This window comes from Phoxinus phoxinus (assembly GCF_949152265.1).
Source record: "Phoxinus phoxinus genome assembly, chromosome: 10".
Classification (NCBI taxonomy): Eukaryota; Metazoa; Chordata; class Actinopteri; order Cypriniformes; family Leuciscidae; genus Phoxinus; species Phoxinus phoxinus.
This window is the reverse complement of record NC_136885.1, coordinates 27,897,393-28,141,185: the sequence shown is the minus strand read 5'-3', so window position 1 is coordinate 28,141,185 and position 243,793 is coordinate 27,897,393. Positions and strand designations below refer to the sequence as shown.

The 243,793-nt window shown below is 37.9% G+C and overlaps 5 protein-coding genes and 3 long non-coding RNA genes across 23 annotated transcripts in view; 4 read left to right on the top strand and 4 right to left on the bottom strand.

The window, feature by feature from the left end:
• Positions 1-12,896: 12,896 nt before the first annotated feature.
• Positions 12,897-15,219, top strand: LOC307005882. The gene is made up of 3 exons (XR_013799349.1): positions 12,897-13,156; positions 13,296-13,418; positions 15,021-15,219. It is a non-coding gene; the product is annotated as an uncharacterized lncRNA (long non-coding RNA).
• A 382-nt stretch (positions 15,220-15,601) lies between these two features.
• Positions 15,602-123,628, top strand: tmem74 (transmembrane protein 74). 10 transcript variants are annotated; one of them, XM_079625990.1, is made up of 7 exons: positions 15,602-15,679; positions 15,787-15,849; positions 23,007-23,111; positions 30,038-30,099; positions 42,580-43,725; positions 45,735-45,868; positions 121,846-123,622. In XM_079625990.1, exon 7 carries the CDS (start codon positions 121,905-121,907, stop codon positions 122,745-122,747), a length of 843 nt encoding a protein of 280 aa, XP_079482116.1. In that variant the 5' UTR covers positions 15,602-15,679; positions 15,787-15,849; positions 23,007-23,111; positions 30,038-30,099; positions 42,580-43,725; positions 45,735-45,868; positions 121,846-121,904; the 3' UTR covers positions 122,748-123,622. The 10 variants fall into 10 exon arrangements, 9 of the variants coding, with proteins under 9 accessions (XP_079482116.1, XP_079482113.1, XP_079482115.1 ...); XM_079625987.1 differs by lacking the exons at positions 15,602-15,679; positions 15,787-15,849 and adding an exon at positions 21,257-21,309 and having other exon boundaries at positions 42,580-42,667; positions 43,622-43,725; XM_079625989.1 differs by lacking the exons at positions 15,602-15,679; positions 15,787-15,849; positions 30,038-30,099 and adding an exon at positions 21,257-21,309 and having other exon boundaries at positions 42,580-42,667; positions 43,622-43,725.
• LOC307005203 lies at positions 20,142-21,086 on the bottom strand. The gene is made up of 3 exons (XR_013799233.1): positions 21,048-21,086; positions 20,590-20,693; positions 20,142-20,389 (listed from the first exon to the last, which is right to left on the bottom strand). It is a non-coding gene; the product is annotated as an uncharacterized lncRNA (long non-coding RNA).
• eny2 (ENY2 transcription and export complex 2 subunit) lies at positions 55,835-58,556 on the bottom strand. Of its 3 annotated transcripts, none has more exons than XM_079625997.1 (5): positions 58,145-58,549; positions 57,749-57,822; positions 57,285-57,355; positions 57,124-57,198; positions 55,835-56,751 (listed from the first exon to the last, which is right to left on the bottom strand). In XM_079625997.1, exons 2-5 carry the CDS (start codon positions 57,814-57,816, stop codon positions 56,678-56,680), a joined length of 288 nt encoding a protein of 95 aa, XP_079482123.1. In that variant the 5' UTR covers positions 57,817-57,822; positions 58,145-58,549; the 3' UTR covers positions 55,835-56,677. The 3 variants fall into 3 exon arrangements, with proteins under 3 accessions (XP_079482123.1, XP_079482121.1, XP_079482122.1); XM_079625995.1 differs by having other exon boundaries at positions 56,074-56,751; positions 58,195-58,556; XM_079625996.1 differs by having other exon boundaries at positions 56,189-56,751; positions 57,909-58,229.
• trhra (thyrotropin-releasing hormone receptor a) lies at positions 109,422-114,378 on the bottom strand. The gene is made up of 2 exons (XM_079626009.1): positions 113,330-114,378; positions 109,422-111,701 (listed from the first exon to the last, which is right to left on the bottom strand). The coding sequence occupies exons 1-2, from the start codon at positions 114,110-114,112 to the stop codon at positions 111,267-111,269; spliced, it is 1,218 nt and encodes a 405-aa protein (XP_079482135.1). The 5' UTR covers positions 114,113-114,378; the 3' UTR covers positions 109,422-111,266.
• A 41,582-nt stretch (positions 123,629-165,210) lies between the features above and the next one.
• emc2 (ER membrane protein complex subunit 2) lies at positions 165,211-202,245 on the bottom strand. Of its 2 annotated transcripts, XM_079625317.1 has the most exons (13): positions 202,142-202,245; positions 201,000-201,209; positions 195,440-195,505; positions 194,197-194,310; positions 191,602-191,666; positions 189,105-189,190; positions 187,657-187,714; positions 179,967-180,052; positions 179,739-179,798; positions 175,856-175,937; positions 175,210-175,320; positions 173,097-173,201; positions 165,211-165,756 (listed from the first exon to the last, which is right to left on the bottom strand). In XM_079625317.1, exons 3-13 carry the CDS (start codon positions 195,477-195,479, stop codon positions 165,670-165,672), a joined length of 894 nt encoding a protein of 297 aa, XP_079481443.1. In that variant the 5' UTR covers positions 195,480-195,505; positions 201,000-201,209; positions 202,142-202,245; the 3' UTR covers positions 165,211-165,669. The 2 variants fall into 2 exon arrangements, with proteins under 2 accessions (XP_079481443.1, XP_079481444.1); XM_079625318.1 differs by lacking the exons at positions 201,000-201,209; positions 202,142-202,245 and adding an exon at positions 195,901-196,132.
• Positions 185,563-243,793, top strand: part of LOC307005310 — a 338,262-nt gene continuing 280,031 nt past the window's right edge. The window contains exons 1-2 of the long non-coding RNA XR_013799247.1: positions 185,563-185,690; positions 185,918-186,989. This is a non-coding gene — a long non-coding RNA (uncharacterized lncRNA). The remainder of the gene's footprint in view (positions 185,691-185,917; positions 186,990-243,793) is intronic.
• Positions 201,972-243,793, top strand: part of eif3ea (eukaryotic translation initiation factor 3, subunit E, a) — a 45,639-nt gene continuing 3,817 nt past the window's right edge. Inside the window, exons 1-13 of one of the 4 annotated variants that reach the window (XM_079625309.1) lie at positions 201,972-202,075; positions 203,060-203,348; positions 206,276-206,591; positions 208,465-208,576; positions 209,672-209,789; positions 209,903-210,020; positions 218,127-218,169; positions 219,843-219,947; positions 226,869-226,994; positions 228,105-228,229; positions 232,056-232,182; positions 235,268-235,369; positions 240,340-240,449. In XM_079625309.1, coding sequence (XP_079481435.1) covers positions 208,487-208,576; positions 209,672-209,789; positions 209,903-210,020; positions 218,127-218,169; positions 219,843-219,947; positions 226,869-226,994; positions 228,105-228,229; positions 232,056-232,182; positions 235,268-235,369; positions 240,340-240,449 — 1,064 coding nt within the window. In that variant the 5' untranslated portion in view covers positions 201,972-202,075; positions 203,060-203,348; positions 206,276-206,591; positions 208,465-208,486. Of the gene's footprint in view, positions 202,076-202,198; positions 202,616-203,059; positions 203,349-206,275; positions 206,592-208,464; positions 208,577-209,671; positions 209,790-209,902; positions 210,021-218,126; positions 218,170-219,842; positions 219,948-226,868; positions 226,995-228,104; positions 228,230-232,055; positions 232,183-235,267; positions 235,370-240,339; positions 240,450-243,793 lie in introns of those variants that run through there. The other 3 variants (XM_079625310.1, XM_079625308.1, XM_079625311.1) reach the window with 3 other exon arrangements.

Sequence of the window (243,793 nt, the reverse complement as noted above, 5' to 3'; positions counted from 1 at the left end):
GCCTTGTCCTTCCACTTCTCTAAAAGATCCCCCATTGTTCTAAATGACAGATGGCTACTTTATCACATTAAGCTACAATGACACTCAAAAGCAAGTATTTTTACAACCTGCAAGCATCAGTGACCAAATTTAAAAGATTGCTCAATGCCGCTGTTGACCTGATTATCGGCCAGTGGACGTGTCTTCGCCAGGCAGCCGGCCCTTTTAAACTCAGCAAGGTGCCAGCGAGAGTAGTTAATGAGCTTTAAGCTGCAGTGCTATGCTATGCTCGCTCTCTCTCTCTCCCCCTCTAACTTTCATGTTGTAGGTTATTCTGAATTTCCCAGTGCTCAGCGCACCACATGATCAGCCAGCTCAGTGTTTTTACACCTGTTAAATCTACTGAGATGTTGAAAGGCTTTTTTAAGGGCGGCTGTTTTTCAGGGAAAGGTTTTTTTTGTGTGTGTGTGAGCGTAAGATGAAATAAGGCAAGGTTTTTCTTGCCCGACTACTTGTGTAGCTCAGAGTTATTTCATAACTTGCAGTTCTTTTTTCTTATTTTGTAGATATAAATAATGTTGGGTCAATTAATCTAAACTGTTTTTGCTCTTTCTGTGTGGTTAAAAATCGATTAAAATGATTTCTGCCTTCTCAACTCACTGGCAGTATTGCAAGCTATAAGAAAGCCGTTTTCTTATATATGGGATTATTAACCATATGAAAATGATCAACTATATAAAATATATTTTTTACAATATCTAAGATTACAATCTTGATGGACTAATAGCATGGTGCTCGCAACCTCAAGGTCATGATAAAATGTTTAGTTTCAGTCCATTGTATGTCACTTTGCATAAAATCATCTGCAAAATGCATATATGTTAATTGGCATATTTATCTAAATGATCACATTTTGAATTGATTGACAGCCCTAATGACTATCATTACATATGTTTTATCCATACGTTGGGGTAAAGGAATGGTCACAGGAAATGAGGCAATGGTCACTGTACAGCTAGTCAAACGGTCTCAAACTCAGTGTGCACGCTTGTAAATGTGTGTGTGCTGTGTTGACCTGAGGGTAGCTGCATGAACCTTGGAGGGGAAGAGGAAAGAGAGAGGGAGCGGTGCAGAAAAAGGGGGGATTTGGCTGAAGTACGTTCTAATCCTGTGCTCAGCCAAGCAATCTCATGATGCAGAGGGCTTAGCCATGGCAGTGAAAGCAATCTAATGGCCAATGAGTAATCAACACTATTGCCTGTCCTGACTAATATAGTGAAACAGGCTGGGAAGGAGGTAAAGAGACGAAACAGTTGCTGGCTGCAGACTGCACACATTTATAGACAGCGTTCTTATACACAACAGCGCACTTATGTGTTTGTTTAGCTTATTATGAATATTTAAACATTGTTTGTACTGTACTGTTTTTAATGTTGATAATGATAAGAAATGTTTCTTGAGCACCAAATCAGGTGTATTAGGTTTCTGAAGGATCATGTAACACTGAAGACTGGAGTAATGATGCTGAAAATTCAGCTTTGCCATCAGGACTTAAAAAAAGAAAAAAAGGTTATTAAATTGTAATAGTATTTCATAAAATTAACCGTTTTTACTTTATTTTTTGATCAAATAAATGCTGCCGTGTTGAGCATAGACAGTAACACTTTATTGGGTTTGGATGTTTTACCGGAACTTCCCATAGACATAATGATTTTTATACTGTACAAACTGTATATTCGATCCCTTACACTAACCCTAAACCTACACATAACAGAAAACTTTCTGCATTTTTACATTTTCAAAGAAGCATAATTTAGTATGATTTATAAGCTGTTTTCCTCATGGCGACCAAAACATTTCTGCTGTTAAACCCTACATAATGGGTACAAAATGTCCCCACAAAGATGGCAATATCCGAAATCCTTGTCCTTGTGGGGACATTTTGTACCCATTATGTAGGGTTTAACAGCCCCCCCCCCCCTCACACACACACACACACACATTTATGTATATTTATTCATATTTATTGAATTCTTCTCTTTTTATCGTCTTAACTAGTAATATTTGTGTTGCAAAACTTGCAACTTGTAATATCTAGCAGCATATTGTTCAGTGACGCAGATTATTCATGATAGTAAATTTGCGCCTGTGCAGTTAGACAGGCGTTCAACCAGCTCTGTGGCAGGACATAGCTCTGGCAAATCAAACGAAGGAAAAAACAAAGAAAAGTACTCATTTGATAGAATTTATGGAAACGCATAAAATGGCATTTATTTTGCTGGCAGGGCATTGTGGCGAGGGAGCTGTGAAACCGTGCTTCACCCCCGCTTTAATTTAAGAACCCGTCCCACCTCTGCTCGAATGATGGCTTGATCCACCTGCCAGAGATGGGACTCGGCCAAAAGAAAGGATCGCAGAGAAATGGATTGTCAGTTCACAGAATTAAAAAGCAACAGTGAATACAGTCAGGTGTATCTGAATAGTTTCCAAAAAAGCCACTATTATTTCCTCCAAAAAAAAAAACTGGGATTAAGTTCATGTATTAAAGGTGTCATTAAAATATGTCATTAAAATCTGCAACCCAATTTCAAGGATTTTCATGGTGGTTGCTTACTCAAGTCAAACAAGCCCACCCGCAAATCACTATGGTGTTCTAGTCTATATGCCTTGTTCCTCATTATAAGTCTATTTTATAACATTTTATCATGATACTTGGCTTAGCAAGCACCGCTAATTAAGTTAAAATGACTTAGAAGCCATTATTCAAATATACTCTTACATTGAATTCATTTTACAGTCATTACCGCTTCTGTGAAAATCTGTGATTGCGACTGACTGGCTGTGGTTTTGTTACTGAACCTTGAATGACGAATATGGTTTCCTTTTTACAGCACCGCTCAGCAGGAATCATTTATTTAAATACTTTTATTAGCCAATGTCTCATCGTGCAAATGTTTATCCATCTTTTTGAGTCTACTAAATGTTTCGCTGTGGTCAGAAGTATTTTTATGCCTCCCCAACACACTGTGGTTTTGAGTGCGCATAATAACAGGAACTGTGTGTGTGTGTGTGTGTGTGTGTGTGTAACAGGTTCTTTTTTGATACAGAGGAAAAATGTTTCCAGAATTCGTGAAGAATGACAATTTTGGTCAGTCTTAATAGCATGGCCATTTCGGGTGCGGGCGGCTTCGGTGTTGCGGTGGGCTCCGGTGTGTTATTCTATGCTGTTCATTGACTTTTCCCCAAATTAGTTTTGACGATTTTTGGCCAGAACGCCACTCTCCCAGTTGATCTCTCTCCTCGAACGCCGTGACAGGAGCCATCTCTCAAAGAAAAGAATGGCAGTGAGAGCGGAAGCCGGCTAACCTCTGTCAAAAGCACCATCCATCACTCGGCTGTTTAACCTAGGCCACACTGAAAGAGGGCCCAATTACTCCACCTAATGAATGAAATAAATATGTCCTCACATTAGGGCCCATTATGATCTCTCTCACTCTCTCCTGTTTCCCTCCGTTCGCCCACAGAGGGGAGACTGGAATGGTGATCGGAGACCAACTCCATAGCTCAAAGAAAGCAGACCAGAAGTGGCCTCGTACGGTAAGATGCGAGATGTGGTCCGTCCATCATATTTCCATTCTGTGAAATCCATAGGGTCTGATATTAGAGTAATTTAGTAATGACGAAACTGTTATTGCATCTACGGCCTAACGGTTCTCTCACATCCTCCGATACGTTGAGTTGTGGTGTTCATGTTAGAGGTGTGAGTTTGAATCCAATTAGCGTTATGTCCCGACATACTTTTTACCTCTCTCTTCTATCGCTCTCAATGAAAAGAGTGGTAACACTCCACATCAATTCATTTCTCCCTATGAAGCCTTAGACGTGTCAAAATAATATAATATTTTGACTCGTTTTAGTGGTGTCGTAAGCCTGTTCAGATGACCTCTTCGAGCCACCTGCAGTCCCATCCTCGTCCCCTCCTGCATTCCAGGTGTTCCGACTTTACAGACATTTTGTGTCCTTTAAAGCATAATAAAGAGTTAGAGTGGGTTGAGTTAAAGTGCTGGGGGTGGGGTTGAGGGGTAACCCTCTGTTTATTAGACAGCAAATAGAGGGCCAGCAGCTTTATGATGTGGAAGGTCATTGTTGGTTAATAAATGGCCACATGAGTGCAGGCAGGTGCTGTGTTAACACCTCCTCTCAACACTCCACCATTCATCAGCCCGGTGTTAATGAAGGTTGGAGCATTAATAGGTGGGTGGCAGAGAAAGCCAGTTAATCAGTGTAAGTCCTGGTCCTGTTTGAAGTACCAGGCTACGGTGGAGGGGGGCCATGGGATGTTGGCCTCTAGGGGGGAATTCAGGGGTCGAGGTAAGTCTGGCCATTGTGAAAGCTGTGGGAAGCTGAGAGCCATCATGGTTTGGTTTGTTTGTTGGTGAGTTAAAATGATACATCTCGTTTACTCACATTATACGTGTGCTGACAATTAAACCATTTTAAACGCAAACCCTAAGCCAAGATGAAACCATATTCAAGAATGAGGAGATCAAATGTAAGAGTTTAAGAATCTTTGTTTATGACAATGATTCAAGCTTATAATTTGACATTTGTGACCCTGGACCACAAAACCATGTCTTATGTATAAAAATAAATACATTGAGTTTTATACATCACATGAAAGCTGAATAAATAAGCTTCCAATTGATGTATGTTTTGTTGGGATAGGCAATATTTGGCAGAGAATTATTTGGAAATCTGGAATCTGAGGGTGCAAACAAATCTGAATATTGAGAAATCGCCTTTAAAGTTGTCCATTTCTGTTGGCGATTGTGCTGCATTCACTCACAAAAATGGCTTGAAAGAAAAATCGATAATTTTGACCCATACATTGTTTTGTTGGCTATTGCCACAAATATACCCGTGCGATTTATGACTGGTTTTGTGGTCCAGGGTCACATTTAATTCAAAATAAAATTAGTTCAACAACCATATTTGACTCAACTAGGTTTTATCAGTAAGTGCACCAGTACTCACAGGAAAGACAACAGGAAAGGATTTGCAATCAAGATCAGGAACTGACATAAGTTGGACTGACGTGACCACCATTGCTGAATGCAATTTCTTCAAAGAGGAAACATTGGTAGCATTCTGTCTTTTTTCAGTTTTGTATTGACAGGATAGAGGAATGATGACAGAAAATTAATTTGTTAAAAAGAAGAAAACGGGATCAGGAACTAACGGTAGAAATTTGTGATGCTTAAACACCATTGCTGATTTTCCACAGAAGAAACATTGAAATTCTTCTCAGAAGGAAGAAACCTAGTTATTCCTCTCTGTCGGTCTTTTTTTTGGCTGTTTGCTTATCAGTCACATTTTGCTCGGTCTCATAAGGCCTAGTCCCAGACTAAAATGCACATTTAAGCTGTCTTAACTAAAAGCAACTTGTGCTGACATTTCTTAAAATTTGTCAGTGTCATTGTTTTGTCTCAAGACACATTTTTAAAAGCTATTTAACTAAGACCTACCCCATGCTTAATCTAAGCCCTGTCTGTGAAACCAGGCCTTTAATTTCTTTGATGGGAATACTGACTACTTTACGTTTATCTCCTTGACAATACATCTCAACAAGTCACCTAGCAAGACCTATCTGTGGACTAAATAATGCAATAGATAATCTCAGCTGTGCAGTCATCTGGTCAGCTTTGGTTCAGAGTCCCTCTGGTCCGTCCTGTGTGTGTGATCTGCACGGTAATGCTGCAGATTTATAAGCATAATTTGAGTTTTCAAAAAGAAGACTTGTATCTCAAACTCATCTGACGCTATACACCCGAGGACATGTGCGTATACATGTGTGCGCGCGCCTGTGCGTGTGTGTTCAGGGGGTGGCGGGTGGAGTGTTTGGGGGGTTGCTGGAGCTTAGTAAGACAATGCGCTTTGTGAGGAACAATTCAAAAAAAGGCCAGGTCAGGAGAGAAGGTGGGGGGTGGTAGCTGAACTGTTTTCCACGCTCAGTGGAGTTACAAGTGGCCTAGCAGGCTCTTTCTTCTGCCTGAGGAGTTTGATGCATATCACCGAGCTCCTCTTTCGTCCTCAAAGCAAACGCTTCAGCGCTGAACCCGTACCGCTTAAACGAATCAGAACAGCGTGGTGATTGCACACCGGCTTCAAGTACACAAAGCAGCCCTCAGTACCTTAGAAACGCTACTAAACAAGAATCAAAAGTGACGATAACAACTTTATCCTTTGTAATTCTTAAAGAAGTAACTCAGGCCCACATCGCAAGGTTTTGTGGGAGGCTTTTCAAGGGTTTTTGTGTTTTCGATTGACTAGCTGATACAAACCTAAAATGGCCTGTACTTTTGTTTCGAGTATGCAATATTGTTGAGCTAGCATAATATGATGTTGTACAATAAAAAAAGTTTTTTTAAGAAGGGGCCTGACATTTTGAGACATAAATACGTTTTACATAATGTGTTTTTAAGGCTGTCAAAGTTCAGGTTCACTTAAGATATTAATGAAATATGAAAATGTGTTATATACACATAAAATGTCTGCTTTTAAAAAAAAAATTAAATATTGAATTGTAATTATTTTATTGTATTGACTGGACTAGTTTTTAACAGTATAAGAAAATGTTGCATATGGTTTTGTGGAAAATGTGTTTTTGCTGTATTGTAAAAATATTTTATATCATATTTAAATACCTTTCAAGAGTTTGGGATCAGATTGTTTTAAAATAAGAAATGAATACTTATTCAGCAAGGTTGTATTATATAGATCAAAAATTACTGTATTTACATAATGTTACAAAAGATTTATATTCCAAATAAATGCTGTTCTTCTAACCCTTCTATTTAACAAAGAATCCTGAAAAAAAATGTTGAGACCAATCAAAACATTGATACTAAAGGTTTCTTGAGCACTTAGTATATTAGAAATATTTTTGAAGGATCATTTGACACTGAAGTCTGGAGTAATGATGCTGAAAATACAGCTTTGCCATCACAGGAATAAATTACATTTTAAAACATTTAAAAAAACAGTTTTAATAATATTTCACAATATTACTGTTATTTATCAAATACATGCAGCCATGCTTAGTGTAAGAGAGGTGTTGTTTTTATAGTATTTTTTAATAATATTGATATTATATTTTCTCACACACTGTATGCATATATAGTGTATATATATATATATATAGACAGGATGACCCATACAAAAAGATCATCATATTTGGGGGTCCTTGGCATCAAAAGGTTGGACATTGTGGAATCCAGTTGAGAGGTGAGTTAGGCAGGCGGAGAAAGGCTGTACAATGGTTAACTGAAAGGAACCATTCTTTTATTCAGCAATTAACCCCATCTAGGTAAATAATACGGTGTTGTGGAATGGATATACATCGCTCCTACGCACAGCGCTCAGAACCCGAGAGCGCTTCAAAAAGACCCGCGATACAAAATGATGACAAGATGCACCATACACCGCCTTTCATGAAGAATATTACGTAGAGAATAGTGTGTCATTGTACAGTAGAGAGAGTAAGGAGAGGGAGAGAGAGAGAGAAAGGGATTGTGAGGTCTTGAGCTCCTGTGATAGTACAGATAACATGTCTGGATGCACTTATCGGCCCAGAAACCTGATCTTATTATTTTAAATTCTGAGACTCAGGCACTTATAAACGGACATGGAGAGAGAGAAAGAGAAAAAGGGGAGAGAAAAAAGACCTCTAAGTGTGACAGTGATTTTGTGGGGGTTGGAGACGGAGGTGGGGGGGACGGGGGTGTTTGGTTGTTCTGGGAGCTTCACTGCATTGTGGTCTCTCTCTCTCTCTCTCTCTCTCTCTCTCTCTCTCTCTCTCTCTCTCTCATATGCTCGAAACGATATGCAGATATGTTCATCCTGCTTTCTCATGACCCAAGCCCCCCTTAGGACACACATACGGTAGACACACATCCCAGCTATCAGTCGCTGACTTAGAGGAGCTGTAATTACTGTCGATCAAGCGTTCCTTAGCTTCTTAGTGGAATGGTGGAGAATCTGATATGGCAAATGTGAGAGTCGTCGAGCGAGGGGTTGGTGGCGGAGAGGGGCCCGGGGCCCAATAAAGAGCGGACCTGATCTCCCCACTGCGACAGGCTCATCAGCCTCCAGCTAAACAGCTCTGGGGGTCTTTCTTTCCCACCGGCCGTCCAACTGACCCTTCCACCTACCCCCGGCAAGGGGCAAGATCCCGAGGGTAGAAAGCAGACACACCCCCTTTTAACTTTATAATATTAATGCAAATGTAATGTTTTTATAATCAATAATGTATAGAACGTTTCCTGTTTGTTTATTCCCTTCAAGGTGTAATGAAGTCTACATCACTGATCCAGTGTCCTCTGAAGCCCTCAACACTGACAGACGGGGAACCTCTCGGGCCTGGCCTGGAGAAGGCATCTCACCTGGGGCAAGGGTCTTCTCAGTCCTTCCCAACCCTAGGAAACTGGGCCTTATCTCTTTTTTTTCTCCACTCATCCATCACTTTTACTCATTTACTAACAAATGAAGCTTCACTTTAATGCCCCCCATTTGCAGGTCATTATGAAGGTGTTATGATAATTAAGGTGTTATGGAAATCTGCAACGGTAAAACATGAATATATATTATAATTTAAGGGTGTACCAGACTTTCTTGCTCAGGCATTTAAAGATTATAAATTAAATAAGATAACTTGATTATTTACACAATGGAAACACAATTAACAGGATGCAAATATTGAGTTAAAGTTATTTTATTAAAGAGAATTAGCTTATACCAAGTAATGTGTCAATTTGAAGGTAATTGAATATTTTTAATCTTTGAATTTGAAATGTTAATATTTGGGTTCAGCAAGTAAAAAAAAAAAAAAAATTGGTAAAAAAAAAAATTTGGTAACCCCAACAGACATTCTAATGACTATAAGTAACTTTGCAATTTATTCTCCTAACCCAAACCCTAACACCTAACCCTAACCTAACAGTCTACTGACAGTCTACAGCCTACTAATACTCTAATGAGAGTTAGTAACATGTAGCCTAGTTGAAAAGTTCCTCATAGTTAGTAGAATGTCTAAAGTAATAAAGTGTATATAAAGTGTAACCAAATTGTTTGTTACAAAATATTTATATTTCAAATAAATGCTGTTCTTTTAATCTGTCTATTTATCAAAGAATCCTGAAAAAGAAGTACCATGATTTCAAAAAATAAATTCAAAAAATAAATTAAGCAGCACAACCCTTTATAAGTGACAACCATCAATAATAATTGTTTCTTGAGCACCAAATCAGCATATTAGAATGATTTAAAATTATTTAAAATAATCACCCCTATGTTCACTTAATTGAGATATTAGACAGTTTTTGGTTCCCATTGACTTCCATAGTATATTTTTTTCCTACTATGGAAGTCAATGGGAACCAAAAACTGTTTGGTTACTGACATTCTTCTAAATATCTTCTTTTGTGTTCAGCAGAGGAAAGAAATTCATACAGGTTTGAAACAACTTAAGGGTGAGTATATGATGACAGAATTTTCATTTTAAAAGGGAACTAATCCTTTAAAGCAAACTTACCATTATTTTCATCTTTCAAATTTTAAGACCTAAAGTACAATATCTAAATGTATATGAAATGTACAGTTGAAATTCAAAAAAAAAAAAAAAATGTGTGAGGCTTTTTTCCTTTTGGGGTATAATTGTTTCCCAAGCTAAATTTGCATTTTCACAACAAACATACATCGTTTAAACTGACAAAAGCAGCAGATGAAAAGAAAAGATTGTGTTATGGACCAATGTAAATGCATGAGTGATTGCATTTAATAATACCGTAATTAGTTTTTTCTATGAAGAAAAATCTTTACACCAGGCCCGGACTGTTGAAGTAAACAAGTCACACGAAAACGTCAGGAGAACCGCCATGTAAATTTTCAGCTGCAAGTCTCCGCATATCTGCCTGTCAGCACACTGCAGTCCATAATTGCACATTCTGTTTATTTCCATTTTGTTGTAACACATTCCTTAAAAACAAACATCCACGGAGGGGAAAAAATGTACAAGTACCAATGATTTGTGCAATATTTCTTCTAAATTGCAAAAGCAGCAGGCCAGCACGAGCTTTTGCAAAATTACATTTCTTCAGCGTAAGCCATAAAAATGCCAAAACGTATAAACATCCTCTGGTGGATTTAAAAGAAATGTTTAAAAGTTCAATAATATTACACTACTATGATCTACACTGTCTGAGGCCAATGTTTGTTATTTAATCTGCGATTAGATCCAGGCGAAATTGCTCGCCTTCATAAATTCTGCACCAGTTCGCCCTTCTGTGAAGATATTATACAAAATACCTCGACTGCAATCTGCTTTAATAATTGGTTACGTTTCCATCTCTGGTTTGCATCAGACCTGGCTCTCCTTGGGTTCTCAATAAAGTGCAGTTTTTCGGCCAGTGATGGCAAGCACACAAAGCACCTGAGTGTTTTTCGATTGGTGGAGATTTCATGTCCTGTAGTATAGTTTATTGTATAAACATGGAAGGCCTTCGAGAGCCAGCCATGGTCAATGGACCCGAACGATATGCCCAATAGAGTGCCCAACAGACTGTGTCATCTAAACCCCCACAATCGAAAACAAACACTCCCGTTGCTTTTCTGCCACAACTGAGAGGGGGGGGGGGGGGGGGGGGGGGGGGTACGCAGCCGAGCTCGGAGCGCTGAGGTCAAGTGAAATGTGCTCTTATCCCCGGCTCTATTTATTTCTTCTACAATCTGGCTCTTAAAAGACATGAACTGTCTGACCGGGGGAAATAGGGGTTAGACGTTTTCCATTTCTTTTAGTTGCGTTCTGGGATCTGAGATGCGATTACAATTCTGCTTCTGTGAAGACCTTAATTTTGGATTTCTTGTCGGGGCTTGTTTAACGCGTTCCGAAGATGTGTTTGATGTCGACTGTGCTATTAGCGGGACTGAGGATCATTGAGGATTGGTTGAGAAAATGCGGTTCTGATAAAGTTGTGAAGGTTTTTCCGGCTCTTAATTGTGTTTTGATACGGTTCATTTCCAGGCTATTGTTCACCGATCATCCTCTCATATCTCTAGACGTAGAGCTACGTCTAATTAAGGACGTGCATGTGTCTAAGTCGGATACTTTAAAGCATTTAGTTTGTGGTCTTGTTTTTGAAGGTCATAATTTTCAGGCCGCTGAACCGTCAGCAGATCATCCTTGCTTTGAGTAATGAAACGACAGCCAATCAGTCACACCGCACTTTCAACAGGAGTCCCTACTAGTTGCCTTCGTGTTAACACGGCCCCTATTAATCATTAAAGAAACCAATTCACACCACCGCCGTAAGAAGCTCACTCATCCACATCCCATTAGAAACCACAGGCAGAGAAAACCAGCTCTCCTGTCCCACGCTTTAATGAAAGTCCAGTTTCCCTTGCCTAAAGGTAACTTGGTGAGTTGATGGTATCTGCCCGAACAATTACACTGTCACAATCAAAGGAAACAGACTTAAATAGTCTGTCAAGTCCCATCGGGGGCTAATAACTACTCATTTCTCTCCCAGCGTGTCAGCGGGGCCCTGAATCCTCCCTTTGTTCTCTAGATCACCTGCCACTAAATAGGTAGCTTGTCCTCACACTTCAAGTGCTTAGATGTCAGAGGCGAAACCCCCATGCCCTTAGGGTGAAGAGGGCTCAGGGGTGATATCCACAGTGCCGAACTTAGTGAATCTTCTCGCTCAAGCCTCTCGCTTCTCAGGTCGTTGGGTTTTCAGTTTCTTTGGGACCATTAACTAAAGATTACAAGAATATGCTAACAGACATTAAGTTGCAGTGTTGGGCTGTGACTTACTGGAAAAAGCTTATTTACCTGTTAAGGTGTGGTCTTATTTACATATATAGGAATACACTGGATCGGGAATTTCGTGTGAGAACGAAAGATTTCCCCACACAGATTTCGCAATAGGTTCAACTGGTTACTTGAATTTGCCTTGATGACCAACAGAAAGCTGCTTTGTTTGAAAGTGAATTCTGCATGAGCTGTGGTTGATACGACACTTCACTATTAACATTAAACAATGGACCTTGTTTGCCATTTAGCTAATGTGACCGTAGCATTTTTAATAGCGGTATAGTGTGACAAAATGCTAAATTGCTGTCACATTCAGCCAGGAAAACTGAGACTTCCAACATACTTAACTGTATCATTGGGAAGTAATTTTAGTTAATTGCAATTCTTAATGTATATCATTTGAATCATTAATGTTCAAAATGAATAATTAAAAAAAAAAAAAATTATGTTCTTCACTATACGCTTATTGATGTTTTAGTTGCATTAAGCATAGGCTAAATGTCTTTGTTCAAGTTAATGCTAACATGCTCATTTTGATTTGGGGAGAAGATTACTTTGTGATAATTCTGAAAATAAATGATACTATATATTTCAAAACATACTTTCTCCCTTTAACAGCTTCAATGTAGTGAGTTTTAAGCTTGCAGTGTAGCTTACTAAGAGTAGCTTGACAGTAGTTTAACTTAGCTTGTAGCTTAAAAGTAGCTTTCCAACACCATTCAGTTGTTTCTGTAATGATAACAGCTCTTATTTTCTCTCTGTCAAGACTGTTATTTACGTCTTTCCTTTTACTTTGTGTTTCTAAAGAGTCTGGGTAACTGAGTCTGTAAACAGGTGGCACTGCTTGATGCTAATCTGTCTAATTTATAGCCCTATTGTGCATCCTCTCTGGAAGATATAGAGTTCAGTTTAATGCTCACAGTTCACCTTCCCAAAAGGTAAATACCTGTTTCATGTTTTAGATCAATTAACAGGCTAATAGCAACAAGGGGAAGACACAGAAGAAAGGAGGCATCCCAGAGTATCTCTCCCCCCCCCCCCGAGTTTAATGATTTGCCTGTCGCCTGGACATTTGGCATGCATGGAATGTTTGTCTCCACATCCAAACCCATTGTGTCGGAGGAAGAGAAAACTAGAGGAAAAGATCTGCGTGCCTATCTCAGGATGGGTGTTTGCCCATTTTGAAGCTGATCAATGAATGAAAGAAGATTATTGTTTCAAAGCATCCAGAAGGTCCTGCGTGAAGCCAAAGCAGCAGCTGGTTTCACTTTACCTGCTTTATCGATGCACAGAACCCCACCGTAATAGGTACAATTTCTAAAAGTTATTTTTCTTTCAGAAAATGCTTGTTTCTCTTGTGCTCTCTCTCCCATTCTGTCCCTGGGACACCCCATTCATTCATTTTTTATTAAACTTCAGCACTCCCTGTGCTCATTTCCGTTCCCAGGTCCGTTCCTGTGGTTTTAGTGGTGGAGTACAGGGGGATCGGATAGGGCTCTTCTCACAGACTGACATGGCGACTGGAACAGCTAAACCTGGAGCTGGAATCTGCACTGAAGGGGTTTTGGAGGTTGGGTAGAGGCCAAGGGGTTGAAATTTGGGCATAATTCACCTGTTATTCAAAGAAACAATTCACACATTTAATAAAAATGCAAAACAGGCTTAGATAGTTGCTCGGTTCCAAAAACCTAGTGAGCTCCCCAAGGAGGGAGTATTTTAAGGCATCATAAATTTGTTCCTGGTGCAACCCGTCCCAAAAAGTAGCTAACTTAATTATGCGGTCTCCGAAGAAAGCAGCATCATATGCACCATCCACTGAGAGTGTGATACCAGAGTGCAAAGTAAATCCAAAATGGTGGATGAGGTGAGAGAAATTAACCTGGCAACATGGTCTGATTGAAATTGGAGTAAACTTGATGGGTTTCGAAACAGAGATGACTTAAAGAAAGTCTGGTGTTCAGGTATTTTAAAATATCAAGCAATGTACACTATTGCTCAAAGGCAATAGGCTCAAAGGTCAGCAAGATTTTTTTTTTTTTTATTCAGCAAGGACGCATTCATTTTTATCAAAAGTGCGAGTAAAGACGTATAATGTTTCAAAGCAAATTAAAAATTTCTATTAAATAAAGAATACTGAAAAGAAAAATGTATGTTTCCACAAAAATATTAAGAAGCACAACTGTTTTCAACAAAAGTTTCTTGAGCAGCCTATTATAATGATTTCTGAAGGATCATGTGACACTGAAGACTGGAGAAATGGCTGTTGAAAATTCAGTTTTGCCATCACAGGAATAAATTACATAATATATTAAAATAGAATTTAAAATAGAAACAGAATTATTTTAAATTTCACAATATTACTATGTTTACTGTATTTTCTAATCAAATAAATGCACCTTGGTAAGCATAATATTTTTATTGTCTTTTTTTATTTTTTATACAACAGCTTTAAGACTTCAATATCATTGAAATTGTATCAGACTAACAACACAACACTTTTTGTGCTCAGTGTGAACTCACAGTGGCTAGGTGATAAATAAAATATTAAAAATAATGATAAAATATATATAAAATAATAAAATATATATTTACAATAATTTTGCTGGTGATTTATGCATCACTGTGGAGATTGCAATGATATATTAATACCATTTAACTTCCTAAAGACAATGTCACTAGTTCTGTGGTCGCTGTTTTAATAGTTTAATAGTTTCTTTGAATTCAAGTAACAAAATGCAGTTTGATTCATTCCTGTGAATCAGTTCAATTATGATTCAAATAAAACAGTTTGCATCATCACTCAACTGTTCTCAGAAATCCATGGCTTTTTATGTATTAAACTATTTGAATGATCTAAAAATCAATATTTACCTTCCAACAACTTTGTGAAAAGTATGAGCATATATGCTATTACAATCAATGCAGGTTGCATTGCATTTCTTTATTTGTTAATTTCTTAATTTCAAATGATTTGACATACAGCGATAACATCATTTAATGCCTTGGCTAAGCTAATCCTCCCGTTGGCTAATTGGTTTAAATCTCTATTTACTTTTCTGTCACTTTGAGCCTTGATGTGTTATAGTAGGAGTAGGAGTAGTCCGCCCTCAGGACATACAGCGTGAAAGATTATTCATCATGTAACAACAGTAAACTTCCTTCTCGCCTGCAGATGCCAAGCTGTTCTCCTAATGAGATGCATACCAGCGCTGAAGCCTGTGAGACAGATTGGGCCTCCTGCTAGTCCGTTCCATCTCGGTCAGAGACCTTCCACTGCCCTGCAGGCAATACAGCCACAGCTTCACTCTCTTCCCATCATGCTCCACTGCTGCTTACCTTGTGCTCCGCCCACCTCTGCATGCTTGACATCCTGGCAGGTCTGTTAACCCCGTACGGATCTAGGGGAGAAGTTGAGAACAGAGACTAGCTCTGGAGGAGTTTGTTTTAATAGTATTGTAGATTTGGGGAATCAAGAACTGAATCCATTCATAATGTTGATTTGATTAACCCTTAAATGCATGAATGTTTCGCCAATCTGTATTACATGGGTCTTTAGCGATCCGAATCTATATCTAACATGTATCTCCACCTGTCGCGATAATATAAAACTCTCCTCATATTAGAGTAACAATTACAGAATAATAAAATAAAGCATGTTTTGTATACATTTTGAAGCGTGGAAGGGTTCAGTTGGAGTAGGTGTTTTATACCATCATCGCTGTCCTATTCTCCATATCTCCATTCTCCATAGTAAATATTCTCAACTCAAGACTATCATTTTCAACATCTTCAATATTTTGATCGCTGACAGCTTCTCAGATCCACCATCAGGTATATATTTATATTAAATATCACTAATATCAGTACTTGCAGTAAATCGCTGAGCCATTTCAAGCTATGCTGATGATACTTCCTATTCTTTTGTTTTCTGCCTGCAGTAACCATGAGTGAAACGTCACTTCATCATTGTGTATCAGACATTGCCTCCTTGTGGAATAAAGGTGAATTGCACTTATTCAGTCATCAAAGATTCAATTATTGCTGTGCAGAAAAAATATACTCACACATACACACCTCAGGTCGTTAGCGACCTTATACAATTGTTTACAAAAAATTAATGGGAAAACAGGCATTCTTTTATAATTGTTTTATTTGTTTCTTGTTAATGAATTTATTGAGGAATACTAAGAACGCTGATGGATAACTTTAAAAAATAAATGAGGAGGAGGGTAGTGAATAATGTCCCAGGTCACTAAAGACATGAGGTATGCGTTTAAGGTCTCTCTAACATCACCATTTCTCTTCCAATGCTGACAAAACGCTAAACATTCAGCTATAGTGCAGTCTGATATGAGACCAGATGACTCCTACGAGCAGATTATTTTCATTCAATTGGTCAAAAAGACTCTCATAACTTATTAGTTTTATTAGTTAATAGACATTTAAGTCGATTAGTTTGAATCATTCGAGTCACTTAAACACTGAATCAATTTTGATCTTGAGATTAGGCTATTTAGCATTCATTTGAATTAGCTTTAGTTTTCACATTTTCAAATTTCTTTTCAATTTTAGTTTTAGTAATTTTTTATGTGCTTTTGTCACTTTTATTAGTTTTTTTATATTTATTTTTATTTCACTTTTAATTTGAGTAATTTTAGTACTTCAAGTTAAACTTATTTAAGTTATACATTTTCTAACTTAAGTTTTTCATCTGAGCTTTATTTCAATTAAAGCTATTTTTAATAGTTTTAGTTAACAATAACTATTTGTGAGGCTTAAATCAATGTATGAACAGATTGTTATAACTTAATTTTTTTTCATTTTTGTTCCATATATAGACAAATGATTGCTTCCACAAACGTACAAAAGGTATTGTTATTAGAATTATTGAGGAACCAGAGTCGTTTAGTGTAACCAGAATCTGAACTAGATTTCCATCCCCTGGGAACAGATCTGAATAGTCCTGTCATTCTGAAAAAAGATCTCCCTGTGCTTCGAATGTACAGTTGGAAACATTGGTTCAGTGTTGCACTGGTTCAGACTGTTCAAATTATTTAATTGATTATGAAATGCCAGTTTTAGCTGTGACCCAGTTTTGTGGTTATGGGTGCATTTACAAATGCCCAGTTTTGTGGGGTATTGATTTCCACAACCTTGGTCAATAGGGAAAAACAGCTGCTGGAAATTCCAGACTGCTTGTAACTTTCTTCAGAACATGACATTTAAAAGAAAACATTCTAGAAAAGACCACATGAGAACAACCGCTAAATTCTGCCTTTGCGCGTGACCTCTCGCTGGCTCGAAAAGTGCACTCTCTGACTTTCCACTGGCCTGGTAATGATATGTCAATATCATAAGTCATGTACAGTTGTATCGCAAAGGTTGTAGCTGTGGAAATAGTTCATACCTATTTATTCCCATTTTGAATTCATCTCCTTGATGTGGCTTGTTCATGATCCACTTTACCACTATTGCAAAGTTCCCTCTCTTTTGTCAAGACTTAAGTCTGTCTGTTGAAGTTAAAGGTCGGATTTCATCCTTCGTTTCATTGGATTTGAAATTACAAATGCACCGAATGGCAACACTCCAAAAACGATCCTTATCCAATCGCACAAACCCTACAGTGACTGTCTGTTCCGATGTATTTCGACTTTATTTTCTTTGAAGACTTAACCCAAACACAAGCTTTCATTTATTTTCCTTCCCGAGGAGTGTACACTTTGGGATATTGTCTGGCTTGCTGATTGTTTTGAGAGGAGTTTCATTGTGTGAAATCTTTCCCTTGCCTAAAACAACAGAATGTGGGAAAAGGGAGGGGGGGTTTGCCCACTCTTGCCTTTCTTGATTTCCATCCAATTTTGCTGCAGTTAATGTGGTTACAGGCAGGGCCTGGCCAGTTTTCTCTCCCACTGAGCTCTATCGAACTGTGCATTCTTTTTTTCCCACTTCAATTTCATATGTCACAGTATCAGGGGGTGGACTCAGAATGAATGATATTTGCAGGTATGGACTATATTTTCTCACCATGGAGCAGCAGTTTATATACGCATCCCACAAGGGTTACGTTCCCTTAAAAATAATTGTTTTCTAAAATCATTTGTTTTAGTAATGCACATGATAACGTTGCACAATTTAGAGTAAATTACATTGCACAAGTTCTCTGTACATTGTTTTGATATCGCAAGATTTCTAATGATTGCACAGAAGCCTCTACTTTGTAATTGTGCTATATTTGAATGTTAAAGGGGTCATAACATGCTTTTTTTATCATTATTTTAATATGATCCTTGAGGTTCAATTAATTTTTTATTTTTTTTACAACAGACTCAAGTGCGTGTAGTGTGTCAGAAACTGTACGTGCATCTGTATACAGTATTCAGTGTAGACAGCATCAGTGATTATAATATTTTCTATTTGCTTTTGACGCAACGTTCACATCTGGTGCAGGCAAATGTCAGCCGTTAAGCAACTGAATGCCAATCGGCGAGTGACGTCACAGATCCTGCAATATCCAAAAGAGCCATTTTTGGAGCTTGATGAAATAAATACTTTGTTTATAATGAGGAGGATTTTAAGCTATGACATTTGCAGGATGTTTTAATGGTACAAAGACCTCTTATCAAAAGATCAAGGCAAATTTGATTTATCATGTCATGACCCCTTTAAGAATCACAGAAAAGGCCAAGGCCAAATTGTTGGCGTGAAAACAATGAAGATAACTTTGAATGAAAATTCTAGTATTAACGTCACTGGAAAAACGTTTGTTCATAACTTTAACAGAAGCTAGAATGTTAGTTATGTGAAGATTTAATGTTCGCTGGGATGTCCAGGGGCCTCATTTATAAAACTGTGCGTAGGATCTTTACTAAAAGTGTACGTGCGCCCAAAAGCCAAAAATTGCGTGCGCAAAAAAATATTCAGACTTATAAAACCGTGCGTACGCCAGAACCTGCGCAGAATTTACTTTATAAATCCCACTCAGCGGAAGATTGTGCGCACATGCGTCTCCTCCCCGAAATAACCATATATGGAGCTTACAACGCCTAGTTTTACTATGCATATCCTCATCTGCATATCATTTGCATATGATTATTCATTCACGTGATAACATGTTTAACGGTACAAGACATTAGGAAAATATGAAATACGGATGTGCCGTCACATTACATTAATAAAAATAATTTAGTAGCCTATCCTTGCCTTGTTTTTGATTAAATAAATCAAATAGTGTAAAATACATTTCAGAGAAAGTTTTTCTCAATCTTTTCCTCTGACCAAATATAGTCTTTTTAATTGATTTATATTTTTTAATGGAAACAGATCGACCTTGTTGTGCATTATGTTTGCACAATCTGCTATTATCATGATAAGCAATTACCTCTGTAGTTAAAACATTAAAACACAGCATGCCAAAGGAAAAGTGTTCAAAAGCATTGCATCCACAACAAATATTTATAGGCTATTTATTGAATATATATATATATATATATTTTTTTTTTTTTACTTTTCAGTAAATGTCATGTAGTTTAAGTGTTTAACTCTATTAATTAGAAATTAGAATGGCATATTTAATCTAAATGTTTATATCAGAAATAAAACATAGTTTAAATCATTCTTTTATTTAAACTGTTATTGTGAACATGCACTGTAGCCTATTTATGATTAGGACTCATAATGAAGATTTTCAGTTTTACTTCATCTGCCGTTAGATATAGCCTATGCGTCAGTTTCACTAAACGGCCCAACGCGCTCACTGGCGCGGACATTTAAGGTGTGGATATTTGCTTTAAAGTGATAGGCTTGGTGAGTGAAATTATATTTGTATTATATTTATGTAAATGTATCATTTTATTTCGATTTTCTGTCTAAAAGTGACCAAAAAGACATTTAACTCCAGCTCACCATCGGTGTCGCCAAACTGCTCCGTCTCCAAAACGTTCGTACGCATGGGTCAGAGTTTGCGTGCAGGTGCGCACATTTTCCCGTCAAGTTTGTTTTTATAAATCACAACTTATGTGTCGGAAATGGCGTACGCCTCTTTCAGGGCCTGTTTTGTGCGTACGCAACGGTTATAAATGAGGCCCCTGGTCTGATGATTTGTTAATTTGGTCCTTTTTAAATTTGGACACTAGTTCGATAATTATTTTTAAACTCCCTGACTGACTATTAAGATATTCTCCAAAAATCTAAATTATTTGCCATTGGACTTGGTCATTTTACATGAAAACATGTTCGAGAACATATGCTTCCATGTCATTTAATCACATTGGACATGTTGTGAAAAGGCCTTTACATTGTTTTTGAAGTCAGTGGATGTAAGGTTGATCCCTTTGGGGTTTCCTCCCTTCTTCACCCCTCAATTTTGCTCTTGTTCAGTGTACTTTCCAAACATGTTTGCTTTCGTTCACCCCTGCCACAGCACAAGCAATGGATTGTCTGTCAAGGCTGGGAAAAGGTCTGAATCTTCTCACTCCAGACATCGACCCAGGTCAGATCCTAACAGTTCCACTCCATCCGGAGCAAAAAAAGTTATTCCAAATGCTGTGGAGGAGTCGGGAATGTGTGTGTCATGTGTTAAATGGCTGAGGTTGCACTCTTGAATTTAAAAATGAATTATCTCTGGGAACGAGAATACATTTCTGCTGGTGGCTCTCTGTCTCACACTAAACCAGTGAAATGATGTTCAACAGACAATTACAGAAAAAAGAGAAAACACAACTTATGAAATTGTGCCTGCTTACGGTCTGTCTCAAGCAAGCCCAGCGCTGTTCACAGCCCAGCTCCTGATTAATTGTGCAGATTTGGATTTGTGAGAGTCCGACTGTTTTTCCAGATGATGTTGTTACTGGGAGTGAGAAAGAGTGAAATGTAACAAGAAAATGAGAAAGACAATGGCTATGTTTCGAGTAGCAAACTTCATACAATAGGCCTACTGTAGGATGCATACTGTGGGCAGTAAATCACTTTTTAAATCAACATGTTTACATAGGCTAACAGTTTAGCAGTGGTGGATAGTAACCATATTTTTACTTCCTTACTGTAGGCCTTCTTAAGTAGGCTACCACATTTTCTGTACTTTATCAATATGATTCTAGCTGTAGGAAAATAATACAATATCGTAGGCTACTTTTTACTGCACTACATTTCCTAAAAAAAATATAATTCCTCGTTATTTTTATCTAAAGAAATCGTCACCCACTCAGAGACACGATGGCGGTGTCCGATTCGTGAACGAGCAGATTCTGTGAACAGAACTGTTCAATCGGTTCCCAAATCGCACTGAACAATTCATTGGTAAATTGGACTGAACGATTGGAGCTTTTCTCGAGTCAACAACTCACTGATTGATTCAAATGATCCGGTCCGAGCAATTCTCCAATTAACGATTCACTGAGTTCACAAGTCTACTGAAAATGAGCTTAGAAGGCGCATGAGTGCGTGGGCGACGGATGGAGCGAAAAGTAAGTTAGGTCTAGCCTACTAATGCCGAATTTTTGGATTTATTATTGTAAATGAAAATCATATTTAAGTTGTTTGTGAACTAAATCTGCTGTAACAGGGTAAGCTGTATGAAATGCTTGAATGTGGACATGTCCACAATTGTGTATTAATATAGGCTACTGTCTGAACGGGGTAGGATATAGGTTTGTTTGAGGTAGGCCTAAAACTAAACATAACATTAAAATAACGCAAATTATTGTCCATGCATCGTAACAGTTTCAAATAGCCTAATATAAAACTAATATGGATATATAGCGTTAATGTTCTTCTTAAAATGTTAACACATTTTGCCTTATGTGATGTCTGGTTTTATATTGTATATATGTTTAGGCTTATGTCAACACATTTAAACACATTTAGTTTCTCCTAGCTTTTGCAGTTTTCAACTTTTTTTATGTTATACAAGATTCAACTAATTTCTTTAAGTCAGTTTAAGTTTAAATGACTTAAACATCCAAGTTGATTGTAGGCTACTTAAAAATGTAAGGCTGCAACTTTGTTTTTAAAGTGCACAACTTTTAATGTGACAAACTTCATCACTGTTTTGGTGTCACATTGTTTGCTCACACAGTTTGCAAATAATCAAACATGTTCTCCTAAATGAGATATTTTTGAGTCTCTTCTCTTCTGCTCACAGTGGCTTATTTGATCAAAAATACAGTAAAAACAGTAATATTGTACATTTTAAATATTGCAATGTAAAATAACTGGCTTCTATTTTAATATATTGTACAAGGGAATTTATTTGTGATGACAAAGCTGAATTTCCAGCACCATTACGCCATTCTTTAGTGTTGTTTGTAACAATTTATTAGGTCTTTATTGTCACTTTTGATCAATTTAATCTATTTTTGCTGAATAAAAGTATTAATAAAAGAATGCAGTGTATGAAGCATGCAAATATTCCATTTTGAACATAGCCAGAACAAAGTTATTTTCTGATTAATCCCCTCATTGGTTATTACGGCGATGAATTCCTCCCTGTAACTGTGCCCTGAACAATTTATGTACAACTAAATCAATGGTCATTAATTCCAGTTTACCGTTTAATTGCATTCAGCTGGAGCGTGTCATGTTTTGATGAAGGGGAAAGCATGCTTGGAATATCCACTCTTTCACTCACACTCGCTCAGAAGTATGAAGGTACAGCAGGTGTGTGGCGTGGTGTTGTGTTCGTCTCTCCAGGGGCTCCCTCTGCCTCACACTTTCCACCATACTGGAATTTTACTAAATGCGTCTGTACATTACGCTGCTGTGTTATCGCTCCAGAGGCATCCCTAACTGTCTTTGACACATAACATTTGGGAAAAAAATGCACAGAAAACACGATGAAAGTAAGAGCAGTGTTAGCGTTCATCTGTGCGGATGTGTTTGTGTAAGAACCCGCAACGTGGCTGCATAAAGCTTAGTTTAATTTAGTGAAACTGTAAAAAATCAACTGGAGTCAAATTCAATCTCGGACGGGGCTCTGAGATGTTAAAGAAATCTGCGGCCCCAGACCTCACAATGAGGGATCTATTACACCGACTACCAAAGAAATGTTCTTTTAATTAGCCACATTTATCTTTTTTTCTATGTTTTGACAGAATTTCTTACATAAACATACAGCACAAAGAGAGACAGACACACAAAGCATGCTCATTTTTATGTTTGACAGAGCCACTCGGAACGAAAACAAAGGTGACCTTGCTGTGCCGTTTCAGACCGTAATGGGTTGCTCGGTTTCGTGCGTGAGGTCATGTCAGCAGCACCTGCAAGGACAGTAAGTACATTATAACAGATTAAACGGATGAACCTGAAAGACCCTATGAAGTCAAAAATAGAGTTTGTGTTCATGTGTGTTAAGGGATAGTTCACCCAAAAAATTCTGTCATTATTTACTCACCCTTGTGTCGTTCCAAACCCGTAATACTTTTCGTTCATCTTTGGAACACATGAAGATCTTTTTGATGAAATCTGAGAGGTTTATGCCCCTCCATCATTGACAGCTACTCAACTGACACTTTGATGCTTCAAAATGTTCATGAAGAGATCGTAAAACTTATCCATATGAATTGTGAGGTTTAGTCCAAATTTTCTGAAGAGACTCGATCGCTTAAATGATGAACAGATTGAATTTGAATTGGCTTTTATTCACATACAAACAAACATTGATCAGCGATCATCCATCATTTCGCTGTCAACGGAGGGACAGAAAGCTCTCAGATTTCAGGAAAAAGATCTTGTGTTCTGAAGATAAATAAAAGTCTTACGGGTTTGGAGCGACATGAGGGTGAATAATTAATGACAGAATTTTCATTTTTGGGTGAACTAACCCTTTAACATTGAGGGCATCTCAGTGCTAGTGTATTTCTGTGTGATCTGCATTTCAAATTGTTTATTTTTGTTTGTTTGAGGAACATAATACATAAATACTGATGATGTGACTGATAGTCTTGTTCTGTTTTGGTTTTGTTTGTCATGTTTTTTTGCAGGATGTGTTGTTTTGTCGAATTGGAGCTAAATCAGAAAAACTATTTAGGCCTTGGTCATTGTTTAAATGTTGCATTTCTGTTGTTGCTTCCCATCAATCCTGACCACATGTTACTCATCTTATGACATGGTTATTAGTCACTTCAGTTTCCTCTGTGTCAAATGCACATAAAAAAGACTCAAACTCTCATTTGGAACATAATTTAGAGCTTGCCAATTTTAATTATATAATATTATACAATGTGATTAAATTATATTAAAAATAGTAATGTTGTTAAAGCTGGCTCTGATGTCACATGGCTTATTTGATCACAGGATGAGGGTGACCACAGTTGTGTCTGGATCATGGTCATGAGACCCATATTCTGTCCTGGACGGGTTCTCTATCCATCTGATTAGACACACGTCCTATAGGCTACTAAGATTTTTTCACGGTAACAATTATCACAGTAAGTGGAATAATAACTGGTGATTAGACCTGTTTACACATGCGTTTTGGTCGATCAATACAAATTCCACTTTCAACCACTTCCAGAGGTAGTCGAAAACGCATTAGACTGGATTACTTTAGTAGCGTAGACGCTCGTGGTCGAATGTGTTCTAACAACCGCAAAAGACCGCCTACGGTCCACCTACTGACCTAATGCGTAAACATTATGGGAAGCGCTCTAGCCAGACAGATTTTAAACTTTGGCTGGAGACCCAAGTTTTGTTTGAAGACATAAAACTTACCAAGCACAGTGTTCTTTCAGCATTCCTTGATTTCTAACCCCGTTCGGCGTGGTCTTGCGGCTATCAGACAGAATAACCTCTGGTTGTCTCTGGTTGCGCTCACGTGTAAATTGCGTGATCTTATTTTGTCCATTAGATCGAAAGATCTGGAAAAGCCCATACTTTTACCCGCCCATAGACCCTCCCCTCGAAGAAATCAGGGCAGAAGTGGTTGAAAGGGGACAAAAGAGATGGATTAAAACACCAGGTGTAAACTGGAATGTGTCTCCCTCATCTACTTGTAATCTGATTGACCAAAATGCATTTCAACACCAGGTGTAAACAGGGCCACTGACACCATGACCAGGTTAACAGCTCACTTTACAGTTAATCACGATTAAATAAGTCAGAAGGGTTTTTGTGATCTGAATCAACTGATTCATTTGAAAAGTTATGGAAAGATTTGATCATGAATCTGCTACTTAATCCTCACAAAAAACGATTATATGGTTTCCGAAGACTTTAAATATTTTGAACTTGGTTAAAGTGGTTATTTCAACCAGCTATTTTTGTGTGCAACAGTTCGTAGTCAAGTTGTCTGAAGCTAGGAGGATGTGCAAAAAAAGAGATGGACAGAGATTGAGAGCAGAGAAATGTAGAGAGAGGAAATGAGAGAGAGAGAGTGTGTGTGTGTGTGTGTGTGTGTGCTCCTCCAAACACTTCTCATTTACAATGTACAGGTGTTGCTTGTGGAGTGTGGAATGGTGGTGAGGCCTGTGCCATTCTCTTAGCTGGCCGAGATGGCGTAATGGGAACTGCCAGCTGTGATGGTAATTACAGCACCACTGAAGAAGACGGGGGCTGTTTTTCTTCAGGGGGCTTGCAGCTGAACTGATTTTTCATTTACATGTTTTAAATAAGACGAAGGAGCTCCCAAAATGGGTTTGAGCCGTGCATTAGCGAGAGTGGATGCATGCTATTTTTCAAGTGTTGTTCTTTGTCACCAACTGATTGTTTTAGAGCACCTTATGCTTGGATCTATTAAAGGAATGAGGTCTTGAGGAATGCTCAGGAAACGGATATAAATGCTCGCTACCTCGGCTCAAACATTTCACAAGGGACGCATTGATTAGCCGATAAGGAAATTCTTTATTAGTGGTGTTTGCTAAGGCAAGTACCACCTAGATGCGACCATAATTCATTTTGTGTCATTTGTGCTATAGACATGAATAATACCTCAAATCATTTATTAAGGAGACGTGTGCGATTACCTTTTAAAGCGATGAAAGGGGGGGAAACCCATAGACTTAAATACAGGACATGAGCCATGAATAATGCCCAAAATATTATAGAGACGTGGGGGTGGGGTGATTATTATTTGGCATAGGTTGGCCAGATACATTTTCTGCAAAATGTACACACATGTATCTAATTTTAAAGAAGCTTGGGATATGTATAAACTTACATTACAGTCATTAGTTGTGTTGTGATCGACTGTAGATTGTATAATTTCATAGTCTAAAACTTGACAACTGTATAGCCAGAAAGGTTAAGTTAAAACTTAAAGGATTACTCATGTTGCACCAAATTTGAATACTTTCTTTCACGTGTGGAACATAAAAAATGGGAGTTTTGATAGCTGGTCTCTCTTTTCCATGCAAAAAAAGAGTATTGGATGATAAAGCACCATACAAGAATCATAAACATATTGTGAAAATAGCCTAAATGATTTCTGCACTATATTCAAAGTCTTCTGAAACCATGCAATAGCTTTGTTTGAGGAACAGATAACAGTTCTTGATTTGTGAACAAATTCACAAATTAATTTTTAAATCACTTCACTTCACAAAATCTGGTTCTCGAGTTTGACTCACTGGCACTCACAAGGCACTGGATTTGTGAACCGAATCAACCGAATCATTTAAAAAGATCTGACTCGAAAGATTTGGTCATGAATCTTCTGGTTCTCTTACGAACTTTTGTGAACTTTCTTTTCAACTCCATTTCTCACACTAAAGTATCATATGATTTCAGAAGAAGCACGAGTCGTATGGACCATTTTATGAAACTTTTTTTGTTGTTGTCATTTTGGAGCTTCACAGCCAGGATATTCTTCCAAAAACCTTTGGTGTTCCACTAAGTAAACACAGACATATAGCTTTAAAATGTCATGAGCATTTTTGTATGAACTGTCCCTTTAAGAGAGCACAGGTAATTGTGAAATAAGAAAGTTGCTTGGCTGTGACTTCTGAAACCTTTCAGTAATGGCATTAAGACTATGAGCACTTCATCGGCAGCCGTGCCAAACTAGAGGAGGGGAGAGACCAAGAAGCTGAATGTATTGCAGATGGCACAGCTCTATTCTCTAACCAAACCATCTGGAGTTTACTTAAACTGATGACTTCATTATCAAACACAGGCTCTGTTGCCAAATACTACTTCTGTCATGCTCACACACATGCTGACTGACACACGTTAATGTCGACAGACAGACACACACATTGGCATGATTCAGCGTATGGTACCCATAATAATGGACCGGCTTGAAGACGGGGGCGCTGTGTGAGAGTGTGAGTGTGTTTTTCTGTGAGTATTGGATGAGACTGTGGCATTGGAAATGGTTTAAGCTTTGTAATTTGATGACATAATAGTGTAAAACAGGCTTAAGTGGCCTGACTTCTCACTCAAAGGTCACAGAGAGACCTCCGCTGACCCTGCCTTGTGAGTTTGTGCTTCAGCGTCAGAAGTAATGGTTTGACCTACTGTAATTTGTTTGGGAGGCCTCCTCTGAGACACCTGCAGGAACTGGGTGGGTGCGGGCAAAAGCGGCCAAGTTCTTGCCAATTAAATCATCATGGCACCAATTTTTCCAGCACATGCCCTTCCAGCACTGAAGTGTTGTGGTAATTGATGTTCATGACATCAGAACTGCGTATTTTTGTAACCCGTATTAGATTTGTTGTACATGTGGTTTTGGCTGATATATTTTTTCTCATACAGAGCAGCTACTGACTGAGGACTCTAACCACAAGTTTTTCTGCAGACCTGAATGAAACACAAGTTGTATTTAACAGTTTCTATCTATCTATCTATCTGTCCGTCCGTCCGTCCGTCCATCTTACTGTAACAAGTGGGTAATAAATACTCTTTCACAAGGCAATTGGACCTAAACCTCACAAAAGTACTGCACAAAATGTTCAGCTACACCAAATCTGATGTAAATGTACATTTAGTTGTGAAATAGTTCATAGTGATGCATAGTTTTGTTCTTAAGTCATGTGATTTTTTTTATTCCTGAATGGGTGCGAAATGCGAATAGGCCTTTTACTACAGACTACTTTAAAGGAACATACATACCCTTTTCATCTCTGTGCGTGCCGTATCTCTGTCTGACACACCCACCGCTAGCCTAGCTTAGCACAAAGACTGGAGGTAAACGGCTCCAGCTAGCATACTGCTCACAATAAGTGACAAAAATAATGCCAACATTTTCCTATTTACATGTTGTGATTTGTATAGTCACAGCGTGTACAAATAACAAGGTCACATGAGACACAGCCATCTTCTAACCGTATACGAACTCTCTGCTCCTCACCACAGGGCTTCTCAGGTGCTGTGAGCAAATCACTCCGCAGAAGTAACAGTGCTTCGCCTTTTGAGAATATAGTTCCCAGTATGTATACGGTTAGAAGATGGCTGTGTCTCATGTGACCTTGTTATTTGTACAAGCTGTGACTATACAATTCACAGCATGTAAATAGGAAAATGTTGGCGTTATTTTGTCACTTATTGGGAGCAGTATGATAGCTGGAGCCGTTTACCTCCAGTGTTTGTGCTAAGCTAGGCTAGCGGTGGGTGTGTCAGACAGAGTTACGGCACGTACGGAGATGAAAAGGGTATGTATGGACTTATCTAACTCTGGGGGATATGGGGAATAAGCTAAAGTCCCAAAAAGTTGAAGTTATCTTTTATACTTTAAAACAAGCACACAAAGTGACAGCTGTTACTATCCATTTCTGTGGCACTTTAAACAACACAGATTTGCCCCTCTCTCATGCTTTAATACACTTAAAAATGAAAGTCATGTTTCTAAAGCTTGACCCAAACTGGGCTTATAAAATACACACAAAGCATATCAATAATGTTCGCATTGCGCCTACAAAGCCCGCCTGTGATTTAGTAAATTTTCATTGAGATTACGTTCATATATTATTGTGAGCGCAATTAAAGAGTTCTCCTTCACCATTGTGCTTCTTTTACAGTCCCTCTGTGTAGGGGAGTAGACCCATTTAATTGCGTGTGCACTTGTAACCATTGGCGTAATCATGGAGGTTTTTTATTTGACCGGCGCACCGCACCGGTTTCACACTTTCTCCCCACACGTGTGAGGCCTCCAGGTGTCATGCCCTCCTTCAGCCGCCTTGGACCCGTCACACAAGCCCAACGCAGGAAAGCAACAGTGGAAAGGGAACCCAAAAGGTTCACAGGCCACTTGATTATGGGCTGGCGGACACAGCTGCGGTTTGTGCCACTTCATTAAAACTGTCATCTGCTTCACAACATATAGCAGAGGTACATGACATTATGGGATATGTGCAGTTTCTGTCAGAGGCAAAGCCTTGACGAATGGTGGTGAATGGAACTGAATCCTTAGGCCCACAGACACTGAGATAAGTTGTTACATTTTTTATTTGTAATTGTATAGATACATACATTTCAGTTTTACCTTTTGTGATCACGTTTAAGTACACATTTGAACACGTTTGTGTACTTTAGTGTCTTTTTATTTGTGTGTATTTTAATCTTGGTATGTTTGAAAAATAGTTACAATTCCAAAATTTAAATGTTAAAAAACGTTTACGTTACATTTAAAAAAAAATTACAATTCAAAGCGTAATAAAAGGTAATGTACAAAAATATCAAAACATTGTGTTGGACAAAAATATGAATCCATCCATCCATCCATCCAAAACCGTTGCTGGAGAAATGCATTTGTGTAATTGAACTTTTGCCTCAAAACCTTATACTGAGGTAACTTTCTTGTGTGACAACTAGCCCCAGTCTCTCCTATATGGTTCATTATTGTGGCATGTTATGATTTATATTGCAGTCATCTACTGATATAATGTATTTACTATGGTCGTAATACTCATTTGATTCATGCGATTCATTCACGCTGTACTCTGTAGAATAAGCTTGCGGGGAATGAACCAGGTTGGGTTACGCTGACATTTATAACCATTAAAATGTTGGCCTAGCCAGACTTACATGAAGTCAAACATTTAACACATGTTTTCATAATTCATATTTTTGTATACACAGTTGTGACTGGAATAAACTCTCCAGTTCATGATCACACTGACATCTGTATGCAATTATTAACATTTGAAATAAAATATGAATGAACACAAACCCCTCTAGATTATTTGGTGTATCATGATAACCTGCTAAAAATGCAACTGTGCGATGATGCACAGAATAACTAAATATACTTTTTTTTTTTAGGTAGAGTGCCTGAACTATGGAATCTGACACAGGGGGTCCGTATGTGCCGCAAATGCCCAAAGGTTGTATCAGTTTCTTTACCTAACTAAATATAAGATTGCATTTTGTTTATAAAAGAAAGTGAAGTATTCATAAATGGCATTTGTCTCTGGCTGCTCAAAAGTTTGACTAGAGCTGAACAAAGAGAGCTGTCAACCAGTCAAGGTCGCATTTCATAATTAACTTCTCCTGTGGCATACTGGCCATGTGGCCACACCACAGTGAACATGAACTTCCCTCTTATGGAATCCCATTCCACATCAGAGTAAAAACACACACAAAAAAAGGTAATTTTTTGAGAATGTTTAAGATAAGAAATAAAATCACTTTGTGAGAAATAAGGCCGCAGTTTTGAGATATAACATTTAATAACAACAAATTAAGTTGAAACATTGTCTCAATTGCAGGATCTAAAGTCATGTTGTGGGATATAAAATCACATTATGAGAAAGGAAATTGCAATTGCAAGATTTAGTCGCATTGTTTTACTATTTAGGAATATACAAAGTTATGTCATAAACAAATCTAGATGGCGCAGGTTAATAGGTCCTTAATTCAATCTGTTTGCAATCGCATCATTCTCTATAGGACACAGCTGATTGGTTCTTTCTGTATCAGTAGCCAATGAGCTCGCTGCTCAAATACTTGGTCAACATTTGCTGTAGCAGTTGCTGTGCACCTTCAGAAACCCTCCACCTTCCCCAGCTCCACCTGCATAGATCCGCCAAGACCAAACAAATCAACATTGTCATCATATCCATTACCATGCCAATGGCTTCAATGACGTTAAATCTCACAATCGTGACTTTTTTTTGGAATTTATGTAATTTCATAATTTGTTTCACAAAGTTGCATCTGTAAGATGTCCCATTTCAAGATACTGTTTTTCAAATGACGAATTTGACTAAAATGTAGGCTAAAAAAATCTCACATTTTGAGATGTAAAGTCAATTTGTGAACTATAAACTCTCAATGTAACTTTAAAGGCTCGTACACACCAAGAATGGTAAGTATAACGATAATGATAAACATATAGTTCAAAAAATCGTTCTAAACATAAAAGAATAGCAGAGTCCAAACCATAACTATAACAATAATACCAGAGAAAAGATTGTCATTGGAATCACTTCCACAACATTTTCTTTTTTCCAGCTGATGAACGATAAAAACGATCAGAATCCATCCTGCCTTAAAGAGCTCAAGCTTTAAAGCAGCACACTTAAAATAAAACGAGCGTTATCGTTCATTGGTTTGGGTGCTAGTTATCATTTATGGTTATCTTTATAGTTATTGCTTTTGGTGTCTTAAGTCTTGAAATCTTACGAAAAAAGTTGCAATTGAAATGTTTATCTTCCTGTTATGACTTTAAATCTCACAATAGGGACTTTTTGTTTTCCGTAATTCATTTTGCAAAGTCACAATTATAGGTTTTTAAGTAATTATTGTGTGGAATAAAGTTGCAATTGAGTTATAAAGTCATAACTGCCTTTTTTTAACTAAGGCAGAAAAAGGCTTTCATAGTCTTTTGCTCTATTACTTTTTTCTATTTGAAGAAAACGCTCTATTAGCCTTCCCTGGCAAAGACAGGATTTTTGTCAGAATGGTTTGTTTATATCATCCTCTGAAATCCAACATGCTTGCAACACGAGTCTTAAAAGGATTAAAGTGCTATAGAAAAGATGCATTTGAGTTCTTGTTTGGGTGTGTGGGAGACTATAGTGCATTTAGCCATGTTCTCATTCATACTGTAACAATAACACGTTGTGTTGTGAGTAAATATGACCTTTAGTTAATCCTTATAATGTTTCTAAGAAATAGGATTTTGTGAGCTTGCATTTTTCATGCTGTAAAGTTAATCCCACTCGAATATTATTGAGAATAAGACACAGTGAACCCAGTGGCTTGTTTGTGCAACTTTTTTTGTACTCTGGGTGAAAAGTTCAGTTCCTTATTCCATCTAAACCATGTGGAATCAGAGGGACGCAATAAAGGAAAAGAGTGGATGAATAAGGTAAAAGAGACTACGTGGGGTGACTATTGAGTCCGGCGCTGAGTGATTTTTATCGGCTCTTTCTTTGCCACCCAGGTCTCTCACAAGAACACCCAGACAGGAATTCCAGCGCGGCTTATCAGTGCGCCCCATCTCCGTACAGGAGGAGGGAGTTTGGAGGGTTTGTGTGTCTGGGGGGGTCGTTGTGCAAGCTTGGATTAGGTCGAGAGGAAGCGCGCTGTTGGGGTTAGCGGTTCATTAGTGTTTACTAACAATCGCTGGATGTCAGAAAGGTCTCAAGAGAAGAAAAGATGTTTAGGAGGAGAGATTGGTTTATGGGGTCATGTCTTACAACTTATTACACAAAGAGATAAAGGATTAGCCTCCCTCTCTCTCGCGTACACAAACTCTCTCTCTCTTCTCCGTCGCTCGCTCTGGAACTGATCTGAGCGAGTGACCTAAAGCTTGATAAGGTCAGTGTACCACAGCCGCTCTGTGGTGCTTGCGGAGGGGTTTGACTCTAATGGTCACTAATCCAACTAGCATGCTCTCAAAGCATGTGGCTCACTTTCTCTCTTCAGTGCACAGCTAGCTAGAGGTTAAAACCATTAGGTCTTAAAGATGCCATCATTAAATGTTGCCTATGGTATCATCAATTGTTGCTTATGGCAGATTTAGAAGCTAAGAGGATAATTGCAGAGATATCAATTTTACAGACGGTATTGGTTGCTGCTTCATTTAAAAAAAGCAATGTTGGGTTTCCAAGGTTTATGGGGACTTTCCATCGACAATGATTTCATATACTGTTTCAACTATATTTTATTCCCCAGCACTAACTCTACTCTTAAACCTACCAATCACACAACACGTTCCGCATTTTTTTATAAAAAAAAAAAAACATAAGTTTAATTTATAAGCTGTTTTCCTCATGGGGAAAAACAATGTCCCCACAAGGACAAGGATTTATACTGCCATCTTTGTGGGGAAATTTTGTTCCCGTAATGTAGGGTATACCTGAACCACACACACACACACACATATATGTAACCCCTCGGGCCCTACTCGTCCCGCTCTGTGCGGGCCTCGAACCCGGGTCTCCGGCGTGGGAGGCGGGCGCTCTAAAAATTGCAGTGAGGTTTTCCTCGCACAGCTCTTACTAGCTGGCCTCTGTTACATATATATGCATAAATAGGTAGATGTGTATATATATATTTATATATAAAAAACTCGGTGTCATGAATTTAATTTGCACTATAATTCAGGTCAACCTGAACCCTGATAGAACAGCAGGCCACGGTTAACTTGGTATATTATTCTGAGTCCGCAAACCTGCACCAAATCTCCAGCAAGCTTCATTTAGAAAGCAAATGCAGCATTCTCCATGTGGGGGTTTGGGTAATGCCACCATAAAACTTCTTTATTGCCCAGTTTAAAAGACCATATTTTATACGAACAGCAAATAGGAGCACCTTTCATACTGAAATTGAAAATGCAAGTAATGTTAAGCTTACACATTCATCTCATACTGCTGGACTTCAAAGACAACAGCTGAACTTATCTAATAAAGAAAAAGTTCTGTCAATCTTTTTTTCTAGTGGAGACAGGTGAGAGGTCAAGGATATTTTGTATTGAGGTTGTATTGAAAGGCCTGCTGCGGACTCACGTTTTGAGGGCAATCTTAGTTAAACAAAACACTGCCATCTTTGCCATTGCAGGTTGCAATATTTGAATGGATTTAGCCTTATTGAATGATTTAATCATAATATTGATGTAGTTATTTTTATTTTTAGAAATAGGGGAGCGTGGTTAGTTATCATTTGGGGGATTCGAATTACACACTTTCCTCTAAAAACTAAAATCCTACTATCATATTTTTTTCTACTAAACTACATTTCTGTGCAAAAAAAAATTGGACCAAGCCAAAAATGGCAAAATATTTAGTGGTCTTTTAATGGCCTTAACCATTTTAATAACTAATCACTGGTCAGGAAATGAGCAAGAATTGCACAATTGTTGATAAAATCAAAGACGTGTGTGTAAACTTACAGCTAGACCAAGCCAAAACATGAGCCTGATGGACTTGTTCTCAAGCCACTTCTTGGTTGTCTTTGTGATTTGGGCAAGAGCATTGTCTTGTTGAAAAATAGCATCCGATCATTCCTCGATAACAGCTTTTTAATTTTGAGAAGCAAGCCATTCTGCAATATTCAAAGCATTAAAGGGCACCTATTATGACATTTAAAATGTTCCTAATGTTGTTTAGGGAGTCCCCAACAACAGTTTTACATGCATGCAATGTCAAAAAACACTTTTGTTTTCGTATAATATGCATTTATTTTTACCTGATTTGCTCACCGACTCCCAAATGATTCGTTCAACGACTCATTTTTCCAAACCCCTCCTTTGCGCGATGCTAATCTGCGATTGGTCAGATGACCCAGCAGTGTTTACAGAGATAATACTTATTTTTAACACGGAGTACAATGATGCTTTTATCAATTAAATCGTGTTATAATAATGATTATAGTCCACTGCTTTGTAGTAAAAAACTAAAAATAAGATAAAGAATTTAATGTTATGTTAGCGAGCGTAGCCCAGAGTTCTGTAAAAGCACAATCAGTCTTTGTTTGCATTAGCCCGATGCATAAATATAACGTTTTTACAAAAAAAAAAAATGCAGTTACGTTACTACGAGGTATTACTCTATTCTTTAAGACAACTCCGAAAACAACGACAAACACTTCACATTTCTCAATACAATTGTCATTGAAGACCTAGAAGCTAAACGGTGCTTACACAACAAACAAAATAATTATTAAGCATGCTACATAAAACATAAAAGCAACAATTATTAATAACACTTACAGGTTGTGATACGGAGGAGGAAGCTGATGCAAATACACTAAGAAATGAACCTTCCTTCAATATCAGCCGGCTCGCGAATCCAAGTTTGATTGCATTTAAAAAGCAATCGTCTTCAAAATGGCGCGAACAAAGCACAAGGCTCGGACTATACTTCTGTGGTATAGTTGTATATATGAATTGTAGTCACTTAGTCTTCAAATGCTCCTCCTTGGGCAGATGAAAAAAGTTGGCTTTTGAGTCGCACTTCAGAACACAGCGTCTCGTCGCCATGATATTTTCCCTGGCCTTGGAGCGCAATAAGTGGGCGTATCGTATTCAAATAACTTGACAAGTTGACGTCATCTAGTCAGAGAAAAAGCTTCGGTCTTCAAACGATTCATAAAAATGACTCCGAGTCGACTCTTACTTTTGAAAGACAATAACTTTATATACGGTGCACTTTCATATTTCAAACTTTGCAGGATGTTTTTGATCACTTAGATCTATGTTACACACTACATGAAAGGTAAATTTCAAAATTCCATAATAGGTGCCCTTTAAATGACTTTTCACAGTGAAGCAGCTCACCAATACTTGCAGTGGTTAATAATTGGACCAATAATTTGTGGTTAAGACAATTAAAAGCTTAGTGTTTAGCTTTTTTGGGCTTACGGCCTCCTTGCCCAGGAGTGTAGTGAACACAATAAAACCACACTAGCATACATTCAGACAAGTATTTTTCATAAATGTCCTGTCAGGGCAAGTTGTCACATGTTCTATATGTTATATGTTTATTTATTTTATTGCATGTTGGCTAAAACAATTGTTTGATATTTTTAATTAATTTAATATTTTATATATTACCCTTTTATTTGGTGTTTCCTTCATTGTTAAACATTATCCATTGTGACAACGTGCCCCACTAAAAGCACGTAGTGTATGTTAAATTGTACCTTTTATTTCCTGGGCCTTTTATTTCCACACCTTTAATGCTTGTGCTTAACGGAAATATACCTCCAAAACTAAACTTACCTTAATAAATATTCACTGGAGTAAACAGTGTGATAACTAGCCCCAATCCCCTCAACTTTTTTTCTTCCTACTTAAAGGAGATTTAATTAGTTGTGTTTCTGTCCATGTGTATTGTAGCAAGAGCAAGTCACAGTAAAGCAATAAGCTGATTTCAGAGCGGTAATGGCTTTTGAAGTTATGTATCCTCGCTCATTCTTTTGCTTGCGGTGGACCGTGACCCCGTGCTAAGAGCCTGGATTGTGTATACGTTTGTGCCCGTGTGTTTCAGAGAGTTTGTGTCTGTGTGAGAGTGTTTGTGCACGGAGGAGAGAACAGAAACAGTACAAAGTTGACGGTCAGTGTTTCTGACTTGATAGCCGATTTGCCCTCTTGTTCACCTTTAATCCCTGATGTGACTGACCAGGGAAGGGGTCACAGAATGGTACTGCAGGCTTTAACCCAGATGACTTGATGAACTGTGGAAATCCCATGTAAAATTGTGTCACTCATTGGCAAACACAAGGCATTTCCTCCCCTGGTTAGTCTGAGCCAGGAAGCAGGTATCAGAAAAAGCATGTTGGGGAAACAACAAAATGAAAAATAGAAAACACACAAATAAATTAACTTAGCAAGAACATTTAGAGGAAAAAATAAAGAAAAATGACTGATGTTAAAAGGGTGGTGGTTAAAGGACACAGCTAACAAAAATATGTTCTAAAATATATTACTAACATTCCCATTAAGTTATGAAAATCCAATTTCTGAATGTTCTCTAAAATCTCAAAACGTCCAGTTATTTAAATGTTTCTTATTTATGCGAACGTTAAGGAAACATTCCGTTTTATCATTCTTCAACCATTATTAGAATGTTATTTTTGCATGTTCTCTGAACGTTCTGAAACAAGTATGTTTAAAAAACGTTAGATGAATGTCAAAACTTATTTCAGACAAAAAGCCCCAAATGAAAATGGTCATGGATTTACTCACCCTCATGTTGTTCCAAACCTGTGGCTTTCTTTCTTCTGCAGAACTAAAAAGCACCATTAAAATGTGATAAAAACGGTCCACACTTGTCCGCTACATTCCAAGACTTCTAAAACAGAACAATAGCTTTGTGTGACCAATTGTTTTTTAGCCCTAATTCTTGTCGAAGTGTTCATGAGAGTTCATGACATGAGTAACAATGTCTGATTTGTGAACACAATGTTCCTTTTGAGTGGGATATTTTCAGTGAATTTCAGGATTCGATTCACAATACGATTTCTTGAGTTCAGAACTTAGTAAGTTAGTCATTTAAAATAATGATTTGTTTGTAATGAATCTGTTTGTGAAACAAATCTACTGTATTTCTGTAAGAGTTGCAATATAGTGCACAAGTCATACACACCACTTTTATAAAAATTGTGCAGTATTGTGCTTTTGGATCCTCTTTGAAGCTTGAAAAACTGCATGATCACAAAAAAAAAACAATAAGTGGAATTTTTTTTTTAGTTTTCTACAGAAGAAAGAAAAGCATAATGATGTCAGGGTGAGTAAATTAAAGTTTATTGGTTTGTGATTAGTTTTATTTTATTTTATTGTATTTTTTTATTTTATTATTTTATTTATTTAATTTTATTTATCATACTGAGGTGGAAACGATTACATTCAACAGCATAAAGCAAAGAAGAAAAAGCCTTATTAGCTCAAGGTTCCCCGTTTGATTGTGTGTGTGTGTGTGTGTGTGTGTGTGTGTGTGTGTGTGTGTGTGTGTGTGTGTGTGTGTGTGTGTGTGTGTGTCCTCTTATCAGCCTGAATCACAATAAGACAAATGCTGACATCCTGACGAAATCCAGTGCCTCCCCAAGGTGACAACTCTGCAAATCGCTTTCTGATATAAGCTGTAATAATAACAAATAAAAGTCCAGATTTAAGGATTTTTTTTTCATAGTACAGATAGATTAGATAGATGAGGCCGTATACAGGATTTTAACTGTCCTGTGTGTATCCAGGACTAATAAATTTGTAAAATCTGGACCTGTATCCAGAACTATTCTCTTGGATGTTGTAAATTATATGCTCAATAACAAATTTCACAGAATTTTGCTATTTCACAATCGAGTGGAGGATGTGTTTAAACAGCTGCTGTGAAACTTCAACTGATCACTGTCGACTGTCATGTCACGGGATAGTTAGAGCGTAACATTTAGTGTAATAGAGTCTCAGAAGGACAAGTACAGAAAGTTTTGTAGCCTCAGTGATCATTTAAAGTTTGTGACACTGTACGTCAACACTTTCTGAACGAGAAGTTCATATTTCCAAACAGAAATGTTTTTTTTTTTAACAATTGGGCATGGACTGGGTGAAACATTTTGAGGGTTATGATTTACGGTAACTTTGGAGTCAAACAGATTTGAATAATGACAAAAATAGCACTTGTTTGAACAGCAAAATAAAGCATTTTGAGAACAGTTTAGTTAAAGAATAACAAATGTTAAAGACCATCATAAAACTTGGCTACATTAAAATGTATATCCTGTTATCACTGTGAACACATTTACTCATTATCTGTCTTGGATTACATCTCTAAATTCATGAATACTATGTCACACACACAAACATCGCTGGAGATGTACGATCAAGATAAGATTACCAAAAAGCCCAAATTGGCATGTGGGAAGCATGGAGAGGGTTAGGTGCAAAGAACAGCCTGGCTAAATAAAGCAGCTCCATTAAGGATCGGAGGCAGGAGTGCCCGCTCTTCAAATCTGCCTAATGGGCCGACCAGGACTTTCATGTGATAAATGTTGTTTATATTAGGGCTCAGGCCCCTACATTAGTGTCCTTCAAATGCCTCTTAGTTGAAGCTGGGTGTTTCTAAATACTTGAGGGTCCTCCTATGTAGTGGCTGTAATGGCTGCGTTAGGGCAAGGGAGAACGGAAAGGAATGGTAATTGAGCGGGAGTTGCTGAAGTGGTGGACTGGAAAGTATGTGGCCCTTGTGGTCACCCGTCGGACCAATATGGATCTCACCTGAGTGGGGCTGTTGAGAGCAAACACTGCCCCCTATAGGCCTGGCCATGCTACTGTTTATTGCACTGTGTGTGTGTGTGTGTGTGTGTGTGTGTGTGTGTGTGTGTGTGTGTGTGTGTGTGTGTGTGTGTGTGTATGGTATTCCCTAGTACATTGTGTGGACAAAATGTCCCTACAAGGAAAGTCATTCCAGAATTGTTTTTATCTTGTGGGGACATTTTATGGTTCCCATTTGGAAACAGCTTTTAAGTCATACTAAAGTTATACTCATACTAAAACCTGGAAGCCCTGTGTGTGTGTGTGTGTGTGTGTGTGTGTGTGTGTGTGTGTGTGTGTGTGTGTGTGTGTGTGTGTGCGCGCGCGCTTTCAAAGTGTGGACTCATGACATAATCAAGCCAAAATGTTGTCTTGTCTTTGAATTTTGACTCCTGATTTACATAAAAGAGTCTAAAGTTGTTTGATTATAATGTTGAGGCAAATATTATGCAAATATGCCCCATAATAGAACTAGCTAAACTTATAAAAGAAAATGTATACTAATAGATATTCAAAGACAGATATTTAAAAGGTATAGTTATTCAGCTCTTTTAAAAATAATATTTGTATTTAATATCAATGCCATAGTAATATGACAATGTTAGTGTTATTTTTCTTTAGCAGATTAATATGAATATTTTTAATAGTTGTACTCAATACACAAGATGCGAATTGCTAGGTGTAGAGACTTTTTTTTTTTTAGAGACTGGACTCTGACTTGCAAAACAAGGACTTGGACGCATGTCTGGTGTTGAAGTTCAGCCTCACACTCCGTTCGGTTATGCGAGAGCACAGCTGCATGGCAGCGCTCCTTCAGAGGTCACCTGACACCGCAGCGAGCCGCAGAACAGTATGGATGTGTACACTGATACTATTATGAATCATAAGAGACGCAGCTTTACGCATATTTGACAGCGGGGAAAGCGGTTTTGGATTGAGTATATTGCATTCAGCCGGACTAACAAGGTCTCTTTTGGCCTGTGGTTTTTTAACTCAGGTGAGATTCTCTCTGAACAAACGGAGCTGCTCCGGATGTCACAGAAGCACAATTGAATAAGCAACATGAAGCCATTCCACTCGGCACAGTACACAAATTATTACCTCCCAAACTTAATTCAAGTCATGGTTTTTCCATAGTGGTATGTGACAACAGACTACTCAACACAGTTTCCTAAGAAACAAGCTTGTGGTTTCGTTTGAAAAAAATCTGATTATCTTATAAACCCTTAGGGAGGTACTTGCACACAGAGCCAAAAAGAAAAGGAGGAAAAAAGTGTCGAAAAGACTGACGATGCAGCCCAGGCGAGGAATCGAAACAACACGTGTGGCGCGTAAAAAAGCCTATCACAGTCAATCAGGCGGCTGAGGCTAGTCAGGCAGGAGGGAGGGAAACCTTATCCAACATGAATCTGTCTGAAGAATGAACACGAAGGATGTCACATCTAGCAAGATTTTTTTTTATGTTTTGATACCCCATGCAAAGGCTACATTTCAACCAGGTGGAGGGTGTTTATGTGCCGTGTCAGACAAACAGGAGAGCTCTGGTCCTGCTGGGTTATTAAAAAAGAGTGTTATTCAAATTACAACTGGAAATAATTAGCCTAGAAGAAACTTTGGGAATCAGGTCATTTGGTGAGGCGTACCGTTTCCTGTACACTGCATGCGAGTGTCAGACGTCTGCAATTGACAGTTCTGTTTTAGAGGAAGTAGGATTGCAAAAATCCCAGTGGATATTTAAACTTATCCGTGTGTGTGTGCTTGTGAATAAGCATATGAATGAGAAAAAGAGCCAAAAAGCAGAACCAGGAACAAAGAGAGGTAACTCACTTAAAGGGACAATTCATTCTAAAATTGCTTTTTTTTTTTTTCATTTATTCACTATAGTCAATTCATCTTTATTTATATAGTGCTTTACAACACAAACACATAAAATTATGACCAATGATGCAGACTTCTAACGTCAAATATTAGACAAATTCGAATCTTTATGGCTTTTTTGTTGTTGTTTGTTTGTAAAATCGCTTCGACTGATTTGTTCATGACTGATTCAGTTAAATTACTTTCTCAATGATCCGGTCACAACAGTTAACTGTCTAGTTACTGAAAGATTATATATGACTTAATGAACACATGGACCACTTTTTTGATACTTTTAGGGTAATTTTGCATCCTTTTTGAAGCTTAACAGCCCCAGTCCTTATTCACTTTCATGATATAAGTCATCTTTTGTGTTGCATGGGAGAAAGGAAGTCATATGGGATTGGAATGACGAAAGTGAGTAAATGACAAATTGTCAATTTTAGGTGAATTATTCATTTAATTAAGAGCTGTAAACTATGCTAAACAGGCATAAATTGCTAGGTTTGGCTAATGTCATTCCCTTGTGTGCTGGCAAAGACACGATGTGTTATAATTTAGATTTAGTTATGGCATAAACATATAGAAGTGGGACTAATACAGCAGGGCCATTATAAACAGCCATTCCTTACACAACAATAATATTATGCAAGAATCAAAACTGAAACAAGTGCAGGTAAATCTGTTCAAAATATAAAGTACATTCCAAATGACAGAAAATCAGTCAGAAAAGGCCAATAACTTTCTCTTTCTCACACTTTAGGGCACCATGAATATTATTTCATAAGCTTTTGCCATCCACTGTGAAATAACGGTGCACACGCTGGTCAATTAATGGCCCATTTGGCTCTGTATGACCCTTTGGAGAGCAATAAATGTGTGTCTTTAAATCTATGTACGTGTTGATATTATTTCATATCAGGCCCCTTCCTCTCTGGGCCGTGCAGAAATCCACCAAGCCAAATATTAATGAGTTCCACCTGCAACGCTATACAAGTGTTCAGTGCACATTGGCACTTGTCTAAATGAACGAAACGTTGCATATGACTTGAGTAATGTTACATGAACTACAGAGCGTCTTGTGGAATGCCAATAAGTGTTAGCCTAAGGGTCTCTTCTGCATGTGATGGGGATTTCTCGCCATAAGCAGATCCGACGATTAATCCAACAAACTGTATACATGCAGCTACATAAATCTGAACAGATTAAGAGACCGTTCAGTATGGGCTTTTGTGCAAGTTGAGTAAAGTACCGATTAGCTTTCTAATCTATACCCTTCTCAGCCTCTCCTTTCAGATGGACTCCTGACTGCCAGCTAGACATTTGGATCCTTGAGAAGAAAAAAAAACCTGAAAAAAAATCACAATAAGTGGACGGCAGTCAGCGGTGTCACCAGTGTTGATTTGGCAGTCTTTCCCATAATGCTTTCCCTGAGATTCGTATGAGCTGGTGCTGAAAGACAGACTGTTTATTGCCCTCGTTGAAGGAAGGTTAAGTTACAGCTAAGGCCGTTTCATTAGCATTAATTCACAGTGCAAACCATCCACCCCCAGCAGGACAGTGCTGCTCCTTTAGCCCCCAAGCTGGTATTCCACTGGTCCGTAGGAGGGCGGGCTGTTCAGATTGAGTGAATGCTTGAGATCCTTGGCTGTGGTCCTTCAGGGTCTTTTTTGCATTTAGTAAGTCTTAGGCTCTTAATTGTGTGACTAAACCAATTGTTCTCTTAATTGACGCCACTTAACCTCTTCAACAGGCTCCCCTCAGGTGTGCCACAGGTGACTACCCTGAGTCCCATGCAGAACCTGATGGATAAGAAACAACGCTGAGGATTATGTCGTGAGGTGATGTCATTCCTTGAAACTGTACATTAGTGAGCTTGAATCAACCATTTTTGCTTGGCTCATCTAATCAGACTGGTTGGTTTTGTGCCAGGTCTATAATTATGGATTAACACACTACACCTCTAGTATCAAAGGGATAGTTCAACTAAAAATGAAAATTGTCATCATTTGATGTCATTCCAAACAAGTTTAACTTTCTTATTCTGTTGAACACAAAAGAGGATATTTCTAAATTCAGCCTTTTTTGGGGTTCTACATTCAATGGGGTTCTACATAACTTTCTTCTAGGGAAGAAAGAAATTCATACAGGTTCAGAACAACATGAGGGTGAGCAAATGATGACAGAATTTTCATTTAGGGTGAACTATCCCTGCATAAGTAGTACATAAAATAAGTAACAACCAATTAAAGTTTTTGTGGATTTATTTTATATTATTTTATGTATTGATTTTTACATAGAAATGATATAAGACCTCATCTTACTGGCTGTTGCCATAATAGGCCATAACATGAATTGGCTGCTCGTAAATATGAATATTTGAATATAAACCCGCACACAGGGAAATGACCCCGTGAAATAGCAGAGGTAAAAATTCCCTCCTCAGGATTTATAACTGCTCCGGGTATAGCCAATACTTTTATTGTGGTCTTTCGCCAGATATGGTCAATTGTACACGGACGCCAGGAGCAATGGGGACTATGGGGTTGCAATTGGGAAATGTGGATGTTAAATTTCCATTTATTTTTTTCCCTTTTTTTAACCCTCTGAAGTCATATTATATAGTTGACAAATCTCCACTCGGTTTCTGTTAGTTTCCATCACTTAATGTCACAAAGAGTGCGGCGGAGTGTCTTTGAAGAGCTTGTTCCCTTTAAATCCTCGAGCACCTGTGAAACCGCTTCTTTCGCAGAGTGGCATTTCAACATTAATTCCTCATTTTGATGAATTCACAGGCCCGGAGAATGCTACAGGGTGGAGGAGCCCAAGTAAGAATGTTCCAGAAAGGAACACCCTCCGATGGAACAGGAAAAAAAAAAACTTGCTAGCTCTGGCCAAGGTTTGTTTTCACCTGAAGCAGCCATTTGTCTTGGCGTTTGCCCAGTGCTAAACCACTGTGTATGTTTCTATGGTCTCAGTGGACCTGAGTGTGCACCACAACCACTTAATGTGGTAGGGGAACTGAAGATCTCTGTAATAATCTTGAAATTGTGAAACCACACCGTTTCCTCGCACCAAAGCTAACATGAGAAAAGCACATTTCCCTTAAACTCTAGCCATACAATACTATATGGAGAATGCCAGCTCATCAGCCAAACCTGCAGCTAATCACACTGGGGCATAAAGAGGTACTTGACCTCATTGAGCTTGTGAGGCTTCCAAGAGACTCGGAAAAGTACCAAGCTTTAGATGAGAACATCTTAGATTTGGGCCACTTAGCACTTAAATGCAATGGTGACGGTCACAAGGATGAAGCCCTCAGGGCTGGACCTGATCTCCATGTGGATCTGATAAAATCGAGTGCGAGTTTGAGAGCTAATCTCTTGTCTTGTCGCTCACCTGCATAGCAACGAGGCTGAAGAGGCTGACGCATTCCTCGCGCCTCGTTTAAGAGAACAGGATAGAGTGGGATTAAGGGCTACTTTTGAGACAAGCCATCGCACAACCGCAGAACATAAAAAAAATACTGTCCAGAAAAATATGGAGCGGGGTTCTCAGGTGCTTCTCCGGGTCAGAAAGCTCTCCAGAGGGCTTCCTGGAACATAACTTGGGATTAGACTTATGTCGCTGACCTAAAGAAGGGTCTGATAATTTATGGGAGGGATTTAACTGTGAGGCCACAGTTGCACAACAAGGCAGTCACTTGCAGGAATCTTCTGTGTTGATACACACTGATTTACTGGAAGTGGAAGCAAGGTCCAAATGTTATCACAACCATATGGAGTATAGGTTATGAATATTACGATTTAGTGTCAACGTGACCTTGGGAAAACCAACCTTGTACTTGGTTCATTGCTTTAGTGGATAATTGCATATTCATTCCAACTTTAGACAAGTCGGAGGCCTTTTTGTTATTGCATAAAATTCAATATTTCCTGTAGTAGTTCCTGATAAGCCCAGGCTGTCTGTGTGTATGTGGGTCGGTGTATATGCATGTGTGCAACAAAATATACAGTGAGAGTCAGTAAGCAATTCAGTTCTCTTAAAAGACTCTTCTAAGACATAACAAACAGTAAATTGTCTGTATTAAAACAAAACATTTAAAGCACGTGGGATATGGACTTTGCTACTCCTCTTAAGCCCTATTGTTGGGTGTTGTCCCAGAAGTTATATATTATTAAAATAAACATTTGTGTTTTATGAATATCAAATATTTTTGTAACCAGTAATGCTACCGAATGCTAATAAATAAATTTTAAATTCATTATATTCTATTATTCTGAATTATTACATACGTTTAGCTACAGTAGGATATTCTAGCTCTCACTGAAAACATGAATCATTTTAATATTTCAAGAACAGTTTTTCCTCTATCTAAGTTTGGTTTTCCCCTCAGAATTTAGTGTACCTGATTACTAAGGAGACAAAAGAGCATGGGCTACTTGAGATGAAACAGAATAAAAAAATCAAGTAAATATCACTTGTGAACAATATTTTGATTGTGCATCATGTCCGGTCTTTTTCAAATTTTGCACAAAAGTGTGAACATTTTATTTAGTTGTGTATTTAAGGTACATAAAATGCTATGAAAGTGCATTTCTTGCCCATGTTGTTTCCACAGCTGTCATTTCCATGACACGATGCTTTTAAACTGCATAATTTGAGATGATATTAAAATGACAAATTAAAATGAAAATTTATGTTTCAAAAAACAAATGACCAAACTGACAGAATTCTCCTGGATAACCACTGTTGAACATTGTTACCAGACAAATTAAACTAATGAGTGTGTGAAAAGTCTGTTTTAAGCGGGTTTATTTTCTTTAAGCCCTCAGGGCCAAAAGGGACCATAGTTGAAGAAACACCCATATACATTTTCACAAATGCAACTTTGCCGTTTGATTGCAGAAGTTTAGAGTCTGCAGTTTAGAAGATGTATGTGGATTATGCCGTGCACAGCAACACATGTGAGCCGAGCAGGGTGGAGCTGGACCCCGGGCCGCTGATCGTGACTGGTTGCTGGGGAGAGAGGCCCCGACAAGGTGGGTCCCAGGCCTGCAGCGAGGTCCTGGGGAGTCATTTCAAATGTTGTCCATGACATAGCGCTGGGCTGATGTGTGCATGGTGTGCGTGCTCCCCTTTTCTACTCACCCCGCCTGTCTCACCTCTGCTGCACTGGAAGTGGTGGAGTTTTGACAGCTGTGTTTGGATCACTCCGATGGCGGTCTGGGGGAAAAGGGCGTGTGCTTTGCTTGTGCGTGAGCTTGTGTGCACTTCGATATCAGGTGTATGTGAATTTCTGTAAGTTAGACCGGTGATCTATGGGCAGGGTGGAAATGTGACGCATATTCATGCTCATTTGTTGACATATGACCTTGAAGTTACAGTACTGCATGTTGCCCTCATCAGTGAGGCCGAAGCTTTGGGAATAAACCTGGAATGTGGGCTAAGGGGGGGCTGGCGGGCGGGCGGCTCAGCTCTTCTAGGTTGCGGGGAGCATGCTCTGGCCGGCCTCATGAGTCTCAGCTGATCCCAGCGTTAACCACAACTTTGGTGGTATCAAGGTTGGAGCGAACTCTACTATGAGCCATATACACTCTTAAAGTTCCCCTATTATGCTATCTTAAAGGTTACTGATTTTGTTTTGGAGGTCTCCTACAACAGGTTCACATGTCAAAAAGCACTTTCATTTTCTCATAATATATATTGCACATCACCACATTTTCAATGACTCTCAAACGACTTGTTGGGTCAATCAGTCTCTCTAAATTCATCCTTTCCGTGAGTATACTCTGCTCTGATTGACCAGATGGCCCAGTCTGTTGATTGGTCTACCGCTAATAGCACACATCGGAAACAAATCGTCCATTACCATAAACTTCAGCTCAGGAGGCTTCCTAAAGCTCAGCAATTGTACACACTGTAAAGACAGTAAGGATGGCATTCATTTGACCATATCAATCCGAGCTTGTGTCCGATAATGAAACATTGGAAGAACTAATTATTCAACCATCGCAAGGATGACTTGAGCGGGACGTTTCTCAGTGATGCGCTTCTCAGTTTGAGGTACATTATGAGATGTTTCAGCTGTAATTCCTTACCATCAGCATTAACAAGAGAATGTCCGTCAACAAGCCGATGTTTATATTTCTAATTTATTGCTGTGCAGATGTGGGAACTGTATCAATAATGGTTCATACGTTAGCCCAGCACTAACGTGAATCACTGATGTAACATTAAAGTTTGCAAAACAAATCTTTCTCCATCCTTTATCTTTAAGTAGTAAGAACTACAGACAATCTGCATTGATAGGTAGTTTTAGGTAATAGTGGCCCATGATTTGCAGAGCTATTTCGTGAGACAGTAATAACGTGAGTTAGCTGGTTAGCCGTAAACTTAACACAATATAAAACACAAAACGACGTATTTTGAACACCCGGTAAAACATATATACATCCATAATATATAATACTTACACGTTGTGATTCTGAGGAGCAAGTTGGTCCAAATAAATTGAGTACCAACCCATCTTTCAAGAGCAAGCGTTTTGCAAATCCAATGTTGAACTCCGAGATTTGAGAAGCAGTCGTCAGTAAAATTACGCTTGAGGGCGGGTCAGTTGTTCGCGGGCGGACAACATACAACAGAGGCGGGCGTTTTGCAAATGTATTTTCTAGTGACGTAGATTCGTTATGCAGTCGGATTCGAATTACAAACGACTCGTTTATGCGGTTCATAGTCGATTCTTTCTTTTGGGAGACAATAGCTTTATTTATCGTGCACTTTCGACTTTACAACTTTGCAGAATGTTTACATTCACAAACAACTATATTACACACGGCATGAAAGGGAATATTCGAAAAACCACATGGGCACTTTAAAAATAAAGGTTCCAAAAGGGGGGTTTCCCAGAGATGCCGTAGAAAAACTATAATAACTTTTTTTCTGAGCTAGAAATCTAGAAGTACTTAATCTTAAAGTAAAATCTGCGTAAAATACACAATTGCGCTTTAATTGACGTCAGCCAGATGTCGGCTAAAGTGCCGAAAGAAGCATCGGGCCAATAAACTTGCTTATTTCCAGGTCAACAGAACTGAATTGAGTTGGATTTCTAGAGCTGCTTTTTCTGTGCGCTGCACATGATGCATCATATGTGTAATTGCTTTATTGTTTTTCTTGGCAAGGGGCGAGCTCTTTCACAGCTGTGAAGTTGAATAGACTAATTAAGTCAGAAGAGTTCATGGAGGAGCAAGGTGAATCACTCTTACCGCACGCCTGGCACCTGCGTACCAAACAAGCCGTGTTCCTGCAGTGTTACCGTAACAATGTTGCATGTTTTTTTCCGATAGCATGGCTCTGATGACCTCATGCGAAGCTGTAAAACCTTCACACTTTCGTAAGCTCTTTATTGCAGGCACCTTGACTCTAGTTTACCAACTAAACACCGCTGCTTATCAGCAAGGCTGACACAGGATAGACAAGCAGGAAACAATTCTGCCTTACCAACAGGAGGAATGCTGTGATATACTTTCTTCTTTGGAATAAGTAAAAGCTAGCTAATAATTACTCTGACCTTAGCGTCATTACAGAAGATTAGCTTCATTAGACAGATGTGTGCTTTTACATCTTTTGGCCAACGTAATGAAAAAAGGCACGTCAGTTTCTTTTCTGTTGTTGCTTTTTAGATGTGTCCTCTGGGAAGGAAAGTGAATCAACGCTAAAGCTACTTTGTTTCTTTTTTCCTGCTGTTTTTCAGGATGGTCATAACCTTAGGTGGTTACTCTCTCGTGGTAGAATCAGGAAGCAGTTCCCTTTTTTCCCCCATTTTGCCCAAGAAGCTCATAAAAACACAGGACATCCTGTGGACTTTTAATGACACTGTGCACATTGTAATGAAATGAGTCAAATAAACACTCCCGGTCATGTCAACCAATAAACAAGCATGACCTGAGGAACGGGTGGTTTTATGTATCTTTATCATTCATCCTATTATACCAAGGGTTATTAAATGGCCCACCTGGAGATATTTTCCAAGCATGCAAACATACTCGGTCTGGGTTTGAATCATCTTACTGGTAAAGTCCATTATTGGCCCATCACTTTATTATCAATGCCAACTGCTTTAGTCTCCATCTGTGGTTGTACTTTTGTTGTCAGTGGGGTTTGGCCTGTTGGTAACACTTGATCCAGAAAGACTCTGGTGTTGCCACGCCACCAGGTGGCTGATCTGTATTATTGCTCTTTTGCTAGTGTGGAATTTAAAGACAACAGATGGTGGAAAGACATCTGAAAATGACCACAACTTATAAAATCTCTGAAGAAAAACATTTTTCCACATAAGAAGAATTGTCCTTTTTTTGGGATTCCCACATTTTGCTTTTTTATCACCAAACAAAAGCTGAGTTAAAATAAGACAGTGGTTTTACTCTTCCCTTTCATGGTTGTGTTTCTGACTATGGTGCTCATGTTTTGCCCACTGGAATATTTATAGTGCAATTCAATTGATCTATACCAGACAATCCAGTGTTTTTAAGAGCAGAAACTGACAGGAAAGATAAAAGTGTTTCGATCTCGTATTTAAAAACTTTTTTTAAACTTTTTTCACAGATACAAGTTATTAGAAATTGTTCACAGAATGGGAATGGAGCGGAAATAAAGTTTTTTATTTCTAACTTAAGCCTTAAATGTGCATTAATATTAGATGCAATGAAATACTGTAACTTCACTTGGTAGCAGACTTTGATAATGATTTGTGGTCATAATGGTTTTTTCTTTGATAAGAGTGTCATAGTGATAAGATGACTGATAAATAGCCCTCTCATATCATATCTTTCGTGCTCTGAACACATGCTCAAAATACAACAATACACTTTCAAAAGTGAGAAATTACATTAACTATTTATAGGCATGTCTATCATTTGGTTGAGGTCAATTTGAGTCATTATATCTTGTTTATAGTCACCTTAACCTAATGGAGGCATATAATATAGTATAGTCATATATCAAGTCTATAAAATCAATACAGATGATCATTCATATTGAAAGTACACTTTCAGTTCTGCATTGCTGTTATTTACGCTGTTATTTCATATTGTTTCATATATCATACAAACTTTTTGATATTTAATGTTAATCAGTCATATTTGTGTCTGGAATTTTTGCCATTATGCATTTTTGTAAAGTAAGGTTCAGAAATTCAAAAATCAAAAATGTTGGTGTTGTTTTACTAATGTGTTTTATTTCTCTTGCACAGGTAAGCATCACTACAGATCAGTAAGTGTATCTTTACCCACATAAAGATTGGTTCAACTTATCACACATTTTCATTAAAAGAGACTGGTTCTCAACCAGGGGCCTGGGGCCCAATAGGGGGCCTCAACAAAGTTCCAAAGGGGCCTCAAGATGACTTCAAATTATTTAAAATAAGCCTAAGATATTTCTTAGTAGTTGGTTATTTATTCAAGCTCTAAAATATTGTATTAGGTATAGTGGGGGGCCTCTCAAGACTGATACAGTTAAGTGGGAAACCCCTGTTTATTTCAATTAATGTAAATAATAGAAATTAGTGCAGATAATGAAAAATTACAGTTAAAATAGTCAAAAAAAGTAACCATTGTTGGATGTTGACCTAAAAACCACAAAGTTATGTAATAATTTGTCCATAAACTGTAGGTGTTTTGTTATTTGTACCCATTAAAGGGTTATGTGGTCTTGACATGGATTTTTTTATTATTATTATTATTTTAATGTTCATTGAGGCTCACTTAAAATGTTTTTGGACAAAAAACAAATATATATGCAGAAAAACTTTTATTTTCAACCCTCATTCTAACTCTGTCCGAAATTATCTGTTTTTAAGGGCGGCTTTTTTAAGGCTTGTCAATGATCGGCCACTGTTATGATTGGCTGACGTCATTGCATAGGAAACGGTATCAATGGCCACTCGCTATTGCTCGGGAGCAAGTGTTTTGAAAACATTATCCATATAAAACCGTCATTTACAGACAAAGCATTTTACTTAGGGTTTGTGATGCAGCTGCTGTCAGATCCGACTACAGTTGGCTGCTTAATCTTTCAACAAAAGTTTATTTACAAACTCTCCATTACAGTGTGCCTCATTTACAAAATAAAATGCTCAGAACAGACATGTAATCAACGGACGAGATCCGGGACACCATTAAAATAAACCACCCACTTGTTTCTGACACTGGGATCCTTCTGATCCGTCTGTACAAAGACACAAACGACATATTTAAACTGGATGCATCAAAGCACAATTTCTTTCGCTTCCATTTGTCCTCTTGTGCGTGGAGTGTGTCATAAACTGAACATGCATCTGCATACTGTATCCAGTGTAGACAGGGTCAGTGATTAATGGGTTCTGTTTGCTTTCTCTATGCGTTTTATTTGCTCACATGCAGTGTGTAGGCAAGTGTCAGCCGTTAAGCTACTGAATGCCAGTGGGCGGGGCCTATGGTGTGATGATATAAAACTATATGGCGATGTCTTGCTCTGGAGGAAGTCAAATGCAAATGTATTTGCCCGTGTGATATCGCAAATCCCGCAGTATACAAACTATCCATTTATGGAGTGGAGAGTATTAAATAATGGAGAGAGTATTAAATAAACACTTTGTTTATAATGAGGAGGTCTTTTTGAGTTACAATTCTTACCACTCGACATCTGTCACGAGTTTATAGCAGTGGCTGTTTATAATAAACTTGCATAAGTGAGCAGAGAAATCTGGAGAAGTATCTTACTCTTATCTGACACTGATGATAAAATGGCCAGTCTTCGCAGTTTCCACGATTTGGATCTATTTATTCATTTTATAATGTCATTTTTTTGTTGGATACCATCAATATTGAAAATTAATGACAGCATGCCAAAGATTGGTGCACAAAGGTAGGTCAAAAAACACATTAAAGCGATTGGATGATACATCATCGGCAATCACAGACATTCGCATTCAGACAGGATTAGGACCGTTGAGTTTTCTGAAAAACAGTTGGTAATTTGCTCTGGAATTTTAACTGAGGTTGTGTGAGAAAAACACAGACTTGGCAGATTCAGATGGGATTAAAATCGCAAAGTACATCTGTGAGACACTAATTTCTCTAACGTCCCCCTGGAAAACTAGTCCCGTCTGAATAGGGCTAGACCTCTTATGTGTCAAAAGATCAAGGCAAAATTGATTTCTCATGTCATGACCCCTTTAAAAATGCAGGGAAATTTTGCACTTGAAACTGCAAGTGCATCTTTGATGCACTTTTGTAAACACAGGTGGATGACCATAACTGTCTGAGTCATACGTCCTCGTTCGTCCCTCGTCTGTGTGGTTAATGAAGTTATTTTTGTTACGAGTGGTTTGCATAACACCTGGTTCCATGCCAGATCTTGGGCTGGCCAGTTGCTGCGATACACAGGTCATGCACTCTCTCTCCCTCCTGCAGCGGGGCTCTTCAAGACATGATTAACGGCCGTTCTTTTTCCCACTCTCTCGTTCTTGTTCTTTCTCTCTTTTCCTGTTGGGATTCTTCCTCTTTAACCTAGCATTAAGTCTGTGGCCCGTGCAACAGCACATGTGTGTTCCAAGTTCCCACAAGGAAACTGCTGGGGTTGATGAGAGAGGCGGACGGCTCGGGATGGCTGGGGTGTCGTTGGTGGGGTCCCGATCGGGGCTGTAAATTCAAGCGGGGAGGGCGAGATCCTGTAAGATGAAACCCTTCTCCCTCCGTGTATCAGCAACACAGCTCGGGCCGAGACAAGAGAGAAGAAGCAGGCAGTAAATCCATTGGAGTTCACTGATAGCACTGTTTGCACAGCCACCGCCGCCTCCTTTGATCAAATCGCCGGGGGAGTGGGGGTCGTGTGTCGCTGCCAAAGGTCAGCTATATATTACGCTCCTAAAAGTGATTACTGAAATTCTTAACTGAAACCATTCTGCTGCCAGGGTGTGCCAGAAGCCCCTGCAGCGGTGTCTGGCCCGCTCGGGGGCCTCTCTGTAGCCCCGTCCGCCAGAGAAATGCTCTCTGCTTGTGTTTCCTATCAGAAGAGGAGGGCCCGAGAGAGCCACACATGGAAACCCGCTATCCAATTGCAGCGGCGGTGGGTAAAAACCCGCGGTTGAGGCTTTAGAGTCAGGAAATATAAATGTGTAGCGCACTTCAAAGGGGGGAACGGCAAATTAGGCCAAGACAATAAGTGGCCTTGCATTCAAAACAGTATAAACAATGTCTGCTTTGTGTTTACTGTCCTCTTTCTCTCTTTCGCTGCTCTGGACGGGAAGAAACCAGCTGATCACTGCTATGCTGTAGGTACTGCTCAGTAAAAGGTTTTAGATGACAGCTCGATAGCCACCTGTTTAAGTAAAGGGACAGTTCACCCAAAAATGAACTTTATGCTATCACTTACTCACCCTCATGTCATTCCAAACCTGCCTTTTTTCCCTGTTTTTGTACATGCAATGAAAGTAAATGGCGTCCAAAACAAACAAACCTGAGACATTTGTTCCACAGACGAAAGAACGTCATACAGGTTTGGAACGATATGAGGGTGGGTAAATCATGACAGAAGTTGAATTTTAAGGTGAATGTATTGCCTACATGACAGGCCTACTGTAAGTTAGCTAGTTCTAAAAAACATTCTAAATATTAAAGAATAGCAGAGTTCACACTAAAGCTTTAACGATAACAGCATAGAGAAACTTTCTGAATGATTTTATCCAGCTGATGAACCATAAAAACATTGACAGCCAATCATAATTCATCCTGCTGTAGCGAGCTTGAGCATTTCAAGCGGCAGACAAGCACACGCTTGGAAGAAACAGAATGACATCGTCCGCTGGTGTGGACGCTAATATAGTTATCCGTATCGTTATCGTCCTTGGTGTGAATGGGTCTGGACAGACTTCTACCTCAGATCCAGTGTTATTTTATATCATTGAGATATAGTTTTATTCATAATTTGAACTCGTTTTTATTTGTCTATTTTCCAATTTAATTTGAATTTTTTGTTAAAGTTTTAGTCAATTTGTGCCTTCATTTACATTTTATATTTTTTTATTTCAGTTTTAGTTATTGTAGTACATCAAGTTAAACTTAATGAAATTGAGAAATGTGGCTGTGGCAACTGGCTAAAAGTCACTTTGAAATCATAATTGACAATTATTTTTCATGGAATATTGCAATATTTAGTATAAATTATGTATCTGTGCTCAACATTATTGCAATATTTATAAATTATTTATCTGTGCACATTATTTTTCTAAAATTCATGTGCCCTCATAATCTTTAATCAAAAATAACTTCCCATCCCTCTTACACCCTCTTCTCTTCTCTGAAGACGTTTACTGACACAGGGCGAGACAGCCTGTCAATCATATGAGATCGACCAATAGCAAACTACAACCATCCAATCAATTCCTGATTGACAAAATCAAGTCCGGCCCTATATTTTTTCTTGTCCGAGAAGTTTCACTCGGATATACGTCTCAATATAGGGAAGAAAAGACTATTGCAACTTTAAAAATAATCTTTTTTTTTATGTATTTTTAATATTTGAGTTAAGGCTTCTTTTATTTCAAGTAATGAAAATATATTTTATGATCAAACTTCAATTACAACAGTTTCTGATTGTAATATCTGCAGATAAATCTGAACGTCCACAGCATTCTTTCCATAGCTGCCAAAATGTTGCCATCATGGGATGCGGGAGAAATGTGAAGTCACGCTCAATGAAACTTTATACATGTTCGCTGATCATTATACCTAAGATTGCCTCGTGTTATCTTTGGCAGACCTCGGCTTGGCACTTCAATTAAAAGGGATGATGTATTTTCTCATATGTAATTTGCAGTGGGCTACTGAGAGAAGAAAAGGGAAAGAGAGAGAGGGACGGAGAGAGAAAGAATGATGCCTGTTTGACCGGCAGGCGCATGCCAGAAATAACAGAGTGAACCTTGCTCTAGAGTCTCATTAGCTGGTGGAAAACAGTTCCCTGGAGGCACAACAGGGTGTAAATACATTTAAACCTTCTCAGACCTGAGGCAGACCTCGGCCAATTTTGTACTTACTTGTTCTCAGAGTGAGCGAGATGCACACCCATGCAGATGTAGACTGCAAGCTCCACAAGAGCTGAATCCTGGGTCTTAAGTTTCATAAATTCAAGCAAAAAATGTTTTTGAATAATATTCCGTCGCTTTTAGCATACACCCTGAGAAAGCTAAAAAGCTGTATTCTAGAGAATCTGAGAAGTATTTTATGTCTATTCTTGATTTGATGACAAAACTACATTTATTACAGAGCTCTAGGATTGAAATTTTTCCTTTTGTGGTTAGTGTCCTCTGCGATATTTCAAAATCAGGGTTATGCAATTTGTCAATTTAAGTCTGACAAAAATTATTAAAAAAAATTTTCCATCTAAAACATTGAGATTTCCAGACGGTTCTCTTCAGTTAATGTTAAGAGGTTTCGGTTTTCATTATACTGACATAACGTATATTTTCCTTTTTATGAAAGATTTTTGGAAGTGGAAAGCATGCAGAATTTCTAATTTAATTGGAATATAAATGACAGAATCTTTAACTTAATAGAAATATAAATACATTTTTTGATTGGGATAAAGAGTCTGGCTTCAATAGACCAATAAAACTGGAAGGATTTGGTTTTGATATTAATTAGTCTGAATTATGATGATGCCTAAAACATGACTTGAAATTCAAATGAAACATTCAAACTGGCATCAAATGATTTTGGAATTAGGTGTGAATAAGTTGGGAAGTACTGCACCACAATATCTTAATAGGCCTACTTTAACATTGGTAACATTGGTAAAGATTGGCATTGTCTTGTGCAGCAGGTTAGGAAAATGCATACATTTAAAAAAAAATCTATAGATGTAAGGTTTATCATTAGGTATCTAGGCTTGCCCAGAAGAGGGCAGTGGTGTGTTGGTAAAAGCACAGCAGAATAAGGGTTTCTGTATACTGTATTAAACTCTAACTTTTGGAAAAGAGCTAATGAGTTAAGTACATAGCCTGTTAACTGGAGCAGGACACTTGTGTCCGGTTTCAGAGAAGGCTTAAACTAGTCCCAGACTAAAATGCATATTGAGCTGCCTTAACTTCAAGCAATTTGCACTGGCATACCTTACAATATATCAGTGCTATTAATTTGTATCAAGATGCACAACAGTTTTTGTTTTTTTTTCTCTTCTAAGCACATTTACTTTAATTAAATAAAATATACTTAAATGCCCTCCTTTAACTAAGGCCCAATCCTGGCTTAATCAAAGCCCTGTCTGTGAAACCAGGGGTTGGTACACTTTATTATTGCCCCTTTTCCTTAAATTAGGAATGATTCATAAGCGTAAACACTCAAAATTCATCCTGTGGAAACTTTGAATTTAGACATTGTATTGCCATGAAAACAGTATTTAAAACATTTTAGCAGGCTCCATTTTTGTGCTAGCAACTTCAAATATGGAATACAACTTAGTTAGACATGGCTTTGGTTTTCTGGCAATTGAGTCCAAAATTTATGAAATATATATTTAGTATAAAATACAGTACATTTGCTTTACAACTTCTTTTGAATTACAACCATTTAAGTTCAGATCTATGCTCAAAAAGGGGGGTGACTGTTAACAGGTTCAGTTATTCAAGCTGTTCAAAATAACAGTTTATGTACAAACATGATCAACCTTTATTGGCAGTAACAAAATACACAATGAAGAGTGAAATCACACCATGAAACGGTTTAACTTATTTATAGCACTCTGGCATTGCTATTGGCATAATGTCAATATAAAAATGACAGATACTCTGACAGTATTTTCTGATATACGGAGCATCATGTCGAGTGCTGGGCGAGGAAGGCTCTTATTCTCTGCAGCAGCTCCTTCTTTACACTGTCAGGCACCAGGGCTGATGAACACAAGAGTTATTAACGATATACATTTTCTCATCTTTGGAGATACTTGTTAACACCCAAATGGTATGTAACAAAAAGATTTGTGGGATGTAGTTACTTTTGACTCACCCTCAAGCCATCCTAGGTATATATGACTTTCTTCTTTCAGCCAAACACAATCAGAGTTAAATAAAAAATATCCTGACTCTTCCAAGCTTTTTAATGGAAGTGAATAGGGCTCTATTCACTCCCATTATAAAGCTCGGAAGAGCCAAGATATTTTTTTAATATTACTCCCGATTGTTTGACTGAAAAAAAGAAAGTCATATACACCTAGATTGGCTTGAGGGTGAGTAAATTATGGGATAATGTTCATTTCGGCCTACCTCTTCCTTTAGGGGTAACTCCAGCAACCAAGTCCTCTACAGTAACATTCTCTATACCTTTCTCCTTGATCACCTCTGCAACACAACAACGATGCTGCTTTAAAAACAACAACCATGGAACATATGCAATGATTTGAGAGAGATCAGACTACCGTTCCTACCTTTGCAGAGTGCTTTGAGCTGATCTCTCCAGCCACACTCGATGAGCTTGGCTCGAAGCAACTCCTTTAACCTGGTCAAAAACCAAAGGCAAAGAGATTCATAGATGAATTGCAGCCTGTATGGGATGCGCCTAAAAACTTAGGGAGTTCTCTACCTAGAAAGCATTTCTACAATAAATGCGGACCGGGCTTCAGGGTTCTCTCAGCTTTCAACCAATTCATTTCCATGACCTTACCAGTCATTTGTGACTACTCACAAAGAGCAATTTGTAGCCAAACCAAATACAGTAGAGTCAAATGTCTAAAACATTTCTGAAATGACTTAGATTTCATAAACTCAAGGAATGTGTGTCCAGGTAGGCAAAGCACAAGTGTTTGAGACTGTGATGCCCAAAAACGTTGTACAAGTAGGCAACTTGCTAGGTTTTAGTTCATGGAGGAACATAAGGATTATGGGCACTTACCTCTCCCTCTCACCCATTTCAATTAACTTCTGGTTTATGGCGGCCCTCATTTGTGATTCTTTACTCATATTAATCTGAAATAAAAAGTAAAGATGATGAAACGAGACGTGATATCGAGCTCGTATTGATAGTGCCAGAGACAAAGGTTGTGCCCACTCACAAAACACATTTCACGTGTCATTTTTTACATTACGCATGAACAAACAAGAGAAACATCTAACTTACTAGCCGGATTTTTGAAAGAACGAAAAACAAATGTTTTAATCAGATGCACTAATTTGCATTTTTGGTGTTATGTTAACGAACACTGCAGGACTGTTTTATAGCCCGTTACAGAAGAAGCATATCAAGTTAACGTTGTTGCAATTATAACTTAATACTATTTAATAAACGTACCAAATACCGACGAAAATAAGCATAATGTTCTCATCGGCGTGTATGCGGACCTCTCTTTGCTGTTGTTTGTTGCCGGCCGTTCCGCACACCATTTATCTTCCCCCCAGAAACACGATGATCGGCGGAAGGTTCCTTCCTATTTATGGTTCCTATGCAATTGCAATGTGTATGGGGTTCTAAACTTGTATGATTTACCCCAAAGAAGACCCGGGTCCTACATGTTTTGGAATACATGCTAAACTACTCTAACATTTTAACTGTCGTTAGACGTTAGAAGTGTGCTTGTAGTAGTTAAAAATACGCCGTAGTTATTCAAATACATGTGGAGAAAGAGCGAAGCTGACTTGTATGCTTTCACAAGACGGCATTCTGAGACATTCGGTCATATTAGTCAGTACATCTATTTAAGTGTAAGCTATTCATCATAGATAATCATTTGTCTTACATGTAAGAGCAATCCATGGTTTTGTCTAAACCAACAATAGCTCCCACCACACGTCACGCAAGGTAAACTTTTTTGAACGTTGAATCACGCTTAGTGTACTTTAATGTAATATTACAAGCATTGGTGCGAAATTAATATTTAAAATTTCTTTCCTTTTTATGAAGGTATCCTATACCACAAGATGGCGATGTGTCATAGAGAATGCGTTACAAAATCCACTGTTTCTTTTCTCAAGGGTCTGCTTCTGATTAGATCAGGTAAGAGTTTGAGAATACAAATAAGAATATCACGTGATGCCTCAAATATGTAAAATTATGCTGCTGTAGAAGAAAGATTTAAGCTTTGCTCATAAATTTTCCTAACTGCATGTGATAAAGATGTTCATTAGGTGAGACCAAAGATGATTGAGCACATGAATGAACCAGAGTTATGGTGGCAGAGAATTGGCAATGACAAGGTCTATTTCATCTGCCATGTCACTTAGGACGAAACTGCAACGCTTTCCGATAGCTTTCCGATAAGAGGAAGTTTTAAACATTATTCTAAAGTGTCATTTTAATGATGTGCTGGTCACTCTTTATTATGCAGCTACAATGAATGGAAACTGGAGCTGTCAAGCTTCAAATAGCATGCAAAAAAAAAGCATCATGAATGTATCACAAACATAATCCATCAGATTTTGTGTTTAACACGAGTGAGTAAATGATGCCTGAATTTCCCCTTTTTTTTGGGGTGAAGTTGTCATCATGTGTAGGAAATTACTGTAGCAAACCACCGTCAGAGAAGACAACACCAGAAACACTTATTGTTTAAATATGTTATAACTTTAATTAAACCTACGTGTCTGTGATCACCTGCGTGCCAACATGTCAGTTTAATACAGTTAAAATCCCCAAGAAGTGTTTCCTTCTCTATTGTGGTTTTCTGCTTCCATGCACTTGTTTCACATAATAACTATTTCTGGAAAAGCAGCAGCCAGAAGCCTTTCAGTGAGGCAGAAGAAGTCATCCTGACTGGCTGTTAGATGCAGGCAGAACACCTGTGGTACAGATTAAGTCTCAGGTAGAACATTTCATTTCACACTGATACGTATTGGTTAGTCTTGGACTATTAATGCCAAGTAGAACTTGTGAAAACGAATATTAACTATGCACATTTAAAAAAAAAGGTTGGGGTCAGTAAGAAAGTAATTATTTTATTCAGATAATAAGCATTACTTTGATCAAAAAGTACAGTAAAGACATTGTTTGAAAAAGTTATAGTTTAAATTAACGCTGTTCTTTTGAGCTTTCTATTCATCAAATAATCCTTGAAAAACAACGGTTTGCACAAAAAATAGCAAAAATTATTATTATAACAAGTATACATTTTAAGTCAGTAAGGTCTGAATCTGAAACATATAACTTGACATCAATTCTTGCTCTTCAAGTCTGCTTTACAATTACAGATCTGATATTTAAAGCAGGCAGGTGTAGCTGACTAGGACCAAACCTCTGGTGGTTAGACAAAAAGTATTACAATTATCTAAATGACATAATTTCCACCCACATCAGCTAATTAAACCATGGGGGTGTCATAAACTGCTAATTCGTGTGGCATTGTGCTTTTTAAGGGGTCTTATTATGCTTGATTTGCAGACCCCATGACAGTCTATTACCGTGGATTTGCTCATCTCTAGTTTAATTAAACACTCTACTGAGCTTTTAGATGCTTCACGATTTTTAATTGCCTTTGATTTACTGATTTCTAAGCATTGCAAGCTTGGGGCTGAATGGGCTAGGGTTCATAACGTTTGCCGTTAACACCTTTCCAGACATTGTGTGTTGATTTTTATTGATACTGACCGGTAAGTGTGTTAAAGTCATGAACTGAGGCTATACGATTGAGGGGTGAGCGAGCGCTCAAGTGGAAACGTCCTGGTCTGACAGAGCGATTGACGGGTTACAAGGTCTGTTATAGAGTCAGTGTCTCTTCAAACAAGAGAAGAGGATGGTAAGATTGATAGTACTCAAATGTGAAATCCAGAAACGGCTTGTTAACCGTCCTTCTGAGGGGTTTATAAAGATGGTTCCTTATTTAGTCTCCTTTCAGCTTAACTTCAAACTTTTTGTGCAATTATAAGTTCTCGGAAATAAGCAATTAACTTGAAATATGAGGTGCAGAACATAATCTGACAGTGCTGTTGATGCGCTGAGATATAAATTCAGAATTAATCATCAAAGTTGTGTACGGTAAGTGATAGCAATCAAAACATCCTCTTTTCCCTTGGCTTGATAAGTTTTTATCCTCTTTTGCCTGTTTCTCTTAGGCTAATTTTTATCATTCACTGTCTATTGAAGTTAAGTGCAGAGGAGACATGCCGAGGAGTGTACTGGAATATTCAATCGAGATTCTCCTGGCAGGAACAGTATTGTATTTAAACCACTAAAAACTGGCTTTAATGGCTTACAGGAAAACCATAAATGTTAAGCCTTAGGAAAATGTCATATTGGTCACAGGCCTTTTTTTAAGGTTAGAAGAATCATTAAAACAAATGAATTGTTTCAGGAAGTTTCTCCTGGTGGTGTTTTATGGAAGGGGACATGGTGATTCACAATCTCTCTCCTCTACACCCTTGTGCGGCACTCGATCTGCCACTTACAGCTGCTAATGCCTGGCAACTTCACAGCCGCCATTTAATTCGTCATGATCCGGGGCCATTTGCCTTTGTTATATAATTTAGACGTCAGAGTGAAAGACGCAGGAGAAATCGTGATCTTGCTTGGCATTATTCAGAAAACATCGCCATTGCATGCTGACTAATACCGTTTAAGAGTATCAGATGTAAATAGAAACTTCCTGCTATTAAGATATTTGGTTATTAATTGTAAAAATAAATCTGTATGTCCAGTCTAAATGCATAGAGCACATAGTAATTTACTCTTTTTTTTTGTCAGCGGCCCCTGGTTGGTGGCTCCTAATCTTTGTTGAAAGACTCCTTAAAGTGTGATATTTTTATTTATTTATTTATTTGATTTGACTTTATATTTACATTTCTACTACTGGTATGTTGTTTTTGATATCTAAAACTATTAAAAAAAATTTGCGTTAACTGAAATAAAGCTTGAGTAAAATTAAATATAAATATTAGATGAAAAATTAAACATAAACTTAAATGAAAATTAGGGTCACACTTTAGATTAGGGTCCAATTCTCACTATTATCTATGACTTTTGTCTCAATAAACTCTGAATTATTGCTTATTAATAGTTAATATGTAATTGTTAAGTTTAGGCGGGTAGGATTAAGGGACGCCAGAATATGTTCATGTAGAATAAGGCATTAATATGTGCTTTATAAGTACTAATACATGCATGCTAATATGTTAATAGTGAGAATTGTACCCTAATCTAAAGTATTACCAAAATGATAAAATAAAATAAAAATCTGAATTAAAAAAACCCGAATAAAATGACAAAAGCACATCATTTAAAGCGAAAACTGCTAATTCGAAATATTAATAAACACTGTTAATAGTATATAAATTATCCTAAAATAAGATTTAATCAGCGTTGTCATGATGTCATTTCCTGTGGATCCAAAGTGATTAGTCATTTGGCATTTACAGCATTTATTTCCCAATACTAAGTGCCTGTTAGCAGATGACAGCAAGAAAGTCACGTGCTTTGATCCACTGCCATTGAGATGAATGGAAATGCTAAATTTCCAGGTATTTCTTGGTTGGAACCTTTTTGGAAACAGACATTATTTTTTTTCATGGTGCACAAATTGCTTACAACAGTTTTTAAATGTGTTAGAACCGTCGTAATGCATAAGCATTTCCACTCTTGTCATTCCCGACCCAGCAGCTGCTCCACGTCTCAGAAACGGTTGTCAGATTTTTAAAAGTGTGATTAGAAAAGTGAAATAAATGAGTCTTTCTTCTTTGTGCTCATTACCTGATGGCATTGTAGAGATCTTCTCTTGAGTGAGATAGCGATCGCAAGAGACAGCCTGAAGATGTAGGGCTCAGGTGGGAACGTTGAAGTGTGGAGGATGCGTCCCTCTCATCAGCGACACTCGTTTGCTTCAGCTTTAATCAGTGACAAACCGGTTTGGGTGCAAAAATCACTCGATGAGGAACAGAGCATGCGGTGGCATTCATTTGATGATTATGCATAAGCTGCTTTGGGAAATTGGTGATTGTGCCATTGATGAAATCTTGTTTGAGATGCGGCGGTAAAGTGCATCTCTCGTGAGAAGCTGCTCTGCGTACTCAAGCCTGGCATCACGATGGCTGTCACTGACCGTCAATTCCTGATCTTAATTAACAGGGAATCAGTATGCTTTCCATAACCCTGCTACCCCAGGGTAACCCCATCACATAATTCCTCCATTTGCCACATGCAATCTTGACCTCAACAGTACCATGACACGTTGTTTATTTGTTTGAGCTCCACATCTATACTTAGCAGCTAATCTCAGTGCCACAAATGGGTTTCCCTCAGCGTGCACCCGAGGAGAGACACACTCGCTTAAGTTATAGTCATTGCTTTGATTCTCTCGACCACCTGCAGCTCTGCAGTGTTGCATGCTTAATGAAGTAGGCCGACGCTGAATTTAAAATAAGGCACTGTTGTGGTCGATTGAAATGCTGCAAATAAATCCCGAGATGACAAACGTCAGTGCAGCGAAGATGGAATTTATGAGGTCAGCTTCCACCTCAAGTAGTTAATCACATGGAGGGCTATTTTAAACACATTCAGCATCAGCACCGCGGCTTAGGGCTTCGGCGTAGCAGATGTGTTCAAAGTAAAATTGAGGTGAGAGCTTTTTTAGGTCTGTGTTTGTTTCCTCTGCCAGTATCAGTCAATATGTGCACTGCCTCTGTGGTGTTGGAGTTGCTGAACTGCAAATGATGATGTGGGTGATGATAGACTCTTTTTCTCTCTGCCTTTTTTCTCCAGCTGTTATTCCTTTTTTTTTTTTTGGCTGCTTGTGTACTTTTTCCAGTCACGTCTACACAATGTAAAAACAACAATTACACATCTAGGGCACTCAGAGAAACCCCTGCTCTTGTTATATAATGATTATTGCCCAGCCATCAATGTTGAGAGTAAAATAAAAGTAGCTTTTACAGCTTTTTGTTTATTTATTAAGTTTATTTATGCGTCAAAATGCTACCTTGCTGTTTTATTGTATCCTATATTTCATATTCAGTGGTATAAAGTTAAATTTGTCTTGGAATTGGTTCGATCGGATAGTTTGTGTAAAAAAGCAATTCGACTCCAGTCTCTAGGCTTCATCTTGCTGCTTTTTTTGTAGTGTATTTATTTTTAAAGTCCCCCTGTGGTGAAAATCTAGCTTTTGATGTTGTTTATATGTCTATGTGGTGTTTTTAATATGCTTTAAGACAAACCATGTGCAAAGTAAGTCAACACCATTGTGGAGTATTTTCTCCTTAAAACTACAGTGAACCAAAGACAAAAACGCAGTTTGAAATCTCTGTTTTTTCTGACGGCACAAACTACCTTGTAACCAATCACGTCAACGTGTGATCATTAATGAGTGGAGCTCTGAGCTGGTGTGAGTGAGTGGAGGCGGGGCTTATTTGCATATTCATACTAAATGAGGCAAGGGTGTAAAGTTACATTCAAGCAATTTTTTTTCAAGGAAAAAACATTTAAATTTGTAATTTTGATTATCAAAGATGAGTTTTAAGGGATAAAATGATGGACTTCAGGGGGGCTTTAATACATTATAAAATATTTGTTATTACATTATAAAATGTTTTCAAGTTTTGCTTTAGTTAAATACATTTTGTGCTTTTATATCTCTCAATTGCAACTGTATTTGTCATAACTGTGACTATTTCACAATACCTTTTTTTAAACTTCTCTAAATCTCCATTTTTATTTATCCATCTTTACTTTAGCAAAACATTTTATAGTTATGTATTTTTCATACAGTAGCTTGCAGTGTAGCCAATTACATAAGTAGCTTAGTTTAACTGTTTAGTAAGCTAAACTTTTTGAAAAAGCTTTTCCAATACTGGGTGGTGGATCCATCATATGGCAATGCCAACTTACGCCGCAGTGTGGGACTCAATCATGTTGTTTGTGCCAAATGACTACTAATTCTTGCTTTCAGATAACCATGGCTGAATATTGGAGGATTCTTTTGGGAGGGTGGCAAAGCCTGGAAAAACATCCAACTTTGGACTATGACCAGTTTGCGAACTGCCATGTCATATTTCATGCAGCTGTGTGGAGTGTCAGAGATGGACTGAGGATATTTCTCATGTCCTTCTGCTCTCTGTCGATGGGATAGGCGGCAACACTGCCCCTACAGGAATTCATCAACTGAAATGGAGTTTCCATTAAGAGATGGAGCTACTTAGGCTGAAAGCAGTCCTCTGGTACTTTGGCTAGTTACAAAACTCACATTTACACAGCATATTTACTAGATAATTAGTTCATTAACATGCAGGGTGAATAGCTTCTTTTAATGCCATGTTGTCATTTCTATCTTCTCTGGTCATATAAATGACAAGCACATCCTCTGGTAATTTCCTGCTCATTAAATATCATACATGGTATGGAATATGCCAGAAAGTAAAAAAAACCCCCGAATTATACATAATTGCAAAAAGTCTTACTCAGTTGGCTATAATTTTGCACATTCCAGCATACACATTTGTGGATGTGCACATACTGGTGGGGAAATCCTGTCTGAATCTAGGGTGAATGTGATGTGTGGTGACATTCAACTGAGAATTAATAACCATGAATGCAGCAAATGACCTTTAGGGTTAGAGGTTTGAAGGCTCCAATCTAATAAGCACCAGCCTCCTCAGACAGACTGTGTTGATCTTCAGCCCAACCAGAGACAGAATCCAGTGTGTTTGAGAGTTGAGAAGCTCTTTACTAATGGTTTATTGATGATCTTTAGCTAGTATTTGGAGAAGCTTTATTGCTTGCTCAGCGATTGATCTTAGGTGGAGCCTCGAATGGTAATAAATGAGCTTAGGTCAGGAAGGCTCATGCGACTAATTCCTCAAACTTCACGGAGGTTCAATTGCTGAAAAAAAAACAAAGGTTTCCAAGTAAAAGCCTAACCAGGTAGATTGATTTCACACACACACACACACACACACACACACACACACACACACACACACACACACACACACACACACACACACACACACACACACACACACACACACACACACACACTTTAGGCCCACTGCAAAAACAGAATTCTGCAATCTGTATCACTGAAAGGAATGATAACTTGCAGTTTTGAGTCAAATGTTGATTCCGTAACCGCTCTGAACGATTTAGTTCAGTGAGGGATTAGTTCAGACTAATTGAAATCATTGAATAATCAAATTATTAAAAGTACTGGCTCATTAATTTGAGTATCAGACTACACTCGCACTGTGTGATGTTTTATTCAATATAAAGAGTCGGCTCATAAGAGTCATTTGTTCAAGAATCGGACTAAACTGGTCACACTGCGTATTGTTTGATTCAATACAAAGAGGCGGCTCATAAGAGTCATTTGTGCATTATTCGGATCACAGTGTTCATGCTTTATATTATTTAGAATTGACTGAAGAACCGGCTCATAACAGTCTGTTCGTGAATCTGACTACATTTGATTCAGTGTTTGTTTATGCATGCTGTCCACAGCTACAACTCGCTAGAAAAAAAATGTTTGTTGACATTTTTTCAGGCACACAGTGATTTTATTGTACGCCACTGCAATAAAGCAAACATGGGGAACATGACGCTAAAGTTAAAACAAGGTCAACTTTTAAAAACACACACCTCAATACCTTGCATTGCGTTTCATTCCACTGCCCTGCGTCTTATGTTTTTAAATGCAAAAATGTGTTCTGTGTGAATAATGTGTGCCCTAAAGCTTAAATGCATCTTGTAGGGCTGGAATTTCAAACATGCCTCATGAATTGTTGTGTGTTCCATAGTTTAGAGTGATTAGATCATGTGCTTGTCATTTATTCATATACACTAAATTCATTGCTGTTAGGGACATTTAGTACAGACAGGCCAATCTGTGACCAGAGAGGGTTAGTCATCATAAGATAAAGAGTACATAGATTAAACATTGATAATGTTTACACAGGATTTCTGATGTTGATAAAGACATAGCATCTCTGTGGCTTGTCTTTATTCATTTTGCTCCTTTATGGTGGAAGAAACCTTTTATACGAACCACACCTTCTATATAAATGTTATATAGCTGTCTTATTCTTCAAATGCACAGTCTATGTTTGTGCCACCATGTGCAGGTTGTCATGATCGCCTTCGACTTTGGCCTTGACTTGATTTATATCTTCTGCTATCGGCTGAAAATCAATTGCCGCCGCATAATATTGTATGACCTTGTTGGTCACTTTTGACAAAAGGCATCTGTCAAGAAAAGCAATGTTAATGTAAACCATTCCGTTTTAGTGGAGGTAATAGTTATTCAGATTTTTAAAAATAAATTTCTTCCAGTCAATGTGCCTTTGGCTGTAATCCAATCTGATCCCAGAAGTTAATGAGATGGAATGTATTCATTCAGTTTAATGCAACACAGCCCAGTGTAAGAGAGTGAATAGGCAATTAATTGAAATAACTGTTCCACAGAAGAATCATGTGGGTGAGTAAATAATAACATTTATTAAAATGTTTCATTTTGGGGTGAAATTTTCCGTTTTAAAGCTAAATGTATTGAATCTAAATCATGAATACTGACTTATTTGGTATTCAATATGAGAGATCTGGATAGTCTCTTGTGCATATTTGACCAAAAACACAATGAATTCTCTTTGAAAGCCATTGGTCAGAATCTTTCAATAGAACTTTGCGCCATTTCAGGACACACGTGATCCTTAAAGTCAGCATGAAACGAAAGTTGCCATATTGTTTTGTCCTATTGTGACAGTGAAATGGCTTCTCGAACAAGAAAAATGTAGGGCGGGACTTGAGTTTGTCCATCAGGAATTGATTGATTCGTTGTGGTTTGCTATTGGTGGATCTCATGTGAGTGACAGGTTGTCCCGCCCTCACGCAAGTTTAATACGTCATCAGAGAAGAGAGATGTCAATGCAAGAGGCATTTCATTTTGATTAAAGATTACGAGAGCACAGAATAAATAAAAAAATTGTGCATGGATATCATTTAGTAAACACTGAAATTTTCAATAAAAATGTAATAAAAAATTCTTTCTTTCTTTCTTTCTTTCTTTCTTTCTTTCTTTCTTTCTTTCTTTCTTTCTTTCTTTCTTTCTTTCTTTCTTTCTTTCTTTCTTTCTTTCTTTCTTTCTTTCCTAGTTCATTGCTTCCATTCTGAAAACAGACTATGTGGATCGCCTCATCTTTCAAGAAGCGCACAGCAGCAGCGCAACCCTTGAGTGCACTGATCACTTTGATTTTGATACGTGCTGCTGTAATCACACTGAATGACGGTGTTAGTTTCTCTATGGGGACTGAATGTCAAAACCCAGAGTGATTTGCCCTCCCACTCAAAACATCACCGGCAGGCATTGATTAATAACCACTGGACCGTGAAGAGTCAAAGGACTCAAAAGTGAATCGCTGCCTGCTGCGTTGCTATATTTCTGTGACCGTTTGATGTCTTCCTGAAGAAGCACTGTTATTTGTATGATGATTTTTTTGTTGTTGTTTTTCCAGCAGAGCATAACTTTTCAGAAATATGGTTGCCTAAAAATAGTGCCATGTCTCTACAAAAATGATCATTTACAAATTAAAAAGATTCCTTGATTTGAATTTTAAATGCAGCCTGGATCTAGACCTCAGAGGGACCAAATTATTGCTATTACATTTGAGAACAAAAGCCCTTTTCATACCCTTCTTGGTTTCAAAATGGCACAATTTTAGACATTTCTGTAATTTGTACAATTATTTACTATATATATCACCCAGTATAGCCTAATGTACATTTTTTTTACAGTAGGCTAAATAACTGATTCCCTTTGCATCAAGGGAATTACTCTATTTTTAAGCATTGCTGCATGCATGTTTATTACTATATTTGCAGTAACGGCCTATTGGGCGCAATTACATTGTGTATTTTTTCCCCTTCATTTTTTACATTTGGATTGACAGGATTTGCCTTACAATGTTAGCTTGAAGCTGTCTACATTGGACACATTAAAGCAACCGTTGCAAAAAGCGAATCCATTTGTCCTCCGTGTCAGAAATGGCGCGAGCAAGTAGCCTACAATAGAAATATAACCGCGTCCAGTAGACGGCATCACGGACTATAATGGCTACTATTTAGAGCCTGAAAATTAAACATCTATTCCTGAGAATATAATTGTATCGACAGCAAGAGGCCACATTTGAAATAGTATTTCTTTCTCTCAAACTCATGCTGACTAACATGAGCAGTGTTGATCGATATGGCATGTGTGATCCCGCGTGAAGTCGATATTTCTTTGCAATATGGAATATCCCCCTTTAAGATGCTGTTTTTTTCAAAACTGCCTTTTTTCTGATTTTATTGTCTTTGTGAAAGGGAACATTTTGTCAGTGTTTGCATGCCGTCCATCTGGGAGGGAGGGAGGGAGGGGGGGACTGACGTCAAATGACTGTAAACAAAAGATGGAAAGTACAAAAAGACCAATGTTTAATATCCTCTCGCTGTTCCACTCATCAGTGCCTTTTCATACTGTTCAATATGTGAGATATAAAAGGAGGGAAGTTGTTTACCGTACCCCCCCCTTTCTCTCTCTCTCTCTCTCTCTCTCTCTCTCTCACACACACACTGGATGCATATTTTTCACAAACACTCTTTCCTTCCTTTGAACCCTAAAATCTCACATCAGAACTACAAAACTGTTGTGTTCACTTGTAGTGTTGCCATAGTGACCAGATGACGGCTAATGGTAACTTGAAAAGACGTGCTTCCATTTATTGTGAGGCTTCTCTATGATTTCTCTTTATTTGGAGATCATTAATACCTGTTAACTGTTTTTGTTTCCATGAAGCCAATTATGTTAGTTCCTTTTGCTTCAGAAATGCAACTGGAAATTTTAATTCAACAGTACTATAAAAATATTATTTTTGATTTTAAGTTGTTTTATAAATGAACTACAATGTGTTGATTTTGTTTTTATCCATAATATGTGTTTAAATATATGTGGGGGAAAAATGAACAATTACCAAAAATGAATGTATAATCAGTAATCAGTGAAGATTCTCTGAAATTGAGTCTTAAGATATTATGCACATTTGATTCTCAAGAAATGTCGTCTTGTTTTAAGGATGTTTTGATATTTTACAGGGAAAAAAGCACAAAAATTGAAAATGAGTTGCTTTGAACACAAAGTTTTGTTACCGGTACTGTAAATGTGTTGTGCACTCAATGCTCGCTCTGCCAAATGGATCATCGTCGTTGTCTAATTATGAGAAAAGTACAGTCGCAGTGGCTATTTTACTCCAAGATTGAATGACACCTTTGTGATATCTGCCATGGTTCGGACTTCCAGTTCATTTGTATGTAAAATGGATTCAAGAGAAGGTTCTAGGTCCAGCATTTGCCTTCTCTTGTACCACTGCAAAGCTCCTTGTGAAATGACGGCTTATATTATGGACAGCAGGCTGAAACTGGGAGATAAGGACTATTTGGAAGAGCCTTTGACTGACTGTGCCATTTATAATAGAGCCATTCAACAGGCTGAAAAGAGCTAACTGTATACTAAGCTTCCCACTCCACATTTTGTGCAAGAAAAAAAGAATGGGGGAAAAAGACATCATACAATGTTGAAGTCGCCTGCATTAACTTTTGATTAGGATTTGGATATAATATTTTTTTCCCAAGCCATGGCTTATAGCTCAGTGGTGACTTCTTATGATGTTTTGAGAATGATCCGAGGAGCATTTTTAGGTTCATATCTGATGTCTGTACTAAGAAGTTAACATGATCAATGTGTTTCATTAGTGATCTAAAATAGTGCAGAATCTTAAATATTTTTTATTTATGTATAATTTCTTCACCTTATATTGGCATCTTAACCTATACTAAACCTAAACTAATCTTGACAAACTATATATCACTTGAAAGCTTACAATCTCTAGTTTACATATTCGGTGACTGATTTTCAAAATAAATGACAGTTTTTTATTGTGATTATTTTAAGTGATCATTTATCAATTTGCAACAAGAATATTTTCATACTCCTAAGGCGTGTTCAGACCTTTATTTTGAAATAGTGATGAACATTGAAGGGTTGGTCAAAATCCCTTGTCTCTTCAGTCAGTTATATATATATTTCATTCCATATCCTTTTGAATGCTTACATTACTTTTATAATAATCAATAATCAAGTATATGCATTATCACATAATCATTTCTATATTCTTTTGTGCTTGTGAAATTATATTTTTCTCTTGAGAGTAATGCCATTTCTCTCCCTTCCTTCCTGAGGAGCTATGTTTTGGTTAACTGATAATGCAGAGCTCAAGCACTCTTTGGCCTTGGTGATGTTATTTGGTGTTGTTCTGTGTGTGTGTGTTTGACTTTCTACATAGGCACGGGGGACACAACGCTCAGCCGTACTGGCGCTCTCCTATAACCTGCGAGGTCAACGCTGACCTAAATCTAAGGATTGGCGACAGCTATCCTGACTAATGGCGATAGGCACCTTTTATCTGCTCACATGTGTGAAATTGTTTATGGTTTTATGTTCTCTTAGCCAATCAGATGTATGATGATGCTATGCTTGCCCTTGCAAAATGGTATAATTGGTGTATTATTTTGTGTAAGGTAGAGTTGGCTTGCGACCTCCTCGTGAGACTTTGATGCTCGCTCTACCGATGAAACTGCAAACTATTCTTCAGTAAATTTTTATCTTTTTGATTGAACCTCACGACTCCTGGTCATCTTTTCTTCATATCTGGTCTCGGGTCTTATAACTGTTAACCCCTAACAGTTTGGTGGAGGATGCGGGCAACCATTCTGTGGTGACATCTCTGGCAAATCAGCAAACAAGGTAGAAAGAGATTTTATTAATTATTAGGGCTGTCTGATTGGAAGAGATTTTGAAGGGGAACGGGAGAGCTTCACTCCGACGAGGCGAGTGAAGATTATTTATACTACGAGAGTATAAAGGGTCGCTGTTTTGGTTAAAACAGCAAAAGTGAAACGCACTCTGTGGGGGCCCAGTGGGGCAATACGGGTGTGGTACACCACCCCAGCAGAGGGCGTCCCTGGATTAGGTCCAGTGGCACCGCAAAACCTGATCAATCTCTTCCATCTCAGATAGGGGATCCCCGAAGTTAATGATTCAGGCAGATAGGGAACAAGATGTTAGTTAAATCAATAAAATTAAATTAAAATAGTAAAATATAGGGTTGTTTGCCAGGGATGCATCAGGAACGGTCCCAAACAAATAAATATATATATAGTGTGACCCAAATTGGCATAGACCAGTTTTATGTGACTTGGGAAGCGAAACATAATTTGCAGTTTCATTGTGTAGAAGTCTCACTATTGTTGCTAAACGTATTTATCCGCAAAATTTATTGTTGTGGCTACAAATTTTTTTTCTGTGGTGGTTTTTCATCTGTGACCAATAAGAATGACTGATAAAGAAAATAGTCCTGACCAAATGGAAGAGAGCCAACGCTGTAAACAGCTCTGCTCTGACGGGCTCAAATCAAAGAAATACGCACAGCTCATTAAGAAAATGGTCAGTCAGGGGTTTGATTCTGATTGGAAAAATCACACAGCAGTTAGACTTGCTGCAAACAAAAAAGGAAGCTGATAAAATCAAATTTTTATCCGTGTTTGCCTATTCATGGATTTGTAAGATGGGTGGTATACCAATTACTCCTGAAAAAGCAATCCCTGACATGATTAATGGGTGGTCCAGCTTGATAGGATGACAAAAATTATCGGACGAGAGATAGGATCTGATCTGTGCAGTTTGAGTGAAGGTCTAAAGGCAGTGTGTGATCAGGCTGAGAGAGCTGCGAAATGTGAGACGGTCTCTTGTGCTCCCTCCGCCCCCACCATCTCTTCTCAGACTGTTCAGGCGGCAGCTTTAGCCGGTCAGACTGAGAACCAGTATGATGGACCCTATACTGAGGTGCGCGGACTGTTGAATGTGGCTGTTGTAACCAATCGATCTTGAAATCACTTCTGAAACTTTGTATATAGAAGGTCTAAATGGCAAACAGGTGTATCACAAATCTGTTTCTGTCCCTCTAACCATTTCTAACTCTGAAAATGTATATTAGACTGAATTTTGGGTAGGAGAAAACACTGTAGGGACAATTATTGGTGTTTACATTTTGAAAAACCTTGAAGCTGATGTTTTGCTTTCTAAAAATAAGCTAGTGCTTGGCTGCAATGAAACAATTCGCTTATCTCAGACTGGCCCCCACCATGAGGAGAGATGTGCAGTGGCTGATTCTGTGAGTATCGCTGAAGTTTATAATTTCTAAATTCCCAAATGTATGGGCAAAAGACAAATATGATTGTGGTCTGGCACAGATTCAGCCTCTGAGCATTCCAGGTCCCTTGCATGAAGCCAAAAGACAATACCCTTTGAGAAATGAAGCACGAGAGGGAGCTGAAACTATTCAGACTGTTTTGAAGGCCCTCCAAAACGGGGGAGTCAAAGTGAACTTGAAGAAAGCACAGCTAGCATTACCTGGAGTGACTTATCTGGGACAGATTGTGGGGGTGCGTGGCCGACGCATCCCCCCGAACGAGTTAAAGCTATTATTGAACTTCCAAAGCCAAACACTGTCACTGGTTTAACCTGTTAACCTTCACCAGAGCGAGGACGCTCTGAAGCGTTTTTTTTTTTAAATAGTTCAAAGTTACTATCAGATTTAATGTTATTACCTTGACAAACTATACATCATTAAAAATATATAAGTCTCACGTTTCAGTATTTGACCACTATTGTATTCTGAGAAACTTATAGTGACAGTTATGTCTTAATTTGTGTCAGGATTTATGTAATGAAAAAATGAGTCGATACCTTTAATATGAATTATGAGCGTCAGCTGCTCCATTCAGAAAAAAACTCCGGTGCTGTTGTCTTGAGAACGCGTGACAAAACAACGTTCCTCAGGGCTTTTGGCTCAAAAATGTGCAGATTTGGAGAAATATTGATATATTATCATAGGTTTACATCATATTTCTATAGACAGGAATAATATTTATTGAATTTATATCCAAATGCGTCGATGTATACATAAAGAGCGCTGGATACTCTGATGTACTGTGTTTTCAATCCATACAGCAGGCTGAGGGCGCCATTTGCACAGTTTTTTCCAAATATGAAAGCTCACGAAGAAGAAATAACCTGTGACCTTCCAGGACGTCACTGACATAAACACAGCTAACGTTAGCTTTCAGAGATCGCTATAACATGCAGATAAAGATGTTTTGAAGACAATAAACATGATTGCAATGATATTTGATTTACCTGTGTTCTTCGAGCCATGTCAGGTATTTTTATAATAATAGATTATATGTATAATGTAATGCTAATCGGTATAGACTTTACAATAGTGCAGAATAATATCAAATCATATATTTTCTGTCTGATTTTCTTTTCTGAAGCCAAATAAGCTCATAGAAGATTATTTAAAACACTCGACTTGCACTATAAAGTAAGTTTGGAGCACAAACAGGGTTTTAATCTCATAAATTGTCGTGTATTGATGGTGTGCTAAGCTAACATGCTAGCTAGCTCTCTAGTTGCACCTGCCATCTAGCTGTTATTTTTTATGATTTTTTTTCTAAATCGGAATGCTTACTGAAATATTTCTTTATTTAAGAAAGGCATTTGATACAGTTTCAAATGTGAAGTGAAGATTATGAAAGAAATTAGGGGGTGAAACACCGTGATTAGCCAGTCGTTAGCGATTATAATGGAGACAAAGGAAAATAATATTTATGGCCATAAGCCGGCTGGAAAGGTGTAAATGTGTGCAGGAGAGACTGACACTGAATGGGGCTCGTTTGCACCACAAAACAATAGAGACAATAGACTGAATAGATGCTAATAGATGACAATAAACACAAGTTTGCATTTTAGAGTCAATTCAAAATAAAGTCATTTGAGATGATCTTGAAAAACATTTAACAAAATACAGAGTTTTAGACTTATCACCTTCACATTTTAAATATAACATGGTCAGACATGTGTCTTTAGCTGGAGTGCATTTCTAGAGTGCTGACGGGCCAACTTCAATTTAATTTTCATGAAGATGTTTCATAAAAATAAATTTCTAATAACTTACACAACTTTGAAGCTATTCATAATTTTTTTTTCATTATGACAATAATTCATTCTACATTTCCAATAAAGTGGCAGGTGTCAGCTTTCAAATGAGACCATACTTGAGCTTTTAGGACAAAGGGTCAATTAATTGAATCTTTTTTAGGTTGGGTATGCTATTTCTGGGGATTTTTCAAAAGTGGCGCTGAAGGCTAACAGGTTAAGGCAAGTAATGGGTCTTTTGAATTACTGCCGCCAGTATGTTTTTGAATAGACTAAACTCTCTAAACCACTCACAGAGGCACTGAAAGGAGGAAGACCTGGATCGGATTTGATCGACTGGACTGAGGAGATGGAGGAGGCTTTCGTGAGTATCAATGAAACTCTTGCTTCCTCCCCAGCATTAGGACATGCCGATGCAAACAGGCCTTTCCACCTATGGACATGGGTGGGGACCCGGTCTTACTCCGCTGCTCGGGGTCAAAAGGTTCCGGGCCGGAACTCGTATGGGATGGTAGGATATTATTCTGCTCCTATTCCTGTTTCAATGGCAGGGCAACATCCGTGCCTGTTGATATGTGACTGTGCAAAGTGGGCAGAGAGGCTGCAAAACTGACTGAAACATGTGTGAGTGTGATGGCTCTTTCCATTCAGGAGAATGAGACTTCCAGAGACATTTTTGAACTTTATGCAGAGGATGACCCTGAAGAGATAGAACAGTGGACAAAGTTAGGAGCACAGAAAAATTCTGAAGGACTTTGGAAATTTAATGGACGCTTTGTTTGCCCTGTTTCTGCTCGAACGGAACTTATGTCCTTGTATCATGGGTTGGCACATGCAGGGCCTGAGAAATTACATGCAATGATTTCAAAAACCTGGTGGTGGCCAAGGCTGAGGGCTTCTTGCAATGATTTCTGTAAGAGATGTTTAGTATGCCTTAAGGTTAATTCTTCCTCAAAGCTGAAAATTCCCTTAGGACATACCCCTCGACCTCAGGGTCCGTGGACACACCTCCAAATTGATTTCATAGGTCCATTGCCCCCTAGTGGAGGGTTCACATACATTCTAATGATTGTTGATCTTTTCTCCAGATGGGTGGAGGCATTTCCACTGAGAAACTGCACCGCAGACGCAACCGCAAAAGTAATGTTGAATGAAATTTTCCCAAGATGGGGCTTACCCTTACAAATTGATTCAGATCAGGGTACACATTTCACGGGAAAGGTAATGAAAAATGTCATGAAACTGATGGGAGTGAAGCAACACTTCCATATCCCGTTTAGGCCTCAGTCTAGCGGCTCCATTGAACGTACAAACAGAACACTCAAAACGTCATTGAGAAAGAGATTGTTGGAGTGGGGGAAGGGGTGGCACGCAGCTGTTCCAATGATTCTTTTAAGTATGAGAGCCAGCCCTAACAAAACTACTCAGATCAGTCCTTTTGAAATAATGACAGGTCGTTACATGCGACTGCCTTGGGATGCTCCCCTGCAACATGAGGGACCGTCCGGGCCATTGAAAGATGTTTTACAAAATTATCTGAAGGCTTTGGATAACTGTTTACGCGATGCACGAGTTAGTGTCAGTGTCCGACAAGCAGAGAGAGATAATGTTGAGCAAAAAGACATGCCGGCCTTGCCTGAAATAGGTGACAGTGTAATGTTGCAAAGAGAGATTGTTTCTCCTCTAGGTCCAAAATTTGATGGACCTTTCCAGGTGCTCTTGACAACTAATACATCTGTTTTACTTGACAGAGGGGTTCTGGGTACTGTCTGGAGACATTGGTCACAGGTGAAACCACTCGATAAAGGTTCCAACCAAATCACCGCATCATAATAACGAACTGTCTCGTAAAGGTCTGTCATTTATATGTGTGATAGTGTAAAATTCTGTAACAATGTTTTATCATTACAGATGGCGGAATCCGACGATATATTGAAGCTGCTAATTCTTTAGGAAGAAGTGCGAAATACCAAACGACTGAAAGTGAGATGGGCCATCATTCGATTGGTACTCCCTCTCTCGTTTGTCGCTTTGATTATAATAGCCATATCATTCCTGATGTATTCAGATTTCAATTTGGACCGGTAGACTCCATGCGTTCTCCACTCACTGGGATTGTGAGGAGATTTATAACCGTCCATCATGGGTTCAATACCCATGCCTAAATTCAACTGAGGGTCTAAATTTAATTCCAACCATGTATCAGAACGTTAATGATCGCTGCTATCGCTTGGACGGAAATGAGACGGTGACCTTTTGGCTTGGTCACTCCCCAAATTATCCCTGTAATACCCTCAATATGCAAAAAGGTTGGTGGGATAGAAGTGGAGGCGTGGGTTGGCTCTTCTATGTTTTTGTGTGTGTATGTGTGTTCGTTTCTTCTTCTCATATATTTGCAGGTCTGCTTGCAGTAAGTTGAATCCTGCCGAGGAGGAAAGCAGACTGATCAAGCTGACAAACCGCCTGAGCGATAAACTGAGGAAGAACAACATTGATGCCCTTTTGTGAGTGGAAGGTGGGAGAGCCTCGGAATGGGGACTGGAATTTTTAGTTTCCAGCATGTCCGTAAAGAGGCGAAGAGACTTTTGTGACCCGCCAGGGAAGCATTTGTCACCACTCCACCTTCCGTAGTGACCTCACTTGTTAGACCAGACGTGGCGGTATTGGGCCCCACATAGGTCTAAAACGGGGGACTGAAGGGTTGGTCAAAATCCCTTGTCTCTTCAGTCAGTTATATATATATTTCATTCCATATCCTTTTGAATGCTTACATTACTTTTATAATAATCAATAATCAAGTATATGCATTATCACATAATCATTTCTATATTCTTTTGTGCTTGTGAAATTATATTTTTCTCTTGAGAGTAATGCCATTTCTCTCCCTTCCTTCCTGAGGAGCTATGTTTTGGTTAACTGATAATGCAGAGCTCAAGCACTCTTTGGCCTTGGTGATGTTATTTGGTGTTGTTCTGTGTGTGTGTGTTTGACTTTCTACATAGGCACGGGGGACACAACGCTCAGCCGTACTGGCGCTCTCCTATAACCTGCGAGGTCAACGCTGACCTAAATCTAAGGATTGGCGACAGCTATCCTGACTAATGGCGATAGGCACCTTTTATCTGCTCACATGTGTGAAATTGTTTATGGTTTTATGTTCTCTTAGCCAATCAGATGTATGATGATGCTATGCTTGCCCTTGCAAAATGGTATAATTGGTGTATTATTTTGTGTAAGGTAGAGTTGGCTTGCGACCTCCTCGTGAGACTTTGATGCTCGCTCTACCGATGAAACTGCAAACTATTCTTCAGTAAATTTTTATCTTTTTGATTGAACCTCACGACTCCTGGTCATCTTTTCTTTATATCTGGTCTCGGGTCTTATAACTGTTAACCCCTAACAACATGAAACATCATGAAAGAATGGTAGAAGGATGCTAGTTCAAAAGATAGCATCCATTCAATTGTTTTAGAAAAAAAGGTCTGAAAATGTTTTAAATATAAAGAAAATAATAATAGATTCACCATTTGTGACGTGGCAGCGAGCTATAATGCACAAATGTGTTCTTTTTGTGTTTCTTAGAGGTTGAATTCATTTCAAAATCTGCCAAACTTCCAATACTACTTCTAAATAGGATGTCTACTTCATAAATTGTATGCAAATTTAAAAAATAATGGTTCAGATCCCTATGGAAATGGAGGCGCCTTTATATGGGCAGTAATGTCAACTAGTGGAAAAGTTTGGTACTGCGCCCAACCAAAATCTCACTGAAAGCTTATTTTTTGAGATATCAACCTAAAATTTGAAACACAACTTGTTCAGATTTTTGGCTTTGATTTTTTTGCATTTTTAGAGTCCACCAGGTTTTGAAAATATATATTTTATATAAAATATGAATAATTATATTTTTAACATTGTACATTTTTATAAACTCAAACTTCTATAACTTTTAACTTTCTTAATTTATTTCACTTCTACAAAAATCTGCCAAATGTTCTTTAAAAACAAGACCAATCTTACATCTATATTCCAAAATATTCTTGAATTACAACCATTTAAGTTCGGAATGTGCATTTTCATGTCTATTAAAAAAAGGAGGGTGCCGCTTAGGGGTTAAAGCTTCAGGTTTGGTTTAAATTATATTTTAAATGCCACATTGTATATCATTTTAAAGCTCTGTTGTAGAGATTGAGACAGAAAAGAAATACATTAAAATGAAATGTTGAATTTCCCAAAAGGCCATCTTTTCATGTTAAGAGATACTTGATGAGATGCTTCTGCTTTATCCATCTTTCCTCCTGTCTTTTGCAAAAGTTCTACTCATGAAAACATCTATTTGGAGGATAGGCTACATGGATACATCATTATTTCTCTAATGTCTGTCCATGTGATCGCACAAAGAAAAGGCTGGGCTGTTTATACAATTCACCAGGGTTAAGAGAGAGTCAAGAAAGAGGACACGAAACTCTGTAAGTGTATTGAATTTTCTCTGTATTTTTTTAGTTCAATATTTCTTTTAATGTACCGCAAGGTCATATCAGTAAAGGTTCTGTAATTGTACATTTTAAGTGAATTTAAATGCGAGCATTTCAGCATGAACAAACAAACGGATGGGCCATATATTTCCTTGTGTGTCTGCTCATATGTCGATTGTTGCACTAATCGTTTCTCTTAAACCAAATGATGGCTTAAGCTCACAATCAGGCTAATATCACAAAGATGCCATGATATTTATGCTATAAATGCCACCTGTCTTCCTCGCAGTTGCCATCCGGAGGCCACGTTACGAGAGAATGTTTTAATAAGAGCGGGTTAAGAGATGGAGGAAGTAAACATTAGCCATCTGGAAGCACGACCCAACATTCAATGGTGCCCTCATTTAGTTTACTGTATCGATTAGTAATCTCTTAGTCTGGAAAAGGTGTACATCCGATACACGCACAGCAGAGGCAAGATCATCAGCACTGTTAGCAGACGCATACAATCTATCATTAGCAATTAGGAAAACATATTACTAAAAGAATGCAGCATCCCAGAATGGACTGAACATTATATAAAGCTGTTTACTGTGAAACATGTCTGGACAATCTCACCAATTGTCGTCATAATCTTCACAGCCCTTATCACTCACAGAGTGCTGCGGTGCTATTGAGCTGCTCGTCTGATATCGCACCATAAACAACCCAGGACAGGAAATCTTTGACGTAATATTTCTTAAAACAAACACGAACTACTGTCACAGTAAATCTAGCCTAATGCGGCAAAATCCAGGCCACGCAGATCACAATCTCTTGGTCCTGACAGAAAGAATAAGAATGTAAATAATATTTTGGGTTGGTTGCTATTTTCCACACTGCATGCCATTCTGTACAGTATACAGTATATACATTTGGCAATTTAAAATGCCTTGCTGCATATAGCCTTTTTATTATATTATACACTGCATGGCCAAAAAAATAAATAATCGCTGGATTTATGTAAATAGCGGCATATACTTAAAAGAGTCTATGACTGGATCATTATTGCTGTGATTATGTTTCTATTATTTTATATGTTGGGGAACATATAAAATATATTTTTTTTTATTTTATTAAATTGATGCACCTCTTAATGTAAATAAATTGTATTCCCATCAAGAGGTGCATCAATTTTTGATCTAGATCTTGTATTGACAATGCAAGGGTCAATACTTTCAATGAATTTAAGGTCTGGACTGACAGGTGGCAATTTATGTGTGAAAATGATTCTTCATGCTCCCTCCCAACCATTCTTTCACAATTTGAGCCTGATGCATCTTGGCTTTGTCATCCTGGAATGTGGCCATGATGTGTTTTCCTATAATGGGTGTTTAAGATTTTTTTTTTTTAACTATACAATTCGTCAATCAGGGATAAAAGAACTGTTCCCAAACATATAACATTCTAGAAACATAATAATCACAGAAATAACAATCCAGTCATAGACTATTTGTCTATTTAAATCCAAACAGTGACTTTTTTATATTATATTATATTATATAAATAAAATATGAATAAAGTGTTTTCCATCCTTGCAAAATCAGTTTTTCCGTATCTGTATAGCAATTTTACAGTTTTGTACTGTCTGTCCTTCATATTGTTCTGCTTTTTTTAGTGAGCCATCAGATTAATCCTCTAGTGCTCTACTTGCAAATGGCTAATGGAGGATATGATGTCTTACATTAAGGTCTGACCAAAACTTTAGTCTTCTGGCTTTCAGTGAGCTCCAGAAGAGAGTACATCTAAATTGATCTCTCCTCTGTGGCTAGTTCATTCAAATACAGTCAAAGCGATTGTTCCACGTTTGTGTTTGATGCTGATTGGTCTTGAAAGCCAGGGTACCTGAGGATAGATGAAGACATGGTACAGTGATTTGTATTTTTAGTCACGGTAGCTGGATCAATTTGTTACTAATTACATCATAGCTAGGTCATCTCTGGATACTTTTAACTGTGTCTAATCTGATTAATGCAGTTTTAATCAATAAATGTCTTCAAAAAGGAAACATTTTGTATTAATGTCTTTGAATATATTACCAGAAAGGCCACAGATGATTATTAGCAGGTTTAAGCCAGATAAATCATGAACCGTATTGCAGTGTCAGTAAATCGTCAGTTTAATTGCAATTTAAGGCTGAAGGATCTACAGCTCCATATCTGCCTGTAAATTTTTTATAACAACTTTTTTGTTTTTGTTTTAAAAATATGTTTTTAAAAACAACTTGCTTACATATAGACAACCTTAGCAAGAGCTTTTACAACTTGCTGGATAATGGGTCATGTGTTGGTGTTAATTTCATGCTGATATTTATATCTGTTTACTCAGATACGCACCTGGCTTTATTGACCGATGAGAAAATAGACCCCCTAATTTTCTCTCAATAGGTCTCTGGAACTGAAGTTTCTATTTGAGACATATTCACAATAAAGGTGGCATTTAAATCATCTTTACGTAACAATTAATTAGAGAAGCACCGATTGCAATTTTCTTGGCCGTTTTTTTTAAGTGTGACCTGCCAATACTTATTTTTCCCTATATTTGACCGCATATAAAAACAAAAATCACAAATAAGAAAGAATAAACTAAACAGCACAAATAAATCAAAACAACAGCACAAATAAATGCAATATAATAAAGAGTCTTTCAGGTATATTCAGGTAATAAATATGACAGAAATTAAAGTAATCAAATGTAAAAAAAAAAAAAAAAATCAGATTAATGCTTACAATTAATTAAAGTTATTCAGTCAAGAACAGAGAGTGATTTTCTTTGTTCTTTGTGAAGTTTTTTGTTCTTTGATTAACATGGCAGACAGCAGCTTTATTAGACTGCTGTCACTTTAAGAGTTTATGCACAGATTTAATATACTGTTACACAACTTGCTTTAGCTTTCTCAACTAATTAGGTTCCAAAACTGACTGTGTTTAACTGAATACTCACCAAGACGGCATTTTGACTTAATTTTGTGTGTATTTGACCGTTTAAGCCACTCTTTTTGGCACTTGCGACTCATAAGCTGCTTGAGACTGATTATATAGCGCTACTTACTGTATATAGATCATTGCTGTGTGAGCTTTCGGTGTGTGCGTGAAACCTGCGGGAATTAGTAAAATGATGTAAAAGCGCTATTTAACCGGAGCACATGAGACGAGTGAGCGAGAGGGTCTGAGAGAAGAGAATGAGAACGCGCAGCTGATGTTATTGTCCCGCTAGCAACAAAACGGACCGGCTTTGAATCGGAAAGACTGACCGGCCGGTCACCGGTCAGGGCCGATCATGCGGACAATTCTGAAAGAACTGTGTTCATATTATTTCTATTTGTATACAATGCATTTTTCACAAGTTCGTTTGCCCATATAATCTTTATTCTATTAAGGTTAAGCGTATTTGGCTTGCTGTCCGCAGTGAAGGGGCTCGAGGAAGCAGATTCCACTCAAGCTTAGATATACTTCCCAGTGGGACTATTAATGCTTGGAAGAGGAGTCTGGTCATAATCCTCTAAATTATGTTGGTGGAGTTGGGAGGTGGAGGGATGCTGGAGCAAGGTGAGTGGTTGCTTATGCTCCGGCAGTTAATTGAAAGATTAGATGGGTTCACTCCTCCCGAAATTACGTTTAGGAACTTCACTTCTCGAGTTTGTTTGCTTATATAATCTTAATGCTATTAAGGTTAAATGTATTTTGACAGCAAGCTGTAGCACGATCAATGCTGGTGGCAGTAGATGCCATGGAAGGTTCAATTTTAAAGTAAGGAAGAGCACCCCAAAGGAGTAAGGAGAATCAGCGTTGAAGATACAAGACTAGGGACGATAGTAGCTGGACTCTGGTGGAGGTTTGAACGGGGCGCTGTTGTGGCTGGGGCTTGGAGGAGGCTCCTGGGGAGCTGTTGGAGAATTTCAGGTGCTTTACTCTGGAAGCACTCTCACATTTTGCTGTTACGTTTATCAACTTGGACTAATGAGAGAGCCATACTGTGGCAGTGACACTCAGGAGTTGCCAAAACAGTTGATGCCGGAGCAAGGTGAGCTGGTGCTTATGCTCCGGCAGTTCATTTAAAGGAACACTCCGACTTTTTGGGACTTTAGCCTATTCACATTATCCCCCAGAGTTAGATAAGTCCATACACACCTTTTTCATCTCCGTGCGTGCTACAAGTCTGTTTGACGCACCCACCGCTAGCCTAGCTTAGCACAAAGACTGGATGTGAATGGTTGCAGCTAGCATACTAATCCAAATAAGTGACAAAATAACGCAAACATTTTCCTATTTACATGTTGTGATTTGTATAGTCACAGAGTGTACAAAAAACAAAGTCACATGAGACAGACATATTTTAACCATATAAATACTGGGAACTATATTCTCTGAAGGCGAAGCACTGCTACTTGGGCGGAGTGATAACCGCAGCACCTGAGACACGCCGTTGTTTCTTCTGTCAACAAAACCAACGTGACTAACTATCTATTAGCGGACGTGAATGGTGATCATGGCTGATTTTGAGGAAATTTCAGATGATTTTTACTTGGTATCAAACCAAGATCCAGAACCATATCGTTTGTTACCCAAACTCTGAACGAACTCTCTGCTCCTCACCACGGCGCGTCTCAGGTGCTGCGGTTATCAATCCGCCCAAGTAGCAGTGCTTCGCCTTCAGAGAATATAGTTCCCAGTATTTATACGGTTAAAATATGTCTGTATCTAATGTGACTTTGTTTTTTTGTACACTCTGTGACTATATAAATCACAACATGTAAATAGGAAAATGTTTGCGTTATTTTGTCACTTATTTGGATTAGTATGCTAGCTGCAACCATTCACATCCGGTCTTTGTGCTAAGCTAGGCTAGCGGTGGGTGCGTCAAACAGACTTATAGCACGCACGGAGATGAAAAAGGTATGTATGGACTTATCTAACTCTGGGGGATAAGGTGAATAGGCTAAAGTCCCAAAAAGTCGGAGTGTTCCTTTAAAGATTTGATGGGTTCACACCTCCTGAAATTACGTTTAGGAATTTCACTTAACTATATTTTATAACAGAAAAGGCATTCAAGTACTACCGATACAGTACTGTTTCCAACAGGGTTAATTCACACAAAATTGAAAATTCTGTCATCATTTACTCAATGGACACCTTCAACTGTCAATGGAGGGACAGAATTCTTTCAGATTTCATTAAAAAGATCTTCATTTGTGTTCCGAAGATGAACGGAAGTCGCACGGGTTTGGAACGAAATTTTTTAGGTGAAATTTAAATAAAAATGTTTTCACTAGAACAATATTTCAATAATTGTATAATTACAACAGTATGCATCCAGAATTGTTTGCCGTTTATGAGCATTTGGTTAATTACCTCAGTCATAGCTTTATGCTAATATGTGAACCTTTAGCTCTCTAGAATTAACCTTTAAGTTTTGCACATTGTATTGATTTACCCATTTAAAAAAAAACTGGTGACTTGCCAAAAAACTGTGTGGGCGAGCATTGTATTTATACAAAATCCTTTGGGGTTCTGTAGCTACAGTCAGTGATTATTTAGTTTATTTATAATATGGTATGTGCCTATCTTAGAGTTTATTTAAAATGCTCAATTTTTGAGACTAAACATGCCGTGGATTTGAACTTGAGCTTGGATTTAAGATTTACGTTTGCATGATACAATAAAGTTGAAGAAAAAAAATCTAAACTTTACACCTTTTATTTAAAATAATAAGAAATTAGTGTCATTTCTTGTGTGATATTTATGTTCATGATTTAATTCAATTATTGCCACATTCTAACCTTTTAAAACTTTTATTCTGATCTTCCGATCCTGTTTTTTTACTGCAACTCCTCATTCACACGTCACGTTATCATTTGTTTTCATTCAGGTGAACTTGTTATTGATCTTCTTTGGTTTGAGAGAGCTTTTCATACAGGTTTAGAGTGATAATCTTCCTGTTCATTGTTCTAGAGTGGATGGCACATTTTAGCAAGAAGGCCCTAAACCCCCTGTGATTCTGATTCAGCCACTTGATCCTGCTTAATGCCGTTGGCACTCCCACTCAAATGTGGAGATTAAGCCTCTTCTGATGACAAAGAACAGATGATGTAAACAAAAGCCTCCGCCAAAACAAACTTCAGTACATCCTTGATTCTGGATGAGGCAGATGCTTTTTTTTTGGTCAAAGTTTTTGAATGGCAATGCATCCACTGACCATTGATTGTTTTAACACAACCAAAATAACTGAAGTGTTTATAGCTCCGTTTTTTTTCTTATGTAAGAGAATATTGTTCTGTTTAATGGTGACATTAGTACTCAAAGCTTTCACTTGTGTGAAATTCCACAAAAAGCTTTTACATTTTACCCCTTTTTCTCTCTCTTCCTTCGGCTCTTTTGCTCACCACAATTCATTTCAGTTTCTCTCGCTTTCTCTCTTTCTCTCACTTTTATTAAGAAAGCTTGTAATGAAAATAAATAAATAGGGAATGTAGATTACAGGGATAACGTGAATTTCAGCAGACATTTATGGCAAACAGTGTGGCTGAATTATTTCTTGTGTTTAGATTATTTATTTATTTTGCTTGTTTTATTACCTCTGAGTTATTATTTTAGTCTAAATGAGTCAAATTACCCATTGTTCTTAGTATTCTCTTGATGAATAGTTCTTGGCATTAGAACGACAACACCAGAATGTGAAATTGTGTCACACTTAAGATAACACACATAAAGACCAAAATGAGAGTGAAAAACATAAGGATATTTATAGAGCAATCAGTTCCACAAAACGCATAACAATGCTATAATTTTAACATGGTTGGACCTATGTATCGACCAATCCGCATCCAGGAACGTGATCCATTTTTAAAATTGCTTAATTGTCAAGAGCAGTTACAAAGATGAGCACAACATTATATTGTACAGAATTTTGGGCTTTGCTTATAGATTTAAAGGGATAGTCCACCCAAAAATGAAGAAAATATATAAAAAATCAGTCATCATTTACTCACCCTCATGTCATTCCAAACCTATATGACTTTCTTTCTTCTGCAGAACTCAAAAGAAGTTATTTTTTAGAATGTTTTGTATACCGAACTGGTTCCCATTGACTTCCATTGTATATAATGGAAGTCAATGAGAACTGAAACTGTTTTCTTCCTAACATTATTCAAAATATAATTTTGTTCTCTGCAGAAGAAAGAGGGTGACTAAATGATGACAGAAGTTTAATTTTTGGGTGCACTATCCCTTTAAGGATGCCATCATAATTTGAGTATGTTTGTAGCCTAGTTTGTTTCTTTTGGTGTGTTGTCGAGGATGTTGGAAGCTTACCTAACATATCAAGTTTCAACTCCAGATGGATGCTTAAGGGTTTGCTATCTGTCAGGAAACACTGCCAGACTGCAAAAACAAAACAAGCTCACCTGAGAAAACAGACACAATTTAGCTGCTCACTTCTAGTGGGATTATTGAGCAGATAAGACTTCGAAAGAACAAATAACTAAAGTACAAACCAAATTTGCAGTCATGCTGTTTTAAACACAAATGGGTGTAGTTAAATACAGATAGTGCCTCCAAACAAAAACCTGTGCACTGTATGTTTGGTAATTGAAGTGACTGAAAGTCATTAAGGTGTTTGGTTTGGACACATATGAGCCAGGGTGGCGTTAGTCCACTTGGGTGGTCCATCCATGCACCTAATCCCGGAACACAAGAACATAAGAGAACATTAAGGGTGAGTAAATGATAACCAAACTTTTATTTTTGGGTGAAGTATTGAGGATATTAACATGCACCCTTTACACAGCTCCTCTCTTTCACACATGCTCACACACATATGCAATTAAGCTGAAGTCACGGAGGCTCGCCGTGTAATTAAAGCAATGCAAAATTAAAGAATAAATAAAGAGGTAAACCAGGCAAAACCTCTGAGACATTGCAGGGAATTGTTTGCTATTCGTGACTCGTTCCAATTTTTCCTCTGTAGCCATCTGCTAAAGTCAGTAACTGTGTAGTCCCTGGAGCCATGTTTATTCAAAAGCCTATATTTTGCATCTTAAGACATGTTTTGTTTTCTGCACACATCGATGAGATGATGCTTGAGGCTTCAAGTAATATACACTTGTAAACAAATGTACAATTGTAATATAGATTTTATTTGTATTATCTAAAATTAAGCAATTGCCCTTGATATGTTTTCATTGTTTTTCTTTTGCTCTCTTATATGCTTTTTTTAATCAGTTATTTTTATATATATTTAAAAATTTCATTTTAAATTTAAATTTCTTCAAATGAAGCAACATTCTTTAATTTGTTTAGCTTTTTTGCTTTCCTGCACAATTGTTCCTTTTTCTAATTTATTTAATGTAATTATTTTTTAACATTCTTTAATGAGAAAAACCATACATAAGGGGAAAGCAATAATTACAAACGTGACAACTGTAAAAATAACAAAAACAAAAGTGCTAGATTTGAGTGCACACAGTAATTAATGAAGGAATAAATGAAGAATTCTGAATAAATGAGTTTTATGTTTGACTTTATATTGAGATAAGGAGTCTGAATTACAGATGTTGACTGAGAGATCTGGCGGGGAGAAGCACGGCTAAAGGCCCTATGGCCCATGGTGGTTAGACGAGTAGAAGGTGTATGGAGGGCTGTAAGAGATCTGAAAGGTATGGTGGAGCGAGGTAATGAAGAGATTTGTAAGTGAGGAGGAGAATTTTAAATGATAGGAAGCCAATAAAGCTGTTGAAGTGATGGGGTAATATGCTGTACAGATGGAGTACGGGTTATGACCAGCAGAATTCTGCATCAGTTGGAGTTTATGAAGAAATTTACAGTAGTCAATGCGAGCGTTGACAAGCAGAACTATGCAGAGTGAGAAATGGATGGAGGCGAGCAATATTACTAATATGAAAATTACAAGACCTGGTCATGCTATTAATGTGAGCTTCAAATGAAAGGGTGCTGTCGAAGATGATCCCCAAGTTCCTAACCTGGCAGGAAGAAAAAAACGGAAGAACCGTCAATGGATAAAGAAAAACTGCAGGACCTAGAGAGAATAGTACCAATAAGGAGTACTTCAGTCTTAACACCATTAAGTTTGATAAAGTTTGCAGAAAATCATACCTTTATTTCATGAAGGCAGTTGGTAAGACAGGCAGGGGAAAGAATGGAATCAGAGTTTCTAGCTGTGTAAAGCTGTGTATCATCAGCGTAACAGTGGAATTTAATACAGAATTTGGAGAAAATATTACCAAGTTTGAGAAGGTAAATTAGGAACAATAGGGGACCTAGGACAGAACCTTGGGGGACACCACAGCTAACAGAAGCTGTTATTTTTTGTACAAACTGTGTATGTTTGATAGGTATGAAGTGAACCAGGCAAAAGAAATATCAGTGATACCTATAGCATATAAATGGTTCAACAGAATACTGTGTGAAATGGTGTCAAAAGCTGCACTCAAAGCAAGCAAAACAAGAATAGATAAGAACCCGTCATCAGCAGCCATTAACAGATCATTAGTTACTCTCTCTAAGGCGGTTTCCGTACTTAGAGCGAAACCCTGACTGAAAACACTCATACAAGTGCATGAACCTGTGTTGCCACTGCCTTTTCAAGAATTTTGGAAATAAAAGGACGATTTGAGACGGGGTGCAAATTATCTAATTTGTTAGGGTCTGCACCAGATCTCTAAAGAATTGGGGTTATAAAAGCTATTTTAATAGATGATGGAACACACAGTTTTTTAACTCTTTTTCCTCTGAAAAAGAGATGTGCACCTGTTGTCACGCTGGGTTGTAGAGAGCACCGGATGAAGAAGGTTCAGAAAGTCTTTAATTATCCACATGCGTCAACAAAGCAGACAAACAAACACAACCTAAGCATTAACGTGACCAGACAAATGAGAACTAAAAACACAGCAACTTAAATAGTAAGGCAAACAAGGGTGATTAATGACGAACAGCTGAACAGAATGACTAATCATACTCCGTAACCATGACAACTAAAGAGTGGCGGGAAAGCTAAACAAAGAAGAACTGATGATAAACAAACTAAAAGTCCATGAAAGTGAAACTAACTATACATAATTTTGACACCTGTTCCATTTTAAATGATTTAGTTTGCCTTGTTAGAAATTTCTTTAATTAATTAACTAAGCAGCAACCGTTCATCTGCTCTCTCAGATACACACTTGATAAAAAAAATAATGCGATTTCACGGCCACTTGTAAATGCGTTTAACGAGTTGAGTGGCAATGTAAGAGCAGGCCTGCTGGTCCAGCACTGTTGTCTCTTGCAGCTGTGTCCTGATGCATGCACTTCACCGAGAGGATGATCAGCAGCCCACCTCTGCTCCTTTTCCATTCCATTAACATTTAATGCTGTCATCCTCATCCTCTGAAAAGCACATCTCCCCCACACAGAGTTGATGAAGGCCACTCACCCACCACACTCACTGATACTCTTTTATTTGATCATATGAATGCACTATTAAGAGATGGAGAGGGAGAATAGGGGAGGTGGAATTAAAATGGATTATGTGTAATGAGATCGCATGATCTTAATGCAGCCGTCCAAGTTACACACGATATGGACACATTGTTATTTCATTTTTTTTTTTTCCAATAAAAATGTGATTATAATTACAGTGCCGGACATTATATTATACCGTCATTATATTATATCCTTTTCTTTTCTTTTTATGCTTTCTTCATCTTTATTCATCAGTGATGTGTGGTCAGAATCAGTCGTTTCGATTGCCGTAGTTATTATGATGGTGATGTGTAGTCTTCAACTGATTTCTGATGGAAATGCCGGCCAGTAGTGGCACACAGACAGCTAACATTGATTCTCATAGGCCTGACATTTTACAGCGCTGTGGCAGAGAGACAAAAACAAGGGTGCCCACATCCTGCGCTTAGCAGAAGGCTTTAGAGGTCGATTTGGCATTGTGCTGGATCTGTTCTGTGTTTTAAGGGGGGTGGTCGAAAAACGGTTCTGTTCAGAGTGGGAAAGAATCTAAAACCCGGCAAAACTCTTTTGTTGACACTGTGGGATTTTTTTAAACCTCTGTCCTCAGATACTTTACCCAAAAAAGCTTTTTTTAAATTACTATTTTAAATAATTTAAAGGAATAGTTCACTGAAAAATGACAGTTCTGTCATTATTAACTCACTCTCATGTTATTTCCAGCATGACTTTCTTCTGTTGACTAAAAATGACTAAAAGCAGCACAAAATGATTGTAAAAATGGTCAGTATGACCCTTGTACTATATTAAAAGTCTATCTGGTGCTGTATGATAACTTGGTGTGAGGAATTCAAAAGTCTTATGTTCTAGATATCCGCTTTAACTCTTCTTGCCTTGATTTTGAGAGAAATAGAGAATGTTTGATGTGAATGAATCAGATCTCACTGGTTATCTGATTCACAAAGCCGGTTCATTCATGAATTGGACTGATTCAGATCTAAATTTCAACTCATTGGAGAAGGGCATTTTAATGAAAAAAGACTTAAATATCAGTCTATTCATAGTGCATGGCTTCAGTAATTTAACACACAAGTCAAATAAACTGTTTTATGATCATTTTTTATGCTTTTTGAAGGCTGTTTGAGGTACTGTGATTGCATGGAAAAGAATGACCAGTACATTATTCAAAATACAGAGACACACAGGTTTGGAAAAACATGAAAATTAGTAGATTATTCTATGTTATCCATTTCTAGACTGATTTCTGTTTGTCTGGCCAATACTGAATCGGGGAGTGTTTGCGAAACCGTTATTATTTCTGCAGGTCTGCTTTATGCAAGTGGAGCAGAAATGAAATGACACACTTCAGCTGTAATTTGATGGCTACTGTATTTGTCCTGGCGACACTGTGGGTGATGCGGTGTCATAAATGTGCCAGTGTTTGTTTGGAGAGCTGATCTTTCCCAGCAATGTGATTTATGAATTTTGTACTTTGAGATTTTCACATCATTTTATCCTGTACAAAAGGCACGATTATACTATTGGCCGACAGCAGAAACTATGTTATGCCCACTGAATAGTTAATGAGCATGACAAATATTCTCCGAAAAGCACTTTACCACTTGGCCGTGGCCTTTAACCATTTTGGATCATCACAAAACAGGCATTCTTGCCAGTATGAACAAACAATGTCCCTGCTATGGATTAATTTCAATAATATTTCCAATGTTTTGGGTTATTTTGCACTCTTTTGCACTACTGTCAGTCGGCTGTGCATTTATGAACTCCTGGCAACTTATTTTGACGGAAAAAAAAAGAAAAAGAAAAAAAAAGCCTTCTTGCGTTGTGGGTGCATGCAGTTTTCTTTTCCTTTTTCTTCTTCTAGTTGATCAGTACGGCTTTGATGAGTCCTTTTGTGTGCGCTCTGTGTTTTTGACGGGCTGTGTGAGGAGAATGTGTGCTCTCCTCCCAGTGGTGTGACTCGAGCATCCATTAACCATTCTTAATCACAATAAGAGCGTCCGAATATTCTGAACATCATTAGGAGCATGAAAGGAACCTGCGGGGCTATTATTGCCAATGCTGTAAAGATGCACCACCCTCAGAGATAAAGTTCTCTGTTTACTTTTTACATTTAGGTTTGTCTAACCTGCATTGAGGCAAAAATCTCCATTATGGAAGTTGCAGAAAACTGCATTGACCTCCTCCCATTGTTGCCTATCCGCTTCTATAAAAAAATCTTTCTTTCACTTGTCATAACATCACAGCACTGCAAAAGCACTTCAATGTTCCCAGTGAGAGGAAGCTCAATTCAGCACGATTGCATGGTCCTACAGGAAGTGCCTCAACACAACAGTGACCATATGAATGTGGTGTTTATTTTCTATTTTCTGTGTATCCTTGGGATAATTTGGGATATTTTCAGCCAAAAACAATCTGAACATAATTCCAGCATGTAAACACACACACAGAAAGGGAAAGTTTTGGCTCAAATACATTTAAAAGGATAGTTGTTCAACAGAATAAAGTAAAAAAGAACAGGTTTGTAACAACATTAGTGTGAGTAGATTATTTCATTACATAAAATATGATCAATGCATTTTGATATGAATGTAAGTATTACATTGCTTTATCAATTTCAAATATTTTTGCCATCGAGTTGATGGGCGATCGCAGGTTGTCACTTTCCGCGTTCATCGTTCATCCTCTATCCAAGCCACATGCCCAGCCTATCGGAGCGGTTTCCTTACTGCCTCTGTGATCCCATCTTTCACACTTGACACCTCCCATAAACATTTGTTTGTGATTTTGTCTCTTCGCTTGACTTTGAGCATACTTCGCTCCATTGCTCTTTCAGTTACAGCAATCTGGTTTGGTTAAAGACCACGTCTCACTACATAGCATTGCTAGTATGGTGGTATTGAAGAGATGGGCTTAAGGTTTGGGTCGTTGGTGGTGATCACCTCGACGATATAGAATAACTTTCGTATATCTGCTTTCTGTCGGTGAGATAGCTCATAGCTGTTGGTGTGTCCCATTGTAATTTCTTGGCCCAGATTGGTGTAACTATTGACTTTTTTGATCTTTTAAGAACCGATCTGGATGGAGCCATTCTTGGCCTTGTGTTTTTTTAATCCATATTGTCTTTGATCGGTTTATTTGGGGTCCAACCTTGTCACTTTCTTGGTCCAGTTGGTTCAGCTTTTCTTCGACTTCTGTTGTTTCTCCAAAAATGCCATTAGAAAATCATTAGATAGTCTTTCATCAGTGACGTTGATGCCATCTTCCTGTCCAGTTGTTGAAAGACCTTCCTTGAGGGCAGCATTGAATAGCTTCTTTGGAGATATGTTGTCTCCTTGTTTTACCCCTCACATTACTGGAGTGTGGAGAGGGTTTTGTGGAAGAGTGTAAAGTCTCACAGTCTTAAGAGTGTAAAGTGCATTTTTTGGGGCATGACGACAACATAATCAAAGGTCAAAATTAAATCCCTGATTTTGCCTTTCTCAAATGAATAAATCCGTAGCAAATTCGAAACAGATGTGAAGCAATCTCAGGAAGTCTTGGTTTTCATGTTGCCAGATTCTTAACTATTGCTCCTTCACTGAAACACAAAATATTAGTGAACAAATGAATGCAGTGCTGTCATGTGTTTGGAGGGCAAGGGGAATCTAACCAATGGGGCACACCAGCCAATTAGGTTCCCAAGAATTACCATGTCTATTTTAGAATGATCAAATGATTTATGTAATATGGTATCATATTAATTAGATTAATTACAAATATTTTTTAATGTAACACTTCAACGTTCTTAATATTTGCAGTCTGGATGAGTTTCTCATTGAATGCAATATAAGTGGAAGCAATTAAGTCATAACTCCAGTTTACCTTTACATTTACCTTTACCAGATACGCTCCTCGCACATGCTTTAAAATAGTTACGCATTAGAATTTGGCCATTATATCTGAAGACAGACTTTAGACACCTGTGGGATTTGGCTAAGAGCTTCCAGATCCCACAGGCACATTACAGTGTGGACCTACTGACAGTTCAGATGCCAGAGAGGAATTCCTTTGAGAGAACTGGGAGTCAAGAGGCATGTGTATATTTATAAATGTTTTTTTTTTGTGTGTGTGTGTGTGTGTGTGTGTGTGTGTGTGTGTGTGTGTGTGTGTGTGTGTGTGTGTGTGTGTGTGTGTGTGTGTGTGTGTGTGTGTGTGTGTGTGTGTGTGTGTGTGTGTGTGTGTGTGACTAGTTTCTGGTTCGTGACAGTCTGTAAAAAGAACACTAAAAGGAGTTTCCAATGTGGTATTTTGTAAAAAAAAATCTTGTTTACTAATCACCCATAATCCAGTTTAAGCAGTTCTGAAATCACGTATAGTTTCATGATTTAAAAAAGTAATTGTCATTCCTCCTCATGCAAACATGCCTCCTTTCTGTAAGTCAGGCTTATTATAGATAATTAACAAAACCCATGTGCAATTAACATCATGCTTATTGTCAAATGATGATTCAAATGTATATATTTTTCCCCTGTGACTGAAAAAAATAATATATTTTTTTGTTTTCATTTTTGCTTTATTTACAACTTTGAAAAATAATGTTTTACTGTGCATTTTTTGTGTAATTCAGCTACATATTATATTCTAAAGTTGGTAAAAAAAAACATTATTAACATCACTTTCAAAGTTCAAGCAAAGGAAAATATTCTCCAAAATGCCAGCAGCACTACCAGAGCCCTCAGTCTTTGCAGAGTAAAGGGATTATTGGTGATGTTGTGTTTTGTGTTCCATACTCAGTATCTGTCTTCAGATACATTCAGCTGTGAAAACACATAGTCAGTGAAAGATAGCAGGCGAGCATCACGAAGCAGCAGAGAATGTGTTTGTGGCCTCCGGTCCTTCACAGAACATAAAGATAAAGCAGGACCGACAGCTTGCCTGGTGGACGTGTGCACACGGATACACCCTGCCATAAATCAATTATGCTGTTTAAAAGAACAGGCTAATGTTTCCCTTCAGTCAACTTCAATCCTTACAGGATTTTGGCCTTCTAAACATCCCTGTATGAGTTGCAAATATTTATCTTGTTACTATTTGCTTCATTTAAGAGTGCAAGATCTTATTTGATAGGAACGATCCTCCCTTCCTTCCTCATTGTAAATGATGCAAGCTAAAGGGAAGCACGTTATAAACTATATTTCTGCGTTGTATGTAATGAATTCCTTGTCAATATGACAGAGCACCATCATAGTTAAATGTCATCTTGTTACCATGGTTTAATTTTTCATAGACCTAGAGATTGACTAAATCTGAAAATATTGAGGCTGTTAAAGTATCAAGCAAAATAATAATGTGATTTGTGTAACGGTTAATTGAAAAGGAAGGGAGAATCAATATCTCCCTCTAAAGGACTTAATTTGGTTTCTGCACTTCATCTCATATATTGGAGTTGCTGACATCCCATAAATCCATTCCTCTACCATCTAAATCAACTATATCTCTCAGCACTAGTGAATCTGGTCCGTCTGTGCACTGTCACTGTAAATGAATTGCTCTGATTACAGGGTCTCTCCGGACTGTACAGTGCATCACATATCATGCAGTTATACAGCTCAGCAATGATAACGCAGATGGACAGCGAGAGTTGTTTTGGGCTCCGCTGTCAAAGTGAGGAATTTTGGATCATAGCAACATGCGAAAAGCCATTTGACCTGGAGTCAGATTTTAATTTTACCCTGACATTGATCTAGTGAGCAGGATCAGGCAAAGCCATGGAGCAGCCATTACCGCTGCCTTGTTATTAGACTTCAGCGTGAAGCATGTTTTCCCGTCCGTGGAGATGTCATAATCAGAATCATCGAGTTAATTTACATTCAGAAAATGAGCAGTCTGGCCAGTTGGGACATTCGCTAAAATGTTGTTAATTATTTAATCTACCTCAGCGGTGCAGATTTCTCTACTGATTTAAGTCCCCCTGTAGTCAATAATTGTATCCCTTAAAACTCATCTTTGATCTTCAAAATGAAATTCCTTGAAAAAAAAATATTCATGCCTTAAAATACCTTGAATGTAACTCTACATCCTTGCCTCATTTGGTGTATGCGGTTCAACGAATATGCAAATTAGCCCCGCCTCCACTCACTCCAGCCCAGAGACCCATTCGTTGACGATCACACGTTGACGTGATTGGTTACAAGGTTCATTGCTGATTTAAGGAGAAAACACTCAGCAATGGTGTTGACTTATGCATTTGTACATGGTTTGTCTTAAAGCATATTAAAAACACCACAGACATATAAACAACATTAAAAGCTTGATTTTCTCCACAGGAGAAGGCCAACAGGGCCCAGGTGAAGTCAGTCATTTCCACTTTGTGCATTAGCATTAATTAGCATTAAACTCTTTCACTCGTGCACTATTCTATGACGTTTCTTAGTATGAATAGTGTGAGTAGTGTTTTCACATTGAGAATTCCAAAAAGACCCTGAGGATGCACTTAATTAACCGAAAAAATTAAGTGTGGAATGTTGGACACTTCATGCACTCATCTGTCACAGCTTCAATTACGTGTTACAGTATAAGTTTTGTTATAAATATTTTTTTATTTTTTATTTCTTATGTCTTTAGAAACAGAACAGAATCAAAATGGTTAATGTCATGCATTTACTTTTAAACAGTCAATTATTAAAAATCAATGCATAAATTCCATTAATTCAATGTTTTATGAACCTCCAAGTATTTTCAAACATACAGTATATATATCTCTAAAGTTTTTTTTAACATTAAAAGGGTTTTACCTTTCAGATGTTTCAATGGGCTATCTAACACTTTCCATTAAACCTGACCTGATCTGATACCAACATCAAACTATATGCTTTAAAGCAAAAATATAACCTTAACTTTACCTATCCCCAAACTACCTTTTCTAATCTAAGTTCAAACGAGATCTTTCTAAACAGGACATTTTTGCCCGGAGAAGCCAATTTAGACTCTTTCAAGAAAGTGTTTGTATCGGGGTTGAAATGAAAACGATGCTCGTGTGTCCAGTCTTGCATGAGTCAAAATGATTCGTGCCCTTTCATCTCCTCACGAAGAGGTGCATGAGTCACAGTGGCATATTAGTGTTTCCTTGGCAATGCAATATCTTTATTAGAACAGGAAGGAACAGGAAGCATGGTTATTGGCCTCATATCACCTTCATGTTCTTCCGCTGGGCAACCCATAGGAACTCACAGACCTTGAAAAAGTATTTTCCTGGAAACTTCACTATCTGAAAGTCCCCTGTCCAAAGGGACAAAATGTCAAAGGTGCGGGGAAGAACATCTTGGGTGTTAATGCAATCTTTTCTTTAGAAGAAAATTTGTGTTGGAGACCAGGACTTTTGATCATGTTCTGCTAAATCAAATCGTTTTAAAGGTACAATATGTAAGAATTTTGTATCAAAATATCCAAAAACCACTTGCACAGTGTTATATATTTCTTTCAATTATGTACTTACATTATCCTAAATGTTTCCAAGAATTTGTAAATTCAGAGAAATTCGGAATTTTAAATAGTGTCTATCCCTTGTCACTTGTCGCCTGTCAATGACGTAATATCCGCGTTATCCCTGGTTTCCGCTCGTTCTGCCATAGTAACCATGGCGACAGATGTGGACAACTGTGTAATGTTTAGCTGCACGCTGTTGTTGTTTCGTTCAAACATTATGGATCATGGTATGCAGACTTTGGGACAAAAAGAGAACTAAAACGAGGATCAATTTCAGCATGGCGTTTTCGAGATGCCGAGAGCTCCGCGTCCGGGACTAACTTGGACTTGACAGAGCTTTGCGGCAAACTTCGACTTAGAGACATGATTAGCTCAACATGATCAAATGAAAGTGAAAGATCTCATGAAAGTGCATATCTATACCACGAATGTTATTTCTCGTGCCATACGGCAAAAGTTTTTGTGTGCATATGATACGCACTTTATGGCGTGTAATACGCACGGCCTCCCCACCCCTAATCCTACCCAAGGGTTTTCAGTGTGGTATCGTGAGAGGTAGGGTATCACCAAAGTGTGGGTTGCTTTACAAATCGAGTCCAAGCAGAGATCAAGTCACTGGTTTCTTTTTAATAATCAACTCAAAACTCCAAAAGTTTTAACCAAAACACTCTTCCAGCTTCTCTTTATGCTCTCTAACAAAAAACAGCCAGTCTCTCTGTTCCCAGCTCATTAACAACTTTTCTCCTTCACTCGCAACAGCTGTGTCCCCACCGCTGAGGAACCTGGTAACTGTAGTCCGGGACCAGATGGCCATCTTGGTTTGTAGTCCCTATGCTGCAACCACCTATGGCACATACCTTGCCTCTATGACATACCGTCTCACGATGCCACATAGTATACAATGTAAATTTTGGACTAACAAAAACTGTAAGTAATTATTTCATAAAATACTATAAGCAATAATCCCCTCTGGCTTGTTACAGTTTTCTAAAAGTGAATATATCTTTATATTTCACCTTAGGGCTCTACATGAGATCAAACGGCACAAAGGTGGGTTGCACGAAGCGTATATAAAGTCACTAAACTTGAGAGCAGCCTTGGATTCACGTATAAGATATTTTTTGTTGGTTGTGGACATATAGACAGATAAGGAGTAAAGGGGCCTTGTTGGTGGAATATAGTGTGCAATAAAAGGGAACGATCTATATTTCATCACTCAGCCATCCATGAAGCAAAACAGTCCTGTGAGACATGCCAAAATTTGATGCCAGGGAAAGTGTCGTGCATGGAGACAGATTTATTCTGACATGCAGAGCTGTGAAACTGCATTTTTTTTAAACATTCAAATAAATACACATTGTTGAATACACTTCCAAAACAAATATTCTTAATTAATTTTAATATCTGAATTATATAAAAGATAATATCTGAATTATATAAATAAAATAAAATGTAAAAAACGTAACATTTCAAAAAGACGATGAAGATGAAGAAGTTTAGAACATTATTGCAGTGTTCATTTTGTCTTCAGGGTCCGAGTGTTTGAATAATACATGCATCAGGTGATATGACACCAGCACATATTATTTAGATAGCCACTTTCTCTCTCGCAAGGGTAATTGCTATTTTGGTGATTAGCTTCGCTTGAAATTCCCCCAAAGACGTGTTTCAATAAAATTTCAGTGGTTCATAAATTACAAGCATTTTGATTAAACCGTTTTTTAAAATGATCTTACCCACCAAATATTAATAAGCTTTATTTCTTCCCCTGGTACAAGATGCCATTTCAGACCAAATGCTATCACATGCACAACATCATCAAAACCGTAATTCCACATGATCCATTCATATGTGAGTCACATCCACGGTTGTTAGCGAGTGCTTTGAGCTGCATGACTCTAACATGACAGGAGGTTAATGGAGAAGGAGGAATACTTGACATTTGAAGTCACTGTCATTTTAGCACACACATTTACCTGAGCGTTTGCCAGCTTATTAATTACCAGCGGTGTAATTACCTTTTTGCCATACGCAACCACAGAATCGCAATAGCAGGAAACAGGATAGCCATATAAATGGTGGTATTTGGGGAAAGAGAAAGTCTGTACAAAGCCATACAATTACTCATCACATGACAAATTAACTTGGTTACTTAATAATCTTGGACTGTATTATAATGATGGTCAAAGAGTACAGATATATGGACATGTTCTGGGAATTGGGCTATACTGAAAATATAATATTTGAATGCCTTCAATAATTTTGTTGAACGAGATTTAATGATCCAAGTCAGTAAAATTATCCAATCCATCATCACTAGAACAAAAATATATCCAGCAGAATTAATTTTTTGTCACTGAGCAAAACAATATTCCTAAATGAATCATTGTTGTTAAATGTATGTATGAATGATTCAATGATTCACTCATATATAGAGTCCTTTTGGGAATTCTTGAATCAATCAGTTGAACGAATTGGTTCAGCAAAGGATTTCAGTGAGTTCAATACTCGATTATAAAGAGTCACTTGTTTTGTTCCTGAATGGCTCTGTCCCAAATGAATCAATGTTTTTGATCTAATCAGTTGAGTGTAGAGAGTCAATGACTCACTCATAAAGACCGTCACTTGTCGGCACCTACTGGCCTAATGTAACTTGCAAAATTAATAATTGAAATATTTATATTATGATGCATTAAGATTGTCTGAAACGTATGTACATTTTCATTCTGTAGGCTAATCTTAATGTGTGAAATTCTATTCTGTTCTTACATTACTATTTAAGCCATGGTAGCATTTTCTTATGAAGTTATCATCCAATGGCCAGTTTTTTCTATATCATTTGGCACTTGGCAAATGTTCATTTTAAACTCTGCATGCAGCAACACTCCAACATAAGCAAAAATATACATCACAGCTATTTATTTTCCATTTTACAGACTTTAATGGTGAATTACAGACCTCTACATTTAGTGCCGTTCTTGTAAAGGTCAGACAGAAGAATTTCACTCTTCGATGTGACCTGTCAAGTAGCCATTAGCTGACCTTTTAATAGGTGACCTCATCAGTATGCAGATGAATGACCTCAAAGCAACTAACTCAAAGCTTGAGGAGACAGGCTCAACATAAAGCCACTCTCCTCTCCTAAAAAAAGTCTAAAGAGGTCAAAATTCAACACATTCAGGCGTCTTCTGTACAGGAGGCTTCTGTAAAACACAAGGCACTAAGGTTGTGTAAAGCCAGAGATCAGTCAGTCTATGACGCACCAGAACCCATGGCATGCAGGAACAAGAGACAGTGGGAGATCTATCATTCAGCATGACAAGGAGAATACAAAACCAAAAAATGGAAAATGAGATTCCAGTGGGGGTCCGGTGATGTGTAAGGAAATATAATTCACACTAATGTATTAGATAATTACATTTAAAATGGTACACACTGATGAAATATGAAATGGTTTTCAGTTATGTGGAATAGCTTCATATGAGAGCCGTAATGGGATCAAATGCTTGATATGAGAGGTTTAATATGAGGTATAAATTAATGTTTCAAAGCATTCAAGGCTTATTTATCTCTATCCGCATCAAGAGCTTTTTGAGTGGCATAACGCTACAGTTTTATACTAACACTGCAGTAAAATCTCATGTAATTCTTATTTTGGTGGCTATTGCGACTCTTAATGAATCTTTTCTATCTTATAAAATGGCATATTAAAAAAAAAAAGCACATTGCTAACTAGATACCATTGCCACCAGAATTCTACAGTTTTTTCAAGGAAATTTTATAGGTTTGAAAATTTTAAAAGCAGATTTTAATATAATAATATTATGTATCTACATCTCAGATTAAGGTCTGTTTATCAAACAGAAAGTGAATGTCTAAAGGATAATGATTAACCATTAAGTAAAACATGAGTTGGTGTGCTGTCTTCTCAGTCATGCATAAAATATAAATATTCATCTTTTTTGACAGAAAATGCTATAATTTCATTTATCCATCAATATTCATTATTGGCATTACTTTGTCACCTAAAGGATACAAAATATAAGGAGGTTAAGGAATGTCAATTTACACAAATTCCCATGATCGATCGTCGTTTAAATTAATGATCAATTCATTGATTAATCATTAGCCTTAATACTGCAATATGCCTTTACTGCAGTGGCATTTAGCCAACAGGGTGTGCAAATGCTGCTCAAAACGCTATGTTCCTCACCAAATGAATGAGATGGGTTTTTAATCTAAATAAAGGGCTAGGATTGTAAAATGAGTCGATGTGATTGATCATTTATTAAATTACATATTTAATAATCAAATATATAACGACATTGCGTCACCAACACCGCCTCAAAATGTGTACTCTTCCTGGAACAAAGCGGTTCCAGTATGCACATGCAAACTTATAGGCTGCGTCCGAAAGCGTGGGCAGCTGACTTGTTGCCTCGCTGCCCTATCAGGCAATGACTTTGCAGGCAGCGTTTGCACACGAAGGTACCTCACGAAATGATTTGATTTCAAACAGACTTCTGAGGCAAAGTAATGGTTTAATGATCTACAAAAAAAAACAGAGAGAGCTTTGGTGAAAACTAAGCGAATATTTAATTACTGCAATAGTAATTTCTCGCTAGAAATGACATCATAAAACGTTGATCAAAAATTTACATTTACACACAAACTGATGACTAGGCGCAACTTTCAGTTGCTTTCGGCGCCATCTTTTTTTTTTAGCTCAACTGTCACAGAATGGAAAGCACAGAAATGGAAAGACATTGAAGGATACATCTATGCTGCCTTAAAAAAAACTATCAGGTGAAGGTATCTCAGGAGACAGGAAGTGATGCTAACATTGAATTCGGACGTGCCTTAATACTTTCAAACCTTGCAATGCGTCTTCCTATAAGGCAGCATTTATCAATTTTTGGACGCAGCCATAGTCCCATGGTCCCAAACATAACTCCGGCGCGCTCGCTTCATTTTTCCTCGTATCTGCTACATGTTTCGCAGTTGAGCAACACACACGCGCATGAATCTGCTTAATCGACGATAGATACGTTTTATCGATTAAATGTATTATTGACTATTTAAACTCCTAAAGGGTTTTTGTGGAATTTTTTACTGGTTCAGGTTGAGAGACCATCTTAAACTATATATAAAAAAGCCATTTTTTTTTATGATTCCGATTTATATTTGAATGTGACTGTAAATGAATCATACTCTGGGTCATTCTGAATGGGACAACTCAACTAAATTGGTTTAACCAGGGCTCGACATTAAGCCTTTTCATGTGCTTGTCCTTCAGACAAGTACATTTGTCATTCACTTGTCCGAGTAAAACAGGTAAAAAAGAAATAGTCTCGTAAATATAATTTATTCTGAAGCAATATTCTCATCAGTGTTCAATCTGCATATTGTCATATCTGCACCTTCAAATGGCATTTCCCTCCCTAATCTTATTAAATGTGTCCTTCATTCATTTCAGATTCCTAAATTTTATGAATAAATTGAATTAGAATAATAAGACCCTATATAGGGATGTTACCAGGGCTGATCAAATTAAATAATTTACACTGAAAAATTACAAATGCATTAAATAATGATATGAAATTGTTTTAAATATTTTTAAATATATACAAATAACAAATGTTGTAAATAATGATACGTTTAAACATAACACTAAACCAGTATGTGACGCCAGGTGACCGTCTTAATGAGCGAGTCAATGAGTCATTCATTCAAACGATTGGTTCAAACGACTGATTCATTCAAGAATGAGGCATTTGTTTATGAATGGCTACTGTACTCAGTACGTTGTAATCAGGGTACTTGTCCGGTCGGGCAAGTCAAAACTGATTTTCTGTCGAGAGATTTACAGCACAACTTACCTTATCGTAAAAGATGTCATGTTATAGTAAGCGGTTTGTGTTTGTCAGGAATCAGTGGACGAAAGAAAGAAATACACTTCTCTGTATCACCTAGGCCCCTTCTTTCAAGGACTGTTTGTTCTGCAAAACCTTTTTCATAAGGCACTTGTGGCTTTTTGTTTAAAGCATGTTTTTTTCTGAATACATCTAAATAAAATGTTGTATCTTTAGCCATTAGTCTGAGTCAATCAGTTTCACAAATAATGCTGAAAACTGTAAATGTTATGATTCATTTTTATAATGCCATTGTGCTATTTAACCAGAGGTGGTTTATTTGTATGTTCTGGGTTTATTCCAAAATTACAATTTTCAGCGATACTAAAATTTAACCAAAGTGTGATTTGATTAATCTGTAGAATCATGTCTTATCGGATTTGTCCATTCATGATCTGGCTTTCACCTGAGCGAACCTATCAGTGCACTCTCGAACGAGTTCTTTTCCTCCGCTGGGTTTCTTCCTCAGCTGTCCAGAAGAAATCCATCAACTTGAGCTTTGACGGATAGAAATTATTGTTGCCTAGCAACACTCGCTTGAGATTTGTGAATGCCAATGCGGCTTTACTGTTCATTCATTACAACATGGGAATGATAGAGGTTAACCATTAATTTTAGGCACAGTTCGGGCAGAAACATCTGCTCAATCTCCCATCCTACAGTATATTATAAGCACACTGGATGAAGTGTTGCATGGCACACTGTAAAATAATCCACAGAGAGTGTTTTCTGCTTAATTCCCCCAACCATAATGGCACGAGCTTGCTTTAAAAATGCGGTGACAATTACTTGAGGCACATTAAGCTAATTTCTGATCATTTTATATGCTAAAGCAATTTTTTTCTTTGATTCAGCAAATACTATATCTCGGTTTCATGGGTTGAGCACACCTGGACTGTTCCCAGGGTCTATTTGTTAATCATGCGATAACTGACTTCTTTGTCATTCAGTTCATTACTGAACTTACTCTATCTGAAAGCAGCAAAGGTAGTATAATACGTCATATATAAGTTCCTTGAAGTGCAATTGATCATTACATCCATTGATGTCAGTGTCTAGTCCAGGTATATATTTTTTACAGGTTACGGTTAAAATGACCTTAAAGGTCAATAGTCACACACACATGTCTCTTTTCACAGCAGCACTCCAAAGTAACTTTGAAGAGTGAAAAGAAGCCTTAGGTGAAGACAGGATGGATAGTGTCAAGTCTATAAGTTTGAATAGCACTTTTGCACTTGGCTAACAAAAGCCAATCAGGGACAGCAAGCCAATGACCGCCCGAGCAAGCCATTATTATATGGTCTGGACTCACGTTGTTGCTCTTGTGATAGCAGTGCAGTGATTACCGCACCATTTAAGGCTCTCTTTTTCATAAGCATGAGATCATTGCTATAAACTGTTCTTTAGATATTCTTAGAATGTTCTTTTTTAAAATAGGGAGTTATTGATGTATTTAAGAAATATTGATACTTAAATCTCAAATAGCCCTGAAGTACCACTAAAAATTAGAATTATTTCTTGGAAGAATGAGATAAGTTAAGAGTTAGGTTATCACAGACATGAGAGAGGAAATAAATTTTGTCTTTAGTCCTATTCGGATGGGACTAGTTTTCTAAAAGTGGTTTGAATTACATTTCTTATCACCTGATGTCTGTGATTTCATGTTCAGATTCGGATGGGACTAGCATATTTGTGTTTATTACAGAGGTGGGAGTGTGTGTTTACTAGACGTGGGCATTACAGATATTACAGATTTAATATACAATATTAAAATCCTTTTTACATTTAAGTTTAGAAGTGGCTGTTTATAATAAACCCACATAAGTGAGCAGATACTGTACATCTAGACAAGTATCTTACCCACTGATATTAAAGATTCCGCGATTTGGCTCTATTTATTAGTTTTATTGTTTTCATCAGATAACGTCCATAATAAAATTAAATGAACGCATGTGAAAGATTGGTGGTCAAAGGGTAGCTCAGGTTGCGTTAGAATAATGCAATATTGGCAATCACAGGCCTTCGCATTCGGACGGGATTAGATTTCTCAGAGATAAATTGAGTTTACCAGAAAAAAAAAAACCTGGATTTTTTACTTGAGGTTGTGTGAGAAAAACACAGACATTCTTTCAGATTCAGACAGATTCGGACAGAATTAAAATATCAAAGTATTCTCTATCATAAATTTCTCCAACGACCTCCATGAAAACTAGTCCCGTCCGAATGGGGCTTTAGAGTAATAATTGACCCAAAAGTGAAAATTCAGTCAAAATTATATTATAATTTGTATTATTTTTTTCCGAAATGTTGACAACTTAGTTTTAACTAATAATTGTTGCAAACTACTACCAACAAAATATTAGTGCATTCCTTGAACTGGGCGTCATTACAAACTACATCCTTATGCATTGCTTTCTGCCAGGACTTTTACGGGCTTTTCCCAAATCACAGAAGTGACCTATAGACGTCCGTGTTTAGCTCGAGGTCATGGTGCAAAGGACTGAAATTACTCTGAACCATCCCTTTAAGGCAACACTTAAATCACACACTGTATCTCGATGAATTAAATATTCTACTTTAAATCTTCACTTATATCTTCCACATATTGTGCAATTCGTTAAAAACTAAATGATGTATCTATCAATGGTCACAGTGGAGGCCAAAATCATCAACAAATTGAGAGCTGGATTCAAAATCAAAGTAAAATTTTTAATTACAGACTGATCCAACAAATACTGTATGTATGGCCTCCACATGGCATCTGGGCATGCTCCTGATGAAATGGAGGATGGTGTCCTGGGGATGTCCTTCCAGACCTGGATCAGGGCATCTGTGGTGTTACTTGCTCCGGAAGCTCAGATACATAATGTCCCAGGGGTTTTTCAATTGGATTAAGGTCTGGGGAACGTGAGGGCCAGTCAATGGCATCAATGCCTTCGCCTCTACACACTCTGACCAAATGAGACCGGGTGTTGTCATGCACCAGGAGGAACCCAGGGCCCACTGTGCCAGTGTAAGGTCCAGCAATCGCTCTGAGGATTTCATCCCAGTACCTACGTAACAGTCAGTGTGACCCTCCAAAAATATTTCTCCCCAGACCATCACTGACCCACTACCAAACTGGTCTCGCTGGATGATGTTGCAGTCAGCATAACGTTCCCCACAGCTTCTCAAGACTTTCACGTCTGTCACGTGCTCAGTGTGAACCTGCTATAATGTTTAATATCTACCAACTGAGATGTTCTTCATTCTATCTACATGACTTAATTTGTATGTGTTGTATTTTTGAGGCCAACAATAATTTAATTTGAGCGGAAACTGCACTTCCAGTCACTTATAATTGAATGTTAAGTTTGAAAAGATAGACATGGAGAGTTGACATTTCCATGTGAGCGCTTGTGTCACTGCGGTATGTTTTTGTTTGGACTGAAAAACTGTACAAGCCTCAAGCAACAGGTTTCTCTGTCTATTGTTCTGTGTTCCACTATGTGGCCTGTGGAAGTTTAAAACATTGATTTTCATCATTTGTCTCATTTGCAGTAGCAAACAGACTGTTTCTGAAGTTCGTGTTTGCTGAAGATTTTAGAAAACAGGCTGTTCATGAAATGTGTTTATCCTTGTAAAATCTGACAAATATTGTCAGCATGCCAAACAGATGCACAATGGCCGTCCTTATGTTCTATAGACATGCATTGAATGAGCACCTAAACTGCAATTCATTTGTATTCCAGACTCTTTGTATTCCAGTATAGGTTATGATGTTATACGATGCAGCATCCTAAAATAGAAGTGGAGTGTACGGTTATCTCCACTGTCAAGTGTTGACATAAGTGCATGAGGCTGAACTGGGCTGTAGCTGTTTACACTAATCAGCCCTGTCCTGCTAAGCTCTTTTGTTGACTCTTGTGTCAAGAGACCTTTGGTTGAGATTAACGTTCTCTCATTCTCACCACATCCAACTCAGGGCCAATGCTGGATTCATTTGTTTGTGTCTTTTTGGCTCCAGGCACACAAGCCAATGAGTTTTGATGCAGAAACCCAGTTGGCACTTGTAACCAATTAGACGGTGTGAATCAAATGTGGGAAAAGTATATATATATAAATACCAGTAAAAAGTTTGGAATAGGCTAATTAAGATGTTTTTTAAAAAAGTTATTTTTTTTAAAACATGTTTTTTTAGAAGTCTCTTATGCTCATCAAGGCTGGAAGGTACGGTAAAAAGGTTCAAATGTATTGAAGCCATGCTGTGAAATTCCTTTTATGCAACAGTTCGCTGGAACAATCAAATAAATACATAAATAAACAGGGAAAAAAACGTTTGCAAAGACCCGCCCCCTTTAGTTAGGCTACTGTTGCTATGTCCGACAAGCTACGCTGCTCTCACGCCACACCATGTTCTCACGCACTGAAAAATACATCGCGGAGCAGAGAGGACACTGACAACGCCCTGACAGACAGAACAGACCAGGTTACTTTTGATATTAAACAAAGTCTCACCTTTCAAACTTGGTAATTTCTTTTAAAGAAATTTAAACAATAAATACCGTTTTGTGGCTCTTTAATGTGTCTGACCGATTGCTGGAGCATCAGTTAAAGCTGCTCGTGAACCAATCATCTCTTCCTTCTAGTTAATTTATAGCATCAAATAAACATAAATGAACATAGAAATGTTGTTTTAACCGCGGAAAGGCGTCAGTACACTCTGTTTTCCAAGTTCAAATCCTCCCACCTTCATCTACTAACGTTAACTCTCCTGACTGCTTTGTCGGACAAAATGGCGGATGGCGAAGTATGATTGGTCAGATCACTTGTCATTCAAGCTCCCTGCGAAGGGTCAATTAATATATATTAACTTATATATTATACTTATATATTGTTTCAACTGAAAATAAACCTGTTTTTGGTGAGTATCCTCGTAGGCAGATTCTTAAATGAAGGTCTTGAACGTAAAGAGTTGGGGGAAAACCTGCTGTATCATTAATATTAATTATTAATGATGTGAACAAATCACAGAATAACACTCATGGCTCTTGACTGAACCACTTTTGTAGCTTAATAAGTATTCATATTTAAGATTATTATTGAAGATGTGTGATTATTCCATTTATGTAATACTGTTAAACCTATACCTGAACATTTTAAACCACATTTTATTTAATTTGTTTCTTTGTTCTATTGTTTCATATGTGGTATATCAGTTGTAATTAGTTCAATTGTTCTTATTTTATTAATGACTGTTTTTTTCTTTATATAAGTTTGGTTAGTTTTGTTTTGGAATTAATTGAGTTTTTTTTTATTAGAATTGAGAATTGTGAACTTATGTAAAATGTGACAAACTTATTGATTAAAATACAAAGTTACATGGGTCAAAAACAGCAGAAATAATAGGCCTACATTTGACTAATTTGTTCCCCATAAATTGAGGAAAAAAGGGACAGCCTAACAGAAGGTGAGATATATATTGTAGATTTTGCATAAATTGTAACTAAAACTACCACCACCACCCACCCCCACTGTATTGGGTATGAGGTAGAGTAAAGGGCTTTACTAATCAACAGCCAATATGCTAGTATATATGCATGCTAATTAGCACCTACTTTAATGCACCTTATAGTGAATAAAAAATGCATGCATTCCTGTTCAAACTGAATTTTCAGCGTCATTACGCAGCCTTCAGAGTGCGGTAAGAAATGCTCCAATGTTTGTTAGTGCTCTTTAATTTGTTGCCCCTCATAAATCACTTTGTTGATTAGCCACTTCTGTGATGATTTATTGTAATTGGAGGGCAGGAGGGAACGGTAATAAATGTCTGTTCAGGCTCTTCCTCTATAGTTTCTACGTCCATCTTCTGGCTGAGCATCTGAACTTGACAGCTTAGCGAGGGTCAGGCCGGCTTCTGCAATGGAATGGGCCTAAAAGGTGTTTTGACCTGGACACTCAAACATAAACTACTTTACAGCTTGCATTCCTGTTCAAACTGAATGCTTGCTGTTTTTTGTTTGTTTTTTCGTCACTGCGTAATCTGTGACAAAAACTAATATCCAGGGGGTGATTTAAAGGAAATGAGCTGAAATCCATTTGATTGGATTTTATGTTGCAGGATTGTTGTATATGAAATGTTTATTGAAATACACATTAGCATAATATCTGAGTGTTCAATCACATTTAGAGGATGTTAAACCATAAAAATGAAATCAAGAGGAATTTCCCAAATAGCTATTACTTTATTTTAAACTACAACTGTACAAAATACAAATACAAAACATGTTTTAAAACAGCAAGAAAAGCAATTTAAACACAAAACAAATGTTTACCACCATACACTGATTTTTTTTGCTTACATCACAACAGCTGTACATTTCGTCATATAAAGTGTTCACTGATTATGAGGAAAAAACATATTTTAGTTGAGGTTAAAATTTCACATTACAATCCATGTTCACGCAGGTACTGTATTTTACAGCAACCGACTACTGAAAACTACAGATAGAGAGCTGAGACATGTTTTTTTTCTTCAAGGTATTAAAACTAGGTATTTACAGCATAAGCTTGTAACACTTTACAATAAGGTCTCATTTATGACCCTGGATCACAAAACCAGTCACAAGTCGCACGGGTATATTTGTGGCAATAGCCAACAATACAGTACATTTTATAGGTCAAAATTATCGATTTTTCTTTTATGCCAGAAATCATTAGGATGTAAAGATCATGTTCCATGAAGACATTTTGTAAATTTTCTACCGTAAATATATGAAACATTTATTTTTGTGAGTGAATGCAGCACAATCGCAAACATATGGACAACTTTAAAGGCGATTTTTCTCAATGTTTCGATTTTTTTTTGCATTTGTTAGCATTAGTTAATATATTAACTAACACGAACTAACAATGAGCAATACATTTGTTACAGTATTTAATTATTAATCTTCTTTAATGTTAGTTCAAAGTGCATTAACTAGTGTTAACAAATACCACTTTTGATTTTAATATTGCATTAATAAATGTTAAAATTAACATTATCTAAGATTAATAAATGCTGTAGAAGTATTGTTCATTCTTTGTTCATGTTAACTCAATTTGTTACCTAATGAAACCTTATTGTAAAGTGTTACCTATAAAATAATTGTTCAATTACCTTCCCTTAATTATACCACAAATATGCAAATGTTACAGATATAAACATCTAAAATGACAAATTATTTTCATCTCCTCCATAATTTTGCAGTATATTATCTGCAAAAACTGAGCTCTGCTAGGACATCAATGCCACTGTGAGGAAACAGCCTCAGCTGATGATGCTATTCACAATATATTTGACGAAAGCAACGGACGCATGTTTACTCTGGTTTTAGACTGATAAATGTGGGAAGTGGGTGTCAATCGTGGCTTGCTGAAATGCTAAAGTTCAGGACTTGAATCTGCAACACCCTTAAATCTAGTGTCACGGTTAGGTGTAAAATGATGCCATTTTATACTCCTTGGGCGGAAATTGGGCAGGATACATTTGAGTCTCAATTGTAAAACTGAGCTTACAATTGAAACCGAGAAGTAATCAACTGTCCCATTTTTTCAGAGTGCAGTGTGAGTATCAATTTGACACCCGTTCTTGGAACAAGTTTTCCAGAGTGATGATTTGTCAGTGATGCATGTGGTTGTTGCCACAGTGACCATGTGGTAATGCTTTGAGTCCACAAATCTTCAGAGTGGAAGTACCAAAGAATTCACCCCTGAGCTCACACACACTCAATCACCTCCAAATCCACCATCACCCTTTCGTGTTCAATCAACCATTCAGTTATCTGTCCGTGATTGCTTTAGGAGCATTACGGCACCTGCACAGGACTGGAATGGGGCCTATTTTGGTCTTCAGTCAACATACAGTTTGGAAAGTTATGAATAAATCTGCTTCGTTTCAAATCTGCAAATTTAAGTCTGTGATTGTCAAAAATGCTGTTTTCATGTGGCCACCACTCCAGGCTAACTCTGAGGCACTGTGAAACTGCTGACACTGCAAATTAAGCAACCGAATCGACACAAACCAACGAGGAGCTAAGCACTTTGTGCAAATGTGCCTTTGCAAGCTAGTGAGGACTCTTTAAACGACAACCTCTTCCTCTCGGGCAGGAGCTCTTCGGCGGCTCCGCGGATGTCGTCCAGCTCTGTGGTGTAGTGGTCTGGGCTTTCTCCGTTGGAGGTCTCCTTGATGACGCTGTACGTGAGGGCCACGCTGTAAGTGGGGGGCTTCTCGGAGCGCTGGGGCCCGCAATGGCACAGTTTTCGGAAGGCGGCGCGAAACTTCTGCGACATGGCATTGTAGATGATGGGGTTGATGGCGCTGTTCATGTAAAGGCAGAGACGGCAGAACAGGAGGAACCAGATGTCCAGATAGGGGTTCTTGAGGAAGGAGTTGACCACCACCAGCGTCCGATAGGGCATCCACAGCAAAGCAAAGAGAATCACCACCACTGCCAGCATCTTTGTCACCTACAGCAGACAGCATGACAGATGTTTTTATGTAGATGTAACTCTCTGATCCCTCATAATTGCATTAAAAAAAAAAAAAATCCTCTTTAATCTCATTCTCATTTTAACAGATCAACATAATTATATTAAAGTAACACTTTATTTTACAGTGCCCTTGTTACTTACATGTAGGCCTACTTACCATAGTAATAACAGTAAGTTATGCATACTTACATGCAACTAACCCTCAACCAAATCCTACCCTAACCCTATAGTAAACAATTAGTTGCTTAATATTACTCAGTACTTAAATATATAATTACACTGTAACAATTACACCTTAAAATAAAGTGTAACCTATATTATATATTATATAAGCCTCGGCAGTGTTTAAGTGAAATATGAGTTTTGAATTGTATGGGTTTTGCATAGCTACCATTAATAACTTTACAAAAATTGATGTTGCTGTTTTTTTCAATGTAACTAATTAACATGTAAGGTGAAAGTATGAATGTCTGTGACAATTGGTGACATGGTAACAGGATACCTGTTTTCTAATTAAAGCATGCTCATTTTAATTTATCACTCAATCTTAGCCTTTTGCAACAGTATAAACATGATTATCACGGTACACCTGTTGTATTGTGTGCCAGATTTTTTGCCAAATGTGTTAACACACCATAACATGTCATGGTTCATTTATGGAAAACACATTTGTAGAGCCTGAGCAAATTCATAGCTTAAAGACTGATTTTATAAAGGTCACGAGAGGCTATGTTTCTCTCCATGTTGGACAACCAGACAAAGAGCCTTAGGGCAACACAAAAACAACACAAGTGCAGTCGCTCCGAGTTCATCAGATGGCGCCTGGCTTCACTATGCATTTGGGCCTTTACCTGCTCGAGGCTATGTGAGCCGTCACCGGGTTTTTTTTTCTTTCTTCAAATAACTGGCAAACTCCTGATGTGTTCTGGTTCGGGTTCACAAATGTTTCCTGCACTACCACAACACCGCTACCGAATCAACAACGCAACATGCGTAGTCCGTTTCCCGAAAAATGATTCTTATGCACCGACTCTTTAATGTGAACCAAGTATGACCAATGTATTCTGAATCTCGAAAGAATGACTCCAAAGGAATCGGTTCTTTTAAAACACACATCGTGACCAGAGCAGTTATTTTCCCAATTTAATCTAATGAATTGAATGATTTTTTGTTTTTTTGGCGAATCAAAAACGCGATCAAAATCTCGAACGAATTCTGATCGCTAGAGGCAAAATTGCTGAAGTGCATTTATAAAAATGTATCTAAAACGTCTTTGAAAACTCTTTGAACAACATTTTTGCAATAATTGTATTACATTAATTTCAGATTTGTTGTTACCCTAGATGTAATAAGAAATGCATTTATTTTTTAGGCCTATGCAGGCTATTCATTCATTTAAAAATATATATTCTAATCTCCTTCTCTAAATCGTGGCTAATCGTTAGTAGCCTAAATGGAACAATCAAACCGTAGAGGAATCGGAACCAAATGTATTAAACTCCGACTCACATTCCAAACCAGTGAATGCTGCTATAGAATGTATTCCGCATGATCCCCATGCGCACAATTACGCACAAAGGTATGCGTTCAAATCAACACTTTACCTGTCTCCGAGAAGCAGCAGTCGTGCTGCTGGAGGAACTCCTTGAGTTCCCATGCACGGACGACTGCTTTTTCCAGTTTCTTCGACTTTCCTTGGGATCCAACGGCAATGGGTTGAGGAAAAGAATTCTTGCGATAAATCCGTATAAAACAGTGGCCAGCAAAAGAGGGATAACGTAGAACACCGCATAGTCTGTGAAATATATTGGCAAATACATGTTTCTGGATACTTTGTAGGCGCATGTCATGAGGACAGCGTTGTCAAAAACGACTTCTTTCGTGTCGGAAAGATAAAGCCACATAACGCAATAGAGGGAAGTTAAAACCCAAACTAGCACAATGATCTTCTTGGCTCTGGAGAGGGTGCACATAAACTGCGCTTTTATCGGGTGGCAAATAGCAATATAGCGTTCAATGGTGAAGGCTGTGATGGAGCAGGATGACGCGTTGATACCCAGGTACTGAAAATAAGTGATGGAGAGGCACCCGGCGTATCCGTACACCCACTGGCCGCCGAACAGACTCTCGGTGATGTTGGGCAGCCCCGCTGCCGTCAGGACCATGAGGTCGGCAACTGCCAGACTCACCAAGTAACAGTTAGTTGGGGTACGCATGTGCTTAGTCGTTAAGACCACAAGAATGACCATAATGTTCCCAACAATTCCAACTCCACAAATAAGGATCACTAATAAGATGCTCGCGACCTTGTATTCGACAGTATAATCAGTCCATATCGAAGTAGTGTTGTTGTTGTTGTTAAAATGGAATATAGTGTCGTTATCCATGCTCCACTTGTGTTTGTTTCCTATTTTCCCCACAGAAATCACTTTTCAGCTCTCCAGGACGCGCGCAAAAAGGTCATATTTCAGTATTCCAGAGAAAGAAAATTCTGTAAAGTTAAAATGTCCGTTTTAAATGTCCTTCTGGAAAAAAAACACGCTCCAGTCACAGCAGGCTTTAGACCTCAGAGATGAAAATTAACGCAGTTTCGTTTGGTGCGAAGCCAAGAATGTGTCCGTGGTAATTTGTGTGATATATAAAAATCCTTTCCCTAGTGTGCATAACTGCAGAGAGCCGACAGAGGTGTTGCACCGCCCAGGGCTGAACAGGCTGATATGGTCTGAGACCGTGGTAACCCTAATACGCGACCGAGAGCGTCAGTAAGGGCAGGTTGTGCAGTGCGTAATGCCGAAGCAAGCAAGAGAGGAAGTGTCTGATCAATTATGGGTTTCTCGCCTAAACTGTCCCCCAAACGCCCAATTTCACGTTCTAATTAAAATGTTCCTCTGCAATATGGTGTTTGTTTAAAAGTCAGTTTGCTCTGGTTATATCAGAACTGATAGTGCTTGCTTTTACGCAGTTTGTTTCAAGGGGTATGATAAGGTTTCAGATTGATCCAAGCCCAGGAAGGCTGGCCAAGTTTGATTTCACCTGCAAAATGCAGGTTTACACCCATGAGAGCCATTATTGACACTTAACTGAGTCTATTGATGCACAGGTCTTAAAGGGCTTAACAGTCTTCTGTGTATTTGTGATGAAGAAAAATCACTGGGATTAATCTATGGGTTATTGTGCCTTGAGCTATGATGTATAACATATTACAGTTGTTATTTGACATATTGTGACATTATTTGTACAAACAGGTCAACTGAAATAGTTTTTGAGGAAGTGGAAAAAAAGCTAGCTTTATCCGTGCAGACCTTAGCTTTGCTAACTTTCAAGTTAGCATGAAACAGATCGTCTTTTCTTCCCTATTGTGATGTATATCCGAGTGAGGCAGCTTTTTGTAAAAGAAAAAATGTGGGGCGCGACTTGATTTTGTCCATCGGGAATTGATTGGATTGTTGTTTGCTATTGGTTGATCTCATGTGATTGACAGGTTGCCCCGCCCTTTCTACATAAACACGTCATCAGAGAAGAGAAGATGATATTGCAAGTGGGAGGGGAAGATATTTTGATGAAAGATTACGAGGGCACATGAACTTTGTAACAACAAAAAAAAAACAGGTGGAGCTGGGGAAGGTGGATGGTTTCTGAAAGCGCGCTGCAAACTGCTACAGCAAATGCGGACTAAGTATTTGCAGTGAGTTCATTGGCTACTGATACAGAAGGAACCAATCAGCCGTGCCCTGTAGAGAATGATGTGATTGCAAACAGATTGAGTTAAGGACCTATCAGCCAGCGCCATCTAGAGTTTCATTACAGAACTTTGCATATATGCACAGATAAATAACTTTAAATAAACAATGCGATATTCCATAAAAAAACATAATTGTAAGCTTTGATTTTTATGGTGACTTTAAGCAGTTTAACAAGATCCAATTATTATTCTTTTTTATGTTTGATTGAGGCACTTTAGTATACTTATATTAGTATTATTTCTTAATGTGTTGTTAAATCTTTATCAAAAGCATGACAGTGTCATTCATGTCACAAAAAATAATTACATATTTTTTGACAGCTTTTGTGCTCTCTCGGTGCTCTCTCGAAACTTGACACAGATTGCTTTATATTCTTGAGAAGAGTAAATAACAGAACTTTACAGCTGTCAAATCCTCTGGATTTATCAGGGTTTCTTTATTTATTTATAGGCTACATTTTGCATCATGACATCTATTGCAGACAGTAAGTGCTAAAAGTCATTTCTCTTTTTCCATTTTGCGAAGGTCAGGTCTATTTGAAGAGTTTATGACTCCGAGGGGGTGATATCTGATGGCCATAAAGACATAATACATTATGGCCACCTTAAAAAATATCAACATTTCAGTGGGGGCTTTATGCAGTGAAGTGTTTTCTCAGCTATTTATCTTTCTAGACCTTTGGAAGTGCACACACAAGGCTAGAAAAAAGGAAGCAAGATGTGACACATTTTCTGATTTATTATTTGTTTTAAAGTTATAGATAGATAATGCTGGGTTTGAACAATATTTTGGCAATCATACATTATCGTCATATAGGTGATCACCCATTTTGTATGATTAGTGTTGCACTGCCATCTAGTGGACATTTTGATTAAGCACACAAATAAATAGTCCCCAACAGTTTTTCTGCGTTTAATCGCAGATTCTAGAACGCTTTCTTACTCTCGTGATTCATTAAGAGAAATGTAAAGCAACTAAAACACATTGTTATTTAACATTTCGTTATTAGGAGCATGTTAAAATGCTTAAACCCCCTTTAACAGATTCACAATATTATTTTTCCTTAACTGAAAATGCCGTTTCCTATGGTTAAGAATCAAGATACACATTTTGGATTTTGATTTGAATCCCATAACAACTCATTCCCACCCAAAAAAAAAAAAAAAAAAAAAAATATATATATATATATATATGTATATATATATATATATATATATATATATATATATATATATATATATATAATGAGATGAATAAAATCTATTGCATTGATCAAAGTTAACTTCCTGTAATTGTTCATATCACCCAACTTCTAGAAAGACTGTGAGAGATCTAAGAGATATTCAGAGAGTTTATGAATAATATGGGAGCTTGACAAGCATTTATAAAGACAAGGCTGTGATTTCATCGTTTGTTATGGAAATGCAATGAATAATTCATCATCTGCCGGACTGTATGATTCATTCGTTCTCTAAATGAATTTGATTTAAGCAAACTTTCGAATTTAAAACACAAAGATGTTGTTCTGCTTTTAATCAGATTCAATGCCAGCAAACCACTCCAAGCTTGGCAGCCGGCATCTCAAAGGAATAAATAACATTTCTGGCTGCGACTCAGGACTATCTAATTTTTCTAATGACAAGAGCCCGGTTTCTACATCTCACCTTGCATGTCTCCCATCCGAAAGGCCGTGGACACAATGAGGTGAAACCAGTCATTCCGCGTGTTCTTGTTATTGGCTTCAAAGAGAGCCAGTTCATTTTAGAAAAATGAGATTGTGTAGTTGGTGGTGACAGCATCGACCAATCAAAACTTTTTAATCAAATTAAATGTATTACAATACCCTGTTCAAGGACAACGGTGCTGCTTCTTTGTTCATGATTTAAGTACAGTTTAGATTCTCAACTCTTATCTTATAAAAACCTTTTTTGTCAATTAAAATCTGGGATAGTGCAAGTTGTGTTTTTATGATTTTACATGGACAGGGATGAGCTCATATTATGATAATCAAAACATTTTGATACCAGCAGTGAGACACTATTTTTGTTGACCTTCAAAGAGGTTTAATGACTAAAAGAGCTGTCTGTCGGTCACTCTCTCTCCATCTCTTGCTTTGAGCACTTTGCTCCCTCTCATGCCCTAAAATGTATATCTTAAATGTATTTAAGAGGCTTAAGAGTTTAGATGGGTCTTTGTCAGAGTAATATTCCTGTCCTTAAAGAGCTTACAGACATACACCTCCTTATCCGAGGCTTTATTCAGAATAGCATACCATATTCTTTATTGCTGCAGTATATAATACTGTGCTCCCTGTTTCTGTATGCACAGACTTGCCCCAGACAATGTGCTCTCAACTTGAATTTCAATTTGCGTGATGAATGAGCCGGTATATCAGCAATTTCTCTTTGACTTTTATTTTTATTGACTCATTTAATCATCTGACTGCAAATTGTTGTAATTTTTTAATGCAAAATTGCCTTGAAAAATGCTAAATAACAAGATGTTCATAGAAACCCACCTGCTGAGTTATTTCATAATTATTATATTTATAATTATTATATTGTTTATTAATATTTTGGATTATATTTTATTTTTAGATTTATTTTTAATTTTAGTTCAAGCTTTCATCATTTTGTTATGTGCTTTTGTAATTTTTACTGGTTTTTAATTATATATATATATTAGCTATAGTTTATATATTTTAATTAATGAAAACAATTAAAAAGGTTTAGTGTCAGTTAACAATTACAACACTGGAGGTCATGTGACAATGTAGCATACTTCTGCACTGTATGCATTAAGTATTCTATTCTAAACATAGCCTGATATGCTCAACTCCTGGATCGCATAACATGTGACCTTGGATCACATGACACGTGCCGTGTAGCTCTGTGGGCAGCACTGATTTCAGTCTTCACTCAGTTCTCAGGACCAAGGACAGCTCCTTCCTTCCTTCCCTACCTACCGGTACTCGGGTTTGCTTACCTTGTCTGTATTTTTCACAAAGACACAGAGGCCAATAAAGATCTAAGTGTCCTCCAGCATTACAAAGTTGCCAACAATGCCAGGCATAACTTTTTTTTTTTCAAAGTTAGTTCTGTCATAGTTTAGAGTGCTTATGTCCTGTACAATGTGCAAAACACAAGCATTTGGGTCAATAAGATTGATTTTTAAAGAAATTAATACTTTTGTTCAGTAAGGATGCATCACATTGATCAAAAGTATATCAAAGTAAAGACTTTTACATTACTAAAAAAAAACTATTTCAAATAAATGATCTTCATTTGAACTTTCTCATCAAAGTAATAATGGTTTCCAAAAAAAATTGGACAGCAGAACAGGACTGACAATAATAATAAATGTTTCTTGAGCATCAAATCAGCATATGAGAATGATTTCTGAAGGATCATGTGACACTGAAGACTGGGAATTCAGCTTTGCCATGACTAAATTACATTTTAAAATAAATCTTACCAACCTCAGAAACTGTATAGTGTACTGGCGTCATATTAGTCACCTGAAATTACAAAATCAATCCAAAGATTTGTGTTTGCATAACATGCACACCTGGACTATATTGGTCAACAGGTACACAGGTCAATTTATATTTCAAATTAATTTATTCTTGAGTGTGAAATAAAAGTGCCATCACACTCTTGGTTCTGAGAAACACACCGCCTTGCAGGTTCCTAAAACAAAGAGCCAAACTTTACACTTGTTTGTTCCGTTCCACTCTGTAGTTCTAATGTGATTTTTCAGTTTATAAACGATCGTTACATTTTATTTAAGGCTTTTTAACCTTTCATTTTGCCTTTATTTAATAGAGATGCAAGAGCAAAGCTATGTGACTGCAGGTTTGTAGCAGCTGTGTGATGTTATTTAGCAGCTGGCTACGTGTGTAATCACCTGGTCCAGACAACATGAGGACAGACTCACGAGCCACAGCGTGCTTCTGTATTCCAAGGTGACGGTTGATACCCAAGGCTCTGAAACTCAATTTTGTCCTTGGCAATGCATGCCGGATTGGCTCAGCTGGCCGCTGACGGTATGGAAATCTCAGAGGGCTGTGCAGCAAAATAAGCTGTGCATCCTTCGGAGACTTCCGTCCTGCTGAAAATAGTCCAAACCGACTGGAGCATACAGCTACTCCACCTATGTTCAACACGCCAGCAGTGACAGATGGGAATTCATGACTGTGCACCTCGTACTCCCTGAGCTGAGCCTCCACCAGCCTGGGACATTAATCTCTGGCTGAGTAAGCCCCACTTCTCTGCAGACTCATCTGTTAAATAGGAACTTGCCTGGCCTTGATCCGAAGTCATCCTATTGGTGAACACAATAGCACGTATCTGTTGAAATAAAATTGATTGTTTGTTGTCAAGGGGAGGAGAACTGCTGATTAGGTGTTATTAGACTACGCCTTGAGAATGTTTGAAAAAGCCTAAATCTCAACATGATGTGCTCAAATTATGTAAAGGTATTGTTTATAAGGTCATTTGGAAGAATATGAGCTGACATGGGCTGGTTGTGGCAGACTATATAGATTAAAATAGATTATATAAACCTTGCTCAAACTGACCAGTAATCTTTCCAGCTTTTAAAGGAGCACAGAGCAGATGGTGTAGAATAGGTGTGGTTTGGCACAGCCGCTGACTCTTACTGGTCGTAGTAGAAAATGTCTCCAGGCTGTAACTTAGTTTCCATCACGGTGGTGATAATTACTTTTCGCTTCCGAGAACCTGATTTCCCATGGTTCCAATACAATTTTAAAACCTGTTATGATTTACTTGACACCGCAAGAGTGATGCAAAACTGCGAGGCGTAGGCTACCGGAAGGAAATTTACGAATCTTACTATGGCGGAGACTTTGTTGTTAATATTCATAACCGGTTTGCTTCGCCATTGGAACGTTAGCAAGGAACGTCTGCAGCACCTACTTGAAATTCAACAGCCAAGCATTCGCTATTGGACGGTAACTAAGGGACGTCAGCACCATCTTGTTTATATTCATACTCAAACACTTCCCAATTGGAAGATTACCGAGGAACGTCACTCTACCTAATGAATATTCATGAGAGGTCCTTTGCCATAGTAGAATTTGTAATTTCGATATGAAGAGCTCAGTTCATCTTTAAAACGGAGCGTGGGAGGGAGAACGGTGGAGAGCAGAAGCCGGGAGGCCAAAATGTTCATCAGACGAGAAGGTATTAACAAAAAACAATTGATTATAGCAAACAAACAATGTGTGATTTGCGTCTAACGTTAAATATAGCGAGATGGGAAATGTGTCCTGTTTGCAGTCGCTTTCTCTATGGGATATTGTATGACCTATTGATGAGTGTAACGATGCAGCCTGATGGACACGTGCCAAAACTACTGTATAGCAGCCTATGTCCGTTTTAAATTATGTTTATTGCGTAAACAGTGTAACGTTTTAGCTATTGCAGATGTGATGGTTTGTTGATGACTTTATTTCGACTAGCATAGACCAATACTCAGTTTGACACATTTTTATACTGATATTCGATATTATTCTTTTTTTTTTAAATAATAATTCTAAAGATGAAAATTTATTTAGATAGGTTTCAAAACAAATATTAAATTATATGACTTATAAATTTAATATAAATATTGGTTATTCAAACATTTAGGCTACATGTAAAAGTATCTGTACTAATATCCGCCGTAAAAAAAAAAAAAAGAAGAAGAAGAAGAAAAAAAAAGATCATGATATCGATCTCTACTGTGAAGTGCCCTATATCCCCATCGGCCGTTAAGTCGTGCGTTTAAAAGGGACTTATAGCTTATCTTGGGTTTTATACGGATTGCTTTGCTAATTGGATATTGAGGCAGTAGGACTAATCAGTAACTTTAATCGTCTTTCATTAAAGAGAAGAAGGATTTCGTTCAAATACAGTCATTAACTGTTGCTAACCCATTGTAGTGTAGGCTATAAATGGGTTAGAGCAGTAAATAGTACCCATGAGTCACAGTTGTTGTGAGCATAAGTGAGGCGTGTTACAAAAATCCTTGTCACGTAGTATGTGATGATAGTTATAGTTTTTCAATAGTAAATATGGATTTTAACTGTAATAGCATGTAACGAAGGTAAAATACATGGCCATGCGCAATATTAAACTGTTATTATTAAAATATTCTTAATGCATAGTTTTTATAGTAGCCTAGTATGCTATTTAGTTGTCATTGTTTCAAAAGTTGAAATATAACAAAAAATGTGTTCTTCATATTGGCTATCAGCCATTTAAATGTACAAATAACTGGTATTATAAAAAAAAAAAAAAAAAAGGTTGATCTCTCACCAGGATAGATTTTGTGCATTGATTTCTCATCAGAATTATTGTAATTTGCGTTTACAGGTATAGTAAGGATGGCTTGATGCAGCAGGAAATCAGAGTGATCCGTGGGAGTGGATCTGATGGCCTCGGTGGAGTTACTCTACATCGATAATAGACGGGCAAGACCCGATCCCCCCGGGGTACTGGATTGGTCTTCTAGCCCTCTTCATGTTCACAGGCTAAACAGTTCGGTGGAGGAAGCTTCTCCCACTGTGAAGGTGCCTGCCTGTGAGGGACAGTGTAATTCAGCACCAAGGACGGCTCCTCTCAGAGGACAACATGGCCAGCACCGCCATCCTCCCGCAGAGAAGGTCAGGGTGTGCTGCGACGAGGAGCTGGAGACCTCGTTCACCTACATTGACGAAAACGTCAATCTCCGGTTGGCCACCCCGGACACGAGCGAGAAAAGTGCTCGGCGTGCATCTTCGCTCCATGACTCCTCCAGCGAAGTCCGTCCCGAGGGCCTCCAGGAGTTGTCGCTGATGTCTGACTTCGATCTCAGCTCGGAGAGTTCGGGGAAATCCATGGATTACGGGTTCATCAGCGCAGTCACGTTCCTCATCACCGGGATCTCGCTGGTGATCATATCGTACACGGTCCCTCGTGACGTCAGAGTGAACCCCGACAATGTCTCCGCACGCGAAATGGAAAGACTGGAGAACGAGAGCGCCAGGATAGGCGCGCACCTGGACAGGTGCGTCATCGCAGGCCTTTGCCTTCTCACTTTAGGCGGAGTGGTGCTGTCCACCCTGCTAATGATTTCCATATGGAAGGGTGAGATGTACAGAAGGAAAGCCTTTGCTTATTCCAAGCACTCCGCAAAGCTCTACGGTTCGATTAATTTAAGAACAAGACCGAGCCCCAGTCACTCATCGCCACCACATAGTTTGGTCGAGGAGGAGAATGGCAATGCCATTGGTTGACTCTTTTCTCCAGTTCTCCATTCATCTCTATTGGACTGCCAACATAACGTTGACCTTTCCAGCATGGCCAAAAGAGCTTGTTTTTTGTTTTTTACCTTGAATCAGTGACAGTTGCTTACTGATGCAGAAAACCTATTATCACGTAACAGATTTCTCAGGCTCCAGAAATATACAGCATGATAACATTTGTCATAAAGCAAATACTTTTTGGATAAACAGCCAAACTTCAGGGTGTGTGGCAGCAAGTTAAATTAAGTTGCTGATAGTATTCAAATCCTTAATCTCCAAGCTGAAAATGTGAGAACTAAAGCTGATTTAGCTAAAGAAATGAGTCCTGCTGCTAATACTGACAATCCCACTGCCTCTTTCTTACTCTTTCAGAAAACTGAAATATTTCACTTGATCCATTTCATCATAGTCTCTGGTTTGGAGCACTTCGGTGCATCTGAAAGCATTGTCCTTTGCAGTACTTCTAAAATGTATTTTTGGGATGTTTTTGCCATTATTTTCTCACATTGTCCTTGTTAGTTCATGTGTGGAACGAGCCATGCAGAAATCTAATACACCCCACCCAACAATAAAATATTTTATAAATATTTAATGGAGGAAGCTGCCACACAATGATTTGCCATCTTTTGGAAATTTAAATCCATCTCTCTGAGAGAGCAAAGCATAACTGCTGTATCTTCACTGACTATACACAGCTGAACCTACTATTGACACAATTGAGAAACAAAATCTTCTGTGCTCACAAGACTTATCATAAGAATTACAAATGCAATCTATTTATCTCTATCAGTGCATACTCGGATGATAAATGACAGTTCATAAAACTCATAACTGACTCACTATGGTATGAAAATAAAATTATATCATTCTTGATTTTGTGTTTCATTGCTTGTGATAAATCATAAGTATGTAGCTATTTGATAGCAATAAGCGTAACCACTTCACCTGAATGTATAATCACGAGTTGGCCGTCTAATTCTGAACTGGTTTTCTAGGGTTGCATTGCATCACAACGACAAAAAAATAATATTCCAAAACATTAGCTGGTCATAGGTTGCACTGGGCCTTTTCCTGCATATTTTAGCTTTAAACTCATTATATGAACTTTCTGTGTCTTAAACCGGTGTAGATGCTTCACGTTTGTTATCAATATAAAAGTAACGTGTAAGCTTGTAACTGATTGTAATATAATAAACGTTTTGATTTTACAGGAGAATTAGTCTGCTCATAACATCTTCCTCGCAATGAGTAAGATCTAAATTTTAGAGAGCCTAATGAGTCCCTGGTATTTGCCCACATCATCTAGAACGGTTACTGGCTGTCTCAAAGGGGAATTAAAAATGTTAATCGAATTTATTTTCAAGGCAGCATGTTAACGGAACAGTTATTAAAATTAGTTAGTCAGAGCACACACTTTTTTTTACCTGTCACAAAATAGACACTAATAAGTCACCTGAGGTATAGTATGGCGTGGTTTCTAGTGCAGTATGGCTGTTGTTATTTTTCAACGAATGTTTAACTTGTCATTTATACATTATTCACTTATGAAAAATAAGTATACTTCAAGTTCATTTTGTTAAGTATACTTTAGTTAAGTTCTAGTATTTTTTTAAGTAGGCCTATACTTTTTAAGTACACTAATATCAATATACTAGAAGTATACTTGTAAGTGTACTGTTTCAATACTACTTGGGACTAAATTGGCCAACTTTTTAGTGTATAAAAGTATACTTTTAAGTGTAACATTAGTAAACTGTGAGTACACAACTAGTTTACAACTAAGTTTTTAATTTATACTGCAACTATACTACAAGTGAACTTATAGTTATAGTGATAGTTTACTAGTCAAATACTTTTTTAGTTTAGTTTAGTTTATGAAACTACAATTTGAAGTATACTTTCAGTAAACTACTAACTTAGTTTAGTAGTTTAATGCTGTTTGTATACTTTTAAGTTTTCTGTAAGTGAACATAACATCATACTTAAATAGTTAACTTTTTTTGCATTCTACATACTACTACTACTACTGTACGTTCCTATTGAGGTATTATTTTTTTTAAATATAGGCTACCTTTAACTCTTTCCATTATATTCTAGTTTCGTGTCCTTTTTTCTCAACACTAAAAAACAACAAAAAATTTTTGTCAAAGACTACGTCCGGATCGGATTCAGACCGATGACCAAAACACAGATGGATTAGATCGAGTCCATCAACACCCCCAAAGCTTCACAGTCCTTAACCCTTACTGGGTCGACATTTCATTCAGTAACGTTAGACCATTTATACGCTGTTTACTGTTTGATTCGCATTGTTTTACATTTACGTAAGCAATCTTCCAAGGCCCTGTCCCAAATGGCACCCTAAGCAGTCGCGGCCTTCCTCTGAGTTAGTACTTTCGTGACGTAACGCCGCTTTGACTGTCGGGAAGAAGTCTGCTGTGGAGCTCGCATCAGTGCGGGCGCAAATCGACCGCATAGCTCGTTCGCGAGCACCCCTCTGTGACCTAAAATGACAAATGGGACATTCTACAGTCTCACTGACTTAACGTACACGCGCACGCTGCAGCCATTGTAAGTCCACAAGACCGAAAGTGCATATTTGTGACAGGGCCTATCACTTGTTTCTGTTTCTCGTGTGTTTTGATCTGGAGATTCTGTAGTAGAAAATTATAATTTTTTTTGTTTGTTTAAAAGAAGTAGGCCTATAGCACACTTGAATAAGCTTCTTTTTTGAAAGGGTTGACACGTTTTATTTGTCGATGGTATGATTAGTCAGCGCACATATTTTTTACCTGTCATAAAATAGAGGTAACCAAAAGTATCGCTTTCTGTCATTATTTTTCACGAATGGTTGTTCAACTTACAATTTAGACATTTTTTGACTGCTTTTTATTTGTCGACGGTAAGTAAAAATGTATATATAAAAATAGAAAGTCATTTGTTCCCTTAACCCCTCTCTGCACCCTATTTCCTGTAATAGAAATCATGTTTCTGAACTCCATGTCAGTGGTTAGAAAGCTAAAAATAGCAATGCTGTCCATTTTAAACAACACTGTCATGTAAGGGGACACCTTCAAATCTATGCGACGTCCATGGCAGCTTGCCTCCATCAGCAATATGTTCTAAGAAACCTGGGTTCTCCAAAATCATACATGATTAAAGAGAATGAGGGCTTTCTGGAAAATGCGCTTAGCGCTGCAGATTTTACGGAAGGATTGAACCAACTAAAGCACTTGCAGCATTTCCAATAAAGACGTTTTTGTGCATTTGTTTGTTGTACACTTCAGCTTCTCAAGATGGAACACATTAACCTCACTGGAAGCTTTTAGTCATCTAGTCCCATCCACTCATCCACTAGCACAGGGATGCCACTTGTTCCTAGTGAAATGCTCCAGCATTCGATGGAAAGTTGAAGTGTGGATACTTGGTACCCTTGGAAACCCCTGTGGACAATTTCCAGTGGTATTGATTTCTGAGAAGAGCTTTCCACTGAGACAGCCTCAGGGATCTGACCCCAACTCTTGGCTGCGTTTCCTCAGCATTATTTTTAGAAGCAGCACAATGTAGGTATTTGTACGGCTTACCGCGGTTTATTAACATTAGACTTGATATCTCTTTGTAATGTAAATTCAATCCTTTAAGCCCTTTTGCTGAAGTGGAACTATGCTCCCCTGCACTCTGCGTTAGCACCTAGATTAGTTTCTCCCATCAGCTCTATTAGCCTGCAGCATTTGTCATTATGAAGTGGAATAAGGATGCTTCTAAAAGCCCACGGGAAATCTCTGAGGGGCCTGTTTGGCTCAGAGAGGTTTCTACCTGTCTGGATAAACAATCCAGATTCAATTGTAAATGTAAAAGTCACATTTATGGGCTTCACGCATGCACACTTATTTGCAAATGCCGACTTTGGTTTTCAATCCCAAGTACTGTAATAAATAAAAGTGAATCAGAAAAGACAACTAAAAATTCATCCAAGTTCATCCTCCTAATAGTTAAAAAAAAAAGATTCAACAACTTTTTTTCTTTCGTCAAATCAACTTAATTAATGTGGTTCAGATAACATGCTATTTTGAGTTTCTATTTATCAAATCAATCTCCTTTGTATTAACTCAAAATTGTATGGCAGCCAGGTAACTTACTTTTTTAAGTTAAACCAACAGTATGCCATATACAGTGTAAGACAGCAACCCGAGACAACCACAATGTAAAAAAAAAAAAAAGTTGTTTCAAAAATCAAGTGTCCTTGCTCCCTTAAAATAATACGTTTTGTCAACTCAAATATCCAAGTTGTCACTAAGTACAAATTCACATTTCAAGTGACTAAACTTAAAATGTTAAGGCAGCACAAAACTTACTCTCTTTTTTTTACAGTGCAGGCAATATTTTGCTCTCCCTTTCTAAAGTTTTAGCTTGGGGGAGTGCAATCGTGTTGCTAGCCTTTCTTCAAAATGTAGAGCTTTTAGACCCTGAAACACTTGAAGCAATACAATAATAGCTAGTACGGACAGATGTGCTGCTTTAGCTGGTGTCATTTGTCATCATCTAAACTGATTCATTGTCCAAGCTATAGCCTACAAAAGTGCAGCCTGCTTGCTTTTCAAAGGATGCCAGTCTGCAGGAGCGCCTGGTCTGCAACGGCGTCTCCAGAATGGCTCGTTGTGGTCTGTCCTGGCAAAGGAAGCTGTGAAGAAACTAATAGTCTGTTTAGATCAGGCGAATGCGGGTGAAAATAAAGCCCTGCGGTGCCAACGCTGATGAGAACTCGCAGAGCATCCGGAAATCATTGCCTTTGTCACATTTCATTTGCACTGAGCGTTTGGTATCTGCTGCAGAGTAAATAAAAATAAACAAACGGAAACAAGACAGCAAACAGGCCAGAGTTTCAAAGTTAAAGTAACAACGCTGTTCATTTACATGTGCTTTCCTACCTGGAGTTTGAAGAAATGTTTTCTTCTTTTTTAGTTGTTACGTGAATATGATCTTCTTCAGAAGACCTGCAAACATCAAAGTAACCTGGAATTGGTCTCTCTAGCCAGACAATTTGTAAAGATATTTATAAAGCCAGACACAAGATAAAATTAGGGTCAGTTTAATTCTAAATGAAGGTCATTTTGAGATTATATACAGGACCTTATGGTTTTAATGTAGTTTCCACTAACGACCAGGAGGTGGCACCTTTAGATCTGCATAAACAGTGCTGGATCCATATCTTACCCTAGATTCACAGCTTATTTGATTTCATAAATTGCATGGGGGTATCCGATCCTCTCTGTTATCAGTTTACAGACTTTTTTTCTTCTTCTTCTTCATTTCGCTCCCATGTGGTGAACTCTGCGATAGCAGATTTTAGATTAGTGAATTTTTCGAAAGAATTCAGTTTCGCAAGCAAGTTTACCACATTTTAACCTATTTTAACCCATCAGGCATAGCCAATGCAAACAAACAGCTTTAAACGCTTCCCGCTTATGCATGTGTAAAACAGCCTCATTACACGTAGCCCATGTAACTGCACGACAACCTCTTCCTCTCGCTGATCTTGTTATAAAACACAAACACATGCATAGGGGAGGTGACCTGACCTCGCATCTCGGTGCTTGGGGTTATTTAGGATCAGTAAGCCCTCAGTAAGGCAACAAACAAAGAATTGAATTATTTATTCACGTCAATAGCTGTGTAAGGGTAAAGAGACCAGCAGCTAGGCGTGTGGAACGAGGGTTTCCTCTCGCGTATCGTGATCAAGGAGTCTTTTGTTTGCATGTCGCGCTCGCGCACCGTGTAAAGAATAAGTGCTGCGTCATGTTTTGTTTAGTGGTGATGTTGACAAGGTGTGTGAAGCCCTGGTGTGATCTCGCTCAGGCCTAGCCTCCCCCTCCTCGACTATCTGTGGAGTGGAGAGGACCGTTTGCGGGAATCACTGGCGAACGATCGTATCTGGGCCGTTCTCGGGTTTCTCAGCTGCATCGAGACCTGATGCTGTTCGCTGTCATCACTCTTAACCTTGGAGCCGGACTCCACTTTCTGGCCCTGACAATGGCTACTGTAAACACAGGAGCAGAACAACTGACAGATTGTGTGTTTTGTAATATTACTCAAACATACACACAGACACATTTGTCTAGATCTTTTGAGTTATAAAAAAACCAAAAACACTGTAAACAAATGCTGGCTTGTTTGTTTCAACCCATGTTGGGGTCACATAGCCGACACTTTAAAAGATGTTGGGTTGTTTCAACCCAAATTTGGGTCAAATATGGACAAACTCAAAGGTGTGGTTAAATATGTAATTTAAAAATTTAACCCAACAGCTGGGTTTGTCCATATTTGACCCAAATTTGGGTTAAAACAACCCAGCATCTTTTAGTGTATGGACAAACCCACACGCTGGTTTAAATTTGTAATAATATGTTTAAACTCAACGGTTGGGTTTTTCCATATTTGACCCAAGCATGGGTTGAAATAACCCATTATTTTTAGTGTATGATGAAGATGCATTCATTCAGTTTGTGAATTTAAAGTCATTGTTGATGTTTTGTGCGGATCTTTAAAAAATGTTTTTAAATAAATAATAAATATTAAATGCATGTGTGCATGCATGTCTATCTTACCAACCTCGCTCTCTTTGCCCTGCACAAACACAGAGACTCTTCCATGATCTCCAGAGGAAGAGAAATATACGTGCAAATATGCCCTACATAAACGAAGCCAGTAAAATAATAACTCAGCTGAAAGTGACAGAAAAGATGGATTTGACCTGACCTGACATCATTGATAATATTGTCTGGAAACGGGAATTACCTTTTCTGATTTTTCCTAATTGACGCTGTATTCTTTCTCCTCCCCTCAAGCTTCTGAATATCAGCTGTAGTAACTATTGTATATAACAATGGGACACTTTGAGGAGACTATCTGCAACAGCCAGCTCCTATCAACCTGTAGCATGTCTTTTCCAAACCTGAATGACTTTCTTTCTTCAGTGGAAGACTAAATGAGATGTTCAGAGCAATGCAAAATGTGCCTTCTGCTATAACTCTCCAATCCTATTTGTGATCTAATTTCCATCAATACAGGTTCGACAACAATAAATCAGTTTGTCTTTGTTTGAAAGCCCCTGTAATGTGGTTATATGTATAGAAAACAAGAGAAACATTATTAAACATAAATTCATGCATTTTTTGGAATGATAACAAGGTGTGTAAACAGAATGTTTCATCAATTTTTGATGAACTATCCCAAAAAAATATTAGAATTTCATGTAGCTAGAAAAAGATTCCATTACAGCTAAGATGAAAATGCATGAACATGACCTGTCTGCGACATGATCAATCAATTAATCAAGTAATATTTTACTCAAATTGCCCATTAGCTATTCATATCCATACACTATGCTCCACCAAGCTTCTACATGCACACATTTTCCATTATATAATAAAATATAATAATAACTGAAATCCAATTCTAGGCTCCACAACCCTACATTGGACTTGGAAGATGGATGGATAAAATCCAATTATTAACCTAAATGAATGCAAGGCAGACTTTGTCTCAGTCAATTAGCAGGGAATATCATCTCTGTGATATTGCTGAAAAATGACATTGGGAATGCTATTTCATGTCTAGGTCTACCAGAGCTCAACTGAAGAAGAAAAAAAAACTGTTTTTGATTGACAGCGTGAGCTTAATGCAAATCCCTACAAAGTCTCAGTTGTTATTGGTTAGTACAGCTGGTCTGATGTGCCGCATCACTCCCAGAAGAGTCCCGTCCCTGACATAGAGCTTTGAGAGTGTTTGATGGTGATTGCTCTCGAGACAGTACGGATGATAAATCAGACGAATGGAAGAGGGAATTCACTATGAGTGAATTGACAGGTGTTTGGTGTTTAGCCCATCTCTCTTTCATTGTTCCGCTTGTTCCAGACTCTCTTAAAACAATGAATGAGTCACTGAGGTGAGAAAGCAAAGAGTAAAGAGGCTATAAGTCACTGGCCTTGTTTTCGAGATAAATAAAAGGACTCCCTCCGACCGGAGGGTTCTCTTGAATCATGGTTGGCAGGCGTTCAGTTTGCGACGGAAGGGTTGGGCGAGCTAAACAAATCTCCGTCCTGACCGATGTCCTCTTAGCTACGGTTTGTCTGAGGCTTGAGATTTGTGTGTGTGTGTGTGTTGGGGAGGATGAGGATGACGTGATCCCCTTTATCCCAGCCAATAAAAGAGAGTGGCCAGCAAAGATCCGGTTCTGTACGTGCCGTCAAATTCAATAAGGTAGTGCTTTAATGTTTTCTTTTAATCAACCAAATTGCATTATACACCAACGGCGTGCTGTACCCCCCCAACGGCCGCCCGACGGAGGAGAGGATACGGCAGGGGGCAGACAGGACACTTCGTTACTCTCACTTTGAACAGTGGGTGGATATGATGGCTGGCAAATGCAGGTGGGATATTTAAAGAGTCGTGCAAATACAAGTGTAGGTCAAATGAGTGTTTAAACCAGCTCGGTCCTGTCTTCTCCAGTCTGCAAGGGCGCCATAAACTCTAAAGGACTTAATAAGTGTGAGAAGAGACTAAATTCACTGCCGCTGGCATATGAATGTCAATAATGTAATTGGAGTCTTGGCCAAGTGGTCAACCCATTCAGGCAATGTTAGTTTGAATCTTACTTGCAAGACCGCTCGATCATACCCTCCCAATTCTCTCTGTTCATCCTAACAGATGTACCAATAGTTGCAAAAACTATTGGTCTGGACTGGGACGGCAACAGATCTCAAATTTAAATGGAAGACTAGTCAACACCACAACACCACTGCTGTGTTGAAATCAAATAGCCTACTGTACTTACTTTGTGACCAAAATATATGTTCTACATAGTGTGAATTGTGTGAAATTTTGATGTAGAACTACATCCACCATGTTGTCACTGTCATGTGACGTCTATTGTGTCGCTTCGCTGCCATTAACAAATTCGTTCCCATGGCCTGATGGGATAGTAAAGTGTCCAGTGAATGCACGCTTCAGACTCTCGCTGGAAATATAGGTCACCCGGGTACTTTTCGCCTATACTGTTTTACGAATACTATGAATTCGTATATACATACTGTTTTTTGCCTGAAGCAGGACCAATGACAAAACAAAACCCTTCTTTTTAGTGATTCAAAAATATACAGCGACACCAGAATGTTCTAATTCGGTAACAAATTATACTTATTAGCCAGGCTTTTATAGTAAATCAAACACACAGATATTACAACTTACAGCTTTTTGTTGTACTCAAAGCCTGGTGTATGAATAATTTTTTGCCTTTATGTCTTGCATACTCGCGTTTGTACAACTTGAGTTTGAAAGAGTATTAATGCTGCCTTCACATGCTATTGGAAAGTTCCCTGCTTCCCACTTCTGAAGTCGTGCTTACGAGCTTGTCGCATTCAAGTGCTTTGTTGTCGGAAAGAACAGGAAACATGGAGGACACCAGGTTTATTCTTGCCTTTTTATTTGGGAAAATCTTATTAAAGGGTTAGTTCTGCCAAAAAATGCCTCTTCTGCTGGAACTCGACTCGCGTACGGTCGAAACCGGAAGCCCATGATTACTTATATTACGGATGGATGCGCTTTTTGGAGCTTCAAAAACGAAGGCTCTATTCGCTCCCATTATAAAGCTTGGAAGAGACAGGATATTTTGTAATATAACTCTGATTGTGTTTGGCTAAAAAAGAAGAAAGTCATATACACCTATATGGCTTGAGGTTGAGTAAATTATGGGATCATTTTTGGGTGAACTATCCCTTTAAAGCCAAAATTATATTTAGCGTCCCAATCTTTGACAACCATTCGCGCCACTATTCTAGTCAGCTTGTTATTTACAGGACATTTTCGCTGTGTATAAAACATACAATATATTTCAAATGATTATTCATACATGTAAATATGGACTACTTTAATGTCAAGTCAAGACGGTGCAGCTGTTGAAGATAAAAATTAATAAAGTATACCAGTCACAGTAGCAATCGTTCTCCCCTCAACCACGTTTAAAGTTTATGGCATGCTCAACTCGAGAAATTGCATCAAAATGATCCCAGAGCTTCCCAATGGTAAATACGACTTTAGAGGGCATATCTCATTTTTAACAAGTTAAGGCAGCATACGGCAGGTCAGGTTAAGTAAGGCAAAGCTTGTGTGTCGACCGCATAAATATTTTGGCTATTTTGTGTTGCGAAGAGAATATCAAAACACATATTCAAATAAAAGTCTTCTTTTTAGAAACTTGAAGACATGGTTATTACATTGTGTTCCTTAAAAATATTTGCTGCTCTCTCTCTCTCATAGATTATGGAATTAGGATGATGAATAGCATCACAAGTAGACACAGTGCTCTTTTCAGCTTGCGGTATGTTCTGATTGATGTTCTCAGCATGACATATCAGTACTATTTTGATCGAGTGTTTGTGCTGTCCCACAGACAGCTCTCATGTACTCACCACATACTCGCACACAGCGGAATGGATTGGCAGATGCATTTGATCCTCAGAATAGAGGAGGAGAAGAAACTAAAGGGATGACTTCAGCCACAAAGTCACTTTGACACAGCGAATGAGGAATCAGGTAACGGGATCAGGCTTCATTAGGTGACTTCAGGCAAGCTGGCAGTCAGCCAGGTGAGCTGGACGCACAAATGGACATTGATTTTTCAATAAGGGCCTCCCGAGCTGTCAGCCAACCGTACCACACCGATATCCCTCCTCCTGGGGATCAACCCTCGACTACCTGACTGGTGGGTCTTAAAGGCACTCACTCACAAGCCACCTGCCTCATTATACCTTCATCCTGACTGAGAAGTAACCATCCCAGCCCCACTTGGAGAAATTGATGTCTTTTTCTAAGAACACAGAGAGAATTGTAGCCCAGGACAGGAAAGGTCATAATCTATTGACATCTCAGCCATATATTTTTAAAGCTTGAGGCCTCTACCGGTCTCGGTCTGTGTTGCTGTTCCACTTTTCCAAGGCTGCAGACACCTTTAATGTGTCCCATCCATCAGGCCGTCTCCTTGACCGCGGGGCACTGCTAATACTGGGCTGCCCTCCACCTGAACCCCCTCACTCAGTGGGAAGAAGTAGTTCGCAGAGGATTCATTCCATTGCTTTTAAATATGAATTTGCGAGCAACCGTCTACACAGGATAACACTGAGTTTTCATAGAGAAAAAGCAAATCTTGGTGCCTTGTTCGTCCGCTTTCCCGCCTGCACTAAAATTTGATGTCTCCAAAGGCGTTTTGTTCAAATATCAACCTTTGCCAGTTGCCATAATGCAGTCAATGAGGTTTGATAAATGTTACTTTCTTCTTTTGGAGAAAGCCTCTAATAGGCCTTGGAGGAGAGCAGATGAGAAATCAATTTTCACAGCATTGTAAAAATTATACAAGTTTCACTTACATGTAATTATCAGATTTCAAGCCGATTTACCCTGACACTGCTTAATGAAATTGATTATCTGTTGTGCAAAATAACAGAGGGGCCTTGCGATCTATATTCAGGCCGGAGCTCTCTCGCAAGCTCATAAATTATGAAAATGCAGTGAAAAGTGGATAATAAATAATATTTATACTAGCTGTGAGGTAGAAGCCATCAGGAGCGTAATAAAATTTGTCTTGGCTAATGCTTACTGAAACGGCGTTACTAATGAAAGGGCGCTTGTCAACAACTATGAGGTCATCGCAAGCTATAATGAGATTACCTAATCGTAAAAGTGAGAGTCAGCTCATGCAGATTTAGGGGAAGTAAAAAAAAAAAAAAAAAGAAGTTTGAGGGTGTTTGGGCCGTTGAAATGACAGAGTGGGTTTTAACCAGCTACAGCTGAGAAACTGATTGTCTAGGGATCACAAAAAAAAACAAAAAAATGTGCCAAATAACTTCCTCTCACTATGCAAGATGCTGGTGTACATATTTGGGGTTTAATGACAAATTGCTTGACAATAGAAGCCTGTTTCTGCCAGAGTAAAAGAACAAAAAAGTACTTGTGTGGAAAAATAAATAAAGTTACAGCTGTGAAATCTGAAGTCACATTTGTAAGTTTTGTAAGTCACAAATTTGAGATGTAATAAAAAAATATATAAATATACGTTTATATTAAGCACAATTATGCAATTATTGTGAAATATAAAGAAACAACTGGTAGATAAAAAGTTGCAATTATGAGAAAATATAGTAAAAATTTTAAGATATAAATTGCACAAGTATGAAACAAAGTCACAATTATGCAAACAGTCTAGATTGTGATATATAAGATGTTATTCTTAAATATAAAGTCACAATAATGAGAATTAAAGTAGTAATTATTTGAAAATAGAGAGAGACGTTGCTATTAATATATTCACAGTTATGAGAAATACATTTTAAATTATGCAAAAATAGTCAAAACTGTGAGATGTGAATTGCAAATTGTTATATATAAAGATATGAGAAATAAAATAAAAATGTTATGGGCTGTTTACATTACACCGTTTTTAACTACAAACTTTTGATGTGTGTTGGCCGTTCATTTACACGACAGGCGTTTCGGTCGCCTGAAAAAGCAATCTTTTGAAAACATGTTGCAAAGTGCAAGTTTTTGTAAGCTACAAAAATGTGAATTTGTGAAAACTGTGATGTCATGCGCATGCGTATTACGTGTTCAGTCTATTACACGTAGTGTTTCTTTAAAATTATGTCAGTGACATTGCCAACTGCCTGGCAGCATAATACAGTGTTTTTAATCGTTTTTGGGGATCAGTTTGAACGGGGATCATTTTGACAACGTTCTCATAAAAGAAAATAGTTTCTGTTTTTAGCACGTCGTTGTTGTGTAAACGTACCCTAAGATATAAAGTCACATTTGAAAGATGAAAGTTGGAAGATATAGTAACAATAAAGTCATATTGTGAGATCTTCTGTATTATGTATTATGCAAAAATGGATTCCATACTGGACCCATCTGTATACCTCCTCACTTCGGATGCCATTCGATAACATAAAAGACTTTTTAGCAGGATGCATTAATCACCGGCATGACCTGACACAAAGAGCATTACTAAGAGATTTACCATATTTTGAGTGTGTGCGAGAGAAGTGACAAAGTGAACGCAGCACATTATTAATGTGAAACCGTATTATGTCGGATGAGTGTAAATCATGCCCTCCTGCCGACGCCTGCAGGTAAGCAGCAGACCGTTTCGGAAATTAGCCGGTCATGTCAACAGTCTTCTGTGTGTAAAACTCCATACTTTCATTCGATATTGGGCTGTAAAAGAATCACCTACGGGTTTTTGGAACCGACTGATGGTTTGGCATCGGTCGAGTGCAAAGTGTAATATTCACATCCAGCCAGACGTGGATTTTTTTCCAACGCATTTTATTTGAAAATGATTTGCCAAAATAATCTTTTTTCCCTTTACTGAACCCATCGCTCGCAGTAAAGTCAGCAGACTAGACGTAAACCTCTCTTTACTTAACACAGTGTTCACTGGCTTTTATTGTGCCAAATTACTCATACTTTTGAATGTCATTTTTTACTGGGATTACTACAATGAATTGATTTAAAGTTTGGAGACCACTTGATTAACCATGACTGTAATGGCTTTTGCTGTATTGAGTTCACCAATACTGAGCACCATCTCCTATCCTGTTCTTTGTCAATACAAGTGTTATGCATAATTCATTCTGAAAACAGATCAAATTGGCCTAATGTTTCACGGTGAGAGAAATTTACTTTAATACCTAAAAGTGGCCTCTCAGGATAAATAAATAGATGCTCATTTAATATTGTTTCATATATGTGTTGTGATGAAATTTCTCGGTCGGAGCGCTGGTGCGACCTTTAACCCACAGGGATAATTTAAGAGTAGCCCAATTCCACGGGAAAACCGCGGACTTGGCTACAATGCATGCTGTTAAAACCTGCATGACATTTTCTTTAGTGGGAAAAAAAGATTAATTTTGAAGAAAATCCTGAAAGTGAATGAGAAAGGGGGATGGGTAAGAGGCAAGCACAGTAAAATAATTAAAAAAGTTGTCTGGATGACTCATTTGCTATATTAAAAGTCTTCTGAATGCCTATACGAAAGCTTGTGATAAACAAATCGAAATTTGAAATCTGACAGTACATGTTGATGAGACAAGTAGCAAGGTCTAATTTGGGAATTAATTTTTGTCAGATCTTTTCAATTAATCGGTTCAAATCATAAAACTAATCCAGTTTTCAAGTTCTCACTGAATCAATAATTCAGCCAACAGTTTATTGCGTGAACATTAACAATGAATACGGACTTATTTTAGTCTGTCGGCTTCAGAAGTCTTGGAATTTACCACACAAGACATATGGACTACTTTAATGATATTTTATGATCATTTTGGGTTACACTTTATTTTGATAGTCTACTTTAGGCATTCTACTAACTTTGCAGCTACATGTCAACAAATTAATGAATTTGCCACTACATTGTCAACTAACTCAAATTAGACTATTAGTAGACTGTTAGGTTTGGGTTAGGGTTAATAAGTTGACACGTTCTTGAAAAGTTAGTCAGTAGAATGTCTGTTGGGGGATTAAGACAATAAAGTGTTAGCAGCACTTATATTCTAATGACTGGTTGACATGTAGTTGCACAGTTACTTAGAGTTAGAAGAATGTCTGAGAATGTGGAGGACCATCAGAATAAAGTGATACCTGCTTCTGATTATTGTAGATTGAAAGCTCCAGTCCCCATTAACTGTAATGTTCGAAATGTCTCCTTTTACTGTATGTTCCACAGAATAAAGGAAGTCAAATGGATTTGGAATGACATGAGGGTGAGTAAATGACAAAATGTTCATTTTTGGATGAACTATCCCTTTAAAGGTTATGAGAATGTTTCTTATTGGAACGTGGAAGATATATATTTTTTTGTTTCAACATCAATTACCCCGTGGCACAACCCTTAGCAGCCTGCTTTTTCATGTGATCTAAACAAACACATGCACATATAATTGCTCTAAAATTCACTCTCTGGAAATGGTTTGGAAAGCCACAGAAGTTGCCATTAGGCTGTTGGATGGGTCCGAATCCCCTCACCTCATATGATTACCCACACATTTCTCAAACAAATTTCATCTGAAACTGTCTAGATTCCTGTAGCAATTAAAGCATTTCTCTCATTCTCTGTTCCTTTCCCCCTGCTCCTTTGGCAGGAGGGGTGACCATGTTGGTCAAGTCATCTTGAGGCTCGCCAGCCAATGCCGATTTGAGATTGACAAACAAAAGGAGAGGCGGATCATTGTGCTGAGGGGAAGTCTGGGGTTCTCAGAGTGTCGAAAAATGTGCAGGGTGTGCCATTGTTTCTCAACCGCCAGTGGTGTTTTGGCAGGTTTACGGACCCTTCTCTTTCCTCCAGCGAAAGAGTCAGGCCGCGCTGTCAAAAGTCTGAGACAGGAGACACTGAAAGGGCAAAGTGAAAACAAGGAGCATTTGTGGGCTAAGAGTGATGTTGGCGGAGAGGTGGAATGGAGTGATGGAAAGAGGAGCTTTGACTAAGAATGAATGCTAAAGACTGCCACATCACACAGGAGTCCCACATCCACGTATATCAAAAACAGCCATGCAGCAAATACCACAGACTCATGCAATACTGAATTGTGGTTTGTTTTGACATTAAAATGATTTTCAAGATATTCATTTAATATATCATTATTCAACCTCATACAATACAATGTTAATCGACAGAGGCAAGTGAGACTGCAAGTCTCTGACACATGAAAGGGACATTTCTTATTTTTCTTGTGGGTCTGTATGAGCAAAACAAAAAGAGGGAGAAAAATGAGTAAAACAGTTCAGTAATTTTTACATTTGTCCTCACTTGGTGACCAATAAATGAACAATTCACCCAAAATTTTGGTCATTACTTACTCACCCTCAAGTTGTTCCAAACCTGTATGAGTTTCTTTCTTCTGATGAACACAAAAGAAGAAAGAATGTTGGTAACCAGACAGTTGACAGTAGCCACTGACTTAGTATTTTTTCCCTACTATGAAAGTCAATGGCTACCATCAACTTTTTGATTACCAACATTCTTTAAAATTTCTCCTTTTGTTTTCAACAGGAGAAATAAACGGTCTCAACAGGTTTGGAACAACTTGAGAGTGAGTAAATGATGACAAAATGTAAAGTTCATTCATATTTAACATTGCAACATACATTTATAAATAAATGTAGGGGTTTTGAGCACGATGCATTCAGTTTTCCCAACATTTTTATAATTTATAATATTATTAAAATTTAATTTTAAAATGACTTATTTTATATAAATGCATATGGATGCATTTAAAAACAGGAAAGTATTTCAATTTACATTATATTCATATTTATCTATTATTATTTATTATCTTATTATATTTATCATGTCAACATAACTCCTAATCTTCAGGACTAAAGTGATGCCTGTGTTTGATGCTGCAGGGCATTCCAAACACAGTTTGTCAAGTGAACTTCTGGATATCCCCTGTTTAGTGTGCAAGAAGCAGTGAACTGCGTAGGGATCCTGTGAAAAAAAAACTGCCTTCATCACACTGTGCACGTTACTGATAAGTAGGGTACACTTTAAAACCACAATACCCATCATCTTCATCACTTACTACAACTCTTATAATGCTTGCACAACTTTGGTATATAACTCCATTCTACCTGGTAACGGGAGAGTTTGGGTTCAGTACGAGTTGGTCATTATCAGTTCCAGGTGGTAAACGAGTAGGTCTAGATAATTATTAAATACCTGTACGATGAGGCCAGTGCTGTAATTTCACAACATGCAGACTGGGAGCATGAAAATATTCCCACCTCAGTGAGAGGTCAGTAAAGTTCGGACTACTTACTCCAGAGTTTTAGTATTTGGATTATGTTTCTGTTTCTCATGGGAAAGGTTTACACCCGAAAAACACAAACCTCCTTGTTTAAACGCTCGAATGCAAATTGACTGAATGATGTTATACTGAGAACTTTTTAATGGCTGCTGCGAGAGCCATGGAACGTACTAATATTACCTTTGAAAAGGATACATATTTTTGGAGTGCCAGTACAGTGGAGCAGGCCCGCTCAAACCTGCTTTAATGGACGCTAGAGTGGAGTTGTGTGTAATTACGGGGAAATGAAATTGAAGGCGATACTGACAGCAGCGAACCTCACTGTGCTAATGTAACACAACACTTCTCAGTTTAACACAGCAAGAGCAATATGAAAAACATCTGTTTCAACATCTCCCACTTTCCAAAGCACTTTCTCAAGCTGATTGGTGTATAAGAGTGCTGATTGTGTTTAGCTTTTATTTGGCTGTTGGGCTGGTTGAAAACGTTGAAGCGGTGGGTATAGTGGGAATCCTTCGGTCTCAATTCACTCATTCATTTTCATTCATTGTATCCGCACTAAATTCACAGGAAAAGGCTTAAATCGGAGGATAAAAAAAACTGCCTGTATCAACATGACTGCATGGTTACCAACATATATTTTTGGAAGCGTATACCCAGGCTAGTGCTGTTGTTCCTATAAATTTCCTAACTAGCTACACCTGCAAGATTTTACTGTTTTACAACATGTCCACAAGCTGGACCAGCACTTATGCTGGTCTAACTTTTGCCGTATGCGTTTTCACGAGAGAGTCGAGTTCCAGCGGAAGGGTCAGCTGTGACCTGACAGAAGTTTTAAAGAAAAATGTTGGAGGATTTAGATATACTGTCTACGGTCACCCGTCCGGCGGAACTCGACTATCTTGTGAATGTGCGTATACGGCCATTGCTGAAAGCCTATGATTATAGTTTATTAAGTTTTAAATATGTTTTTTTTTCTTCACAAAAACCCAATGGAGTTTATTACTATTAAGGCATTTATTACCCAATGGATTCGTATGGATTACTTTGTTTTATGATGGATGGATGCACTTTTTGGAGCTTTTTAAAAAACAAAATATTACGAAGCTGGGAAGAGCCAGCATATTATTTTATATAACTTTGTGTTCATCTGAAAGAAGAAAGCCATATACACCATGGCTTGAGGGTGAGTAAATTATGGGATCATTTTCATTTTTGGGTGCACTATTCCTTTAATAAAGAAACAGAACTAGAAATAAAAAGGGTGGGGGACGAGACATGCTAAAGGGTCAAATTCTCTTCCCGACCATAGCACTAGGATCCCACTGTGTCTCCACTTTAGCACAGCACTCCTAAACTGCAGGACTCTCCGATCGGTCTGGACAGGCTCAGAAAATCCAAATATTATCCTTCTGAAACTCAATATGTGGGCACGACTATGGCAGCTAATAACCTGGCCCCTGCCCTCACTCCGCACCTCCCAAGAGTAGATGGCGGTGTAGGCATAAACTCCCACATAATGCAAAGAATGCCTTCACACTGAGAGAAGGTCATTGGTCATTTGAGGGTCTTCAGCAACTCCGTCCGCTCGCACACACCTCCACAACATACACACCCCAATGCCTGTAACTGTTGGACACTCAGATTACAGTGTTGATACTGTACATTTAGTGGGAGAAAATAGTTTGAGGTGTGTCTGCTTCTCTAAGGGTTGTGGCTGGTGGCGCCTACATTGTTTCCTTCTGTTATTTTAGAGCTTAGAAATGCATGAAAGTTGATTTTCTCTGGACGTTGTTGTGAGAGTGCTAACGTCAATCTGGAGGTCTACATCTTTTAACCACATATCTGATCCTTGGTTTCCTTGACTTGCTTTCAAACAGGCCACACAGAGATTAAACATGGCCAAAATAGCGTCACTGCCTGCTGTCAAATCCTGTTAGAGAGCTTAGAGGAATGGGAACAGGCTAGTAAAAGGTACTGAGAAAGGCCAATGTGAGAACATAAAATGCAATTACTTGCAATTATATGAATTATTATTAATAATAAGCATTATTATTAGTTGTCTATGCATATATTGTATGAACTGTTCAAAAGTTTGGGGTCTACACAATTTTTTTTTAATGTGTTTAAAAGAAGTCTCTCATGCTCACCAATACTTTATTTGATTAAAAAACAAACAAACTGTAAAACAGTAATACTGTTAAATATTATTACAATTTAATTTAACTGTTCTATTTTAAAATATTATTTATAGTCATGTGCTGGCAAAGCTGTTTTCAGCATCATTACTCCAGTCTTCAGTGTCACATGATCCTTCAGAAATCATTCTCATACTGATTTGTTGCTCAGGAAACATTTCTTCTTATTATAAAAGTTGGAAACAGCTGTGCTGCTAAATATTTTTGTGGAAACTGATACATTTTTCAAAAAAAATTTTATGAATAGAAAGCTTTTTATTTGATAACACTTTTGAATGGTAGTGTACATTGGCTGGAGTTAAAAGTATTGTCGATAATCTGACATTTTTTAAACAATCAACATTACACCATAGCTTCGTCTTGAGTATTTAATCTTTCTTATGTAGCTGACAATTAATAATTTGTGAGCCTAGAGTTTTTTGCCAAATACAGTCCAAATGGTTATTATTATTGAGCTATGCTACTACCCACTATGTATGTCAAAGTAAAGTACTGCTGATTCTTTTTTTCTGTGCATGCAAAAGTCATAATATTTTGTTGCTTTTTTCTTTTGATAGACAGAAACCTTGCAAATCTCTGGTGTGACCTTCATATGCAAGTGAACTCATGCCTTGAAGATTATAAGCATGCATTAACTACAGTACCTCAATGAGACTCTTAAGATTTAAAACTATTTACAATAAAAAGCCAAAAAACACAATGAGCTCAGCTCACTTCTACACATCCTTCAACAGCCAATTTACATATATAATCGATTGGGACCACCTCCGTGGTGCGTCTGTTCATTGCACAAAAAGGCGGTATTGATTGTACTGTGAGGGATTGTGGTACATTACTTGGAGGTTGTTCCAGAGGCTGATGAGGACACTAAATATAATCGCCGTCAAAACGATCAGTCTTTTTCTGTTACTTGAATGAAAATTTCTCAGAAGCTTATGCCTGAAAGCCTACAAAATGCATGACTATTTTTACTTACACATCCAAGGATCTCATTGATTATGTCACGCTCATTGACATGAAACAATCGTACAATATGTCTATTTTTGTCTTTACACGCTCTAAATGTCTGTTGCATGACGGTCGCGTATCAGGGTTGAATGAACAGAAATGCCCTGATGGCGGAGCTTTATTTGGAGTCTCTTGGACGTCATTGGATAATAAGTGGCCAGGAGCGGGCCCGAAACCCAGAACCTTTTTCTATCTAAGGAACAGAATGGGTTGGGAGGAAGCCCTGTAGGTTGAGTCAAACAGGAAGTGCATATAAGAAGTGTAGGTCAATAGAGATCCTCATCAAACAATGTGTAAGGATGACCTGTTTGTTCATTGATTTGTATCTGATCTACTGAGCACCACATTGCATATCAGAAACATTTGATGTCCAGTCTGCACAATAGGGCCCATATTTAATTTGAGAGCAAATAATGATTCTAAACTCTGTATGTATGCATGCATGTATGTATGTATGATAAATGACAACTTAAAAACCTTAAACAAAAATAAGTAATGTTAAAAATGATTAAACTGAAATAAACTAAGCATATAAGTTGAAGTAAATCACTAAAAAATTAAAAAAAGCTAAAAATAAATAAAACTAAACCAAAATGAAGATGGAAACTGAAAATATAAAATCTAATTCAAAATAGTGAAAAATACTGTAATAGTATATAAAATACTAAAATAACATGCATTGTAGTACACAGTTTATGGACCTATTTTATGTTTCTTGTTTGTCCTATTTGGACATCTTCTTAAGAGAGACTAAATGATGTGATACAATTTCTCTATAAAATTTAAAAAATGGCATATGACGCTTGAGTACTTTCACTTTTATTTTTGCACACTTTTATCAAGAAATCCTACCCTATATCACTGTGTTAATTTTGGATGTAAATAATACAAATTTAAACACATAATGAATGCCAAAATAATTAACCATTGTCAGATGAAAATTTAAACAGCCGCTATCCTCCACCTTTGCCCTTTAGCTAGCACTGAGAAAATGTATTAGATGAAAATTTTTCCATGCCGTTTACCAAAGGTTTCACCTTTTCATTTTATTCGGGCTGACTTTGGCTCCAAAACGGTAGAATATATGCATTCCACAGTTCACTTCAGGCTATGTGAAAACATCTCGAGACTGACATTTTGATGCTGCTCTCACAGCAGGCCTTCGACCAGGCATCCTGAGAAGGAGGAAAAAAGAAACCAAGAGTGGTTCTCTGGGAGAACCAGTGCGCTCTTTTCTGGCTATTGCCAAGTCCGTTAGGGTTTGGTTTGGTTTGAACAGCTTTCTTCGGTCTTTGATTGGAAGCCATCAGGAAAGACTAAAATTCAGGTCAGCGTGGCCTCTCGCTGTCATGACTGGCTAGCCTGTGGCCTGACCATTTGGAAAGCTGTGTACAATAACATTTTACTGAGTTCATAAACCTCTCGTGTACGTAAGAATCACTCTCCTCCATAAATCTGAAGGTGTTAAAGGCACGGCTGTGAAATTGATGCAGTAGGAAAGGGAAACGTACGGAAGGGCAAGACTTCAATGAGGCACACGCGGCCAGATGGATCCTGCCTGAAATAATAGACTTATTCTTGATATTAATCAAAAATGAACATGTAAAAGTAATGACTTTTGCTTTAGCACATAATTCAAGTCGGGCAGATGGAGCAAATCGTTTAACGAATTGGACCTAGCCACTGAAAAAAACATTTCACATGTACCTTTTTAGTATTTAAAGGTGTGAGAAATGTATTAGAGCAAAAAAGTTTCATTTCTCTGGCTGTATGGAAGTCTTTAATATCACTGTCCCGTGATTAAAAAAGCACAGACTGAGGTCATAAAGTCTGCCAACCCTATGAGGATATTGACTTTGACTTCCTAATAGGATAGTAATAGTCCCTCAAAGAATTTTTCCTGACTCTTTCTTAAGCAATTACATGAATGACGTCAAAACATCCACCCCTTCTTATTGCTTTCAGTCATCCGAAAGCCTCATGTGGTTTTTAACTTGTTCATGTAACAGTGTGTCACGCTGCTACAATACAGATTTTCACTGCACTTCCTCTCATCATGTGCCTATGTAACACATAACACCTGTTTCCTCTATCCTTATGCACAGACTCTGTAGCTGGTTAGCAGTGCAGTTTTTACTTACAATACAGTCTCTTTGAGGGCACCAAAGCTCATCCCTTATAGCCCAAAGTTTGAGACCCCATTGAGACCCATTTATAAACCAGCGTGAGTCATCCTCCTCCAGCCTGCCGGATATGCCCTCCCCTTATTGAAGTCCACTGCAAGACACACACATATACACACGCATCTGATCATCCGCAGATGTTCTGATCACAGAGGAATGAGAATGAATCATGGGGAACAGTTTGGAATGAAAAGATGGAGAGTTCCCACCAGGGTCCAAAATAAAGTTTTTGCCACTAATGGCAGATCAATTGAGAAAATTCCACAAATATTTATTTTAATGACCACAAAACTGTATTTTGTATGGTTATGTTTTTTTATAAACATTTTTTGGTCCAATGACTATGAAATTATTTTTCTAGCATATTTTTGACCTAACATTATTTTTGTACTCACTTTTGGTAAGTTTTAAAATTTGAACCAATGGTTCCACTTCTAAATTCAGATTCAATGTTATATAAATAAAATAGAAAATACCAATAAACACACAACTGTGACATAACATTCTATTACTAATGCATCAAGTTGCTTTGTTGCCGCAAAAGTCTCCAGTTAGACTAATGAACTATATTTGCATAAGAATTAATGCGATTATTATTATCATTAATAAGAACATTAGTGTATTTTATTACATTTGTGTTGCATGTGCAATTTACCACTCAATGGTAAACATTACTAAATATTAGATGCACTGTTGGGGGAAAGTTACTTTCCCAAAATAATGAGTTACAATATTGCGCTACTCCATAAAAATAACTACTTTCGTTACTTAGTTACTTTCTATGGAAAGTAATGCGTTACACTTTTGCGTTACTTTTTCTCACCTGGGCTAGTCTTGCTTGTTTGTTTTTTAATGATTAAGCCTTATATCACTCTAAACAAAATGGTGCTAAATAGCACTAAAAGTGGTTAATTGGCTTGTAATCATAGGGGAACCACTGTAAGTGCCATATAGCACCTCACCTTTGTCAAATGGTGCTATGTAGAACCATAAGAGCACCTTAACCACCCCAAAGAACTGCTGAAGAACCGCTGAAGAACTGCTGAAGAACCAAACTGGGCTTAACAGGTTCTTAAAATGGCAGTGGTGCTATATAGCACCATAAGCACTGCAAATAACCGCTGAAGAACCGCTGAGGAACCCCTTTTTTTTTTGAGTGGGCTGAGGGAAATGCAAATTCACACTTGACTTTCAGCTGTTTTCGATGAACAAATCAAACAAAAATAAAATAGCTCAACACAACATGTGTTTCAAGTGGTTTGCCCAAATTCAACTGAAACATTTACTTATGCAGTCTCAAAATTATTCAACCCCCTAAACAGAATCCCTCACAATATCTGCAAAACAGGTGTTGTCTCAAGCACACCTGATGCAACTAGTCAAGGGCTATAAATAAGTCAAAAGAATGGTCCAAAAAGTTAAGAGAAGATATCATCGCCCTTCACAAACAAGGAACAGGATAAAAAAACGTAACAAAAGGAACTAAATGTTCCTAGTCATCATTGGAAGCATAATTAAGTTATCAAAGGCTGCCACCAGATTTCTGAAAAGAAAGGTTCAGAAAAGACATCGAGTGACTGGCAAAAGACCTGTAGCAAGACTTGGTGGCAACAGGCACGAGGTTTCAGTTTGCACAGTAAGGCGCGTAACTCAACGTATGCGGTTTCCATGCCAGAACTCCAAGACGTACACCACAACTGACCCAAAAGCACCAGAAAAGTCGACTCCAATCAAATAAATAAGCCACAGAAGTTTTGGGATTCTGTTTTCTAAAGCGATGAAACAAAACTGGAACTTTTCAGCCCTATGGATCAGCGATATGCCTGGAGGAAGAAGAATGAAGCATATGCGGAAAAGAACACTCTGCCTACAGTCAAGTATGGTGGTGGCTCGGTGATGCTCTGGGGGTGCTGTGTATCCTCTGGCACTTTAACCCTGCAGTGTGTGGAAGGCAAGATGGATTAATTTTTGTATATCAGGAAATCCTAGGAGAAAACGTCATGCCGTCAGTGAGGAACCTAAAGCTTGGGTATCATTGGACCTTCCAACAGGACAATTATCCCAAGCATACCTCAAATTCCACTAAGGCTTGGTTGCAGAAGAAGTCCTGGACGATTCTTCAGTGGCCATCACAGTCACCTGACTTAAACCCCTTAGAAAATATCTAGTGGAATTTGAAGACGGCGGTTGCAGCACGCAAACCTAAGAATATTACTGAACTAGAGGCCATAGCTCATGAGGAATGGGCTAAGATTCCTCAGAAACGCTGCCAGAAGCTCGTGTCTGGTTATAAATCTCATTTGCAGCAGGTCATAACAGCAAAGGGGTGTTCTACTAAGTACAAAAGATGATTGCCATGAAGGGGTTGAATAATAATTGTGAGACTGCAGAAGTCATTCAAAGTTGCATTTTCAGTTGAATTTGGGGAAACCACTTGAAACATTTGTTGTGTTGAGCTATTTCAATTACTTCTGTTTGATTTGTTCATTGCAAACAGCTGAAAGTCTGTAAATTTCGCCAATAAACCTGGTTTGCAATGGGGATTTAATAATTTTGATCACAACTGTATCTTTCCTGTACAAAAATATATAGGCCTATAGCCTACATTTAAAAAGGCCTAGATTCATTGATTGAATTAAATTCGATATTACATGTTAGCAGATCTTCAATCAAAAACATCAATTAACTTATAGCCTGCATCATCATTCAGTTCTCAAGACTGAAAACAGAACGCCAAGCAGCACCAGCTTCGGAGTGAAAACCAGCAACATTTGGTGCAAGGGGGCGTAATAAAGCCTTGTGAGCATTATGCTCCTGTGGATTTAGAAGCTGAGGTATGTGTTTGAAGTGATATTCTTTCGAGTACAAAATGTCTAAGATGGAGTCTAGGTCCAAAACCTCACTTGGAGAAGATATGGCAGAACAACCTCAAGATTCCTCTGCACTATTGTGAGGTGCAGACATGTGCTCCATGAATGTCCATAAATAGTGGATAACTGAGAACAGGTGTTTTCAACTGTTCATAACTGTTTATATATTTGAAACCTTAAACTGATTTTTTCTAAAAAATTCCGAACCACCCTTTTGATGCTGGTTAAATATTCGAATTAAACTAAATACATTTCATAATATGAGAGAGATAAGGAAAAGCGAGGGATAAAAGAGAATATCAAATAAAAAATAATATTCAGATTGCCATCACAACTGTTGCAGGCAAATTCCACGCTCTCTCACCTCCATCCAGAGAGTGCCGTCACTTGTAATGAACCTTTTTCGTAACACTGCACCACTCCTGCTGTGCTAACATCTCTCCAGGAGACCTGGTTCACACAGATCCTTCAACTACAGCTCTTTATGCTCACAGTTTAATCCTGACATGCAGGCCCACACAGAATCGGAGCATGCAGAAGCACACAGAGAGCTCTGCAGAATTCGAATGCTCGTCATTCACAAAATAAACGTGCCTTCTGGCCCTGGAATATTCGGTTATTAATTATTGTGGTTGATTTGATACCAATAAGTATAAATAGTACACTTGGAGTTATTTTTAACAGATGTTTAAATAAATTTTTACAATGTTTTGTGTTGTTTTTGCAATATTTTTTTATGCTTGAATATTTTAGCCTCCTAAATCATTATTGCTTCCTTTTGTGCTCAAATGAAGAAAGTAAGTTATGAGGGTGAGGAAATAAAGACTTGAATTCTTTTTATATATATATATATATTTGGTGTGCGTGTGTGTATGTGTGTTTCAGGTATACCCTAAGTAATGGGGACAAAATGTCCTTTTTGGACATTTTTGGGTACCCATGAAGGAAACCGATTATAAAAAAAGACAATAAAAACAACAACAAAAAACACAATTGTAACTCTGGACATTGCCTATAAAGGATTTGGCGATCATTGTTAACTTTAATTTAACCTTAACGGGAATTGCATATGTAATTGATTATTAATGAATACTCCAACCACATTGACAGCATGAAAAGAGCAGAAGAACAACATGTCAAACATAACTGATGTGAATTACATTCCAGGATGGCCTTAGGTTTCCCACAACCCATGAAAGCTGGGTTTCTCTTTATTAAGTTGGAAATCTAAGAGAGCAGTTTAAGTGGACACAGAGAGCTGGCATTTCAGTGCATTACCTCTAGAACATCGTGTGAATGTTCAGGAAGCTGAAATGGGCTCTTGGCACCATTAAGCTACTGAAATATTAAAAGGGGTCCTATCAAACTTTTTATTATTACTTCAATTTCAGTTCCACTCTAAGTTTTTGGCGCCAAAAACAATAATTTAGTTTTTTATTATTTTCAATTTGTAAAAATTTTCTACCCTTTACGTGACTCTTAAAATTAAATGTTCTGTTTGTTTTTTTGTTGCTGCGATACTGTATTTGTCCGCACGCACGCACACACACACACGTTTTCAAAATTGATAATAATAAGAAATGTATTTTGAGCACCAAATCAGCATATTGGAATGATTTCTAAGGATCATGTGACATTCAGCTTTGTCATCACAGGAATAAAATCCTTTTTTAAAATATATTCAAACAGAAAACAGTTATTTTAAATTGTAATAATATTTTGATCAAATAAATGCAGCCTTAGTGATCATGAGAGACTTCATTCGAGCACATTAAATATAGATAAATAAGATATTGTATAATTATATACAAATCCTATTTACTTTAGTGCTGTCAAAATGGATTAATCGCATAATATATATACACACACACACACACACACACACACACACACACACACACACACACACACACACACACACACACACACACACACACACACACACACACACACACACACACACACACACACCCACACACACACACACACACACCCACACACACACACACACACACACAAAACGATGATTAATCGATTTGGCAGCACTAATTTTGCCCATACTTCATCAACAGCTCCATCCTTGCTATAAAGACAGAACAAACTTGTTAGGCTTATTTTGGTGGTCAAATCCCAATAAAGCTAGACATCTAATCACAGTGACAGAGCGAAAAAAGTCACCATGCACCGCAGATATTTGGCTGGTGACATCAACTCAAGTCTGAAATTGCTGCAGGAACCACGTCTTAGCCGTAGTAGGGTGGTGTAAGTTGCCAGGCAGCATCAAGTGTTAAGACAAGCAGAGTGAAAAATGCCAGCACTTGTCCTGTCAGAGGTGAAGAATGGCAGGGCTGTCTGCAGGACGTTGTGGGTTACGGAGCCAGGCTCATTAATCTCGCCTGACTGCTTCGTGCATCTTACCCCAGCATATGCAGCAGGGTTGGGCTTCACTGTAGCAGCGAGCCCCTATTCCTTCTCTACATTCCCATACCAGACGACCCCAAAACATCCCACTCTCCCAGCACAAAAAAATGCTCTGGCATCCGTATTTTTCCTCAGATCAAAAACCAAAAGTCCATATGGAGCTAACTTCACAGTCCAAGTTTCTGCAATCTCTTTTGAGCCTTGTATTACAAAGTTAGCATAGAGATACTTTCTTATAGTTCAGATGCTGGAAAAAAACATGGTTAGACTGTGAGAAAAAAAGGTGCAAATATTATAATCAATTATATTATATGCAGTTTTGTATAATTAAATAACAAAATGTCTTAATAATGGTTTTCACTAACAATAATAACCTTCTCTCACTGGTCTACGCTTTGGGTTCCTATCCTAGTGTAAGTAAGAAAAGACCAGCAGTACTCAAAGGCATTAATGTTTTTAAATGACATAATAACTTTGGTTTTTAATCCATCCCTCTTGAAAAATGAGTCCAATTTGGGTTTTTGAGGAAGCAGCCTCATCCTACCACTGGTTGTGGTTTTGTCCCAGAAAGTTAGTGCAGGCCTATGTGCTTTCCATCTGTGGGTGAAGGTTCACTTTTGAAAAAAAAATCACTAGATTTAGTAATAACATTTGGTTAGGGGTCAGATGTCATACAATGAAATTGATCTATTGTTGTTTTTGGTGTTATTAGACATGTCTGTTTGCATAACTGTCTGAAATATGAAGTGTATTCATATACATGCTTGATAATAGGGAGTAGTATTTGATATCATGAACATAAAAAAAGGCATTTACCTACAAATTAAATGTCTTTATGAGTGTTCTGCACAATGTGGAGTCATTTTTAAATTGTAATAAAATGGAATATGTACCTTTACCAATTTACTATTTGTTCAAAATACCATGACTGTGTTTCAGGCAGTTTCTTAGTACGTCGTGGCTTGATATTCATATTACAAAATTTGTATCAGGCTAAATAATGGCATAAGTTGGCATAAGCAAACACACTGTAGTAGGTGGGCTATTTAGACAGTCATCTTCCAGTGGTCTTTCATTACCATTGTTTTCACTCAACCATAATTTATGTAACGAGCCAACCACTTAAACTGTTTGGTTTGTTGTCCAACTCCTGAATAGCTCTTTATTCCTTTCCATTCTCATTCCAAATGTGGTAAATATTGTTGGATGTCTGTATTCGCGCAAAACTTGAGTATCTCTAATTACGTTTTGTATTATCCTTCCATCAAAAACAAATCACTTCAGTCGGTAGAAATTAGTCACGGTCAATAGAATAAGTGAAAAAGTTTTCTCGGGATGATGAATACAGAAAACCAAAGATTTAATATGTACATTTGATAAATTTTTGTCCTTTAAAAAGGAAAACATCCAACGTTTAATTGATAGTTTCCAATTAACTCTTAATTCAAAACTATGAATAACTGTGTCTGCTGATTCCATGGATCCTCAAAAACAACAGCAGCAAGCAGTTTGATTTTATTATGTTTGGCACTTCTCAAGCTGTTTATTCTGGTTTCCCAACATAAAAATTATTGAACTGTAGCTTTTTTTGGCTGGCAGACTTTTGTAAAAACAATTATTGCTTTGTAAAATATACAACAAAGAGCACAGTGTCTCAATTACTACAGTTAAACAGGGAAAGGGAGAGAAAGAGCAAGAGAGATGGAGCATTCAGAATCATTCGAGAGAGTATTTAGTCCTAATAATTGCGTAGAGTAATTGTGACAGTGAATCCCGCAGTTGGCCACGTGCTGCTGATGACTGCGGAGAAATACAGAGACTGAGTGGAACCCTTCACTATTACCTTGGCTGTTTGCGGTGGTCCCTTTGGCATCTCACTTTCCCACAAACAGATGGTAATCTCTACAGCTTGCCAACTATTTAGTGAGAGGAGGAGTCACAATATGCTCCCTGCACCAATATCTATCTATCTATCCATCCATCCATCCATCCATCCATCCATCCATCCATCCATCCATCCATCCATCCATCCATCCATCCATCCATCCATCCATCCATCCATCCATCCATCCATCCATCCATCCATCCATCCATCCATCCATCCATCCATCCATCCATCCATCCATCCATCCATCCATCCATCCATCCATCCATCCATCCATCCATGAAGTTGCAAGTAATGAAGTATCAGTGTAGAATAAAACAATCACAAAGTAATTAAATAAAAACTACTCTAAAAAAGTGAGTTTTAAGGGAAGATTTAAAAACATTAAGAAATTCCGCTTGCCTAATCTCAGAGGGCAGAGAGTTCCATAGTTTTGGAGCTATAATGAAGAGAAAGTCCGATCACCCACAGATCTTAAACGAGTTGGCAGAACGGTTGAAAGACCACAGCCTCAGAGGAGCGGAGATCACGCACTAGGGTGTAGGGGGTTAAAAGCGCCGACAAATATTAAGAAGCCAAACCATGCAAAGCCTTAGGTAAGCATGAGAATTTTAAAATCAACACGAAACCTGACTGGGAGCCAGTGCCAGGACTACAAGATAGGAGTGATGTGATCCCCAGTCCTTTTCCTAGTCAGGAAACTAATTTCCTTTGCACAAACTAATTTATTTCAGGTTGCTTTTGAAACCCCAGCCAGTAGAGCATTGCAATAATCAATGCAGGAAAATACTAAAGTTAATCAAGTTTTCAGCCACAGGGAAAGACAACATTGGACGTAATCTGGCAAGGTAAAGGATGAATTTTTCTTGTTTCCAAGATGAAAAATTAAGTTGTGACAGTTTTCTGGATATGAGGATCAAATGTTAAAGGGTTTTTGATGAAATCTGAGAGCTTACTGTCCATCAATGGACAGCTACGCAACTGACACTTCTAACGCTTCAAAAGTTCAGAAAGAGCGGTTTAATCCAAATTTTCTGAAGAGACTTGAATGCTTTATATGATGAATTATCACTCAATAATCACTTTATATCACACATCAGTTGTGGTAAACGGAAGCTCAAGCCTTTTCGCTTGACATGCGAGAACCAATGAGTTTCATTCTCGTGTTACGCAGCACGATTGAGCTTCTGCAAGAACCAATGAGGTCCATTCTCGTGTTACGCAGCACGATTGAGCTTTAGCAAGAACCAATGAGGTTCATTCTTGTGTTACGCAGCATGATTGAGCTTCAGCAAGAACCAATGAGGTTCATTCTCGTGTTACGCAGCACGATTGAGCTTCTGCAAGAACCAATGCGGTTCATTCTTGTGTTACGCAGCATGATTGAGCTTCAGCAAGAACCAATGCGGTTCATTCTCGTGTTATGCAGCACGATTGAGCTTCAGCAAGAACCAATGCGGTTCATTCTTGTGTTACGCAGCATGATTGAGCTTCTGCAAGAACCAATGCGGTTCATTCTTGTGTTACGCAGCATGATTGAGCTTCAGCAAGAACCAATGCGGTTCATTCTTGTGTTACGCAGCACGATTGAGCTTCTGCAAGAACCAATGCGGTTCATTCTTGTGTTACGCAGCACGATTGAGCTTCAGCAAGAACCAATGAGGTTCATTCTTGTGTTACGCAGCACGATTGCACTTCAGCAAGAACCAATGCGGTTCATTCTCGTGTTACGCAGCACGATTGAGCTTCTGCAAGAACCAATGCGGTTAATTTCCGTGTGTTACGCGGCACGTTTGAGCTTCCGCAAGAACCAAATGAGGTTTTTTTCGGTTGAGCTCCTGTTTATGTTTGCTGATCAATGTGTATATGTGAATAAAAGCCTATATTAAATCTGTTTGTCATATAAAGCAATCAAGTTTCTTCAGAAAATGTGGACTAAACTGCTCAATTCATATGGATTAGTTGCGTGCGTTCATGAGCACCATGTTGCATGCGTGTTGTGTTGATGTGAAAGGAGACATGGTTAAGTGTTGGAGATTAATATTTTAGTAAATAAAGTGGTAATTTATGTTATTTTGCGCAAAAAAGGCACTCTCATCACCCCCCAAATTTTTGATGATCACTAAACCTTTGAACAATATACTTTTAACATTTAAAATAATCCTATTGTAAATATCCTATCTACATGTATAAATATCGTATTTATGGATTTAAATATCCATTTACTAATGAATCAAATCACAGTCACATAAATTCATCTAGTATTGCACATTTTGCTAGTGTGGGATGAGGGAGGAATACAACGAAAAGAAGTGGAGGTAACACAAAGCAGAAAGACTGATCCGTATGGATGTGGATTTCTTTCCTCTGTTAAATCAGTGATATGAAAGGGGGGGCAGGAAGAGAGAGAGATTTACTGCAAGGATAGCACATTCCTGACATATGCTATGGGGAAAAAAAATGGAGAAAAATCCACTGGGATGCATTTCAAACATAAGCCTAATAGCTGGCGAAGAAACAGTTGTTTAGATGGGATTACATGACAGGGACGAGACTAAAACAAAAACTTAAATCTCTGACCTGGCTCATGCTGAAACACGTGTTTGTCAACACAAACCGACCGTGAACTGTTTATGTAAAAGTCATCACGGTTCAACGGTCACCCTGATCCTTGTATGCCTTACAGATGTGCATGAGAATCCGTCTTCCCGAGCAGAATCAAACAAACAGGGCGAGAGGGTGCTGAGGCCATTCATATCATATAACTGGGTTTTTTGAAGACTTCCATGTTTCCCAATTATTATTTTTGAAATTAGCAGTGGGCAATTACCTCCAGTTGTGTGCAGAATCTGAACGTCTTCCATGAGGAAAACTAAACAGCCTACTGGTAAATCAAACCATGCGTGTCCACAAATCATTTCGGCACATGTGGATGTCATAAATAATTCTGTTGTTGGGTTGAGTGCAGAGAAGACACTGAAAAAAAGAAGAAAAGGAAAAATGTTGAAGCGTAATAAAATTATACCAGTGGCCTCTTCGTTTTCTAAGAGAGGTAACCACCACTTTAAGAAACTGTGTGAGGTTATTTTCAATCAGGATGTTACAATCCCCAAACCTCCATCCGAATGACATGCTCTCTTCACCACAAGGGGCAAGAGAATGTGTTCCAAATAATTTAGTTTTATTATGATTGCTTTTTTTATTATTAACCGAGACATGACATAATATTACTAAAACAACGTGTGTCAGGACATGTGTGTATGTGTGTGTGTGTGTGTGTGTGTGTGTGTGTGTTTGTGTGTGTGTGTGTGTGTGTGTGTGTGTGTGTGTGTGTGTGTGTGTGTGTGTGTGTGTGTGTGTGTATTAAAGCTGCACGATTTTGGATTTTTTTTTGTAAAGAGATCACAATACTCCCACGATTCTGGTGTAATGCTCACTTTATACATAGGATACTCTATTTTTGACAATTGTTTTTGTGTAAATATGTCTGCTCAAGTGCAAGACAAAAGCGAGCTCAGTTTAGCGCACATACAACTTTCCACACAGCACGCGAGTAATGGAATGAACTCCCTTTTGTGTCTTCTTGCACTTGAATATTTAAATTGTCAAAGCTTAAACTTTTGTGACCATGCAGCGCTGGACCTTCAACTTTTCCGAGCATCGTTTACATTTGTTCACGTTCATGCATTGCTAGAATTCATTAAAATGTTTCCCGCCAATTGGCGAGTGACACCGTTTCATTTCACATGCTCGCCAACGTCGATTTTGACTCACATTTGCCGTTTGGTGAGTGTTAATTTCAGTGCCTTGGAAGTGCTCATATATCAACCCAGTACCTTTCAAATACAATTTTGTTTTCCAGGACTGCATAAACACTGCCCTGGTAGCTGAACCGATAGGCTACATTAAAACTGCATGCATGTAAAGATGTATATGCCTAGCCAATACGCAAACAAGTTATAATGGTCACCATGCCTTCAAAAGGGGTTGAAATTCAATGCTTTGCTTTCAGGAGCAAAATCATACTTGCTGAGTCACAGCTAAATGTGTGGGGGCATGAGTTTGTGCACATGTGCCATACACGGAGACAGCTAGACGTAGACTCGTGTTGTTCACAAGATATCCAAACCAAGAAAAGGAAGTGTCAGCATCAAAGGAGGGAAATGTAGTGAAATTCCTTTCACCTCCAATAGCTGCCATTATGAATTCTACTTGGCACATGTCTAAGAGTCCTTTGTCCTTGAGCTGAAAGGCATCATTGTTTTGAAAGAAGAAATGAGGAGCAGAGTGAAATGCTTGTGAAGAAGTTAGTGCGAGAACAGAGCTGGTGTTTTCTGAAACTCAACACGAACATCTTCTCATATCAGCTCAACGTGCCTCAACCTGAACGCTATTCACAAAACTAAGAGGGTCTAAGTGAGTTTTTCTTGCAGATGCGGATATCTAGTTCCTGTTTGTCGATTACTTGCACTGTGTGAGATTTATACAGTGACTTTCACGGGGGTCGCCTTTTAAAAAAATAATTTGTCTGGGTATATTGAATGCACAATCTCACCAAACAGAACATTTATATTATTCTAATTGGGACAGAAAGTGTTTGAGCGACACATTACCCCCTCAAACGAAAGCAATGCTTTTTCACAATCATCTATTCAAATGTATCATGACTAATGTGTGGTCATTAGCAGGCAAAAAAAGTCAGGTTTCTATTTTCAATAGTGTTGCAAAGAAGCACTGCTTACACTGGAGGAGAGTCACTTCACTCGGCGGCCATCTTTGAAAGTCTCTCGGGCAGCTATTTCAGTCGTGGAAGAACAGCTTCTCCATCAAATTCTACACAGCTATTCACCAAGCTTACGATTAAATTTGATATTTGAAATCACCAATGAAATCTGACCACACCGGTCTCATTAATTCATTTAAATTCCTCTATAAAGCATTTTCGCATGTGCAGTCATAACAACCGGAGCTTCTAAAGGCAGCTGCAGTGACACAAGGACTTTATCAACTGCATGGCGAATGACTCTTTTATCTAGAAGGCGGGACTTATTCTGCCAAATTGCATGTTGTACTTTCTCCCATTAAAGGGCACCTATTATGGAATTTTGAAATTTACCTTTCATGTAGTGTGTAACATAGATCTAAGTGAACAAAAACATCCTGCAAAGTTTGAAATATGAAAGTGCACCGTATATAAAGTTATTGTCTTTCAAAAGTAAGAGTCGACTCGGAGTCATTTTTATGAATCGTTAGAAGACCGAAGCTTTTTCTCTGACTATGACGTCAACTTGTCAAGTTATTTGAATACGATACGCCCACTTATTGCGCTCCAAGGCCAGCAGGGAAACATCATGGCGACGAGACGCTGTGTTCTGAAGTGCGACTCAAAAGCCAACTTTTTTCATCTGCCCAAGGAGGAGCATTTGAAGACTAAGTGGCTACAATTCATATATACAACTATACCACAGAAGTATAGTCCGAGCCTTGTGCTTTGTTCGCGCCATTTTGAAGACGATTGCTTTTTAAATGCAATCAAACTTGGATTCGCGAGCTGGCTGATATTGAAGGAAGGTTTAGTTCCAAGTGTATTTGCATCAGCTTCCTCCTCCGTATCACAACCTGTAAGTGTTATTAATAATTGTTGCTTTTATGTTTTATGTAGCATGCTTAATTATTATTTAGTTTGTTGTGTGTAAGCACCGTTTAGCTTCTAGGTCTTCAATGGCAATTGTATTGAGATATGTGAAGTGTTTGTCGTTGTTTTCGGAGTTGTCTTAAAGAATAGAATAATACCTCATAGTTACTTAACTGCATTTTTTTTTTGTAAAAACGTTATGTTTATGCATATATTGCTAATGCAAATAAAGACTGATTGTGCTTTTACAATATGAACTCTGGGCTATGCTCGCTAACATAACATTAAATTCTTTATCTTATTTTTAGTTTTTTACTACAAACTAAGCAGTGGACTATAATCATTACTATAACACAATTTAATTGATAAAAGCATCATTGTACTCCGTGTTAAACAATAAGTATTATCTCTGTAAACACTGCTGGGTCATCTGACCAATCAACGCAGATTAGCGTCGCGCAAAGGAGGGGTTTGGAAAAATGAGTCGTTGAACGAATCATTTGGGATTCGGTGAGCAAATCAGGTAAAAATAAATGCATATTATACGAAAACAAAAGTGTTTTTTGACATTGCATGCACGTAAAACTGTTGTTGGGGACTCCATAAACAACATTAGGAACATTTTAAATGTCATAATAGGTGCCCTTTAATAGTAATTTGCAACTGGTTCAAGTTGGTCACGCAAATCCGCCGCATTGACCAAAAGAAGCCTGCTTCTGTGAAAGTGACTTCTGTGTGAGCTGTTCTTCCATACATCGCTACATATTGACAATAGACAATCAACCTTTTAGCCTACGAAATTTGCCGTGAAATATCGATTGAGATTGAATGATTTTATCTTCCATGTATTTAATTTTTTTAAACAGTCCTCTACAACGTACAAAACAAGATGAAAACTGAAAGAATACTGTAATATTTAAGTCCTCTGCTGTTTTACTAAAAACGATAACTGAGATGCAATTTGCCATGGACGATGTTAATATTAGGAAATATCTGACTGCTGAATGCCATGACTGACCAATAAGAATCAAGTATCTCTTAGAGCAGTGTAATAATTGTGTGAAAATGGAATGTGCGGCATCCTTTTTATGACACCTTTTAAAACCCTCCAGATCCCTTGATTAGGGGCATCAGACGCATCAAATCCCCTATTAATTCGCACTCTGCCGTAGCACTTCAGTAGCTCTTTTATTGGCTGCAAGGCCTCGCATGGGATGAGACACTTGCGCCTGAGCCCAGAAGATAATTTACTAAGAGGGCTGATGTCTCAATGGACCAGGTCTGACGGGAAAAACTGTCTAAAAATTGGGATTCGAAATTTGGAGCCTTTCTGTCCCCCTCCCATAATTTGACACATGCCATGTGCTGTGACATACCGCAGGACTTGTTATGACAGCACAGACAGAAAAAGAGCATGCAGGCAACCCTTTCCACCAGCTGAATGCTAGCAACTCGCTTCAGAAATACAGTGAAAAAAAGAGATCATGCATAATTTACAACTTCTGAGGTAAAACGGAGTTGTAAAAACTGACAGATCTGGCAAAATATATAAGTTGGACTTTGTACACAAGGTGGAGGAATAAACCTCATGTTACACGTTGAATGTAAATACTGCAAAGCACTTTGATTTCTCTGCATATGTCTGTGGTAGACTCTGGCTTGTAGAACACATCGTAGAATTTTTATTTCCATCACATTATAACTATATTATTTCTTTTTGAGGCAAAACCACTGTGTATAATCTGCCAATTGTTGGGGAGAGCATTCCACTTTGGTCTAATATGTTTCATGAATATAAACAATAAGATTAGCATTGGCTCTGCTAAACGGCACATTTATTTCCAAATGTGTTCTTACCTTGAAATACTGCAATCTGAACAGCCTCGCTTCACCGATACTAACTGAAAAACTGTTTCATTGAAACTTGATTTAGCAATGCATCATGTCCTGCATATAGACTAAAACGACAAAAGCAAATAACCTTTCGCGAAAATGGATTTGAGAGACTTGCATTTTGACAAATTGGATGGTGTATTTATATAACGCTGGCATTTGAAAAGCAACGTGTACGTGTCTGTTTTCACTAGAGCAGAAAACTGCCTTTTGCGATAGTCATTCTAAATCAATAATGACTGAAAATTACTATTTTACCCAGTAGTCAATATGCTCTGGTATTGCATAAATGCTTGGACAGTTCAGTAAATGAAGGGTAAACTCAAAGAACAACCTTCTGCTCAGAAAAAAAAAACTCACGGGCCTGTTTTTCATGGCTAGCCCTGTACTTGAAGGATCATTAAATACGAAAACACATTGTTCCTGGAAATCGTGCATTTCACTTTAAACAACACAAGCATCACAAGACAGATATCAGAGATGTTGAGTGAGTCCACATACTGTAGGTTCCTAAGCATTAAGAAACTGGCCAGATAGCAAACCATACTGTGTTTTATAAGCATATGAAACGTAAAGCTGTGAGGCGCAAAAATATTTGACTGTACGTAATCACACGTATAGACCTTACTGGCACCGATTTTTGTCATCAATAGTTTCAAATGGAAACATGCTTCTGATCTGCAGCTTTATAAAGCTCATGAAAGTCTTTTGATGGATGTTGACGTCTTGCTGCCTATGTGGAGAGTTTCCATGTCTGATATCAAAAAACCTTGTGGACTCACTCCAGCCAGAGAGAAAGAAAGGATGGAGGCCCACAGGAACTGCTGTGGTCTGAGAACATCATCTTGTCTATATTTACTTATTTTTTTGGGAGTGGAAATATACTCACATATCCAAAAATAAAGAAATAATATTAATTAAAAAAACGTTGTCCAGGTGCAGGCAAGAACTGCTAATTAAAGTAAGAATTCAGATTTATTTACTTTATATATCAAGAATTGCCCATTAAGTTATACAGGTGGAGATGGGGAAGATGGAGGGTTTCTGAAAGCGCACTGCAAACTGCTACAGCAAATGCTGACCAAGGTTTTGAAGGCTGAGCAGCGAGTTCATTGGCTACTGATACAGCAGGAACCAATCAGCTGCACCCTAGAAAATGATGTGATTGCAAGCAAATTGAGTTAAGGACCTATCAGCCTGCACCATCTAGTTTCATGACAGAACTTTGTATTTGATTACAGCTTTGGTGTTGAAAATGATCTTACTTCGTCTCTGAGATTCAGAGCATTCTTTACATCCACTCCTAATTCACATACAAGTTATGTTAGTAAAGTAAGCTGACTGGTATTACTTGCATACTGTATTTTATACATTTAAAATAAAATTGTAAATATAAGTTAGAAACATGCTAAGACGACAGCCTAATCAGTAAACAATGCTAAGCTATCAGACAAAACTACCAGTATACAAAATATATAAAGAGATAACCATGCGCTTAATAGAGTAACAAATCAATAAAAACTAATAAAAAAGTGTTTAAATTTTTCAATTTAAGTAAACTACATTTCTTATTTCCAAATATATGCTCCTCAAATTCAATCATTAAAAAATCAAATCATTAAAGAATAGGAATTCAGAACTGATATTGTCTCAAGATTACCAATCTCAACACACAAAGAGCAAGTTGGTGACTTTGTTCCTCCGTGATTAATTATATTCCCAGAAATGAAACTGAAGAAGATACACCTCACTTTGAGGCAAAACATTGTTTCTTTCTTGCATGGCGCACTGTGATGTGACTAGCCAGGGTTAACGTGTCTCATTCATCTTCAGTCTTCCCAGCCTCATCCCTAAACCATAGAGAGACAGATGTGCCGAGGGGGAAGCCCCATGCTTCAATTCAATTCTCTTGCCAATTCCAGCCACCCTGGGAATTCTATGGGAAACCATGGGGAGACTCCCTCTTTCCTCACCTTCTAAGGCTCTCTCTGATCATTGCGTTTCTTTTCGAAAAATAGCTCAGAGAAAAGTCACTTTCTACACATGGAGATTTATCTCCATTCATCGTCCGCGGTGCTGAGTGTATGGATTACAGATGATTAATACCTTCACTGACGCATCACCTGGGGAGTATCCACAGGGGCTTAAGTGTGTAATGCACAGCAGACATCCAAGTGTCTCTTCTACCCGCCTCGATACACCCTCATTTCACATGCATTACCATGGAAGCCTGTTTCCGCCTATATAAACAAAAAGGTTTTGTAAGATATAAAGTCACAAATACGATAAATATAGGCTACATTTTAATTGTGAGATACTAAGTAACAATTTATAGAAACAAAATTTAAATTATGATATATCATGTCAAAGTGTCACATTGTGAGATTTAAAGCTGACCATTCGACCTTAGTGTCTCTATGTCCGACAAGCTACGCCGCTCTCACGCCCCACCACGTTCTCACACAGTGAAAAATACATCGCGGAGCACAGAGCACACTGACAACAGACAGGACATACCAGGTGACTTTTGGGTTACTTTTGATATTAAACAAAGTCACACCTTTCAAATATGGTAATTTTTTAAAAGAAATGTAAACAATAAATACCGTTTTGTGGCTCTTATAATTTGTCTGACAGATCGCTGTATGCCTCAGTTAAAGCTGCTCGTGAACCGGTCATCTCTTCCTTCTAGTTAATTTATAGCATCAAAAACATGAATGAGCATAAGAAGGAATGTTGTTTTAACTGCATGAAGACTTTAGTACACACCGTTTTTCAAGTTCAAATCCTCCCATGTTAATCTGCAAACTCTCCTGACTGCTTTGTCGGACAAAATGGCGGATGGCGAAGTATGATTGGTCAGATCACCTGTCAATCAAGCTCGCTGCGAAGGGTCAATTCTGAGATATAAAGTAACAATTATGAAGAAGGAAAGTAGGAAATATGTGTAATGCAAGATATAAAGGTCATATTGTGAGATATTAAGTCACATCATGAGATTTCAAAATAAGTCACATTGTGAGATATTATGAGACAAAACGTCAATTGCAAGATATAAAGTAACAATTGAGGAAATAGTTGCCAATATGTTACAAACTGCAAGATGTCACATTGTGAAATGGAATATCACAATTATGAAAATTCGCAAGATAAAAAAGTAACAAAAACAAGAAACCAGTCCCATGTGAGACAGACATGTTGCTAAATATATTGCATTTATTAGAATTACAAGGTTATGAGTTATAAAACAAGATATAAAGTAATATTGCAAGATATCATGTCGGATTAAGAGATTGCAAAATAAGTCACATTGTGAGATATCACAATTATGAGAAATTAGAGGCAATAACAAGAAACAAAGTCGCAATTGCGACGTTGTGAAATGTAAACTCAATTATGAGAAACTAATTCACATTTGTAAGACATGAAGAAATTTTTTCACACTAGGCAGAAAAGGCTTCCATATATTAGAGATCAATGGAACAATTCACAAGCTTGCTGTGCAGGTGTGAGTCTAAGGTTGAGCTGTGTCATAACCTAAAGGAATAACATGGACAACTAATCCACAGTGCTTTGTCTTTGACCTCAATGGCATAGCATTTAAATGCTCCAGCTGTTTGACCTTTCTGGCATGAATGGGAGTCTGGTTCAGCTGATTTTCCATCTTCCTAAGAGGCACCGCAGAAATTAGAGCTGTGATTACTGGAACACTAAATCAGATGCAGGCTTTTTCGCTCTGTTTCTGTGTTGATGATCAACGACACTGTTTACACACATTCTAATAAATTGAATTAGTTGCTACCTGTACAAACGTTGCATGTTAAATTATGTTTCATGTTGCACTGGAGCACCTAGGCAACTTATTTTCAAATGTTAGATGGATGACTCTTCCAACTTATTCTTTCTAAAAACTTCTTGTAAAAATATTCCTAAACTTGGAAAAAAGCAAAAAAGAGGAAAAGAAAAACATCCTCCTGACTACAGATGGCACCATTGCGTTGAGTTGAAGGCCAGTTTGGAGTCTTGCACATCACTCACACATCAAAGTGATTGACATGTTCTTTTACAGACCACTTACAAGCCTTTAATGACCTTTACAAGAGAGGGCATTGACTTCTTCCATTCCTAGTTGCCTGGGAGACAAGGATCCACATGTAAATGATATTCTCACTCAAATGAACCATCCTTGATGGTTCCTCAAAAAGCTACACTTCAATGCAGCTGTTCCTGTAAAAATAACCGCTCTGTCAGTCTCCCTCCGCGGTCCCCAGGCTTTCGCCGGTTCTGCGAGCTTGGAATGCAAAATCAAACACAGACACATCCACTGACCAAAGTATTAAAACTGATGAGTAAATGACTTTCACCGCTCCCACTTCAGGCTTTCAAGCTCCTTAACAAGTCAGTCGGTCCATGAGGGGAAAAAATAAAAGAGAGAGGCAATAAAGTCAACGCTCAACTTTTCCACCGAACTGCATGTGAAATTATGAGACAATTGCCACGACTTAATAAACAAAAGAGATGGAAGTAGCAGCTGACCCGGCACGGGTGAGTGAGAAAATAACGCTCATTTAGTCCCGAAAGCGATGTGACCGTTACAAATGAGTGCAGTAGGAAACCAGACCTCCTTTTCACAACATCTCTCAATCTTTCCCACTCTCCCACTTGAGAAAAACCCAGATTTATGCATTGAAAGTGCTTTTGTTTTAATTACCGGCGAAGCTTTCCTGACGGTCTTGCTATAATTGAGGGGCACGAGTCCCAGTCGGATCGTTGGGAGCGAGAGACTGCCTGCTGCTCAGCCTTCTTTTAATGGGAATTTCTGTTGCTCTTAAGTATTTCAGCAGATCCCCGCAGCCGCCCGTGGGGTAGCGTGAAGCTGGGGCTCTATTGGTTCTTGAAGTCTTCTGAGGGCACATTATATGACCATAGTAATGGCGATTATTATCCTCTTTATTGGCATTATCATTCAGTGGTCCAAGGGTGGTCTGAATGGGATTCTAACCGCTCATTAACATAGCAGCTCGGTGAGTAGATGATCTTACAGCTGGGTGATTGAAAACGACTAGCCACAGCATTTCTAGAAAATGGGGCAAGACCGAAGAAATGATTCTCGGATATAAATGTACGAAACAAGTAATTGACCAATTAAGATCTACCAAAAGATAGATATGGTTATTCAAAAACGCAGTACTTTATTTTTCTAAGAAAGAAACAGATTCATAGCTGATCCTCTAGAAATTACCTTTGGATATCAATGCTAGAAACAGATATTTGATCAATGAAGACCCACCAAAATATTGCTATGGTAAGTCAAAAAATGCAGTCCTTTATTTTGCTAAAAAAAAAAAGACAAGATTCTTAGTTGATCTTCCAGCTGGGCCATTAAAAAACTACTAGCCATTACATTCCTAGAAGCCGGCGCGACAGAAGAAATTACCATTGAATGTCAATGCATGAAACAGATAATGAATGATCAATAAAAACCCACCAAAACATTGCAACGGTTAGTCAAAAAATGCAGTCCTTTATTTTGCTAAGAAAGAAATGGGTCAGTCATGACATCAGTTTCTAGCGCATACAGTAAGCACATTTCCATCTTCTCAGTTTACTCTCTAATCAAACCCTTAAAACTATCAGAACTGACTGAACTAGAAACATTACGCAGATTTTCCTTTTTATGCTCACTTCCGTTGCAGACGCATTTGATTCCACCACTCGTCCCAATGATAAGCTCTTAATAATAAATAAAGGAGTGCTGCCGGTTGAATCAAGAAACGTGGAATGGTTCGGGTTGTCTGAAGCCTACCAGGAGACCTCAAAACAATACAAAGATGGATGAACTGATATAGAGGTGGTTGGGTTGGGTGGTCTGGTCTGTGGGTGGTGGTGGAGTACTCCAGTGAGCAGGGAGAGCTGCCATGGTGTTGTGGTGACAGAGGTTGTGGGAAGGGGGGACAGAGCTGAGGTTTAAGACATGGTGATCTGCATGGACTCCAACATTTCTTCCACCGCCTTCACCGAGCATTTGTTCTCCTTCTTCCCACGGCCTGCCATCTAGTAGAAACAGAAAGAGAGGGGTTGATGAAAGGACATCATTCCATTTACAATGTTTTTGGACGTATTACGTTTTAACACAAACATTGTGGAGCGTCAGACTCCATAACATGCTGATGCTAAAAGACAAGTATTTGTGTACGATTCCCATGTCTTGCAGGAGCTGCATTCATAAAACACTTCAGACTGTTTCTAAGAGGGGTGAAGAGTGAATAAAGACCATTGTTACACATCTTTGAACCATAAGGCTCTATCCCAGCCTGCCTAAACTAGGAGATGAACCTATTTTTTGATGGGTCCCAGTGACATTAACCTATATTTAAATAAACTATATATAATTACCATAATATATATTGATGTCACTGTACTAAAGACTATATAGAATATGTATATATACTGTATATTGGTCCCTGACCAAAAATGTATGACTTATGTTGCTCTGCATACCTTTCCCCAATTAAACGCTTTCTTGTATGATAAATGTTTCTCTACCTAAGAGAAGGCTTTAGTATAAAAGACAAAAATGCATGTTTGAGCTGTTTCAACTGAAAGCAACTTGCACTAACATATCTTAAAATATATCAGTGGCATGATAAAATATATAATCTCAAGGTGCGCACCGGTAATGTTTTATTTTCTATGGCACGTTTATAAAAGCTACTTAAATACCCTAATTGTATTAAAGCCTAATCCTGGCTTAATCTAAGCCTCAGTCTGTGAACCCAGACCTAAAGACTTCGATATACTCAAGGCGAAGTTATTTTTCGTTCAGGCGTAAAACGAAGTTCAAAATACATGACCAGCGATATACTGTCATCGAACATCCGACGCTGCCCACACTGCTGAGAGCGACGGTTAGATGAATATGTAAAAATGTGCTGCGTGCTTTCCTCACAATAACAAAATAAACACACAACAAAATTGAGAAAACAGCAAGCATTTTAAAGCATAAGAAAAGCATCTGATCATTGTGATGTGGATGTTAGCACAAGCTCTAAGGCACTCCAGTAAAGTCACGTCACGTTTATTTATACATCACTTTATACAATAGATAGCTTAAAATCAAGCAGCTTTACCATATTAAACATGAAAAAACAGTGTCAGTGTCTCGTTTTATCAGTGCAACTTCATTTTCTACAATAAAGCAGCTCTCCAGTGTGTTCTCACGGGACGTCGGAGCACAACCGCCTGAACAGGCCAAATTAACTAGAAAAGATTTCCATTTGAAAGAAGGCGGAGCCTCAGCGCACTACCTATTATGGAATCGCCACGGACCAATGGTTGTACAAAGGTGTTTAGCAGCCAAAGCGCTCTTTACAAACTCTCAAAACGAAAATAAACCGAACTTCATTTCAGCCTGATTTTGTTATAAATTACATCACATTAGTTTGTTCTTCGATTTCGCTTGAAGTATATCTGGCACTTAACGGTATTCACTTTTTTATATATATTTTTTTAATATTTTATGTATTTTAACTAAAATATTAATTTAACAATTTGCTATTTGTTTTTCAAAGATACAAGTTTTAGCTGCATTAAAATTTTACTTGATGGCTCAAAAATAGTTTGAATAGTGATGACGCCTCTGCCAGCACTAGTAGAGTAATTGAGATGCCGCCGCGGGTCTCTATTCCTCTCTCCTTGTTTGCCCTATGAGAGTAAAAGGATTGGAGGGATACTACAGCCTAATGAGTCACCAACTTACACGCTCACTCACAAAGACCCATTAGCCGACAGACCCCATGGCCAAGCATACTTACTCACACGCTCTTGCCACATCCGCTGTGACTCATCTGCTAAGAGTCCCTCTGCCTTGCTCAAACTGGACAAATTGAGCATATCGGCCAAAGCTCACTTCTCTATCCTCTCCTCCAGCAATTGACATAATAAACCAATCCACTATCCATTAAAGGCTGTGCTCTCCGTTTCTCCTCATTAGTCTCATCTGACGTCTGCAGCTCCAGCAGAGGAACCAATGCAAGGTGTTTAAGAAGTCAAGGTTTGTCAGGTTAGCAAAGTCCCATTAACCCTGGCTGGTACATGCTGGAACAACACCAAAAAAGCTGAAGATGAACAGACACCGGTAAACTGAAATGCTTTGCTAGCAGGTTAACTCATCCAATCAAACCGTATACATATTAGATTAATCAGATAAAAAAAAGTTAATTTATTCCTGTGATGGCAAAGTTGAATTTTCAGAAGTCATTACTCCAGTCTTAGGATTCACATGATTCATCAGAAATCATCCTAATATGCTTATTTGATGCTCAAGAAACATTTCTTATTATCAATGTTGATGTAATGTCAGGTGAACTCTGGATCTAAATGCAGTGCATTTAATAAATCAAGATAAAATGGCAGAAGATAAAAGGAACAGAACTGACGACACAGGCGATACATCCATAAATGGATAAGAACTAACTTTAGGGTTTAAAGACAATTAGCAAACAAGATACACCTGGGAACAATCAACACGAAAACTACAAACTGACTATGAAATGGGGCACCACACAGGAAATAACTTGCACTGCCTAATATTTTTGTGGAAACCACAATATATATTTTTTAGGATTCTGTGATGAACAATTTTTTGAAATAGAAATATTTTGTACCATTATAAATGTCTTTACTGTCACTTTTGATCAATTGAATCTGAAATATATATATTTTTGTCTGAATAAAGCTTACTTTAATAAATATACAATATGATTTTTTTGATACATTTAAAGGATTTCATTTTAAATTTAAAGGATATTTTCCTAAAGAGAAAAAAATGGGCCCAGATTAGCTTTGGTGGTTCTCACAAACAAAGATGTCAGATTTCAAATTGCGCCAGCCGAACAACTGCCATTGAGATAAATGGGAATGCTAACAGACGGCTTTCTCCAGGTATTCTAGACCTCCTTGGACGAAACATCTGCATCGTAATGGGCTGTGGGTGCGCTTGTAGAAAGAAGGAACCAGCAATCCCACTGAACTCATTGGGTAAATAGAAAAAAAACACACAAAGCATGGCCGAGAGAGCATGGCAGTGCCGTTTCTGGGCTTGGCAGTGCATATCTGTGTCCCTGCAAGTAATTCATGGGTCCCGCTGGACATGTACACATACAGAGAGACAAATGTTATTTTCTTACTGGGAAACATCGCTAGATTAATAGAGCTGATATGTGGTCTAAATGCCAGGCTGCCGTTCCCAGCATTCTCTCAAAAACCCCACGTTATTGTGCAAGTGAGCTGTGTGGTTTCTCCTGAACGATGGATTCCATCGCGTTTTAGACGAGTGCAGAAGTCAAGGGCATCTACAAATGGCACAGAGGACTACTCGATGTTCAGCAGCCCATGGATATCATGCATTTCAAAGCAATTAGACATGTACACATGCTGACTCGGTGCCAATGTTTGCATTGATCGTGGCTGACACGCGACCAGGTAATTGCTCACTTAGGAAATTAAGCGATATGCGTGTGCCTTTTGTTTCTGAGTGTTAGATAATGGACTGACCCTGTCATATTGCTCAATCTGCTGTGAGTGAGGGCTACGGCATTACGCATCAGAAGCCCTGTGTTGCACCCTAATCCATCAGCGAGGTGAGTCATCCGTCTGTATGACTATTATGAAACGTGGACTGACTCGGGACTTGACAGCCGCTGTGGCTGAGTGATATCAGCGATGAATTATTAGCTCTATATTGAGAGAGAGAAGGATAAAGTTAATGTATTTATGCTCAAAGTCAAAGACAGAAAGCACTAAGAGGAAAAAATGAGTGAGTTGAGAAGAGAATGTCCTAACAAATTCAATTCGAACAGTTGTCCGAGGACACCAACCGTGGCCAGAGAGTGACTTGCCTCTGCCATCAAATGAAGGTATGCTAACCACCAGAGGTTGGAGGCACCGTTAACCTCCAAAAGACCTCATCAATCAAAGCTACTCTGCTAAAGGGTGACTCAACTTCTCTTTGAAAGACCTCAGAAGATCTTCAAAGCAAGGAGTACAACAGGTTATGTTGACCTCTCAATACAACTAAGGTGCTTTCAGGTATAGTGAACGAGGTCAAGGATAAATTGCTTATTCTGAATAGCCTTAGGTTAATTCTTACCTGCATATTCAAAGAGATGGACACAGATGATTCTCACACAATATTTCAAGTTCTCTCAACATTAACAACATCAACACCAACATAATAGTCTCTGACTCATCTTGTGTTTACAAAAGAAGAAGAAGAAATCTACGTATCATATGTGATACCTCCCAAGAACCAAGTGTCAACAGCAGATATCTTTGTTGTTTTGACAAAACATTGTACAACACCTTGTCTGAAAGGGATAGTTTACCAAAAAAAACATTGTGTCTAACCCTCATGTTGTTCCAAACCTGTTTGATTTAATTATGTGGAACGAAAACATTATTTTGAAGAAAGGTTTTGTCCATACAATAAAAGTCAATGAGGTCCAAAACAACACTGGACCCAATTTAATTGCATTGTATGCACGGGGATGGTGAGACCTTTTGAAATGTTGCACAGTGACTATCAATCAGGCAAATCAGTCCGAACATATTTTTTATGTTTAATATAAAACTACATGGACCATGATTTCTGGCCTATGAGATTTCACTGTGGGAGGGACTCGTAACGCGACAAATATAGGAACCAAGCACCGTCACAAAGTCTTGACGCATGATGCTGCTGACGCTATGGTTAGGACACAATGTCAGAATGACTGCCATCCATAAGCAATGACGTACTTGTGAGTAAAGTCTCACCTGAGGCATACGGAGCAGTGAATGGAGGAGAAAGATACAGAAGATGATTGTGTAAAAAAAGACAGAAGGAATGAAAGGAACATTAATATCCATTTATTGGGTGGTCTGGAAATTCCAACAGAAAACCAGCCAAGTTTTTAATACACCCTCAGGGTTGGAGACCACAAGGTCGATGTGTTACTTTTGAAAGTGGATAACAATCCTTAAATATTTCATTCTATGAAAGAAATGTAAAACGGCAACAATGCACATTTTATAGGTCCCTTTAGCATTACAGGTATAATTGACCCAAAAATGAAAATAGGCATTTTAGCATCTTTCCTCTCTAGAATACAAATGAAAAATGTCTCAGTATTTTTTTTTTATTCATGCAATTCAAGTGCATGGACAAAATCAGTTCTTTAAAATATCTTATTTTCTGTTCTACTGAAGTAAGTTACAGGTTTAGAAAGACATGAGGGTGAGTAAGTGATGTCAAGTTTTAATTTTTGTGTGAACCCTCTCTTTAACTGCAAGATCCAGTTCATTCTGATCAGAATTTGGTCTTGTGACGTACATCTGAAGAACCCCTCTTTGGAACTGAGACGCCAACCAACACGTCAAAGGGAGCTCCATCTAGAGAGTGTGACAAGAGTCCTCCAACCGCACAGGAAACACTCCAAGGGTACGCTTGTGTGTGTGTGCGGCCCTAATGGCCCCACTTGCTGACTAAGGACCCCTTTATTACACTTTTAACTGTCAATCCTTAAATAAGCAATGTATATCACCCTGATGGCAGTTAAGATTTCAAATAAATCTATAATATTTACATTGTGTACCATGGCAACAGCATAGACCGCTTTAGTGATACCATGCGCGCTGCACTTCACTTTTTCCTCTCTTCTGCTATCATTATTGCCTCCCTTTGCAGCCGTGGTGTGCACGCTGCATATTTTCCCCTTGCTAACTCCCGAGGCCTGTGTTTGGCACCAGCTGTTATGCTTCATAGGGATAGTGGCGCTTTAACATGCAGACATAGAAAACAGCTGCGTAACACAATGCCAGGCCCTGTGGGCTTAAGTCAACACATTAGCTGCGCTCTGCCCAGGCACGCGTGTTCAGCACAGACCCAGCGTGAAGGCATGGCATACGCTCACTGTCTGGGGATGTGCTCTCCTGTCTGTATATCAGATTGTGCTCTGCAAGAGAGAGAGAAAGAACGAACCTGGGCAGCCAAACGGCATTGCCAGTAACTAGGGCTGGGCGGTATGACTAGGTAGAGATTCTGCTATACATCTGTGGCAAGATTTAAAAGATCCAATGACAAGCAGAAAACAGTAATAAGTGTTCAGATTCAAACATCACACACAAAAATTTGTGATAAATACAATACCGCTCAAAAGTTTGGGGTGGGTAGTATTATTAATGTTTTTGAAGCTCATAAATGTTGCATTTTATTAGATCAAAAACACAGACAAATGCTATGAAATACTGTTTTCTCTTTTAAAGTATTTAAAATTTATTCCTGTGATGGTAAAGCTGAATTTTCAGCAGCCGTTACTCAATCTTCAGTCACATTGATACATCATAAATCATTCTAATATGGTATCTGTCTGTCTGTCTGTCTGTCTGTCTGTCTGTCTGTCTGTCTATCTATTGTATATACCATACACACACAAACACACACACATATAGCCCCTGAACGGCAACTCTGTTAAAAATTAGATAATGATATTGAGCGAACGCTTTCCCCACATAGTAAATATTCATCAAATACTTTTGCTTCAAACCCGCTAAATCTCAGCCTCCGTCCATTCAGAAATACCGCCACTCAAAACGCCACTTACTTTTGCTAGGAAAAGCCTCAAAGTTCACAGAACCAATCAGAACAAGCGAATCGAATCATATGATTTCAAGATGACTGACGCTGTGCGTATGAGCCGGCTTTCAATTGTCGAGCTGCAAGTTTTTATCCTGATTAAATAGATATTAAACTACCGGTAAACAAGATGTTTAGAAGAGGTTTATACTAGAAATGTAAATTGTATGACAACGGATGTTTAGATTTGGACAAATATCAGTTTAATGTTTACTTAATGCACAACTTAACATTAGGCATACACTTTTTATCTTTTTATTTTTGATACATACTTTTATATATTTTAATATTGTATATAGATTATAAAATTTTTTAATATATATTCTATATTTTTATTTATTTTGAGCATGGTGTATATTGTGTAGTTATTGTATACATTTGTTGTTGTTATCCAATAAAGTGTGCTGTCATTTTGTGTCATAATGGTTATATTGTGTGAATTGTTTTTTTTTTTCCTATATTTTTGAGCCGTTTACCTTTATTCAGAAAGGACAGTGAAGAGTGACTGGAGAGAAATAGGTGGAATTGGGGAAATGACTGCGGGTCAAATTCGAACCCGGGTCGCCTGTGAGCTGACCTGAATATGATACCGACATGGCAGTAGTGATTTTGCAACTGTTTACTAGGTCTTCGCTGGTTTTGCAGCATGTATACTGTTAAACAGAACTTTTTTGGGAAAGATTTAGGTTATACCACCCAGTAACTGATGCATTCCTCTTACCTGATATGCTCTGCTAATCTGAGAGGTGGCCCATGCGGCGTATTTCACATTGTCCTTCTTCACCTTTGCGCTTACTTTTGGGCTGGCAGCAATGTGACTCGCCGACTGCGGGAGAAGACGACGAGAAAAAGACAACAAACAAGGGTGAGATGGACCACAGTGTTGGGGCAAACACATAAAGATTAGAGTATCACCATTCCTGGAAAGCGTCAAGATAAAAATCCATTGGCTCCCACTTAAATCCCACATAATGGAAGGGTGGCTAAACCCTGATGGCAATGGAGGGTATTTTTTAAAGGGTGGAAAATGTGAGGGTTTTGAGCCTGGTTGAGTAGTGAAAAAAAAAAAAAAAAAAAAGGCCTAGACGCTGTGTTAACGCAGCCTGATGTGTCTCGCATCAGAGATAGGAAAGGCGGTGCTGACAGGACTGGGAGTGTCAGGGAGGCGGCGTGTGAACGGCATAGCGCAACGTGAATCATGCTCTCCAGCCGTTACAAGATCTCCGTTCCACAACCACAAATCCTCCATCTTTCCCTCGTTATTGCTATTAGACCCGCTCAGCAGAGCTTGCAGGACTCTGTCGGCTAACATGAAAGCCCTTCCTCATGGATCTGCTGAAACTTTAACTGCACACCAATCAAACTCATCTCTGTTTCTGCCAGAAAATCCCTTGGCTTCTGGATTTTGGGGTGTGTAAGGTTGGTGAGATGCGGCAAATAGGCCCTGTTAAGGAAAATTTCCGGTCCCTCGAGCCACAATCGGTGTTAATTAAAAAAAAAGTGTTTTAGTCAGTCTTATGATAAAAATATCCTTTAAATTTAGTCAATATTTTGTCATTTATTCATACTATTTTCTCCAAATTTAACAAATAACATTTTAGCCGACAAGAAAGTCACAAATTAAAGCAAATATTCAAACATATCAACCAGCTTTGTTTTAGTATTATTTATATACTATAATAATATTTATTAATACTTTGAATGAGCTTTTTACACTTTTTAGTTTGGTTGGGTTAGGGTTGAGTAGGTTTTAGTTAACTTTTTATGTCCTCTTGCAATTATTAGTTTTGGGATTTTAAAAAAAATATACCGGTAAAATTATATAAACATTTTTTTTATTATTATTATTATTATATTTTTTTATATTAATATAATTTATTTAAGTTTTAGCAATTTTAGTACTTAAAAATAAACATTTGACATCAGGTAGGTGCCAAACAACATTTTTCATTAACTTTTTTTGACCTAATATTTATATTTTATTTTAGCTTTACTTCAATTATTAAACATATTTGTAATAGTTTTAGTTAACAATAAAACACACGTGAAAACTGCACTTGTTGCGACAACCTGTTCAACTTTAAATTTTGTTAACTTGTGCATTGGAATCATTTTGTGATAGTACATCATCGATAGCTGACATCATAACAATTACATTTTTTTGGTTCGTCGTCTTTTCATCAGTTGACAAGTTCGGTCACAATATCTCATGTTTTTGCTGGTTAGTGCTCTATACTCAACAAATGACCGGGAAACAAGCGCTTGGTTTTGTTGTACTGACCGACATCCTTCTATTGCCGGTCTTGTCACACGTGCAAATCGCACATCAAAGAGTGTTGATGACTGTCATAGTTCTGTGTTTGAACTACTGAAGCGTGTGTGTGTGTGTGTGTGTGTGTGTGTTTGAACAGTGGGCCTGTGTGTGGCTCCCTGCGCACCCTCTGTCGGCCTTCTGCCCCTGGATGGCTGTTTGTGTTCATATGTCAGGAGTCACTTACAAATGATGCATTGGTGTTAATGGACAACTTCCTGTTTAAATAAATACAGATGAAAGGCTTATTCAGCACACATATTGCCTGAACCTTTCCAGCAGAGCCACGTGTGACGGAGGGATTGCCATTTCTCTACCATTCTTTTATTGTCAAAGCTTTGTTTATCTCTGGAATAAACATAGAAATGCCCCGCAAAGGGCTAGTGGGGTTACATTACAACAAAAAGTCTGATATTTTCCAATACAAGGACTGAAAACACCAACTGCCCGTGTGTGAACCAATCACAGCCTCTGCATCCATTCACGTTTTAAAAACAAAAGCAATAGAGAAGGTGTCTCTTACCATGTAAAGGCCGAACAAGGCCCTCATGTTTCTGTTGTTAAGCTTCAGTGCCTGCGCAAAATACTTCCTGGCCAGCTCGAGGTTTTCCAGACCTCCCTGGGTGTACTTTACCTGGGGGAGATGGCAGAGGAAACAGAAAGGTGATGTTGTGTTATTGGCACCCTTAAAGTTGACACGGGAGCTAAATAAACAGAACATGGTCTAAATAAACAGGAATTATCCTATACAAGCATACAACATGATGGATGCAGCAAGTCAGAGAGTGCAAAGTTGAAGGGAGTTACACACATAAACCTCTTTTTTCTGAACTTATCAACAAAAATGTAGTGACTTTTTAACCATTTAAAAAATAAATTATTTCATCAAAAATAAAAACATATTCAAACATCATACACACAAAAAAGTATAGTTTGTCTATATTTGTATATATTTTTTGTTTATATGTTTTTGTTTGACATTTTATATGTTTGTCACTTTTTTCTGAAGGCTTAATTAAAAATCAACAATTTAAATTGTATGCATGCATTGCTTCAGATGGCATAGTTGATTAACAATTAAACATTATTCTTCATGAAATAATGCTTTTTTTAAATCACCTTTAAACTGAAAAGAACATTTGTTTTAGGCAGGAAGACATAAATTGTACCTCGGCGTATTGTTCACAGTACAGGTGATTGTGTGGGTTCGTCATCATCAGTTCTTCAAGACAAAAAGCTGCTTTTGCATAACTGCGGGAATGAAACAACATCAAAGGGAGAAAAAAAAAAGAAAAAAACTATGAAGATCTCACATGCACACTTAAAACATCTCCCAGTAGCTTTGTGGCTGATTATGCAAAGTGATGCTCAGACTCGTTGACAATCTGGGATGGGACAGTTTGAGGTTTCTCTTCCATCAGCTTTTATGAGGGTTAATGAAACTCTGTGTATAAACACCCATACGGTCAAATGACGAACGGAGCTTTGCAACAGAGGTGGCATTTCTGCCCTAGATTCAAAAAAAGTATGACAATCTGTTTCTAGGTTCTTCATTGACATCTCGAGGCTGTCATACTCAAAAGCCGTTTCCACATGAGATCACTGCTGAGCCATTGACCTCACACTAAATTTACAGTTTCATGTCTCAGACACTCTCTCCCTTATAAGTATACAACATGGGCCTGCACACATTTCCCCATTGCTCCCACCAAAAAAAAAAAACAATTTCCAAAAGAACTGCAGGACTATTACGACAAAGCCGCAAGACACAAAAATGAGCCAAATGAATCCAAAAGCTGTGGATTCGGGGTTGAAAGGCTCGTTACCGCCTCGAGTCCCTGACACCGCACAGCTTTTTTAGCTACCGTTAGGCAAGCTTTCTGTCTCATTCCGTGCGAGGTATACACGTCGAGCCCCGCAAAGTACGTGCTCGCGCACACATATCAATTTATCATGAAATCTTAAAACAGAGCTGGAGCGCGTCCAATCGGGTTGTGGATGCTAATCTTATGCCTAACAACAACTGGTGGAAAAAACGGGCTGACGCAAACAAGACTTTTTTGGTGGAAAAAGGGCATTGCTGTTGCTGACTCGCAAAGAGATGATGAGCCTATCTAGCCGTTTAGGAAATGTTCAAGGGATTTTAAATACAAAGAGAGGAGAGAATGAGAGCGAGAGGAACAACACAGACAGTCAAAGAGGTTGGAAGAGTGAGCCAGTGAGATCAGGCCACTCAGAAGGTTGAATGCTGCTTGCAATTACCATTTCCTCTCCATAAAGACTTTCAGATGTGCTCCTGCTATGGCGTAAACTGTGGCGGAGCAATGCAAAGAGTGAGAGAGAGAGAGATAGACAGATGGAGACACAGAGAAAGCAAGGCAGGCATAACTTAATGCCCACTACCTGAGTATTCAACATACACGGCTGACTCTACCAGTGCTCCATTTATGGATGCTGGTTTCTGACTGAAAAAAAGAAAAGTTTTTTAACTGTCTGTATGTGTCACAATGTGACTTTAATTGTGAGAAAAAGTTTAAAATGGAAAAAGTAATTAAAAGATATAAAGTAACACTGAGGAAAATAAAAGTCAAATTTGGAGGCAGTCATATTGTGATATATAAAAGTCAAATTGTGAGTTATTAAGCCACATTGTGACTGTGAGAAAGTAAAATTGAGGAAAAATGATTTGGAGATCTTAATTTTTATTTTATTTTTTATATAAAGTCACATTTTGATATTTAACGGCAAATTACGCAACAAACTCAAGCTGAGAGAAAGTCACATAGTTAGAATCAAAGTCAACTTAGGACACAAACTCAAATTGTGAGATTTCTAAATATTAAGTCAAATTGTGAGATATAAAAAGTCACATTGCAAGATGTTAAGTCTGAAAAATAAAGGTGCAATTATCTTATTTTTAAACTTTGAGGCATAAAAACAGGCTTCCACATCCATCTCCACACGAACCTACAAACCTAAAACTGTGTTAGGATGACTGACTAGTTGTCCAACAACCAACTAGCCAATCAGTGATGTTTACTAGTTTATCAAGACTGCTTTCATTGAGCTGCATCCACATGCTTTTGAAAGAATCAAATCTTATCCGTTTCGTTAACATGATCAGTCAACATATTTAAGCTTCCTTAAGAATAACCAGTTAACTTTAAACAACCCACCGGAAACCCAGAGGAAAATATCTAGTTTTTGACAACCCTTCCTAACAATAGCATACAATTGATCCAAGAAACCACTTTTCAATTGTAATTGAAAAGCATTATCTACTAGTGGTCAATGTATACTACGGACTTAGTGTAGATAGCTGTGTAATCAGCTGTTTGGGTGGCGTTTGTTTCTCTTCATCTTGTTTTAGATGGGAGAACGGTTGCCACCTCATTCTCTTGGGAATTTCTCTTTTTTCCTTTTCTCCCATTCTTTCACAGCGTGGAAGAGAGATGTGATAATGCTGGCTTTGCCGGAAGAGGAGGGGAAGGGGAAAAAGTGAGTCTGTGACCTGAAATAAAGAATAGAAAGAGAAAGGGGAGGAAAAGTAAAAGAGTGACACTGACACGCCTATAGATAAGGGGTTGTCAAAGAATGGTGTGATATTAGAAAAGTTGGACTAAGCGGGCAGATAATCCTCTCACCCCTGGATTTCCTCTGTCTGCAACAGCAATAAAGCCCTTTACACAAAACCGTGAGGTATCTAATAAGCGGTGCTCTCACCAAGCGCCTGCATTCCTACGGCCAGTGGCCTCCGACCGGGACAACCAACTTTTTCTTTCTCTCACACACATACTAACACCACATAGCCCCCCTCATGGACAATAAGACCAAAACAATTAAAGAAGGATGGAGGAGAGGAGACACAGACACAGACTTGTAGTTTCCTACAATCCTGATGCCTGGCAGAAAGTAACCCCTGGCAAAAGAGATATCAGCAGGGGAGCGCAGTCTTATCCCAGGAGTTGGAGAGGGGGCTCAAGGAACAAATCCTATTATGGCCCTACTCCATGGGACAAACAGACACTGAGCTTTAAGAAGGGCCCCTGGCTGAGACTGGCATTTCACTGTCTTTTACTCCAGAGGGTCCCAAAACTCTACAGCAACCGTCGCACGTCAACCGAAGGTCCTGAGAATGACCTGCGAGATGGTGGTGAATGTGACCTTATAACCCTCGTAAACATCACATTTTATATGGACAACTTCTGACAAGTGACTGATAAATCGATCTTATCTTAAATCTTATATGATGAGTTTTCCCCTACCTACACAACAAAAATGCCTGTGTCTGCATTGTGTAAGAACACAGTAAAGTCCCAATAACCAGATAATTATTATGTAATGGGTATAACCAATAAATGGCATACATTAAAATTCTATACTATTTTGTCTAAGTAAATAAAAAATATGTACAAAGACATACAAGTTAACTTAAGTAACAAACTTCAAAATAAACTTAAAATATAATGTGCAGTATATAAAAGTAATATTCACCTTGAATTTGCTAAAGATTACATTTAACAGCGTTATTAAAGTATAAGTGAAAAAAAAAACTTTTTAAGTGAGCATTAGATGATGGCAAAGTAATCTAAATGTAAAAATAAGACAAAAGAGCAAGTGCAATTAAATATGCAATATTAACTGATATTACTAAATAAATAACTAAACTTAATAACTTATTAAAATCTGATAAAGGAAATGGTGAAGAGCTTTAACAGTCATTCTGGTGGAATTTAATAAGTTTTTTATCCGTTACTGTTTTTACACAATGATGTGCGTGTTAAAATTAATCTCTTATTTCCAAATCAAATTATTTTAATAAATTCATCTGAGCAAACTAGCAGAAACCCAGTAGGCAGATATTATTGAAGCCTTTCCCGTTTTGCCATAAAATATGCCTACTTTTTTGAAACATGACTGGTATATGTTCTAGTTACATTGTTTCTGTATGGGGGTCAATTTGACCAAAACTATTTGATTAACCCTCATGTTCTATCAACTTCTTGCAAGAAAAAAAAAATCAACAAAAGAAATGATGCAAGAAATCATTACTCATGCTCATTGATGTAGAGTTCTGACAGCTCATGCCATGCTTCCTGGTCTCCCACAAACCTGCAAGACAGAGTAGTGGTAGTTAGCTCATCAGAAAGGCCACGGTGGACAAAAGGGGGGTTAGGGAAAGGCTCGAGGGCCAACTCAATCAAATGCAAAACCTATTTTAATTAAAAAGTGAAGGGGAAGGGAGGGAGGGGGGTCTAAATCCTCTTGTAAAACACTCACTGCTCCAGATATTCGTTGAGCTCGCGAATAGCCTCACTGCTTTTGCCCTGCGCTCGCAGGATGGAGATCTTGCGCTTCCTTGCTGCCTGTTGGGTTGACATCAACAGAGGATTAGGGCTTTATTGTCTCAAGTGTTTGCGAGCAACAGAAAAGAGCAAAGAGTGAAAGAAAGAGGTATGTGTAAATGATCATAGTATTGTGAAAGCTGAAGGAATCTCCACAATCCCCTAGGGTTCTGGTGATCGGACTGTGAAGACAACAGGGATGGCAGAGGCACCACAACCTAAGTTGGATTCCAACTCCATCTTACGAGTTTCGATCAGACACATACTGAGTTTGAGAGTTCTAAAAGAAAGAATTTGATTTAGATACATTCATCAAACATTGTCAGATTGTCACAAAATAAGTTTACAGATTCTGGTGGTTTTGTAAATTCGTATTTTAGATTTCAAAAAATCTATTTTAGTTTTGAATTATTTTATTTTTACATTTTAGATATTTTTTTTGCGGTAATTTACAGATTTTACCTAAAAAAGTTAAATGGCATGTCTAAATTATACTACATTTATCTAAAAGTAAAAAGTACAAAATTTGAATCGTTCAAATATTCCAGCTCCATAAAAACACCTAGAGAGAAAAAGACCAATGTAAAGAAAACACTATAACAACAACCAAAAAAAATCCTACAACCCTTGAGCAGAAACGTGGAAGTTATACGGTATGCTTTAAAATAGTCTTACAACATCACCCTAAAAGCATCAATCCTTTTTTATGAATTCTGAAACAGGACATCATGGAGATGAATTAAATGCTGTCAGTTACTGGGCAGAAGTGCACGTACAGTTCTTTTTTCCTCCCCCGAGGCAGTGTTATAATAAACAGCCTTGCACCATCAGATTGTCCAATATGACGTTTCCTTGAAAGCATATTATTACTGCATTCAATTCGTAAGTAATATAGCAGCAGATACCAAAAAGTAATGTCTTTATCAGATTAGAAAACGAGCATGTCTGTGAGGATCAGCGAGGATGCTGCTCACATTTAGAAGAGCAAGTAAAGACCCATTTCAATGGTGAATATAACACATTGCCAAAGAGCCGCGGGCCATATGCATTCACATAAACTTACATAGCCCAGCTCACATCAGCCACAAATAACGTCCGCCTTGTTCCGACGCAGAAGTGACCTTCAGGCGGATTAGAATCTCATCAATCTGAATCAGAAAGTATTACGCCAAGTCCGACGACTTTTCCAGGAGTGCCTCTTTTTTCCCTCCGCTGGTGAAAGGAGAGCAAAGAGCAGAAGCTTTACCGTTAGAAGTGCCCCAGATATTATTTATGAACTGGCACTTGATAGAGTGGGTCTTCCCTACTACCACAGCATGGACCAAACTCCATCACGCCGGGCATGAGTCACGTCTGAAAGGCCATAAATCTGGAACTGCTATGATACCACCGCCACTCCAAATCCACTTATCCATCAACCAGGCGGCCAGACGAACCTGCTCCACTGGCTGCTGGAGCTAAGCAGTTGATGAACTGCCAAACCCCTACTGTACGCAAGTCTGATAGTTCTTACTGGATCAGCGGAAGACATGGTTTCACATTACCGGGGCTGCAGATGACAGGTGAAATAAGGCTATGGCTACAACCTCAAGCTGTTTGGATGATTGCACGAGTTCTGTATCGCTACATAACGTTTTCCTCCAAAAGTATTTCAAGAAACTGTGGAATGGAATCAAACAGCAATTCCAAATAGTTTAAGCGATCAAATTTTATTGTTAATGTTCAGTTTCTGCCAACAAACTGATTTCTTTGCACTGAACAAGGCGGAAGGCTGTTTGCGACCACGGGTTATTTACTCGGCCCCCATATCTGTCTTTCGTTTCCTCTTAGCGCACTTGGCACCGACAGAAACATACAGAGGCTGGTAGACCAGAGAGTCTTACGAAACTTTATTAAACAATGAGCTATTCCAAACCATTCCAGTCTCTTTCTGTCTTTCCCTCCCTCTCCCTTTCTCTTTCGACGTGATCCAGGAAAGGCCAGCATCTCATTTTCATTCTCTTCGTGATTCTTTCTTCTGAAGCATTTCTGAGTGGCTCTCACCGTGAAGGACCTGGCTGCTTCCATCAACCCCTGGCTCCGCTTTCAGACTGCCGTTGAGAGCCCACCTCAAGGGATTTCAAAGGCAACCAGCGTTCCCACAGGGTGAAGAGGAGTTGACTTTCAGCACTGTGGTGTACCGACACGACCTGACTTAAAAATTCATCCTTAAATAAAATAATGACCTGCTATTGGTTTTAAAAAAAAATCCATAATTTGATTAATGTTTCAGCTGAGTTTGTTTATGCAATGAAGGTTAAATGGATGCAAAGCAACACTGGATCCCACTGACATTCCTTGCAAGGAGAAAAAGCAGAGACATTCTTCAAAATATCTTCTTTTTGTGATCCACAGAAAAATGGTTTCTAAAAACTATGACAAAAATGTCATTGGACCAAAATATAGTTTCAGTTCAGGAAAAAATCTGTTTGACCTTTACAAACGACATCTCGTTTTGCACTGTAATTGCATGTAATTCTAGAGGTCAACCTCATGAGAATTGTCATTGACCTCAATTGCTTTCACAAGCACAACCATGTTTATCCTGCTGGATTACAGGCAGAGTGAGAGTGCTGAATTTCTGTGAATCGAGTAAGCCTACCAGGTTAATCAGTGTTAAAATAAACAGCTTGTTAATATTACTTTTCACTGTTCAGAAGTGGGTACTGTGTTAAATGAGCAAAGATAGAGAGATACAGAGATCTATCCATCTATCTATCTATCTTAGATAGATAGATAGATAGATAGATAGATAGATAGATAGATAGATAGATAGATAGATAGATAGATAGATAGATAGAGATAAAATGAACAATCAACTGATGGATAGATGGAATGAGAAATAGATGATAGAAGAATAGATACATAGACCGGTAGAACGACAGATGGATAGAATGAACTAAAGATGATAGAAGGAACTAACGAACAACAGATAGAATGACAGATAAATAGACAGACATAGACAAAACAAACGACAAAACAAACAAACAGATGGATAGATAGAACAAATGACAGACAGATAGACAGACAAATGAAAAGATAGAACAAATGACAGAAAGACAAATGAATAGATAGAACAAATGACAGACAGATAGAAAGACAAATGAATAGATAGAACAAATGACAGAAAGACAAATGAATAGATGGTACAAATGACAGACAGATAGACAGATAGATAGATAGATAGATAGATAGATAGATAGATAGATAGATAGATAGATAGATAGATAGATAGATAGATAGATAGATAGATAGATAGATAGATAGATAGATAGAGAGATAGAGAGATAAACAGACAGACTGATATGAGCCAGGAAGAATTTCTTCAAATCATTGCTGTAGGTATTGGACCATAATGAGCAATGGAAGGGCTAGGAGTTCGAACATTTTTGGACACCGCCATGGCAGAGAAACCTTGAGCAATTTTTGTTGATTCAACAATTTTGGTTAATGGGTACCACATCTATTCCACAGCCTATAATTACAACAGTTCAGTTTCCAATCTCAGCTCCGCATGCTGGGATGCCTCACAAGTCCTCACAGTAGTCGCCAATTTTCCGCCATTTTCTTGGATCGTGCCCTCATCCCATTCCACTGAACATGTTAAAAAACACAGCGTTTAGATAAGCCTTGCATTTACAGACAGGTGACCTAGATGATGTCATCCCTCCCATACCACAACCTCTTGTCACCCCGCCTGCTATACCCAGCCAAAGGGGATTGGATTGTGGGAAAATATAGTCTAGCTGCCACTGCACAATGGCTCCGTTTTCTTCCATTCCCCTCCTCAAAACGTACAGAATTGACAGGAGGTGACTTGCGTTTGGAGATCAGGAAACGGGCAAATCCTTTTCGGGGCCATCAGAAATATCTGGGCTGAACCTAATTGTGTCAGGGTGTTTCACATGGTTCTCGCCAACACCCTTTCCACAAGTGGGTGCATCCTACAAAGCCTACCATGTCCTGTCAATGAGCATTCAGTATGAAGATAAGACATGGAAATTGCATGCTTTTCACAGTGAAAACATGCCCTTGATGGCTACACCGATGGCCTGTTTTAGTCTTTTAACAGAGAGAGCCACCTAATCAAGTTGATAAATCCAAAAAGAGCAAAATCCCACGGCGTTTCACAGAGCGATCAAGCAAAGCTTTAAGAATCTGTCAGCCCATTTCACTTCATTTCCCAGACTTCCTGGTGCAAAAAAAAGATGGCTGTCTGAGTGATCGTTCACAAATGCACATTTCCTTTTAGGAGATGATGGCTGCAGCCGGTTTCTGCGAAAGACTGATGAGGTAATGAGACGTGGTTGGACAGTATTTTCCAGTGATTTTTCTGCTGAACTGTGTGTAAAAGGACCATTTCATTATATTGATGATGACAATTCAAATTTGGGTTAAATGACAGTTCATAAATAAAAAGCCCAGTTTAACAATTTTAAGCTTAAAAAAACATTTACCCAGTAGATTTCATAAAAGGTATGTGCTTCTGCATAGAACTGCATGTACTATATTTCACAAATGATCTCTACCTGCAGGTGTTTAGTAACGGGATATCACAGTTCTCCTCATGGTTTTCATTACTACAGCAGATAAAGTTCACGTAAAATGCAACACTTTGATGGGGACGTTTGCAAAAATCACGTTATTGCCACACTCTTTTCCAAGCGTGTTTGGCTTGGATAACACTAGGACACGGGGAAACATATTTCCCCGAGGGGAAATTTGTTTCATATCTTTTGGATGTTAACAGAGGGGCAAAGCGATATGATTACTAGATTGTGAAGAATAATGTAACCGCACTGGTTTGATGATATCCATTTTGCGCCGATCTTCTCAACTTCCCATTTACACGCCATTAAATGTGCTTGCAATTTAACCTTGATCATGGGAATAGGGAGAGTGCCTCGGTTGAAATGCACAAAAAACAAACAGAACAGACCTCTCGTTTTCAGAGGGAGAAAGACGGATGAGAGCGGTTCAGTCCAACAGTAACAGATAGTTAAATAAATATCAAATGGTAATGATATAACAAATGCAGAGACGAGAGGACAGGCCTTTTTTTTTTTTGCCTGCAAGATGAAGACGGTGATAGCTTAAAGCAATGGTTTAAAATGAAAACCCAAAAGTGAAAATTCAGTCATTATTTATGCATCCATTCCAAACCCACTTGACTTTCTTTGGATGGATACAAAAAGTGAATTTTTGATGAATATCCTGGCCACTTATCAATGTTACAAAACGTAATGTAGACTGGGGCTGCCAAGCTCCCAAATGATAAAAAAAGCACCATTAAGCGGCCCGTAAAGTGGTCCATCGTTCTTGCTCTCCTTGGCAGGTTTAGCTCATAAGAGAAGTAGCGATATCCGATATGTGAAACTTTTTTCTTTCTAGTCCGATCTCTTCAATGAATCAGTCTGACTGATTAATTCAAGAATCTGACTGATCTGGTTCTCACTTACTTAATGATCCAGTTATAATGGTTAAAAGTCCAAAGAGAAAATGATGGCATAATCTTAATTATGGGTGAACTATCCCTTTAAGAGAGAAACAAGCGCAGAGAGAGAGAGAGAGAGAGAGAGAGAGAGAGAGAGAGAGAGAGAGAGAGAGAGAGAGAGAGAGAGTGAGAGTGAGAGAGTGAGAGAGTGAGAGAGTGAGAGAGTGAGAGAGAGAGAGAGAGAGAGAGAGAGAGAGAGAGAGAGAGAGAGAGAGAGAGTGAGAGTGAGAGTGAGAGTGAGAGTGAGAGAGAGAGAGAGAGAGAGAGAGAGTGAGAGTGAGAGTGAGAGTGAGAGAGAGAGAGAGAGAGAGAGAGAGAGAGAGAGAGAGAGAGAGAGAGAGAGAGAGAGAGAGAGAGATCACCGGGGGAAAGGGGGTCCTGCCGGAGCACACATGAGGGTTTATTGACTTTGCCAGAAAAGCCTCCATGTGTTCAAAACAGACGGACGGTGAGGTGTGGAATCCACACATGATGTCCAAAGAACAAAACTATCTGCTTCATCATGCACACTTTGCAAGCCCAGAGAAAATGTTTAAAACATTAAGCAAGTTCATGTGTAGAGACAGTGCAAAAAATGTGTATTGCGTCTACAGGGAAGGGCCAAAACAAATAAGGTTATGAAAACACTTTAAAACATTTATTTTCTTGCATTTTCTTAAGAATGAAGGACAGGTACAATATGTTTTGAGGTGATGGTGGAAAGATATTGGAAAAACATGGAGCATACTTGGATACTGTAAGCCACTTCACTCAATAAATAATCAGTGAATAAAAAACAGGCTTCATGCATTACGCCAAGAGAAGACAAATCAATAGCAAACTGTGCATTTGGGCTTCTAATACCTAAGTGATCTTTAAATAATAAATAAGTTAATACTGAACCACATACTTTAAATGGATAAATCACCCAAAAATGAAAGTTCTGAACCTCACGAGAATGACTTTCTTCCATGGAACACAAAGTAATACATATATGCAAGTATATATTTTTTTGCAAGAAATTATTACTTCTATTCAGCAAGGATACATTAAATTGATAAAAAAAAAGGGGAAAATTTAATTTGTTATTCACTGATCCTCACCTCTAGTGGACTAGTCATTGAGTTAAACTCCAGAACCGAATCCGTCAATTTGTGGACAAATCATTAAGACTTTAAAAAGAACATCTGACTCCAAAAACTAGGGATGTAACAAAATTAAAATTCTGGGCCACAAAAAAAAAAAAAAAATGTTTAAGTGTAATTGATCCGTGCTGCCGCTTAAACTGAGGAAGCTGCAGTGATCGCCCACGCCGTATTAAAGAGCACTAAAAATACATTTATCGTTTGAATTTCGTAATTAAATTTTTAGTTCAGAATTTGCTTTATATTAAAAGTAACAAAGCTTTTTGTGATTATTGGATGGCAGCAATGCAACAAATGTTAAGTGAAGTTTTGTTCATGCATCAACAGAAAACGGCACAAACTAAAAGATTTTAGATTTAAGAATGGTGTAATAGTCAATCCAGAGATGTTGTCCACACAGCTGTCATGTTTAAAATGTAGCTTATCCACGTTGTGTGCACGAAACGGACACTGAACAGTCAAAATGTGCCATTGGAGAAGCGCTAATTAAATGTCTGTTTGGGTCACTGATTTCGGCCTGCCAAAACCTAAAATAGAATATTTTCGGTAGCCGAATTTTTGTTGTTGTTGTTGAAGAAATAAAACCTTATGCATTTGGAGTGACATGAGGGTGATTTAATAAAGACGGAATTTTCATTTCTGTATAAACTATTCCTTTAGGTTATCTAAAGGTTAAAGATAAAAAAAAATCAGCACCCTTGAGACCTCTCTATGGAGTCTCAGGAAAAGCGATAAATCCCCATCTTCAAAAGACAAGCCATTTATTTTTGCTGAGGTTGCCCCGGCCGTGTTTAATGCAACCGAAGTCTATAAATCAATCGTCTTAGTTACCTCACACACTTGTGTGTACTGCGTTTGCGTGCGTGTGTGATTTTAGTGGCTGAGGTCACTGGGGGGAGAAAGAGTTTAACATAAAAATGAACTTTTCAGACAGCAAAACAAGTTTCAACCACATTTTTTTTCCTTACCGTATTTGTCGGGTCATCTTGTAGTATTGAGTCGTACAGCTTATTGGCATCCTCATACCTTCAACAGAGAGAGATCATATTTAAGGATAATCAACAGGAACACCGGTCATGTGAAATTAAGTGGTAGAGCTATCAAATAAAATTACCAACTTTTTGTATAGAGAACAGCTTGTTTCCATAGTGACAGAGGCTACGTATCCAAGCGGCAGAAATAAACAGCCATTACCGTAGCTGCTCAAATAGCCAGTGTTGTGCGAGGTTTACTAGCTCCACAAAGAGCGTAATCCACAAACATGATTGCCTGCACTTTGATTTACCTCTAAACAAATCAGCCTGAACTTCCACCACAAATCAGGCATCGTTTCGAAGCGCATTTCGCTTAAAAGGCATTCCGACGCAAGACATATACGAGTTACAGATGCAAAAAAATAAATAAATACACTTCAGCCCTTCAACCTGAACTGAGGGTTGGACAGCACCGTGTTTGAAAAGACGTTATGAATTACGATGCTGATCTCATACAGTGTTTTCTGAAGAATGGGAGGACAATGCCACAAGCACTTCACTTGTCATGTCGAATGAAGGATGAAAGCTTGCTTTTTTTATTTTTTACGACAACCTGCACAGTTAACGCTAGCACAGCCAAAGCAGCCGACCTCATGATCAAAACCTGTTTCAGCCCGCAACCAACAACAGAAGCAGCTCTGGTTCCTATTATCATTGAGCTCCAACGCCACTCCTGTTCTCACATCCACATTAGAGTTCACTCACTCTCTGGCACATCTCAAATGGCACCAGCCGCTTTGACTTGCTCTATTTATGTAGGATTCAGCCATGTGGGAGAGGAGGGGAGAGTTTCATTTAAGCCGAGCGTCTGATGGCAATTAGACTCAAATTTGCAGTTTATTTAATCTGACCGTGCAGGCGCAATCACTCACAATTACGGAACAACCCCTGGCATAACTGATAAACACGTCGAAGGCATGGTGACCAGAATGAAACGGATCTGAAATCCTGCTGAAATTCTATACATTAACATCAATTTACGACCTTCTTAATTGTTTGCTCAAACACAGAGAGAGCGAAATTCTCTGGGAGAGAAAAAGCAGACCATAGGTTCTATGTTTACAGGTTTGGGCGGCCTTGTTTTCCCAACCAGGGAGACAAAAAGAGAAGGGGGGGGGGGGGGGGTGTTACAGAGGGACCCCCAGAATAATAGCGGGAGAGACCACTTCCGTCTTTGGAATTCCTAGCACAGGCATAAGAGCCACAAGACTACTGAGGGCTGAACCATTCTCTCTCGCTTTTCCACTTAGCAGAAGGAACAGTGGCTTGCAAAATAAACAGCCTCCCTTCCCACGCATCCTGCCACTTACGTCCCAGAACCCCCCCTTCCTTGCAGCTAATCCAAGGCCTTGGTGTTAAGATGGTGCTGTGGTGTATCTTACCTCTCCAGAGCCTCCAGCCGCATCCCTGCTAATCGCTTCACTCTGTGACTGTCTGGAAACTGCCTTTTCAGCTCCTGTAGGCAACTCTACGCAAAAAAAAACAACAACGTGGGGTTGACCATGCGAACATTTCACTTTTCAAAACAGACAGGTTTTCCAAACCTTCTTCGTGTCTGCCAGTGGTTTGTCATACAAAAGTCCTGTTCTTAAGTCATGGTATAGGTTGAGCCAATGTGAGTATTAACCAAAAACAGCTTAGTATTGTGCATAAGATAAATATTAATAATATATCTATTCATTTCAAAATGACTACCAAAAGTTTTTGAAAGAAGTCTATTCTTAAAAAGGCTGAATTTATTTGATAAAAAAAAAAAAAAAAGCTGTAATGTTGTGAAATATTTATACATTAGTTATACTTCTGTTTTCTATTTCAATATATTTTCAAATGTAATTTATTCCTGTGATGGCAAAGCTGAATTTTCAGCATCATTACTACAGTCTTCAGTGTCAAATGATCATTCAGAATCATTCTAATCCTAATTTGGTGCTCAAGAAACATTCAAAGTTGAAAACAGTTTCCACAAAAATATTAAGCATTATGACTGATACATGTTTTCAGAAGTCTTTGATGAATAGAAAGTTCCAAACAACAACATTTATTTATTTTTGAAACAATAAAAAATTATTCAGTCACTTTTAATCAATTGAATGCATCCTTGCTGAATAAATAATTTATTTATAATAAATAAATAAATAAACTTACTGGCAGCAAAGTTTATATTATTTAAATTATATAATTTATACAGAACATTTTATTTATTCATTTAACCAGGAAGGCCCCATTGAGATACAATATCTCTTCTACCAGGGAGTCCTGGTCAAGATAGGCAGCACAAGACAAAAAGTAGTACATAACACAACATAATAAACAAGAGCAAAATCTAAAAGACAATACAAATCCTAATCAACTATTAAAACATTTACGCCGTTCTATAAAAACAGACTTTGGGATGCAAGAGATGGTACATATATTTCATGTGTAGTATACATTGAAGCTCATTCCATGCATAAGGAGCATACTTAGAAAAGGTGTGTTTTTATCCATTGTTTTCAACTAGAACTCATTCAAAGGTTATTTTATGAACAAAATATAATTAAATCAACCGAAATACTTAAAAGATTGGTATTTCAGCTGTTGTGATCAATAAAGCCTGAAGCAAAAATAATAATTACATTTAAAAAAAAAGAATGGTAAATAAATACTTTACAACGTTCATTAGATAGCATTAGTTAATGTATTAACTAACATTAACTAACAATGAGCAATACATTTGTTAAAGCATTTATTACTATAAGTTAATAAAAATACAGCTGTTCATTGTTTGTTCATGTTAGTTCACAGTGCATTAACTAATGTTAACAAATACAACCTTATTTTTTAATAATGTATTAGTAAATGTTGAAATTAATATTAACTATGATTAATAAATGCTTAAGAAGTATTGTTCATTCTTAGTTCATGTTAACTAATGTACTAACAATAACCTTACTGTAAAGTGTTACCAAAATTATATTTTGTTTAAAGGTTATATAGACAATTAAAAAAAATTTTTTTTACTGTTATTTTCATATATCAGGCTGTTACCAACATCAACAAAATACTGACATTACCTTAAACATCAGCCATGATTTGCCCAAAGACAAAATTCCTATATTTATTGCACCACAGCTTGAGTGACTATGCAAAGCCTGCTGGATTACAGAGCACTTGAAAATTATACTACAACTCTCAGGGGTGATGAAATGTGGGCTTCATACTTTTCTTTTTTCATCCACAGCATTCTAAACTTTATAGATCTACTCTAAAAAGTGTGATGTGACTAGTTTGACAAGACAATATTACAGCGAAGGTTTCTGCTAACCATAAAATGAAACCATAACTTTCCTGTCCGTGGGTGCCATGATAAACAGGTTGGCCATACAGCTGTGAGGGAAGACGGGAAAAATTGCAAGTGACATGGGTGAGAATTGAGAACACTGCACAGCAGGATCCCACAATTCCACACTGGCTACTATAAAAAGCAGAAGCAGGATGCTACTTTTACCAGTTCTTTCCCACTGAGATGAACAGGCCCCTGTTTTTTAGTTTGTTTTTTTCACACACTCATGACTTGGTAAGGAATGGTTACTGTCAAATCCAATGTTTTCCTGGTTAGGATGGAAAGTTTGCTCTGTGGCTTAGCCCGGCTGACCCATCATGCTCTCGGACGGTTTTCCCCGTTGTTTTCCTAGCTGCTGGTAAGAACCTCAGAAACTGACTACTGTAAGTGTCTCAAGTCAACCAGGACCCCTGATTCCTGATTGCTGAAAATCAAGCCTGATTTGAATCTCAATTTTTCCAAAAGCAACTGGGAAAACGTTGGGTTTTCAGGGTTTTCAAAGTGTGCTCAATTGAATATATGAGAGAATGCGAGAAAGTTACTTAAAGAAAACTCACCCAGGCCAGATCGTCACGACTGCAGTCCAACGCCGCGATCATCACCTGCTCGTAAATTATCCAAACTGAGCACAGGAGACAAACAAAAAAAGACGACACCATATTAGTAAGTCTATTTTTCAACATGGTAGCGAAGATGACAAATGAACATCTAACCCGCGTGAACTCCTTTCGAGCAAACTGTGACTTTCTTCTCTGTATCATTAGAAAAGACAATCTTTAGCGTCCGTCAACGACGCAGTTTGTCTTCGTAATCTCCGGGTGTGGGCGAGCTGGCAGGTCTCATGGAAACGGTCAGGAAATTCACGCCAAACAAAACCAAGCCGCTAAATTTTGACAAGAAAACCTAAGCGTATTCATCAGTTTTATGTATCAGTTCAGTCAAACACCGCAAAGGGTGAGCGAATCTCACCCTCTATTCGTCATGACATGCGTTACGTGCTGAAATCGCGCAGCTAACGTCGTCTCGGCCCAAAAAGTGTGCCGTTACTTTGACAGATTACAGGAATTTTAAATTCCTGCAATTAAATGCTTAAGTCATTTCCAAGATGGCAATGTTTAACGTTCAACTGGCAATTGTAACAAAGCGAGTGGCTTTAGCTGCTCTATTTACCATAAAGAAAACTGATTAGTGGGCTTGGCTAATGGATCCAATTAATGAAATTAATGCTCCATGACAGACAAGTGTGTTTTGACAAGCATGCCCGAAGTCTATCGGCTGAATGATTTCAAATGTGCTAATTGAGAAAGAGCAATAAAATCCCACCGAACAAGAACAAAACTGATATGCCAAAGCAAACAAACGCCTCGTTTTTTTTTTTTTTTTGGAGCTGTTTTTATGATTCCAAGTCTTGCTTTGATAATTACCATCTTGTTTCACAGCCAATTTAAGAGCTGGTTTCAATCAAAACAAGCTGTGTAAAGTATTTACCCTGCCTCTTTAAAGACAGTATGAATAATAATCACAACAACAAAAAATAAAAGTTTCAGTAAAAAGTCGACATCATGAATCAATAAAACACAGACTTTCATTTTTATACTTTTACTCATCTTTGCTTTATTCTTTCCTTAATTGAATAACAGGCCCATCTAGAAATCTGAAAAGCTTCTACAGCGAAAACCATCATTATTTTTTGGATTGCTTGTATGAGAATATGTATTGCAGTAAAAGCATTTTTAAGGGCTGTTTGGTAACGTTGACTCTTTCATTGTTGTTTGCTAAGATTCCTCAAAAAGCAGTGTTCTTATCTGATGAACAGCCAAAAGAAGTTTAATAATAGTTATTTGAGATTACATGTGGTTTTAAAATAATAATATGGACGAAGAAAAAAAAGCCTAAATTTGATTTGAGTAGAAAAGAGCCCAATTTCTTCAATTGGTAAACCAAAAATTGTCAACTATAGGAGTGAGTTTCAGAGCAAGTATGAAGGATTGGATCACCTCTGAGATAATGATTTTAGCTGAAGAGAGTCTTGGCTTTAGTGGCTATGTTTGACAACACGATTGCAGGACTTGTCTGGCTTGTCTGGCTTAGAAAGCCCTAACTGACCAAAGCAAATAAATATTAAGCCATCTGAAATGTTTCTGCTGTTTCCACTTTAACCTCATTTTAATGTCAAGAGAAAAGCTGAACAGTCTTTTTGTTATCAGATCTTTAAGGACAAATCAAGACGGAGAAAGAAAAAAGATTGGGGCTCTTTTCCGTTTTCTGCAATAGTCACATTCAAGAGGTCCGATAACCGACTCAAAGTCTTCAGCAAGTTCATACACGCTATTTTTTTAAAATAAATGTTAACAAAACCTATGGCAAAAAAAAAATGCTGATTTTGAGACAACTGAATATTTGTTCTTGCAAATTAGTGGATCCAAATACTTAAGCAAAAGTATATATATTTAATTTTAAAATGTGCCATTAACTGCTTAGTTTCAAATGACTATGCAACTATATTTCAACCACTGAACTTTTGTTACTCTGACTGTGCTAAAGATCGCAAAACCATCTCGTCACTTAGTGAGGTTTATCTATATTATTCTATTTAAAAAAAAAAAATGTTTTTAGTGGAAGTAGTTTAAATAGCGAATTTAAAAATAACTTCTCAGAGAGTGTTTTATCTAACATTTTAAATAGCAAAGCCTCTCCAAGAAGTTGCACTCTAAACTCATCCTCTTTAAATCACTTCAACAACTGCCATCAAAGCATAGCTTTTGTACCAAAATCAGTGCCTTTAATACATTTCGAGACAATTACTGTCAAACTTCAGATCGCCTGCTGTAGGAAATGTTCCTATTAACTGTCTAATGGGAATATAACCTCAATGTTTTGTTAGGACTATGATTGTTCCATGCAATAAAAAGTTATAGTTTCAGCCTATTTATTTGTTAAATGTCTGTCAGTTATCCTGTTGAAGGGCTGCACTTAGTGTCCATATGTGCATAAGAAACGCGTCTGATCGTAGTCAGCGAGGCATCACCCTAAACCGGTCCAATTATAAAAGCCATTAACTTTAAGAATTATATAATGCCATAGAGACCGAAGGTACTTCATTATTTATTACTTCTTATAAGTTTGCTTTTGTTTACTGTAATTGTACTTACTGTCATCTCCAAGTTTAGACGAATGCTCATTAATCAGCTCTTCACCGACATCCACAATCTGCTCACTGTTCCTGTAATTCTCTTCTCTCCACTTACGGAGTTTGTCACGCATCTCTGAAATGCAATAAAGAAACACATTAGCCCTTGGCTGAAACTTTATCACTTATTTATTTTCATCATCCATCAATTATTTATTGTGAATATAACTTGTACTTTCTTTATTCATCTTCCTACTTAAAAATAATAATAATATATATAGTGCTCCATTATACTGACATGTTTCCTGACTACTATACTCTGTAAAACTTAAATTAATCAACACAAAACCTATATATACGAATAAAACAATTATAATGATGTCAGATTTTGATAATGGTGTCAAAACCACTAAAAGGACAATACACATCTAATTAATTACACATCTAACTTAAAATTAAAAGCACAAAGTAACATTAAAGAAAATTTATATTTTGGAATTTCCCTATTATAAATCAAATAATCAGAAAAAAACATGAGTGAATAGCTGTAACGTTTTGGGTTTTTTTTATTTTGTGGATTATCTTAACATTTGATATTCACAGTAGTATTTGTTTTTCTTTAATGACAGCAGCATTATTCAAGAAACCAAGTTGTGGGACTTGTTTTATCTCATGTTTAAAGAGCCAAACACGCATCATATCAGTTGTTAATAATGTCAGGTAGAGTTTGTCGGTACTTTTGACAACACTAGTTCATCTAAATCTGCATTATTGCACTATATTAGGATGTTAGATCTATGGCAACAAAAGATTAACATGATAAAAACAACAAGAGATGATGATAATCTCAAGAGAACTGAATAATTCTTTATTATCTGACTTTAGATGACAACATCAATTTGACAAATCACCATTTAACTGACCAGACCGACATACCAAAAAAATCTAAATACTTCGCTTATATTTCAACATGACAATTTCTATGAAGCCCAATATGATACAGATTGCAAGCTAAACACCGTAATCCATTATGTGATTATGAACATAAAATTATGTCTTTCTGGAATAGAGATTTTGTTACTAAACTGTACAGAAGCTAACTGGCTACTTAGATCGCCTGTTGTAGTCTGTAATGAAAAGCACCAAAAATAAGGCATTTAGTTCGCAAATCTTTACACAATGCTCAACTTGGGCAACGATTGAATGACAACAGATACATACTGAATCAACTAATAACCGCTGTTAACGAAAACAAAGTCATTTACCTTCCCAAGTGACATCGTACAGCTCCGATACAGACGACATGTTTTCTTAGCTCCGCCTCCTGTGAGCTGATTGGAGGATGACAGTGACGTCGCGAGTTAACGCCATGAGAAGGGTCATTAAAGGGCAAAGGACAAATCCAGACAGTTTTATAATTCAAACACAGACCTGATATTTGTTTCCTTACATAGAGGATAATTAATAATTATTGAATACGAAATAAAAAAGACTAATTATAAAAATAATGGGGGAAAAAAAGTTTGAAGGATATATTATAGACTATTATATCTGCCAATCAAAGATCTGTGGCAATTAAATAATTCTAAATAATTTATTAATTATTTAAAATGTTTATATGAATAAAACATAATATATCATATAAATAATCATAAATAATTGTCTCTATTGTTTTCTTTGTTTTATCTACTAAACTAAATTGGATTTGGTAATAAAAGTTTATTACCATAGAGAGTCTTCGTATAGCATTTCCAAAGGTTATCGTGGTTTTATATGCTGTGTCTATTTTCTCTCTCAATGTGCTCAATTGGTCTCTTAGGATCTGTGGATCTGGCTCAGCGTGTGCGTTTACTCTGCTGTGTCTACCACACAGTGCGCTCACCAAGTGGACTCAGCACATGCTTGTTTATAGCAGCACAACCTAAACTTGATGTCGTTCCTATTGTGGCTGCTTGTGCATTGTCGAAGCTTTACCAATGTTTTTGTTTCCTAAAGGACACTGTAGCATTTAAAGGGCACCTAGAAAATGTCATCCTCTCTGCAAAAGACTAAAACAAAACACTGTGCGGTTCATTGTGCACTGATGACTTGTGGATTTTTAATTTCCAGGTCATCTAGATGGCAGTCACTTGATAAGGCTTATTTCTGGAAAGCTATGACAACCACATTAAAACAAGCCAGCACTACACAGTGTTGACTGAAAACAACAAGTCAAATTTACTTTAGCAAGTTTTTGCACACCGATTTTTAAAGTAAATGTCACATATGGAAAACATAAGTAAACTCTTTTAAAATTAACAAAGAAAATAAGTAACTTTAACTTAGCAAGTAAAAGTTTGATTAATTTCAGATAATACACAATCAACATTCGATGGATCATTTTTGAGTATGAATGTGTCATTTTGAGTAGTAAAAAAACCTCCAGATGTCACAAAATGGCAAGTTAACCTAACAACAAACCAATGAAGAAATGGTTCAATACAGCTGGAAAACAGCGAAAAATCAACCTTATTAATCATTCAACCCCCAGTGCATGATGGGAACACCAGTATCAGAAACGTTGAGTAGGAAAACATTCTAAAAAATCACACTGAAACTCGAATCAAATCAAACTTTTGAACAGTACTCTTGTGTATTTAACAGTTTTCCAGTATGTATCTTTTTTCATAATAATAGTTTTTCCAGTAAATAGCTGCTTTTTCCAATGAGGTGTAGTGTGAACAAGCTGTTGTATTGTTGGAAAATCCGCTTTATGAATCCAAACCAGTCCTCTCTTTCTCAGAAAAAAATCCAATTTATTCTAAAGAATCAGTTTTTGAAGGTCAAAAGAAAAGAAAAAGAAAACATATGTATGGATGAAACATTCACAATAAGATCAATAACACATTTAGAAGATGCCTCATGTTCACAGTTTCTACAAGTTCCTGACAGGCATCGGATTCACTTACAACTGTCCACGGGAAGTGAGAAAAAAGGTAGCACATGCTCTGTGTTTACTTTGGAGCTCCGCTTCTCGCCAGAAGTGTCACCATAAGGAGAGATCAATAGCAGCCATTTGAAAACCCAAATTGTGCTGCTTAACTACTGTGTGCGTAGTTTTCCGTGCCTTTGGAGTACCACATGTGACATGAGGTAGACCTGTGTTTCCCCTCATATGCCTGCTTCCACAGAAAGAGGGCATTCTCTGAAATACTCTGTTCAGACATTTTATTTTGATTTCTGACAGAAGTAGTCAAGGCTACAGATCTCTGACACAAGCAGTTCTAAAGACGCAAATTGGAGCAATGGGTGAGGTGTTCTGCGGCTTTAAACGATCGCTGCGCTTTTCCAGTCCTTTTTTTCAAGCAATATCTTCCAATTACAGAAAATGAAGGCAGTGTTTGCTTTGAAAGCAAATCTCGACCCCAGTCTGACAGGATCGCTTTCAATCTCAGACAAATCATGACTTCAACTGTGTGCCTGGATTGTTGTAATGAAGCTTCTTCCATGGCACCTTTGACCTCTAGACATGGACATTGTGGCAAATCCCAATTATTTCCCCAGAGCCTCACCGGCACACAAATACACTTTACTAATATACATATACACTAACAAGTGCGTCACACATCTCGTTCCAGTGCAAGAATAATATTAAGCTCTCAATTGATCCTGTGACACAAAACCTGGCCTAAAAGTGTAATTGCTCACAGTAGAACGTCTGTCAACACATGAACAGCATTACATGTGGCTGGATGGGGTTTATGGATGTCATTCTTTCTCATTATTCAAACAATTCAAACTGGGTCTCAAATGACACTCATGTGAGAATGCAAATGGGCAGTTGAAGAGTTATTTCTTCCTGATTTGACTCCTAAAATGACTTTCATTGATGTAGCCCAATGAATTTGCATTGATTCGGTGATATATTTAACTTAAATAAAGCTCATTTAGATGTTAAACATATATGCTGTAATAAAAATGAGCTGTTTGTAGAAGGCAACAGTATATGAAGGCATTTAATGTCTTGACCGAACTTGCCAAATTGCTTTAAGTTATATACATTTTTCTACACAAGTTGAATGTCTTTATTTATGTTTTTCCTCATGTTTTCGTTGGGAAATTTCCAATTATGAGCAAACACATTATAATATGAGCAAATCACATTAAATTTGCAAAGACATAAAACGGCACACACAGTCCTCAACACTTAGTACATAACACCTTTCTGATATTATAAGATAAGTTAATAAATCTGACACCCATTTAACAACATTGTAAATAAAACTGGCAAACTGCCCTAGTGCATGCTGGGAAGAGGGTAAATGGGACTGAACCACAAAAAAGATATACATTTTCACTATACTCATAATGATCATTATAATAATGAATAATTTGGATTTTAAATAATACATTTTTTGCTGAAAGTTGTAGGTTGTCAGATTGAAAAAATCAATAAAAAGAAGCAAAACAAAAATAATAAAGTAAAATATTATTAACTGCATCTATATATACAGTAGTGTCTAAAAGTGTTTCTTTTTAATGACCCTACAAATTCGATTAAACCATCAAAATTTGAGGAACATTTTTTAAATTTGAGTTTCAATTTAACAGGGTTTATTTGCAAAACAATGCATAGAATAACAAAAAGCTCATATAGGAAAAAGCATACACCATGATCAATTAATAATATTTTGTTGGTTCTCTCTTCTTAGCATCATTCTCATCATTTCCACCGATTATTATTATTATTCCACCAAAAATTATGTCCACAGAATTAATACTTGGGGAAAAAAGTCTCCAAACTATTTCTTGTGACTACGAAATTAGGCATGGATGCGAATATGAATGTGCTTGTAGTCTTGGTTTGTGATATCTCCCCTACAATTTACAGACATATTTACTGGAGATGTGATAGTAGAAAACAAAAGGCCTGTTGAAAAGCCATTGCATTGTCTCTGTACACTCCAACATGTGCTCTAAAGCTGTAAAACCACAACCAAAGAGCACCTCATTTAAGCTGACAGCCTGGAAACCTTTTTCCTGTTGTGAAATACTTCTTAAGCTCACGACACTCCCCGTCCTCAATTGGAACTCATTTCGTTTAGCAAAACACTTCCTGAGACCGAATGGGTCACGCCTCAGTTGCCCTCAATATGTGGGGGCAATAGAGCATGACCCACAACTCACCCATGCCACTGTCACTCTTTGGACTCGGTCCGTAAAGATGTTTTAGAGTCTTCCCATGTGTCTTTTGAGGTTAGCAAAGCACAGCCACATCAGACACGATACAGGACACCTACTGTATAGCAACGCCGATACAAAGGAAGGACTGTTGTCACCAGCTCTGTAAACAGTAAGCACAATTACGAGAAACCGCTGGAAATACAGCTTGTTTTTATAGCACGTCTGTAATTTCCTCAACTTTACTCTGGCGGTGAAGAGCAGCCGAAGCACAATGATTTCACAAGACCACTGCTTGATTCTCCACAGAAATAGGTCTATCCAAAGTTGCAGTATCCAAAGTAGCGGCGGTCTGGCCCTTCTCTGCTATTGTTGCAACTGAAGACGTCTACGTCCTCAGGGGGTCGGCAATCATTTGAGGTTTTGGTGCATTAAAAAATGCAAAGTTAGCACCATTTCGTTTTCATTTTTAGCTGCTTCATATTTGCCTCATCTATGTGTTATTTACAAAGGCACGGCCATCTACGCTTATAATCAAATTCATCTTGTCTTTTTCTCAATGTTAGCTTTAACCCATGTTCTTTTATCACAGATTTTTCACACATCATAGAACAAAGTGATGCTAAAATTATTCTATATGCCTTAATCAATATACTAGCTATCGGTTTTTGCTCATTGAAAATGTTATATATAAATGACTACTTAAAAATATACACTACCATTCACAACTTTGAGGGCTGTATGATTGTTTAATGATTTTAAAAGAAGTTCTGTTCAATTCAATTAAATTCACTGCTTATTAATTCACCAAGGCTAATTTATTCATGTGATGGCAAAGCCGGCATTACTCCAGTCTTCAGTGTCAAGTGTTCATCCCTCAGAAAGTATTAAAATATGCTGATTTCATGCTCAGAAAACAATTCTTATTATCAATGTACGTTGATGAATAAAAGTTCACAAGAACAGAACTATTTGAAATAGAAATGTTTTGTAACATTATAAATGTCTCTACTGTCACTTTTGATCAATTTAATGGACCCTTGCTAAATAAAATAATGAATTTCTTTTAAAAATCCAGTTCATCCCTACATTGTTTGTTGAACAGTTTTATGAAATGTATCACATTATGGAACAAAATGAGTTGAAAATAGCATTCACAAAAACTTTAAAATTATGTACTACTCGCACACATAAGATGAACAAGTTAAGTCAAATTAATGCCCTGATAAAAGCGTTTTTTGTTGTTGTTGCATGGACAGGGACCCTTATTAGACAATAAAACAACATGAACAAAAATGAATTTTTTTTACACAAATAACCCCCATTAGTGGATAGCTTATGGAAAATAAAATAATCATGGCTGACAATTCAACCGAGGCAAAAATGCTATTTAGTTTAATTTTATAATTTGCCAATTGAACATTTTATTTAAAAAATATATACTTTTTAAAATATATATATGACATAGAATAATACATTAATTTTTTTAATGCATTTCATTACGGTTAAGTCTTTAGTAGTAGAGGTTCGTTTTTACAATCTCTCAGATGCATTTTCACGCCCACAAAAACATTATTGGACATTCAGCTTTTCCATTAAATCATTAAAGCGATTAAAATACAGTCTTGACATGAACTCTCGGAGCAAGCAATTGTTCTGGCTTACATGTGCGATGCAGATGTTGTCTTGCTGGGCTCGGTGCAATGGGAGGTTCTGTGAGAGTCTGCATTGTTTGCTCACCCCCTTGGCTCCAGAGATAACCCAAGTCCATTGGCATCAAATACAACAGTGCTGAAGTCAGCATCGGACACGGAATAAGGGGTCTGTGATGTTGATTTATTACTAGACACGTCCAAAGAGCAAGGTGATGCATATCTAAAAAACAGGGGGGGAAATAATTTAAATTCATATCACTGGCACTGAGGCCCAAAGCAAAGGTTTGACTTTGAGGCATCATGCATGCATGGAGGCATTCGTCTTCAGAGGCAATTGATTTGGATTCATTTGATATAGCAATGAAAAGCAGCTGGAGACTTGTCTGGCAATGTATTGCACTTAATAAGCCAGCTATCACAGGGGAATGGTTTTTCACGAAAAGTTTGGCTATGTGTTACTATGTTTATAATTTTTTCATTGCATGTCATGAATTGCATTGAGACGCTTCAAAAAAAGAAAGTAACAGTTGGACAATTGTGCTGTCAATATACCCTAACATATTAATTTAGTGCCATACAAAGAGCAATTCAAACTTAAATGTTGAGTTACCATTGTTATTCTTTTCAATCAACATGTTTTTAATCAATAACTTGCTTGAAATTACACTCTTTTCCCACTGACATCTTATAGGCCGCATCTTACGACTAGAAACGAACAACAACATTTGCAAACTCCCTGCGACAGAGAAAAAAGTGGCAGCTTCTTTATAATTTTGTATTTGAACTTCCGTTTTTGTGTTCGCTCTGCATCGCTGTCGAGGAGTAATTATCTGGTGAAGTGGATTTACTTGTTGTAAAGTTGACAAAAGTTTTCATGAGGATTTTAAATGTTTAAAGCTGATGTCTTAACACATGTCAGTAGACCGGGAAGATTTTAAACGAGCCGTTCATTCATAAATACGCAAGATCACTGTACGAATACAGACCGGAAGACAAAAGAGAACGAGCGCAGGGAGCTAGAATTTCTGTAACGTTAGGCTATTTGGTTGTGAACTTTTGCAGCGCGTTTCTGTATTTGGTTGTGTTGTGAGTATTTGGAGCACACATATATTGTGAAACTGATGAAGACGTTTTTCTATTTGCATAACTTACGTGTTTTCTTCAGTTGCAGCCATAGACTGTAAAAAAATAGGTTGCAGCCCACAGACTGTGGTTGCAGCGCCTTGAGCTCTCTCGGCCACCGTAGATTTTCGATTCGGGAACAGATTAATCTAATGAAGCGGTTATTTTGAATCAGACAAACAAAATGCACGAAACAGCCTCAAACTTGAACAATATCCGATAACGGTTATGTCCTGATTTCTTTAGGTTAGTGATACTTACATTGTTGGTTGAACACATTGTTTTTTTTCTATTTGTTCTCTTTGTTTTTTTGGCCTGCCAAACAAAAACATGATGCAAATGCTCAACTTTCGTGACGATCAATGCAGCACTGGCCCAATCGGGCGAGGACACTTCTTCCATCAATTGCCCCAAGTGACGCCACGCTGGCCACGCGGCACGCGCATCTTGCTCTTTTAACTCACTGGTTATTTTATATGACAATGTTAAAGATACATATTCAAAGTAAGAAATATTCCTACAAACATCTATTTAAACTTCTGGAAGTCTGTTTTAAGATGATATACTAAAATGTTATGTTTAGTTAGTAGCCTAATGTATCAAATAAACAAAATTGTAATATAATGTAATTATTTCTGATCAACATAAATAATAAATATTACTACCTCAGAGTGCAATGGCAAAATACTATACCGGAAGCTCGTGTAGCACTGAGATTAACATATTTACAGAAATACATATGCAGTTGTCATACATAAAGTCCATTTGGAGTGTATATGCAGTATGTCTCCACTCTTTATATATATATATTATATATAGTGCAATGGTGGCGTCCTTAGTCATTAATAGAAACTAAAATGGCTTTGCTGTGGATTTTTTTTTTTTTTTTTTTTTTTTTTTTACAAGCATCTAATCAAAATGTACTTTGTTTCTGGCATTTCCCTCTAGGCCTACCATGGCTCCTCATTAAGTCTGCCTTCGTCTCTCCCAGGTTGGGGAGACTAGAGAGCGCCTGGCAGCAGAAGCCCACACAAAGGTGTGCAGAAACTGGCCAGACGCGGCTGCTGGACCACCCTCCAATCTTCCTCCCCCTGATGGAGTCAGATAAGTAACAACAAGGGGTCTCCACGACACTGCACTTAACAATAGTTCCCTGCAGTTAATGAGGGGCCTACGGGGCCTTTTCTCTCATGAACTTCCTTTATCACATTCACACGTAATATAAGCATACAATGAGGTAAATTTATGTATTTTTATTGTGAAGTGGTATAATACAATGTTCAGTGTTTTGTGTATGCATGAATGCATGAAGTGGTATGGAGGGCCAAGTTACTCATTAATTAAAATAAAGTCAAATAAATGTTATTCAATTAAATAAATAAAACATTAAATATTTACTTAATAATTCTAGTAATTTGGCACTCTATATAACACAATGTTTGTATAATTAGTAAATAAATACATACAATGTATGTATTTTTTTCTAATTGTGAAGTGCTATAAAACATTGTTTTGCTTTTATTTATTTATTTATTATTGTGGAGTGGTATAATACAATGTTTTATGTATGTATGTATGCATTTATTTATTGTGATGTCATATAGCACACAACGTTTACAGGGTTGAACACAGTATTTGGTCGTGTACAAATGCTTGCCTCTACGTGTACTGTAACTGTCAAGTGTGATAGATTTAATACAAAATGCAGCAGTGGTTTTTACTTACAAGTCTTATGTAAGGTGCTGTTTTTTTATTTTGAGGCTTGAGGTTTATGATAGTGAAAGGAAGAAAGATGTCCATTTTTGCGTGTGCACTCAGAGTGGAATACTTAATTGTGCAAGTTATTATTTTTGTGGTCATACCCACCACTTTTCTCAGTTGGGATGGGTGGAGATGGAGCGTGGGTGTGCAGAATTCCCTCCGACGTGTTGTGGAGCATCTGCATAGTGTAGTTTCCAGACAGAAGAGTTGTAAAAAAGCAGAAACAACATCTGGGGCAATCAGAACTTTTCCTGCAAACATTTTATTGTCTACCACAGACATTTAAACCATCCATTTCTATCTACATAAACATTGCATGTCCAAAAACATCAAGAAAGATACTTCTGCAAATATATTAATTGAGTCCAGTTTTACTTCAAATTGATTTGCAGCATTTCGGAGGGAAATATACCCTCGACCATGAGCTCATTCAACACTTCGTCAGTCAAATAAGGTTATAAAAATGTAGGTTAGATTTAGGCCTCCTTTTAAAACACTGCCTTTAAAGATCCAGAGGGATTTGGGTTTACTAACTTCATCCAATTGCAAATGCAGAAAGGCCTCTATTTTCCGGAGCAGTGGGTACGTTTCCCTCAAAGGAACATCAGCAATTTAATCACCTACAGTACAGTGCTCACAGTTTCCCGTGCATTAACAAAGCCACAATTTTGTATGATTCACTGTAAAACACAGTTCCTCTTTATAAATGACTCTATTTGTGTTGAAATGAACTGTTAAGGAGGTACCAACGCCAAGAGAACTTGTTTTGTGTGTGCCATTGCATTTGTACCGCTTACATTATGGGACACCAGCATCACCATGAATTGAAATCTGCAGTCTGCTCTTCAAAGATATTTTGGTGATTTTTGTTAGTCATTGTTTTTTTTTTTTTCAAGGCCTAACCACAGATATTAATAAGCAACAGATTCACGTGTTCTGGAGTATTAGCTAACGTGTCAGTCTTCAGGAACTATTATTCCTCCATTTCCGTACATGTCACAAATAGGTTGCTTCAAAGGAACATGCACTCTAATATAAGGGTTTTATACGTGTAGCTTAAGTTTAAGTTTAAAACGGACATGCTAGAGAACTAAATAGTTCATTTTCATCACGCTTGCTGTCTCTGACTCTTCTAGCCTCAGTCTTGTTTGGTGGAGAGGGTAAACGTGGATTTTCCAATGCTTTGCTCCAGGGCCTCCTTCATTAAAATTATTGGCTGGTTGAAACAGGAGAAACCAGAGCAATTTGGCCTCAGAATTAATTTTTCAAAAGTAGTCTTAATGTCAATTAGTATTCTATTGCGGTGTTTAACCTATTGCTCCTTCCTTTTCCAACAGCCTTTGCCAGCATTGGACTCTTTCTGGAAGTCATTGCCTTATCAAGTTTACAAGCAAAATAATAATAATATAAAAAAGCAGTTGATGATTCTATTTGCTGATTTCAGCATATTGGTTGCATTCGCTCTGAAATATCTAATAAAACCACTTTGCTGCACTTATATTTGAAAAAAAAAAAAATATGATCATTATCAAATATGATATTTTGTCTCAAATTTAGAAAGAGATTATATGTGATAAAACTTATTTTCACTTTCATATAAAAAATGACACCTTTATTCCCGAGAGACTGGAACACTTAGGTAGTTTATAAATGGGGATAGTGAGGAAAAAAATAATTCCACCTTAAGAGCCGAAGCATTTACAATCCCGACATGGTGCCTATTTGCAGTTAAACCAAACCACTTAGTAACAGCCGGTAATTTCCTTATGTTAAGCCATGGATAATTATTTCACAATAATTTTCATGGAGGTCTTCCCAAGCAGAGTGCCAGCTAGGTTTGATGTGCCAAATTGTTGAAACAGGGAAAATATTTTTTTCTCATTGAGAATTATAAAACAAGAGCTTTAAATAAATGAGCTCCTTGCTTTTCTTTTGTAAAAACTCCAAGGCTATCACTGTGCATATGCTCGCATGCAAGAAACGCATTATTGATGCTGAATTATTTGGACAAAAGGATTTTCTCATGAACGCTGGGAAGTTGTGGGAACGTATGGTGGGTGTGACCGCAAACAATATACTCAAAAAAGAAAAACATGATTGGTTTGCAAAGGAAACCTAATGCACACACAAAGACTGTGAAAAGTGTCTCGTACTAAAGCAAGCGTGACATTTTGATGTGATATTTCCCATGTTTCAAAGAGAGTTCAAAATCACACGTTAACCTTTCAACCTCAAAACTAACAAGATGTCATGCCACTAAATACCATTCAAAATGTCAGAAAATGTTTGTCCAAACAAAAGCGTTTAAAAAAACAACAAAACACGTTTAATAAAGGGCTTTGTTCGGATGTATAAATCCTCAAACAAAGACATCTTTAACTACATATGTTGTTTTCCCTCCAGCTTTCAGAGTTGCCCAGTTAAACAGAGTTGGCCAAAGTGACAGCTTTACATTTGTGACTCATTCCACAGTCAGAAGAAACAAGGGTTCGATGTTACAAGAGGGAAATTGTTTTGGGATCCAGGACAGTGCCGTGTGGTTGTCAAGTAAACATAGTGCTTGTGGAACCCATTAGAGATGGACCATTTAGGAGCTGATATTGGCTCTTCTCTGCGGTGTATGGCCAACACATGGGCATCTTTATGAGACAGCTGCTGAAGTGAGGAGTATAAAACCCGCTGGATGCTCTTCTGCTCCTGTCTTCAATTTATCATTGAGGTAGGCCCATATTGCATGATTATTTTGACAGTAATGTCGTTGAGTGAGCTTTTTTTCCTTTTGGACCTCTGTTTTGTTTTGATCTTGAAGTGAAGGTAGCACTGTGTTCCAGAAAGAGGTCACTTCTCTCTGGAACTCTCGCTGATACTTGTCTGCTGGTTCTGGAAGAGCCCCATTATTTCAGCTGGATTTTTAAAAATTCACCAAGTTCACTTGGCAAAACATGACCTCTTCATAAAATGTTTCATTGTATCAATTCTGCAGTCAAATTATAGTCTTTAAAGGTTTATAGCATATGTGCTCCTATTTAAGTAGGATCAGAGAATTACACACTTAGGAGAGATTGTTGTAGGCTATTATATTCATGTAGAGTTTAGTAAACTTATTTTTCTATTTTATTCTATTTGTGAGTACAATAAATACTCAAACCTCTCTCTCTCTCTCTCTCTCTCTCTCTCTCTCTCTCTCTCTCTCTCTCTCTCTCTCTCTCTCTCTCTCTCTCTCTCTCTCTCTCTCTCTCTCTCTCTCTCTCTCTCTCTCTCTCTCTCTCTCTCTCTCTCGAATTCTAGATCTGAGGTTTAGATAAACGAAAATGTATCTGAAAATTACTATATATCTGTTCCGTCAGATTTTGTGCTGCAAAGCATTCATGAGTCATGATAGCTCTTATCTTGTCCATGCTGGAAAATAATCATGACACCTGACCTAGCACGACCATTCAAAACCAGGGTCTGTGTGCATAGATCAGCAAAAATCTATTTGGGTGGGAATTCATGTAAACACAGATATCGGATCCCAGTCCTGTCTAAAGTGAATGTAAACAGGAGACTAAACAAATCCGATATGGTCAAAAGATGTCTTTTCCGCAAGACACATTCGGACCGAATGCAATGATTGGCTGAACATTTTATGGTCCTATGACTTCCACAGACGACATTATAAATGCATTTAGAACACTTAACTTAAGCCGGGGACACACTTAACGACTGTTAGGCCGATTATGAATGTAATTTTATACTTACGACTGAACGCGCAGAGTCAGAGACAGTTGCGTTCAGTCTGTGTTTAAAATCTGCTCAAGTCGTTGGAAACAGTCTTTAAGTGTGTTCAGTTCAGTCTTCAGTTTCAACTAGTTGTGAAGTGTGTCATAAGGGATTGTTATCAGGATTTCAACCAGCATAACAAAAAAAAAAATCTGAAACAAATCACCTTGCCTTTAATACAATTCTATTTTATTCTTTACATTTCTTCTCTTCTGTTCTGATTGTTTTACAATAGACTAAATGTAATTATTAAACCTAATTGTTAAAAAAAAATGTCAGTTTATTTTATTCTTTCCTAAGTGCCGTTGAGTAAATTTTATTTATTTAAACTATTGTATTTGTTTCATTTGTTAACTTTATTATATTAGCGCGGAAGAGTTAAGTACATTTTATTAACTAAATGTCTTTTTATTCCTTAAATTATTCCCTATTTCATTCTGTTTTCATTCTGTTTTACATTAGAGTAAGTGTATTAGAATAAACCTAGTTGTTTTCGTTTTGTTTAAACTAGTTTCTTCTATTCGTTTTTATTGCATTTATAAGTAGGCTACAGATAGATAATACCAGAGTAAATTAAAAATCAATATAGATTTTTTTCTGTTTATTTCGTTACTTTATGCAAAATAAAAATATAGAATAAAGCTACAAAGTAACAAAATAAACAGAATAATATATAATGTAAAAATATTATAGAATAAAGCTACAGAGTAAACAACATTCAATTTAAAACAGTATACTCTGATACTGTGTGACTTTCATTTACACCTGCAGCCTATGGCGCTTTGTACTGTGTGAACACTGTATTAAATAAAGTTTTCCCCGTTTTGAAGCGCGTCCTCTTCCGTAGTCAACATGGCGGAATACGATCTGACCACCAAAATCGCCCACTTTTTGGACAGGCATCTCGTTTTCCCACTGCTGGAATTCCTTTCAGTAAAAGAGGTACATGTGTAACATACGTTCGTTTTTGCAGGCGTGTTGTAGAACTGTTTGTTTGTAGAAGGCGGCATAGGTAATACCACGTGCGCGCAGCCGGTAGCCGCAATAGTGGAGCCGCACCGGTAACTTGCGTCCGGTATTGTGTAAAAAATAACATAACTCATGAGTTCAGCCGGTAATAAAATAACTCAGAGTGAATACAGAAAAATGACATAACCAAAAAACTTTTACCTGAATAATTATGGACACACAGTCTGTCTAACCATAGTACAATTCACCCCCCTCTATTAGTTGTTTGCTAGCTGTGTTGGCTAGCAATCGTGAGCAGCGAGATTTTGGCCAGCTGACAAAACAGCACAATAGTACTATTTTGAAATATTACTACAATTTAAAGTAAATGTTTTCTCTTGTAATTTTAAATAAATATATAATTCATTCATATGATGTTAAAGCTGAATTTTCAGCACCATTACTCCTGTCTTCAGTGTCACAAGATCCTTTAGAAATCATTCTCATAACTTATGCCGTTTTGGTGCTCAATAAACAATTATCAATGTTGAAACCAGTTGTGGTGCTTCGTATTTTTGTGGAAACGTGATGCACTACCATTTTAAAAGTTTGGGGTAAGATCGATCTTTAAAAATAAAAAATAAATACCGGTAACAGTTGCTTTAACAAAACGAATTAAATGTATATTTATATCAATTTATTAAGATATTTATAATGTTACAAAAGATTCATATTTCAAAGGAATCATGTTCTTTTCATCAGATAATTCTGAGAAAGATTGACAATTGAGCACCAATAATAATAATTGATACTAATTGAGCACTAAATCATCATATTATAATGATTTCTGAAGGATCATGTGACACTGAAGACTGGAGTAATGATTCTGAAAAAATCAGTTTTGCCATCACAGGAATAAATTGCATTTTAGAATATTTAAATAGAAAATATTTATTTTAAAAATGTAATTATTTCACATAATTACTGTTTTTCACCATAGCATAAGATACTAATTTCAGAAACATGAATACAATTGTTCCAAACTTTTGTTTCTCACATCTGCATGAATGTACTGTCACTATTTTCTAGATCTACAATGAAAATGAGCTCCTCCATGGAAAACTGGATCTCCTCAGTGACACCAACATGGTGGACTTTGCCATGGATGTATACAGGAATTTATATCCTGATAAAGAAATACCCAGCTGTGAGTGCTTTCAGTTCTAATGGTCTTCAATGATAAAAGACTTTTGCGCTTAATGTGATGCTTGAGAACTGACTGTATGAGATTCATATCTAAAATGTATCACCTGTTTGCAGCTCTCAGAGAGAAGAGGACTGAAGTTGTGGCTCAACTGAAACAACTGCAAGCTGACACAGAGCCGATTGTGAAGGTGTTTGAGGACCCAGAGACCATGAGACAGATGCAGTCTACAAGGTACAGTAAATGCTGAAATTACACATGTAGTAATATTTTCAACTGTCTGTCACATACTGTCTTTTTTTTTTTTTTAAAGAGATGGTTAAATCTTCTGTTAATTTACTCACCCTCAGGCCCTCCAAGATGTAGGTGACTTATTTTCCTTCAGTGGAACAGTTAAGAAGTTTTTAGCTGAAACAGTGGTCCACGGTGATTCAATGCAAGTCAATGGCTACCGTCACTTTGGGAGTAAAAAAACAAAACAAAACGTATACATGCAAAACAAAATTAATACCTGTGGCTCCTGACTATAAATTGAGGTCCTATGAAGTGAAACGATCTGACTGTACGAGAAATGCTATATGTAAACGCCATCCCTGGTTTCAGCTACAAATCTTCTTTACTCTTGTACTTAAGAAAAAAAAGAATCATCCACATCTCAGATGGCCTGAGGGTGAGTAAATTAACAGCAAATTAAACATTTTGGGTGAAGAAAGTATCCAGTTATTAAAAGGGTTTGTCTCACCGGAGTATTTAAATATCAATATACATAAGCCATTTACGAGATGTTCCTTTTAACACACCTGTCTAGATTGTGATCGCTGCATTCATTAAAGGTTGTTCCTTGTCTGTGTCTTTAGGAAATTTAATTCTCTTTTAGGAAATAATTTTTTACACTAAAAAGTTGAATTAAAAGTTGTTTTAAACAATCTGTGTATATTGTTATGACCCAGATTAGGGACCAACATAAGTCGTTCAAAAAAAAGTTACAAACAAATTGCAATGGCCAGGGCAAGAAAAGGATTACATTTATTGGCAGTAAAAGTAACAAAACAAAGGAACATATAAACTCAAAACAGGACTGGCAAGCTAACTAATCTAAACTACAACTCGGTCAACATTTCCTAACTACCGAAAAAAAAAAACACAAAAGAATCGTCCTGGTCAGCTTACTTGCTTTTGCGTTCCCTCTATTCTAATATAACCAAACAAACAAACCTCACCATCCTGTACAAAAGGAAAAAACACCAACAATAGGTTCCCTGAGGTAGGTTTCCTTAAATAAGCAGAGGCCGCAGGTGTCAGGAATAATCAGGCTCCGCCCCCATCCAATTGATAACTGCTCAGAAAGAAAAGAGAAAACTTGAGAACAGGCAGGGGCTCGTAACCGTTATTATTATTCATTTATTATTGTTTTTACTTTGTCAGTGCTTTTGAATTTCACTGAATATTCACTCATTTAATCAGTCAAGTAATGCTCGTCTTCATTGGATAATTTGTGTATTCAGATATGTTTTTCGCCATGGACATGCCCCAAAGCCTGTTTTTTTGTATTTGGTGCACTCTTTAGAGTGTACAGTGGTTGACTTTAAATTAGAATTGATCTTTCTGTACTTAACAGTACATTTGTATAGACCTTTATGTGTCTGTGGTTTTTACTGGAAGAAAACTGGAGAATCGTTTAATGTTATGACTGAAGATTAGTCATTGTCTATTCCAAGCAACAGCTGAGATGGTACTTTAGTTATTTTGTTGTTCATCTAATGCAAGTTGAACAGTGTACAATTGCACATTTGAGACAAGACAGTCCTCAGGGATGTGGGATGAAGCCCTGCTCGATGCTAGATGATACTCCAAACAGAACATTTGTGGCTCTTTTTCTGGTTGGTCTGGCTTAAGTGCCATTTAATTAAGTGGATGGCAGAACATCAGCGGGCATTTGTAATCACAATCGGTTCGCATTTGATTGAAATTGCCATGTGGATCAGTATATGGTTTCATTCTGCAAATTTCAGAAGAGCAGAATGTTAGAGCATCCTGTGGTGAGTTTCACGGAGGCTACTTTTCGATTTCTCTATTGCTGACTTTGCCGTAATTAAAATATTTTGGTTAAACTTAGTCCTCATCTAGTGCTTGCTTTTCTTTGATGGATGTGCCTCATTTCTAGCTGCCGGCCAATCTAGATGTTTTAGGTTTAGATATGTGGTGTTTTAGGGATTAAGATGTTTTTTTCTGAATTAAAAGAAGGTTGTTGTTGCATTGATCACTAAAGTAAGTATAGATATTCTCAAATACCATTAGCAGTTGGAGGGATTTGCTGGTTTAGAGATAGTGGATTCCTGTTGATTATGTTGGATTGAAAGACATTGTTCTGCTCTCAATCAGTCATCAAACCTAGATAGAACAGAAGAGAATACATAGCAATGAGGTAGTCACTGATTTAGTTTAGTCACTATTTAGTCACTGATCATTTAGACCTGATCATCAACGAGACCACTGTTCAAAGAGCTTAAATATTTGAATTTTTGCCTGTCCTTTATAGCAGGGATTCCCTTTTTTGTCAGCCGAACCTCTTTGGCCTAAAATGTTTACTTGAAAATCCCCCTGAAGTTAATATTTAAATTTAAATTTAACATTCACATGTTATGTTCACGCCACTGTTCTCTGATGTTGGTTAATGGCCATTTTTCAAGGAAGTGATTTATTTTTTAATGATTTAAGTAATTATTAGCTGTTCATTAAATTAATGAACTGCATGCAGTTTTCTCATGAACCCAGCAAAATCTTATATGCTATTAATATAAATAATTAACAACTAAAATGGCAAATCAAAATACAATGACATGTAGCTTTCAGTTGTTTCTTAAGTAATAATAATTTGGGTAATTATTCAAAATGGTCAGTAATAAATAAAGATCAGTAATTGGTTAATATTAATTAAATAAATTATTTACAGGTTCGTTTACATTTTTACTGTAAATATTGGTGTTGTTAATTATAGTGCTTTTGTGGGTATTTTAAACTAAGCTTTGTGGTTTTAGCAGATTTAGCCTTGTTAGAATCTAGATTTTTACACGTATACAAAAAGTAAAAAATTGTATCGATGATACAATACTAGGGTGTTGTGGTTGGTTGCCAGGGTGTTGCTATGCAGTCAGTAATGTGTTCTGGGAAGGTCCTATATGTTTGTTAGGATGTTCAAAATCAAAAGCTGCATGATTTAATGTATCATTCATATCTTCAACACAAGGACAAGGTATGCTCCAAAGTTTAATATTTGGGGTTAGGGGTTTGTTGAAATTTCCTTGCCACAGCAATAATTGCTAATTGCTTTGGTTAACTTTTTAATCACATTTTGCTAGAGCTGTTTTCTATCTTTTTTGTGTCTGTGTTCAATGCCTTATGGCCCCTGCAGGTATAGAGGCAGCAGCTGAAGCCACGATCTGCACTTAGTTATTGTTTAATTGCTTGCTTTGACTAGCGTTAATACAGCACCGGGCTTCCATGTATTTTATCAGGCTACCGATGTGTGTTTGTGGTGTCTCTACAGTGTGAAATCTCAGTAGGTGGTATTGCCTTCCCTAGACATTTTCAAACACCAGTTTGCGTTTCGTTTCTCCAAAACATGCTTTTATCACAGTTTAGGATTAAGTATGTGGCCTTAGAACCAGGCGCAGTCTTAATTAACCCACTCAAATGGATGTCTGCTCTTCATTAACGAGCGACTTTGAAGTTTACTTGTTCGATCTGAATATTTCGGGTTTCGGGGGGCATTTTTCAGTGTCTGGAGTTTCACAGGCCGAGACGACCACGAGGAAGTGCAGATCAGGACTCGTCTTTATTTGTTCTTTTATTTGTTAATAGCTGCTTGTGTGCGACATGTTTCTTTTAAACAATGTCAGTCGGATGTTTACTGGGTCAGCTCTCTGACAATGTCGCTTACAGGGCGGATGCTGTAAGCAGGTGATATCATGTTTGGAAATCTGTCAGGACCATTGTTCAGGAGTGTTAGGACATATGGAGTGGCGATGGATTTTTTCTTTAACAGACTGAGCGTGATGGATGGATGAGCTGCACTGAATGGCTGTGGGCCGAGTTATCTCGCAGTTCCCTCAGCACCAATGCATTGACCTCCATGGCGAAACCTGCCCTGTCTGCTCCTCATTTCAACCAGACGGGAGGTGGTGAGAGCTGACGGACTAAAGATCTAATGTCTTCCTCAGCAGACAGATAAACATGGAGTGACTGTTAGTTTTTGGAGATACTAGGTGAGAGCTGAGGAGGTTGGGCGAATGCAAAAATGTTCTAAACGGGTTTGATGTGACAAGACAAGCAATTTGAAAATAGCAATTTTGATATTTGTTCTCATTAGTAGATATTTAGTGTTTAAAAGGATAGTTCGTCAAAAAAATGTGTTGTTTTCAAAACCTGTGATTTTCTGTGAATCACAAGAAGACTTTAAGAATGTTCACACTGCTCTCTTCCATACAGTGACAGTGACAGTAAGTAATGCATTGTAATTTTAAAGTTCTTATTTTTTTTGTAATAATTATTATATAGTCATATTGATATATAATCACAAATTATGTAGGCCTAGCCTTACAAACAAGCAAATCAAACCTGCACTTAACAAACATTTTTTTACATTGAAACATTTCATAGAAAAATTGCAATACATTTTGTTTACCCCAATTCATGCAGCCCTAGGACTAGGGCTAACTTTTTTTTATATATACAAAAATACATCATAAAAGTGGTCCATATGACTTATTCTCTATATTCCAAGTCTTCTGAAGCCATACAATAGCTTTGTTTGAAGAACGGACTGAAATGTGAGTCGTTATTCAAAATCTAGCTCTACAGTTGTTTTCACAATTCACTTCCACTGTATGGAAAAGAGAAGCTTGGACATTCAACTATAAATATTCTATTTGTGTTCCACAGAAGCCATAAAGGTTTCAAAAGACATGATTGTGAGTAATCCACAATCCTGTAAATCCACAAACCAGCGCAACGGCATAGAAATATAAATCAGACAATCGCATATATGTACTGTTGCTGTTTGCGGATATGTCTGCTTACATAATTAACCTGATTTACACAGAAGAGATTGGTAGGTTTTATCACTTATCGCTGTTTAGGACGTGGCGTAAGGGAGGTGGCTCGTCTCCACCCAGAGTCCCAGCATCTGTCAGATGATAGTATAATGGAACAGAAGCAGTTGTGCAGGAGAATGCCTTTATAAACAGCCTTTGAACCTCCCCACAAATAAAATAAACGTGCAAACCTCCACTTTCTGTCTGGAGCATGCATGGCTTCCTTTGCCGAATTCTTCAGAGGCCGGCCACATTTGGCGGAGGTGGTCATGCGGTAAGCTTGGTTACCAGCCCCCCCGTGCCGAGCGTTTTGCCAAAACTCAATGATACGCACAAGTCGCAGTAGATTCTTACTCCATCTCACCTGAGGAGGAGACACAATGTGTTTGTTTTTAATTTCTTCGTTACCTTATTTTTTGTTTAATTAGTGGTGCTTCCTAAGTGGTGTTACTTAAGGCTTGTTTTTTGGCTTATTGGTTTTTCTAAACCCCAGTAGTAAAGGTCGTTGTGTAACTCATCCCGCAAAGTTTGTGTTAAGGATATGAATGATACCTCAAATCATGAGGCTGGTTGAAAAATGTGTGCTATAAGTACGGTAATCAGACCTACTATTTTTGTCTGGCAGACATTGGCAAAAAATAAAGTGATGTATTTTTATTGAAGAGGACCATGAGGCATATCTTGATCACTTTTTTTTCTTCAGAAAGTGTGACATCTTTTTCTTACAGTTTTCCAAATTTTTTCTTTCTCTTTTTCTCTTTTTTTTCTTTTTTGCATTTTGAGACTTTATGTAGATGAGATATGTCAAAAAAATAAAGGGAAGAGAGAGGGAAAACAGGATAAGGAAATGTATTGTCAGTTTCAAACTTTTTGCCTATGTGATCTACACAGCTCAATAGGTTGGAGGAGTGCATGACTACTAAGCCGTAGCTTCAACCTTTCTCTTAATTATTTTTGTTATATATATATATATATGGTATATATTTTGTAACAATTTATTTTGATGATCCCCTTTGAACATTGTGTTGACTAAGTAACTTAGCAACTACATGTCAACTAACTCTCATTAGAGTATTAGTAGTGTTAGTCTGTTTAATATTTGCTAACTCTTTATTGTGATGCTCCTCAAACAGACCTTCTACTGACTATAAGATACTTTGCAACTAGATGTCAACTTATTCTAACCCTACCAGTCTACTTATACATGTATTCAGGGTTCCTACGGGGTTTGGAAAAGTATGGAAAAGTATGGAATTTGATTTGAGTAATTTCCAGGTCTGGAAAAGTATGGAAAAAAGAAAGTAGAGTATGGAAAAATATTTGCATTTCCAGACTATTGCCCCTGTTTAGTTTTCTATAATAGAAAATCTAATGAATTAAAAAAAAAAAAAATGCTGTGCATTCACGAGTTCACACATACATGAAATCAGATATAGTAATTTATCCCCCCTTTGACTGGGATAGAAAACCAGCCAAGAGTGAGGTGATGGGGTGGTGGAGGGATGCTGTGAAACTGCCATGATGGGACACGGGTGATACCGGCTTAGATCCACTTTTTGGGGTGAAAATACTGACATGGCTAAGACTTTTGCACAGTAGTGTATGTGATAAACTTTTTTGTGCCCTTGAGAAACTATTCACATGTGCACAGGAATTGTTTTGCATGTTTGCGCATTACAACTTCTACTTATATATATAACCGTCTACGGACACTACAGCAGAATATATATAAATAACTGGCTTAAAACCATTTTTTGGTGGACTGAAAATACAAATTTTGCTTTGGAGGTCTCCTACAAAAAACACTTTCGTTTTCTCATAATATACATTGCACATCACCACATTTTTCATGATTCTCAAACACAGTTTCGATGATTCAGTCTCTTTAAATTCCTCCTTGTCACAAGCCTACTCTGCTGTGATTGGTCTACAGTGCTTGTCAGAAACTAAACACCCATATTACCCCCTATATAGATTGTACACACTGTAAAGACAGTAATTTACCATATCAATCCGAGCTCGAATCCGATGAAACATTGGAAGAACTAGTTATTCAACCCGAACCTTCATCGCAAGCACGATTTGAACGTTTCTCAGTGATACGCTAGTAACACCCAATAGAAAATATATACATCAATAAATAATCATACTGACTGATAAAGTGGGTACTGTCCCATCTTTAATGGAAAACCGTTTTGTAAACCTAATTTAGACTTCATGGAGATTTGAGAAGCATTGGTCAAAAGGTTATACTGCTGTTGTATTGCTGTGGCAATTTTAACCAGAATCTTCACATCCTCATCCTTTGAAAGTGTTTACAAAGATAATTTGCTTTTGCAGAGTAGAAAACAGCGTCTTTTCGACATACACAACACGAACCAGCTACAGTGTTTGAGGGCAGGTCAAGTTGCTCACAGGCGGACAGCGTAGAACATAGGTGGGCATTAGGCAAATGTGTTACCCAGCTTAATCTCATGAAAATGCGTCTCTATAGCACATATTGTGTTGATCGTGCAATTTATACGCGAAAATTAGTTTTTACGTAAATAGGATACAACAGTTTTCGCGTGCATATGATACACACTTTATTATACACATGCACCCCACACCACTACTTAACCTACCCATGTGTATCCTATGCACATAAAAACTCATTCTCGCGTATAAATTGCACAATAAACACAATAGGTGCTAGGGAGGGACGCATTTAGTGTGACCGGGTTGGTTACCCAGTGACGTGTAGCCGTGAAGTGGGATTAAAATTCCTGATCACTCGTTTTAGGTGGTTCAAAGTCGATTCTTTCTTTTGAGAAACAATAACTTAATTTATTGCGTGCTCTTTCATTTTCATACCTTTGCAGAGAGCTGCATTACACATGGCATGAAAGGGAATATTTGAAAAAGCATAATAGGGGCACTTTGAATATGGTCTGAAAATCTACAGAGAAGGTTTGAAATTTGAGTCTGGAAAAGTATGGAATTTTGAAATGGAAAATGTGTAGGAACCCTGTGTATTGTAACGTTACATAAGTCAACAGAATGTTAAAGGGACCATCAAAATAAAGTGAAACCTTAATTTTTTTATATAAATGTAAAATATATATATATATATATATATATATATATATATAAAATATTACTTTTTAAATAAAATTGTGATTTTATTTAATATGATTATTTTTTCCATTTAAAAATATAAGTGTATTCCATCAACTGTTGCTCACCGCAAAATGTGTCTGTGTTCCAGGGACGGGCGTATGCTGTTCGACTATCTGGCTGACAAGCATGGCGTAAGTACTTCTGCTGACTCTTCCACCCTTCTGAAGAGTTCTCATGACTTCTCCATGAACCCAGTGTTGTTTTCGGGGGCCAACAGGAGGGGCGGGCGGCCCTGAGCAGCGAAACATTAAATGACTTCCCAAACCTTAAGTCATTTTCGGGGATTTTATGGCTTGCAGAAATTTCTGCGGACATTTACATTCTGTGGCGAATTGTTAAGAATAAACGGAACAGCTCGGGACCCGTGGGTATGGCCTCAAGAATGCTGGGGATTCTATATTTGACTTGACGGCACTCCCACCCCAGCATCCTGAGACTGACCTGAGGCCTGTCCTCAGTGCACCTTAACTGCACAGGCTACGGCGTCTTTACGACACGATCCTCGCCTTAACAACCCTCTCGTCGCCGCCCCCAGGAAGGCCCCTGTGGCCTTAACGACATCCGCACCAGGGCTCTAGTTTACTGTGACCACACAAACACACAGATCTAAACTACACACACAATGAGCTCTCTGTTCTAAGACGCTCTGGCAGCAAGTTTCCCGAGCATGTTCTATCGAACTGTCCATCAAACTGCCGGTGCTCTCTGGTCATCGCTGTTAGCTGAAATTGAGGATTGTGTTTGAGGTCATGTAGGTTCACATGTGAACAAAGTTTCCTGAAGAGCTGTTCCTTGATGTTTAAGGTAGCTTATTTGATTTTTAAAGGAATAAACATGCTGTGGGCGATATATCGGTAGACACGATTAACCTGTAGAAATTTGTCAACCGGTAGAGATTTTTGGACTGTCGTCTCTATCGTGGTAACGCTCATGTGACGTTGCTGTGCTACACCACCACGAAAGCTTATCGTTTGCATGCATTTTTAAGTATTGCTGTTTAAAAACAAGTGTTTTCAAATCGTTGAAGCACTGTTAGCAGCGGATAGAGAGACTGTTTCTCAGCGCTTTCTGCACATAAAGAAGCGTGAGAACTGAATGGAGTGCTTTTCACAGGCAGTGAACAGTTTAAGTGACCATGTCTTTTGAAGTAAACACAGTCATTCATGTCTTAAGTGAGCATAAACGGTTGAGAAAGAAAGCGCATGTATATCAGATCTGTGCAGTCGCTCTTAAAGTGGCAACATCCAAATTTACCTGCTGTCCTTAATGATTAATGTTAATCAAACAACAAAAAAAGAGAAAATCTCTCACTGCTCTTGACTGAATCACTTTTGTGGCTTTAATAAGAATACATGTAGATTTATATTTATATATTTGATGAATAAGTTTAATTATTAATCAAATTACTCCTATCGTGATATAAGATTTTAGTCAAATCGCCCACCCCTAGTTGTGCCTACTGCCTAGCAAGATTACGTTATGTGATCATATACGTTAAATACGTTATGTGTGTTGTTTTCACACCCTGATGTGATTGTTATAGCCATGAATAAATAAAGGCTTTTTCTAAGTTCTCAATTGCCTTGGCCTTGTAATTTAATAGTCTATTTAGCTATTGTTTAAGCAAGTAAAAGGCTTATCCAGCATCATCATATGGCAGAAATTTTGTGTTACTCTTCATTTCCATTGCGCATAAATAAACATGTTGTGTATCTAATCATACATAGTGTCTACTGATAAAGTTTATCACCTTGCATTGAAAAATTACTTGGCGACTTTGTTTAACATCTGTCTTTCCTTGCAGTTCCGGCAGGAGTATTTGGACACCCTGTATCGATACGCCAAGTTCCAGTACGAGTGTGGGAACTACTCAGGTGCAGCGGAGTACCTCTATTTCTTCAGAGTCCTGGTATGTGTCTTACCACGCCCCTGTCTTTAGCAGATGACAGAGTTGTGTTTTCTAGCATTCTCCTCTGGGACGTTCCCAGTGGGGCAATTTTCAAGAGCTTCTTTTCATCACGACACCCTTTCATTTTCTCCTTCGCAAATTGATGCCATTAAATGCATTCTTGTTTAATAAGTTCTTGTCTAATGGACAAACAGTTTTATTTTGATGGAGAGTCCCCTTGTGGGTGTTAATTGAGCCAGACGGTTGCCCTATTGAGAATTTGAATTATTGTCTCTGCTTAATTTGGTTCTGCTTTTTTAGAACGAGACTCTGCCAAATCCCGTGAGTTACGAGCATTACGCATGCACTTAACGTTGTGTTTTTCAAAATGACGCAGATGAAGAGTAGACATGGCTCGCTCACAGGTAGATTTTCTCAAATTAGAATCCAAATCCTTTTATCATGAAATATTGTGTCACTTATTCATTGCTCCACAAAACAGGCAACTTTTTTTTTCACTTGAGGCAATCCGAAGAACTAAAAGCTCCTGATCTGTAATTACTTCTGAAAAGTGCCATCCCATGGCTTGTTAAATTCCTTGCATGTCTTGAGTGCTGAAAAGAACCTCTTCAAGGACTTGGTTAGGAGTTGTTTCAGGGCTGTGTTTAGTGGCAGACTTCATAAGCTTATGGGTTTATGGGCAGTGCTGCTCCCCATAGATGATTGGTGGGGATTTTGTGGCCTAATCACTCTTGGTTTGACAGGATTCCCCAGTTTTTGTAAGGGTTAAAGGTTACACAGCTTGTTCCATATAATCCAAAGACACCAAAAAAAGCCTTTTCAACAGAAGATGACGAAAATTTGTGTTCTTCCAACAGTCAAACCATTTTGAGTCTTTTATAGAGCCAAAATATCATTGAATAAATGGATACTAAGGCCACATTCACAATGCAGTTAAATGAAGCATTGTGAAAAGAAAAAAAATATTTTAAAATATTTCATTTCACTTCTGATCTGGAAATAAATCCGGATTTTTTTTTTTTTTTTTACTTCAGGTAGTCAGGTTGCAATTTTTTTTAAATTAATCGTTATATTTGTTTGAATACTTTCATGCATTTATTATTATTATTATGATTAATAATACCAGCTATATTATTATTGCTTATAATAATAAATGCATATCATGCTATTTGTTAATAATAATTATACATGTACATAGATTATTATATCCATGCATTACTATTATTATTAATTTTGTTTGCATGCATTTATTTTAATTTTCTGTATGTGTAATTTTTTTTGTCCCCTAGGAAGTTTATTATTTTTTCAAAAAAGTAATATGAGTTTTACAGAATGGATTACAAGCAATAATTTTTATTTATTGAATTTTTCTTCTTTTTTTATTTTATACAAATTTTTCAGTGATAAAACTTTCAGGATAAGATTCTCACTGCTGGTTAGTTGTCTCCTGAACATACGCGTGTCTGATATGCACTGTATTTAAAAGGTCAAGTGAACAACCTCACCAAAAAAACAAAAATCTGATTCCTGCATAGAATTGGATGTTTTGTCTTGCGGTGTGAAACTAGCCTAGAGCGCACACAAACACTCACATCCTCCTCTTAAGTTCCCTTTATCCCTTTACCTTTAAAAAAAAATTAAAATGTTGTTGTCTGGATAATGATCCAGGCGGTGATGCACCGAGGACCTTGGATTAAATAATTTTCACCAGTGGAATACTTTTGGAATCAGATAATACCAAAGTAGGTTTGTGGGGGAAGATAATTGCAGTTCACTGAGAGTACTGGCAGTATCCATGTTACACGTGCGTACTTCTTATTTCCTCTATAAACAAAGGGCTCATTGCTGGGGCTCTGGTGTTTGTGGCTTCTCTCCCACTGCCTGTAGAAATGAGTGAAAGATGAACTTATGGGGAAAAGCGTCCGGGTGCTCAGAGCCCAGCGCAGTGCTGCTGTCTAGCTAGTGGGGCGGGGGGCAAATGACGGCTGGGAACGAACAAATTGACCCGCTCCTTTCTCTCTGGCCGCAGTGTGTGGAGGTAGTCCAGTGTCTTAAAGAGAGGTGCCCATTGTCAACGCTGCCCTGGGCCAAGAGTGTTGCGAGAGGCTCCATGCCTGGCTAAGTTATCGGACTCCCTTGCCGGCGAGCTTTTCTCACGTAACCACATAGCCTGCCTTCTCACATGGAATGCACTCCTGTTTCTTCAGACCAGCTCTCACATATGATTCACTCAGCCTACATTGTTGTAAAAAAAACGGCCAGACGTTTGCCAAGCAATGCTGTGTCGCTGTGGCAACAAGTGACCGAAAAGAAACCCTTTATTTGATTTTAAATAATCTTGGTTTTAGCATTTCAGAGGTGTGATGAAGGCTGTGTTTAGATTTGCAACATGTTTCCCATTTGTGGATGATTTGCAGCATCAGTCACGCTGTTTGTTTGTTTGTTGTGTCCCTGTGGTTTTCGTGGGAGCCGAGGGAAGGAACGGCCGACGAGCCTTGAATTACACCCTTCAGTTTTTGTCACTCTTTTTTGCATATTCATTAGTATAGATGCTTCAAGGACATACTAAAAGGGATACTTGAGAATTCTGTCATAATTTCTCACTATCACATCATTCAAAACATGTATGACTTTTTTATGTTTTTGCGGAAAACACAGAACACATTGTTTTTTTGTTTTTTAAAAGAAGTTTTTATCCATATAATATGTCAATTGGACCCAATAGACTTGTATTGACTAAAACATTTCAAAAGTTTGGGGTTGGTAAAAAATAAATAAAAGGCTATACAGTAATATTGTGAAATATTAATACAATTTAAAATAACTCTTCTAATACCTGTGTTGGCAAAACTGATTTTTAAGAAGCCAGTCTTCAGTGTCACACAATCCTTCAGAAATCATTCTAATATACTGATTTAATGCTCAAGAAGCATTTCTTATTATCAGAAAACATCTGCTTAGTAGTTTTGTGGAAATGTTTTAAATGTTTTAGTTTTTTTAACGGGATTCTTTGATGAATAGAAAGTTCAAAAGAATAGCATTTATTTGAAAAAAGTATTTATTATTATAAAAAATACTGAACCCAATCTTTGAATGGTAGTGTATATTTTGTGTTCATACAGGTTTGGAACAAAATGAGGTTGAGTAAATTACAGAATTTTCTCAATCTTTACGAGAACTATTCCTTGTGTAAGTGTGCCGAGAGCTTTGTAAACATGCATGCTAGGTTTTTCTCAAGGTTTTTTAGGATAAGTTGAAATGCAATAGAGTCCACTCATCCTAGGAAAACCACATCATTGGTATCGTGAACACATCAAGCGTTTTGAGTAGATTAGGCTGTTCACACAACAACCAGCCTTGTTTATGCTGTTACTGCTCAATCTAAATAAATGGAAATAGCTTCCAGAAAATTTCTCCCTGTGCATGTTTTTAAGCGTTTAAATTGTTATCCTTTTATTTCAAATTTAGGATCATTCTCAGATAATATGCTTTGTAACTCAATATCTTTTATGTTCATCAACAGTGAGAAGGCGATTGGAATAGCCATAATGTAACTGGTTTTAGTGGAGCTTTCTTACCGAATACCTGCCCCTTTTTCTTTTCTTATTTACTATTTATCCACCTCTTTTCAAGCTGGACCTCCCCGTCTCCTTGGATGGTTCCTAGCATGGGAGATGTCAGGCTCTAGAACTCCTCTAGCGTGGGAAACACAACCATTTAACGAAGGAAGCCAGGCTTGCAAAATCCAGACCCGAGGTCCTGTTACAGTGAGGGCCCGGTGCGAAAAGAGCAACTTATTCATATCATCTGTTAAAGCAGGGATTGGATGTTGAGAATAAAGATTGAGTGTCCCGTCAGATCCCCAGCACAGTAAATTTATTGTTGCTGGTCAGTCAGTGAAAATGTGCCCGTTTCGGGAGGCAATGGAAACTCAAGGTAACTTGTGGAAAAACCCAGGTATTGAAACTATTCTTGCATGGCCAGTGCTGAAAGCCAGTCAGTGTGCAGAAAGCTGCCATAATGACATGGAGCATCGCCAAATGTAGCAGGCAGGGACTTCCAGGAAAAAAAAACAAAAAAAACAAACACTTTTCGAAATGAAACGTTGACCTTTATATTGGCAGCAGGGATGGCTTTTTCCCCGGTTGTCCCTCCGAGCTGATCTCTCAAAGTTTTTGGGCTTTGACTATTGTTTAGACACATCCAACTTGGGAATTTTGATGAAAGGGCTCCACTGTTGCAGGGTGTACTGTATGGATTTTATAACCATACTACTGTGTGTCACTATGCAAATATAGAAGTAGATTTTATCCTGCCATAAATCTACAGAGAATTAATTTTAGGGCTGGATTTCTCGATTTTAAACGATTAAGCTTATTTTTCTGAACCAATATCGAATCTTAAATCCCAACAAGTTTTTTTTTAGTCTATGCTGTTTTCAGTTCATGAATGAACAAAATTTTGTAGCATACCTCCAATCCAATAAATCACAATACGCTTTGTTACTTTTGATATGAAATAAATTCTCAGCTTTTAAATTCTGTCATTTTATTACGAAAACCAAACAATAAATAACGTTTTGGGTTTTGGCGATAGCACCTCAGTTCGAAGCTGCAGCACAGAGAGTATGTGAACTGATCACCTCTTGTTCTTTATTATTGGCTAAAGCACGAATTAAAAATGAATGAACATCAGAATGTATGTTGAAAGATACAGTGCAACTTTACGAAATCATGTCTCATATAATCACTTAATAAATTTTTTCATCCACGGAAAGACCTCAATAAAACCGCTTACATTTAACGCTTTCTATTTCAGATAAATGCTGCTCTTTTTTTCTATATTTCAAAAAATCCAATAAGAATGGTTTCTTGAGTAGCAAATCAGCATATTAGAATGATTTCTGAAGGATCATGTGACACTGAAGACTGGAGTAATGATGCTGAAAATTCAGGTCTAATCACAGGAATAAATTACAATTTAGAAAATATTAAAACCGAAAACAATTTTTAAATTGTAATAATATTTCACAATATTTTAGTTTTTACTGTATTTTTTATTAAATAGACTTCTTTCAAAAATATTAACATCTTACCGATCTCTAACTTTTGAACAGCAGTGTACATGAGGAGCAGTATGTCTATCCAATCAGATTTCAGTGTATGCATGCAGGGCTCCTTTTGACATCCAGACCCTGACTTCCGGGTCGTCTGCATGCCGCTACTTCTGTCATAGGTCATTTTCTTGCACGCTGGTGGTCAGTCTAATAACTCCATTTCCCATGAGCCTTTGGCTATAGCTCATCCCCCTTTTTTTCATGAAACATGCGGAGATGCTTCAGCAGCTCGCTAATCTGCAACACATTATCTCTCTTCCCTTTGTTTGTTTTTGTTTTGAGTCATAATTTAAAACAGCTTATGTTCCTTTGAAGCTGATTGTCTGCAGAGATGCACCATGTTAAATCTTGTTCATATTTCCATACAAGAAGCTGAGCTTCTTTCAGGGGTTCCATTACTCGATTCCGCAGGATGTTTTTCTTTTGCGCCAAATGTTCAGGAGATTATCACAATTACTAGTTAATCAAGTTATCTAAACATTATTTTCAAGGGCCTGTTTCTGTTAACAAGACTTATGTTATTGGCTTCTGCTGTGAAAGGATTTTAGTCAAGGTAGACGTGACATAGAACCTTAGGACTGTTCAGCCTTTTGAACATATTGTCTGTGTGAATGTAAATTAAATAATACATTTAATCATTACTTGTCCAGCAAAGACCTACTCAAATGGTTTTCATTAACTTTGGCACCACACAACTATCCATCCTCACCCAGTGTTTGTGTTTAGTTTGTCCTTTGATTTGATTAGTTGATTTTCTTTACCTAATGTCTGGACCTCATTCTCTCACTCCTCCACAAGCAGACATTTTGATTAGCGTCCCGCCACTCTGGTCCTGTCCACATCTCGGGGCTGATCAAAGCTTGCAGACATGTGTTAGGGCCAGTAACAGAGGCTGTAGCTGTAGTAGCACACATCATTAAAGACCCTCACCAAAGGCAATGCATTAAGGTCATCGTAAGTTCACATGAACTTCGGGGAGCTTTTGTTCCCCATTTGTGCTTGATGATGCTCCATACCGGATATTAGAAAGAATTACTATAAAATAGTAACTTATTTTGATTTATATTTTGTGCTTCTGAACCAAAAAATAAAATTAAATGTTCCTGTTAGTTTTGGTGATTAGAAGCCACTTTCATCTCTTGACGTGACCCTCCTTTCCCTCAAGATAGCACTTGACCCCAGGCTAGTTAAAGAGCACTTGTTTAACTTGCGTAATTATTTCCCAGCAATATCACAGACAAGTTGGCCTATAACCTTTGGCCCTTGTCTGATGACCCCTTCAACCCAACCACTTCAAAAACGCACTTTCTTAAAAAAAGAAAGAAACAAAATCTATAAATATAAATTGTATATGAAGAATCATTATAACGATCAGAGTAAAATTATAAAACTTTCATTAGGTCATCCCTAACATTCCAAAACAGAAATGTGTATATATATATAATTATTATTATTATAATTTTTTTAACCTCAGATGTGCTCAAGGAGAAGGGTTTGTGTGTGGTGCAGCAGTGACTTTATCACAGAAATACAGCAAAAGAAGTTCTATAAAAAGCTAAATAGTCTTTCAAGATCCATTTGTCCCTTACGAGCCCAATTCTCGAAGCATACTCACTGAGCAGCTTAACCAAGTGCTTAACTTTTAGCTCTGTGAAATGTCAGAAATACAGTATTTAGAAAAAGTTGAAAGGGACCAATACTGTCACCCTACCAGTGTAATTTTATGGGGAGTGAGTTGATTTCATTGTCTACTTCTGTTTATAGTGGTTCAATGTATTTTTCTTTGTTTGTGTGTGTTTTTGCAGGTCCCCGCCACAGACAGAAATGCGCTGAACTCTCTTTGGGGCAAGCTTGCCTCAGAGATTCTGATGCAGAACTGGGAAGCTGCCATGGAGGACCTCACCCGCCTGAGAGAGACTATCGATAACAATGTAATGCCCCGCCACTCAGAATTCAATACCACACTCAGATTCCCTTACATAGGCCGTAATATTGACCGCCTTGCGTTTGAGCATAGCACCGCTGCTGTTGCCGTTCCTCCCCTCCTCTTCTCCATCTCCTCGAATCCTTCTCACCGCAACTCACAAGTCAAGCAAAACCTTAATTGCTGTGTTATGTCGGTGCAGCTTGATTTTTAATTGGAGGAATTGAGCTGGGAAAGAAGGGTTTGGCTTTGGGAGAAGTATGAGTAAATAAAAAATTAAAGTCTTTGGACATTGTAAATTTCAATTCGGAACTTATATTTGTACTGAGTCTGGAAGGCAGCGGAAGCCAAGTGTTGGTTTTCCGGAGTCAGAAGTTCATCTTGTTATGATCAAGTCACGATCAAGACAAATCCCCTTTTAAAGGGATAGTTCAACAAAAAATGAAAATTGTCAGTATTTACTTACATTCATGTTATTCACTATATTCTTTTGGTGGAAATGAATTTGTATTCAACATCAAAAGTGACCGTAACAACATTTATAATGTTCTAAAAGATTTCTATTCTATTTCAAATAAATAGAAATTCAGTAACGCTTAAGTTTAGTGCCAAATTCTAACTAACTAGTTGCTTATTAGCATGCATATTACTAGGATATTGGCTGTTTATTAGTACTTATAAAGCACATATTAATGCCGTATTCTGCATGACCATAAACCATTTTTTTTTTTTTTTTTCATATATTTTATTGGAAACATAAACCATCTTTTAATCCTACCTACCCAATACCTAAACTAACAACTACCTTACTAACTTATTAATAAACAGTAATTATGAGTTAGTTGAGGCAAAAGTCAGTTAATAGTTAGTTATTAGTGGGAGTTGGACCCTAATCTAAAATGTGACTGAAATTTCTATGTATCAAAAAAAAAAGTTTAACCATTTTAAACACCAAATCAGCATATTAGAATGATTTCTGAAGAATCTCCATGGAAAAAGAAAGTCATGCAGGTTTGGAACAACATGAGGCTTAGTAAAATTGTAATCTGGGGTTGAACCAATCCTTGTCAATGATTTTTAACTCCCTTTCCCCTCTAATTTTGTTATATCTCTACAGACGGTAAGTTCTCCTCTCCAGTCTCTCCAGCAAAGGACTTGGCTGATCCACTGGTCACTCTTTGTGTTCTTCAACCACCCCAAAGGCAGAGACAACATCATCGAGCTTTTCCTCTACCAGCCACAGTAAGCACCTTCTGCAGCTGCTCATTTTCCATCTGGGATTTGGTTTTGCTTTGGTTTGACTCTAATAAAAACGGATGAGGTAGGAAGAGTGCACGGGTCCAGGTTGGAAAGCCCACCACAGTCCGCAAACGAAACTGCTGATGCTGGGCTCACCAGCCAGCCGCTCACAGACCCACGACCCCAGTGGTCAGCTCGAAAATGAGTCTGGCAGCACGGACAAATGCTGACAATGGCAAATGGGCTGCTTAACTCACGGGCTTAAAAAGCAATGTTGTCGATCCTTGACAAGCATGTTTATCTTTATTTAATCATTTAAAAAAAAAATTTCCAAATGCGATTTTTTGTTTAATGAATCACCCGACTTTCATTCCCAATCAGGTCTGAATGTTACACGAGGGACAAGTGGTACTTTCTAGTCACAACCCCAAAATGTATTTCACATGTACACACACACACACACACACACACACACACACACATTTTTCATAAGTGTACATTCTAGAATAATCTGTGGGCTTTTTGTTGCCGACTAGTCAAGGTTTAACACATTAAAGGGCAACGAGGTTCAGTCTTGTTGTGTGCACATGAGTACAAAGAAGCTTTAAGGGTCTATTAGCTTTTTTTAAGTGGGTTTACACCTGGTGCCTAAGGTAGGAAACTTGATCTACTAAATAATTCTACATTCTACAATCTATTTTAAGGCCACACTTTTCCACTAATGCACTTTTGTGGAGCCTAATGCCTATACACTATTCAAAGACAAAATGGATTTCTGCCTCTAAGATGTTTTTTCCATCGGTTTTCACCAGCATAGATGATTAAGGATGACCAGACCAATAATTAGTCATTAGAACCTGACCATAGTGGGTGAAAAGACAGATTGAGGTTGCTTATTGCACTGTTGCTAGCTGGAAAACAATGTTTATGTTTGGCTTTTTCTTTGGCCCTAAAACAGTACACAGCGGTCATGAACAGTGACCTGTGGCCGTGAACCTAGAGGGAATGTTTGACCTGCCTTTGAGACAATTGGCTGGCTTAACAGCAGCCCTTTGGACGTAGGTGCTCATTATACAAGAACCTTCATTATGCTTCATTAAAACCGCTCCAAAAAGGTACTTCTAAATTGCGGTTGGGCTCGTCAGATCAGAGGTCTTTCAATGCTGGCAGCGTGCTTTTCGTTTTTGTGTTGTTCTCTCACCTCTTCTGCCTTCAGATTTTATTTGCAGAGCTGTGGCCACGAAGAGCAATCAGACCCCATAAATCTGAATCCGAGTGTAATTTACTGCATTAGATGCACTGAGTTTTATGTACCACAACAGTATTGCGTTCTTGGAGGGTAGATGCATTGATTGTCATGTTTTAGTTGGAAAACGGGATCATGGTCTGTTTTTGACCCTGTGAAAAGATCTTTTCTGTTCTCCTTTTTGTTATTCTTGAAGTTTTGTTGACAATTAGACTGACATCAGCCTGTGGCATTCAGGTTTAATTCATAGTAGTTTGGCTGTCATTCAGCACAGGGTACGATCCAGTGCTCTCGGCCTGAAGATTGTTCATGATGTAGTCGTGCCGTCGAGCAGACGGCCAAAACAAAAACAGAAACCGAAATTTTTTTAGTGCAGGCAAAACGATACCTACGATAGGCTATCATATAATACGTTCCAACCAAGTCCAAGGGCAGTTCGAGAAAGAATATTGTCACAAGATGACCTATGATGTAGGTGCAAACAGGAAAGCTAATACCGCCGAAACACTATCCCGGCCAGCGGAGAGTGGATTCAGAGTTTCACTTGATTTACCTCTAATTCCCCTCCTCCCTTCAGATGCATCATGAAATTGGAACTGCACCACTGTTCTTTCCTTCGCCTTGTTTCTACCTTTTTTCTCTCCCTGCTCTCTCAGACCCGCCAAATTAGGGCTGCAACAGCTAAGAGCCTCCATCAGTGATTGATTGTTGTGCATTTGTTTTAAAGTGACTGTGAAGACATTGTTATGAAACATTTCTATTTCAAATAAATGTTGTTCTATTGAACTTTCATCATTCAACAGTAAAATATTTTAAAAAATCTTGCTGACCCTACATTTTTTTTTATATATTTTAATTTAATATCACTCTTACATTTATTATGTTGAACAATTTTGTGACTAAATTCCCTTAAATGTTTTAAAAGCATGACATATGAATAATTATCTTTTTTATAATTTATTGTCAATAACATTTAAATAATCACCAGTTTATTGGTAACACCCAGAATTTTAATAATGGTGCAGTTTTGGTTATTTAAACACAAAAGAAGATATTTTGAAGAATGCTGGTAACCAGACAGTTGACGGTAGCAATTGAGCTCCACAGTAGACAAAAAATACTATGGAAGTCAATGGCTACTGTCAACTGTCTGGTTACCAGCATTCTTCAAAATATCTTCTTTTGTGTTCAACAGAAGAAAGAAACTCATATGGTTTGAAACAACTTGAGGGTGAGAAAATGACAACATTTTCATTTTTGGGTGAGCTATCCCTTTAAGCCACTCCAACAGGAGCTGAGAGAGTGTCGAAACAGGAGCGGAACATGACCTAGGCCAGACTCGAACACGGGTCAACAACACAATCAAAACCTTAATCTATTATCAAAGTAGTTTTTAGTTGCAGCGCTATCCTAAATCCCTACCTCCCTAAGGAGAATGTGACGCACTCATATTGAACTACTACTTCATGTTTTGCCCTTTTCCTTGCGACGTCATTTAGCAACCGATTAAGCCGTATCATGGCTTTGGTCGTAGCTGTTGGGCTCCGTTAGATAATGCTTTTTTTTTTTCGTTCGTTCGTTCGAGACCCAGATATGGCATCATGACTCATGTGAGCGGTCTGGCCATCGGAGCCTCCCTGAGAGAGCGAGTAGGTGTAAGTTAATCAGGAACACAGCATGAAGTGTTGTGGTTTGCCATGAAGTCAGACAACTACAAAGGGAGGAGAGACCGAAGGCTGCGCCAACTGGGATCACACGCCGCCGAAGCCTGCTGCTGTTTTTAGCTCCAACATCACAAGTGCCACAGGCCCCCTTGTCCCTTTAATTGTTTCGGCTAATTAAACCATCCGGCAGCCCTCCTCCTTTTCCTCCAAGTGACATGTGTTTCTCCGTGCTGATCTGTAAGGGAGCTTTAGGGCCTGGCCAAGGCAGAGCAGCTCCACTTCCTCCTTGAAATTTAATTTGGTCTTCGTATGGGGGGATGAGGGAGGGAGGGGGTCAAAGATGTTCGTACAGATACTGCAGGCGCGGAGGCCGTCCTCCAAATTGACTCGAAATGTTAAGTGCACTTTAACAGGAGCTCTTAGCCCTATGACAAGGCATCTGTTGTATGTGTTTTTTTTGTCCATATAAGAAAGCTCTTGCACGTCTCTAGTCGGTAGAGAGGAAACTTTGTCTTGGGTTGTAATAGTAGTGCTATGTAGCTTTCATTCTCGGTGAAGCCCACAGCTAGTTGACCTGTGGCTGAAAAACAAGTCCCTGGTGGATAGTGTTTCACTGCTCTGCAGGCCTGTAGCTGGTGATCCGTGTCTAGAAAGGGGCTTTTCCTTTTCCCTTCCCTCCACAGTGGGACCAATGAACAGAGGTGCTTTCAACACGGTCTGACTCTTGTTCTTCTGTTTAACAAGAATCTCCAAGTTCACTATATGAGAACAGGGAAACCGATAGTTCATCGTTCTTCTAGAACATTTTTGCTTGGAAAATGGTGTCCAACCTTGACAAATTACATCATGTGACTGTTTCACTGTAGAGATGATAGCTGTTCTTCAAGCGTGTGACTGTTGTTGTTGTTTTTGTTTGCAGGTACCTAAATGCTATTCAGACTATGTGCCCACACATACTGCGCTATCTGACCACAGCTGTCATCACTAACAAGGACGTCCGCAAGCGTAGGCAGGTGCTGAAGGATCTGGTGAAAGTCATCCAGCAGGTATCAGACAGGACTTTGGTTTTTCATTTATGTACTGGTTTGCCATGTCCTTAAGTCAACTTGTATTATTTTATTGCATTATTTATTATTATTTATATTTATTAAACACTTTGTGTGTATCCCCAGGCTTGTTAAATTCTAAGCCTTTTTTCTTTTAAATCAATTTGAGCAATTGTCAGGGTTTTTTTTTATTGATAACTGTTTGGTACTCTGTTGGTCTTCCTGCAATCATCCACACTGGCCTTTCGAGTACTGAAAGATGTTTTCAATAAGAGGTTACCCATCACCAGATAAACAATGCTTTAAATAAGAGTGTATTTTTATTTGAATTTAATACATCTAGAACATTGCAGGGAATCTTATACCTCGCTGCGTCTGTGGAAAAGAATGAATGAACGGGCGGTGTATATTGGCCTGAAAATAAAAGCTCTGTTTATCTATGTGCCTCCTCAGGCCGTGCGAGTCTTGAACCCATTAGATTTGATGAATGGTGCTGGACAGTCTGATTGTAGTGTTCTGATGTGTGTGTCCAACAACAGTAGCTTCTTCAGAGATCAATGGCACTGAAATCCAAATAAGTACATCCCGCAGCCTTTGCGTAATCACTTAAACATGTGTCCTGAGGTGCTCACCAAACTCCCTGCACAAGTTTCTCTTCTCATGGTTACTCAAGCATCTATGGTATTTAGATCCAGGGAAGACCCAAAGACTATCACATATCCAAATGGGATTCATCCCATCAGGTTCTCTGCTAAAGGGATTGTACTGTACTAAAGTCTTTCAGCTCATGTCTGTTTATAGACATGGCACATTAAGCAGAGGTTATTCTCATTATTATATACAACCAGACAGGAAGAGTTCAACCAAAAACAAAAGTTCTCTGATCATCTGCTCACCCTTATATTGTTTGCAGGCATGAAAACTCCTCACCTTTCGGCGAAATTCGCCGTTTTAAAACCTAAAAGGGTCACCTACGTGATTTGTGCAGATCCGATGAGAAAATATTTTAGAGAGGAGGAGGGGGGGGGTGTTCGATGTCGAGGCCAGCATTTATCCCCTATAAAGTTACCATAAACTTTACAAAACTATAAGCTTTAAAAAACAATCATCATTCCGAATGCCGAAACATGACAGCCAATACGAGTCAGAGTAACGTTAGGGCAGAAATGTTTTCAAAGTCTTTTACACCGCGAGTCTGAGAACTGGACACACTGCCGAACAAAGAACCGCACGTCGGAAAGCAAGCCTGAGGTAAGTTAGCTTACAATGTTAACTGTCCTGTCAGATACAGACAGCGATGTTGCCAATGTCATTATTTTTTATTTTGACATAGACGTGGGCGAGATAATATCGCGAGTGGGCGCGGGCGCCGTGAGCGCTGAGCGAGCAGGAACAAGTATTCATTGCGCGGCTCGCGAGCCTCATGCGGCTCGCCAAGCTTTAATTCGTGGCTCGCAGTTGCATGGCGGTAAATAATACGGTGATATGATAATGCATTCACTATAGATATTTTATAAAAACATAACAAGTAGGGCTTTAACATAACCTGTTAAAAACTCAAAGTGTCAGCTCTATTACAAATTATTTCGATCGGATTGAAAGGGGTGGTTTATCGAGAGAACGTGAAAAAACTTGATCGATTGAAAACCGAAACTGAAAGGACGACGTATGACGCGCTGAACAAGCTGTTCTCCTGATTAATAAAGTGTCATATAAATGAATATCCTTTCATTCTATAATTCTCCTTTCACTCAGCATCTGTGAAGTGAAGCAGGACAACGGCTCACCAGTGCTTGTTTCAGATTATCATACAGACGACTGGTTTGGGGCATTTTTGGGATAAATAGTAGTAGTAAAAAGTTTTTTTTTCTCTGAGACCCGATGAAATACGTAGATCAGCGGCCCATTGGTTCTTTTCTTGATTGACACTGGGCTAGCCCAATCACATCTTTAATGTGAAGTATAGAAATATACTCTTTCAAGTATAGAAATTAGTACAAAACTAATTATGAAAGTTTCCTTTATTTTTCAGTGCATTTGTTTTACAATAGGCTATATGGCTATTACTATCATGGGATTAATATTATAACTATTATTGTAGTAGTAATGTAGACAGACACTGTAACTAAAAGAGTTTTGAAATTTTCTTTGTTTAATTTGCACCAGATTGATGAATTTCACATTAAAAAGCACAAAATTTTCTTACGGGGGAGCATGCCCCCGAACCCCCCTAGAGTGGCAGAGGACCACTCATCACAGTGATCCAAAAATCCTGTGAGAAACACTGGTAGCCTACTACAATGCCAATGCAGATTACAAGTTGTTTTTTGTTGTTCTTTTTTTTGGGGGGGGGGGGGGGGGGGGTATATATGCCGCATCCTTCTCACCTTTTTTACCCCTGACCTGTTTTCATGCCTGTGTTTGAAATCAGTAAGATTTTCATTCTACAATGGAACAACACAGTAGATATTTTGCAGAATGTTAAAGCTATTGTTTTACATATACAGCAAAAGAGAATGATTGTGAATGTAAGTTGCAAATTAAATTTATTTTATATTTTAACATTTCAATGAGTTATATAATATTAATGAATTATAATGTATTATTTAAGCCACGTATTAGTTTCCATTCAGCATTTTTACGTGGTATCCCAAAATCTGCATTACAATGTGGTTGGAAAAACCAGTCTGCTGTCAAGAACAGAAAAAGTGTCATACAAGTAGTTCATATTACTTGTACACTGTTTTCAAGTCTTTTCAAGGACAGTTTTACTATTTACCATATATGTGACTTGATTTCTTTATTGTAGGCAAATTAACTGTCAGCTTGTGTCAATTAAGAAAATGGATGCAACAGTTTGTCGACAGCCATGTTTGTAACCACAAGATGAAAGCAGTAATTTTGTGCTTGAACAGCTGATATCAGTTCTGCTTGTAATGTGAAACTATTTGTTAATAAAACAGACACATTTTTAATGAAAAACACACCCCAGTTTGAGAACCAATGGTGGAAGTTTATTTCTTGCGTGACCTTTCCCTTAAAGAACTATTTTGCATAAATGTTTCTTTTGTTCTCTTCTTTTTAGGAGTCATACACCTACAAAGATCCAATCACGGAGTTTGTGGAGTGTCTGTATGTGAACTTTGACTTTGATAGTGCTCAGAAGAAGCTGCGAGAGTGTGAGGCGGTAAGTTCCAGCTGTCTTTTCCTGTTACCTTTTTATTAGCTTGTTTCTTTGCGTGCCCTTAAAAGCATGGCACACCCTCCTCTTTATAGGGACTTCGCAGATTGATTGTATCTTCTGTCATGTTCCTGTTTTTTTCAAAAGCATAAGATTCATAACGTTTCATAACAGGTTCCATTAGTGAATGCGTTTGAAGAGACTATCCTTCTTCTAAGATGTTGAGCTCATCCTTCACATTTTGTCTGGCCACAAGCCTTTAACTTTGTAATTTACGCAGATGATGTCTCAATTTCCCTAATGATGAGTTGTGATGACATCACACTGAGTCTCCGACCTCTGATTTGTCAGAAGTGTCCTCTGAACTTTACCATAACTGTTGATGGTCATTAGCGATGCTGTATGTCCCTTTTCTGCAGTCACAAACAGCCTACCCTTCTGTTTCGGGCCCTGAAAGGGGTCTTAAAGCTCAGGCGGTCTCTGCATGCCGCGGTGTCATGGGCAGCTGTGGCAGTGGGCCCCTGAAAGAGCCTCTGACTCACCATTTGTCATGTTTTTATGATAGCCGGTAATTGTCAGATCAGTGGGATGGTTAACAAGAAGTGCTTTTGGTGTGCAGAGGCGGACACGCGCACTGGAAAGAGCTTTCTGCGGTACAGACAAGCCAGTGATCTGTATTTTTGTTCCCGTTTATAAACGGCCTTCCATAATGGTCACTTCATCAGTTTTCACCCTTGCCCTGCTGTGTCATTCTTTCTGTTTTTACAGTTAAACTACTGACTCCCAGTGCCAACACCGCACCGAACAAAACAAAAACACAACGGAATAGAGTAAAAAGCTGTTTCAAAGGAATAACTCACCTCAGAAATCAAAATCAATCTTTTCCATGCAGTTTTTATTGAAAAGAGACTGAAGCTTTTAAGCTTTAAAAAAAAGCCAAGGCACCATAAAAGTGGTCCATACAACGTGAAGTTTTTTTCCAAGACTGTTGAAGTCATACGGTAGTTTCATGTGAGGACCAAAATTTGTTTTGTGTCTATTCACTCGTAATCTTCTCCTGGAGTGAGCTGTTGGAGTGAGTGATTTCTAAATCAACAATCAGATCTACGTAAAGAAAAAATGGCCAGGTTTGTAACAAAGTGAAGGTGCATAAATGATGACAATTTTCATTTAAATTTTCAAGATTTTAGAGCTGCTGGTACAAAACGCTGAACACAGAATTACTCATGTCTTGGCTTTATTAAGAGATTTTTCTTTTTCTTTTCTTTTTTCTGTGAATTGGTATTATCAATAACATAGTGTAGGGAATAGTGCAAATGACTTTTGCTACCATGCGATTACAGACATTGTTGGCACAGCACAGAGATTTGTTCGCCATCCTGACCCTGGAAAACATTACATTTCAACCTAAATTCATTTGGTAAGCTTTCCCACAAACGTGCCAAATCTTAAATGGCAAAAAGTATTATAAGAAAGTCTTAGTGTGATAAAAGCCAGAAATGGCCTTCAGGCGCATTCTTGGTTGCAGTAAACACATTACATTACAAAGATTCATCCCAAGCGTAATTAGCTTGAGTGCCTTTAGCCTAGTGTGCACTTATGTCGAAGCTCATTCCCATTCTCTAAATTATTATGAATTCAAAGATCAGTCGCACTGTCCGTATTCTACCATTGCCCAAAATAAAACAATTCAGTTTTGTTTATTAACAAGCACCTTGTATGTTAAATAGCAGGCTTTTTATAGGAGAATGAAATAACCCAACTTAACATAAAATGGGAACCTTCCTAAAACGCTGACATGATTTATAAACATTTACTCTTGTGCGAGTGCCCATTTGATCAAGCCAGCTGTTTTTCATTCTAGACGTTTATCGTTAGAAGAAAACGAGTGCCTAAATCACCAGAGGTCTTTTGGGGGGGGGGGTCTCTGCTGGTCTAAATGATCGAGTCATTTGGGAGATCTCTTTTACAACTTTGCATGCTTGCAGTCCAGGGTTTGTAAGGCTAGCAATAATTAGCACACCTGCATCTGTGAGATCTCGTGAGAGCCCCCCGGCTACTGGACCACCAGAACCAGAGTTCAGCTCAGACACTGCATAAACGGCCACTAATTAGTCCTGACCCTGATTATGAAAGCCTAAGGCATTATCGAGATCACAAGCTGCAAAAAAAAAAAAAAAATGTTAAACTATGTGGCATGTGAGCATAACTGGCTAGGCTCAGATGTATGTCAGCTATAAATGCTTACAAAATCACAGTCTGATTGAGTGGTGACTTACAAAATCAGAGTTGCCCTTCTAAAACAGCCCAAGGCTTTTCCTGTTTCCTGCCGAAGCCTTGCGAGTCATCAAACTGTTTGCTCTTAGCCGCCTTTACTCGTACAAAAACAAACATCCCCTCCCCTTCAGACAAGTTCATTACAGTAACTATTTATTTAAGTGATTGTAAAAGAAAAAAACAAAACAAGGTGTATGACCCAAATGAGCAACTTACTTTTAAGTGGGTAAAAAGGATATTAACACTTTTCTCTAATAGGGCTCAATTTATTTATTTATTTTATTAATACAAAAAAAATATTATTGAAAGGGGAGATGCTTGATGTCCAAAAAAAAATAAAAAAAATAAAATATATTGTGTTGCTATATTTATATTATATATATATTACTTGTTTTTTTAAATGGTGAAAAGTTAGCAGCAGTCAACAGACATATGCGCATATATTTGTCTGTTGACTGCTGCTAACTTTTCACCATTAAAAAAAAAAAAAAGTATTCTTTGATGCAAAGCTGAATTTTCAGCATCATTACTCCATTCTTCAGTGTCACGTTATCCTTTAGAAATTATTTTGTGCTCAAGAGATTTATTTAAAAAATATATCACTGACCTCATATTTGATGTTTAAAATAAGCTAATATAACCCAAATACAGTGCTGTTGTTTACAAGCAATTCCTTAGCATATCATCGGCACCCATGGCTCCAGAGGTTCTGCAGGCCTGCGATTCAGTCCAACTGGACACGGTCCTGGATCTGTAGAGACTGACCGCATAAGTGTTCTGGGATTTTCTTCAAGCTGTGGATCATCACATTGCTTACTTTGCATCGTGATTACCTTATCATGCTTATCCAGTCAGCTTTTGTAATTTTTCCTTCTTCAGTTGATCCATCTCAGCGGAGAGGGGCCATTTGCACAATGGTTTGGGTTCATAATGTCTATGCTATGCATAAAACATAGACACAACCTTATATAGCCATGTTTTGAATCTTTTGGAAGACTGGAAAAAAAAAACCTAAAGCTGCATTTTTAGATTCCAGTAAGTTAAGCATAAATTGACATTTTTTTGTTCTGCTACAAAGTTGTTGTAGCCGCCTTCTCTCCCCCTCTTACAAAAAAAACCCCTCAACAGTAATTATAGCACTTAAGCGAACCGTTATCAGCTTAAGATAAGACAATGTCAATGATGAAATGTGTGTTGGCTGATAGGGCCATGGCCATGTAGTTGGGATTGCTTTAAGCAGAACAACGGAGATAGTAGCTCTCAAGCCCAAGCAAACAAAGCGGGGGCTGTGAGCGCAGACGAAGACGCGGGACGGGGGACTGCATGTGACCCGTGCAGAGACAGCAGGGGCTCGCACATGTCTTCAGCTGAGTGGAATGCACCGCACTATTTGCGTTTTGACAGCAAGGTAAAGCACACCAGGTCTCTTTAGGATGTGGAGGTTAGTATGCGGTGATCAGAGTTCAGCTGAGATTGATAGTAGACTGTAGTTGAGATGTTTGAAAGCAGTGGCACTGTAAATTGGTTCCACCACGCAGCCCGATGGACCCTGCGGCAATGGGCAAGACAAACGGCGATAAGTCACAGCCATTGCGGTGGATTCAGTGGCTGGCTCTGTTCCTGCTCCGTTTCATGTGGGGACTGTGGAATTCCAAGATCTGTGGTTAGTTTAGAGTGCTGAGAATGACCCCAGATTTTCCTTTTTTTGTGCTTCCAGATAATGGTTTTCTCCTGAGGATAGCATTAAACACTGATGTATACGTGTTAACAATAGGCTTCCATTGCTTTAGCTTGCAGCTACAAATTCATTTCCATAATTTGTCATAATGCTTGCTTTTGGCCTTTTTCCCATACCGTTACTCCCCAACCAGGTGCTATTACAGAGACCTCGGATGAAGTGGAACTGTTTTTATTTCAGTTCTGAGTTTATATAAACTTCCTGTTCTGCTCATTGTCCTGTTTAGCCACAGAGTTTTCTGTGTTCCAGCAAACTTTTGGACCAAACTCTACTCCTAAAACATTAAAACAGTGATTTTTTTCTTCTTCTCCCAGTTTGTTTTGACATCGAACTGTAGACAGGCGCTTACATTAACATTTTGTATGTATGTATATATATATTTTTGTCTCAATATAACTTAAAACATGCAGAGATTAATTTTTTTTTAAATACAAATTTTTTATTCAATGATGTGTTAAAATTGATAAAAATTTACAAAAGTCATTTACATTTAAAAACATTAAATTACATGCTGTTCTGTTTTAACTTTATAGTCATTAAAGAATACTGAAAATAATACTGAATGCATCACAGTTAAACAGTGCAACTGTTTTCAAACATTGATTTGGGGCTCAATTTTTTGTATTATCATTTTTTAATTAGAAATCTTTTATGAAGGATCTTGTTACACTGAAGACTGGAGAAATGGCTGCTGAAAATGTTTTGAAAAAAATTAATGAAGCCTTGGAAAATAGATGAAATTTTGAAGAAAAAAATCTCGCCGACCCCAGCCTACACTTTTGAACTATAGTGTATGAAAATTAAAAGCCTTTGTTTCAGGGGTTCATGCAAAGGAATCATCATATTTGAGCGTCTGTGGTATCAAACAGTTTGAAAATCCCTGGTTTTAGTATGATCAGTGTAAGATTGTGTACATGAAAATTCATTCAGTGTCTAATGTAAGCATTTCAATCTTTTGAAGGTGCTGGTGAATGATTTTTTTCTTGTGGCGTGCCTTGAGGACTTCATCGAAAATGCTCGTTTGTTCATCTTCGAGACCTTCTGCCGAATTCACCAGTGCATCAGTATAAAGTAAGTACTTCTGATTTTCAATGTAGTACAAAATAACTGCTGGATCATGTAACAAATTTTGAAATACCATTTTAAAGTGGACAAATTGATGGATAAATTGTTGTCAGGAATGATAAAAAAAGGTAGCAGGTCTGAAAATGTGTCCACAATGTGGGAACGCTTCCTGTTTCCTCTTCCATTCCCACTCCACTCTCTGATAAGTTTTTATTACCCAGTGTGCTAGAGGAAGCATGTCCAGAGATCGGCTGCCAGCACCTCAATCTCACACATGGAGACACGCATTCAGAACCAGACATCCCAGGCACATCCACCCATCTGTTTTGAAGCATGTCTAAAGGGTCTACATATTGGCCCTCGGGAGGATCTTAATGGGTGCGCCCCGTCTGTGGATAATACAGCAGATTTTTCTCTTCTAAGCGCCACTTACTCCGTTATTGTCTGTTGCGTCTTGTCACGTCGTCGTAAAGAAAATGGCGTTTGGATTTTTTGTCCGCGCTAATTCACTTAGAGCGCAACCGAAAAGGAATATTGCCTTAATTAAACCGATTAAAGAGAATAGTTAAGATAAATTTACAGTGATTTATGTTGCTCATTGATCCACACAGTTCAATTACCACTGACACGATGCATCTTCTGAACTCCTCATAGACTCTCCGGTCTGTGCTCGGCTGAATACGGCAGGTGTTTTATTACCACTTTACTCTGGTTGCACTTTTTTATTGCCTCTTTTACGGTATTTATAAGGCATTGTAGGCTTCCAGAGAAGACATGCAATGGTTTCAGTCCCCAACATTTTCCATTGGTGGAAAAGAAGTGGTCTGCATGGAAAGAGAGGTTTGGGCGGGTGTCACTGGTTTCCCTGTGTCTGGTTCCTATTAGCCTTCCAGTGACGGAGTGCAGAGCGGAGAGGCCGCGTTGCCCTCCTGCCTGTTTAATGAGCTTTCATAACTAGTAGTCTTTGAGCATCTGTCCTGCATTCTTTTTCCCGCCACCGCCTCTGCGTCAAGCAGAAAGCACTTGACGGCAAACTGGAGATCTGCTAACAGGTTGCATCTACCTCTGGGGATTTATGACATCCTGTAAATCCCGAAAGGGCCATGTCCGTGAATGCGCACACTCACCCGACACAATATCATATACCATGTTTGATGAAAGGAGGGTTTTTTTTTCCCCAGCAGTGCACGTGCAAACATAGACAGACATTTGGAATCTGTTATTTCTCTTCTAAACGCACACCCGGCGATCAAAAAGGTTCTCGCACTATTTCCATGCTTCATTGTACAGCCTAATTGCTCGCTCACATTTTCTGAGCTGTATTAAACCGAGAAGGGCTGGAGTCAAGGTTGAAACATGGAATGTGATCAGGCTCTGTCCAAATCTCCAGTTGCAGATAGTCTGGAATTGATTTGGGGTCTTGGCTCTTTTTTGGCAGTCTCGTTGCAATTGAATCCATTTTCTTGTCAAAGGCGACAAAGGTAATGCTGAACTAGGAAACTGAATTGTGATTGCTGTTTATCTGTTCAGGTTAGTAGCTCAAAGGAGTCGCCTGAAAGACAGTGTTATGTCTGTTTAGAGGGTATATAGAGGATTGGAAAACATCCATTTTTGGTTTACTAGTGCATGTCATTGGTACATTACGCAGAAGGCCTCTGCAGCTAATTGTGGGCTCAAATGAAACGCATGCAAGTTTTGTAGCAGTTTTGTTATGTTTACAGTTGTTGGCCTTGAGCGGGTAGGCAGAATATTCTTTTTTTCCTGTGTTTTTACCCTCAGTCTACACCAAAAAAAAAAAGGCCACAACTACAAATGGCTTTATATATGAAAATGTCTGAGAAGGCTCTATTTGAAATCTGATTTTATGACTTGCACTTATGAAGGCATTTGTATTAGTCGCTTGCCCTCAAAAGTCTTAAATTCCCAATTTTGCATTTATTGGCCTTTATTTGAGTAGAGCGTTTGTGCATTTGATGAAAATTTTAGTTTTTAGTTGGATGTCTACAATCTTGTCATCTGTAAAACAATGTGATATCTTACAGTCCACAGTAATACATTTGGCAGTTGATTTGTGGGGCCAAGCACATAGGAGTATTCGATCTGCATGGTTTTATTTTTGGTTAAAAAAAATTGTAACTCCCTTTTCACCGGGTTGGAATTGTTAATTTTTTACTCTTTTTTTTTTAAATGAACAATTAGAAAGAGGGGAGGTCGTTTTAGTGGGAAGAGGGGAATCAATTTCCTCCAAGATATGAAGCAGGGGTCACTTCCAATAACGTGAATCTCTTTGCGCCTTAATATGGACATATTTAACAATGCGTTTGTTTTAAGTACACTGTTAAAAACGTCTGTAGAGCAGTCTACGGATCCTGGAGTGAGACCGGTTGCCTCAGTCCCACCGGCCAGGAATCGGAATTGGATAAATCAACTGCGAGGAGCCGGTACATGTAAGGGGGTTGAAGTGAAAACGATCCTTACCCTTCACCCCCTAACCCCAGAGGACCAGGTTTATTCCTGTGTAAAATGAGACTGCAGCGAGGGGAGTCAAGCAACTTGGCTTAAAACGCCATGTCAGGCACTTAATGCTTGAGTGGTTCATTCACCCGACCTTTCTTTTCCATAATTACTTCTTTCAGCGTTTGTATATTTTTGGTTTCAGTTCAGACTTTCATTCATATTAGTGGCAAGCATGTGCAAGTACGATTTTTTTTTTTCCTCCTTGTTTTAAAGTCAAACTTATGGGTAAAATTAGATTAGTGTGTGTGTGTGTGGGCCATTTCATTGCACCAAGGCAGTGGTTGACCTTGGTCTCTGGTTTAGCTTGTCCAGAGGGTCAGCTCCCCTAAGAGGAAACTCGATCTTATTTGTTTTTTGAGTTGATCTTTGACATTGGCTTGACTGACATGTGTCACCACTTAATCAAATCGGTGAAATAATATTCATTGTCTCTTGCATCACTAGAGTAAACCAGCATTGAGTTTGTCTCAGCTTTTTGTCTATCATGCAATTCTCTTCTAAAACCAGTGTCTTTGGCATTTCCATTTATTTTTCTGTAAAAGCTCAAAATCTGTCTGCTTCATTTCAGACATGGTCTAGACCTCTAGGTCTGTGGGCCTGTAATGGATGTTCAGCTATCTAAACTTCCCAGTGTCTTAATTGGTTTCCTGTTCCTTTTCGGCTGTAATTGTTCATCAGTGCGCCGCATGCTTCGCGGAGTGCTTTGGGGCTGCCGAAGAGCTTGGATTTCATGTCCCTGCTTTAACCCCTGGAGTCGACAGGCATTACTTTTTCCCGGACCGAGTGTCACTGCTTGATGTTGGACATGTGTTAACCATCACCAGCTTGGAACT

Bases quoted from the DNA above. Each gene is read 5' to 3' on its own strand.
- trhra (XM_079626009.1), bottom strand. From the start codon at position 114,112: ATGGATAACGACACTATATTCCATTTTAACAACAACAACAACACTACT. The intron at 111,702-113,329 runs GTAAAGTGTTGA...TGTCTGCTGTAG, and splicing joins CTGCTGCTTCTCGGAGACAG to GTGACAAAGATGCTGGCAGT.
- tmem74 (XM_079625986.1), top strand. From the start codon at position 121,905: ATGGCCTCGGTGGAGTTACTCTACATCGATAATAGACGGGCAAGACCC.
- emc2 (XM_079625317.1), bottom strand. From the start codon at position 195,479: ATGTCGTCTGTATCGGAGCTGTACGATGTCACTTGGGAAG. The intron at 175,938-179,738 runs GTAATGATTTCT...TCATTCCCGCAG, and splicing joins CTCTACATCAATGAGCATGA to TTATGCAAAAGCAGCTTTTT. The intron at 173,202-175,209 runs GTAAGAGACACC...CTTCTCCCGCAG, and splicing joins CCTTGTTCGGCCTTTACATG to TCGGCGAGTCACATTGCTGC.
- eny2 (XM_079625995.1), bottom strand. From the start codon at position 58,236: ATGGTGTGCGGAACGGCCGGCAACAAACAACAGCAAAGAGAG. The intron at 57,199-57,284 runs GTAGGAACGGTA...GTTGTGTTGCAG, and splicing joins GCTCAAAGCACTCTGCAAAG to AGGTGATCAAGGAGAAAGGT. The intron at 56,752-57,123 runs GTAGGCCGAAAT...TGTGTTCATCAG, and splicing joins AGTTACCCCTAAAGGAAGAG to CCCTGGTGCCTGACAGTGTA.